The following is a 288358-nucleotide window of genomic DNA, read 5'->3' as shown; positions in this document are numbered from 1 at the left end:
GTGGGTTTTTAAACACAAAACAATGTTTATTCCATGAACTCAACTTAACCTTTTAAATAAACATTGGATCACTTAACACCCCTTACTTCAAAGATAACCCCGAAAATATTACAGCACCAAATAATCCTTCAGTTATTCCTTTCAACATCCAAGAGACTTAACACCTTTAAACAGAAACACATCAGGTTAAAGGCTTTACTATTATGAGTTTAAATCACCCAAATGATCCAGAGATGGAATTTCATGGCAGAGATCACAGCAAATCCAGCTCACTGCAAACACAGACACACACCCAAGCTCTTTTCCTCAAAACTGAAAACTAAACTGCAAAATGGCTGATCTAAAGCCCAGTTCCACCCACACTCTGACATCACTGCATTTCGTAAAGGTACATTGCATAAACATCCATTTCTTAAAGGCACTCTCACATGACACTTTAAATGAAGACTGATAGTTGCATTGAACTACAACTATCAGACCATTCTGGAAGTAAAGCAAAGAGTAATGATGTATTACGATCACGTAATATAACATGGCACCAGGCTTTGGCTTCAAACAAACTAGCTAGAGTGATTTAATTAGATCAGAAACAGAAGAAAACTGTACCCGCTATTCGACTGGTGAAGCATCGCAGCAAACAAATCCTTCGAAGACAAACACCTTGATGGACCACGCAGAAGCTCTACATCGCCATAAGATTACTGGTAATTTGAACACGAATTGGAAACTGTTTAAACAACAATTTCAAATATATTTGGAAGCTACAGATTTAACTACCGCAACTGATATTTGAAAAATTGCATTGCTTTTAACAATGGCAGGACAGCATGAATCAAAATATATAACTCCTTTCAGTATTCTGCTGGTCAGGACAAAGCTAAATTTGATGTAATTTTAAGTAAATTCGATGACCACTGCAAGATCCAAACAAATGAGACATTTGAACGTTTCATTTTCCACAAGAGATTGCAAACAGGGGAATTGTTTACTAGCTTTGTGACAGACTTAAAACTTCTAGCTCAATCCTGTAACTTTGCAGCACTGCATGATTCTTTAATTCATGACCAGATTGTATTTGGGATAAATGATGAGCACCTAAGAGAAAGGCTTTGAGACAACAAGATTTAACATTAGAAATAGCGAATTGAAAAATGCCTAGCACATCAGCAAAGTAAGAATCGGTACCAAGAGTATTACATCCATGAAAAAGGTGCGAAAATCCACCACAAGGTTGAATGTGTAAAAATGATGTCGCAATCGATGAAGGAGCATGTTTCGGACAGCAGCCAACTTGCTCGTGCGTACTCGAACCCTGCACATGTGCACTTCATCAAAAAATGCAAGACGGACAAAAACCAATCTGCGCATGCGCGAAGATGTGTCATGCGTCACGACATCAGCGTCATGACGTGTTACAGATGTGGAACCGCCCACTTAAAGAAGAAATGTCCAACACTTGGTAAACAATTCTCTAAATGTGGCAAACTTAATCATTTTGCTTCACTGTGCAGATCTTCACTTGCATTTAAACCAGCTAAACAAAACTACAGGCAGATTAATGTTAATAGTGTTGAATCACAAGAAAACACAGAAGAAGAGAAGTTTTCATCCAATACTGACAATTACTCACTGGAGAACACCTTTCTCGTTGGCATCATAGAAATGTGTGAGGAATCCAATGAAGCAATTAACAATCCTCAACACATTAATTCAATAAATTCCAATAATTAATGGAACACAGTAGTTCAAGTTAACAACTGCCCAATTTTGTTTAAACTTGACACTGGCGCTTCAGTTAACCTGCTTTCAAGACTGGATCTCAACAAGATTCAAGATGAACCTGAGATACTTCCTGCAGACTGAAGGACTATAACGGCAACTTGATTTCTTCAATAGGGTCATGCCATTTGAAAGTCTCCAATAAACAAATTGACAAAGTCTTAAGATTTGAGACTGTCAACAATGACAAATCTTCACTTCTCAGTGGACCAGCATGTAAAGAATTGCAGCTCGTGCAGCGTATTTATACAGTGACTACATCTACACCAATATTGGATGATGGTATCCAGGGCATTTTGAACAAGTATCCTGATGTTTTCAGAGGCATGGGTACACTACCATTCCAATACAAAATTCTACTAAGGAAGGATTCCAAGCCAGTGGTACATCCACCTAGGAGAATTCCTGCTCCTTTACGAGAAAGGTTGAAGCAAGAACTAGACCGACTTCAAAACCAAGGGATAATCCCACAAGTCACTAAACCGACTGACTTGGTCAGTTCATTGGTTTGCGTAAAAAAAAACGTCCGGTGATCTTTGCATCTGCATTGATCCCAAGAATCTCAATAAGAACAGAAGAAGGGAACACTACCCCATACCAAAACGCGAGGAGATCACCAGTGAGATGGCAAATGCACGCAACTTTACGAAGTTAGAAGCGTCACAGGGATATTGGTAAACGCAACTCGACGACTCAATCAGACAACTCTGCACATTTAACATGCCCTTTGGAAGATTTTGTTTCAATCGTATGCCTTTTGGTATCATATCTGCATCTGAGATATTGCACAGGATCATGGAACAAATGATGGAAGGAATAGAAGGTGTGAGGGTGTACGTTGATGGTATAATAATTTGGTCTACAATCAGAGAAGAGCATATTGCGCGATTAAAGTGTTTCAGCGCATCAACAAATATGGCCTCGAACTCAATCAATATAAATGTACTTTTGGACAGTCATCACTCAAATTTTTAGGAGATACCATTTCTCAGCATGGTGTAAAACCTGATGATGAAAAAATTGCAGCTATTCAGAACATGAAGATACCAGAAGACAAAAAGGCTGTACTCAGGTTTTTAGGCTTCGTCAACTTTCTAGGCAAGTTCATCTCCAACATGTCAGCAAAAACAACAGCTTTAAGAAACCTAATAAAGAAGTCTACACCTTTTGAATGGACAGAGGACCATCAGATGGACAGAGGACCATCAGAAAGAGTGGCAAGATTTGAAACTCCAACTCATGACTGCACCAATACTAGCTTTCTTTGATCCTAAAAGAGCTACCAAAATATCCACTGATGCAAGTCAGGATGGGATAGGCGTAGTTCTCTTACAAAGAGATGACAATTCATATTGGGTTCCTGCAGCATATGGTGCAAGAGTAATGACAGTGACGGAATGCAGATATGCCCAAATTGAGAAGGACTGTCTAGGTCTATTGACAGGAATACTCAAATTCCATGATTATGTCTATGGGCTTCCCACCTTCACAGTTGAGATGGATCACAGGCCGTTAGTTTATCGACAAGGATCTCAATGACATAACGCCAAGACTTCAAAGGATCATGATGAAATTATGACGGTATGATTTTAATCTAATCTACACGCCAGGGAAAGACTTAATTATTGCGGATACTCTATCATGCTCCATCACGTCTGTCAGTCAATCATTTTAATTCATACATGATGTCGAAGCTCAGGCGAAACTCTGTGCAGAAAACCTACCTACATCAGATCAGAAGTTAAATTTAATCAGAACTGAAACCAAGAAGGACGCTACACTACAAAGGGTCATTCACCATCTTCAACAGGGGGGCCGAAAGGGCGATGTCCTCAGTACAGAAACATTCAGTCAGATTTAACAATTGTCGATGGTCTACTCTTGAGACTCAACCGAATTGTAATTCCACAATGTCTTTGTTCTATGATACTTGATCAGATTCATGAGGGACACCACGGGAATCGAGAAGTGTAAACGACGAGCACGACAGGCAGTCTACTAGCCGGGAATAAACAGAGACAATACTGACATGGTTATCACCTGTGAAACTTGTCAAAAACACCAACCTGCGCAATGCAAGGAGACTCTGCAACAACACAAATTAGTTACTTCTCCTTGGACCAAAGTAGGAATTGACCTATTTCATTCGACTGGTCGTGACTATGTTTTAATTATTGATTACTACTCCAAATTCCCAGAAGTAATGAAACTTCCGGATTTGACCTCAAAATCAGTTATTAAAGCATGCAAGGAAATGTTTTCAAGGCATGGCATACCTGACACCGTCATGTCGGACAACGGTCCATGCTTTGACAGTTTTGAATGGACCGAGTTCTCAAAGAAGTACAACTTCACGCATGTGACATCCAGTCTTCACTACCCTCAGCCTGATGGCAAGGTAGAGAAGGGTGTTCACATAGTCAAGCAGTTAATCAGCAAAGCTATAGATTCAGCGTCGGATATTAATCTTGCGTTGTTATCTTATAGAGCTACACCACTATCTTCTGGACTCTCACCGGCTCAAATGTTGCTCACTCGGGATCACAGAACTGCTTTACCATCCATTCTACTGCAGAATCCAGATCACTTGCCAGTGTTAAAGAAGATAGAAAAGCAACATTCACGTCAACAGTCATATTACAACAGACATGCATCTCAACTAGAACCACTCAATCCGGATGACCTTGTAAGAGTAAAAATTCCAGATGGAGGTTGGTCTGCTCTGGCAACAATCATAAAGCAAGCAGCTCCACGCTCCTACATAGTGAAATCAGAGGAAGGCACAATCCTTCACAGAAATAGGCATGCATTACAAAATATTCGACTACAACACCAAATATTTCCTGTTTTAAATTTCACTGAATCCATTTTTCATTACACTTTGACGCATACCAGAAATACTGCTGACATGCACAAGCCCGTGAAAACATCATCATCACCACCTCGTCAGCTCAGAAGATCGACAAGACGACGAAAGAAACCAAACAGACTGAAGTTTTAATATATTAATTGTTGTGTATAGTCATTACTCGTTTTTGCTTTGTACAGATATACATCTCATAATTCATTGTTATATAGTTATTCATTTTTCTTTGATGCACAGAAAATATGTTTCAAAAAAGGGGGATGTAGTGATCTGTCTATTTGCTGGTATGTAAAGGGTTAACAATTGCATCATAGTGTTAGACAACCACTAGATGGCAGCACTAGATTCATGTATATAAACTGAACTCAGAGGCTCTTCCCTCCTCTTCGAACCAGGAGTAACTGGACAGCAGAGTGTTAGAGAGATATAGTTTAGTTGGCAAGGGTAGATAAACATAATTAATACTTTTTCTGATTTACTTTATCATCAGTTATAGTTGTGGAGAGTGAACAAACTCATTAGTATTTCCATTCATATTCATTAAATGTTATTTGCTTTAAATTGAAGACTGATAGTTTAATTGAACTGCAACCATCAGACCATTCTGGGTGTAAAGCAAAGAGTAACGACGTGTTACGATCATGTAATATAACACATGACCTCAGACCTGGCACCAACCTCATGCTCTACAGAGGAGTTGTGATACCCACCCTGCTATATGTCTCAGAGACATGGACTATGTACAGCAGGCACCTCAAAACCCTGGAGAGGTTTTGCACCAGCACTGCCTTCATAAGAAAAAGCTTCAAGGACACCCTCAAAACCTCTGAAAAAGTACCACATTCCCACCCAAACCTGGGAATCCCTGGCCTGAGTCTACCCAAAGTGGAAGAAAAGCATCTGGGAAGTTGTTGATCACCTTGAGTTTCATCACCGAGAGCAAGCTGAAGCCAGGCGTTGACAGTGAAAGGATCGCGTGGCAGCCCGGGCACCCCACCCATCAGCTCCTCTGACCACCATCTGCCCCACCTGTGAGAGAGACTGTACAAAGAACAAAGAAATGTCCAGCACAGGAACAGGCCCTTCGGCCCTCCAAGCCCGTGCCGACCATGCTGCCCGACTAAACTACAATCTTCTAGACTTCCTGGGTCCGTATCCCTCTATTCCCATCCTATTCATGTATTTGTCAAGATGCCCCTTAAATGTCACTATCGTCCCTGCTTCCACCACCTCCTCCGGTAGCGAGTTCCAGGCACCCACTACCCTCTGTGTAAAAAACTTGCCTCGTACATCTACTCTAAACCTTGCCCCTCGCACCTTAAACCTATGCCCTCTAGTAATTGACCCCTCTACCCTGGGGAAAAACCTCTGACTATCCACTCTGTCTATGCCCCTCATAATTTTGTAGACCTCTATCAGGTCGCCCCTCAACCTCCGTTGTTCCAGTGAGAACAAACCGAGTTTATTGAACCGCTCCTCATAGCTAATGCCCTCCATACCAGGCAACATTCTGTAGGTCATGCATTGGACCCCTCAGGCACCTGAGAACTCATTTTTAGTGTGGAAGCATGTCATCTTTAGCGCAGAAGGACTGGCTAAGTAGAAGATATAACATCGACTTGCAGGGGCTTTCTAAGATGATCTGAAAATATAGCAATTTCTCACAGTTTTTGTTTAATCCTTGGATACCAGCTATGACTCCACATGATTGGCCTCTGTGTTATCACATGAATGAGCTGTGATTGGTTGTGGCCCAATGATAGTATCAAGAAGTGTTTTGTACATGGGTGCAATTTCAACTTGCAATCCATTCCACCAGCACTGCATGCCTGGATAGAACATAGAACCACCATGTGCGATTTGCAATCCAGCCCCTAGTGCTTGTACTGAGTTTATTTACTTGCAGTCTATGTGCATTGGATATGTGTACTTGGATCACTGATTGCTTTTGCACCACTCAATGCACACAACCAGGGCCAGATTTTCATCTAGAAGATGAGTATCAGGGGTTGGAAATTTTCCCCACCCCGTCATCCTGTCTCCATCCTGGAGGAGCCTGCCAGCCCTACTTTCATGTCAGGGAGACCGGTATGGCTTGGAGACAGGCTCACCTCCTCCACAGGTAACTCTGAGTTGGCAACAGAAGTGGGTGAATAGCAAGGCTGGCAGGTTAGAAGGCCAACCTATGTTTACTGGGACACTGTCCAGTTCTATTCATATTGTTGGGTCTTCTATCCATCACCTCTCAAATCTCCATGCCCATCAATTTTCACTCATACCTGCCATGACTCAGAAACAGTCCAATCACCCACCATCATCCCTGCCCCCCACAGGGCTGAATACATGATAATCCTTGGAGCTCAGCCAAGCATTCATGATGAGGCCATGTGGCAAAATACATGCCTGCCCATCTGTTCAGCCTACTTCTGTTGACATATATCCCTGTGGGGGTCCCTTTAATTAAGGAGTCCCTGGGGGTCCCTCCCCAGTTCAGGGGTCTCTGTGGAGGGTTCCTTTAGCTAGGGACCCCCTACAGGGACCCCCTAACTAAAGGAACCCTCCACACAACCTCCCCAGAAAAGACCCCCGTCTGGAACTAGAGAGTAGTCCAGGCAGGGGCAGTGAAACAAATTATAGCTATAACACTCATCTGGAGTGCTGGAATGCTTGATGATTGATGCTGGAATGTATCATCAAGGAAGAAATAGTGAGGCATCTGGATGGAAATTGTCCCATTGGGCAGACGCAGCATGGGTTCATAAAGGGCTGGTCATGTCTAACTAATTAAGTGGAATTTTTTGAGGACATTACCAGTGCGGTAGATAGCAGGAAGCCAATGGATGTGGTATATCTGGATTTCCAGAAAGCCTTTGACAAGGTGCCACACAAAAGGTTGCTGCATAAGATAAAGATGCATGGCATTAAGGGGAAAGTAGTAGCATGGATAGAGGATTGGTTAATTAATAGAAAGCAAAGCGTGGGGATTAATGGGTGTTTCTCTGGTTGGCAATCAGTAGCCAGTGGTGTCCCTCAGGGATCAGTGTTGGGCCCACAATTGTTCACAATTTACATAGATGATTTGGAGTTGGAGACCAAGGGCAATGTGTCCAAGTTTGCAGACGACACAAAGTTGAGTGGTAAAGCAAAAAGTGCAGAGGATACTGGAAGTCTGCAGAGGGATTTGGATAGGCTAAGTGAATGGGCTAGGGTCTGGCAGGTGGAATACAATGTTGACAAATGTGAGGTTATCCATTTTGGTAGGAAAATCAGCAAAAGGGATTATTATTTAAATGATAAAATATTAAAACAGGCTGCTGTGCAGAGACCTGGGTGTGCTAGTGCATGAGTCGCAAAAAGTTGGTTTACAGGTGCAACAGGTTATTAAGAAGGTGAATGGAATTTTGTCCTTCATTGCGAGAGGGATGGAGTTTAAGACTAGGGAGGTTATGCTGCAATTGTATAAGGTGTTAGTGAGGCCACACCTGGAGTATTGTGTTCAGTTTTGGTCTCCTTACTTGAGAAAGGACGTACTGGCACTGGAGGGTGTGCAGAGGGGATTCACTAGGTTAATCCCAGAGCTGAAGGGGTTGGATTACGAGGAGAGGTTGAGTAGACTGGAACTGTACTCGTTGGAATTTAGAAGGATGAGGGGGGACCTTATAGAAACATATAAAATTATGAAGGGAATAGATAGGATAGATGCGGGCAGGTTGTTTCCACTGGCGGGTGAAAGCAGAACTAGGGGGCATAGCCTGAAAATAGGGGAAGTAGATTTAGGACTGAGTTTTGGAGGAACTTCTTCACCCAAAGCGTTGTGAATCTATGGAATTCCTTGCCCAGTGAAGCAGTCGAGGCTCCTTCATTAAGTGTTTTTAAGATAAAGATAGATAGTCTTTTGAAGAATAAAGGGAATAAGGGTTATGGTGTTCGGGCTGGAAAGTGGAGCTGAGTCCACAATAGATCAGCCATGATCTCATTGAATGGCGGAGCAGGCTCGAGGGGCCAGATGGCCTACTCCTGCTCCTAGTTCTTATGTTCTTATGGAAGCACCACGGGTCTATTCCCCGCAAGAGAACAGCTGTGACCTGTGTTTAAACTCCTCAGATTCATTAACTGTAAGCCATTTATTCATTTCTGGCAGTGGGCTGTGAATCCCGGTCCCACCGCCAGCGGGGGGCTGGAGCATAGCCGTCGGTTCGGCACCAACTTCGATTTCGACTGGAAGCCCGATTCTCCGCCCGTTCGTGATTGGCGATCCCAGAGCCGAGGGGTGGAGAATTTAGCCCACTAAAGGCAATTGGCTCAGTGCGTCGGCATTTGCTATCTGCATTTGCTATCTTTCCCACCCCTCAGGACCATGAGCTGTTTCCAAGCCCTGCCTGTCCACTGTGCCTCTGGTCCCATCCATCCTTCCCCCAGCCAGGGGCATAGCCTCAAAATAAGGGGAGGTAGATTTAGGACGGAGTGTAGGAGGAACTTCTTCACCCAAAGGGTTGTGAATCTCTGGAATTCCTTGCCCAGTGAAGCAGTTGAGGCTCCTTCTTTAAATGTTTTTAAGAAAAAGATAGATGCCTTTCTAAAGAATAAAGGGATTTGGGGATATGGTGTACGGGCCGGAGAGTGGAGCTGAGTCCACAAAGATCAGCCATGATCTCATTAAATGGCGGAGCAGGCTCGAGGGACCAGATGGCCTACTCCTGTTCCTAGTTCTTATGTTCTTATGAAACCTGACCAGCTCTCTGTCCCAACGCGTGTGCAAAACACAGGTTCCACATCACACTGCTGCTAAGGTCCAAGCAAATGCACACTTCCCTCACTCACCCCTATCTGTAGGACCTCCCTGCACACATTCCTCTCAGCATGGAGGCGATTGGTAGTACACGTTGACCTTTTTCACCGCACAACCAGTTGCCACCCTGCTGGCTGGATTACACATGGCCCACCCAGCAAGGAGACACACAGTTGACCCCACTGGAGGAAACAGGACAGGGATCACAGAGCCAATTGTTAACACGGGTAGCAGCAGCTCCACCAGTACCCCTATTGACAGGGACTGGTGGTGAGGATAGAGGATCCCATCATCACAGGCCAGGTGCCACTCACTGATGGGGACAGGGTTGCAGTGGGGACGACAGCATATAGAAGCGGCTGGGTAGTGGGGTGGAGGGAATTTGTGGAAGGTGGCACAGCAGTATGATTCAGGTTGACCATGTAACCTTTGGATGGTCAAGGGAAGACTTGTCTAACATTCTTTGTTGCCCTCAACCATGGAACACTGAGACTGTGCCATGTCGCTCAGTGAATGAGCCATGTCCTTCACTGCCTCTGTCAGTCCCTGACTGCTTGGTCATGTCCCTGTGGCATGTCCATCTGTGACTGCCCAAGGTCAATCAGCGCCCGGTCAATGCTCTCGATGCCCTCACCCATGACCCTTTGTGAATGGGCCATGTTCTGGAGAACCACAGTGATGTTTATGTGCACCAGGGCATGTCTGCCTGTGACTGGGCTCCCCTGTTCTTCACCTCAACCATTGACCACACAGTGTGCCCCAAACCTTGGGCGTCCTGACCCGGAGCTCTGACACCTTGTCCCATGCCTTCTATTGTGGACACCACCCTTCCAGTGTTAGCCTGGGAAACACGCATTGTCGGATAAAACTCTTGTGCCGAAAGGTGGTAGGACTCCTCCAGCTGTACCTGTTGTTGACACCCCTCCTGTAGATTCTGGCTCTATGTCTGCATCTGTACCAGTGATGGGATCATACTTCCCAGAAGCGCAACACCTGTCTGGGCTGCAGCTTTCCCCTGGGATAGGCAGCCCTCCGAATGTCTGCTCCGTCGGCAGTCCCTACCTCCACCTGATGTGCTGCATGTGTGTAGTCCTCGCCAAACGGTGACCCAGGAACCTCATCACTGAAATGTCCCACTGAGGTGATGGTCTTTGCGATGATGGAGGGTGTAGGTAACAGCAGTGATGTAAAGTCAGTACCTTCTCTGGACTGGTGCTCCTCGGGATGTGGCTGGGGAGCAGCGAGCCCGGACAGCCCAACTTCGCCTGACGGCGGTTCTGCAATGCAAAAGACTTGGTGAGATCTTGGGAAGAAGTTGTCTGTGGGAGAGGGGTGACTCACTTTTTATAGGGACATAAGTGTGGAATTGGCATCTCACTTATTTGGTGCATGCCCACCTCCTTGTCAGCCACTGCCCTTTCCTCAGCCTTGTCCGCAGCTTGCATGGCCCTCTCCTCTGCTGGGGTGTGGACCTGCAAGTCTGTCGCTCTCACCTGTTATGTGCGCCATATCCTAGGTGACACAGAAAGGACTAGTGAGACGCTGGGAAGCGAGTTTTATGGGGGGTCAGTAGCTGGTGGCATGTATGTGCAAGGCTCCTGGCCAAAGAGGACAATACATTTTGGAGTTTGGTGGAGGGTAGGCTGTGAGGGAGAGTGAGGCAGGTGGGGTGTGGTTGGGCTCTAGGGGATTAGGGGGGGGGCTGATGTGAGGAGTGAGGGTCAGGAGTGATGCCAGGGGGACAGAGGTGGCGACTCACCTGCGCTGCACGAAGGAGTTCATACATCCTTTTCCGGCATTGTGTTCTGGTCCTCTTTGTGAGGCTGCCAGCACTGACCGCCCTTGCTACATCCTCCCAGGTGCTGTTGAGAATGGTGGGCTTTAGTTTGCACCCCACCCTGAGGAAGAAGGTGTCCTTCCTCTCCTCGATTACTTCCAGCAGTCGGTCTACCTCGGATTCCCGGAATCGGGTGGGGGTGCAGGTCTTCTTGCAGCCTTCTTCTTGGTTGGAATGAGAGTGTGTTGGGAGCGGAGCGCTTATAAGCAGCTCCAGCTTGTCAGGCTCTTCAGCACAGATTCCGGCCCCAGTGACCCAGACACCAGCGGGGATGGGAGTTGCTTCTCTGATTTGTGGGATTCTCTGATGAGAGGGGTTCTCTGTAATTGCGGGGGAGGGGGGAAAGTTCTCTGATATGGGGGGTCTCTCTTATGGGCAGTTTCCTGTTATGGAAAGTTCTCTGAAATGCGGGGTGCTCTTATATGAGGGGTCTCTGCAATTGGGGTCTCTCTGATAAGAGGGGTCTTTGATATGGAGGTTCCCTGATATGAGGGGTCTCTGAAATGGAGGTTCCCTGATACGGGGGGTCTCTGATATGGGGATCTCGGATATGGGAGGTTCCCTGATATGGGAGGTTCACTGATATGGGAGGTTCTCTGATATGGGAGGTTCTCTGATATGGGGATCACTGATATGGGAGGTTCACTGATATGGGAGGTTCTCTGATATGGGGATCTCTGATATGGAAGGTTCTCTGACATGGGAGGTTCCCTGATATGGGAGGTTCTCTGATATGGGAGGTTCCCTGATATGGGATGTTCTCTGATATGGGACGTTCTCTGATATGGGCAGTTCCCTGATATGGGAGGTTCTCTGATATGGAAGGTTCCCTGATATGGGAGGTTCTCTGATATGGGGATCTCTGATATGGGAGGTTCTCTGATATGGGGATCTCTGATACGGGAATCTCTGATGTGGGGATCTCTGATATGGGAGGTTCTCTGATATGGGAGGTTCCCTGATATGGGAGGTTCCCTGATATGGGATGTTCTCTGATATAGGGATCACTGATATGGGGATCTCTGATATGGGAGGTTCTCTGATATGGGAGGTTCTCTGATATGGGAGGTTCCCTGATATGGGAGGTTCTCAGATATGGGGCTCCCTGATATGGGGATCTCTGATAGGGGAGGTTTTCTGATATGGGAGGTTCTCTGATATGGGAGGTTCTCTGATATGGGAGGTTCTCTGATATGGGGATCTCTGATATGGGGATCACTGATATGGGAGGTTCTCTAATATGGGAGGTTCTCTGATATGGGAGGTTCACTGATATGGGGATCTCTGATATGGGAGGTTCGCTGATATAGGAGGTTCTCTGATATGGGAGGTTCACTGATATGGAGATCGCTGATATGGGAGGTTCTTTGATATGGGAGGTTCTCTGATATGGGAGTTTCCCTGATATGGGAGAATCCCTGATATGGGAGGTTCACTGATATGGGGATCTCTGATATGGGAGGTTCGCTGATATAGGAGGTTCTCTGATATGGGAGGTTCACTGATATGGGGATCTCTGATATGGGAGGTTCGCTGATATGGGAGGTTCTCTGATATGGGAGGTTCACTGATATGGGGATCTCTGATATGGGAGGTTCGCTGATATTGGAGGTTCCCTGATATCATAGAATCATAGAATTTACAGTGCAGAAGGAGGCCATTCGGCCCATCGAGTCTGCACCGGCTCTTGGAAAGAGCACCCTACCGAGGCCCACACCACCCCATAACCCAGTAACCCCACTCAACCAACCCTAAGGCCAATTTTGGACACTAAGGGCAATTTAGCATGGCCAATCCACCTAACCTGCACGTCTTTGGACTGTGGGAGGAAACCGGAGCACCCGGAGGAAACCCACGCACACACGGGGAGAACGTGCAGACTCCGCACAGACAGTGACCCAAGCCGGGAATCGAACCTGGGACCCTGGAGCTGTGAAGCAATTATGCTAACCACTATGCTACCGTGCTGCCCTTGGGAGGTTCGCTGATATGGGCGGTTCCCTGATATGGGAGGTTCTCTGATATGGAAGGTTCCCTGATATGGGATGTTCTGTGATACGGGAGGTTCTCTAATATGGGAGGCTCACTGATATGGGGGATGTCTGATATGGGAGGTTCTCTGATATGGGAGGTTCGCTGATATAGGAGGTTCTCTGATATGGGGATCTCTGATATGGAAGGTTCTCTGATATGGGAGGTTCCCTGATATGGGAGGGTCTCTGATATGGGAGGTTCCCTGATATGGGATGTTCTCTGATATGGGAGGTTCTCTGATATGGGCAGTTCCCTGATATGGGAGGTTCTCTGATATGGAAGGTTCCCTGATATGGGAGGTTCTCTGATATGGGGATCTCTGATATGGGAGGTTCTCTGATATGGGGATCTCTGATACGGGAATCTCTGATGTGGGGATCTCTGATATGGGAGGTTCTCTGATATGGGAGGTTCCCTGATATGGGAGGTTCCCTGATATGGGATGTTCTCTGATATAGGGATCTCTGATATGGGGATCTCTGATATGGGAGGTTCTCTGATATGGGAGGTTCTCTGATATGGGAGGTTCCCTGATATGGGAGGTTCTCAGATATGGGGCTCCCTGATATGGCGATCTCTGATAGGGGAGGTTTTCTGATATGGGAGGTTCTCTGATATGGGAGGTTCTCTGATATGGGAGGTTCTCTGATATGGGGATCTCTGATATGGGGATCACTGATATGGGACGTTCTCTAATATGGGAGGTTCTCTGATATGGGAGGTTCACTGATATGGGGATCTCTGATATGGGAGGTTCGCTGATATAGGAGGTTCTCTGATATGGGAGGTTCACTGATATGGAGATCTCTGATATGGGAGGTTCTTTGATATGGGAGGTTCTCTGATATGGGAGTTTCCCTGATATGGGAGAATCCCTGATATGGGAGGTTCGCTGATATAGGAGGTTCTCTGATATGGGAGGTTCACTGATATGGGGATCTCTGATATGGGAGGTTCGCTGATATGGGAGGTTCTCTGATATGGGAGGTTCACTGATATGGGGATCTCTGATATGGGAGGTTCACTGATATGGGGATCTCTGATATGGGAGGTTCGCTGATATTGGAGGTTCCCTGATATGGGAGGTTCTCTGATATGGAAGGTTCCCTGATATGGGATGTTCTGTGATACGGGAGGTTCTCTAATATGGGAGGCTCATTGATATGGGGGATGTCTGATATGGGAGGTTCTCTGATATGGGAGGTTCTCTGATATGGGGATCTCTGATATGAGGGGTTCTCTGATATGGGAGGTTCTCTGATATGGGAGGTTCTCTGATATGGGATCTCTGATATGGGAGGTTCTCTGATATGGGATGCTCTCTGATATGGGAGGTTCCATGATATGGGAGGTTCTCTGATATGGGGATCTCTGATATGGGATCTCTGATATGGGAGGTTCTCTGATATGGGATGTTCTCAGATATGGGAATCTCTGATATGGGAGGTTCTCTGATATGGGGATCTCTGATACGAGAATCTCTGATGTGGGGATCTCTGTTATGGGAGGTTCTCTGATATGGGAGGTTCCCTGATATGGGAGGTTCCCTGATATGGGATGTTCTCTGATATGGGGATCTCTGATATGGGGATCTCTGATAGGGGAGGTTCTCTGATATGGGAGGTTCTCTGATATGGGAGGTTCCCTGATATGGGAGGTTCTCAGATATGGGGATCTCTGATGTGGGGATCTCTGATATGGGAGGTTTTCTGATATGGGAGGTTCTCTGATATGGGAGGTTCTCTGATATGGGAGGTTCTCTGATATGGGAGGTTCACTGATATGGAAGGTTCCCCGATATGGGACATTCTCTGATATGGGAGCTTCCCTGATTTGGGAGGTTCACTGATATGGGAGGTTCCCTGATATGGGAAGTTCCCTGATATGGGATGTTCTGTGATACGGGAGGTTCCGTGATACGGGAGGTTCACTGATATGGGGGATCTCTGATGTGTAGCCTCACTGTTATGGGGGGACTGATGGGGGGTTTCGGAATGATGGTCTGGTTAGGGTGGGACTGGTGGGATCTCTGATGGTAGGACTGGTGGGGGAGTGGTCTGATGGGGGGATTCTGATGTGGTTCTCTGATGGGGGTCTGGGGAGGGTCTGGTGGGGGGGATCTGATGGGGTCTCAGATGGGGAGTCTGGTGAGGAGGCTGGTGGGAGGGGGTCTGATGGGGGATCTCTGATGGGGGTTGCTGATGAGGGGTCTAGTGGGGGTCTCTGCTTGGGGGGTCAGGTGGGGGTCTATGCTGGGGAGTCTGATGCGGGGAGTCTGATGAGGTGTCTAGTGGGGTCTCTGCTAAAGGGTCTGATGGGGTGTTTGGTGGGGGTCTCTGCTGGGGGGTTGATGGAGCTCTCTGATAAGAGATCTTGTGGGGGGGGGGTTTGATGGGGGGTTTGATGGGGCTCTCTGCAAGGGACCCTGATGGGGGGGTCTGGTGGGGGACTCTGCTGGGGGTTTGATGGGGGTCTCTGATAAAAGGTCGAATGGGGGGGGGTTGATGGGCGTCTCTAATGGGGACACTGGTTGGTTATCTGATGGGGGGCTGGGTGGGAGATCTGATGCGGGTGATGGGATTGGGCAGGATTTGCATTATGTGGGTAGGGAGACCCTACGATGACTTTGGGGGCACCAACCTTAAATACTTACACCTTCGGCGCACCGAAAGGTCCACTGCGTCAGACCACACTGGCAAATACTTGCACCAATCTGCCTGAATCTCGGCCCAGAGGAATGGAGCATCATGGAGAATCTGGTGTCTAGCCCATTAATAGGATGCAAATGGGTCAAAATGATGACCCATTTGCATCCTCACTGGCACAGAGGCCGAACATCAATGCCGTCACCAGCGGGGGGCTAGAGCAATGCAAACTAACCTTTTTTTCCCCCAACATGGGACTATTCGCTACATCGGGATCACCGCTACCAACGGAGAATATATATATATTGCATTTCCTTGATCCCCTGGGCGGGATTCTCCGAAATGGAAGCAGAGTGTCCACGCCGTCGCAAGCGCCTTCGCATTTTACGACGGCGTGAACAGGCCGCTCCCGTGTTGGATTCTGGCTCCTACAGGAGTCCAGCACGGCGCTGGAGTGGTTTGCGACATTCCAGCCGCAGATCCCGGTGCGAACGGGGCGCCGCGGGTACCGTGCATGCACGGTTGCGCCAGCACCAACGATTACATGCGCAGTGGCGCCGGTGCCAACTGACGCATGCGCGGTAGCCTCGCGGAGCGCTCCAGCCCCTCACCAACATGGCGCCGGGGTCCTGGGGCCGGTCACGCAAGGAAGTAGGCCCGGGGGGGGGGGAGAGGCCGGCCCGCTGATCGGTGAGCCTCAGTCGCGGGCCAGACCCCATCGGAGGCACCCCCCGGGAATGGTGCCCCCCCCCACAGGCCGCCCACCAAGCCTTCGCAACGAGTAGCCGCCGGCAGCGACCACGTGTGGACGGCGCCGATGGGCCTAGGCCGTTTACGCGCGGCCGCTCGGCCCATTCGGGCCGGAGACTCGGCGGCCCGGCCGCGGATAGCGGCCAGCAACCGGCACCGCGCCGGCGTGAACGGTGCTGATTCTCCACACCTCGGAGAATCGCGTGCTGGCTTCGGACCGGCGTCGCACGAAAAAATGGCGCGACCGCCAATTTTCCCAGCCGACGCGGCTTCGGAGAATCCCGCCTGCTATATTTCCTTCTGAATCCCTATACAGTATGGGCCGGATTATTCGGTCCCCCAGCAACGAGTTCTTAGAATTATCGAATTTACAGTACAGAAGGAGGCCATTTGACCTATCCAGCCTCTGCCGGCCCTTGGAAAGAGCACTCCATTAGGCCCACACTTCCAACCTGTTTCTCGATGACACATCATTCACTGGCGGCATGATTCTCTCCTTCCGACACCTGTCAATGGGAATTTCCATTGGAGCCACCCCATGCTGCCGGGTAACCCGTGGGTGGGGGCGTGCACTACCAGTAGGAATCGTGAATCCCAACAACCGGAGAATTCCGGCCTATTTATACTGCATTCCCTCTAACTATGCAGTCAATCGCTTCGCAAAATCAATTCACACATGATTTTATTTTCACAGATATGTGCTGAAATTTTTTGACACATGCACTTCCAAATGTTTACTAATTGGGCCTTGAATTATAGAATTTGTATAACAATATGGATTTTATCTAATAATAATTTGACTCTTCCTGCCAGGTGAGACTTTAGTGGAAAGTCGGGAGGGTTGATCAACTTCTCCAATGGAAATGAACACAAATACACATAAAACTAACCTAATACAAAAATAATTTATAGAAGAATTCGGTGAAGATTGCAGGATGCAGTTATTTAAAAATTTTCTTAAGTTTAATATTTGTATTGAAATAATTTATACTGCAATAATAGTGTCCCAGTTAAAGTGGTGCGTTCCTTCTGGGAGTTGTGTCGAGATTATTTACTGATGTAATTGTGATATGTGAAGGAATTAAATTTGTATACTGATCTGTCTACAAAGAGTAAGAAAAATACATGCCCTTATTTTCCAGGAATTAGTCAAAAACCATTCACTTCACCACCTCTTACAGAACTTCTTTCCAAATGCTTTCAGTAAAATGTGCAACTCTACTTCACTCCCATACTTCAGCACTGATCTCCTCATACGTACCAGTGGATATCTTAAAAATGTAAGTAAAAAATACTTTCCTTCAGGGTGTGTACTGATATTTCAGGAACAACTCACTTCCAACCAACTGAGTAATTTCTGCAGCAGACAAAGACCACGGGCGGGATTCTCCGTTCCCCGACGCCGATTTCGTAATCGGCGATCGGACGGAGAATCCCTTTTTATGATGGAATCGGGGGCGGCGCCTGTTTTCACACGCTCCGCTCCCTCCAAAACGGCACAAGTCATTGGAACGGCCTCAGGACATCACCTGAGGCCCTCCCCCGATGGGCTGGGTTCCCGATCATGCGAGGGACATGTAGTCTCAGCAGTCGGGAACCCAGCGTGGCAGCTGTGGGCTATCTCCAGCGCAGCCACAGTCGGGCAGGGGCCGTGCTGCTGGATGGGGAGGCTTCGGCGAAGGCGGGGGGGGCGCTGGTGGGGGTGGTCCAAGACTGGCTAGGGGGTATCCAGGGGGGTACTATCTGGCAGGTCAGGTCCACACATGGCCGGCGCCATGCTGTACGGCACGACCGCTGCAGGTCGTTGCTGTGCGCATGCGCGGTCACGGACCCGGCAATCCTCCCGCCATTTTTATTGTGGAGGCCGGGTGTTTTACGTGGCGCGGCTGCTACCCTCTCACCAGTCGGAACATCGGTGCTGGGGTGCCACCGATTTGTTTGACGTAAAAATCCAGCGCCACTTCTGTTGTTTGTAATCAGGTAGTTAATAGTGGCTGTTGACAGAAAGGATGTTAAATCATCCTTTAAAAATAATAATGGGGGCGGTGGTGGCACAGTGGCACAGTAGTTAGCACTGCTGCCTCACGCGCCGAGAACCTGGGCTTGTTCCTGACCCCGAGTCACTGTCCGTGAGGAGGTTGCACATTCTCCCCGTGTCTGCATGGGTCTCATCCCCACAATCCAAATATGTAAAGGGTAGGTGGACTTGCCACGCTAAATTGATCCTTAATTTAAAAAAAGGGTGTATATTTTAAAATGATAGGCCCTCCCATGGATGCTGGGGGATCTGATGGCGCATGTACGAGATGGCGCATGTATTGTCATATGTGGAGAGACTAAGTCTGTTAGGATAATAGTCATTGGAGTTTAGAAGAGTGAGAGGGAATCTCATAGAAGCTAACAAAATTCCAACAGGATTAGGCAGGGTAGATTCAGAATGAATGTTCCCGATGGTGGGGGAGTCCAGAACTAGGAGTCATAGTTTGAGGATAAGGGGTAAACCTTTTCGGTCTGAGGTGAGGAGTAATTTCTTCGCCCAGAGAGTGGTGAATCTGTGGAATTTGCTACCACAGAAAGAGTTGAGGCCAAAACGGTGTGTAATTTCAAGAAGGAATTAGATATAACTCTTGGGGCTAAAGGGATATGGGGGGAAGGCGGGGTCAGGGTATTGAACTTGATGATCAGCCATTATCATAATGAATGGCGGAGCAGGCTCGAAGGGCCGAATGGCCTCCTCCTTCTTCTAATTTTTATGTTTATTTGTGCACTGCTACTCATCGGCAGCCTGGCATCGATGTTTTCTGTTTCATTTGTGCAAATATCTATGACAAACCGGCCATGTATATGACAAGATCTAATCCTCTCTTTCCTATTGGATAACTTACCTAACAAACTGACTAGATCTAATTACTTTTTATCACGCAATTATTCATTTTTAATATGTCAATTGTATTAAGCCACCTCTGAAGTTTCTGAACTATTGACTACAATAAGAATAAATAACAAGTGAATGCATTATTAGTAGCTTTTGTCCATTTAACTGCTTGCTGACAAATTTATACTGCCAATTGGAATATGGCCAGGTTGCTGTTCAGTTTACGAGGTGGGTTATCCAAAAAAACACAGCACCAACCTATTAATTGCCCCTGCCACCACTTTAATTTAGGGCCAAGCAATATTTACTGAATGAATAAATTATCGAAAATTACATAATAAAGGATAATTCATTCATTGCATTACATAATATGAAAAATCAAAAGAATAATTTCAATACCTGTGCTTCAGAAAATCTTCCACAAATTAATGGATATGTACTGGATGGCCTTTATTGAAAAAAAGGATTAATTCCCTAATTATATCCATTTTTGTCTGCTCTAACCAAGATCTAATCATTATGGTTGCCATGGAACACACTGCATGTAATTGTTCAGAACTATTCATTGATTTAATATGAAATGTATGACAATAAGTATCTTGGCCACTGAGAAATATTTGGTAACAGTCATCGTTTACGGGTGGTGATGAGTTTGTCTTCTGTTTAGATTCTCCATTGTGAAATCATTACAGAATTCTGTTTTTGAATTTTAAATATTTTTATCTGACACTACATTTAACAGGCTGAAGCATAGTGGTATTATTACAGGATGGGTAATCCAGAGACCAAGGGTAAGGTGCTGGGGACCTGGGTTTGAATCCCACCATAGCAGGTGGTGAAATTTGAATTCAATTAAAAAAATCTGGAATTAAAAGTCAAATGATGACCATAAAACCAGTGTCTATGGTCGTAAAAACCCATTTGGTTCACTAATGTCGTTTCGGGAAGGAAATCTGCTGCCCTTGCCTGGTCTGGCCTACATATGACTGCAGACCCACAGCAATGTGGTTGACTTTTAAATACCTCTGAAGTTGCTGAGCAAACAACTCAGTTCAAGGGTAATTAAGGATGGAAAGTACATGCTGGCCCAGCCAGCGATGCCCACATTCCCTGAACGAATAATTTTAAAATTATCTGCTGCCAAAAACCTCATTTATGCCTTTGTTACTCTTGAGTATTAGACTTGACCATTCCGAGACACTCCTGGCTGGCTTCCAATGTTCTATCCTCCATAAACTTGGGGTCATGCAAATCACTATTGCCTGTATCCTAACTTCCATCATGTTCCATTCACCCATCACCCCTCTGTTAACTGAACTTTATTGCCACCTGGTTAAGCTATGCATCAACTTCAAAATCCTCATCTTGCTTTCAAATCAGTTCATGTCCTCATCCATCCTGTGCTATTTCCTCTAACACCACAATCTGCTGAGAGATCTTCTCCAATGCTGGTCTTGTACCTTGTCACTGACTGGACCAGGCCAGATCTGGTGAGCTGTAACGCATCAGCAATTTAGGGTGCGCACGTTTCCAGTCCAATTTAAATGCAACCTTGAAATGGATGGAATATCTTCCCTGGTGGCTGGCGTGCTTTGAGGCTCATCCTCCTGAATGGTAAAATTTTACCACAGCATATTCAACAAATGCAAAGCAGCAATTGGCAAACTGAATGGAACGTTGAACCATAATGCCAAACTGTTGACTGGAAATCAAAGAAAACTTTTGAAAATTCTTCTCGTGTTCATTAAATTGAGTGACATCAGTACTGGGGAATGGAACACTTTTCTAACCATTCCCCTTTCAGTCAGAAGCTGTGTTTCTCTCATAGTTTTGCTTTGAGGACTGGACCTGAAGGCGGGGCTATTGCAGAATTGCTCGGCCCTAACTCCATCCTGCTTTCATTGGTGATAGGGACAGAGTGGGTGTATGATATGGTGTGTTACCATCCCAGACCAGACCCCAACAGTTATCATAGAATCATAGAATTTACAGTGCAGAAGGAGGCCATTCGGCCCATCGGGTCTCCGGCCCTTGGAAAGAGCACCCTACTTAAGCCCACATCTCCACCTGTAACCCCATCTGACCTTTTGGACACTAAAGGACAATTTATCATGGCCAATCCACCTAACCTGCACTTCTTTGAACTGTGGGAGGAAACCGGAGCACCCGGAGGAAACCCAGGCAGACACGGGGGAAGGTGCAAACTCCAGTCTGACAGTCACCCAGGGCCGGAATTGAACCTGGGTCCCTGGAGCTGTGAGGCAGCAGTTCTACCCACTGTGCCACCGTGTTGCCTCAACAGCTGCTAGGACATTGGATAGAAACCCCAATATTTTATTTTTGATTTTGTAAGACTGTGAGGAAAGGATACTTTATTCCAGGAACGATTCCATGCACAAATCGGGCGCTGGTATATTAAAACAAACTTCATTACTAACACAGGATTAAAATATCTTTAACATCGTACAAGAAAATAACTCACAATTATTCATTAAACAATGCTGAACAATAACATGAAACAATCCTAACTGCTAAATTTATCTCCCCTCAAACAACAGCCATCTCAGGAAAAATCCACTTTTAAATACAGTTAGCAGACTCAGGAATACGTCTTGTAAAGAAATGTCTTGGATAAACCACTTTGAGAAAGTGATATCCTTCAGGAACCAGCTGCAGATTATTGCCTGTCTCAATTACTGTTTAAACTGCCAGCCGAGAAAATTACTCCTTTCCTGTTCGCAGGCAAATCTTTAACTCACTGTCTTGAGATCTGCTGCTACTGGTTTGTCCCTGATCAAATCTTCAACTGAAATGCTTTAAAAGAAGCTGCTGGTCTGTCCACAGACAGATCTAACCTCACTGTATTGAGAGCAGCGGTTTGTCTGGACCCATCCCGAACTAATACTAAACTTTTTCAAACTGCGGAAACTGCTTCAGACCCTGGCTTCTCCCATTAACGACATCACCTTACTCAAACTAAACACAATGGGCTCGATTTAACGGAAACATTTTGAAGAGTTATTTTGGGCACGGTTGGCGGGGGTCTTCTTGACGGCTGCATTGGCGACATCGCTACCCGCATTTAGTGACACTTAGGGCGCGCTTCTCTGGAAGGATTTCTAAATGTGGTAGCGAGCGGGAACTGGAGCGAGCTTCCCGGCGCTCGGCCCGGCGGGGCCAGCAACACAATACAACATTAATTGGCCCACTTAATGAGGCCTCATAACAGCTCATTTCACAGGGTGTTTCTTGGTGACCGCAGCACCGTGAAACATCCCACTATCCAATGGCATTTTGCCATTTCTTTGGGACTTGGGAAGTTTCTCTCCGCCGAGGCCATGCAGTTTGCCAGCAGGAAAGGCTCCTCGCAGATCAGGGCGCCATTTTGTCCGGCAGCCCTGATCTTCCTTTTGCTCCCCCAACTCTTTTGACCCCCCCCCAAACTTGGGGAGGCCCCTGGGAAACCCTTCATACCCCTCTACCTGGCAACACTCCCCAAATCCCAACCTCTGGTAGCGCCAACCTGGCACCCAGCCACTCTGGCACTGCCAGCCTGGCAGAGTTCCAAATCGAGGTGGGAGGAGCGAGTCGGGTCACTCGGTTTCACGCCCAGCGTGGGACCCGATTTGGTGCTTGCGTGCGATTCACACGTTGCGTCCAGATTTGCGCTTGGTGCTACAGGGCGCTGAATCGCACCCAACATCTCCAAGTTATAGATGTCTGAAAAAGGAGTATCTTGAGACTTCATATTGAGACTGCCAACAGACCTCTTCATTCACCTGAGGAAGGAGCAGCGCTCCGAAAGCTAGTGACATCGAAACAAACCTGTTGGACTTTAACCTGGTGTTGTAAGACTTCGTACTGATCTTAATCAGTGTTATCTGACCCAGCCACGATATCGGTAAGGAGGACCAATGATGTAGGTCCCACTTTACAGATGCGAGTAAGGGAGGGAAATTTGCCTTATATAGATGCCAAAATGAAGGGGTAATAGAAATACCCAAATAAGTAAACCCTGAGGGGGACCATCTAAAGGGAAAGGGAGCAAAGTGAGGAGGTGTCCCTCTAGAACTTCCCAGAGGCATAGCCATGGATTTGGCAAAGATAATTTTATAGCCCCAAGAAGGCGAAAAATCTACCCACAACATCAATAATAGCAGGAGCAGAGACGTCTGGCTTAGACACAAGTAGCATCCACGTATAACATGATCTTATGTTGCTTCCCACAACTAGATAACCCAAACACTGAAGGATTCTGTCTAAAAGCCTCCAAAAGGAGTTCAACAGCTATTGAAAATAATAATAGGGATAACGGGAAACTTGTACTAGTCTCTCGCTAAAGATTAAAATGACAAGATCTATAACTGTTAGTAAGAACTGTTGCCGGAGGGTTTTTATAAAGCACCTGTATCCATTTAACAAACTCCCCTCCAAGAACAAAGTTCTGCAGTGTGAAGAATAAATAATTTCACACCACCCGGTCAAAAGCTGTCTCTTCATCGAATGAGATCACTAAGCTGTCCATCGCCTGCTTTTGGAAGATCTGAATAATATTTCATAATCTGCTAACATTGTTACATGAGTTTTGGCCTTTATGAACGGAGTCTGATCACCCCGGATAATCAGAGGGAGGACCTTTTCTCGATGCAACGCCAGTACTTTAGACAACAATTTCATGTTTACATTCAAGAGTGATATCGAGGGCAGCACAGCGATGCATTGGTTAGCACAGCTGCCTCACGGCGCCGAAGTCCCAGGTTCAATCCCGGCTCTAGGTCACTGTCCGTGTAGAGTTTGCACATTCTCCCCGTGTTTGTGTGGGTTTTGCCCCCACAACCCAAAGATGAGCAGGGTAGTTGATTGACCACACTAAATTGCCCCTTAATTGGAAAAAATGAATTGGGTACGCTAAATTTAAAGAAAAAGAGTGAATTTGGCCAATAGAATACACATTCCTCAGGGTTCCTGCCTGCCTTCAAAGTTAAAAAAATATATATTTTTATTAAGGTATTTGAAAGTTTTTACAATAATAACAATGACATAAACATGGTTTAATAAACATTTCCACCCCCATCCCAATCTTCACACACCCCACCCATAAAACAACAATCCGGCCCTCCTCCACCCCCCCTTTGGAATACTGCCCCCCCCCCCCCCACTTTGGAATACTGCTTTTGCTGACATTTTAATTTTCCCCGAGAAAGTCGACGAACGGCTGTCACCTCCGGGTGAACCCAACCCTTGACCCTCTTAAGGCAAACTATATCTTCTCGAGACTGAGAAACCCAGCCATGTCACTAACCCAGGTCTCTACACACGGGGGTTTCGAGTCCCTCACATTAACAAGATCTGTCTCCGGGCTACCATGGAGGCAAAGGCCAAGACGTCAGCCTCTTTTGCCCCCTGAACTCCCGGCTCTTCCGACACTCCAAAGATCGCTACCTCCGGACTTGGCACCACCCGTGTTTTTAGCACCATGGACATTACCTTAGAGAATCCCTGCCAAAATCCTCTAAGCTTCGGGCATGCCCAAAACATATGGACATGATTTGCTGGCTTCCCGCAAACCTCTCACACCTGTCCTCTACCCCGGAAAACTTGCTCATCCTAGCCACTGTCATGTGTGCCCGGTGGACTACCTTAAGTTGTATCAGGCTAAGCCTGGCACATGATGAGGAGATATTAACCCTGCTTAGGGCATCCGCCCATAGACCCGCCTCGATCTCTCCTCCTAGCTCATCCTCCCACTTGCCCTTAAGCTCCAACACCGGAGTTTCCTCCGCCTCCGAAAGTTCCTGGTAAATATCTGATTCCTTCCCCTCTCTCACCCAGGTAATGGAGACTAATCTATCCTGTAACTCCCTGGCGGCAGCAGCGGAAAGGCCGGCACCTGTTTTCTCAGGAAGTCTCGCACCTGCAAATACCTGAACCCATTCTCTGCTGGCAATTCAAATTTATCCTCCAAGGTTTTCAAGCTGGGGAAGCTCCCATCTATAAATAGATCCCCCATCCTTCTAATTTCTGCCCTTTGCCATCTCCGGAACCCACCATCCAGCCTACCCGGTACTAACCGATGATTATTATAAATCGGGGTCCAAACCGATGCTCCCTCCACTCTATGTATCTCCCCCATTGCCCCCAGATTCTCAGAGCCGCCACCACCACCGGACCTGTGGAGTATCGGGCCGGCGAGAACAGAGGAGGTGCCATTATCAGTGCTCCCAAACTTGTCTTTGCATGACGCCACCTCCATCCGCTCCCACACCGATCCCTCCCCCTCTGACCATATCTAGTCGGCCGTCACGGAATGCCACGTAGGCGTACTGGGGGTTGGCGTGCAGCAGATGGACCCTCTCAACCAACGGGTCCGACTTGTGCGCCCGCACGTGTTTTCGGAGCAGGATGGGTCCGGGTGTTGCTAGCCAAGTCGGGAGCGAGGTCCTGGAGGAGGACTTCCTGGGGAAGACAAGGAGATGTTCGTGAGGTGTCTGATTGGTGGTCGTACAGAGCAGTGACCGAATGGAGTGGAGGGCCTCCTGGAGGACTTCTTGCCAGCGGGAGACTGGGAGGTTCCTGGACCGTAGGGCCAGTAGAACGGTCTTCCAGACCATTCCGTTCTCCCTCTCTACCTGCCCGTTTCCCCGGGGGTTGTAACTGGTCATCCTGCTTGAGGTGATGCCCTTGCTGAGCAGGAATTTACGTAGTTCGTCGCTCATAAAGGAGGACCCCCCATCACTGTGTATGTAAGCGGGGAAACCGAACAGTGCAAAGATGCTATGGAGGGCCTTGATGACGGTGGATGCGCTCATGTCTGGGCAGGGGATGGCGAATGGGAACCGAGAGTACTTGTCAATCACGTTCAGGAAGTACGTGTTGCAGTCGGTGGAGGGGAAGGGGCCTTTGAAGTTCATGCTGAGGCGTTCAAAGAGACGGGAAGCCTTTATCAGGTACGTTTTTTCTGGCCGGTAGAAGTGCGGATTGCACTCCGCGCAGATTTGGCAGTCCCTGGTGGCTGTCCTGACCTCCTCGATGGAGTAGGGCAGGTTGCGGTCTTAACAAAGTGGAAGAAACGAGTGACCCCCGGGTGGCAGAGGTCCTCGTGGAGGGTTCGGAGGCGGTCCGCTTTTGCAGTGGCACATGTGCCGCGGGACAGGGCGTCAGGAGGCTCGTTTAGCTTCCCGGAACGATACAAGATCTCGTAGATGTAGGTGGAGAGTTCTATCCTCCACCGCAAGATCTTGTCATTTTTTATCTTGCCCCGCTGTGCATTATCGAACATGAACGCCACCGACCGTTGGTCAGTGAGGAGAGTGAATCTCCTGCTGGCCAGGTAATGCCTCCAGTGTCACACAGGTTCTACTGTGGCTTGGGCCTCCTTTTCGACTGAGGAGTGGCGGATTTCGGAAGCATGGAGGGTACGGGAGAAGAAGGCCACGGGACTGCCCGCTTGGTTGAGGGTGGCCGCCAGAGCTACGTCAGATGCATCGCTCTCGACCTGGAAGGGGAGGGACTCGTCGATGGCGTGCATCGTGGCCTTTGCAATGTCTGCTTTGATGCGGCTGAAGGCCCGGCGGGCCTCCATCGACAGGGGGAAGGTTGTGGACTGGATCAGGGGACGGGCTTTGGCTGCGTAGTTAGGGACCCACTGGGCGTAGTAGCTAAAAAACCCGAGGCAGCGCATCAGGGCCTTGGGGCAGTGAGGGAGGGGGAACTCCATGAGGGGGCGCATGCAATCAGGGTCGGGGCCTATAACTCCATTTCGCACTACGTAGCCGAGAATGGCTAGACGGTCGGTGCTAAATACGCATTTATCCTCATTGTACGTTAAGTGAAGGATTTTAGCGGTATGGAGAAATTTTCGGAGGTTGGTGTCGTTGTCCTGCTGGTCATGGCCGCAGATGGTGACGGTATCGAGATATGGAAATGTTGCGCGTAAGCCGTACCAGTCAACCATTCGGTCCGTCTCGCGTTGGAAGACCAAGACCCCGTTAGTGACACCGAAGGGAACCCTTAAAAAATTATACAGCCGCCCATCTGCTTCGAAGGCAGTGTACTTGCGGTCACTAGTGTGCAGGGGTAGCTGGTGGTAGGCGGACTTAAAATCCACCGTGGAGAAGACCTTATAATGCGCAATCCTGTTTACCAGGTCGGATATGCGGGGGAGAGGGTATGCGTCCAGCTGCGTAAACCTGTTGATGGTCTGACTGTAGTCAATGACCATCCTATGTTTCTCCCCGGTCTTTACCACCACTACTTGGGCTCTCCAGGGACTGTTGCTAGATTCAATGACCCCTTCCCTCAGTAGCCTTTGGACCTCCGACCTAATGAAGGTCCGGTCCTGGGCACTGTACCGTCTGCTCCTGGTGGCGACGGGTTTGCAATCCGGGGTGAGGTTCGCAAACAGGGAAGACGGGTTGAGCTTAAGGGTCGCAAGGCCGCAGACAGTAAGGGGGGCCGCCAAATTGGAAGGTCAGACTTTGCAGGTTACATTGGAAGTCCAACCCCAGGAGTGTAGCCGCGCAGAGGTGCGGAAGGACATAAAGGCGGAAATTGTTGAATTTTCTTCCTTGGACTGTGAGGTTTGCTAGACAGAATCCCTTTATCTCCACTGAGTGGGAACCGGAGGCCAGGGAGATTCTTTGATTTACAGGGTGGGTAAAAAGTGAACAGCGCCTTACCGTGTCGGGGCGTATAAAGCTCTCCATGCTTCCAGAGTCGATGAGGCAGGACGTCTCGTGGCCGTTGATGAAGACGGTCGTCGTTGCTGTTGAGAGTATCCGATGTCGAGTTTGGTCCAGAGTCACCGAGGCCAGACGCAGTCGTTGCGAATTTTGATCGGGCAGTGTGTAGTCGGCCGGGCTGGGGTCCTGGGTGTAGCCACCTAAATTGGCCAACACCCGATTTAAAATGGCGAACGGCAAAGGCTGATGGGAAAGTCAGCCAACACAGACAGAAACCAGCAGGTGCCGGTTTGCTGTGTATTTAACTCTGCAAAAGGCCAGACAACATTGATACCAGCGACCATCAGCATAACAATGTAGCAGCCATCTACATACTGATGAGCAATCCCCAGGAACAATAAGTAACATTTGGGACACACAAAACAAAGCCAGACTCCCCGGCGCCAGCAGGAGCCAACACAAAGGAGGTGAACGACCACCTCAAGACCGCCCATCGATCAGGGAACCGCTCCAGTATTGGAGAAATCAAACCAAGCGATTGGGACAAAGCCCAATCACTTGGGACCAGGTACAGGGTCCGCCCCGAAAGGCGGGAAGCCTCTGGGGACTATAAGAGTTAAGCCCCAAGTTCAAATCGCTCTCTTCATCTCTTCGTCCTGCCCGGGTCACCCAGCAACACGAACCAACATTGACCGTGACCGGTGCAGTGACCGCCGAAAGAAGTAAGTCTTAATTCAACGCTCGCTACGAGATAGGCGCTCCTAGCTACCAATCCGTACCAACTTCGAATCCCGCAGACTCAGAACCCGAACGAAAGGCCATTTGTTCCCCTGACCTGGTGGGCCAGTCCGATGTTAAGTATAGGCCTGTTAGTTGTAGAAGTAGCTTAGATGTAGAATTTGTGCATGAGTAGCGATTACTGTGTATAATAAATATGCTTTGATTTGAATCTTACTAATCGGTGTATTGAGTTATTGATCATTACTTGGACTTGAACTGCGTGGCGGTATCATAAAGATACCTGGCGACTCGAGAGCAAAGGTAATAAAACAGAGCAATTGAACCAACCGGAAATTTAGCAACATGGGGCCCCATCCAAGATGGCGTCTCCTATGGGTCGCACATGGTGGTCAGAGATGGACAAAATGGCGGCGCCCATCCGTCCAGCGCGGTGTCCGGGGAACAAGATGGCGGCGCCCGTGGGCCGCATGTGGCCCTAGGATACGGGGGTGGCGGTGACTGCTGGCCACCTGGGGCCCGAGGAGAAGTTCGCTGTGGCAGTCCGGAGTCGCCGCTGGAGACCTCGGCCACCGCTCGTGCCTGGCAGACCCCCACAAAATGGCCCTTCTTGCCACATCCTTTGCAGGTGGATGTGTGGGCCGGGCAGCACTGGCGGGGGTGCTTTTCCTGCCGGCAGAAGAAACAGCGGGGCCCTTCGGAGTTGACGGGCTGCCTTACAGCGCAGGTCTGCGGGGACACGGGGAAGGTCTGTGGGGCTGCCGCTGCGAGATTCCACGCTGCCCAGGCGGCCACCGCGCGGCCAGGCACGTAGGATTGTGCATTCCTGGAGGCAACGTCCATGGACCTTGCCGTGCCTCCCTAAGTCCCAGGGTGTCTTTCTCTAAAAGACGCTGGCGGATCTCTGAGGAGCTCATGCCTGCTACGAATGCATCCCGGATTAGGAGTTCCGTGTGGTCGCTCGCCGAAACTTGCGGGCAGCCACAGCTTCTGCCCAGCACCAGTAGCGCACGGTAGAACTCCTCCAATGATTCCCTGGGGCTTTGTCGTCTCGTTGCAAGCAGGTGACGTGCGTAGACCTGATTTACTGGGCGGATATAATGTCCTTTTAAAAGTTTGATTGCCGCATCAAAGTCTTCCGCCTCCTCGATGAGGGTGTAGATCGCAGGGCTTACCCTTGCGTGCAGGAGATGCAGTTTCTGCTCCCCCGAGGGTGTACCTGAGCTTCTGGGGAACAGTTCTAGTCTATTAAATTGATGCACGATCAATAACTACTAAAACGAGATTGTAGCGCAACTGAAGGCTTTAATAGACTAGAACTGTTCCCCAGCAGCTCAGGTACAGAATGAGGGCTGCTGGGATGGCACTGATTCTTATACCCGCCTATCAGGGCGGAGCTACATACTATACAGCCAATGGTAAACCCCCAGGTTTAACCAATGGAACTTCAGCCTCTCGGGTATTGCAATACCTGATAATACCACACAGGTAAAGGCATCAGACCAGATTGTAGAAGGGGTGAGTGAGCCAGGTATTTCATTCAGGCTCTGAAGGTAGGGCCCGGGGGGGGGACCGGTGATTTTTGGATTTTGTAAGGTGCGGGTTTATTTTTAACTTTTCATCCCCGAGACGGTGAGTAGTGTGTGGTGATATGCATCACTGTAAATACACAAGGGGTTAATGTAAATACACGTAGACTAGATAGACACTAGAGGGAGCACCAGAGACATGACACACAGACATTCAACCAATAGGCCAGTCAGATAGGACACGACCAATGGGCAGCCACCATACACACAGAGGTGACACCAACCCATATATAAGGACACAGCACACATGATCTTCCTCTTTCCAGTGGAGATACTCAGTATGTACACAGGGTTGATTTGAAACACATCACACCCACCACGTGGATTGTAGCAGACTGGTTCGCCAGTCTGAGTAGCTATAGCAGGATTAATAGGAGAGTCGAATCCAAGTAGGAGAATCGTTATAAATGTGTTAAAGTCTCCAAGTCTGAACCTTCCTTTGTAAGAGTGCACATCAAGGAAGCAGCTTATGCTACGTCAAGAGCATAACAAAACATGGTTCCCAGGAGTGACTGTTAAAACCATATAGTTGCAACTCAGCAAAGAGTGACAACCAGCAACAGCAGCCAGGCAGGATGATGATTGGGATTCCGGTTCCACAGCAACTAAGATACCAAGGCAATCTCAGTGAAAACTGGCATTGGTTCAGGCAGAGATTCGAGATCTACCTGGTAGCGTCCGACTTGGATGGCGTGGCGGATGCAGAGAAAATAAAGCTTCTACTTACCATCGCGGGTCCAGAATCAGCTGAAATCTTCCAGACCTTCAAATACTCAAAGGGGCAAAACCAGGGCGACTTCCAGGCAGTCCTGGACAAATTCCAAGAATTCTGCGAGGAACATACGAGAAGAGAAGGTAAATGAGGCGCCAAAACTCACCACGAGGTAGGCTTGCAGCAACGAACGGCAGTTTTGAATTGCAGCCATCTTGGAAAAGGTGCTGCACATGCGCAGTTGCACGAAGAGCGCACAGAACGGGAAGGTCCATTTGTGCATGCACGAGAAGCCGTGCATGCGCAATTGAGAACAAGGCCCCAAGTAAAGGAACAGCGATCCGCGCATTCTCAATCGCTTCCTACGCACTACGTCACACGCGTCGTGACGTCAGAGGCCCCAGACCATGCCCACTTAAAGGGAAAATGTCCCAAAACAAGAAAGACATTTTTTTAAACCTCAAAACCAGATTCTGTCACCTGGAGCGACAGCACAATGCCTGAAATTCGACCAGTAGCTGAAAGTAAGCTCCGCAGAACCCTGCAACAAGCAGTTAGCACCGCCCAGAAAGATGATACAGTCCTTGAAGACTATGACTCAGACCTTGAATTCTTCTTTGGACATCGCAAGCCCAATGCCAGCTCCGACACAAAACAGGATGATATGGTCTTGGAAGACAACGACTCAGATGAAGATTTCACCTTGGGAGGTGGCTACCCCAGTACCAAATCCGAACCGCAGCTAGACATGTTGTACATTGACGACCCCGACGACGAGTTCTTCGGATTGGGGAATCTTCAGTCCAGCATATATGAAATCCCGACTCGTGAGTGCAGGATTATGCTGCGGCCTGACACCAAGAGACAGAGAGCGGTACAAGCCCACAGAGAGCAGCCTGCTGCCACACAGAGAGTGGTCCACGCACCGCGAAGAGTCCCCAACCCCACACAGAGAGTGCTCCACGCACCACGAAGGGTCCCAGCCTCCACACAGAAAGCGATGAAAGACTCCACAGCGAGTCAACTGCACGTCTCCACACAGAAAGTGACTCCAGTGTCACAAGCCTCCACAGCGAGCTCGTGGACAGCCGCCACGATGGAAGGAACGCAAGACTCCAGAGTGCAGTCCTTGCACGAACAAGACCATGAGGGTCTAGCAACCTCCTCTGAGCAACCAGCAGCAGACGATGACAGTCTGTCACACTCAAGTGAACAGCAAGCAGATTATGACAGTCTGCCACGCTCAAGTGTACAGCAAGCACACTATGACAGTCTACCACACTCCAGTGAACAACAAAGTGACTATGACAGTCCACCCAGATTGTTTGAGCCACCAGAAGAAGACTCTGACAGTCTACCCAGCTCAAGTGAAAGACAAGAAGACACTGAGGCTCTACCCACTGTATGTACGACAAGTGACGACGGCATCCCACTTCCCATACAAGATATGCAACGTGACAGACCTCAGCTAGAATGTACAGAGCACTCGACAATCACAGTGAGGCTACAGGTGACTCCGGTGACACCACGTTACGTCAAACCTCATTCACTCCAGCCTCTCCACAAGCAAATGCATTCCTGAATGTTTTGAATCAGGACGGGGAGCATCACGAAACCTCAGAAGATGCAAGCGAACCTGCAATGTTTCCAGACGGGGAGCATCGCCAAGCCAAAACTGACTCAGGTGAAACAGACCAGACTCCAGACAGGGAGAATCGACAAGCCAAAGCTGATTCACGTAAGCCAGACGTGACTCCAGACAGGGAGCGCCGCAAACTCAGTGACGGCACGCTCAAGGAAACAGCAGATGCCACAAAGCACGCTGACACGAGTAACTGTGTGAAGGACTCGTATTATCCACAGAGTGTGGTCCTTGAGCGCAGCAAACACGACAACAAAACCAACCAACACAACAACAACATCAACGACGATAGCAAGAAGCGTACCAAAGGCAACAACGTCGACAACAAGCACGGCAAAAACAACACCAATGGAACTGCGACATGGTACGACATGGTACAACTCTGCAAATGAGGGACACTGTTACTGCTCAGCTCAGTACAATGACATACCATGGCAGGATGATGCATCTTACTAATTCACGTTTGCTGCACTACCAACAGGCAACCTGGCTTTCAGGACAGATGCTATCAAGAATTGCGACCATAAGCATTGAAAAAAAAAGAAACAGACTCTAAGTCAGTCAATGAAGTGATTTGAACACTTGAACACCTCCTGATGACCAAACACCAGGACACTGATGCCGTTCACAAGGGAATGACAATGTCACCATTGGCACTTCCATACCAGACCATATAAATTCATGAACTTTGGACTCATAACTTTTATTTTGTATTGTTTTATCCTCAAAGTCATCACAACCATTATTTGGTCTTGTATACTATTGTATAGTCATCACAGTCATCATAATTTGTACATAGCATCACTTATCTACCAATTTTGTTCACATTTCTTTAACACTGTACAGAAAATATGTAACACGAAAAAAAGGGGGGATGTGGTGATATGCATCACTGTAAATACACAAGGGGTTAATGTAAATACACGTAGACTAGATAGACACTAGAGGGAGCACCAGAGACATGACACACAGACATTCAACCAATAGGCCAGTCAGATAGGACACGACCAATGGTCAGTCACGATACACACAGAGGTGACACTATCACAGGAGGGCATTACACCAACCCATATGTAAGGACATAGCACACATGATCTTCCTCTTTCCAGTGGAGATACTCAGTATGTACACAGGGTTGATTTGAAACACATCACACCCACCACGTGGATTGTAGGGGACTGGTTCATCAGTCTGAGTAGCTATAGCAGGATTAACAGTAGAGTTGAATCCAAGTAGGAGAATCGTTAACCGTAATAAATGTGTTGAAGCTATCTCCAAGTCTGAACCTTCCTTTGTCAGAGTGCACAACAAGGAAGCAGCTTACGCTACATCAAGAGCATAACAAAACATAGTGTTTTCTATTTTCTTTACCCTGAATGGGGACTGCCCCGCTAGCAGAAAGGTTACCTAGCTAACGGGAATGTGGTGGGGTGAGGAGCTGCAGCGGTAGGGCCCGAGGGGGGGGGGGGTGGTCGATGATATTGATTAACAAACGGGGTATTTTTTCGGCTACCAAGACCTTGGCGGATTCCCACGGCAGTTACATGATGGTTAGTGGGACTTTAGCGGGCATGTTGGTCAATGTCTACGTGCCAAATTGGGACATTGCGGTTTTTGTTGGGAGGCTGTTGGCTTCCAGTCCTGATCTGAACACCGTAACTGGTTTTGAAGGGATTTAAATTGTGAACTTGATACTAAATTGGATCGATCTAGGCCTAAGTTGTTGGCTCCATCGGGGGTAGCAAAGGCGCTGTTAGCTTTTATGGAGCAGATGTTGGGGGTGGGAGGGGGAAGATCTGTGGAGATAAGAAATTGTAAGCGAGCCTCTACCGAGGAAGTTGCATTTTCGACAGTACTAATTCTCTCTTCTGCTCCGTCAAACCTTTTACACGTATTCTGCAACTCTATAGCACGAGCACTGAATTTGGTGCTAACAGACCGAGTTACTCGTCAATTACCTTGATAATATTAGCAGTCATCAGTTGAATCTGATCGAGAGCCTGTTCGGTCACTATTTCGCCATGTTGAGGAGCAGGCTCCACCCCAGTCACTTCTGACTGCTCTTTTTTGGTGCCGATTTCTGTCACCAACAGTTAGCCAGAGATCCTGCAGGGACATAATATAGAGTTCTCACTCCCGGATTAGTTAAGCACGAGCTGTGTGAGGGTGATAAATTAAAGGATTATAGGCTGAGTACTGGTGGAGCTCACAGAAAAACAGCTATTCCCACGCTCGCATCACGTCGTGGTAAATATTTAAATGGCAAAGTGGAAAATTCTGAGAAGTTGAACTTTTAAAGGGGTTGATCAAGGTTTTTCACCTGATCACTGAACTGAAACTAACAGCAAACTCCTCACGGTGGTGTACCATGAAATGTTAGGCCATGTGCATTGTACAGTACAACAGACAAGGGGCTTTACTTAATTTCCTCCCAGAATTTGAAAAGAAAATACTAGTTACGAATACAACAACTGTTGTTGGAAAGCAACACTAAGCTCAATAGTAGATTTACTATATGTGTCTTATTTACTTAGGGGCCGTGAACACTAGGATTACGCGTTGAATAAATTTTATCTGGTATCAATAATGCCAGTCGTACTGTCGAATCCTAGACACTGGCTGATTTCTGATTTTTTTTTTTGCATCTCCACTTCTCTGAGCTGAAGTTACTACAGTGTTTCATTTCATCCAATCTCTAATAGCTTTCACATTCCCTGATCTCTACTTAAGCTGTTGATGATAATGTAAAACCCCTGGATTGCAAGAAGAACACTGAATGAATGAAATGAGAAATGAAATTCAGCCATGTACAGTACATAATTATAAGTTGCGAAGACATTCTAATTAATGTCTATGTGCTGGCTAGTCTATAAACTGAGGAAGAGAGCAGTATTACAATGAGACTTGAAGATCCTGAAGACAAAATCAGAAGTACAAATTCCTAATCAAATACTCCAATCAAAAAAGGAACGATATCGGAGGTTATTAAATTTATCTTAATCCACTGATGAATTTAATAAAGAAGTAATCAAAGATCATTTGAAGACTTTTGTGCCTGGATGTAGGGATGACAAGCTTGAATAAAAGGCAAGTCTCGGAGGCTTCTGTATCATTTTATTACGTGACACATTCAGATTCATATTTAAAAAGGAATGCAAATGAGAGAAAAATGCTTCATGGAAAATAATCATTTGCTTCCTTTGTACGTATTCATAAATAAAATCACGCTGACAATAGCTTTTTTTAGGGTCATATAATTTCTGCTGTAGAAGCTGTATCTCATTACTGCTGTCAAAGTTTCTTGGAACTTGTTCACATATTTCACCATCTAATATTTGCAAGCTCTATCACAAATGGTGGATTCGGAAGGACGTAAGAAATAGGAGGAGGTTATTCGGCCCTTTGAGTCGACTCTGCCAACCAATAATATCATTGCACATCTTCTACCTAAATTCTATCTTCTTGCATGATCCCTATAATCCCTTAATTCCCTTGATACATAAAACTCTTCCAATCTCTATCTTGCACATACTTAACGACTGAGCATCCACAAATTCCACAGATTCACAAATCTTTGAGTGAAGACATTTCTCCTCAGCTCAGTGCTGAAGGATTCCTTATTCTGGAACTTTGACCCCTATTTTCAATCTTTCGTGTCAGGGAAACATCTCTCCTGCAGCTAGTCTGTTTCGATGAGATTGCCTCTTATTCTTTTAAACTCTAGGAATGTAGGCCCAATTTACTAAATCTCTCCCCATAGCACATCGCCTTCAAGAATTTGCCTTGTGCCACATTGAACTCTCTCTAAGGCAACTATATCTTCCTTAGATGAGGTGATCAACATTATACACAGCCAAGGTCATCAACTTTGCTTCCAATTTCCCCCTTCTCTCACCTTCGGATTGTCCATCTAAGACTCTTCCCTTCCTTTCCTCAACTTAGCTCCGTCCATTTCGGGAGATAGGCTATCAACTAATATTCACTCTAAACACACTGACACCCACAGAACCCAGCGCGGGATTCTCTGATCCTGAGGCTAGGTGTTGATGCCATCGCAAACGCCGTCGCATTTCCCGACGGCGTAAACATGGCCTCAGGATCAGCAATTCTGGCCGCTACAGGGGACCAGCATGGCACTGGGGCGATCCTCGCCGCTCCAGCTGCTGATCCCGGTGTCAACTGAGCATCGCAGGGTCCGCGCATGCGCAGTGGCTCCCTACTCCGCGCCGGCCCCGACGCAACATGGCGTAGGGCTAAAGGGGCCAGCATGGAAGAAAGGAGGCCCCCAGCCCGAGAGCCCGGCCCGCCAATCGGTGGGTCCCGATCGCGGACCAGGCCACAGCGGAGGCCCCCGGGGTCGGACCCACCCTCCCCCGCCCACAGGCCGCCCCCGGACCCTTCCACGCCGAGGTCCCGCCAGATAAGACCACACGTGGACGTCGCCGGCTGGACTCGGGTTTTTTGTTACAGCCGCTCGGCCCATCCCGGGCCAAGAATCGTCAGGAGGGCTACGTAGAGAGGCCCCCAACCGGTGCCGTGCCGACCACGCTGGCGCCAATGGTGCCGATTCTCCGCCGGCGTCGGGGCGGCCTGGCGCGATTCGTGCTGGTCGCGGCAATTCTCCGGCCCAGCCCTGGGCTGAGAGAATCCTACCCCCAATTCCTGTGAGGTCTCGATTCTATTTTCCCAGTTTCCTCAACTCTGTCATATCTGTTTCAATGATGCATCCTTCCATAACAACTCTTCCAATATTTCTTCATTTTTCTTCAACTGAGGATTCTGCCAACCTCAACTGTGCCTGTTCCATTTGACGCACTTCTGCTCTCACCTCTTCTCCTCCATTTCTGACCGGAATAGGGTTCCTCTTATCCTCATATTCCACCCCACCAATCCCCATATTCAATAAACCATCTTCCACTTTTTCCAACACCTCCAGAATATGCCACAATCAAAAACCTTCCAGTATTCTGAAGGGACCGTTCCCTTCCCCATTCTCTGATTTACCCCTCAGTCACTTTGAATTGCTTCAGGATTGCAATAAAAACACCAGGTCAGTACTCCACTTTATGATGCAGGAACTATCGCTGATGACATGGTATCAAGGCAGGAGGTTGATGAGACTTCAGCTTCTTGTGAAGGTAAGCTTTCAAATCTTATTTCAGCATTTGTTGGAACTTAATAATTGTGGCAGCTTAATTTAAAAGAAGAAAATAAAAGCGAAAAAATGGATTTGTTTGTCAAGGTTGTAAGAGAAAAGGTGCAGCAGCAAGGGATTGTCTCACCGGTCGCCAAGCCAACAAAGTAGTGTTCAGGTATGGTTATGGCCCCAAAGCCAAATGTTGTAAGAAGCTGCATGGATTTGATTCAGTTAAACAAATCAGTGGAACACGAGATCCTCCCAATGGCCTCAGTTGATGAGATCCTAGCAAATCTAGCCAAGATTACTTTATTTACAATACTAGATGCAAATGATAAATTTTGGCAGTTGCCTCTGGATAAAGAATCCAGATTGCTGACCAAATTTGTAATGCCCTTTGTTCATTATTAATTCAGTAATCCCTTTGGAATTGTGCCTGCTCCAGAAGTTTTCCAGAGAACACTTTAAAAGGCATGGAAGGAGTAATGAGAAAGACATACTCATATGTGGATCCATGAAAGAGGAGCATGATCACAGGATCAGTGCAGTCCTGAGAGCCTGACAGGATGCAGGCCTATCCCTGAATGAAAAATGTGGCTTTTCCAAACCAATGATCAATTTTCGAGGACACACAATACAAGCCACAGGAATCATAGTTGATTCACAAAAAAATGAAAGTTGTAAGAGAATTCCGCAACCAAGTAACATAACTAAGCTTCAAAGGTTCCTAGTGAGGGCGAACCTAATTTGCAAGTTCCTGTTGAATTTAGCAGAGGTCGACATACCTTTGAGACAGCTTTTGAGACAGGCTGCTGGAACGGGGATCAGCAAAATGCATTTTTTAAGGATTGACTTTTAACAACTTTTAATCTCCGCCAAAATCTTGCACATTATGACGCTGACTTACCAACCATGGTAGCAATGGATACATTGTCTCCAGGTCTGAGGGCAGTACTAGTTCAAGTGCAAAAAGATGGCAACCGTAGGCCAGTATACTATGCCTCTAGGTCACTGACAGAAATTGAATAATGATACACCGAGAGATAAAGAAACTTTGACAGTAATGTGACCATGCAGAACATTTTCAAATTATCTTATGAATTTACATTCCAAAATTGTATCAGACCACAAACCACTAGTCACTCTTCTGAACATGAAAGAATTTATGAAGATGCCGCCCAGAATCCAAAGTTTCAAATTAAGATTGACGAGATACAATTCTATCACAGAGTATGTGCAAGGATATTGTCAAATAACAGTGGACACAATGTCATGAATATCGTCAGAATGAACTAAACAAGATTATTTAGATTTCATCGAGAAGCTAGAAGCATATACATCCTTAATCATTCAATGTTTACTAGCTACTGCAAGGAAAAGTAAGCCCAGAATCGGAATGAAGAATGTCTTCAAGTCCAAGAATACTGCCTGGTTGGATGGCCAGACTATATCCCCAGTAATCTGATATTAAGCCAGTATTTTGAACAGTGGGAGCACCCCTCTGTCCCTGATGGCTGCAGACAGAATGGTCATGTGATAACGTGGCTACAAAAAGGGTCTCGTGACCGGAGCGCAGGAGTTTTCTCCAGAGCATGAAGTAGCTGCTCAGCTAGTGAATAAAGAATTGTTTGTTAAAAATCCTTGCTGTCAGTGTTTGGGAATCCAGCACTCCTACATGGTGTCTGAAGTTGTCAGTATTTCACAAAGACTTTGCTGCATTTGTTGATTCCCAAATTTCTTTCTCCGTCAGTCTGGCCTCAATAAAAGTCGAGATGGATTCGCACGTAAAAAGAAGTTATTTTATTTAGCTTGCAAGCTTAATTCATCTCACAGAAACATAAGAGACATCCAGTCTCCTACATCCCAGAAAGCGAATGAACAAAGAGACAAAGGGATCTCTGCAAATCAATTCAAATGGTATCAAGTTTCACATACTCGACGCCCATAGGTCAGCCTATATCCCTCCTGACCTGTTTGATCTATTCTGATTGGCTCACTTCCAATCCCTTTCTCTGGCCCCTATAAATGCAGCATCACTCTCATAGACACACCTCTTCCTACTTTTTCCATGCGGTCTCAAATCCCTTTGTCTCTAACTGCCAGAATCAAAGTGGCTTATTTCTTCATTACATTAACTAATATCTCTAAAGTAACTATTTTATATCACATTCGTCACATTGACCTGCTCGACTTCAACGAAAACAATGCAGACAGTTGGGAAAGCTTTGAGAAGGGGTAGCGTATTTCCTGCAGTGTTGCATTATCTGGAAAATCAAAAAAGGTACAAGCTTACACTTTATTAAACTGAGGCTATCAAGAAATTTGAGTCATTTGTTTTCCAAATGAAGGAGGAGAAAGAGGATCCTGAAAAGATGCTAATAAAGTTGGAGAACATTTGTCTTCCAGTAAAAAATATAATACTCGACAGGCAAGCGCTTAATTCAACAAACCAAAGAGCCGATGAATTTAAACAATCTTATATGGCAACTTTGAAAATCTTAACAAAGAAATGTGCATTTGGAACCCTTAGGTCCCAGGCTCGAGTCCCACTTGGATCACTATCTGTGCAGAGTCTGCATGTTCTCCCCGTGTCTGCGTGGGTTTCCTCCGGGTGCTCTGGTTTCCTCCCACAAGTCCTGAAAGACGTGCTTGTTACGTGAAGTGGACATTCTGAATTCTCCTTCAGTGTACCCGAACAGGCGCTGTACCTCGACAGAATCAGGACCATACAGCTGAAGCTTAACCCTGCGAAATTCAGGGTCAACCAGGTTCCCCATGTGGGTCATTTACTCACAGCCAATGGTGTAAAGGCCGATCCAGACACGACAATGGCTGCATGACAGATGGCCATTCCGTTGACAAGCCCGCTTTACAGCACTTCCTTGGTATGACAAATTATCTTTCTAAGTTCATTCCTTGTTACAGCGAGATCACTGAAACTCTTTGTCAGCTTCTCCATCAGAAAACGAATGGTGCTGGCAGGAGCACCACAGAACGGTCTTCATCAGACTCAGACAGGCACTCTCAGCCCCACCGATGCTACAAGACCTTTACGTTCGAGCACCCTGATGCACGATCAATGACCACTAATGCGAGGCTGTAGTCCAACTGAAGGCGTTAATAAGCTAGATGTTTCCCCCAGCAGCTCAGGTACAGAATGAAGGCTGCTGTGACAGCACGGGCTCCTATACCCCGCCTAGCAGGGCGGAGCTACCATACAGCTTGACCAATAGGAAGCATACAATATCTACCATCTACAATGGTGTTCCAGCAATACCAGGTACTGTAATACCTCTACACAGACTACCACATTCACCCCCCGTAAAAAAGAGTCCAGCAGGGGTGGTGTCCTGATACTACAAACGTGTCAACGTGGTAGAATTAGTTATGGAGGTACCGTAATACCTCCATACACCGTTTTGTAACTATTTACAATTCTATTAACTATTTACAATTTATGATTTAAATTTACAATTTAAAATGAAGCAATCAGTCGATCGGGGGCCCTGGTCACCCTCTGTGATCGTCGGAGCTTCGGTGGTGACTCCCGTGGAGGCTCGGGCGTCTGTGACTCCGGGGGCGTGGCCTCGATCTCTGTGGCAGCTTCGGCACCCCTAGACGGCGCTGGTGGGGAAAACGTTGACATGGGAAAGGAGCGCCTGCGAGGTGCGTCGGTGGGTGGCGGGGGCCTAGACGGGACTGGCGGAAGGATCGATCCTCCTGTAAGGTGCCCTGGTGGAGGGGAGGGTGAGACTGGTGGTTGGGGTGTGCGTGGGGCTCCGGCGGGCGCCAGGTCTCGTAGGGAGACCGTATCTTGTCGGCCGTCGGGGTACGCCCCGTAGGCGTACTGGGGATTAGCGTGGAGAAGATGGACCCTCTCGACCAACGGGTCCGACTTGTGCGCCCGCATGTGTTTTCGGAGCAGGATGGGTCTGCGAGCTGCCAGCCAGGTCGGGAGCGAGGTCCCAGAGGAGGACTTCCTTGGGAAGACAAATGAGGTGTCTAGTTGGTTGTGGTACAAAGCAGTGACCAGATGAAGTGGAGGGCATCCGGGAGGACTTCCTGCCAGCGGGAGACTGGGAGATTCCTGGACTGTAGGGCCAGTAGGACAGTCTTCCAGACCGTTCCGTTCTCCCTCTCTACCTGTCCGTTACTCCGGGGGTTGTAACTGGTCGTCCTGCTCGAGGCGATGCCCTTGCTGAGCAGGAATTGACGCAGGTCATCGCTCATAAAGGAGGGCCCCCTATCACTATGTATGTAAGCGTGGAACCCGAACAGTGCAAAGATGCTATGGAGGGCCTTGATGACGGTGGTTGCGGTCATGTCGGGGCAGGGGATGGCGAATGGGAACCGGGAGTACTCATCAATCACGTTCAGGAAGTACGTGTTGCGGTCGGTGGAGGGGAGGGGGCCTTTGAAATCCATGCTGACGGGTTCAAAGGGAAGGGAAGCCTTTATCAGGTGCGCTTTCTCTGGCTTGTAGAAATGCGGTTAGCACTCCGCACAGATTTGGCAGTCCCTGGTGGCTGTCCTGACCTCCTCGATGGAGTAGGGCAGGTTGTGGGTCTTGATAAAGTGGAAAAAGCGAGTGACCCCCGGGTGGCAGAGGTCCTCGTGGAGGGCTCGGAGGCGGTCCACTTGTGCGGTGGCACATGTGCCATGGGACAGGGCATCAGGAGGCTCGTTTAGCTTCCCGGGACGATACAAGATCTCGTAGTTGTAGGTGGAGAGTTTGATCCTCCACCGCAAGATCTTATCATTTTTTATCTTGCCCAGCTGTGCATTATCGAAAATGAAAGCAACCGACCATTGGTCAGTGAGGAGAGTGAATCTCCTGCCGGCCAGGTAATGCCTCCAATGTCGCACAGCTTCTACTATGGCCTGGGCCTCCTTTTCGACTGAGGAGTATCGGATTTCGGAGGCATGAAGGGTACCTGAGAAGTAGGCCACGGGCCTGCCCGCTTGGTTGAGGGAGGCCGCCAGAGCTACGTCAGATGCGTCGCTCTCGACCTGGAAGGGGAGGGACTCGTCGATGGCGTGCATCATGGCCTTTGCAATGTCCGTTTTGATGCGGCTGAAGGACTGGCGGGCCTCCATCGACAGGGGAAAAGCTGTGGATTGGATCAGGGGACGGGCCTTGTCCGCATAGTTAGGGACCCACTGGGCGTAGTAACTGAAAAACCCTAGGCAGCGCTTCAGGGCCTTGGAGCAGTGAGGGAGGGGGAACTCCTTAAGGGGACGCATGCGCTCAGGGTCGGGGCCTATAACTCCATTTCGCACCACGTAGCCGAGGATGGCTAGGGGGTCAGTGCTAAACACGCATTTATCCTTGTTGTATGTAAGGATAAGGATCTTTGCGGTCTGGAGGAATTTGCGGAGGTTGGTGTCGTGGTCCTGCTGGTCGTGGCCGCAGATGGTGACATTATCGAGATACGGGAATGTTGCCCGTAAACCGTACCGGTCAACCATTTGGTCCATCTTGCGCTGGAAGACCGAGACCCCGTTGGTGACACCGAAGGGAACCCTTAAGAAGTGATAGAGCCGCCCATCTGCCTCGAAAGCAGTGTATTTGCGGTCACTAGTGCGGATGGGGAGCTTGTGGTAGGCGGACTTAAGATCCACCGTGGAGAACAAAGAACAAAGAACAAAGAAATGTACAGCACAGGAACAGGCCCTTCGGCCCTCCAAGCCCGTGCCGACCATACTGCCCGACTAAACTACAATCTTCTACACTTCCTGGGTCCGTATCCTTCTATTCCCATCCTATTCATATATTTGTCAAGATGCCCCTTAAATGTCCCTATCGTCCCTGCCTCCACTACCTCCTCCGGTAGTGAGTTCCAGGCACCCACTACCCTCTGCGTAAAAAACTTGCCTCGTACATCTACTCTAAACTTTGCCCCTCTCACCTTAAACCTATGCCCCCTAGTAATTGACCCCTCTACCCTGGGGAAAAGCCTCTGACTATCCACTCTGTCTATGCCCCTCATAATTTTGTATACCTCTATCAGGTCGCCCCTCAACCTCCTTCGTTCCAGTGAGAACAAACCGAGTTTATTCAATCGCTCCTCATAGCTTATGCCCTCCATACCAGGCAACATTCTGGTAAATCTCTTCTGCACCCTCTCTAAAGCCTCCACATCCTTCTGGTAGTGTGGCGACCAGAATTGAACACTATACTCCAAGTGTGGCCTAACTAAGGTTCTATACAGCTGCAACATGACTTGCCAATTCTTATACTCAATGCCCCGGCCAATGAAGGCAAGCATGCCGTATGCCTTCTTGACTACCTTCTCCACCTGTGTAGCCCCTTTCAGTGATCTGTGGACCTGTACTCCTAGATCTCTTTGACTTTCAATACTCTTGAGGATTGTAATGAAGACCTTGTAATGCGCGATCCTGTTTATCAGGTGGGATATGCGGGGGAGAGGGTACGTGTCCAGCTGCGTAAACCTGTTTATAGTCTGACTGTAGTCGATGACAATCCTCTGCTTCTCCCTGGTCTTTACCACCACTACTTGAGCTCTCCAGGGACTGTTGCTAGCTTCAATGACTCCTTCCCTCAGTAGCCTTTGGACCTCTAACCTAATAAAGATCCGATCCTGGACACTGTAGCATCTGCTCCTGGTGGCGACGGGTTTGCAATCCGGGGTGAGGTTCGCAAACAGGGAAGGCGGATCGACCTTAAGGGTCGCGAGGCCGCAGACAGTATAGGGCTGCCGAATTTGAAAGTTAGACTTTGGAGATTACACTGGAAGTCTAAACCTAGGAGTGTTGCCGCGCAAAGGTGGGGAAGGACGTAGAGCCGGTAATTTTTAAACTCCCTTCCCTGGACTGTGAGATTTGCGACACAAAACCCTTTTATCTCTACTGAGTGGGAACCGGAGGCCAGGGAGATTTTTTGATTAACGGGGGGGACGAGGAGAGAACAGTGCCTTACTGTGTCAGGATGTATGAAGCTCTCCGTGCTCCCAGAGTCAATTAAGCAGGACGTCTTGTGCCTGTTGATAAGTACAGTTGTTGTAGCAGTTGAGAGTGTTTGAGGCCGGGACTGATCCAGAGTCACTGAGGCTAATCGCAGCAGTTGAGTGTTCTCTTCGGGCGGTGTGTGGTCAGCCGAGTTGGGGCCCTGAGAGTCCATCCAAGATGGCGGCTCCCATTGGTCGCACATGGCTGGGTGTGCACAAAATGGCGGCGCCCATCCATCTAACGTGGCGTCCGCAGGACAAGATGGCGGCACCCGGGGGCCGCACGTGGCCCTGGAGTAGGAAGATGGCGGCGCCCGCTGGCTGCACGGGGACCATGTAGAGGTTTGTGGTGGCGGTCCGCATTCGCCGCCGGAAACCGCGGCAACCGCAAGGGCCTGGCATACCACCACAAAATGGCCCTTTTTACCGCATCTCTTGCAGGTGGATGCGCGGGCCGGGCAGCGCTGGCGGGGGTGCTTGGCCTGCCCGCAAAAGTAGCAGCAGGGCCCCCCGAGGTTACCAGGCCTCCTTGCAACACAAGCTTGTGGGGGGATGGGGGCTGTCTCGGGTCGGCTGCGGAGGGGTTCCATGCTGCCCAGGGGGCTGCCGCGCGGTCAGGAACGTAAGCGCGGGTGTTTCTGGGGGCCACGTCCAGGGAGCCGGCAAAGGCCCATGCCTCCTTGAGGCCTAGGGTGTCTTTTTCCATCGATCACTGGCGGATCTGGGAGGACAGCATACCTGCCACGAAAGCGTCCCGGATCAAGTGTTCTGTGTGGTCGCTCGCCGAAACTTGCGGGCAGCTGCAGTTTCTCCCCAACACCAGGAGTGCACGGTAGAATTCTTCCAGCGATTCCCCAGGGGTTTGTCGCCTCGTTGCTAGCAGATGTCGGGCGTAGACCTGGTTTACTGGGTGGATATAATGTCCTTTTAGCAGCTCTATTGCCGCATCGAAGTCTTCCGCATCCTCGATGAGGGTGTAAATTTCCGGGCTCACCCTCAAGTGCAGGACTTGCATTTTCTGCTCTCCTGTGGGTGTGTTTTCGGCCGTTCCAAGATATCCTTTAAAACACGCCAACCAGTGCTTGAAGATTGCCGCTGAGTTTGCCGCGTGGGGGCTGAGTTGCAGACACTCCGGCTTGATTCGGAGCTCCATCCTTTTAAATCTAGCTTATTAAATTGATTCACGATCAATGACCACTAAAGCGAGGTTGTAGTCCAACTGAAGGCTTTAATAAGCTAGATGTTTCCCCCAGCAGCTCAGTTATAGAATGAAGGCTGCTGGGGCGGCACGGGCTCTTATACCCCGCCTAGCAGGGCGGAGCTACCATACAGCTTGACCAATAGGAAGCATACAATCTCTACCAATGGTGTTCCAGCATTACCAGGTACCGTAATACCTCTACACAGACTACCACATACCCGTACTCATATCAGCAGATGCCGCCCAGCAAGGACTTGGTACAGTCTGCATCCAGAATAACAGACCTTTGCACTAACATTGAGACTCATTATGCACAGATTGAAAAGGAACTCCTCACCCTTGTTTTCGCCTATTAGAAATTTCATGACTTCAAATATAGTCATCCTGCAACTGTTGAAACAGATAAACAGCCACTCATAACCACCTTAAAGAAGCCTCTCCGCACTGTGTCTGCACAGCTGCAATATATGATGCTAAATCTGCAATACTACAACACCAGTGTCTTCTACAAATGTGGTAAGGAGCTGTACTTGGTGATGCCCTTTCCAGAGCCTTCCTACAGACCAGGCAGGTAGTGAGGAAGACATAGACATCATGACAATAGAGGTTCTGACCTCTCATAGAATCCAGAACCTCAAAAATGCCCGACAGGTGACATGCGGACAACTTCACAACATCACCTTGAAAGGCTGGCCTGAGTCCTCAAGGGAGCTTCCCAACGAGCTCCGCACATTCTTCACCATCAGAGATGAACTGACTGGACAGGATGGACTGATACTGCATGGCCACCGATTCATCATTCCTAACTCTCTTCAGAAGTACTATACGCAAAACTTCACCAGGGGCACCCCAGGTTGGAAGCAACCAGATACAGGGCCAATAAATTACTATACTGGCCCTCCATGTGCTCCGACATGGAAATTTCTAGATGTGCACCGTGCAGTGCACTCAAACCACATCAAGCAAAAGAACCGTTGCATTTACACGAGGTCCCAGACCTCCTGTGGTCATTCACAGCAGTTGGCACTTTCGAATGAAATGGTAAATAACATTCAGTCTTAGTTGATTCTAATTCCAGGTGGTTTGAACTCAACTACCAACCAAACATAATGAGTAGCACATTCATCATCAAACTCAAGCGACACCTTGCCACGCACAGCGTCCCTCAGAGACTCATGACAGACAACGCTCGCCAATTCATCCCCACTGAATTGCAAAACCTTTCACACACACAGAACTTTGAGCATATCACGAGCCGCCCCCTGTATCCACAGTCAAATGGCCTGGTAGAATGGGCGGTATGCTCAGTTAAGCATCTTCTAGAGAAATGTGCCCAAGATCACACTCCTGGGCAAGATCATACTGCACTCCTCAGCCTGCGAACGTTTACATGACAGGGCCTGCCTTTGTCAGCACAAATACTTGTTTCCAGGAGCACCAGGACCACAATTTCTACAGCCAAGGTTCTGCTGCAGCCCAATATGAATGATACCTTCATACACCACCGATTGAGAAACAAAATTCACTATGATTGAAATGCCCACGGCACGGCCCTTTACCACCTGGTCAAACGGTCAGGATCAAGACCGCATGTGGACATGACAAGTTGGTGGCGGTACACAGCCATGCCCCACAACCAAAACGTTACGTAGTAGCCTCAGATAGTGTCTACTATGAACACCATCGCCGTCACCTCCTATAGGTATCGAAACCAGCAACAGCAGATGCCATAGCACTACAGACATCCGCCCTACACCAGTGGACATACAGACTCTTCCAGAGACCTACAGAGTGAGCTCTGCACCCACTGAGTACGCTGATGGAATGCCCACACTGAGGACACCAGCCTGAGAAAAACTACAGCAAAACCAATTGGCATAACCACATGCTCAGAGCGTCTGATCAAACTGAATAGAATGTTCCAGGACTACGCCACCACCTAGCCTGCAAGTGGCCTTCAAATCTCATCTTCGCACAACAAAAAATGGGGAGCGGGAAGGAGACGCAATGGGCTATACACCAGCTGCAAGAGCTTAATAATTGATGTCAATAGTTATGTATTGTTAACCTGTTCAATATGCATGTTATATAAGGGTTCCTGTGCAGTTACTGTTTGTGCATACTGTTACATCTTAATTCCACCAGTTGTCCCAACCTAGTGGTCACATGAAGAACTGGCTGCAAAAAGGGTCACATGATGGGAGCGTGGGACTTCTCCCCGGAGTGCTGGCAGAGCACGAGCATGGAACATCTGCTCAGCTAGTGAATAAAGTATTGTTTGGCACAAGTTCTTGTTGTCAGTGTTTGGGAAATCAGGACTTCTACAATGTTTTTAACGAGAGGTTGGTCATACTGAGAGCCCTTCGGCTTGACATTCCTCAAAGACTTTACCAAGGAATTTTAGGAATCACAAAGTGTCGTGCATGGGTGCCATACCTGGTGGCCAGGTATTTCTTGCTCTATAGAATCAATTATTTCTAACTATATTACTTGTGCTGTAAATAGCTAGGAACAAAAAGGGCCAGTGTTATCTTCTTCTTTCCATCAAAGTCAATGGAGCATCTGGGAATGAACTTATTTGGCTTTAAGGGGGAAACCTTCAGTAGCCTTATTGATTATTATTCTCGGAGATTGAAGTAAACTGATTGCACAGCAGAAGCAGTCATTCAAACCCTCAAGAGGGTCTATTCAGCACATGGCATTCCGGATGTTGTGATATTGGGCAATGGTCATAAATTGCAAGTCAGCAATGCCAAAATTTTGCAAACGAACATCGTTTTCATCATGTAACCAGTTCAGCTCATTATCCTCTGTAATTGAAAATATGGAAAGATGTGTCATTTGAAACATGGAAGTCTGGCAACATCTGGTCTGAGAGAAACATGAGAGGATACAGGAAAAGGTCCCACAAAGGGTTAACAGCAGCTGCCAGGGAAGGATTGTAAAATGCAGGCTGAGCAAACAAGACAAACAGGATTTTGAATGAAGCCAAAAACAATGGCTCACACCTTCATTGAAATTAACAATCTTAGTTAGCAGCTGGGAAAGAAAGGATGAGGTTCTCGGTGTGAAAATTTGCTAATACCAGGCAAATTAAAGAAAACTGGAGCCTATCAGTCTACGAGAAATATAATTCAATGCAAAATCAAAGTCAAAATTATGAGCTGAGGACACAATTGGAAAATAAAACTATAGAAATTACAGAAATTAAAAGTAACACCTCTTGAAACCAAAGCATTTTGAACATCACAAAGGAAACAATGTAATCAGATCTATGAGATGAAGTCATGTCAAAATGAATACTTAGTTAGATTAAAAGGTTTAGATCAAAGATACTTTTTACAATCAAAGAAAATAAGAGTTACTTTACAATAACGTCATAAAAACTTAACTGTTACAAAGAGAATATAAACCAAGAGACCAGGGCAGGAACTACCAGAACCAGAACCAGAAGCAGAACTCAGAGAGAGACAGAGAGAGAGGGGAGAAGCAGAGTCATATTACAGTCAGCTCGGCCATGGGAACGAGACAGGGAAAAGCAGCTGAGCTAAAATAGCTAATACATCTAAGGAAGACTAGAATTTAAAGAGTAGTCAGAGTCAGCTCAGAGACAGCCAGCAGAGTCAGCTCTCACAGCTCGGTACATGGGAAAGATAGGACACAGCAACTGAGCTCACCAGCGAATACATCTAAAGAAGACCAGACTTTAAAGAAGATTGATTGTCAAGTTGGGGCTGAAGGTCCCTTCAACCACCCAGAAGGATCCAGAAGCAAGATCTTTTTACCTTCCTGTAAAGACAGTAATTGCAGCTTTTAAAAGAAAAAATATAATAATAAAATAACTTAATTTAACCTGAAATAGTGGTTATTCCAAAGTCTACTTTACTTACTTAGCAATGCGGGACCCAGGATCGATGCTACTAAGTGGTAAGTAGATGAAATCTTTGGTGAAGGTATGGGTTATACCGGGGGATAACTTGAAATTATAGTTTGACCTGAATAGCACCCACTGAAGCCTGCATCGGAGTCGGGGAGTGAGAATCCCTGATCACCATTTAGAATGTTGGCCCTTTTTGGTATAGGGGGACTTCTAAGATTATTGTTGAGTTTTCAAAAACACCTCAAACAAAGGGAGAGGTGCAGAGAGGGATATGAACAACTAACGTGTTATTAAGAAAAAACAAAGACCTTAATCTAGTTCTTCTGAGTTATTGACCCTCACTACCGCAGAATGGTTTTAGAGTCACTACTAGGTAGGAGATTGAGAACACAACTTCCATATCTGACACAAAAATTGAAACCCAACTCCACCATAAACCATTATGACAGGTTAAAACAATGAGAGATAGAACAGAGAAATAGCCAGGCTCAGAACTTTAATCACAGGCACAGAACCCCCGAGCTACCAGTGCTGAAGCCTGAGACCAATGGGTCTGAGACCAATAGAAGGAAAGCACAATCATCAAAAAAACTTCACAACCAAGATTGTCCAGGGTTGAGACGGGCCGACATATCATAAGGAGAAACCGCAACACCTTAATATCCTTGGAGAGAAAGCCAATAGAAACTTGGGTTTACTGCCCAGCTCATGAAGAGCAGAGCAAATACTCACTACAAGCCCTGCAGTCACAGAGAAGTTCACTCGCACCAACAGAAGGGAGAGGACTGAATATCCTCGACCTCAAAAGGAGATCAGAACAAGATCAATGAAGGCACCTCAAAGACTGACCCTGTGAAGTCTGAGACTTTGGTGGGTGGTGTAGTAGGACAAAGGATGATAGTGATAAAGACTTGGTGGGGGAGATGTAGAGTAAAGGTTTACTGTCAGAAGGATAAATGACGTTGATGCAATAATTATGTCAGATCACATGCCTGAGAAGCAAAAGATATCTTGAAGTGAACAGAAGCTCTTCCCTCATGTGGAGGTCCAAATGCGTAAATACTTTCTGTAAATAAATTGTTCTGGTTGAAAAGACAGTGGACTCAAGTAGCATACCTTTGGGAGATAGACAATTCCCAAAACCTAGTCTAAACCCCTACCACACACCAAACAGTGGAAGCAGAGACATATGATGATTTCAAAAGGAGTTGGTTGGGTGCTTGAGAGAAATAACCTTGTAAAGTTATGGGTCGAGAGCAGGGGAATGGGACAGACTGGGTTTGTCCACAGGAGCTGGCTGGTATCGATGAATCAGATGGACTCGTTTTGCTCTGTAATGCCTCTGCAACTCTGAACAGTCTTGGGACATTTTTCTACATTAGAAAATTACAAAAAGAGCCATTGCTCTTCTTACGATAAAGCAACCTCATAGTGAAACTAACAAATCAAAAAGCAGAGGTAAATATCTGGGAAGCTTTTGCTGTAATTATTGAGTAATTATTTTCAGGAGAAATGAAATACTGGGACTGTTTCAACCAACCAACCCACCCTGCAGGAACAGGGTAGCAGCATAATTAAAATTATCCCAGAAAAATTATCATCTTCGAATCTTCGAATCATAGAATCCCTAAGGCACCGAAGGAGACCATTCAGCCCATTGAGTCTGCACCGATCCATTCCGCCCGATACCCGTAACCTCGTAATCTATCCTGGACACTGTAGGGCAATTTAGCATGGCCAATCCACCTAGCCTGCACATCGTTGGACTGTGGGAAGAAACCGGAGCACCCGGAGGAAACCCACGCAAACACGGGGAGAATGTGCAAACTCCACACAGACAGTCACCCAAGGCCCAAATTGAACCCGGGTCCCTGGTGCTGTGAGGCAGCAGTGCTAACCATTGTGCCACCATGTTGCCCCTGTTCCTGCTTGATTCCCATCCATCCACACATTTTGTTGAAGTGGCTGAGGTTCAGAACACCCAACTCCAAGAGCAATAATCAGGTAAATTCCACACCGTCTATTATTCATGATCAGACAATCTGCCAAGCTGTTTTCAAAATATTTTTAAAAAATAATTGATTCTTCGTAATGACTTGCTCAAACAGGTGCTGCCCTAGGGGCCATGGATGGGATGGTGATTGAGGAATGACCCTTCCCAAATCAGATTTCTGAAGTATATATGCAAAAATATAAATATTTCTCAGCCTACTTTACATATATGTTGATTAAATATTGAGTAAGAAGAAATAATTATTCCTGCTTGAAAAAAGCTGCCCGTGCAAGTGTGGGCTGCCAGCTATGTGGGTAGCCAACTTCTAAGTGTATCCTCAACTACCACTTCAATCTGGTTTGAAAAGCTGGTTGTCAGCCAACAAACTGTGTGCTGGGCTGTATGAACTACATTCGGTGCTGATCTGAGTAAATAAATAATCAGAATGAAAAAAGAGCTCATATATTCTCTGTTTCCGCCGGCAGAGCCCACCCCGCCCATGGGTTTCCCAGCGAAATGGGGTGGCTTCAATGGGAAATCTCATTGACAATCGGCGGGAGTAGAGAATCCCACTGCCAGCGAACGGTGCACTGCCGAGAACGAGGCGACTGGCAGAGCGGAGAATCCTGCCCTCTCTTTTTTGATGTCCCAATGATTTTTCTCAAGGGTTGCACACAGCAATGTCCTGGAGATCACTCTTCAATTCCTGGGGACTCCAGGCCAATCCTGCAGGGTTGTCGATACAATTGTTTGATTTCTGGGATTTTTTTGTTAAAATTTAGAGTATCCGATTCTTTTTTTCCAATTAAGGGGCAATTTAGCGTGGCCAATCCACCTAGCATGCACATCTTTTGGGTTGTGGGGGCGAAACCCACGCAAACGCGGGGAGAATGTGCAAACTCCACACGGACAGTGACCCAGAGCCGGGATCCAACCTGGGACTTAGGCACCATGAGGCAGCAGTGCTAACCCACTGCGCCACCGTGCTGCCCTTGTTTATACAATTGTGTCTGATGTTGACATTTGAAGAGATTGAGTGATGGATTTTCATCAGGGACAACGTAAAAGGTGATAAATCAACACGAATGGAAGATTGGCTAACTATCAGGAACCAGGGGCGAAATTCTCCTACCCGCCCCGCCACATTTCTGCCCCGACCGGCCGGCGGGAGTCTCCGTAACACCGGCCGGTCAATGGAGTTTCCCATTGTGGGGCAGCCCCACGCCGTCGGGAAACCCCCGGGCGCCGGCAAAACGGAGACTCCCGCCGGCGGAGAATGATGCCCAAAAGTTGGAATTAATGGATCATTTTCAGGTTGACAAACTGAGTCAGGTGGAGTTCCACAGTGATGAGTGCTTGGGCCTCATTTACTAACCATTCATTTTAATGACTTGGATGAAGGGACTGATTGCATTTTGACCAACTTTGCTGGCGATACCAGGAACGGTAAGAAAGCAGGTTTCGAGTTGGATATAAAGGATGGAATTTTATCAGTGGTGTACCGTTTCCAACAGTGAAACTAAAAGTGTGCACCATCTCTCCTCTCTCGCTTTCTCCCATTTCCCACGTGATTACAATTAAAGTTGAAAGTGCCGCACGTCCCTGGGAGATAAATGTGATTCCGCTATCAGCTGAAAATGCGGCAGGTATGGATGGGCTATAAGAGTGTGCCTGGTCAAACGGGAAGCCTCTGAATCACAGAATCAACTTTCCTGCCCAATCTCGCAAATAAGACTTGCTGAGATCAGGAAAGGTGGCATAGATGTTTTTCAAATTTAAATATCACTTGTAAATATTTCAAGTTACATTGATTTCAATTTATGTGTGCATCGTTGCTGAGTCAAGTTTAGTCAGAGAATTAAATGCACTTGCACCCCATCGTTGACTTGCATTGATGGTTACAGAGGAGTCAGGGAATTTTCTTTTCTTGTGGAAGGAGCAACGTCATGTTTTCTTGTTCACTCTTTATTGAATGTACATGCTGTCATGATATGCAGATAATGTACAGACAGGCACAGGCAGGCAGCTAATGGACACAGAGAACAGGACATGACCAATGAGCAGGCAGGACACTCAGGGGTGGATCTCACTATAAAAGGCACGAGGCATTCACACTCTGCCTCTTTCCACTGATAAACATCTACAGAGTGAGTCAGGGTGTATGTACAGAATCACACCTCCAGCATGTGGCTAAGAGCTAGTCTGGTTCAGTCAGACAGAGTAACCACACTTAGGTTAGCAGAGAGTCGAACTCATAGAAAACTGTGCTACTGGTTCAATAAATCAGATTGAACTAACTTCAAGGTCTGGAGTATCTTTTGGTTGCAGCCAGTTGCAGCCTATGTTAACCCAGAGTACATAACACAACACATGCTGGTGTCCTGTAGTACTTGTCACTCTGTGGCATGTAGCTGAACTAGCTGGATCTCCTTTCTATGCACTGTAAAAGTCTCAGTGGGGAAAAGTGGAACGCAGTAGGTGAACTCAAAATTGTGCAAGGACTCTGTCAGCTAACATCCTGAGATAGACCCACATTTTGAAAGCACTGGCCTTGTTCTTTAGTCCCCTCACTTTCTTACCATGGCAGTTGTCCCCACCGCCCCCACCACACCAAGGACACCAGACCTTCCCCACTTCACTCCTCCATGCCCCCGACCCCAGTTTTGGTACTCTTTTGGATCTGCTTCCAGATCTCCATGCACCCGATCTCCAACCTTTCAATCCCCACCCTCACCAAGCCTGACCCCTATCTCACCCCTTCCGATCCAGAGTATCCATCAAGCTGCCATTCTCCTGCTGCCCTCCCTTGTGCTGCAGAGCTCAGCAAGGAAAATCGCTGACTTCAGACACAATTACATAAAGCCGACTTGGTGCATGCCAATGAATTTGAACTGGGTGTCACAAGATCATTGTGCACTGCTGATTTTGTCTTTAAGGGGGAACATAATTTTTAAATCATTTTACGCTGTTGGCATGTAAATATATTCCAAGTACTACAGCGTGAGGTTCAATATGCTGCAAACACGCTGTGGACTTTATCTCTGCATCTCAACCCAACATTGGACAATTGAAATTTCACAACCTGCCTCATTAAATCACCCTGCATCCAAATGTCCCACATTGTGGGATCCACAGAATACTCTCCAATGTGTCTGCAAAGAGATTTGGACAAGTTACTTGAGTGGGCAAGAATGTGGCAGGTGGAGAAAAATGTGGGAAGACGTGATGTTATCCGTATCAGCAGGAAGACTAGAAAAGCAAAATATTATTTAAATGGAGAGTGATTGCAGGATGTTGCAGGACAGGGGGAACTGAGTGTCCTTGTAGACGAATCCCAAAATGTTAGCTTGCAGGCACAAGTAATTAGGATGAAAAGGGAATGCTGGCCTTTATTGCAAAGGAGGTGGAGCATAAATGTAGGGACGTCTGGTTACAATTGTGGACCTGTTTGGTATCCTTACTTAAGGAGGAATACACTTGCCTTGGAAGATGTTCCGTAAATGTTCACCTGGCTGATTCCTGGGACAAAGGGGTTGTGTTTTTAGGAAAGGTTTTGCAGGTGAGGCCTATACTCATTGGGATTTAGAAGAATGAGAGGTGATCTTATTGAAGCATATGCGGTTCGCAGAGGGCTTGATAGGGTGGATGATGAGAGGATATTTCCGCTCTTTGGGGAACCTAGAACTATGGGGCACAATTTTAAAATAAGCGATCTCCCATTGAAGGTGGAGATGAGGAGGATTTTTTTTTTCTCGGTGGTCATTATTCTTTGGAAATCTCTTCTACAAAGCGCAGTGGAGTCCAGCTCATTGTATATATTCAAGGTTGAGCAAGAAAGATTTTTGATCCACAAGGGAGTAAAGGATTATGGGGCAGCAGGCTGGAAACTGGAGGTTTGAATGGCAGAACAGGCTCCATGGTCCGAATGGCCACTGCAGCTCCCATTTGTCACGATCTTTTGAATGTGATCATAGGGCGACACGGTGGCACAGTGGTTAGCACTACTACCTCACGGGATTGTGGATCCGGGTTCCCCACGTGTCTGTGTGGGTCTCACCCCCACGCCCAAAGATGTACAGGGTAGGTGGATTAACCTCACTAAATTGCCCCTTAATTGGAAAAAAAAGAATTGGCGACTCTAAATGTAAAAAAAATTAATGAATGTGATCATGTGATCCAGGGAGTGACCTGTCCCATTTGGTTCTGACTGATTCAAACTGTTTATGTTGCTCAATTTTTCCATTTATTTTCTGCATTCTGGTTTCTTCAATCCATACACGACTTGCAAAAGCAGAATTCTCAAATTTCAGCTGTAGACGGGTCATCAGGAGATTTATGGCCATGGTCCAATCATGATTCTTCCTCCAATTGTTCCCTTCCACGGCATTCATCATAAGACTGGGAACAGTGGGGATTGGGGAACCATACCTGCATCCCAAAATTCCATTGTGCCCCAAGGACCGGTCTCGGTCAGTGTAGAAAAAAGTGTAGTGTAGAAAAAGTTTAGTGTAGAAAAGCAAAGAATCTTTATTGAACAAAACTGTTTTTTTTCGATGACCTGCATACTCTGGGAAAAAACTGGGAAATGTAACGCTGTGTTACGACTGTAGTTCAGTCGTGAAATACATTCAACCCTTCCGCGGTAATTCAATGGCAGTAATTTGCAATAAAGAAATAAATCAGCCAAAATTATGTGAAAATTGCAAAAAAAAAAGCTAAGTAACTACGATATAGTAACACACTAATACATCAAAATGTGACTGCATAAATCTAGATGTGAAGTAGATCTATTTAAAGGAACTTGCAAAGTACTACCTTATGTTCCTTGCTTTTAGATGTTATCATGTAGCAATTTCAACTGGAAGAGATGGAAAGGTTACAGAGTGTAAATGAGTCGGCTGCAAAATGTGTCTCTCACAATAGCTGTGCAAGTTGTCTGTTTTCAGCTTCTATTGCTCTTCCTGTGATTGCTGTTTTTGTGCGGTCATGAGCAATTACAGCTTTTCAACACATTCTTGTCTTAAACCAACTATGCTCTTATAAAGGCATCTCCTTTCTTCAGTTAATTTTTAATCAAAAAATGGGTAATTATTGCTAATTGCCTTTCAGAGGAAACAAGACCAATTTTACAAATACAATTCTGCAATGATATTAATTCCTGCACCTCCCCCCACCCCACCACACACACAAGTGTATTCTTTGTAGTCTGTACCCCTGATAAGATCAAATTCTGACCTAAGTAGTACTTGCCCTGATTAACATGCTGCACAAAATGCGATGATGATAAAGATGGTTCTTTAAAGTTTGTGATCCAAACTGATCTGGGTCATATAGATGCAAGTGACATTTTTGCAGCAAAATAAATAGCAATGTCATTCTTATTGACCAACCAATTTTTAGATCCCTTTCTCTCAGGAACCAATCAGTTTCCAAAGTTATAGTCAATTTTCCAGATGCAGAGAAAACGGGACAGAGTTTGGCTACACCATGTTAAGTGTGATGAGCTTGTGAGGCCTGAGGTAACACTCATCTCATGGAAGTAGCTTATCCCTTGCAATGGCGAGAATTGCTGGGCCTTGTTTGAAGATTTCTCCTGTTTAGGTTTGGAGGCAGCCTTAAGCCAGTCAACTAAATATCACTCTCCAGAAAGGCAAGGCACCTCGGCCCACGCTTAGCCCATTGGTGTGTGGGCACAAGGTAAGATTAGGTACTAACCAGTCCCAAACTAATTTTCAAAACACTATGAAAGTATTGACAGCATTGTTAACTGTCGTTCTTGAAGCCATCAGTGCCTTTAGAAGTATTTTAATTCCATAGAACTCTTCTGAGATATCAATGTCCTCATCCAGGGTGTCCTGAGGATTCTGTTTGTGCTGCTGCAGCTTTTTAAAGATTGCATCGTTTTATAAGACCATGAAGGAGTCCACACCGAGTAGTTCAAAGAAACTTGGTTTATTTACAATAACTATTATACACATCACATGATAGATCCCAACTGGGACCTTGCCTTGCAGGTCCTGAACTGGTCGGCTTTATATATCCTACATTGTTCAGAGATTCCCCATCACCTTAACGGGGGAACTCGTATTCTGCAAGGTTCATGGGGAAGTTAATTGTTCCCAAGCCGTAAGATACTTGAGGGTTATAACATCCCCCTTCCCCCCCAAAGTACGAAGAATCCTCCAACGTCTGCGATGAAGGAGGGCGCTGGACTCTCTTTATGACTTGTTGGACATTGCGCATCCAAGGTGTCGGATCGGGCGGCATGAACCTGGAAGACGAATGCCGCTTCTGAAAGGAACGCTGCGTGGATGCTGTACTATTGACTCCCATCGGCGATTTCCGAGGCTTGAGTTTCTATTTGCAAATCTGTGTCCACGACCTCAGTCTTCTGGGCGTCTTGATGCCCTTGGGGCCCCGCTATGGGCTGCTGCAGCATCAGAGTTGGCTGGATGAGAACTTTACGCTCACGGGAAAACATTCGAAGAATTGGTCGTCTGGACCAAATATGATCAAGGTGCTTTTGCATGATCCAACCTTGGACTTGTACTTGATAGCAAACCGGCCCTGTCTGGTGGACGATAGTCCCGGAGACCCACTGGACACCATCTGCCAAGTTTCAAAGATATACCGAATCACCTGGTACAAAGCACCTGGGTGGTCGACGCCGAACGGGTCAACACCTTTGCACCTCCTGGTTGTGGTACACTTTTCCACCAATGTCTGGGAAAATCACACTAAGATGGGTTTGAAGCCTACACCCCATCAGCATTTCAGCCACAGCCACATCGGTCACTGCGTGTGGGGTGGTCCTGTAGCAAAAGAAGAAATGAGCCAGCCTTGTGTCCATCAAACCTGAAGACTGCTTCTTCATCTGTACAGCCCGTTCCGTTAAACCATTAGAAGCCGGGTGGTACGAATGAGCCGTACCCCATTTGCCTTAACAGAGTACTTAGGGAAGTGACTCTAGAAATAATGGATGCATTGGTGGTCATCTTCCAGGATTCAATATTTTGGAACGGATCGTGCAGATTGGAGGGTAGCTAATGTAATTCCACTATTCAAAAAGGTGGGTAGAGAGAAAACAGAGAATTATAGACCAGCAAGTCTGGCATCAGTTATAGGGGAAACTCTAGAACCCATAATCAAAAATTCTATAGCATAGCACTTAGAAAACAGTGGCAGGATCGGACAAAGTCAGCATGGATTTATAAAGGGGAAATCGTGGGCAGCACGGTGGCCTAGTGGTTAGCACAGCTGCCTCACGGCGCTGAGGTCCCAGGTTTGATTCTCGGTCACTGTCCGTGTGGAGTTTGCACATTCTCCCCGTGTCTGTGTGGGTTTCGCCCCCACAACCCAAAAATGTGCAGAGTAGGTAGATTAGCCACGCTAAATTGCCCCTTAATTGGAAAAAGTAATTGGGTAATCTGAATTTATTTTAAAAATAAAGGGGAAATCATACTTGACAAATCTAATGGAATTCTTCAAGGCTGTAACTAGTAGAATTGATGAGGGGGAGCCATTGGATGTGGTTTATTTGGACTTTCAGAAAAAATTAGCATGTAAAATATAAGCGTATGGGATTAGGGGTGGTGTATTGAGATGGATAGAAAACTGGTTGGCAGACAGGAAATAAAGATTGGCGTTAATGGGTCTATTTCAAATTGTCCAGCAGTGACTGGTGGGGTATCGCAGAGATCGGTGCTGGGACCCCAGCTATTCACAATATATATTAGTGATTTAGATGAGGGAACAAAATGCAATATTTCCAAATTTTCATATGACACAAGCTTGTGGGATGGTGAGCTGTGAGGAGGATGCATAGATCCTTCAGTTGTGTGAGTGGGCAAATGAATGGGAGGTGCAGTATAATTTGGGTAAATGCGACATTGGTAGCAAAAACAAAAAGGCAGACTATTATCTGAATGGCCATAAATTAGGAGGGGAATGTGCAACAAGACCTGAGTATCCTCGCACACCAGTCACTGAAGGTAAGCATGCAGGTACAGCAGGCGGCAAAGAAGGCAAATGGTATGCTGGCCTTCTTTGCGAGAGGATTCGAGTACAGGAGCAGGGCTGTGTTGCTGCAATTATACAGGGTCTTGGTGAGGCCACACCTGGAATATTGTGCGCAGTTTTGGTCTCCTAATGTGAGGAGGGATGTTCTTGCTCTAGATGGAGTGCAGCGAAGGTTTACAAAATTGATTCCTGTGGTGGCGGGACTGACGTATGAGAAGGGATTGAGTCAGTTAGGATTGTTTTCACTGGAATTCAGAAGAATAAGGTGGGATCTCATAGAAACCTATAAAATTCTAACAGGACTGGACAAATGCAAGAAGGATGTTCCCAATGGTGGGGGTGTCCAAACCAGGGAGCATAGCGTGAGGATACAGGGTAGGCCATTTAGGACTGAGATGTGGAGGAACCCCTTCATCCAGAGAGTGGTGAGCCAGTGGAATTCATCACCACAGGAAGTAGTTGAGGTTAAAACATTGTGTGTTTTTAAGAAGCAGTTGGATATAGCACTTGGGGCAAAGGGAATCAATGGATATAGGGGAAAAGCGGTATTAGGCTATTGAGTTGGATGATCAGCCATGATAATGAATGGCAGGGCAGCATGTGGTGCAGTGGTTAGCACTGGGACTGTGGCGCTGAGGACCCGGGTTTGAATCCCGGCCCTGGACCACTGTCCGTGTGGAGTTTGCTCATTCTCCCCATGTCTGTGTGGGTTTCACCCCCACAACCCAAAGATGTGCAGGTTAGGCGGATTGGCCAATCTAAAGTGCCCCTTAATTGGAAAAAAATAATTGGGTACTTTAAATTTATAATAAAAAAATGATAATGAATGGTGGAGCGTGCATGGCGGGCCGAATAAACTCCTCCTGCTCCTATTTTCTATGTTTCTAAAAACCCCCGAGAACTTCTCACTTGTGAAAGGGGTCCCGTAGTCTGTAACGAGCCCTTCAGGGATGCCATGCGTGCAAAACGACAAGCGCAACGTCTCAATGGTTGCCCGGAGGCGGTCACCGCCATCCTGTGGATATTCAGCCATTTTGAATGGGCGTCAATTAATAGGAGGAACACTGAACCCGGGAATGGACTGGCAATGTTGGCATGCAATCGTGCCCACGGCCGTCCTGGCCATTCCAAAGGATAAAGTGACACCCCAGTGGGAGCTTCTGGTGCTCCTGACAGACTGAGCATTCTGGGACATGTTCTCAATGTCCGCATCCAAGCTGGGCCACCAGACGTAACAGCGCGCCAACATCTTAATTTTGGACACCACTGATGTCCATTGTAGAGGTCCTTCAATATTAACTCCTGGCCTTTTTCTGAAATGATGACGTGTGTACCCCTTAGCAGTATACCGCCCTGCACAAACAATTCTGACAGTTTTGCTGAAAACGCCCTTAACTCGCCTGCTAGCTGTCGATGCTGACCTCCGTTTATCACAACATGTCGAAACTTTGCGAGAATCGGGTCTGCCTGAGTCCATTCACGGATCCGAGATGCCCTGACAGGAAAAGTGTCCATGAAGTTTAGAGCGGTGACTACTTTGTCCGCTCGAGCGATGTGGGGCTAGTTGGTAAAGGCAAATGGCCTCAATGCGTCAGTCCCAAGCCAATGCTCAAAATATTAATAGTTTGCCAACAGCAAGGCCCAGCGCTGGATCGTCGCATTGGGCAGGATCGTCTTGTCCTCCTTAAAACGACCAAGTAAAGGCTTATGGTTTGTAATATTAGTGAAATGGCAGTCGTAAATATACTGGTGAAATTCATTCACTGCATAGACCCTCCTTTTTGGTTTGTGTTTCCATTCTGTTCCCTACCATTCTCCATCTGGAGTGACAGGATAGTTCCAATATTGTAAGGCGATTCGTCACACATGACGAATAAGGGTTTGGCAGCTTCGTAGTAGGTCAGTAACCCTGAAGACAATAATTGCCTCCTCACCTGCAGAACTGCTGTTTCCTGTGGATTCCTCCACGCCCACACTTGATTCTTCTTCAAAAGGAGATGTTTGGGGGCCAACAGAGTCGTAAGGTTCGGGATGAAGTTGCTGTAATAGTTAACAAGTCCTAAAAATGAACAAAGTTCTGAAGTGTCCGTCAGGGTGGGGGCCTGCTGAATGGAGTGCACCTTGTTCGCATCAGGATGTAAGCCTTTGCGGTCCACCCAGTAACCGAGGTCGACTACCTCCCTTGCATTGAAGACACCTTTCGCCTGCCACAAAAGGATGTCAGACTCAGAGAAACGCTTCAGTACTGCCTCAAGGTTCTCCAGATACTTTCATTCGATCACTCCCATGAACAGCACGCCATCTAAATAAACCAGCATGCGCGGCAACCCCCTCAGGATGTTCTCCATTACACATTGAAATATAGCACAGGCAGAGGACACCCCGAAAGACAACCAGGTGTACTTATACAGCCCTCTGTATCTATTGTAACTTATTTCCAGGAGGCCACATCCAACTTAAGCTGTAAATATGCATGGCTCATGTTGAGCTTAGTGAGTAAACGGCCACCCGCCACCTTCACTAAAGATCTTCAATATGGGGCATGGCGTAGCGATCCAACCATGAAGCTGTATTCACAGTGAGCTTATAGACCCCGCATGACTGGATTGTTTTGTCTGGTTTTAACACCAGCACCACTGGCGCTGCCCAATCCGCGAAATGAAGGGGCCTGATAATACCCAGATTCTCCAACTGACAGTTCACTTTCTACTTTTCCCAACAACACATAGGGTCCGGGCATGTCCAGAAATATCGATGTTGGGCTCTCAGGTTGACATGAATGTGAGCGGCAGTCTCTTTTATGTTCTCCAGTCTGGATTCAAACACTTTTGAATACTTTCCAATACTTCACTTCGGCCCCGGACCCCATCTAAGTAAACCATCTAAAGAAGAACAAGGTACCGTGCCTCAACGACTACCGACCGGTGGCCTTGATATCTGTTATCATGAAATGCTTTGAGTGGCTAGTCATGAGACGGATCAACGCCAGCCTCCCAGACGGTCTTGATCCACTGCAGTTTGCCTATCACCGCAACCGGTCCACAGCAGATGCTATCTCACTGGCTCTACAATCAACACTCGAACACCTCAACAACAAGGACACCTACGTAAGACTGCTGTTCATCGACTACAGCTCCGCCTTCAACACCATTATCCCGACAAGACTAATAACCAAACTCTGCAATCTTGGACTTGACCCCTCCCTGTGCAGCTGGATCCTTGACTTCCTCACCAACAGACCGCAATCTGTCAGGACAGGCAACAGCCCCTCTTCCACAATAGTCCTCAACACCGGATCCCCACAAGGATGTGTGCTCAGTCCTCTACTGTACTCCCTATATACACATGACTGTGTGGCAAGATTTAACTCCAACTCAATCTATAAGTTTGCAGATGATACGACTGTGGTGGGCCGTATCTCAAGCAATGACGAATCAGACTACAGGAAGGAGATAAATCACTTGGTTGCATGGTGTACCGAAAGCAACCTCTCTCTAAATGTTGGAAAGACCAAGGAACTGATCATCGACTTCAGGAAGCATTGCACGATACACACTCCCGTCTACATCAATGGCTCCGAAGTGGAGATGGTCGATAGCTTTAGGTTCCTGGGGGTATCCATCACCAACAGTCTGTCCTGGTCCACTCACGTAGATGCAACAGTCAAGAAAGCCCAACAACGTCTCTACTTCCTACAGAAGCTAAAGAAATTTGGCATGTCTGCATCAACTCTCACAAACTTCTACAGATGTGCGATAGAGAGCATCCTATCCGGTTGCATTTCAGCCTGGTATGGCAACTGTTCAGTCCAAGATCGCAAGAAACTGCAGAGTGTGGTGAACTCAGCCCAACGCATCACACAAGCTTGCCACACCCACATTGATTCTGTCTACACCTCCTGCTGCCTCAGGAAGGCAGGCAGCATTATCAGAGACCCCCTCCCACCCAGGCATTGCTTTCTTCCAGACCCTTCCACCAGGCAGAAGGTACAGAAGTCTAAAGACCATCACATCCAGACATAGGAATAGCTTCTTCCCCACAGCTACAAGACTCCTCAACGACTTCCCCTCGGACTGATCTGTTCCCTGTAAGAACACTATTCACGATGCTCTATGCTGCTCTTGCTCATGTATTTGCTTTGTTTGGCCCCTTGTTCTGCACTGTAACCAATCACTGTTTGTCGATGTACCATTTGTCAATGTTCTCTGTTGATTATTCTTTGTCTACTATGCACGTACTATGTACGTTCCTTCGGCCGCAGAAAAATACTTTTCACTGTACTTCGGTACATGTGACAATAAATCAAATCAAATCTGGAGGATGTGCTACCAATTTAGCTGTAAATGGCTCAACCAATCACGGCCCAACAAACTGGGGCCTTGTCCCCTGACCACAATAAATGGCAGGTGTGCCAAATGGTGACCATAGACCACCGGAGTCATGGTGATATCTGCAATGCCCAATTGCTCACCAGTGTAGGTGGACAACTTAGCCTTGGTATCAGTTAGGTCCAAAATTTGCATTCTTTGTCTAATGCGGTCAAATGTACTCTGCCCCACAATGGAAACAGGCACATCCGTATCCATTTTAACATCCAGCAAATGCCTGTTCACCTGCACCACAATCCTTATGGGGGCAACCCGAGGTGGCGTCACGCAATTTAATTGCATGCAGTCATCCTCTTCAGGCTCATCCAGGTGGAAGGTATGGGCTCTAGGCTTCCATCTACCTCTACTAGGGTGCCTGGATCTGGTTGGGCAGTGGTCAGCTCTCTCACCTGGGCCAGCGACCATACACCTCTCAACGACCCTCTCGCCCTCCCTGGATTCTGGGGAGGTTTCCCATCGGGATGACTCAACCGTTGGCCAATGGGTCAGATCTTTATGGTGCTCGGTCCCGGGCAGGGTAGCGGTCCGGAGAGGGATCACCCACCGGGAGGAGGAACACCCCATGGCGTTTACTTCTGTACCTCGTATTTCCTGCACCCCTCGCTCTGCGCTTTCCCGGGACAGCGACATTCGTATAGCTTGTCATAAATTCAGGGAAGGTTCGGCCAATAGCCTCTTTTGGGTGGCTGCTTTATCAATGCCGCACACTAGATGGTCTTGCAACCTTTCCTGCAGGCAGTGCTTGCCATATTCGCAAAACTTGGCAATCTTGCTCAACCTGGCCAAATACTCGGTGACAAACTCACCTGCAGTCCTATCTGTGGTATTAAAATGATACCGCTGTACAATAACTGATGGAGTTGGGTTGAAGTGCTTCCCCACTAGAATGACTGGTTGGGCGAAGCTTTGCATGTCGGGCGCCGCCGGGTAGGTAGGACTTTGTATCACTCTGAATGCATGTGCGCCACAGGCAGTCAGCAAGATGACTGTCTGACAATCATTCTCCATGATATTGTTTGGCCTGAAAAAGTAGCGCATTCGCTCCGTTTACTGATTTCAGTCTAACCATCCGAACAGAGGCATAATAAAGAGAAGATTCTAACCTTTATCCAACAGGGACTGGGAGGTAGCTTATTAGATGATGTACAAGTGTCATTAGCTATCCAGTTTGACCCTCATCGCCAAGTTTACAAGACAACAAAGGAGTCCATACCATGTAGTTCAAAGAAACTTAGTTTATTTACAATAACTATTATATACATCACACAGTAGATCCCAACTGGGTCTGCCTTGCCGGTTTCTAACTGGCTGTCTTCATATATCATACAACTATACATTGTTTAGGGATGCTCAGGGGAGCTCGTATTCTGCAAGATTCACGGGGAAGTTAATTGCTTTCAACCCGTAGGTTATAACACATCAGGACTGTGTTTCTCTTTTTTCCAGCAGGGATATATCTATCAGGATCTGGCATGAGCACTGAAAACCTATCCTGTATAGCAAATGAGTGGCCTGGGAGGCAATTGCAGTGCATTAGGAGCAGTTTCACATTAGTCGGTGTTTCTCCCACTCCTTTGCTAACCTGCAAAACCAGGCTTGAATGCCAAGTGGCCAAAACATTGGCAGGCAAAATTCAATAGAGTTGAGCGGAAAGTTCCATACATGCAATCGTTGAGATGAAGTTGTGAAAGATCAAGGAGTTCTATTAGACTGACACTCAACATGACTAATCAATACAGAAGATCAGATCGACAATTACCAATTAAACCTGGAACTATACAACCAAAACAACAGAATACAAGTCAAAGGAAGTTCCAATCAGTCTGTATAGTATTCTGGTCTGACCACATTTTGAATAGAATCATAGAATTTACCGTGCAGAAGGAGGCCATGGTCGAAGGTTGGCATTGATCTTTTTCACTATCATGTTTGTGAATATATTCTAATCATTGATTATTTCTCAAACTATCCCAAATTGTCTGACTCAACTTCAAAATCTGTAGATCAAGGCAACGAAACAGATTTTTGCTCGTCGTGGGATTCCTTGCAAATTCATGACAGACAATGGACCTTGTTTTGATAGCTATGAGTGGACAGAATTTCCTAATGCATACAATTTTACTCATATAACTTCCAGTCCTCTCTATCCGCAATCCAATGGCAAGGTTATAAAAGGCGTTCAAAAAAGCTCTTGACTCTGATTCAGACCAGGGGCGAAATTCTCCGGAAACAGCGCGATGTCCGCCGACTGGCGCCCAAAACGGCGCAAATCAGACGGGCATCTCGCCGCCCCAAAGGTGCGGAATGCTCCGCATCTTTGGGGGCCGAGCCCCAACCTGAAGGGGCTAGGTCGGCGCCGGACGAATTTCTGCCCCGCCAGTTGGCGGAAAAGGCATCTGGTGCCCCGCCAGCTGGCGCGGAAATGACATCTCGTGGAGGGAGCCTCTTCTGCCTCCGCCATGGTGGAGACCGTGGCGAAGGCGGAAGGGAAAGAGTGCCCCCACGGCACAGGCCCACCCGCGGATCGGTGGGCCCCGATCGCGGGCCAGGCCACCGTGGGGGCACCCCCTGGGGCCAGATCGCCCCGCGCCCCCCCCAGGACCCCGGAGCCCGCCCACGCCGCCTTGTCCCGCCGGTAAGGTAGGTGGTTTAATTTACGCCGGCGGGACAGGCATTTTAGCGGCGGGACTTCGGCCCATCCGGGCCGGAGAATCGCACGGGGGGGGGCCCGCCAACCGGCGCGGCGCGATTCCCGCCCCCGCCGAATCTCAGGTGCCGGAGACTTCGGCAACCGGCGAGGGCGGGATTCACGCCAGCCTCCGGCGATTTTCCGACCCGGCGGGGGTCGGATAATTTCGTCCATGTTCTGAGCTTTATTGAATTACAGAGCTACTCCTCTAGCAACTGGTTTATCTCCTGCTCAATTATTGATGAACAGAACATTACGCACAACTCTCCATGCATATGACTTCCTGATCCAGATCTTCAGCCAGTCATCAAGAAAATGCAATATCAACAGAATATTCAAGAGAAATACTACAATCAATATGCGACACCACTGGAACCACTGAATCCAGGTGATTAAGTGAGGATTCGTATTCCTACTGGAGGATGGTCTGATCTAGCTAAGGTCAAACATCAAGCAGCATCCTATTCATACATCATTCACACAAATGGCAATTCAATTTTTAGAAGAAATCGAAAGTTCAATCTTCCAGTACGTTATTTCCTAATCTTCAATTCAATGAGAGTTTATTTTGTACTACAACAACATCTTTCAAGATACCAGATGACTTCCAGAAGATGCTCAAGACATCTACCACTCCACTGACTGCATTGAGAAGATCATCCAGAATAAGAAAGAAACCAGACAGACTTAACATGTGAAGAAACACAAATGAACTGTTTGAATAATTTTTTCTTACTCACTTGTTAACTTAGCATACATATCAATGTATTCTGTACTAATGTTATTCATTTTTTTCTTTAGCCATGTAGAAAGAAATGTCTAAAAAAAAAGAGGATGTAATGATATGTATAGTACAAGTGTAGTAAAGGGTTAACAGGAGACACTACATGTAACTCAACACTAGATGGCGTTACTAAGTGATTGTATATAAGGCTGCATCTCTAGGGATTCTGGGAGAAGCCTATGAGAAAGAGAGAGAAAGCTGAGGGAGATTTAATTGTGGAAATATATCATGAGGTTGAGTTATAGTGTAGTTTAATAGTTAGAGAGAATATTGATTACAGAACTACAGATTCAGTATTATTATTTTATTATTTGTAACTTAGTAAAGTGTGCAAACGTAATCAAGTTTAGTAGTGTAAAATAAATTTGTTTTGATTTAAACTTCTTAGTTTTATATTCTTTGTCAACACTACATATCTGGCTATCTTGGAGAAGAGAACAAGACAAGGAATATAACATCAACTACTTCCTGTGGTAACGAATTCCACAGGCTCACCACTCTCTGGGTAAAGGAATTTCTCTGAATCTCTGTTCTAAATGGTCTACCCTGTATCCTCAGACTGTGACCCCTGGTTCTGGACACACCCACTATCGGGAACATCCTTCCTGCATCCACCCTGTCCAATCCTGTTAAAATTTTAGAGTGTTCTATGAGATCCCCCTTCAACCTTCTAAACTCCAGTGAATACAATCCTAACTGATTCAATCTCTCCTCATATGTCAGTCTTGCCATCCCCGGCATCAGTCTGGTAAACCTTCGCTGCACTCCCTCTAGAGCAAGAACATCCTTCCTCATATTAGGAGACCAAAACTGCACACAATACTCCAGGTGTGGCCTCATCAAGGCCCCGTATAATTGCAGCAACACATCCCTGCTTCTGTACTTGAATCCTCTCGCAATGAAGGCCAGCATACCATTAGCCTTCTTTACCGGCTGCTGCACCTGCAAATGAAAGAAAGCTTGCATGTTTCACTGGCCCCCCCACACCCCGTACATTCCGTGTCACCAATCGAATGAGGGGTTTCGCACCCCCCTCCGTTTCAAGTCAACCATTTCCACCTTGAGGGCTTATTCTCCTCCATCCACCATATCCCTGAAACCAAAGCCCACCCAAGATGGCCACCTGCCCCCTTCCAACAAATGGGACAAAGTCCTACCCCCAGTCATTGTCAGACTCTACTACTCCCTCCCCAACCCAGAAATACCTCTGCCACTTCCTCTCGAACTGCTACCTCTCGCCTCCATCCCCTTCCCCCCACCATTCACATCATCTAGGCTCAACGAAACCTACCTAAGTAGGTCCGGCAAGCCCCAGCCCCTCTCCCCCAACATTGCTCCCGTTCACTATCCAATCTCACTCAGTCTAGCAAGGAATCTACAGAACTGCTTGTGACTTGATATTAATCCACATGTGGTAAGGTAACGATCTGATACGGAGCAAGTTATCATGGAGTTTCTTTATACCCCCCCTGGAACTACCCCTATGCACAACTGTCCTCATGTATGTTTAACAACCTTCTGAGGATCCCTGGATCTGCCCTGTCTTATATCTGATGCCATCTGCTGCTGGGAGGTCACACTGCTGCATACATAGCCACCTGCTGGTGGGAGGTCACACTGCTGCATACATGGCCACCTGCTGGTGGGAGGTCACACTGCTGCATACATGGAATGTTATCTACAGGCATATCACCACATCCGCCAGAGCCCACAATACCCAAATAAACAACCAAAGACAAAAGCCAGGCCCAGAACCGAACGCAAAACTCTCCCACCCCTGCCTCCACCCTCCCTCCAACCAAACACTCCCTCCAAACCTCAAACGCCCCTTAATACGAAAAGAACAGAGAAAAAAGGCAACAATTTCAATTACATTCCAACTCTGTACAAACAAAATATAAAGAGGGAAAGGGAACAACGGAAACAAATATAAGTACGTACGCACTTGTTACAGCAAAGTCTCCATGTACATCCATCCCAACCACCACCAGGTCCCATGTAAGCTGCTTCAGGGCAGTCCAAGCCCTTCCGCTTTGATAAATGCCTCCACTTCCTCCGCCGTCTCGAAGAAATGATCTTTAGCCTTGTGCGTAACCCTCAGCCTTGCTGGGTACACCACGCCAAACCAAACACCACTCTTGTAGAGCACCACCTTCGCCCTGTTAATGGCTGCAAACTTTCTTGCCAATTCCGCCGCAATGTCCTGATTAATGCCGATACTGCGACCTTTCCACCTCACCTCCCGATTCTCCTGGGCTCACTTTAGGACCCGCTCCTTTGGCTGAAAGCTGTGAAAACGTGCTACCACCGCTTATGGTGGTTCATTCCCTCGTGGCTTCGCCCAAAGTGACTGCTGGCCTGATATAGATCGATGGAGGGACCCTTATCCTCCCCATCAACTTCCTAAACATCGATTCAAAGCATTCAGTCGGCCTCGGACCCTCCACCTCTCAGGCAGCCACATCGACCTATTCTTCGGACCATCGACCTTTGCTCTCAAGCCCTTATTTCTTTCCTCCATCCACTGCAGCTCAGCATCTAACGGGGCCAACTGATTGCTGTGTAGCGACAACCTCTCCTCCACCACCTTCAACACCCCGCCATGCTGCCGCACTGTCTCAGACCGCTTTTCCAACGTCTCCTTTATCAGCACCAGGGCATCACCACTGATTATCTGAAGGCCACCATCATTTCCCACCCATTTTTAGAAATACTTGCTGAGCTGTTTGTTGAATTTAACAGCCATTACCTCCACCAGCTTATCTACCGTGATAGCTGAGGCTCCACCCGATGAACTTGCCTCCGTCACCTTAGATTCCTCTGGGCTCCGCACCTTGCTCAGCTTCTCAAAAGGACTACCGCTCCCGTCTTTCTTAGTTATATTCTTTCTTCGGCCTTTTGACATCTTCTCACCAAAGACTCTCAAATGGGATGGATCGGTCCACCAATTACCCCCCAAAACTGGGTAAAAAGAACCAAAAGCCAAAGACCCTGGCGGGAGCTAGCTTACGTGCAACCTCCTTCTATATGTCACCACCAGACGTCCCGCTACCGGTATCTAAGTCCAATCAGGGCCTGTAATGATGCCCCACAAGCTTCACTTCGGAAATCACTGTCCCACCAGCTGATTCGCTGGGACCGCGCCCGACAGCTCCCTGGTAACGAGGGGGGGCAGCACTCAAACCGAGCCCACAGAGCAAACCCCAGACAGCACGCAGCCATGCCACCGTGCAGACCAGCTCAACGGTTCAGAGATGCCAACCTGGCCACACTGTTGGATGCGGTGGAGTCCCGTCAGGATTCTTTGTTTCCCCGAGGGGGTCGGAGGGTCAGCCACAGGGCATCCAGCGCCACCTGGGAGCCAGTGGTAACGACCGTCAGCTTGGGGAGCGTCACAGGGAGGACCGCCACCCAGTGCCACAAGAAGCTAAACAATCTTCATCAGGCCACATAGATGAGCTGGCTTCGGCACCCTGGCACCAGTTCCTTGTATGTTTGATTGTTGGCTGCTGCCTCGGTGGTGTTGATGCCTCCAGAGTTCAGGCAGAGTGTCCAGACCTCATTGTCTGGTTGGGGTGCCAGGCAGTAACATTTGCCTATGACACGGCACATCTACCCACAGGAATCCACTTGGGAGCTGTGAAGTGCCCGCATTACTAACATTGCCAATTGGCTACTCACCTCCTCTAGCAGCCATTGCACTAGCTTCACGCTTTTAAATAGGTGTGCTAAACGGCGCCCACGTGACCACTTGTTGGGGAGCCAGTTAGATCACAGGAGGCTGTTCGATAGGGGGTCCGTCCCAATAATGGGATGGAGATTGGCCTTAATTAGTGATTACTGGCTTCTCAACACGTCCCCCAGATCTCACCAATGGGAGCGGCTACCCGCATGGCCCCCGATTTCGGCCTCGCCCGCGATCCAACCAGCTCGCTTGGATTTGCGCCCGGCATAACACGGCCATTAGATCGTGCCCAAGGTCTCCTTTTTGATGGTTGAATATTTCTTTTGGTGAATGTTGAGTTTTCTAGAAAAATATCCGATTGGTCTTTCAATTCGATCGGCATCTTCCTGCAGCAGTCCAGCACCAACACCGACATCACTCACATCAATTGCCGCACAAATGGTTTGGCATAATTAGGTGTTATCAACACTTGTACGGTGGTTAACACCGTCTTCAGATTATCGAATGCATCCTGACATTCCAACGTCCATTGAAAAATGTTGTGTATTTTTCAGAAGTCCAGTCCATGGAGCAACACGCTGACAGTTTCTGACAGAAACCGCTCATGCCCAGAAATCTTAGAACTTCTCTCCTAGTTGATGATATTGGAAACTCTCCAATAGCTTTCATCTTCACATTCTGTGAGGCCATCTGACCATATCCAATGGTATGGCCTGAGGAGCTGACCTGAGTGTTTGTAAATTCACTCTCAGCCGAAGTTACCACAAATCCAGCTTCCTTTAATCCACCGCCCACCGACTACCCTGTTGCACCCTCCAAGGGTCTGTGTAACATTACCCCAGGGTGATGGGCCTCTGTCAGCACTGTCAGCAGGTCACTATACAAGACAGGAGAGTGATGATAACTCGCAGTGAGGTTAGCTCTGGTGCTCCTCAATTTATGCTAAAGTCTGACCCCTGTCTTTCTGCTGACAGTGCACTCAGTACTTTGAACACCTTGAACAGGGGCAGCATGGTAGCATTGTGGATAGCACAATTGCTTCACAGCTCCAGGGTCCCAGGTTCGATTCCGGCTTGGGTCACTGTCTGTGCGGAGTCTGCATGTTCTCCTCGTGTGTGCGTGGGTTTCCTCCGGGTGCTCCGGTTTCCTCCCACAGTCCAAAGATGTGCAGGTTAGGTGGATCGGCCGTGCTAAATTGCCCTTAGTGTCCAAAATTGCCCTTAGTGTTGGGTGGGGTTACTGGGTTATGGGGATAGGGTGGAAGCGTGGGCTTGGGTAGGGTGCTCTTTCCAAGAGCTGGTGCAGACTCGATGGGCCGAATGGCCTCCTTCTGCACTGTAAATTCTATGAAATTCTATGAAACATCGTGGACGTTTGATCTTGGACCACTGTGACTGGGGGCAGGGAACAGGGGGCAGGGGGAGCAGAGAGAAATAGGGGATAAGGGTGCAGGCAGGCCCGTTGTGAAGATTAACGTGACAGAAGTTTCACATGGATCAGGTGCAGCATGTTTTAATAGTGATCACTGGACATCTCCATTCGCACTAGCTACAGATTGTGACACGCCCTCTACACCCCCACTCCCGCACTCAGTGATCTTCAATCTTCTTGATCTTACGTGGTCTACTGCTACACCTACGTGTACCCCCAGGGTGCACATCCGAGGCAGCCTGCTGCTTTCCACACCCTGTGGCCTTTGATGCCCTTGATGGATGTCCTCTGGAGGACCTGCAGCTGGAGGGCCCCGGCCGACTTATTGGTGTCACTAGCATCACCGTGCCGCCTTGTTCTGCCGGCTAACCTTGAGATGCACCTGTATCAGGAGAGAGGGGATTTTAAGAACTGGAGACCACCGTTGTCTCCTTGGCGGCAGGCCACAGGGTAGTCTCCAGCACCTCCTCCTCCCTGACAGCGCTTGTAGGGCCCTAGGGGTCTCCATGGGAGAGAGGGTCATCTGCAGTGAGCTCCAGAGGTCTCTGAGTCATCTGGCTCTGCCAGTCCTGGAGACTCCCCATTGTCTGCATCATGGTTTTGATGCCTTCAGTGATTCTCCTCAGTGACTGGGCCATGCTCTGCAGTGGCTTTGCAATGTCCACCTGCGTAGCGGAAATGTCCCTCAGCGACTGGGCCATGATGTCGAGGCCCTCAGCCATGGATGTCAGGGACTGAGCCATGCCTTTGACACCACCACTCAATACCCTGACCTCTTGCTCCAGGTTTTCACTGCGGTCGCCACCCTAGCAGTGTTGGCCTCGGTGCCAGACAGTATTGGCATCATCTTTCGCGCCCAAAGACTTGGGACTCCTTCAATCAGCTGTGCATTTGCTGGGATATCACTGACATCGCCTCCTGAATCTCATGGCCGTGTCCTAGAAGCTGCATCAGCTCTGGGATGACCTTATCCAGAGGCTCGGCATCTGACTGGGACCCAGCTGAGTCCTGGGATCCAGCAGACCTCCGACTGCTGCCTCCCTTGGATGTTTCTGCCTCCACCTGATGTGCTTCAGCAACTTTGTCATGCTCACCAGATTGTGCCCCAGAACCTGTCCACTAATGTCGCCCACCGAGGTGCGAGTCTCTGCGCTGGTGGAAGGTGTGACACCTCGATGCTGGTCTCCTCAGAACTCTCCTCCCAGGTGATCACTTGGGTGGTGGGGGTGACTACGCCAGATGGCCTGGCCCCACCAGATGGAGATCCTGCGAGACAATGGACATGTGGTCAGTGAGAGGAAGGATCATTTTGTCTGACATGAACAACTCACTTGAGACAGTCATCTGGGTGAAGGGGCAGTGGATCCTCATCTCTGCGGCGCCAATCTCGCTGTTGGTGGCTCCTTGATCAACCCCGCGATCTCCAGGGCCCGTTCCTCATAGAGGACTCCGATATCTGGTACTCTGCCCCTCCCCTCATCCCGTCTTGGCCCTTTCCTGCCTATTATGGGCGATCTTTCCTGCGGCGACATTGAGAGGACATTGTGAGCCATTGAATTTCTACATTGCAAAAGGAGGCCATTCGACCCATCGAGTCCACACCCTTGGTCTATCCCATAACCCCATGGCCCCAGCCCCTAACCCACACATCTTTGGACACTAAGGGGTAATTTTTTAATATATTTTTTATTAATTTAGAGTACCCAATTTATTTTTTCCAATTAATGGACAATTTAACGTGGCCAATCCTCCTACCCTGCTCATCTTTGGGTTGTGGGGGCGAAACTCATGCAAACACGTGGAGAATGTGCAAACTCCACACGGACAGTGACCCAGAGCCGGGATCGAACCTGGGACCTCGGCGCCGTGAGGCTGCAGGGCTAACCCACTGCGCCACCGTGCTGCCCCACTAAGGGGTAATTTAGCATGGCCAATCCACCTAACCTGCACATCTTGGACTGTGGGGAAACCGCACACTTGATGGGTCAGGAAGTCTATGGCAGGTGGCATGCGTGGGCACCCCAACTGGACAGAAACAGGTTGTGCTGGTGGGTGCCAGGGTGTGTTGCAGAACAAGCACAATGTTCAGATGTGGGGAGAGTGTGAGATGTCAGCCAATGATTTGTGGAGGGGGGTTGGGCATTTGAGGGGTGGCAGGCAGACTGATGTTAGGAGAGAGGTGGTAACTTACCCTTGTAGCTCGTTGGAGATTGCTGGTCTTCTTCCTATTGTAGCGCACAAAGACTCACGAGAGACGAATAGAGATGAAGTCGATGAGGCTTTATTAAGCGTGACTTGTTCCCCGCAGTTCAGTAACAGACTGGCCTGCGGGGGAGAACTCCTGGTTCTTATACTCCGCCTTCAGGGCGGAGCTAGAGGTCAACAGCCAACCAGGACCCGGGATCTGTCAGCCAATGACATCACGGCTTCACAGTCCCACATGACCCCTAATGCATACTACCACACCTACATTGGACGGCAGTTCTCCTGGAAGCTGCCTGCACTGAGAGCCGCTGCCACTGCTGCCTGGCGGTATTGCGGACCTTGCTGCTGGTCCTCCGATCCCCTCGGGGGAACAGGATGTTCCGTCTCACCTCCACAGTGTCCAGAAGCCTGGTCAGGTCAGCATCGCCAAAGTGAGGAGCAGGTCTGCGCACTGCCGTGCTTGTGTTGACTGGGAGTGAGTGGTGGGGCAGCGTTTAAAAGCAGCTCCCCCTTGTTAGCAGCGAGACACTGAGGCGCGAGTCTGGTGAATCAAATGCAAGACAGACAGTAATGGAGGGAAGCTTGTGAGGGCTCATTTCCAGCACTAAGTGCCGATAAATACAGGCCCCGATCTCCACTTTAATACAAAATAATAGACTTGCAGAATATTATTTAAATAGGGAGAGACTACAGAATGCTGCAGTACAAAGGGATCTGAGTCTCCTTGTAGATGAATCACAAACTGTTAGTATGCAGGGACAACAAGTACTTAGGAAGACAAATAGAATGTTTTTTATTGCAAGGGGGTGGAATATAAAATTGGGGAAGTCTTGCTACAACTGTGCAGGGCACTGATGAGATCACACCGAGAGTGTCATGATATTCAGGTGAACATCATAGCACATGCATACATACATAATGATGGACAGATCAACGGACCAATCAACACACACAACACGACAGCCAATCACAGACAAGAGCATACACAGTACAAAACAGGGAACACAACACTTCCTGGGCACTCGAGCAGGAGACGGCTCACGGCACAGACCTCATTGCCAGCCACTCAGACATTCACCATGTGCTGAGTACCAGAGTTTACTATGTTAATAGTTGATTGAAATAAAACTGCGTTGTACCATTCGCAACCGTGTTGGTTCGTCTGTGTATCAGAGTACCCAACACTTCATGGTACCAGGAGTGATTTGATACCTACCCACAAATCTGCCATCCTGCGCCATGGACACCGTCAACACACCGCAGCCGTTGCAAGTCGCTGGGAACCTCAGCGTCAATTGGAAGCTGTTCAAACAGCGCTTCCAGCTCTTTCTGGAAGCCAACGAAAAAGAGAGCGCCTCGGACACCAGAAAGATCGCTACCCTCCTCACCACCGCAGGTCAGCACGCCATCCATGTCTACAACTCCCTGGTGTTCGCGGAAGGCGAGGACAAATCCAAATACAAGACGGTCCTTCTCAAGCTCGACCAGCACTTCAGCGTCGAGGTCAACGAGAGCTTCGCGAGGTATGTCTTCCAGCAGCACCTGCAAGGTAAGGATGAGCTCTTTCAGTCATTCCTTACGCATCTCCACATCCTCACGCAGTCCTGCGGTTATGACACCACCTCAGATTCCATGATTCGGGACCAGATCGTTTTTGGGATTGCCTCAGATACCCTACGCCAGCAGCTTTTAAAAATAAAAGGCCTCACCTTAGCCTCCGCAATCGAAGCCTGTGTCCTGCACGAAAACGCGACTAGCTGCTATGCCCAGTTTCAGGCGACCGAATCGGCGCGGCGGGGGTCCTACACGGCCGGATCGGCGAGCCAGGTGCCCCACGAGGCCGAACGGGTCCAGGCGACCAAGTTCCTCCCGGCCCGCGGCCCGGACGAGGGCGGCCATTTCGCGCGCTTTTCGAGTCCTCCCGCGCTTGTGCGCGCCAAAACCTACGGCAACACTGAGGGACGTGATGCGCAGGCGCACTCGACGCAAGACCGAACTGCACATGTGCAGTGGCGCAACGAACGCCATGACGTCACGACGTGCGGCAACTGTGGAGCTGCACATTTAAAGCGGCAATGTCCCGCAAGAACCCGACAATGCCTACGCTGTGGCAAGGTGGGCCACTCCGCTGCTTACTGTCGAGCAGCTCAACCTGTCAATCTTCCACAACTCCGACAACCTCGCAGGGACGTGCGGACCATTCAGCCTCCCCATTACAAATCGTGCCCAGACGACATCCAGACCGGTGACACAGATGACTGAGACGCCTTCCGGGTTGCGGTCATTGATGGTAACCGAGTTAACACGATCAATCCGGCCGATGAATGATGTGCCACCCTGACGGTCAACTGATCACCGATAACTTTCCGCCTGGACACTGGCACCTCCGCCAACCTCATAGCATGGTCAGCCTTCTACGCCATGAAGGTCAGACCACCAATTCGGCCGTCCCGGTGCAGGATGGTCGACTACAACGGGAACGTTATCCCGGCTATGGGATCCTGCCAGCTCCAGGTGACACACAACACACACATGGCCACACTCTCGTTCGAGATAGTCGGCTCATCGAAGGACTCCCTGCTAGGCGCACAGGCATGCAAGGCTCTCCACCTTGTGCAACAAATTCTCTCTCTCTCTCCAGACGGCACGTCTGACTTCCCAGATGCAGAGTTCAACGCACAGCTCCAATCGCTCCTTGCCCACAACCAGGAGGCATTCGAGGGCATGGGAACACTGCCATACACCTACCGAATTCAGCTCAAACCAGACGCCACCCCGGTCATTCACGCACCTCGCAGAGTCCCTGCGCCACTCAAAGACCGCCTCAAGCAGCAGCTGAAAGATCTCCAGGACCAAGGGGTCCTATCCAGGGTCACGGAGTCCACGCCGTGGGTCAGCTCCATGGTGTGTGTCAAGAAGCCCTCCGGTGAGCTCCGGATCTGTATTGACCCAAAAGACCTCAATAACAATATTATAAGGGAACATTACCCCATACCAAAACGGAAGAGATCACAAGCGAAATGGCCCAGGCGAAAATATTTACGAAACTGGATGCCTCTAAGGGTTTTTGGCAGATCCAACTCGATCCATCCAGCCGAAAGCTGTGCACCTTCAATAACCCTTTCGGCAGGTTCTGATTATCATAGAATTTACAGTGCAGAAGGAGGCCATTCGGCCCATCGAGTCTGCACCGGCTCTTGGAAAGAGCACCCTACCCAAAGTCAACACCCCCACCCTATCCCCATAACCCAGTAACCCCACCCAACACTAAGGGCAATTTTGGACACTAAGGGCAATTTATCATGGCCAATCCACCTAACCTGCACATCTTTGGACTGTGGGAGGAAACCGGAGCACCCGGAGGAAACCCACGCACACACGGGGAGGACGTGCAGACTCCGCACAGACAGTGACCCAAGCCGGAATCGAACCTGGGACCCTGGAGCTGTGAAGCAATTGTGCTATCCACAAGGCTACCGTGCTGCCCACAAGGCTACCGTGCTACAACCGAATGCCATTTGGCATTATCTCGGCATCCGAGGTCTTTCATAGGATCATGGAGCAGATGATGGAAGGCATCGAAGGGGTGTGCGTCTACGTGGACAACGTCATCATCTGGTCCACCACACCACAGGAGCACATCTATCGTCTCCAACGCGTCTTTGCCCGCATACGGGAAAACGGACTGCGCCTCAACCGAGCCAAGTATTCTTTCGGCCAAACCGAGCTGACGTTCCTGGGGGACCACATTTCCCGGTCAGGGGTCCGTCCGGATGCAGACAAGGTGAGCGCCATCACAGCCATGCCGCAGCCGGCCGACAAGAAAGCAGTGCTACGCTTCCTAGGCATGGTCAACTTCCTGAGGAAGTTAATTCCCAACCTTGCCTCCCACACGACAGCTCTGCGCCACCTCGTCAAAAAGTCCACGGCGTTCCAGTGGCAGCACACACACCAGCTGGAATGGGAGGAGCTCAAGCTCAAGCTCACCACTGCACCGGTATTGGCGTTTTCCGACACGTCTCGTGCTACCAAAATCTCGACTGATGCCAGCCAGTCCGGCATTGGGGCAGTGCTCCTGCAGCGGGATGACACTGCGTCATGGGCCCCGGTCGCCTATGCATCGCGGGCCATGACCCCCACAGAGCAGCGCTACGCGCAGATAGAAAAGGAGTGCCTGGGCTTGCTAACCGGTTTAGACAAGTTCCATGACTATGTGTATGGGCTTCCCCGATTCACTGTTGAAACTGACCACCGCCCCCTGGTCAGCATCATAAACAAGGACCTGAACGACATGACCCCTCGCCTCCAGCGCATCCTACTTAAACTTAGGAGGTACAACTTCCAACTGGTCTACACCCCAGGGAAGGACCTTTTCATTGCGGATGCCCTATCGAGAGCAGTGAGCACGCCGCCAGATGCGGAGGGGTTTGTATGTCAGTTCGAGGCACAGGTGGCCTTCACATCGGCAAATCTGCCAGCTGATGACTCCAGTCTGGCCCGCATTCGCCGAGAGACTGCGGCCGACCCCCTTCTACAACATGTGATGCGCCACATGACGGGAGGCTGGCTCAAAGGGCAGTGCCCACAGTTCTACAATGTCCGAGACGACCTGGCCGTCGTTGATGGTGTCCTTCTGAAGCTGGACCGGATTGTGATTCTGCACAGCATGCACAAGCTGGTTCTCGACCAACTACACGAAGGCCTCCTGGGGGTCGAGAAGTGCAGACGGAGGGTCCGAGAGGCGGTATACTGGCCGGGCATCAGTGATGATATTGCCAATATGGTGCTCAACTGCCCCACCTGCGAAAGGTTTCAGCCGGCGCAACCTCCTGAAACGCTTCTGCCCCATGAGCTGGTGACGTCCCCCTGGGCGAAGGTGGGTGTGGACCTCTTTCACGCACTCGGCAGGGACTATGTCATCGTCGTTGACTACTTTTCCAACTACCTAGAGTTCATACGCCTGCACGATTTGACATCATCTGCTGTCATAAGGGCCAGCAAAGACACCTTCGCTCGCCACGGCATTCCGATGACTGTCATGTCGGACAATGGGCCCTGTTTTGCCAGCCATGAATGGTCGTCCTTCGCTGCTTTCTATGGCTTCACACACGTGACGTCTCGCCCTCTGCACCCCTAATCCAATGGAAAGGCGGAGAAGGGCGTTCACATTGTCAAGTGGCTCCTCTGCTGCTGCCGGATCGGATTTCCACCTCGGCCTGCTGTCCTATCGCTCGGCCCCACTAGCCACTGGTCTCTCACCAGCCCAGCTGTTGATGGGTCGCGCCCTCAGGACCACTGTGCCTTCCATTCTGGCACCCACAATCGACCATGCTCCGGTACTGCACAGGATGCAACTGCAGCGCGGTCGCCAGAAGAGGTCATATGACATACGGGCAACTGATCTTCCCGCCCTGGCCCCTGGAGACGAAGTCCGCATCCACCTACCAGAAGGTGGCTGGTTCGCACCTGCCGAAGTTCTCCGACGCGTGGCTCCCCGCTCGTTCCTGGTTCGCTTGCCTGATGGATCCGTTCGTAGGCGCAATCGCCGGGCTCTTCGCCTGCTTCCATGCTCGCGACGAGACCTTACACTGACACCGTGCCCTCCTGTTGTTCCTGATATCGACTTTGTGGAGATGCCTGCTACCATGCCCCTTCCGTCGTCGCCCGTGGCCAGGCCCGTTCCTCAGCCGATGGTTCCAGACCTACCCTTGAGGCGGTCAACCCGAATTCGTCACCCACCTACTAGACTGGACTTATGGGACTGTTTATACATTGAACTCATGCAACCACTGTGTTAATATGTTTATGTTCTTATCATTACAGGAATTCGTTTTATCGTTCAACATTTCCCCGTTCTTTGTTATGGTACAACCTCGTTATTATGTCACACCCGACATCGCCCCTTGTATATAGTTAAGCCCCATGTACATGCTGTAAATATTATACACACACACATTTAGCTACACCCAGTACACATCTCTATTTATAACCACGGAGGCACATGATCTTGTAAAAAAAGGGGGGATGTCATGATATTCAGGTGAACATCATAGCACATACATACATACATAATGATAGACAGATCAACGGACCAATCAACACACACAACACGACAGCCAATCACAGACAAGAGCATACACAGTACAAAACAGGGAACACAACACTTCCTGGGCACTGGAACAGGAGACGGCTCAGGGCACAGACCTCATTGCCAGCCACTCAGACATTCACCATGTGCTGAGTACCAGAGTTTACTATGTTAATAGTTGATTGAAATAAAACCACGTTGTACCATTCGCAACCGTGTTGGTTCGTCTGTGTATCAGAGCACCCAACACTTCAGAGAGTACTGTGTGCAATTTTGGTTTCTTAATTAAGGAGGTATATACACTCACTGGAGGCAGTTCAGAGTTAATCAGTAGACTGATTCCTGGTTCTCTAAGTTTCCTTATGAGGAAAGATTGAGCAAGTTGGACCTATATTCATTGGAGTTTTAAAATATGAGAAGTTTATATATTGAAATATATAAACTTCTGAAAAGGCTTGACAGGGTAAATGGGAGGGAGAGAGGAGGAAGAAAGGAAAGGTGGGTGGATGATAACTTTTTAGGATTTAAGCACTGCTGTATATTGCATGGAAACTGGTACAAAGTCAAACTAGTTTAATTCGGTTTGATTTACATATATTCATACGCAAATGATCTCAAGAGGGCGCTATTACACTCCTCCCTCAATACCTGTTTCTTGTGGTCTTTTGACATTTAATGGCATTACCATCACTGAATCCCCTACTATCAACATCCTGGGGAAATCATTGACCAGAAACTGAACTGGACTAGCCATATAAATACTGTGGCTACAAGAGCAGTTCAGCGTCTGGGAATTCTGCAGCGATTAACTCACCTCCTGTCCCCCAAAGTCTGTTCAAGATCTACAAGGCACAAGTCAGGAGTGTGATGGAACACTCTCCACTTGCCTGGATGAGTAAGACTCCATCAACATTATAGAAGCTCGACACCATCCAGGACAAAACTGCCCACTTGATTGGCACACCACCCAACACCTTCAACATCAACTCCCTCCACCAATATGCACTGCAGGAACCATCGAAGGCTCCTTCGACAGCTCTTTCCAAAACCACAACCTCTACCACTTAGAAGGACAAGGGCAGCAGAAACATGGAATCACCACTGCCTGCAAGTTCCCTCCAAGTCACTCACCACCCTGACTTAGAACTACATCTCTTTTCCTTCACTGTCACTGGATCAAAATCTTGAACCACTCTCCCTAACAGCACTGTGGATGTACCTACATCACATGGACTGCAGAGGTTCAAGTAGGAAGCTAACCAACAGCTTCTCAAAGGCAGTGAAAGATGGGCAATATGAATGCTGGCCTAGCCAGCGACGCCCACATCCCATGAAATAATTAAGTTCTTCTCCTGGTTTGTAGGAAACTTCTCCAAACTACATTATTCAGCTTTTCAATCCTATCCTTGGCCACCAGACTGTGATATATTTGCAGAACAAAAGCACTGACATGTACAGCATGGAGCCTGAAGAGAAACCAGATGAATCCAATTTTGTTTAGGTACATACACAAATGACCACAAGAGGGTGCTATAACAGGGGGAGTCAGGAGGTTATTTATAACCCATCTTCTATGATCACCAGATGTCTCAAATCAGCCAATGGAGTACATATGAAGTGTAGTCATGTCGGACCAAACAGTAGCTGAACTGCACACAGCAAGATCTCACAGACAGCAATGTGATCTGTTCTTGTGATGTTGATTGAGGGATCAGTAGTGGCCAGGACACCACCTGCTCACCTTTGAAATGGTGCCAAGGGACCTTTTACACTTACCCGAAGAGACTGATAGGGCCTCGATTTAATGTTTCATTCAAAAGACAGCACCTTGGTAGTGCAGAACACCTTCACGACCACGCTGGAGTGTCACCGTGATTTTTGTGCTCAAGTCCCGGAGAAGGAGGGTTGCCATATTTCCTTGGGTGCAGGGCCTTCCTGACACACACTGCATAGGAAATGGTGCCACAGAGGTTAATTTTTGGAGCCTGACCCAAGAGCAGGCAGCAGTGCTGGAAGAAGTTTAATAACTCACAGCCCTGGCACAAAGCTTTGTGAGAAACTTGGAGCCTCTTTTTCTCAGTGGTCAACTCCATAAGAGCATGTACCGACCCACCTTTGATGTGAAAGACAAAATGCTGGAAAATCTCAGCAAGTCTGGCAGCATCTGTAGGGAGAGAAAAGAGCGAACGTTTCGGGTCCGATGACTCTTTGTCAAAGCTAACAGACAGAGAAAGTGGGAAATATTTTTCCGTGGAGTGAGAATGAAAGATGAGTCATAGCCACAGAAACCCAGGGAAACCGGATGCTAATAGCCACAGAAACCAAGGGGAAAGAGTGCTAATGGCAGTCCCCAGAGAGGACAAACGATGTGAAAGGTCAAACAGCAGGGAAACTAACATCAGAGGGTGATCTGTAGATGTGGGGGGAGAGGATGGGGGAAGCAAAGAGGAGAAAGGAGAAGGAAAGGTGGATAAGATTTGGGGGGGGTGGGGGGGGGAGGAATTAAATATATATTAAGAACAAAGAACAAACAAAGAACAAAGAAATGTACAGCACAGGAACAGGCCCTTCGGCCCTCCAAGCCCGTGCCGACCATACTGCCCGACTAAACTACAATCTTATACACTTCCTGGGTCCGTATCCTTCTATTCCCATCCTATTCATATATTTGTCAAGATGCCCCTTAAATGTCCCTATCGTCCCTGCTTCCACTACCTCCTCCGGTAGCGAGTTCCAGGTACCCACTACCCTCTGCGTAAAAAACTTGCCTCGTACATCTACTCTAAACCTTGCCCCTCTCACCTTAAACCTATGCCCCCTAGTAATTGACCCCTCTACCCTGGGAAAAGCCTCTGACTATCCACTCTGTCTATGCCCCTCATAATTTTGTATACCTCTATCAGGTCGCCCCTCAACCTCCTTCGTTCCAGTGAGAACAAACCGAGTTTATTCAACCGCTCCTCATAGCTTATGCCCTCCATACCAGGCAACATTCTGGTAAATCTCTTCTGCACCCTCTCTAAAGCCTCCACATCCTTCTGGTAGTGTGGCGACCAGAATTGAACACTATACTCCAAGTGTGGCCTAACTAAGGTTCTATACAGCTGCAACATGACTTGCCAATTCTTATACTCAATGCCCCGGCCAATGAAGGCAAGCATGCCGTATGCCTTCTTGACTACCTTCTCCACCTGTGTTGCCCCTTTCAATGACCTGTGGACCTGTACTCCTAGATCTCTTTGACTTTCAATACTCTTGAGGGTTCCACCATTCACTGTATATTCCCTACCTGCATTAGACCTTCCAAAATGCATTACCTCACATTTGTCCGGATTAAACTCCATCTGCCATCTCTCCGCCCAAGTCTCCAGACAATCTAAATCCTGCTGTATCCTCAGACAGTCCTCATCGCTATCCGCAATTCCACCAACCTTTGTGTCGTCTGCAAACTTACTAATCAGACCAGTTACATTTTCCTCCAAATCATTTATATATACTACAAAGAGCAAAGGTCCCAGCACTGATCCCTGTGGAACACCACTGGTCACAGCCCTCCAATTAGAAAAGCATCCCTCCATTGCTACCCTCTGCCTTCTATGGCCTAGCCAGTTCTGTATCCACCTTGCCAGTTCACCCCTGATCCCGTGTGACTTCACCTTTTGTACTAGTCTACCATGAGGGACCTTGTCAAAGGCCTTACTGAAGTCCATATAGACAACATCTACTGCCCTACCTGCATCAATCATCTTAGTGACCTCCTCGAAAAACTCTATCAAGTTAGTGAGACACGACCTCCCCTTCACAAAACCGTGCTGCCTCTCACTGATATGTCCATTTGCTTCCAAATGGGAGTAGATCCTGTCTCTAAGAATTCTCTCCAGTAATTTCCCTACCACTGACTTAAGGCTCACCGGCCTGTAGTTCCCGGGATTATCCTTGCTACCCTTCTTAAACAGAGGAACAACATTGGCTATTCTCCAGTCCTCCGGGACATCCCCTGAAGACAGCGAGGATCCAAAGATTTCTGTCAAGGCCTCAGCAATTTCCTCTCCAGCCTCCTTCAGTATTCTGGGGTAGATCCCATCAGGCCCTGGGGACCTATCTACCTTAATATTTTTTAAGACACCCAACACCTCGTCTTTTTGGATCACAATGTGACCCAGGCTATCTACACCCCCTTCTCCAGACTCAACATCTACCAATTCCTTCTCTTTGGTGAATACTGATGCAAAGTATTCATTTAGTACCTCGCCCATTTCCTCTGGCTCCACACATAGATTCCCTTGCCTATCTTTCAGTGGGCCAACCCTTTCCCTGGCTACCCTCTTGCTTTTTATGTACGTGTAAAAAGCCTTGGGATTTTCCTTAACCCTATTTGCCAATGACTTTTCGTGACCCCTTCTAGCCCTCCTGACTCCTTGCTTAAGTTCCTTCCTACTTTCCTTATATGCCACACAGGCTTCGTCTGTTCCCAGCCTTTTAGCCCTGACAAATGCCTCCTTTTTCTTTTTGACGAGGCCTACAATATCACTCGTCATCCAAGGTTCCCGAAAATTGGAGAAAGAAGGAAATGGTAAAAGACAGTTAAGATGAAATGAAAACAATGGGTCGCGGTGAGGTAGAGCTGATCATCTGAAGTTGTTGAATTCGATGTTCATGCCGGAAGGCTGTAGCGTGCCTAACCGGAAGATTAGATGTTGTTCCTCCAGTTTGCGTTGTGCTTCACTGGAACATTGCAGCAGGCCAAGGACAGACATGTGGGCATGGGAGCAGGGTCTTTTGTTAAAATGGCAAGCAACAGGAAAGTCAGGGTCCTGAATGCGCACAGACCGAAGGTACTCAGCAAAGCGATCACCCAGTCTGTGTTTGGTCTCTCCAATATAGAGGAGACCACATTGGAAGCAGCGAATGCAGTAGACCAAATTGGAAGAGAGGCAAGTGAAACGCTGCTTAACCTGGAATGAGTGTTTTGGGCCTGGGATGTTAAGCATGGAAGAGGTAAAGGGGCAGGTGTTACACCTTCTGCGATTGCATGGGAAGGTGCCATGCGTGATGGGAGAGGTACTGGGTATGGTGGAGGAGTGGACTAGATTGTCTCGGAGGGAACGGTCTCTGCGGAATGCTAACAGAGGGAGTGAAGGGAAGATGTGTTTGGTGGTGGCATCACGCTGGAGTTGGTGAAAATGGTGGAGGATTATGCTTTGCATACGCAGGCTGGTGGGACGAAATGTGAGAACGAGAGGGACTCTATCCTTGTTCTGGGAGGGAGGGGGCGAGGGTAGTGGCGCGGGAGATGGACCGCACACTGTTGAGGGCCCTGTCCACAACTGTAGGTTGGAAATCACGGTTGAGGAAGAAGGAACACATTTTCGAAGCACCATTTTGGAAAGTGGCATCATCGGAACAGATGCGACGGAGGCGAAGGAGTTGAGAGAAAGGGATGGAGTCCTTACAGGGTGTAGGGTGTGAAGAGCTGTAGTCCAGATAGCTGTGGGAGTCAGTGGGCTTGTAGTGGATATTAGTTGATAGCTTATTGCCGGAAATGGAGACAGAAAGATCAAGGAAGGGAAGGGAAGTGTCTGAGATGGACCAGGTGAAAGTGATGAAGGGGTGGAAACTGGAAGCGAAGTTGATGAATTTTTCGAGGTCCGGGCGAGAGCATGACGCAGCACCAAAATAGTCATCAATGTAACGGTAAAGGAATTGTGGGAGGGGGCCTAGATAGGCCTGGAACAAAGAATGTTCCACATACCCCATAAATACGCAAGCGTAGCTAAGACCCATGCAGGTACCCATTGCTACACCTTTAATTTGGAGAAAGTGAGATGAGCTAAAGGAGAAGTTGTTGAGAGATAGAACGAGTTCAGCCAGGCGGAGGAGAGTGGTGGTGGATGGGAATTGTCCGGGCCTCTTTTCGAGAAAGAAGCTCAGGCCATCCTGGTGTGGGATGGAGGGGTAGAGAGATTGTACATCCATGGTGAATAGAATGTGGTTAGGGCCCGCGGACTGGAAGCTGTCAATATGACGCAGGGCATCAGAGGAATCCCGGGTGTAGGTGGGGAGGGAATGGATCAGAGGAGTGAGGATGGAGTCAAGATAAGAGAAAATAAGGTCGGTGGGGCAGGAGCATGCAGACATAATAGGCCTGAGGGACAGTCCTTTTTGTGGATTTTAGGAAGTAGGTAAAAGCGGGCTGTCCGGGGTTGGGAGACGATGAGGTTGGAAGCCGTAGGGGGAAGGCATCCGGAGGAAATGAGGTCGCTAACGGTGTTGGAGATAATGTCTTGATGTTCAGTGGTCTGGTCATGGTCCAGGGGGAGGTAAGAGGAAGTATCTGAGAGTTGGCACTCAGCCTCTGCGAGGTAGAGGTCAGTGTGCCAGATGACAACAGCACCCACTTTGTCGACAGGTTTGATGACAAAGTCGGGGTTAGACCTGACGGAGTGAAGAGAAGAAAGTTTAGGAAGGAGAGCGGTTGGAATGGGTGAGGGGGGCAGAAAAATTAAGACGGGCAATGTCCCGTCGACAGTTCTCAATGAAAAGATCAAGGGCAGGTAATTGTGCCGGCAGGGGGGTCCACTTGGAGGCAGAATGTTGGAGGCACATGAAAGGATCAGTGGAACGGGGGGAGGACTCTTGCCCAAAGAAGTGGGCATGGAGACGAAGGCGGCGAAAGAAGAGTTCAACATCATGTCGAGCCCGGAATTCATTGAGGTGCGGACGTAAGGGTACAAAGCTGAGTCCTTTGCATCCTTACTCCTTACTGAGTCCTTACTCACTGCCACCTTTGATGTAGTGCCTAGCATCAGTTCCATTGCAGTTCAAACTGAAACCGCTCAATGGGTTGGATATAATGGAGGCAGTGGGGAGCTTGCCCTGGAGCCTCTTTTGGGGAAGGTCCAGTGAATTAAGTGTCACTCAGGCACATAGTTGAACGGTGGCAGGCCTGCCTTGAGATCAAGGACTCTGGGTGCAGAAGCCCTGCCTGCTGAGAGCTGTCAGCCAGTCAGTCAGCTCGATTGAACAACAGCAGCACTGGGAAGGCAGTGGCCGCCATCGGTACTACGCCCACCTAAGGCTTAGATTTGTCACTGGGATCCTTAATTCAAGGTGATTGATGGTGGGAGGGCGGTGGTGTTATTGGGTGGGGTTCATGGGGTAGGTATTCAGTAATAAGATCAAAAGTGTAGCTCTCAGCGGGCTCTCCCTTCCGGATATTGGATCCCTCAATCAGTCAAAGAGCGTATTTGAACGAAGAATCTCCCTCCAATGTGTCTGCATGGATTTGTTTGTCATCATGGCAACCCCACGCCTGCCGCTGGGTTAATACCAATGATGGTGGATGAGGTCCCATAAGTATACACCTAAGGGCCTCAATTGATGGTGGGGTTGGATGTCCATACACAGTCCTTCCCGCCACAAATTAAACAGGTTGGAGGCAGGAAGGCAACAGGGCCCCCACGATCACCCTCCCACCTGATTAAATGCTCCCCCCCCACCCCCCGCAAATAATATAATCTCCTGCCCAGTGTGTATTAGACAGTGCGTATTAGATAGTGCATATTAGACAGTGTGCATAAGATTGTGGCCAATTGTTGACGCCGGCGTAAACACCGGAGTGTTTCACTCCGGCGTCAATGGGCCTCTTGGCTCAGCGATTCTGTTGCCCACAGGGGGCCAGCACGGCGCCGGAGTGCTCCGTGCGGTTCCAGCTGCCGGATGCGGCCCTGCACTGCTCGCCGCGGGTCCACGCGCGGTGGCCGCTTGCATGCCGGTGCCGCGCAACATGGCAGAGCCACACAGCGGGTGGCGTGGAAGAAGGTAGGTCCCCCGTGAGATCGCGCGCGCCCGGCCGTCGTGGAGGCACCCCCGGGAGACTAAACCCCCCCACCAGGACAGCCACCGCAGCCGCGACACCAAGCTCCCGCTGGGTGGAACCATGCGTGAACCACGCCGGCGGGAACTCGGCCTATCAACCGTGGAGAATCGCCGCAGGGGCCTCTTTCGTTTTTGTTTTTTTAATACATTTAGAGTACCCAATTCATTTTTTCCAATTAAGGGGCAATTTAGCATGGCTACCCTGCACATCTTTTGGGTTGTGGGGGCGAAACCCACGCAAACACGGGGAGAATGTGCAAACTCCACAGACAGTGACCTAGAGCCGGGATCGAACCTGGGACCTTGGTGCCATGAGGCTGCAGGGTTAACCCACTGCACCACCGTGCTGCCCCGCAGGGGCTTCTTTCAATGGCCCCTGACCAGCGCCGCGTCAACCGTGCACGTGCGACTGGCGCCGATTGTCCAGTCGTCAGAAAATCGCGTCCCGGCGTCGTAGGACGTCTCGATGTCAACTCCGATTGTCAATCCCGGCCTGTGTGTATTGGATAGACAGTGTCTATTGGATAGTTTGCATTAGACAGTGTTTATTGGATAGTGTGTATTGGATAGTGTGAATTGGATAATGTGTAGTAGATAGCGTGTATTAGATATTGTCTGTTAGACAGTGTGTATAAGATTGTGTGTATTAGATAGATAGTGTGTATTGGATAGTGTGTAATAGATAGTGCATAATAGGTAGTGCATAGTCGGTGGTGTGTATTAGATAGTCTGTATTAGACAGTACATATTAGATAGTGAGTATCAGACAGTGTATATTTGATATTGTGTATTAGACGGTGTGTATTAAACAGTACATTTTAGACAGTACATATTAGACAGTGCGTATTAGACATTGTGTATTAGATAGTGATTATCAGACAGTGTGTATTACATAGTGTGTATTGGACAGTGTGCATTAGACACTGTGCATTAGACAGTGTATATTCGATATTGTGTGCTAGATAGTGCGTATTAGACACAGTGTGTATTAGATAGTGATTATCACACAATGTGTATTACATAGTGTGTATTACATAATGTATATTACATAGTGTGTATTAGACAGTGCATATTAGACAGTGTGTATTAGATAGTGATTATCAGACTGTATGTATTACACGGTGTGTATTACATAGTGTGTATTACATAGTATGTATTACATAGTGTGTATTGCATAGTGTGTATTACATAGTATGTATTACATAGTGTGTATTGCATAGTGTGTATTGGACAGTGCGTATTAGACAGTGTTATTAAGCAGTGCGTATTAGACAATGCATATTAGACAGTGCATATTAGATAGTGTGTAGTAGATAGTGTGTAGTAGATAGCACACTTTAGATAGCATGTATTAGACATTGCGTTTTAGACAGTGCATATTAGACAGTGTGTATTAAACATTGTGTATTAGTGCGCATTAGATAGCGTGTATTGGACAGTGCATATTAGAGTGGACGTTGAGATGTGGAGTCCACAGAGCCATGTGTGCAACATCAATTCTACCAATAGCATGGCAAATCCACTTGCTTCCTCCTGCCTCTAGTCAATCAGTAGATAGAGAAGCCCCTCTCCTTCTAAATAGGTCTTCTGTGACCTTCCAGATGCAGTGATGGATGGCGACTACTCCCACGTGGATGGATTACCTGACTTCGAAATTTAGAGAAGCGTTGATCTTGACTGCCAATGGCAGTGCTGTCCTCACCCTGCTCTGTGGTCGCAGGTCAGGTTGTAAGAGATTCAGTCCACATCTTACAATGGCCACCACCTCATTGAAATTCTTTTGGGTTCAATACCTCACAGGCATTTCAGACACTGCTCCTCGTTCAGCTGAAGGTAGTAGATGTGCTCCCTAAAGACCCTTGGTGCATCTGACCTTCTCTGAGAACCTTTGTCCTCTGCCTCCTCTGTGCACTGCTTCCCTCTCTCTGCTGCCTGTGCATAACTTCAAGTCATATTGCAACTGAATAATGTGTGAAATTATAGCCCCTCAGGTCAAACAACTCCTCTGACCGCCAACTCCCCCCCCCCCCCCACCCCGAGGGGGGGGGGGGGGGGGGGGGCAGGAGCCAAACTCCAGTGAAAATCCAGAAAGTTACCAAAACCACTCCAAACTTCAGTACATCCACTGACCATGCACCATCAAATGCAAATTAAAAACCTAGCACCTAAATGTTGTTTGGTTAGCCCTTTATATGATGCTAGTGGTGGTTCCCTCGGAGTTATTATGAGAAGGTACTGACTGCATCTGTGCAATCCAACATAATGTACCAAATCAGTGTTAGAGTCTGACGGCATAATCGTCCCACCCTCCACCCATCAGGTCTCACACGGAAGACCTGCACTCGTGCCCAGCCAGTCAGGGTGTGTCATGTGGTTGTGCCAGGCATGGCCAAAATGTTTTGAGTGGCACCTCGAAGCCAATTGTGTCACCTGAGTTTTAATTCATATTAGAAAATGCAAAGTTTAACATTCCCATGAAGTGCTGCACAATCTCGTCTCCAGTTTCAACGATGAGCTTCAGGTCCCCCAACCAATCTGCCTTTGGGAGTTACAATTCCCCCTTTAATTACTACAGTCTTCTTTTAAGGATATGTCTGTCTAGATTCCAAGCCTCCCTCTTCCAGAAGCTTAATGTTATTTCAATACTCGGTCAAGCAGAATATTTAGAGCTATACGAACCAATTGTAATGTGAGGGAACCCTTGTGAATTGTGAGCAGGGAATCCCCAAAGGCAATGGGGCTTTAAAATAAAGAGGTGGTTGCTCTGATGACAGTAAGCCACATTCCAGACATTATTGATCTGCTAACCCTTCGTTTGATGATGCTGTTCTGAAATAATGGCAATTATGTCATTTAATTCACTGGAAGAGTTACAGAAAGCAGTGCCAGGCGCTACTTCTTGGTGTTGTGATGTTATGGCACAAAAATAATTTTATTTCACAACTGATAAAACCCAGGTTTGTAACAAAACTGTTCAAATGTTATTAAAGCAGCAGAACAATACACTGATAAAAGGAAGGCAATCTCTGGAGCAATCATGTAATACTTGTATCTTTGTTTTTTGCTAATTCAAACATTACTTGAGAGCCCCAATACAGCATCAAGGGTTTATTTTGTTCCTGCAGCCGCAAACTTATACAATGTAATTGATATTTGAAATGGCTCATCCTGGCTTTGGCAAAGTTTACATCAGTCCAGAGTTCAAAGAAACACAACCCCAAAGTGCTTAGTGTTTGCTTTGTTCAGATTTTCATAGAGAATAAGAGCACTGACCTGTTGAGGCCAGCCTCAAGCATGGACAACCAATGGTTCGAAACATAAACTCGATGCACTAATTCTCATTGTGCTTTCCTGTTGAAAGCCAAGCAAGTCGTTTTGATCATTGCATATGTGACTGAATCATTTTGCAGGTTGTTTTCTTTGTGATATAGTGGGGCTTCCATTCAACTTTCCCTCAGGTAAACTGACGCTGAAGTCTCCATAACGGTGGCACAATGGTTAGCACTGCTGCCTCACAGCGGCTGGGACCCGGGTTCGATTCCGACCTCGGGTGACTGTCTGTGTGGAGTTTGCGTGTTCTCCCCAAGTCTGCGTGGGTTTCCTCCAGGTGCTCCGGTTTCCTCCCACAATCCTCTTTCAGAGGGCTGGTGCATGGGCCGAATGGTTTCCTTCTGCACTGTGGGGATTCTATGATGATGATTACAGCACATTGAATTTTTGAAATCATTGGAGTAAAGCAGGCTGGCATGAAGGTCCCCACTGTCCATTACAAACTCATACAGGACAGCTCCAGCAACCATTATGTATCACCCACATTAACCAAAAATCTACTTGCTGTTTAAACTTTGGTGAAAGTATCTAAAGACTTCTTTTTATGCTGCTATCAGTTGTTTAATGTGCATTTTTATGCAGAAATTACCTGGGCTCTCTCCCTTCAGGCTTTGATCTGCTGCACTATCAATTGTTGGCTGAGATTACACGAGACTGCAGAGTACACAAGGCTGCCTGCTGCTGACTGAAATGTAAAAGAGAGCTGTTTATACTCAGCAACTGATTAGCCAACTCAGTCAATATTTGCCTGATGGGAAGATAATCAGTTCTTTATGTGAAACTGGTTTTAATTTATCCAGGAAGAAAGTTCCTAATTTGATAAGCTGTCTTGTCACAAAGAGTCAATCTTACAACAGTATGGGGTGGAAATCCCTCCAGGCCTGTTTGGGGCCTTGAATTGGGCACCTCACATGGGACAGGATGGCGGCTCAAGGTAAGCACAGAATTAGTTTCATTAACATTATTTGAACATGCTACTGGCACTCTCGGCGGATCACCCATTTTCAGAAAAAGAATGCCTGGCCTCTTGCATCACCAGTAAATGAGGATAGAGCAGGAGTCGGAGGGTGGGGGCTATTACTTCACGTTCCACAGGATTGATTTTTAAAAGAGATTTTGTTGTTGGTGGCTGCGCAGGTTGCAATAGTTCGTGAAGAACCCTTGAGAAGTACAGAGCTGGCTCCTGCACCATATCTCACCCTGCATTTTCAGCAGGGGGGTGAAGAAAGGTCTCCCATTTACAAATTTAAGGGGCCAAATTACTTTGTGAGGTAAAGGAGCGCTGTCTTGAAGCTTGATAAATGCCTTCAGGACAAAATTGGCCCTCATTTCTCCCACTTAGACCAGTAACATGGATGCAACAAGTTTTGATTTTTTTTACCCTTATTATTTTGTTAAAAAAAACCTTCCCTCTCTTCCATTCGTGGGCAGTTACTATTTTTAAAAGCGTGTTTCTAGGAGCCTCTAAAATGCAGACTTTTTTTTCACTAAAACATATTTTCCAAACTACTGCAAAACTAACTTGCTCAAAAATAAAGCTATTTGTTTTTCCATAGAGGTGATCTTAGGGATAATGCACATCCAATTCTCAGCAACTGTTTATGGTATAATCCATTGACCACCAAAGGTAGACGTGGTTTAAACTTCTCCATGTAACTCAGATCAGAATGAATTCAGAATAACAAATTACAGGTCATTACACCTCATTTAGGTCAAACAAATGATTTTGACAATAATATTCACGCTGGGATTTCTGTGAAAAATTGTGGAGAAAATCCTGAACTAAAATAGGAGGAAGAGCCGCATTTCAGTTTCTTTCTGGAAAGAAATACGGTACAAACATAGTTTGGGCAGGACTTTCCCCATCAGCACGTTTACCACTAGAAGTGCACAAGGACTAGTCTTAACTTTGTTGGTGTCACACTGCTGAGAGCCAACCCAATTTGACTCAGTACGCTTTCTTTCTATATCCTAGGACTACAGATACTATTGTACCTTCAAAGGCTACCCCCTTACAGGGGAGGAAAATCTTCACCATTGTAGGACTGAAGGGTCTGGAAAAGCATAGCTTAATACACCACCAAAAGCAAAATATTGTGGATGCTGAAGATCTGAAATAACAAAGGAAAATAACAAGTTAAACAGCATCTGTGGACAGGAGGGAGACAAAAAAAGTTAATAGGGGACAATTAATTTTTAAAAAAATTAATAATCTTTATTGTCACAAGTAGGCTTACATTAACACTGCAATCGAGTTACGTGAAAAGCCCCTAGTTGCCACATTCCGCCGCCTGTTCGGGAACACAGAGGGAAAATTCAGAATGTCCAAATTACCTAACAGCACTTATTTTGGGACTTGTGGGAGGAAACCGGAGCACCCAGAGGAAGCCCACACAGACACGAGGAGAACGTGCAGACTCCGCACAAACAGTGACCCAAGCCGGGAATCGAACATGGGACCCTGGCACAGTGAAGCGACAATGCTAACCACTGTGCTATCGTGCCACCCTCTACCGCACTACTAATTTTCCATCACCCCACTCCTATTTTTACGGCGATTAACTTATCAATTAGGAAGCCGATGGAATCGGGTACAAATCAGACCCACTATTATTCTACATTAATGTCCATGGAGGGTCCAATTGGGTGTGGTGTCAAACCTTGTCATTACAACCAATCCTTTCAATTGTCTGACAGTGGGTCAGGTCAAAATTGCCTCTCTGTGTTTCAGGTCGATGACAGGACAAGGTTACATATGAATAGCTTTTAAGCAAGTACAAAGCCAGGCAAAAGAGTGGGGGCGGGAAACAGTGAAAGATCAAAAGGTTGTGATTGGGTGGAGGGCAGGGGTAATTAAATGACCACGGGGTTCACATTTAAGATTTAAGACATTATTTAAGAGTGATTCGTTAATGTCTAACATGCATGTGCTCCAGCTGCTTATCTAACCAAAATATGTAACGGGTCTGAAAATGAGGTCGCAACATTGTTGTACTGTCCCGTACCAGCCTCCCCGGACAGGCGCCGGAATGTGGCGACTAGGGGCTTTTCACAGTAACTTCATTGAAGCCTACTCGTGACAATAAGCGATTTTCATTTTCGTACTGACCTTATTGTAAACTGAACAGTCAGCAAATTTAAATATTGAGAGATCTGCAGTGTCTGTAAACCCAGCTTGCAATGCATCATAAAGGCAGGAGGGGGTGATGGAAAACTAGTAATGGGGTAGAGTTAGGTCTCAAGTCAGTCATTGTTGAAGTGGAAAGGAGGCATGTAGCTGAGTCAGGGCCAAGACGTGGTACAGCTGCAGCATACACAAAGTGGCATTGCGTAAAGGGACATAAGCAATGGAATAAGTAGGCAATCTAGGAGAAGGATGTGTCCTTATCGAGATATAAAGCAGAGGGTGATCTGTTCAGAATTTGATCTTGTAGCCCTTAAACGTAGGCTAGGTGGCGAGAGCAGTGACTGCCATCTATTTTGACCCTCTGGACTTCTTTGTGGGCAAGAATAAGTTTGATGGCCTTATTAGTTCAAACAAGATAACCTGCTGCCTTCAATCCTTCCCTGCACTTTCTTTGTATGTTTGGAAGACCTTAATTCAATACTCTTGCAGTATTCTAAGGCTGTACACTGAACCTTTGACCCCTTCTCCCACCCCATGTCACCTGCTACAAAAAAATGGACACTCACTCGCTGTTTGCCATGTGTGAGAAAACATCCCTTACATATTACACTTCTTTTTTGCTTTTTACCCTTTGCATAACCTGATGTTTCAAACTCCTGCAACAAAGGAATCTTTCTCAGCCCCTCACTGTGAACATACAGACATACAAATTATGAGCAGGAGTAGGCCATTCAACCCCTTAAACCTGCTCCACGCTTCAATAAAATCATGGCTGATCTGACTGTGGCCTCAACACCACTATCCTGCCTGCCTCCCGATACTCTTTGATTTTATTGTTCATCGAGAATGGGGATAGTGCAGGGCAAGAGCGCTGAGTTAGAATATCAACAATGATGTAATGGAATAGAGGATCAGGGTCGAGGTGCAAAATAGCCTACCCCTGCTCGTATTTCCCATATTCCTATGTTCTTGAGAATCTATCTGCCACTGCCTTAAAAATATTCAATAACCCTACCTCTACCACTCTTCGGGGAAGGGAGCTCCACAGATTCACAACCCTATGAAAGAAATAGTTCTCCTCATCACCATCTTAAAATATCTATCTTTCAGTATCCAGTCTGTAAAACTCCCTCAAGATCTTTTATGTTTCAATAAGACCATCATTCTTCTAAACTCCAATTGCTACAACATTTCCTCATAAGATAGCACCCTCATCCCAGGATTAATTGAGTGAGCATTCTCTGAACTGCTTCTAATGAAATAATGTCATTTGTTACAGACAGGAGGGGGGTTAATTTAAGCAGTGCTGCTCTTTCTCTTACCACCATAAAAAGAAAGATGATTTGCTTCTCTCTTTATAAGTAGTGGTGTATTTCCCAATCCTTCGTCTTTTGTGTGATCCAATCTTCTAGTAATAAGTCCATGGCAAACGTGAGATAGGATAAGCTCAAAGGGTTAATTTATTTGTATAATGCTCAAAACGCAGAGGTGGCCTCCACACTCAGACAGTAAAGAAAGGGATAGAGAAAACAAGGATTTACAGTAAAGAGACAGCAGAAAAAATAAATATGTGTTCACATGGGTTCTAGAATGAAAGTCCGTAATGGTATTCCTTCATGAGGTCAGTGGGTTGAAAACCAATGCTGGATAATTTACTTTGTCGATGGTGTTGACGTCACATGGTGAGATTCAGCATGTATAAATTCAGTCTTGTAGGTGATAGGACAGAATTTCCAGCAGAAGCAGTGTAGCTGGGGCCAGGGGTTCGACCTGGGCCAGAGTTCCTACTCTAGGACGCTGCTAGCCATGATAAAAAAGCAGACTGAGATTTTGCAGTACAGCAAGGCAATCTTACTGGTTCCACAAGCCAGAGGCCCAAGTCGTATGACTCCCACTTTGCAATATGCCTGTGACAAAGGATGCGTATGCCTAGTCTGAGTCCCTGAGATTGTTAAATATCTCAATCATTAAGAATTGAAGGGAAGGTTTCTGGGCCCTTTGTCGTAGGAGACGAGCAGACCCCTGTTGGCCAGCTTGGGTTATAAACTGCAGATGGCCTTTGTATAGCTCCCTTTGAATTCAGACTGTGCAGCTCTCAAGGGATCATTAATGGCTCTTGAGGGATAACGTGAGTTTTTGTGGTATCAGCAGCTGGATATTTTTGCAGTCATATACAGACATGGATTCAGCCATTTTAGGTACAGTATGACATTTTTAGAGATAGCAATGAACATACACTATATATTTTAGAATAGTCCCTCACACCATTCTTAAATAAGGAAACTAAAACTGTGCACAATACTCCAGATGTGTTTTCATCAATATCCTGTAGAATAATGTCCCTACCTTTATATTGCATTCCACTTATAATTAAACAACATCATTTGCTGTACCTGCATACTAATGTTTTGTGATTTGTATACTAAGACACCAGATTCTCTCTGTATGTCCGAGTTCTGCAATCTCCCTTCATTTAGATATTATGCTGCTTTCTATTCTTCCTGCCAAATAAGTTCACATTTTCCCACATTATAAGTGGCCTCCTCCAATCCACCCACACTGACCTCTCCTCCGCAACCCACTCATATAAAAACTATTTAACCAGATGAGAAACATGCAACAGTTGTTTATTCCTGTCTGGTGCAAAAGTAAAACAGGAAAGGTGGCCAAACCATGGCTAATGGGAAAATTAGAGATAGCGGGCGTGATTCAGCAGGCTTGAGTTAAAGTCCATTGAACAGCACATTTAGCAGGATGTTTCTTGCTCCCTGCAACGCCAAGAAAGACCCCGCTCTTCAACAGTACTTTGTGTTTTTTTGGCCTCGGCATGGAGCTCCCTAACCTGACGAGGCCATTCTTTAAGTCATTTCCTGCACTGGCGCGTTTAGCTTGTCCAAAGACTACTAGGGGATTGGTGCACCAGTCACTATCACAGAAAGAGGTTGAGGTCAAAACATTGTATGTTTTCAAGAAGGAGTTAGATATAGCTCTTGGGGCTAAACGGGTGAAAGGATATGGGGGGAAAGGGGGAATAGGTTACTGAGTTGGATGATCAGCCATGATCATAATGAATGGTGGGGCAGGTTCGAAAGGCCGAATGGCCTCCTCCTGCTCCTATTTTCTATGTTTTGATGCAAACATGTAACAACCATGCAGCAATCATAGTAGACAAACAAATTCAGTGGGATATTAAAAGAAGGGTAATGTTCAATTCAAGTTATATTAGAATTACAAACCAATACACCATTCCTATATTACAGGCATAGAGATACACATAAATGTCATTATTAAAGGATTTCACTGAGGACTGTAACCATGTAAGGAATAGGGCTACATTAAAATTTTCCACCCTGTGTCATACAGGGTTTAATTTACTCAAATCTCTGAGTTGTCTTGATTGCTCTGTGCACAGTGGAGGTAACCAATCCTGAAACTGGATAAAATGCATTCGGATTTTCTGAACTTAGTAAAAATATTAACTCGCCTCATGGGAATGATTTCCATGATAAAACAGGCAGTCCCAGATTGCATGTGATGGCTGAGCAGAAATATCAACGTGGGACCCTATTGATTTATGAGCACAGCAACTTCAATAAATGGAAATTCATGCATTATGCACACTTTCTTTTAATTATCATTAATTAGGAAATAACAAGAAAAAATACATTTACCATCAGATTGATGCATCAAGTTAAGCAACAATTATTAAAATTGCAACTTGTTAATGGTATGTTAATTATACTATCAAGATACACGATGAAGGGCATTGTTTAATTAAGTACCTAGAGCTTTTATAAATAGGGACTGCTGAAGCACTGGGGGAGTGGATAGGAGGCAGACATAAGTAATGTTATATTCTGTAAATAAGTCTATTACCAAAAAAATGATGGGTTTAATTTTTCACCATCTGGCTTGGGATCAAATTTAGATTTAGATTTAGATTTATTGTCACGTGTACCGAGGTACAGTGAACAGTATTGTTCTGCGTACAGTCCAGGCAGATCGCTCCATACATGAAAAACATAGGGCATACGATTGATACACGATGTAATACATAGACATGGACAGCTGGTGAAGCATACCGAGTATAGTGCTACAACCGTAGCGAAGATGTGTAGAAAGATCAGTTTAGTCCACAAGAGGGATATTCAGGAGTCTGGTAACAGCAGGGAAGAAGCTTTTTTTGAATCTGTTAGTGCGTGTTCTCAGACTTTTGTATCTCCTCCCTGATGGAAGAGGTTGGAAGAGAGAATAACCATGGTGGGAGGGGTCTTTGATTATGTTGCTCACTTTCCTAAGGCAGCGGGAGGTGCAGATGGAGTCAGTGGATGGGAGGTGAGTTTGCGTGATAGACTGGGCTCTCTGCAGTTTCTTACAGTCTTGGACCGAGCAGTTGCCATACTAGGCTGTGATGCAGCCAGATAGCATGCTTTTTATGGTGTCTATAAAAATTAGTAAGAGTCATTGCGGATATGCCGAATTTCCTTAATTTCCTGAGGAAGTATAGGCGCTGTTGTGCTTTCTTGGTGGTAGCGTCGATGTGGGTGGACCAGGGCAGATTTTTGGTGATGCTTACACCTAGGAATTTGAAGCTGTCAACCATCTTCACCTCGGCATCATTGATGCAGACATGGGTGTGTACGACACTTCGCTTCCTGAAGCTCCTTAGTTTTGCTGACATTGAGGGAGAGATTGTTGTTGTTACACCACTCCGCAAGGTTCTCTATCTCCCTCCTGTATTCTGACTCATCGTTATTTGAGATCTGACTCACTACGGTCGTGTCATCAGCAAACGTGTAGATGGAGTTGGAGCCAAATTTTCTCACACAGTCATGTGTGTATAGGGTGTATAGTAGGGAGCTAAGTATGCAGCCTTGCGGAACCCCGGTATTGAGGATTATCGTGGAGGAGGTGTTGTTGTTTATTCTTATTGATTGTGGTCTATGGTTCAGGAAGTCGAGGATCCAGTTGCAGAGGGAGGAGCCGAATCCTAGGTTTGGAGTTTGGACATGGGCTTGGCTGCGATTATGGTGTTGAAGGCGGAGCTGTAGCCAATGATTAGGAGTCTGATCTAGGAGTCCTTGTTGTCGAGATGCCCCAAGGATGAGTGTAGGGCCAGGGAGATAGTGTCGGCTGTGGACTGGTTGTGGCGGTAGGCGAATTGCAGTGGATCAAGGAAATCTGGAAGGATAGAGTTGATGTGTCTTATGACTAACCTCGCGAAGCACTTCATAATGATAGATGTCAGGACTACTTGTCATTGGTCGTTGAGGCACATTACCTGGTTCTTCTTTGGCAACTGTATGATAGTGATCTTATTGAAGCAACTGGGAACCTCGGAACGGAATAGGGAGAGGTTGAAGATGGCTGCAAACACACCCGCCAGTTGGTCCACGTAGGATCCGAGTGCATGACCAGAGACTCCGCCAGGAACCATTGATTTCCATGGGTTCACTTTCAAGAAGGCCGATCTAACTTCTGAGTATCTGTCCAAGGCTGTTGGGGAAGTTGACAACAGTTCATTGTCTTCCTGCTTGAAACAAGCATAGAATGCATTGAGTTCATCAAGGGGGGATGCTCTGTTGTCAGAGATTCTCCTCGGCTTTGCTTTCTAGCCGGTCATATTGTTTAAGCCTTGCCACAACCGACAAGAGTTTGTGTCATTAGTCTGGGACTCTAGCTTAGTCTGGTATTGTCTCTTGGTGTCCCTGATGGCTTTGTGGAGGTTGTACCTGGATTTCTTGTATACGTCATGGTCGCCTGTCTTGAACGCCTCTGACCTGGACTTAAATAGGAAGTGGATCTCCCACTTAAACCATGGTTATCAGCTGGAGAACGTACATACTACCTTCTTTGGCACGCAATCTTTGGTACACATACTGTTGAAGTCTGTGACGGTAGTTGCATACTCATCCAGGTTGGCCGCTGAGTTCTTGACTATGGACCAGTCCACTGACTCCAAGCAGTCACATAGGATCTCTTCCGTTGCCTCAGACCAGCATTGCACAATCTTCTTAATGGGATCCTCCGGCTTAAGTTTCTGCTTATATGAAGGGACAAGGAGTGGCTGATTTTCAAAAATGTGGTCGGGGGATGCAGCGGTAGGCGCCTTTGATGTTTGTGCAGCAGTGGTCAAGGATGCTACGGTACCTGGTGGGACAGGTGATGTGTTGTTGGAATTTTACCAGTACACCCTTGAGGTGCATGGTTGAAGTCCTCGGCCATGATGAACAAGGCCTCCGGGTATTCTGTTTCACTGTTGTTTATAGCGGTGTACAATTCATAAACACCTTTCATAGAATTTCATAGAATTTACAGTGCAGAAGGAGGCCATTCGGCCCATCGAGTCTGCACCAGTTCTTGGAAAGAGCACCCTACCCAAGGTCAACACCTCCACCCTATCCCCATAACCCAGTAACCCCACCCAACAGTAAGTTTTACTAAGTGCGACAAAATATGGAGAGAAAAGTTGGGGGCAGTATTTCAAGCACTTAGAAAGAAAAGTGGAAGGTTTTGCCTAGTGGTTCTTGCTTTCAATCCTTAATGATCTAGCTCTATTGGGGGCCCTTTAATTGTGGATTTCCCCATCAGAGCAAATAGTTCCTCGATACCTTTTCAATCTCACACGTTTATCGTATTAAATACCTTGATTTGATTACCTTCCAACCACATATATCCATATAAATACAAGCAAGTTTATGCAATTTGTACACATGATGCAGGAATTCCCTGCACTGAAATAAAAATTTCAAGTGAAATTTTTAAGACTGAAGCTGACAGATGTTTATTATGTTGAGACGGCAAGTTAAATGGGATAAAAGTGGATAAATGAAGCTGATGTACAAATCGACCATGTGTAATTGAATGGCAGAACAATTCCGAGGGGTTGAATGATCCATTTCTGTTCCAATATTCCACAGCAAGGTACAACATAGAGGAATTTGGCTAAACTGATCTATTTTAGTGATGTTGGATGGGAGGTCTGGTGGTGCAATGGGTATGCATTCCTCCCTGTCAGCCAGAAGCTCTGGGATCAAGTACCATTCCAGGACTTAATGATCACGGAAGTTTTTTTTCCCAGAATATTTAAAGTACCCAATTCTTTTCTTTGCCAATTAAGAGGAAATTTAGAGTGGCCAATTCGCCTATCTGGCACATCTTTGGGTTGTGGGGGTGAGACGCACGCAAACATAGGTGAATGTGCAAACTCCACATGGACAGTGACCCAGGGCCGGGATCGGACCCGGGTCCTCAGTGCTGTGAGGCAGCAGTGCTAACCATTGTGCCACCATGCCACCCTAAGTGTGTTCATAATGCAGCAAAATAGAGTCTCAACTTGTAAATTCGTCCAAAACATTCCAGTAAGAGTGGAAGAGATTCCAGTTCAATAAATTTGAACCTCTACCATCACTGTGCATAGCTCCAGGCTACAACCTGTATGTATAAGTGTATGTTGCCAAAGTAACTTAGACTTCTTGGGCCGGTGTGGATCAGATTGGTGGCAACAGCATGGGGTTTAATCCCTGTTCTGACAGCATTGGGAGGATTTGGCACCTGCCTCCTTTCCCTGCTTGTTGTGGAGGTCAGGGGGCTGGTGACCAGACCTATATTTAGGCAGCGGACTGAAGAAGAAGTGGGGTTGGTTGAGGAATGAATCTTGACCAGGAAACAAGGAAATTTCATAGAATTTACAGTGCAGAAGGAGGTCATTCGGCCCATCGAGTCTGCACCGGCTCTTGGAAAGAGCACCCTACCCAAGGTCAACACCTCCACCATATCCCCATAACCCAGAAACCCCGCCCAACACTAAGGGCAATTTTGGACACTAAGTGCAATTTATCACGGCCAATCCACCTAACCTGCACATCTTTGGACTGTGGGAGGAAACCGAAGCACCTGGAGGAAACCCACGCAGATACGGGGAGGACGTGCAGACTCCGCACAGACAGTGACCCAAGCCGGAATCGAACCTGGGACCCTGGAGCTGTGAAGCAATTGTGCTATCCACAATGCAACCGTGCTGCCCCAAGAGATTTGCTTTGAATGGTGTGCCCATCTAGACGGCAAATGAGTCCTCAAAAGATAACCAATACGGTCATTACAATTGCAATTTATACTGGGAAAATCAGTTAAGGATTTTTAAGGGGACTACAATAGTAGCATGGAACAACAATAGCAATATTAAAGTTAAGTTATACAGAAATATTAAACCGTTATTAAACTTGAACAGCGATTTTATCCTTCAGAAAAAAAATAGCTTAGCAATGCTAATAAAATTATAGAAAATGTGAAAAATTGATTCCTTTAACTGTTTTCTCTGGTGTGGCTATTTGAGTTCACTTTGTTGCTGGAACCCCAGGACTAATATTTAATCCTGGAATCCTGATGCAATCTCTTTATCATTGACTGGTTAATGCACTGCAGAGCACAGTCTCCCCGAGCCTCATAAATAAAGGAACAATGAGGTTATCTTATCTCGAGTCTTTTCTTAATGTTATTCCCAGCAATAATTTAGTTTCTTTCTTCCCTGCTTGTAACTCCATGCAGTGGATTTAAAAGGAATGACCTTAAATATAGTTCTGTTTGCACTCTACCTCCTAAGCAGCTGCAATGGAGAACAAGGCAAATAGTGGATTAACATTGGTACCTTTTGTAAGACTGACTAGTCTGTAAAATATGCTCATGGGAGACAAAACAAAGCCTGTAATTAGTACAGAAATATAGGCTTTCAGCATACTGTTGTGGCTAATATATATTTCCTCAGCAAACCAAAGATAATGAGATATTATTCCATTAATTGAAAGTTTTGCAAATACAGTGCTGTGGAATTGATCGGATGGTGGATACAAATTTCCTCAGTCAACAGAAGCTCAGTTCCTGAAAAAGAGGTTAATAATGGGGTGATTTAGATAGCACTGATTAAACTGAGCAATAGTTTTTTTGTAAATCATTCGAAATACGGATGAAGTAATGTATTTAAAGTGCAATTCAACTTATTTTTGCTGCTGCACTAGAACGAATTAGTGTCACAATGTAAGTTAACAAAGATCTTTTTGTGGGAAGGTTTAGTCTGCATCAAATAATTAATCAGAGGATCAGTAAATGTCATGAAGAAATGGGTCTCTGTCTGCTTGGCAGGATGTGATGAGTGGTGTGCCACACGGATCAGTGCCGGGGCCTCAACATTTTACAATTTATATAGATGACTTGGGTGAAAAGGCCGGAGGTATGGTGGCAGAATTTGCTGTCACACAAAGAGAGAGAGGGCAATAAATGGTGAAGAGGACATCAGGAGGCCACAAAGGGACATGGATGGGCTAAGTGAGTGGGCACAGATCTGTTAAATGGAGTATAATGTGGGCAAATGTAAAATGGTTCATTTTGGCAGCAAGAACAAAAGAAAGAAACTTATTGGGCCCGACTCAACAGGACAGAAACAGAGTCCCGTTTCAGGCGGGTTGAGTGAGGTGTTTCTCGGCATTGCAATCCACCTTGCAACGGCACCTTGCCGGGGCTTTTTTTGGGCTCGCCGAGAAATGCCCCGCCGAGGCTGCATTTACATAATTTCCTGCACTGACAAGCTCAACTCGCCAGTGCAAGATGCACTGTAAATTCTATGATCTATGATGTAAGAGCACTCGCAGATCGGGTTTTTATAGGACGCCCCAATCTGTCGACACCTCTCAGTGACCCCACCGTGGCCTCCAGATCCCCCACCCTACTGTGCCCAACCTATCTCTTAGGGAGTCTGATTTGTTATGTTGTAGGTGTAACATAAGCGGCTTCCTTGTGGTGCACTTGACAAAGGAAGGTTCAGACGTGGAGATAACTTCAACACGTTTATTAAACTATTTACACTTCTATTACTCAGGTTCGACACTACTGCTAATCCTACTATAGCTACCCAGACTGACTAACCAGTTGCTGCAATCCACGTGGTGGGTGTAATATTGAATCAACCCTGTGTCTCTACTCACAGACTGTCTCCACTGGAAAGAGGCAGATCATGTGTGTGGTGTCTTTTATATATGGGTTGGTGTAATGCCCCCCTGTGGTGTTGCTAACATTCTGGTTGGTTCAATTGCTCTGTTTTATAACCTTTGCTCTCGAGTCGCCAGGTATCTTAATGATACAGCCACGAGGTTCAAGTCCAAGTAATGATCAATAACTCAATACACTGATTAGTAATATGCAAATCAAAGCACATTTATTATACACAGTAATCGCTACTCATGCACAAATTCTACGTCTAAGCTACTTCTACAACTAACAGGCCTATACTTAACTTCGGACTGGACCACCAGGTCAGGGGAACAAATGGCCTTTCATTTGGGTTCTGAGTCTGCGGGATTCGAAGTTGGTACGGATTGGTAGCTAGGAGCGCCTATCTCGTAGCAAGTGTTGAATTAAGACTTACTTCTTTTGGTGGTCACTGCACCGGTCACGGTCAAGGTTGGTTCCCGTTGCTGGGTGACCTGGGCAGGACGAAGAGAGCGAGTTGAATTTGGGGCTTAACTCTTATAGTCCCCAGGGGCTACCCGCCTTTTGGGGCAGACCCTGTACCTGGTTCTAGGTGATTGGACTTTGTTCCAATCGCTTGGTTCGACTTTTCCAATACTGCAGTGGTTCCCTGATCGATGGGCGGTCTTGAGGTGTTCGTTCACCTCCTTTGTGTTGGCTCCTGCTGGCACCGGGGGGTCTGGCTTTGCTTTGTGTGTCCCAAATGTTACTTATTGTTCCCGGGGATTGCTCATCAGTATGTAGATTGCTGCTACATTGGTATGCTGATGGTCGCTGGTATCGATGCTGTCTGGGCTTTTGCAGAGTTAAATACACAGCAAACCTGCACCTGCTGGTTTCTGCCTGTGTTGGCTGACTTTCCCATCAGCCTTTGCCGTTCGCCATTTTAAATCGGGAGTTGGCCAATTTAGGTGGCTACACTCCCCCCTTGTGATCCTAACGCGAAGCGTGAAGGATCACATAACTGCGTTGTTTTCATTCCCTGACCTGGTGAGCACTTCTTTCATGGCCTCTGCACTGACCATAACTATGCAAAAAAATTTTAACTGACAATTCTATGGGCCGCTATGTCAAACAGGGACATGCATTACAAAACAAAACAAATGGGAACCTCTAACTATCCTTAATAGACTACACTCACTCAAATATTTCATCACACTAACTTCCTAAGCCATACAAACAAAATCATAGCAGTTTATACACATTTTTCTGGCTTGGCAGTCAAGCTCAGGATTGTAAAATTGCTCATGAACATTTCTTTATTTACAACAAAAACGCAAATGAATGCTCTTTATTATAGATCGCGGGGGTCGGGGGTCTGGTCGTATCCGAAAATAGGGGGCCTGATCCTATATACCGGGGTGCGAGCGCGGTAGGCTCTCCTTCTCCATTTTCTCATATGCATAGTCTGCACGATGCAGCAGAGTATCGCCAATACCAGTAGGGATTCTATCAAGTAGGACAGGGAGTACCAGGTTATGAACCTGGCACACCAAGATGGTGTGGTGTCGCTGGTGACTGGGCTCTGGGTACTGTGGGGAAGTGAATCATTAACGGCTGGGGGGGCTTGAGGTCATGGGGTTCATGTTCGCGCGCAAGCAAATGTCCAGTATAATGATGAACCACGCAGAGGATGTCCTCATGGTTCTTCTTCTTTCACTTCTCTTCTCTTCTCTTCTCTTCTCCGGTCCTGGAGCTTCTGGAGTTCTGTGTGATCAAGCATAGTGTCTGTTATTATCTTGGTTTAACATCTCGTATGATAGCCTGGCTGTCCTTTAGTGCCAATTACTCCCTTTATAATTGGTCACAAAATGTGTGACTCCCTCATTTTTTTTCAAAAACCGAATTTTAGGACAAGACACACTTTCAAATAATGAACCAGTGCGAGCCGTCTCGCAGACTGTGCGATTTACCATCCAAATGTTTGAGGGTGTAAATAGCATATGGTTGGCAACCTACGGGTTACCTGAAACAAAACAAAATTTTTTGAACTAAAAGTTTCCAAAATGAGGTGCGTATGGGCCGCGACGGGTAAGAGTTGGATGGAGTGCGCCGTGTCTCCCCTATCCGAGCATAGCTGACCAGAGAGGGGTTCCCAGGCAGGGCGGGTCCCAAGCCGTTTCTCCACTGCCTGAGCAACCGACAAGAACGGGCAAGAAATAGAGTCATCGTGGGGGGCTGCCGTATTGGTTCCATCCTCGAACCAGAAGGGCAGCTATGAACGGGGGTCTGGGTTTCCGTCGACAGACGAGTTCCGCTGAACTGGCATCTGGGACCTTAACAAGTCTCTGCAGACAAACTAGATCCTCTGAACTAGCGTCTGGCCAATAGCAAGTCTCTGTGGGCAAGTCCTCAGAGGTTTCGGCCGAAAAGGCGTGGAGCCGTGGAAATGTTTTTCCCGGTCTAACATACAACATTAACAAAACACTACAAACAACATAAAACATGCTGCAGGTTCCATCAGAAAGGACACCATTTCTCCCAAGCGGTTCCTTTTAAAACATCATCTGGACACCTCAGTTATCGGTTGCGAACAGGGTCACAAAGGGGTTCTCGTTTTGGGAGTCAGACTCAAGGTCGTCACCTTCTCCTGGATGCCAAACTCTTGAGTGTACCAGGGCTCATAGGGCTGCTTGGTGTGATTTCGGATCACTCTCATCATTCCGGACGAGTCTGAATGAATTGTCTCTGTGCCAATAGGTGGTGTCTAGTTGTGTGGGGACGGAATCGGGGTCGTCATGGTGGGTCGGTGGTCGGTGGTGTGGTTAGTTCAGGAAAGTGAACATGAAGGGATCACTCGAATCGTGGTCAGATTCGCTGGGTGTGGGTCCGGTTGCATGGTGATAGTAGGGAGGTGTGCTGTGGCTATTGTCTGAGTCACAGTCGCTGTCGCTGTTGCTGCAGTCTGTAGGCGTCCTGGGGCGGAGTGTATAGTTCGGGGGTGGAGTCGGGGTTGAGTCCGTGGCTGGGCTGGATGTGTTGGGGGATGGTAGGGTTACGTTGGCTGTGGGTGGGGTCTGGTGTGCTGCGTCGAGCATGACGTGGTGTGCGTGGTTCGACTGTGTTCCATATGCCTTCAGCTGGTTGATATGGAACCACGCAGTCTTTCCATTGGGGTACTTTATCTTGTAGACGGAAGGGCTTACTTTGTCCGCAATGGAGTACGGACCCGAGTACTTTGGTGACAGGAATGTGCTGGGGTTATATACAGAGAGCATCACTTGCTGTCCTATACTGTACTCAGTCGCATGCACTGTCTTGTTGAAACAAGCCTTGCTCTGTTTCTTTCTTGTGCCCAATTTCACTGCGGCTGCTAGCTGAGCCGGTTTAACATTATCTACTAATTGTTTTACTGTGTTCTCGTGTGTGAGGGCCGTCACTTCGGGGCTGGTCAAGTCTAAACCTAATAAAAATTCTGTGCCTTTCATGGGGCGTCTGGTCATGAGAGTGTGTGGGGTGTAACCTGTGGATGTGGAAACTGTATTACGCAAAAACATCAGCACAAAAGGGAGGACTGAGTCCCAAGTGGTGTTGTTCTGCTGGTCCATTTTTCTGAGGGTGGATTTTCGGGTCTGATTAATGCGCTCCACGATTCCACTCGACTGTGGGTGGTATGCTATGTGGAATTTTTGGGTGATGCCAAATATCGTGAGGACGTTCTGGATGACACGTCCCGTAAAATGGGAGCCTTGGTCGGATTCAATGCTGCGGGGGAGCCCCCTTCTTGCAAAGATGTGGTGGGTCAAAATCTTGGCTGTTGTCTTTGCCGTGTTTGTCCTGGATGGGAATGCTTCCACCCATTTTGTAAACGTGTCTATCACCACGAGTGCATATTTGTAACCATTCCTGCAAGGGGGCAATGGTCCTATAAAATCAATCTGGAGGTTAGTCCAGGGGCCATTAACGGGTCAGGTGTGACTAAGCTCAGAGTTTTTGGCATATCTGTCCGGATTATTCTGGGCACAGATAAGACAATTCTCGATGTAATGATTTACATCGTCCTTTAAATTCTGCCACCAAAAAAGCTGTCTGAGGTGGGCTGTAGTGGGATCGATTCCCTGATGGCCATGACCGTCATGGAACAAACAAATCAGTTGATTCCTGTCCTGTTCAGGAACCACATAAAGGGTGTCTTTTAACATCACACCGTCATGTGTGGTCAGAGCATTTTTAAACCTCTCGTAGGGTGCTGGATAGTTTCCTTTTAAAATCGCCTTGGGATTGCTGTCCTGCTTCTGGGCCTGCACTAGATCCTCAATCTTAGTCTGTGAGACCTGAACTGCATTCACTGGTGCGCTTTTGGGGGGTGTCCAAAAGTATCCGTGTCTGGAGCCTGCTTTAGCCAGTGCGTCGGCTTTTACATTTCCAGGGGGGGAGGAACGATGGTGACTTCGAACTTTGACTATCCCAAAAGTTCTGTTCTGTGCTCTCTCTAAAATGTGACGGAGCAATGGGGCTAAGGGGAGGGGTTTTCCGTCTGAGGAAACAAATCCTCTTGCTTTCCACAGGGGCAGGAATTCCGTAAGGCTGTTGCAGACATAGAGGCTGTCCGAGTATATGTCTGCTGGGCTGGGGAAGGAATCTGGGTGTTCCACTATATACGCGATGGCCGCAAGTTTCGCTGCCTGCGCGCCTAAGTGTGCTGGAGGTTTTATTGCTATTTCCTCTAGGGCACGTCCCTGCGCGTCCTCGACATAAATACCGCAACCTGTTATGCGCTTCCCATCCGATACTGTGGAAGATCCATCCACATATATCTTTATGGGCTTGCACGTGTCTGTGTGCTGGGGGCTCTGGGTTGAACTACCTATCTTTCTGGGGGGTGTTTTCGCAATAAAGGGGCTTGTGTTGTGGTGTGGAGAGATAATTTCACATTCATGGGGGGTTCCGGGGTACTGTAGGTTGTCGGCTAAAAAAGTGTGGGTCTTTGTCCGTTTCACAGTGATGTCCCGTCCCTGCAAGAGAAGGGTCCACCTGGCTGCTCTTATTTGACTGATTGTACCGTCCTTGAGTCGTTTGTCCAGTAAAAGTTGGGTGGGGGTGTGTTCTGTGAGGATTGTGATGGGGTTCAGTCCGGTAATGTACGAAAAATACTGAACTGCCCAAAATACTGCGAGCAGGTGCCTCTCACAGGCTGAAAATCCCTGCTCCACAGCATCTAAAATTCTGGAGGCGTAAGCTATGGCCTTAACTGTTCGTCCCATTCCTGGAGGAGCACGGCCGAAAGGGTGCGGTCTGTGGTTGCTACCTCTATAGCGTAGGGGGAAAATGGGTCTGGAACTTGTAGTGCGGGGGCTGCTATGAGTGCCTGTTTTCAAGAGTCCACAGCATCCGTATGCTGCGGAAGCCATTCCCAGGGGGCTCCTTTCTTTAGGAGGTCTGAGAGGGGTGCTGCCTTGCTGGCGAAACCGTCAATGTGGTTTCGGCAGTAGCCAACCAGTCCTAAAAACGACCAGAGGGCTGAAACATTCTGGGGAAGGGGCAATTTGGCAATCGAGTCAATTCTTTTGTGCTCGATCTCGCGTTCACCATGTGTGATAATTGTTCCCAAATATATCACCTTATCTTCCAAAATCTGGGCCTTTTTGGGGTTAACTTTACAACCAATTGAGTGTAAGAGTTCCAGGAGTTCGGACAGAAGCTTGATGTGCTCTTCCTTGGTGTCCGTCTGCAGTAGTAGGTCATCTACGTACTGGACCAGACATTCGGGGCGAGAGAATTTGGCTAAACCATTTGCCAGCTGTCGGTGGAAAATGGAGGGGGAGTTGTGGAATCCTTGTGGCAGGCATGTCCACGTGTACTGCTGATTTTTAAAAGTGAAGGCAAATTTGTATTGGCACGCCTTTGCCAATGGAATGGACCAGAATCCATTACTGACATCCAAAACCGTAATGAATCGGGAATTGAGTCCCTGCTTGAGCATGGTCTCGGGACCTGTTGCTACTGTGGGGGCTGCTGCGGGGGTGATTTTGTTGAGTTCCCGGTAATCGATGGTCAGTCGCCATGATCCATCGGGCTTTCTTACTGGCCAAATCGGGGCAATATTAGTGGAGGCTACTGATCTAAGTACGCCCTGCTCTAATAAGCTGTCTATTACCTTTGCGATTTCTCCCTCTGCCTCTTGGGGAAATCCATACTATTTTGGGGGTCGAGGGTCAGGTCCTGTGATCTGTACGGAACCAGTCATCCGTCCACAGTCGTGTTTGTGGGTCGCGAATGCTGTCCTGTTTTTCTGTAAAACTGCCCTAACCTGCTTGTCCGTGCTAAGCGTGGTCGGGTTGAACCAAAATTCGCCTACAGTGCTAATTTTGTTCGCGTATTCACCTATGTTGAGCGTTGCGGGGACTCTTGCGGATTTTGCCATTTTCCAGACACACTGGTTGACTGGATCGAATGAAAGGTGGTGGGAATTCATTAAATCGATTCCCAAAATGTGTTCTGCTGTGTGGGGCAGATCAACTAAAACTACGGGGTGCTTGGTGGCGATGTTGCCGATTTGAATGGGTACAGGGGCTGTGATGTGTCCCTGCTGTGAGTGGCCTGTAAAGCAGCTGAGGGTGATAGTGGCTGTAGTGGGCCACGTGGCCTTTTGGAACATGGTGGAGGAATTTATTGTGGTGCGGGACCCTCCTGTGTCCCTTAGAAATTCGATGGGCTGTCCCTGAATTCTTGCTGCAACTACCGGTCGTCCGGACCTATCCCAAAGGGTGTCGCAGACCCAACTGGGGGAGCCCAAACACCGTCAGTCCGTTCCGGTCAGGTCCGTCTGATCTGAACGGGCGCTAACACTATTAATCGGCTCTGTCTTCTTACTCAGATTGCCCGTCTGCTGGGCTCTCTGTGGCTTTCTAGGGGCATTGCAATCTCTTGCAAAGTGTCCTAAATGACCACAGTTGTAACACTCCTGTGACTTGGGTGGGGGGCTGTTCTTTCCTTCATTCACCCATGCGGGGTTCTGGTGTGTTGTAACTGCCTGTATATCTGCGTCGGCCTGCTTTTCTTCGGGATTTTTAACTGCGGGTTTGTTTTGTACAGATTGCTCCCAGGCGCGGGACAATCTTTTTAGTACCCACTTCTCGTTATGAGCCTCCTCTGAGGGATCATAACTCGTGCAAGCTTTTTGTCATGTTTCTGTGGCATGGGAGATAAGGGTGCGGGTCCATTTGGTCTAAGTCTCCAAAGACTGCTGCAAAGTGGATCCACAGGCGTCCAGCGAACGCTGTGGGGTGCTCGGTTTTCTTTTGCCTGCATTTGTCGAGGCCATCTCTGCGCTGTTTCATTTAATTCTTCCCAATGAGGGCCGTCTTCCTTATCTAATTTTGCTCCAAAGTTTTCCTGGAATCCTTTCTGAACTAAAACCAGCGATTGCAGCTTTGCCATCTGCTTCCGGCACTTTGCGTGGTCTAGTGAGCTTTGTCTTTGCTCTGTGGTGGCAGCAGGGAGTGCTCTTAACGCTGCCTTTAGGCCGCTACACTGCCTCTGCAATGCTTCTACCTGCTTCTCGGTTTCTTCATGTACCAGGACTGCACGTTGCGTGTCCTGATAGGCCTTTTCATATTGGGACTGGACGCTGCTTAAGTGCGCCAGACAAGACTGGTGTGCCCTTTTGGCATCCTCCACCTCTCCGTGTTTTGCTGCCAACTTCTCCTTAACTCTAAGTTCTCTTTTTCTACCTTGCTAACATCAACCTTACTCATTCGACGTATGCCTTCTACGTCCTTCCGGAGCGTCCTAACGACCTCCTCTGTGCCTCGCAACTGTGCCAAGCAGGACACGATTGCCATCGGCTTGCAAGCTTTCCCTAAGCTCTTCTTGTGGATCTCGCTCAGGGTCTCCCACCAAGTATGTCCTATACTCCCGGGGCCTGATTCCTCGTTGTTACAGAATTCGCTCCAAAGGGGCCATCCTTTCCCTTTGAGGTACTTCCTGATTTCTTCCTCCCAAATGGGACATTGTCCCACTCTACTGCTGCTGGTCGCTGCGACCACAAATTCCTCTGGGTTCATGAGGCATTGCATTGCCATCTTTCCTATCTGAATGCTGCTCTTCAAATTTGGGACAGAGATATTAAGGCGGTGCTGTAAATACGGGTATGACTTTCGCTATTTTCCAAAGTACAAACTCCGTTTTACCTTATCGCCCTGTTAGTTATGCATGCATACACACACTTCCGAATTATGAGTATTGATCTGAACTGCTTGAACGCTTATGGTTTTCTGTTCCCAATTGAATCTCTAATTCAAATTCTTGGGTTCTCCCGGAGCGGTTATGCCACTTCTAGATCGGGACCCGTCAGATGTCGCCAAATAATGTTGCTAACTTTCCGGTTGGTTCGATTGCTCTGTTTTATTATCTTTGCTCTTGAGTCGCCAGGTATCTTTATGATACCGCCACGAGGTTCAAGTCCAAGTAATGATCAATAACTCAATACACCGATTAGTAAGATTCAAATCAAAGCACATTTATTATACACAGTAATCGCTACTCATGCACAAATTCTACGTCTAAGCTACTTCTATAACTAACAGGCCTATACTTAACTTTGGACTGGCCCACCAGGTCAGGGGAACAAATGGCCTTTCGTTCGGGTTCTGAGTCTGCGGGATTCGAAGTTGGTACGGATTGGTAGTTAGGAGCGCCCATCTCGTAGCGAGCGTTGACTTAAGACTTACTTCTTTCGGTGGTCACTGCACCAGTCACGGTCAAGGTGGTTCGCGTTGCTGGGTGACCCGGGCAGGACGAAGAGAGCGAGTTGAACTTGGGGCTTAATGCTTATAGTCCCCAGGGGCTTCCCGCCTTTCGGGGCGGACCCTGTACCTGGTTCGAGGTGATTGGACTTTGTTTCAATCACTTGGTTTGATTTTTCCAATACTGGAGCGGTTCCCTGATCGATGGGGGGTCTTGAGGTGTTCGTTAACCTCTTTTGTGTTGGCTCCTGCTGGCACCGGGGAGTCGGGCTTAGTTTTGAGTGTTCCAAATGTTGCCATTGTTCGCAGGGATTGCTCATCAGTATGCAGATGGCTGCTACATTGTTATGCTGATGGTCGCTGGTATCGATGTTGTCTGGGCTTTTGCAGAGTTAAATACACAGCAAACCTGCACCTGCTGGTTTCTGTCTGTGTTGGCTGACTTTCCCATCAGCCTTTGCCGTTCGCCATTTTAAATCGGGAGTTGGTTAATTTAGGTGGCTACAGTGTGTATCGTGAATGTCCATTGGTCGTGTCCTATCTAACTGATCTATTGGTTGAGTGTGTGTGTGATGTTTCGGGTGCTCCCTCTAGTTTCTAGCTAGCCTACATACATTTATATTGATGCACATCACCACATCCCCCCTTTTCTATATGTTACATATTTTCTGTACACGTTGAGAAAATTGAACAAAGAACAGGTAATTAAGGTAAAGACAAGTCATGGGAACAGTGATTAAACAAAAAGTCCAGATGATTTGTGTGAGTCCAAAAACCATCAATCATCATGGTGAAATGTCTCTCTTGGTTATGAACGCCATCAACGTCCCTGTGCCACAGGAACCAAGAAGTGGTTAAATCACTTCGCTGTCTGATTTGGAGTCCCTTTCTTTTTTCGATGTTTGTGATGATGCTGTCGGATGGCATCTTGTAGCTAATAAGGTGTTGATGTTGAAGAGGTACCATCAACAGTATCATTCGAGGTCATGGATGTGCCATATGTTGAAGTTGGATAAGACTGGACATACTGGTTCTGGCCACATGCTGTGCTGGAAGGGTGATCCTGCTGAGAACCGTTGAAGCTTGTCGAATTGGAAACAGAATTGCTGCTCGCATAAATACCTGGTGATGGTGTGAAACTAGAACCTTGCATCTGATAGGAATATGCCGTTTGGCCAGGCTGGGGTGCAGCAAATCCTGGGCTGTAACTAAGGCATTCAGTCTGTAGTGCAGATTGTGCTTGCAGTAGTCCTCCTTCGGTCTTGATTCCATTAGTGGGCAATCCGTAGTGCTGGCCTGTTTGAGAATATGCTGCATAGACTGCTGGCTGCTGCATGCCTGAATACTGGGTTTGTCCAGCATGAGCTGTCATTGGCTGCACTGCTGGTGTGGAAATAATATGTGGATATAGCTGTGGTGAATATTGGTGTATTCCTCTTGGACTGTAGCCACTGCTTGTTATTACTGACCCAGTGTAATTGTTAAGTGATCCATCTCCTGTCGTTGTGGCATCTGCTGTCACCCTGAGCGTGCCATCACTGAGGTTGCGGCACTCCCTATCTGGAGTAAAGTCCGGCTTACGTGAATCAGAATCGGCGTTTGGTTGCTCCCCATCTGGAGTCTGGTCTGTTTTAACTGAGTCAGTGTTGGGTTGTTGATGCTCCCCGATCGGAGTCTTAGCAGGTTCACTGGAGTCAGCTGAGATTTCTTGAAGCTGCACGCCTGGAGTCGGAACATGCAGGAATGCATTGACTTGTGGAGAGGTTCGAGCGAATGAGGGTGGAAGTATCGTGGTGTCACCGGAGTCACCAGTGGTCTTACAGTGATCGTCGAGTGCCTCTGTACACACTAGCTGAGCTCTGTGACTTTGCACATCTTGCATGGGAAGTGGGATGCTGTCGTCACTCGCCTCACATACCATGGGTAGATCCTCAGTAGATGCTTGTTGTTCACTTGGGTTGGGTAAATTGTCAGAGTCTTCATCTGGTGGCGCAAACAATGTGGGTGGACTGTCATTGTCTTGCTGTTGTCCTTCATTTGGGCTTGGTCTGTCATCGTCGCTTTGTTCTTCACTGTAGCATGATAGACCGCCATGGTCATCCTGCCGTGCACTGGAGCATGGTAGACTGTCATAGTCTTCTTGCTGTTTACTTGAGCATGGCAGACTTGCATCGTCTGCTGCTAGTTGGTCAGAGGAGGTTGCTAGACCCTCATGGTCTTGTTCCTGCAAGGACTGCGCGTCAGAGTATTGCATTGCTTCTGTCATGGAGGCTGTCCACGAGCTCGCTGCGGAGGCTTGTGACACTGGAATCACGTCTTGCGTGTGCAAGGACTGCGCTCTGGAGTCTTGCGTTTCTTCTATCGTGGAGTCTGTCCACGAGCTCACTGTGGAGGCTTGTGACACTGGAGTCACTTCTTGTTCATGCAAGGACTGCGGTGTGGAGTCTTGCGTGTCTGTTTTCGTAGAGTCAGGAACACTGAGCGGTGCGTGGACCACGCTCTGTGTGGCAGCAGGCCGCTCTCTGTGGGCTTGTACCGCTCTCTGTCTCTTGGTTTCATGCCGCAGCATAATCCTGCACTCACGAGTCAGGATGTCATATCTGCTGGGCTGAAGATTCTCAAATCCGAAGAACTCGTCGTCGGGGTTGTCAATGTGCAACACGTCCAGTTGCGGTTCAGATTTGGTACTGGGGTAGCCTCCTAAGGTGAAAGGTTCGTCTGAGTCGTTGTCTTCTCGGACCATATCATTACTGTTTGCGTTGGAGCTGGCATTGGGCTTGCGAGGTCCAGAGAAAATGTAAAGGTCGGTTTCAAAGTATTCAAGGTCGGAATCATCAGTTTGGGCATAGGTAACTGCTTGTTGCAGGGCTTTTCGGAGGTTAGTTTCATTTCCTGGTGCAATTTGAGGCATTGTGCTGTCATTCCACGTGAAAGAAGGTTGTTTTACGGCTTTAAAAGATTTTCTCTTTGATTTGGGACGTTCCCCCTTTAAATGGGCGTGGTCCAGGGCCTCTGACGTCATGATGCATGTGACATCATACGTAGGAAGCGTTTGCGCATGCGCAAATCGCTGTTACTGTACCGAGGGCCGTTTTTGTGATTGCGCATGCACGGCGTCTCGCAACTGCACAAGTGCAGTCCCTTTAGAAAGATGGCCGCCGGTCAAAATTGTTCTCTGCTCCGGGATCTCGGCCTCGTGGTGAGTACTGGCGCTTCTCTTACCTTTTCTTGCTGGTTGGAGTGTGTTTTACTCACAGTATTTGCCGAATTTGTCCAGGACTGCCTGGAAATCGCTCCTGTTTTGCCCTTTGGAGAACTTGAATTTTTAAAAGATTTCTTCTGCTCTGGCACCAGCGATGGTGAGCAGAAGCTCTGTTTTTTCAGCATTGGCCACGTCTTGTAGGTCGGCTGCTACCAGGAAGATTTCAAACCTTTGCCGGAATACCCGCCAGTTTTCGCGGAGATCGCCGTGGCACTGGAGCTCCTGCTGAACCTGGATCTCGAACATCTTTGCCTGGGTATCGTTGCTGGTTGTCACTGTACGCTGAGGTATGGCTATATGGATTGAAACAGTTCACTGCTGGTACCATGATTTGTTATGTTGTAGGTGTAACATAAGCGGCTTCCTTGTGGTGCACTTGACAAAGGAAGGTTCAGACGTGGAGATAACTTCAACACGTTTATTGAACTATTTACACTTCTATTACTCGGGTTCGACACTACTGCTATTCCTACTATAGCTACCCAGACTGACTAACCAGTTGCTGCAATCCACGTGGTGGGTGTAATATTGAATCAACCCCGTGTCTCTACTCACTGACTGTCTCCACTGGAAAGAGGCAGATCATGTGTGTGGTGTCCTTTATATATGGGTTGGTGTAATGCCCTCCTGTGGTGGTGACACCTCTGTGTGTATCGTGAATGCCCATTGGTCGTGTCCTATCTAACTGATCTATTGGGTGAGTGTGTGTGTGTGTGTGATGTTTCTGGTGCTCACTCCAGTGTCTAGCTAGCCTACATGCATTTACATTGATGCACATTGCCACAGAGTCCTCAAGCTTCTCTCACCCTCCCTCTGAAAGGCAAGGCACCCTGGGCCCAAATCCTGGCATTGACAACCTAGCACCTGGGCATCTTGACACTGCCAGAACGGCACCCTGGCAATGCCCCTGCCAGCCTGACAGTGCCATCCTGGCACCCTGGCAGTGCCAGGGTGGCATTGCCAGGACGCCCACATGGTAGTGCCAGGCTAGCAGTGCCAAGGTGCCTGGGTTCCGGCAGGAGTGCCAGGGTACCACCCTGCCCAGAGCCCACCACCCAGGGTCTCTAAAGACCTGGGAGACCCCCCCAGGTACTGTTATGCCTGGTCCATATTTACAAAGAACAGTGCAGCACAGAAACAGGCCCTTCAGCCCTGCAAGCCTGCGGCGATCATGATGCCTGTCCATTGTTTGCACTTCCGTACCGTCTTTTCCCATCATATTCAAAGTGTAATGTGTGTGGACCAGTTCAAAATGACGTCCTGGCGAGGTCTCCCAGGTGCAGCCATTAGGTCCCGGGCATTGGAAGAATCTAGCACAGGCATATTTAAATGAGCCTAATGGCTGATTTAAATATGCTAATCTGGATCTTGCCCTGTGAGGGCGAAATCCAGATCACGATGTCTCGTGAGATTCCATTGAATCTATGAGATGTTTCGAACGTCACAAATCTTGTGAGGTGCTTCTTGCGAGATTCAACGGCCTCGTTGCATCACCAAGTCGTGCATGACGAGGCCAGTAAATTGAGTCCATTATATAAATGATGAGAGATTGCAGACAACTGAGATTTAGAGGGACCTCGGTGCCTGGTGCATGAATCACAAAAGCCTAGTATGTAGATACAGCAGGTAATTTGGAAAGTTAATAGTGGCCCGATTTAACCGGAAAAAAATCTATGTCTGGTTTGGGTGCATTTAGCGGTCTGTTCCTTTGCAGCCAGAGAACCGAGAGATTCGATGGCACTTTGCCATTTGTTTTGGCCATGGGGAGTTTCTAACAATAATAATCTTTATTATTGTCACAAGGGAATAGTGTAGATGGGCTTTAGAGTGGTTTCACAGGTCGGCGCAACATCGAGGGCAGAAGGGCCTGTACTGCGCTGTAATGTTCTATGTTCTATGTTCTAAGTAGTCTTATATGAACACTGCAATGAAGTCACGGTGAAAATCCCCACATTCGCACTGGTGAGATCGCATCTGGAGTACTGTGAGCAGTCTTGGCCTCCTTATTTAAGGAAAGGTGGAAATGGATTAGAAGCAGTTCAGAGAAGATTTACTGAGGGCAGCATGGTAGCACAGTGGATAGCACTGTTGCTGCACAGCGTCAGGGCCCCAGGTTCAATTCTGGCTTGGGTCGCAGTCTGTGCAGAGCCTGCACGTTCTCTTCACGCCTGTGTGGGTTTCCTCCGGGTGCTCCGGTTCCTCCCACAAGTCCCGAAAGACGTGCGTGTAATGTCAATTGGACATTCTGAATTCTCCCTCAGTATACCTTAACAGGTGCCGGAGTGTGACGACTAGGAGATTTTCATTGAGATATTGATGTAAGCCTACTTGTGACAATAATAAAGATTATTATTATTAGGTTACAATCAGATCAGCCATAACCTTATTGAATGGCAGAGCAGGCTCGAGGGGCCGAGTGCTCTACTCCTGCTCCTAATTCGCAAATTCGTAGGTAATGCCATCCTGATGTAGATTGATATCCATTGTACTGATATTAGCGAGATACAGTTGATTAGTGCTTACACAGGGCCGTGAACCATCAGGATGTTGTATTGTGCTTCCTAATTAACATTAGAGGCGCGACTTAGCGGCTGCGCATGCCAGGCACGAATCTAAGCAAGCCAATTAGATTGCGGGGTAGTCTGAGCTGGATTCTCCAATCCTGAGGCTATGTCTGGAGGATTCGTCTGATCTTCTGACCAAAACGATGGCGCTGCCCCCGCACCGATGCTCCGCCTGGTGGGGGGCTAGCAGCCACGCCATGTCCTGCCGATACGGATGCCAAATGGCCGGGTCCGTGCATGCGCACGGCGGCTGCCTGTGGCGGCAGCGCTGTACAACATGGCACCGGTCGCGTGCGGGCCTGGCCTGCCAAAAACTGCCTCCATGAAACCCCCCTCGTCACCCCCGGACCACCTCCCACCAGTCCCCCCACCCCCTGCCAGTCCAACGGCTCCCGCTCCCCCCCCCCCGCCCCCCCGCAACTGTGGTGCCGCTGGACACAGTCCGTAGCCGTCACGCCAGGTTTACGAAGGTTGAGAGGACACGCGATCGACGCCGTCGGAAAGTCGGCCCATTGGGGGGGGAGCATCGGGGGGGGGGGCCTCAGGTGATGTCCTGAGGCCGTCCCAACGGGGTGCGGCGGAAAAGAGGCGGCGCCCCTGAATTTGGCGTAAAACGGGATTCTCCGGCCGATCGTCGAACACGATTTCGGCGTCGGCAATCGGAGAATCCCACCCTCTGAATTTAGGAACCGCGGTAGACTCCGATCAGTTTCCGAGCGAACAGGCCCACTCTTATTGCCGAGATCCGGATCTGCCGCGGTGTGGTGAGAAACCAATAATCACTAATTAAGTCCAATCTCCATCCATTTAATGGGAAGGACTCCCTATCGAACGGCCTCCCATGATCTAACAGGCTCTCCAGCAAGCAGTCACATGGGGGCCCTTTAACACATCTATGTAAAAACCAGAAGCTAGTGAAATGGCTGCTGCGGGGATTGGAGGAGGTGAGTAGCAATCTTGGAAAATGGGCAGTCAGTCCGGAGGGTCTGGTGTTGCTGCCCCAGTGCTCGGAGGAGAACGGTCTTGTCGGGGAGGGGGGAGCCATCGGTTGGGGGTCGTCCCTGGCCTGGAGAGGCGAGGGACCCATCCTCCCCAGGTCCAACATGCCACCCCCGGATCGTGTATACCCATACCAGGGGCAACTTCCGCTTCTGCCTGTCCACCCTACCAAACACCCCCAGGACAGAGAACCTCTCCATGGTAATATGGTGAAGGCCATTTTAACCCCCCGCTGACTGTGGCAGCCTCTGGCCGCACAGCTGAAGGCTATCGCTAATAGGGCATTGGCAATGTTAGAATTATGAGAACTTCACAGCACACAAGTGGATTCCCCTGGGTAGACATGCCATGTTGCAGGCGGGTGTTACTGACTAGCATCCCAATCAGACTGTGAGGCCTGGACACTGGAGGCTTCAAAACCGCAGGGGCAGCAACCAACATTGGAACACCAAAGAGCTGGGCAGTCCCGAAACCGCGCTACAAGGTATCGACAGTTGTCACCAGCACTCCCGAGTCGTTCCCCCCCCCCCGCCCCCCCGCGCCATCTCAGTGATCCTCAGTCGTCTTAGCCCTCCGTGCTCTGCCACTATGTCTAGGGGTATCCAGGATGCAGATCAGAGTTGGAGGCAAATTGCTTCATACTGTGTCTTGTGGCTTTTGATGCCCCTGGCGGGTGTCCTCGGGAGGGCCTAGAACTGGTGTGCCCCGGCCCACTTGCTGCTGGCACATGCCTCACCAGGCCACCCTGTTCTACCCACTAATCCTAAGATAGCCATTGGCGGGGGATGGGGGGGGGGGGCTACTTGGGAGTGCTGGTGACAACCGTCGATACCATGTAGGGAGGTTTTGGGCCGGCCTCCAGTGCTCACTATTCCCGGTCGGTGCCCTAGGGCCCTGGGGGGACATGTTGGGGTGAAGGGGCAGCTGTATTGAGTTCCAGGTGCCCTTGCATCATGTGACTCTGCCAGCCCTGGCGGCTCTCCATTGCCTGCACCATGGTGTCGATGTCCTCAGCGATGCCCCTCTGTGACTGGCCGATGCTCTGCAATGCATCGCCAATGTACGCAGCATCTCGGCAAGCTCCACTCATGACTGGGACACAGCTTCCAGTGACTGGGAAATGCTCTGAAGTGCCTTGGCAAGGTCCACCTGAGACTGGGGCATGCTCCGCAGTGCCTCAGCAAGGTCCACCTACGTAAGGGCCATGCAGTCGAGGCCTCAGCAATGGCTGTCACTGACTGAGCAATTCCTTGGACACCACCACTCACGCTGCTGACATCATGCTCCAGACTCTCCACTGCAGTCACCACTCTCGCAGTGTTGGCCTTGGTGCCACGTACTGCCAGCGTCATCTCCTGTATCCATAACCTTTGGGAGTCCTCTAATTGACTATGGACCCTCTGGAGTGTCGCTGTCATCCCCCTTTGAATCTCATGGCCGTGTCCTAGCAGCTGCATCAGTTCCGGGATAACCTGCCCCAGAGGCTCAACATCTGACTGGGACATAGCTGGGTCCTGGTATCCAGCAGACTTCTAACTGCTGTCTCCCCTGGATATTCCTACCTCCACCTGATGTGTATCAGCAACTGTGTGGTGCTCACCAGATTGTGCTCCAGAGGCCTGTCCACTACGTTCGCACACCGAGGTGTGTCTTTCTGCGCTGGTGGAAGTTGGTGATGACAGCTGTAACTCCTCGACATTGGCATGCTTGGATATCTCCTCTGAGATGTTCTTTTGGAATGTTGGGGGGGGGGTGGAATGGGGAGGAGTGGGGGGACGGATGGACCAGCACCTTTGGATGGTGATCCTACGAGAGAATGGACATGTGGTCAGTGAGAGGAGAGGATCATTATTCAGGCATAAACAACTCACATGTGACAGGTCATCTGGATGGGGGATCCTCACCTCTGCGGCGCAGGCCAATTTCCATGTCGGTGTCCGATCCGCCCTCGGCCACTCTCGCAACCTCCAGGACCCGTTCCTCATAGGAGGTGAGGACTCTGATGTCTGGCACCCCTCTGCCCATCTGAGCCCTTCCCCATCTGTTGTGGGACAACTTCTCCTGCGGGAACAGAGCGAGGGCCGCATGCTTCATGCATTGTGGGGGGGAGGGGGGGGCGCATGGCAGGGGACAAATGTGGGCACCGCCGCCAGGCATAGGTGGAGTGTGCACGTGGGTGCCAGGGTGCGCTGAGGCACAGGCGTGGGGGTGGTGGTGCAGTGGCAACTTCAAGGCCTTGGGGGGGGGGTGGGGGGGGGGTTGTGGAAGGCGGAACCGGTGCCAGGAAACCAAAGCCAACTCACCCGTGTGGCCCGTGCTGACAATCACACCACTGCCTCCCAGGAGGCACTGGCTGTCCTGCTGCTGACCCTCCAATGCCCTTGGGGGAACTGGGTATCCCATCTGGACTCCACTGTGTCCAACAGTCTGGCCAGGTCAGCATCCATGAATGGTGTGGCTGGTCTCCTTGGTAGCATGGCTGCATGCTGTCTGGGGTTTGCTCTGCGGGATCGGTTTATGAGCTGCTCCCCCTCGATACCAGGAGCTGCTGAGCACGTATCAGGCAAATTAGCTGGCAGGACAGTCTTTACTGCCGTGAAGCCCGTGAGGCATCGTTAAATGCCCCAATTAACGTTGGATACTGATGTCCGCCTTGCTGGATCGGCCGTCAGGAAAGATCCGGCTGTTCTCGCTCGCTAACGCACTTAGAAACCTTTCCATTAGATTGCGCCCTCGATAAATGTTAACAATATAGTCCTAAGTCCTATATGTGTTCTTAATCACGAGCAATAGCATATACCTACAATATCAATAATCTCCGGTGAAATAAGCTAGAAGGTCTTTCAAAATTAATCAGGCAAAGGAACAAATCTTTGCCAGTGCACCAGTAATAATTTTAGCAGTTGCTTTACTTTGAAAACCTCTCTAACTGTGACTTAAAAACAATCCCATTTTGATGGTTAATGACATTGTTTTGTTATGCTCTTGTCGTAGCATAAGCTGCTTCCTTGATGTGCACTCTGACAAAGGAAGGTTCAGACTTGGAGATAGCTTTAACACGTTTATTAAACTATTAACAATTCTCCTACTTGGATTCGACGCGACTGGTAATCCTGCTATAGCCATTCACACTGGCGAACCAGTCTGCTACAATCCAGGTGGTGGGTATGATGTGTTTCAAATCAACCCTGTGTACACACTGAGAGTCTGCACTGGAAAGAGCAAGGTCATGTGTGCAGTGTCCTTGTATATGGGTTGGTGTAATGCCCCCCTGGAGTAGTGTCACCTCTGTGTGTATCGTGAATGCCCATTGGTCGTGTCCTATCTTACTGACCTATTGGTTGACTGTCTGTGTGTCATGTCTCTGGTGTTCCCTCAAGTGTCTAGCTAGGTGTCGTGTATGTACATGAACACTTTGTGTACTTACAGTGATGTATATCACCACAACCATATGGTGGATTTTAACTGGCAGCATGGTTGGAGCAGGTGGGAGTGTGGCACAGTGGTTAGCACTATTGCTTCACAGCGCCAAGGACCTTGGTTCAATTCCGGCCTTGGGTGATTTCTGCTTTGAGTTTGCATGTTCTCCCCATGTCTGCGTGGGTTTCCTCCGGGTGCTCCGGTTTCCTCCCACAGTCCAAAGATGTGAAGCTTTGGTGGATTGGCCATGATAAATTGCCCTTAGAGTCCAAAGATATGCAGGTTATGGAGATAGGGTGGGGGGAATGAGCCTAGGTAGTGTGCTCTTTCAGAGGGTCGGTGCAGACTTGAGTCAAATGTCCTCCTTCTGCATTGCAGCAATTCTATTACCTCCTGACCGCCTCATTTGAATAAGCATCCAACGAAAACCATCAAGAGTGAAGTCGGTGCTGCAGGAGGAGTCAGTGTGTTTTTAAAGTCTTTTCCTCTTTACTGCTCAGTTCAACAACATGAAGTATGCGAGCTGAACACATTGTCCGGTTGTCCTTTGAAATTACACCCCAGTAAATATGGCGGCAGAGCAGTCGTGTGGTGTTAAGTGATGCACAACGATTTTAACTCCCTAATGTCTTGTGCTTTTGAGCTCATGGCGACATAAAAAAAATAAAATCTCAATATCATCACATCAAAAAGAAAGAGCAGCGCACAATTTATTTGTCAATGTGACATTAATAAACCAGTTGTTTGTTCGGCAAGCAAAATCATTCCTGAAATGGGTCCTTATCTGAAATCGCTCTTAAGTTTTTATCAGAACTTTGTCTTTCGGCTACAAACATGAGCTGAAAACTGATAGATAGGGAAACAATATAATTTACAAACAAATGATGACCAGTTAGACATCTCAATTAAACATAGGTTAGAAAACTTGAACAAATTTAACATATGCTTAGCAGGAAGTTTATTGTTGTGTGACTATTAACACAGCTGTAATGAGAATAGTCTATAACTTATTCAAAACAAGTTCATGCTCCCATTTATGCTTTATGAATGTGCTGAGGCTATCACCATTAATAGCTTCTAGGCTCATATATAATAAGTTCTGTCACAATGTGGAACAGAGTTCACTGCTACAAAGTTTACAAACTAATTCTTAAAATGTAACTGTGTGCACATTGGTTAAGGATTCTGCACAGTGCTGCTTTTGATCTCTGTGCTCTTTTAGGAATGCAGGCTTCTACCATGCATTAGTGCTACCTATCCAACTGTATGATTTAATTCCATTAGCCACTTTACTAATGGATGACTAATGGGCTGCAGGGTGCAAGAGTGAAAGGTCACGTTAGATTTTTTGAGCATATTACAACTCAAAATATACTTCCCACTCATAAACCTGTTTGTGGATGACTCAAGTCGAGTGCCATAGGTAAAAGACAAAACATTCCTGAAGCAAACAAATCCTTCGGCAGAACGTACTCTTTTCTTACTGTTTCATAGACTGGTAAATTTTACCGTGCATCAAGTCATAACGCACTTTGATGAACTAACTAAATGTTAATCGGTTTTAATCATCATCTCCTGCTCAATATTGAGGTGAAAACCTGTAGAATATCTCCTTCAGCATCAAGGGTTCTTCTGGTCATATTATTTATATAATAATTGGTGTTCACTGAAGTATTGTAGTTTTCATATTTATCATACACTTAAAAGTATTTATGAACATTTCTATAGTATTAACAATTTCTAAAAATTGTTTTAGTAAACATGTCCTTTTAAACAGGTCACTATTTAATTTAGAACAACAAATGGCATATTTTGAGCCTTTGATGCTGTGGTACAAAGAACACGATAAAAAAATCATCAGCTGTTCCCATGTAGTGCCATATTTCACCATTTTATTGAAGGGACGAACATTTATTGCTTAGATATTGATGACTGGCAGTTAGAATATTAGCCTTTCTTCAAGGGGATTGGAGTACAAGAATAAAAAAGTCTTGCTACAACTTTACAGGATTTTGGTGAGACCACGGGCGGGATTCTCCATTGGCTGACAAAGTCACAAAGTGCGATTGGCGGAGAATAGGTTCCGACGGTAAAATTGCGGCGGGCGCCGATTTGACGCCAAATCACTATTGTCCGTCACCTCGACAGCGGCGTCAATGGGGTCCGAAATGCACGTACAGTAGGCGCCGTTTGCATATCAGTAGCGGGCCTTAACCGGTATTCTCTGGGACCTCGCGATGCTCCGCCTCCGAAGGGCCAAGTTCCCGATGGCGAGGTTCACTTCTCCTTTCAAAAATCATGAAACCGGCGTCGTGGCTGCTGAGGGAGGGAGAGGGCATACAGAAAATATCCAACATCGCCATAGTGTGCTGACAGTTGTGCCGCTGGCGGGGGGGCTTCTGCCAGGGCCGGGGGGTATAGCGGGGGGTGGCCAGGAGGTGGGCTGGGGGGGCGGGTGGGCAGACACGGAACACCATTGCTGCAGCTTGAAAGGCAGCCATGCAGCTGTGCATGCCACTGACTGCCCACCGTGAACATCGTGCCACGGTTGTATAGAGATCTTCCCAGGCCAGTCACCTTGGTGCCCTCTGGCCCCAGTCGACCCATCAGTTGTACGGTCACACTCCAGCACAACCAGTGCCAGCTTGTTGGCTGGGGCGAGTGTGTGTGGGGATTGTAATGTCCATATGCGGCTGCAGCTTGTCAGCCTCCCGAGTGTCAATCGTAGACCCGGCAAATCCCGTACTGTTTTTCATTGGAATCGATTGTGCTCCACGTGGCGCCGGTGCTAGCCCCTCCACAGTTGCTGAATTGGTCCAGGTCCCTGCAGGAGAAGTTGGCCCACAACAGACAGGAGAGGGCTCAGACGGGCAGAGGGGTGCCCTGGAGGTCACGGGGGTGGCCGAGGACAGATCTATCACCGATGTAGAGGTTTTCATATGGCGTAGAGGTAAGGTTCCACCGGCCCGCATCAAGATGACCTGGCACACTTGAGTTGTTAATGCCATGCAGAAAGACCCATCCCTCCCACTGACCACATGTCCATTGTCCCGCAGGACCCTTCGCCTTCATTGCCGGCCCATCTGGGCTAATGGTAAGATTCTTGGCAGTGTGGATGAGCAGAGAGGTCTCGGTGTCCATTGTTGCTAACTTTCCGTTGGTTCAATTGCTCTGTTTTATTACCTTTGCTCTCGAGTCGCCAGGTATCTTTATGATACCGCCATGAGGTTCAAGTCCGAGTAATGATCAATAACCCAATACACCGATTAGTAAGATTCAAATCAAAGCACATTTATTATATACAGTAATCGCTACTCATGCACAAATTCTACGTCTAAGATATTTCTACAACTAACAGGCTTATACTTAACTTCGGACTGGCCCACCAGGTCAGGGGAACAAATGGCCTTTCATTCGGGTTCTGAGTCTGCGGGATTCGAAGTTGGTACGGATTGGTAGCTAGGAGCGCCTATCTCGTAGCGAGCGTTGAATTAAGACTTACTTCTGTCGGCGGTCATTGCACCGGTCACGGTCAATGTTGGTTCGTGTTGCTGGGTGACCCGGGCAGGACGACGAGAGAGCTGAAGACAGCTGAAGAGAGACCGATTTGAACTTGGGGCTTAACTGTTATAATCCCCAGGGGCTTCCCGCCTTTTGGGGCGGACCCTGTACCTGGTCCCAAGTGATTGGGCTTTGTCCCAATCGCTTGGTTCGATTTCTCCAATACTGGAGCGGTTCCCTGATCGATGGGCGGTCTTGAGTTGTTCGTTCACCTCCTTTGTGTTGGCGCCGGGGAGTCTGGCTTTGCTTTGTGTGTCCCAAATGTTACTTATTGTTCCCGGGGATTGCTCATCAGTATGTAGATGGCTGCTACATTGTTATACTGATGGTCACTGGTATCGATGTTGTCTGGCCTTTTGCGGAGTTAAATACACAGCAAACCTGCACCTGCTGGTTTCAGTCTGTGTTGACTGACTTTCCCATCAGCCTTTGCCGTTCGCCATTTTAAATCGGGAGTTGGCCAACTTAGGTGGCTACACCATGTACATAGATCCCTGAAAGTTGCCACCGAGGTTGAGAGGGTTGTTAAGAAGGCGTACGGTGTGTTAGCTTTTATTGATAGAGGGATTGAGTTTCGGAGCCATGAGGTCATGTTGCAGCTGTACAAAACTCTGGTGCGGCCGGATTTGGAGTATTGCGTGCAATTCTGGTCGCCGCATTATAGGAAGGATGTGGAAGCATTGGAAAGGGTGCAGAAGAGATTTACCAGAATGTTGCCTGGTATGGAGGGAAGATCTTATGAGGAAAGGCTGAGGGACTTGAGGCTGTTTTTGTTAGAGAGAAGAAGGTTAAGAGGTGACTTAATTGAGGCATACAAGATGATCAGAGGACTAGATAGGGTGGACAGTGAGAGCCTTCTTCCTCGGATGGTGCTGTCTAGCACGAGGGGACATAGATTTAAATTGAGGGGAGATAGATATAAGACAGAGGTCAGAGGTAGGTTCTTTACTCAGAGAGTAGTAAGGGCGTTGAATGCCCTGCCTGCAACAGTAGTGAACTCGCCAACACTAAGGGCATTCAAATGGTCATTGGATGGACATATGGACGATAAGGGAATAGTGTAGATGGGCTTCAGAGTGGTTTCACAGGTCGGCGCAACATCGAGGGCCGAAGGGCCTGTACTGCGCTGTAATGTTCTATGTTTTATGAGGCAGGAAGGCCCAGGCAAGACAGCAGTCCGAGGTCTGCTGGATCCCAGGACCAGGTTTTCCCGCAGCTGATGCAGACACTAGGGTGCAGCCGTGAGATTCAGTGGGGGATGTCGGCGACACCCCAGCACGTCCCTAGCCGATTGAAGGAGTCCCAGAGGCTACGGGCACAGGAGGTGGTGCCGGCAATGCGTGGCACCGAGGCCAACACTGCTCGGGTGACGGTCGCAGTGGAGAGCCTGGTGCACGACGTCGGCAGCATGAGTGGAGGTGTCCAAGGCATGGCTCAGTTGGTGACGGCCATGGCTGAGGGACTCACTAGCATGTCCCAGTCACTGGGGGACATGACCCAGTAACAGGTGAACCTTGATGAGGTGCTGCGGAGCATGTTCCAGGTTCAAGTGGGCATTGCTGAGGCCCTCCAGAGCACATTCTGGTCGCTAGGGGAGGTCTCCCTCTCCCTAGGCTTAGTTGAGGTGCTGCAGGCCATGACCCAGTCACAGATGGGCATTGACGGGGCACCAAAGAGCACGTCCCAGTCACTGAGGAGCATTGCCGAGGGGGTATACAGGAGACATTGGGGAGCTGCCAAGGCTGGCAGAGCCAGAAACGCAGGGGCAGCTCAATCCAACTGCCCCTCCATCCTGAGGTGAACCCCAGGGGCCTATGGGCACCGACCGCGAGGAGGGAGCACTGGGTGCCAACCCAGAGCCACCCCATGGAATGGCGACCACCCGCCTGCCCGTGACCCACCCCACTGACAACAATGCGTCTCGGAGTCAGCTTCCGGAACAGGGTGGCATGGTGGGGCATGTGCCGCTGGCAAGTGCGCCGGGAACATCTGGCCCCAGAGCCCCGAGAGAACACCTGCCAGACGCATCGACGGCCTCGAGACGCGGTAGGCAGCAAGCTGCCTCCATCTCTGATGTGCATCCTGGGGAAACACTTAGGCACAGCGGTAGAGCACGGAAGGCTAAGCAGGTTGAGGATCCCAGTGTGTCAAGAACATAAGAACATAATAACTAGGAGCAGGAGTAGGCCACCTGGCCCTTTGAGCCTGCTCAGCCATTCAATGAGATCTGGCTTATCTTTTGTGGACTCAGCTCCACTTTCCCGCCCGAACACCATAAGCCTTTCTTCCCCGTAAGGGGGGTTAGATGTGTTGTGGAGGGATGGGGAAGGGTTGGGGGAGTGTCTGGGAGAGGTGGGGAGATGTGTAAATTATTAAAAACCGTTGACCTCGACCAATATGACGCCTCTGTCACTTTATTCCACAATGCAGGCCGAGCACCAATCCCATGCCAATCTCCCTGGACATGGGGGTCCTGGATCCCTCCAGCATCCCCCCACCATTCTGCCATTGCTTCTCCCTCCCCCCATTCCCCATGCTACATGGCACGACTATCCACGGGAATCCACTTGGGATGTGTGCATTGCTCACGTAACTCCGATTGCCAATTCCGTATTAGCAATAGCCTTCAGTGGGAGTTATGGATGGTTGTGGTGCTGGCGGGCTAGGGCTGCCCCAGGAATAGGAAGACACGATCCAGTGGGTGGCATGCTGGGCCCGCAGGCACTGAGATACCCATCTGCACCCTCCCCCGTCCCAACCCGTAGTTTTATGGAGATTGGGCTTAAATTGTGATTAGCGGTTTCTCGCCATGCTAAGGCGGGATTCTGATTTCGCCAACGGGGCGGGGCGGTTGGATCACAAACAGACCGACACCCGGCGCAGCTCTAGATTCTGGCCTCTCCCATGATCTAACGGCCTTGTTGCACTCTCAGTTAAGCGCAATGCGGCCATTAAATCGCGTCCAGTGTGAAGTTTTGATCTGTACATTTACAGAAGGATATACTTGCATTTGAGGGGGTGTAGCGAAGAGTCACTAAATTGGTCCCTGGAATGAAAGAATTGCCCTCTGATGAGAGGCTGAGCAAATTTGCCTGGGGCGAAATTCTCCGGAAACGGCGCGATGTCCGCTGACTGGCGCCCAAAACGGCGTAAATCAGACGGGCATCATGACGCCCCAAAGGTGCGGAATGCTCCACATCTTTGGGGACCGAGCCCCAACCTTAAGGGGCTAGGTCGGCGCCGGATGAATTTCCGCCCCGCCAGCTGGGATTCAGCCCCCGGCGATTCTCCGACCCGGCGGGGGTTCGGAGAATTTCGCCCCTTATGTTCTGTGGAGTTTAGAAGAATGAGAGGTGATCTCATTGAAACATACAAGATTCTGAAGGTGCTTAATCGGGTAGATGCTGAGGTTTTCTGTGGGTCGGGGAATCTAAAACATGAAATACGGTCTCAGGATAGGGGGCTGATCATTTAGGACGGAGATGAGGAAAAATTACTTCACTCAAAGGGTTGTGAATCTTTGGAATTCTCCACCCTTAGGAAAATTGAATACTTTTAAGGCTGGGATAGACAGAGGGCGGGATTCTCCGTCCCGCCGCACCCGTTTTCTGGTGTGACGCGCACCTGCTGGAAACGGAATCCTCCATCCCGGTGGCCGGCCAATGGGGTTTCCCATTGTGGGCACCCCCACGCGGTCGGGTGATCTGCGGGTGTGAGTGCGCTGTCAGCGAAGCGGAGAATCCTGCCGATGGAGAATCCAGCCCAGATTCTTTGGTCTCTCAGGGAATCAAGAGAAGAAACAGAAAGTGGAGTTGAAACCCAAGATTAATCATGATTGTATTGAATGACGGAGCAGGCTCGACGGGCTATGTGGTGTACTCCTGCTCCTAGTTTGTGTGTCCTTGTGTCTGGACCCTGACCCTCTTTCTACCCCCTTATCTGGTATTTGCCCCCTGTTCTCCAAATGGGAAACCACTCATATTCCCATTGTCAGGGCACCCGATCTAATACTGATACCGAGACCCTTTTATTGCTGTGCCTTCTGTAGTTAGACATTTGGTTGTGAGTTGCAGGGTCAGAGTTTCCCAGTTTGTGAGATGACCTAATATCCTGTAATAAGAAAATCTTGCCCCCACAGTGTCAGCCATGGCTCAGTTTATAGAAGTCAAATCTTTTGGGGTCATTTTGTGCCCACTGTCAGTGAGAAAGCCTACAAGGGTGCAAAGTCTTGCGAGAAACGGGAAACGAGATTCTCGCCGGCGAGATCTCATTTCCTGATTTTCCACACCCCTCGCTGGCGACGTGACAAGGTTCACACCCACAAAGGACGAGAAACTCATTTCAATAGATTTGCAAACATTTTAATGTGATTACTGAGCCCCCCACCCTCGGCCATATGATTCCCCCTCACTGAATATTCAAACTTCGCTGACGTTTTTACAACAGGTTTGGACAAATGGGAATCAGTTCAGGGGGTTCCCCACTTACGGAGCGCAAAGGTAAGTATAACCTCTGGGGGGATAGGAACATGCGTGGGCAGTGCCACGTGTAAACATGACAGTGCCAACATATGCCAGGAGGCAGCACAGGGGCAGACCATCCGGGGACCTCCATTGGGGGAGGGATTTGCGTTAAGTTTGTTGGGGGTGTAGCCATCTGGGATGGCCACTTCCCGATTACAAAATGGACACTTTGATTGCAGGGAAAATGGACAATACTGAGAAAGCAAGCAGGTGCAGGGTTTGTCTGTTGATTGGAGCCGTAGCTCCCAGACAAGACCGATACTGCAAAACCATTACCATACTAATGAGCCATCCCCGGGGACAAAAGAGTAATATTTAAGTAAACGATACCAAGGCGCGAGAGGAGACCAGAACAAAGCAGGCCATCGGCCACCTGGGACACGCCCAGCCATCAGGGCACCCACCCCTCTATTGGAGGAAATCGATAGGAAAGATTGGGAAACGGCCCAATTAATTGGGGCCAAGTTCACGGCCCGCCCAAAAGCGCGCAAAGCCCCTTTTGGGTATAAGAAGGATCGCCCAAGAGAGAATCGCTCTCTTGGCTCCGGCTCTCACCAAGGAGAGACCTGCCCAACAGCAACATCAGGACAAGTAAGTCCAAGGTCAACGCACGCTACGAGACAGACGCTCCTAGCTGTTATTCCATACCAATTCGACCCCAGCAGCCTCAGAACCGAACAACGGCCATTGTTCCTCTGACTGAGTGGCCGCCCGAAGCTAAGTATAGGCTTTAGCAGTAGTGATAGTTTAGTTTGTAGAGTTTTATGCATGAGTATATTTGACTATGTGTGTAAATAAATGAGCATTGAGTTTGAACTTACTAACTGGTGTATCGAGTCTTTGATCAGTATTCGGTTTTGAAATTTGTGGCGGTATCAAAAGATACCTGGCGACTCTAGAGCAAAACGTAATTAGAATTAAGGAAGGCGACCATATTGACCGCCATCTTCAGAGCCAAATTAAGAGAAACACAATTAGCATCAGGGGGAGGAGCCCCTGATGCTGATGATGGTGGAGGGGAGAGTGGGGGGGAGGGGGGGGAGGGTCAGGTCCCCCATGTCCACGGGTGTGGGGGTGAGCTGGGGAGGGTTCATCATCTGTGCAGATCAGGGCACCCTTCTCAGTGGAGCTGGCCTTGGCAGTTGTCTCAGGCCCCGCCCCACCCCAGCATAAACTTCGTCCCTGAATTATATTTTCAGAGTGACCCAAAACCTGGACTATTGATTCAGCTGTGCAGCTGGAGAGCTACACCCCGGATTTCAGTCAGTCTTGACACTCTGAAAAATAATGGAAAATTCCACCCCTTGAGCTAGAGGACACAAGTCCCAATCCAGAGACTTACACACATCTGGGGTGACACTCCAGTGGAGTGCTGAGGGGATGCTCAACTGTCAGAGGTGTCTTCTTTCGTGTGAAACATTAAACCCTTTCAGGTTGATGTAAGAGGTTCCATGGCACCGTTTGAAAAGAACAGCAGGGGAGTTCTCCGTCTGGCCTGGCCAATATTTAATGCCTCAACCAACATCACTAAAATAAATAATCTAGTCAGTATCACATCGTTATTTGTAGGTCATTGCTATGAAAAGTTTCACTGCCATATTTCCTACATTGTAACAGTGACTTCACCTCAAATGTACCTCATTGGCTGTAAAGGTCTTGGGAAGTCCCACGGTTGTGACAGGCGCCTGAGGGTTTCCCGACGGCGTGGGGCTGCCCCACACCGGATGACATAACGGAGAATCCCGCCGGCGGGTCGGGGGAGAAATGTGGCACGGCGGGGCGGAGAATCCAGCCCACCATATAAATGCAAGTCTTTATTTCTATCCTTTTTCTTGCTTGGTGATGTTGTGGCACATGTTCTATTGCCCTTTATTCTATCCACTTCCATCTGGCCTTGCCTATGTAGCTATTTGTCTAGTCTCCTGACTCTAATGTTGCCAGTGTTCAGAGCCTTTTTCCTGTCTTACGCTGTCACTCTCAAGAACAAAAAATGGAACGGTGTGGCACTTCTGTGCTGTGCACACAACTTACAAGAGACTGCTTTGAAATTTAAACATTATAAATAGACAATCATTTTTAAAAGAAGGAAAATTGGCCGCCGTGAATCCTGCCCCCGCCCCCGCCGAAGTCTCCGGTACCGGAGATTGGGCGGGGGCGGGAATCGGGCCGCGCCGGTTGGCGGGACCCCCCGCTCAATTCTCCGGCCCGGATGGGCCGAGGTCCCGCCCAGAAATTGCCTGTCCCGCCGGTGTAAATCAAAGCTGGTATTTACCGGCGGGACCAGGCGGCGTGGGCGGGCTCCGGGGTCCTGGGGGGGGCGCGCGGTGATCTGACCCCGGGGGGTGGCTTGGCCCGCGATCGGGGGCCACTGATCCGCGGGCGGGCCTGTGCCGTGGGGGCACTCTTTCACTTCCGCCTCCGCCACGGCCGCCACCATGCCGGAGGCGGAAGAGACTCTCCCCACTGCGCATGCGCGGGAAACTGTCGGCGGCCGCTGACGCTCCCGCGCATGCGCCACATTTCCACGTCAGCTGGCGGGGCAACAAACGCCATTTCCGCCAGCTGGCGGGGCAACAAACGCCATTTCCGCCAGCTGGCGGGGCGGAAATCCCTCTGGCGCCGGCCTAGCCCCTCAATGTTGGGGCTCGGCCCCCAAAGTTGTGGAGCATTCCGCACCTTTGGGCTGGCGCGATGCCCGTCTGATTGGCGCCGTTTTTGGCGCCAGTCGGCGGACATCGCGCCGTTGGGGGAGAATTTCGCCCATTGAGTCTGAAGCAATGCTATAATAAATTAATACTTCAACATACTGGGCGCGATTTAATCACCACGCTGCACCCAAAAAGCAGCTCATGGCGCACAGTGTGGCCGATAGAAGCCATGAGACCCCGCTCCCAGGATCTACCCGGCTCGCAACGCCTCGCGAGGTCTAAGGCAATCTCGCAAGACATTGCAATGTAAATCCCACCAATGGGATCACTTTTTAGCAAATCTATAAATTAGAGTGAGGTGAGTTGGTCTCACTTTAATGTACAAATTCCCAAGTTACCTGAGGAGCGGGATCAATCTCCCTTCGCCTCGGAGACCTCGGGTGAACGCCGTTCAGTACTGGTCTCCGCAAACGGGGACCAGATGGAATAACACTCATGGGGGTCTCCCACGGAATCGAAGGCCCCAAGATGCATGCCCTTTGGGCAGGGTGACACCCTGGCCTTGCTGGTACCACCAAGGCACCCTAGTACTGCCATCCCAGGTGGCACTACCAGCTGGCAGGGGCACAGCCAGATGTTAAATTGACACTGCCAAGGTGCCACGCTGGCATTTTTGTGCGGGCGCGATTGGGCCGAAGGTGCCCTGCGTGGATGTTGGTAGAGGTGCAAGGGGGGCTGGGGACCTTCCGATAGTGCGTTGGGGCTTGAGGGGTGTCAGGAGTTAGTTTGGAGGCCTCAGAGATCAGGGTGGCGATCTCTCGTTACACTGAGGAGTTCCTGCGAGCGGAGCTCCTCAGCACACAGTATTGGCAAAGAACCAGGGGCGTCATTCTCCGACCCCCGCCGGGTCGGAGAATGGCCGTTGGCCGCCGTGAATCCCGCCCCCACCCCCGCCGAAGTCTCCGGTACCGGAGATTGAGCGGGGGCAGGAATCGGGCCGCGCCGGTTGGCGGGACCCCCCGCTCAATTCTCCGGCCCAGATGGGCCGAAGTCCCGCCCAGAAATTGCCTGTCCCGGCGGCGTAAATTAAACCTGGTATTTACCGGTGGTACCAGGCGGCGTTGGCGGGCTCCGGGGTCCTGGGGGGGGTCCTCAATGTTGGGGCTCGGCCCCCAAAGATGCGGAGTATTCTGCACCTTTGGGGCGGTGCGATGCCCGTCTGATTGGCGCCGATTTGGGCGCCAGTCGGCGGACATCGCGCCGTTGGGGGAGAATTTCGCCCCAGATCCCCCACCTCACTCGTTAATGGATGGTTATTGCATATGAGGAAATGAAAGAATTGTAACATATTCATGCTTTGAGGAAGAGAGCCAACTTTGCACGCCATATATTGATTTCCCTACTGTGATTTCGTAAATGGTAACACAGTATTTCCTCTCATAATAGAAACCTGTCATGACTATCTGTTCCATAATTCTCTGCTGCCAATCTGCCGCGCAATTCTATTACCATCTTACTAAATATCGTTTGCTATCTTTTTTTGACACCCTCAGTTTAAGACGCGCCCTTAGTCCTCGAAGCTCTGCCTGACAGTGAGACCTTCCTGGATCCAAATGCTTGATAATCCTAAATATAGCTATTAATTCTTCTGGCATCCTCTGCCAATAAAACAATAGTAAAATTGAGCCAATATAAATAAATAGTGGAAACAACTATTCCAGTTCTCACGAATGAACTATAATAAACCTTCACCATATATTTTCAAAGTAAAATCAAAATAATTTGCCATGAAGTTAATTTAATTGATTTATACACTGTTATACTACATAGTTCAAAGAGCCGCCTATTTTGGGCGTACCAGCGATTTGTTTGCACTAACAGATTAATATTTGAATATTGTAAAAAATTTTAGTTTGTAACATAAAGTAAATACATTCTAAATGGTAAGCCAGTCCTAGCGAGCTCATTTAAAAGTAATACGGCGATATTTTAATTATACGTTACTGAAATTGCAAAATTAGCACAATATTTTGATGGGAAAGCATTGTCCTTGATGAATGGCGCTTGTGGCAGTCCAAGTAATTCACTAAAAATGTATGCTCCATAAGCAAAGAAGTTTTTTAATAATGGTTGCATACTTCACCATTAGCGCTATTTTCTGCATATATAATATTGTCACTTTCTTTTGAGAACATTTTAACCCCAGGGTTACTTCTCTGGCTGCAGCCTAGTGATTCCTTTTGTGCTAGATTGTCAATACTATGAAATGATTTTGAGGGGAAAAAGCCCATCCACTTCAAATGTGATGCCTCCTGCATTACCTAAACCACAGCCGAACAATGATGGACAACAGAGCTTTTCTCCTCTCTGCCAATTCATTCCCCATAGCAACAAGGATAAGAACGCTTGTCTGGAAGAGCTTCAAGCTGAGGCCTGGGATAATAAAAAATGGAATAGCATCACAACAATTACACTGATGAGTGAGAGAGGCCACAGATGCACACAGCACTGTAGGTTTGATGCATTTAGTGTTTTGCTCAGTGTCTCTTGTATGTTGAGAGCAGGTAAATAGAAATTTTCAAGTGAAATGTGTAAGAGATATAATGTGAGTGGCAGCATGCAACCTTGGTTGGTTGATAAGTATACAAGCAGTTTTCAAATATATTGTCATCCACTTCTCCTAATTTAAGACAACCTTTGGCTTTGCACTTCATCATCACCTGAGCCTGACTGTGATTACTAATACAGATAAGAATATGTCTGATGCAACTTGTCAATCTAAGCGCATCAATCTCCATAAACGGGAAAAATACCCCCTTTTTATGTTTAAGTTTGCGAAAACTTTGTCATGTGGAGTTGACATTTATGAAGAAGTCATTTGATATGTATAATGGTAATTTTAAATGCTGAATTTCATTTTAATGGGCTTGAAAGCTAACTTATTTCACAGCATTAGAGTTCCTAACAGGAAGCTTCATGAGTTAAAAATCATATCACAAAAGACTATTCACTGTTGTACGTGCTCAAAAAATCAGGCCTGATCACTTTGTATTGTTTCACAATATTGTTATCACCCATAGATAGCAGTGGTGGATTTATTTGTCATCTGGACATACATTATATGTTCTACGATAATCTGGGGTGGGATTCTCTGACCCCCCCGCCAGGTTGGAAAATCGGCGGGGGCTGGCGTGAATCCCGCCCCCGCCGGTTGCTGAATTCTCCGGCACCGGATATTCGGCGGGGGCGGGAATCGCGCTGCGCCGGTCGGCGGGCCCCCCTCCACCCCCCCGACGATTCTCCAGCCCGCGATGGGCCGAAGTCCCGCTGCTGGAATGCCTGTCCTGCCGGCGAGAATCAAACCACCTCTCTTACCGGCGGGACTAGACGGCGCGGGCGGGCTCCGGGGTCCTGGGGGGGCACGGGGCGATCTGGCCCCGTGGGGTGCCCCCACAGTGGCCTGGCCCGTGATCGGGGCCCACCGATCCTCGGGCGGGCCTGTGCCGTGGGGGCACTCTTTTCCCTCCGCCTCAGCCACAGCATTCACCATGGCCGACGCGTAAGAGACACCCTCCCTGCGTATGCGCGGGAATGACATCAGCAGCCGCCGGCCGGCGAAGTCTTTTCGGCCCTGGCTGGCGTGGCGCCAAAGGCCTTCCACGCCAGCCGGTGGAGCGGAAACCACTCTGCCGTGCACCTAGCCCCTCACGGTGAGGACTTGGCCCCTAAAGGTGCAGAGAAATCCTCACCTTTGGGGCGGCCCAACGCCAGAGTGGTTCCCGCCACTCCATCCTGCCAGGACCACCCGCCCAGCCGGGTAGGGGTGAATCCCGACCCTGATCTGTAAGCACATTTCATTTCATGCCTGTTGCATTTATTCTGCCTCTGGTTCTCCCTTAAAGTACATACATCACGCATCCACTAAATGGTTCTATGAATTCAGCCCAATACACAGCTTATGCTGTGAGTGCAGACTCCCAACACACTTTCAAAGTGTGAGATAATTGTTTGTGGCAGAGATTGGCTCTATAAGGATGTTTTTCTCTTCTTCACATATAACCATGAGGGGGTTGTGGTATAGTGGCCTTGGGAAACGTTCATAAGAAAACTACAAGAAACTTCCTAGCTTAAAGAAACCTAGTTACTCAGGTTGGCTTTATGTTAGAGCATTGTAAATCACAGAATCATAGAATCCCTACAGTGCAGAAAGAGACCATTTGGCACATCAACCCTGCACCGACCCTTGGAAAGTGCACCCTACTTAAGCCCACACCTCTACCCCACCTAATCTTTTGGACACTAAGGGGCAATTTAGCATGGGCAATCCACCTAACCTGCACATCTTTGGACTGTGGGAGGAAACTGGAGCACCCGGAGGAAACCCACGCAGACACAGGGAGAAAGTGCAAACGCCACACAGTCACCCAAGGCCGGAACTGAACCCGGGTGTCTGGAACTGTAAGGCACCAGTGCTAACCATTGTGCCACTGTGCCACCCAACTTTGAACAAACTGACAAACGTTATATTCAATAGGGGAGAAAGCAGGATTAGGCTATTGAGCTGGATGATCAGCCATGAACGTGATGAATGGCGGAGCAGGCTCGAAGGGCCAAAAGGCCTCCTCCTGCTCCTATCTTCTATGTCTCTATGTATAACGAAGTAACTGGATTGGGTGCCTATCGCTGGATTATTACTATTTGACAGTTTTGGGAATAATCAAGGGACATGCATTTAAACTGTCCAAAGGTTTTCCCAGAGAATAGTGAGCCTCTGGTGACACTTCAGTTTATGCAGTGAGTGCAGACTCCCAACACACCTTCAAAGTGTGAGATAATTGTTTGTGGCAGAAATCGCATCATATGAAAGGTAAGTGGATTAACAGTTAATTTCTGCATGATCGCTGTGATCTTCTGCTCTAGGTTCAATCACCTGACAGGTTTGGAAGGGAATTTTCCAGACATTTACCTGCTAATAGATGCTGTTTTAAAAAAAACCTGGTTTGTTGCCTCTCTGAGGAGATTATATAGCTGCTGGGCGTTGGAAATGTCTGGTCATGAGGCTCCAGGCACCTATAGCATCGCCTGCCTTTGAAAAGCACCAAAGTTAAGCAAGTTGCTAGATGAGGCTGACTAATCTAACAGAGGAAGAGGCCAACATCATCACATCTGCTCCTTCAGCTCTGTCTTTGACTTTTTTTCATTTTTATTTTTCCAATTAACGGGCAATTTAATGTGGCCAATTCACCTACCCTGCACATCCTTCTGGATTGTAGGGGTGAGACCCCCGCAGACACTGGGAGAATGTTGAAACTCCACACAGCCAGTGACCCGGGGCCAGAATCGAACGCGGGTCCTCGGTGCCGTGAGGCAGCAGTGCTAACCACTGCTCCACTGTGCTGCCCTATGTGTTTGACTTTCATACAGTGTACATACAGTGTACATACATAGTGCTAACCGCTGGTGCAGAGAAAGTGATTACAATGACAAGTGAGCTTTTCAGCTCAGCCGCAATGTTAAGTAGAAATAAGTTCCCTTTATTCCAGAATCAACATGATCTAGTTGAGAGCAGTGTTCTCGGTCACATTAAATAATGTTGCAAAATATAGGGCGTGATTCTCCGAAATGGAGACTAAGAGCACGATTCTCCCATGCCGCGCCATATGAGAGAATCGGCGTTCGCACCATTTTTTCCCGCGGCGCCAGTCCGAAGCCGGCAGGCGATTCTCCGAGGTGCTGAGAATCGGCGCCATTTGCGCTGGCGCATTCGGCGCGGCGCCGGTCGTGGGCCGCTGTCCGGGGCCGGGCCGCTCATTCTCCGGCCTTGATGGGCCTTGCGGCCGCGTGGAGATGGTCGAGTCCCACCGGCGCCGTTCACCCCTGCTCGCAGCCTGGTGGGGCAGGGAAAAGGGCTCCTTCACCGGGGGGGGGCCTGCGATGGGGTCTGGCCCGCGATCGGGGCCCACCGATTGACGGGCCAGCCTCCCAAGCCCCGGTCCTATTTATTACGCGGCCGGCCCCTGAACCCCCACGCCATATTGCGTCGGGGCCGGCACGCTGAGGAAGTCCCCCGCGCATTCGCGGGTTGGCACGGTGCCCATTTGGCGCCGGGAAGGGAGGTTGGAGCGGCGTGAACCGCTCCAGCGCCATGCTGGCCCCCTGCGGTGGGCCAGTGTAAGTCGGGGCTGCAGCTGGGAAGGAAATCGGGTTCAGATATATCAGGACAGTGGTGCTGACTTGGCAGTGCTGTGTTGGCGCACGGTTCGGTTTGGAGTGGTGTACCAGGACAAGCTTTGGGTAACTTTTGAGGGCCGGAAATATTATATCTTGACGCCGGAGGAGGCGAATGACTTCATCAAGAAACATGGGTTGGGGAGGGTTGAATGTGGAGTGTTTGTACCATTTGTATTTCTATTTTTTGAGAAATTGGTATTTCCGTGCGTTTGCTGTACCCTTTTGCATTTTGTGTACCTCATTGTGCCTTCTGTACCTTTTGGACATGGCTCTACCTTTGTACCTTCTGTACGCCCTGTACAGGTTATGAGCGGTTATGGTTGCGTTTACATAGGTCCTTGAGTTCAATTGATAATTTACTTGGGGGTGGGGGGGGTTTGGATGTGTGTTGTTTCTTTCTTTGTTGTGGGTACGGGGCATGGGGGAGAGGTCGGGGGGTGGGTTGAGGAGGGGAAGCGGCGGTGCAAGTGGGAAAGGTGGGTGTAGACTTGAAGGTGTAGGTGGGGCCCTTTGTTGAGGCCTTCAGGTGGGTGTCGCCATGCTAACAGGGATGCTAGTGAACAGAAGCAGAGTGAGGGCGGGGGCTGCGGTGGTTAGTCAAAAGGAGGGGAGAAGGGGTTGGGAAGGGCAATTGGGGAGGGGCGCTTGGTGGATAGGGGGTGTTAGCGACACAGTTGGTATGGTGGATGAGTTTGGGTGAGGACGGAGGGTGTGCCCATTTTGGGCATCCGAGCTAGGTGATGATGATTGGTCTCAGTAGAGAGGGGAGGTAGAAACCCCTGGTGAGGATTGTAACATGGAATGTGTATGGGTTAAATAAGCCAGTCAAATGGTCCCGGGTGTTTGCACACCCAAAGAGTTTGAAGTCGGAGGTGATTTTCCTGCAAGAGACATACTCCCGGGTGAAAGGTCAGGGGCTGGATTCTCCACACACCGATGCCGAAATCACGGATGGCGCCGGGGCAGGGAATCCATTTCCACGCATGGAATCGGGACCGCCGCCGGTTCCCAATTCTCCGGGCCCCAAAAAGCCATTTCTGGAGGCCCGCCCCGCCATCCTCCGCTCCCGACAGGCCGAATTCCCGACAGCGTAGATCTAACATGGTCCTGCCGGTCAGAATACTAGCGTGGAGGCTGCGTACTCATGGTCGGGGGCGGGCCGATCGGAGGGCAGGGTGGGCCTTATACAGCACCGGGCTAATTTTGGGCGGTTGGTCCGGGTCGGGCGGGCGGCCGATCGGGGTTACTGTTTGGGGGGTCGCTGGAGGCCACCGCCGTGCGCATGCGCGGCCTCTGACTCGGAAGTGCGGGGACCCGTATCTGCAGCAAAAGCTCGGAGCTTCCCGAAGGTTTACTGCTAGCCCCCTGGAGGGCTATGAATATGTGGCCCTTTCACGCAGTTTTTCTGTTGTGAAAGGCCACAGATTTTATGACGGCGTGGGTCATAGTCCCGAAAATGGAGACTCCAGCCCCAGATGGGGTTAAGCAAGGGCTGGGTGGGGCAAACATTCCACTCGGGGTTTGGTTCAAAATCGCAATTGTGTTCCGCAAGAAGATGGGGTTAGCAGGGGCCAGGGAGGTGCAGGACCCAGTTGGCGGGGGGGCAGGTTTGCGATAGTGAGTGGGGTATTAACCCGGTCACCAGTGGTGTTGGTGAATGTGTACGCGCCCAAATGGAATGACGTGGGCTTCATAAAGAAGCTGTTAGGGTCGATTCTGGATTAGATTCTCATCAATTAATCATGGGTGGGGACTTTAAGTGTGCACTGGAGCCCAGGGTGGACAGATTGAGTCCTAAATCCATGGTACAGCTGGGGAAGGAGAGAGAGTTTGGAGTGTATATTGGTCAGATTGGGGTGGTGGACCCATGGATATTAAGATACCCGGGGAAGAGAGAATACTCCTTCTCACGTGTCCATAAGACCATAAGACCTAGGAGCAGAATTAGGCCACTCGGCCCATCGAGTCTACTCCGCCATTCAATCATGGCTGATATTTTCTCATCCCCATTCTCCTGCCTTCTCCCCATAACCCCTGACCCCCTTATTAGTCAAGAACCTATCTATCTCTGTCTTAAAGACACTCCATGATTTGGCCTCCACAATCTTCTGCGGCAAAGAGTTCCACAGATTCACCACCCTCTGGCTGAAGAAATTCCTCCTCATCTCTGTTTTAAACGATCGCCCCGTTAGTCCTCTGGTTCTAGTTTTTCCTACAAGTGGAAACATCCTCTCCACGTCCACTCTATCCAGGCCTCGCAGTATCCTGTAAGTTTCAATAAGGTCCCCCATCATCTTTTTAAACTCCAATGAGTACAGACCCAGAGTCCTCAACCGTTCCTCATTCGACAAGTTCTTAATTCCAGGTATCATTCTTGTGAACCTCCTCTGGACCCTTTCCAAGGCTAGCATATCCTTCCTTAAAGGACCCAAAACTGCTCACAATACTCCAAATTGGGTCTGACCAGAACCTTATACAGCCCCAGAAGTACATCCCTCATCTTGTGTTCTAGCTCTCTTGACATGAATGCTAACATTGCATTTGCCTTCTTAACTGCCGACTGAACCTGCACGTTAACCTTAAGAGAATTGTGAACAAGGACTCCCAAGTCCCTTTGTGCTTCTGATTTCCTAAGCATTTACCCATTTAGAAAATAGTCTATGCCTAAATTCCTCCTTCCAAAGTGCATAACCTCACACTTTTCCCCATTGCATTCCATCTGCCACTTCATTGCCCACTCTCCTAGCTTGTCCAAATCCTTCTGCAGCCCCTTGCTTCCTCAACACTACCTGTCCCTCTACAGATCTTTGTATCATCTGCAAACTTAGCAACAGTGCCTTCAGTTCCTTCTTCCAGATCATTAATGTATATTGTGAAAAGTTGTGGTCCCAGCACAGACCCCTGAGGCACACCACTAATCACCGGCTGCCATCCTGAAAAAGACCCCTTTATCCCCACTCTGCCGGACTGATTCGCGCCGTTTTTGGCGCCGGTCGGCGGACAAGCGCCGATTTCGGAGAATCCCGCCCCACGTGCATATTGAAATCGCCCATGATTATTGTGATATTGCCTTTTTTACATGCTTTCTCAATCTCCTGATTTATTTTCTGCCCCACATCCTGACTACAGGATAAGTCTTATGAGGAAAGGTTGAGGGAGCTAGGGCTTTTCACTTTGAAGCGGAGGAGGATGAGAGGCGACTTAATAGAAGTTCATCAGATGATGAGGGGGATAGATAGAGTGGATGTTCAGAGACTATTTCTTCAGGTGGATGTAGCTGTTACAGGGGGCATAACTATAAGATTCAGGGTGGGAGATATAGAAGGGATGTCTGAGGTAGGTTCTTTACTCAGAGAATGGTTAGGGTGTGGAATGGACTGCCTGCTGTGATAGTGGAGTCGGACACTTTAGGAACTTTCAAGCGGTTATTGGATAGGCAAATGGAGCACATCAGAATGACAGGGAGTGGGATAGCTTGATATTGGTTTCGGACAATGCTCGGCACAACATCGAGGGCCGAAGGGCCTGTTCTGTGCTGTACTGTTCTATGTACTGCTAAGGTGCCGGTACATAACTCCCATCAGTGTCTTTTTACCTTTGCGATTCCTCAACTCTACCCACAGAGATTCTATGCCTTCTGATCCTATATCGCTCCTTGCTATCGATTTAACTTCATTCCTTACTAACAATGCAACCCCGCCCCCTTTGCCCATCTGCCTGTCCTTTCGATAGGACATATATCCTTGGATATTTAGATCGCAGCCCTGATCCTCTTGCAGCCATGTCTCTGTGATGCCCACAACATCGGACCGGCCAATTTCAACGTGCACAACAAGCTCATTTACCTTGTTCCGTATACTGCGCGCACTTAGGTACAACACCCTCAATCCTGCATTGACCACCTCCCTTCTCACACTTGTCACCTTTTTTGCTCTGCCTGAGGATGATGTTCTATTATTTTTGTTCTCTTTTTCCCCTTCAGTTATGCCACCTTCTAAGCTAACGCGCTGGTTCCCACCCCCCTGCCATATTAGTTTAAATACTCCCGAGTGACACTAGCAAACCTCCCAGCCAGGATATTGGTGCCCCTCGAGTTTAGATGCAACCCGTCCTTCTTGTACAGGTGGCACCTGTCCCGGACGAGATCCCAATGGTCCAGAAATCTGAAACCCTCCCTCCTACACCACTGGTTTAGCCACGTGTTTAGCTGCACAATCCTCCTATTTCTAGCCTCACTGGCACGTGGCACAGGGAGTAAGCCTGAGATTACAACCCTAGAGGTCCTGCTTCTTAGCTTACTGTCCACCGGGTGTACTCAGGTACTGATTTTTTTGTTGTGGGAAAGGCGGTATTGATAAGGATGGTGGGAGCGAATTGTTGAGGGAAAAGTTGTATAGATATTTGACTGTAGTGTACTTCACCCTCACTCTCATGAGAGACCAGACAAAGGCTCTAAAAACTAGTCATTATTTATAGGCTATCGCGAGGGCTATCGGCATTCTAATTAGGACACCAAAAAGCCCAGATTCAAGAAAGGTACAGGCAGTTATACTTTGAGATTCGATTACAAGAAATTAACATATACCAATCATTTGTTACTAGTTATCTATATCCAATCATGATTATCCGTTAAAGTTACAGCATGCAAAGTATATTAGAATACTTCACCAATCACATTATAGGCCCGCATGCTTAATTAAACTATCCAATCATTGCAAAGGCACGTATGTTGTCCTGCCATTAGTGATATTGGTGGTCCGATATCTGGGTGCAGTTATGAAATCATGTCCCTTTTGCTATACTCCGACTTACTGGGTCCATTACAATGGTACCTTGTTACACATTGTAGCATAGACCTTGAATTGTAACATATGCAGTTTGTCTGCCTGAAACTGGCTTGGTCAGAGACACACTGGGTGGAATTCTCCGGTATCCACTCCGACGTCGGGCCGCCCGGAAGGTGCGGAATCCTCCGCGCCTTCGGGGGCTAGGCCGGCACTGAAGTGATTGGTGCCACGCCAACCGGCGCTAAAGGACTTCCGCCAGCGGCACGAGTTGGCGCATGCGCAGGAGCGCCAGCGAGTTCCCAGAACTGCTGCCGTGATAGTTGCGCATGCGCAGGGGGTTTCGTCTCCACGCCGGCCATGGCGGAGCTTTTCACAGGCCTGCGCGGAGGGAAAGAGTGCACCCACAGCACAGGCCCACCCGCAGATCGGTGGGCCCCGATTGCGGGCCAGCCCACTGTGGGACCCCCCCACCCTCCCCCACACCCGCACGAGGATTCTGCAGGCCGCCCTCAGAGCCAGGTCCCGCCGGTACAGACCTTGTGTAATCCACGCCGGCGGGACTGGCCGGAAACGGGCGGCCGCTCGGCCCATCGGGGACCGGAGAATTGCCGGGGAGGCCACTGCCAACGGCTCCGACCGGAGCCGCGCGATCCCCGCGCCCGCCCAAAAAAACGGCGCTGGAGAAGTCAGCAGCCGGCGTCGGAGCGGGATTCACGCCCCCCCCCCCCCCGACAATTCTCCAACCCGCCCGGGTCGGAGAATCCCGCCCACTGTGCCCTTGGAATATCTGTTACAGATGGCAATTCCATAGTCTGAAATTGAAGAATTCAACTTCTCCAGTGAAATGGTGGAACTGTAAGGTGTTTATATGGTTGCAGTATACTCTCTCCTATCTAAGGATGCCCATATTGTCCTCTTCATGATTATACGGGAATAATGAACTCGGACCACACGCCACACTACTTGGATGTTAGGCTTAGACTCGGTGGAGGGGGGGTGCAGGGGCAGAGATTGGGGTGGAGGCTAGATTCGGTGCAATTGCCGGACAAGGAGTTCTGTGGTAGGGTGGCACTAGCAATTAGGAAAAACATTGATCTAAATCAAAATGGGAAGGTGCCTGCATCACTTTCGGGGAGGCATTGAAATGATCTCATTTGAGGCTCACAGAGACAGGGTTGAGAGGGTGGAGCGGCAGAGGCTGATGGCGGGCATCGTGGAGGTAGATCGGAGTTACTCGGTGATCCCGACTAGGGAGTTGCTGGTGGAGAGGATTAGGGTTGGGGGTTGGGGGGGGTGGGGTAGCACTCCCAAATCTGCTACATAATTATTTATTGGGCAGTGACACTGAGAAGATGAGGTGATGGGGAGGGAGTGGGGGAGGTGGGGGGAATTTCCCTGATGGGGGAATCAGTTGAGGACTGGGTCGGGTTGGAGGAGGACTTATACAAGGGGACAAGCTTGAGGGCCCTGGTAACAGCCTTTTTGCCGTTTTCCCGGGGAATTAAAGCAGTAGCCCAGTGGTGGAATCTTCAATTAAGATTTGGAATCAGTTGAGGGGGCACTTTAAATTGGGGCATATGTCAGTATTGACCCCACTATGTGGGAACCACAGGTTCCCTCTCTGATTGCCTGGTGACGGATACTTTTGCCCTGGAGGTCAGCAGTGCCGCTGGGGGTCGCGACGTGGTTGGTGGATTTGTATGAGTTCCTCAGGTTGGAGAAGATAAAGTTTGCCGTTAGGGAGTCAGAGGAGGGCTTTTACGTGTGGTGCGAGGCAGTTTCTATCCATGTTTGAGGAATTGTTTGTCACGGGGGGAGGGGGAGGGTAAATAAGGGGGAAAATTGAATAAATTGTATTTACCATGTTTATTTTTGTACCATGCCGCTGTGCTGGAATGTGTTTGGATATGATATATTTTAAGAAGGTGACATAGTCTGATACCCAAGAATACAGAGGATCCGTCACCTTCCGGATGCACCTGTCGGCTGGCAACTGGGAAATGCCACACAGATCCCTGCTCAATAACCTGGTGACATAGTAGTTTAGGGCTGCAGTGACCATCATGGCCACTGGGAATGCATGTCCTCCTCCACAGGGTTCCATGTCGCCCTGTTGAGACGGAGTCTTCTGCGACACATGCTGTCTGTCAGCTCATTGAAGGACCAATGATGCCTGTACACATCAGACTGTCGCTGGCCTCCCCTATTGGCTCCCTCCTCAGCTTGATGGGTGGCCGGGTCTTCAGAATGTGCGGTGGCCCACTGTACATGTGATGTTGCCTTCAGCCTGTGTTGGCATTGCTGCCATCGTCACCATTTGCCCCCCCTCGGCTTCCACAAGGACAACAAGAGCAGCCTTCGCAGGATGTACACCAGTAAACATATTTGTTCCTGAAAGGAATTGGAGAAGGAGATAGGAGAAGTTAGGGCTCCCATTCTGAGGTCCTCAAATTCCCCAAGCCTTCCCCACCCTTACCATGCCTGTCCCAACTTCACTCAGAGTGCCATCCAGGAGCCCCTAGATCCCAGACCTCTGCAGGGAACGTTAGGCAGTTCATGCTCAGCTGCCCTCCGCTCATCCACGCAGTTACCCGTGGGCCACGAGAGGATCCACAGTGCCGAATCCCTGCTCTATACAGTTTGATTGTTGGCAGGTGCCTCTTTGGTGCTGACGCTCCTAGAGATCAGGCACACTGTTCAGGCTTCAAAGTTTGCTGGACATGCAGTGCACTAATCATCCTCTCAGAAATGCACCTGTACCTTCAAGGAGGTACTTGAGGGTTGAGGAGCATGAAGTGCTCTCACAACTAACAAGGCTAATTCTTCATTTGAAATAACCTTCAACCTTCAGCTGGTCACAATCAAAAGAGATAAAACTGATTTTCATGAGAGAAGCTGCATGCAGCAGAGCTCTGTCCTGGAAGAGTTCGGTAGGAGAGACAGGCGGTAGCTGTGTTTTCCCCTGTTATGGATCACCACAATGTTTAAAGATGGCTTGAAGGCCTCACAGATGCAAATCCCGCCCCCCTCCCCTCCCCCGGTCAGGGGCAACCCCCAACAGGAACGCTTCAGCCCCCGACTAAGCCCAGCTCCCCTTAAGGCCTCTGTTCCTTCGGGTTGATCATCAGGCCTTCATGTTTCAAATGACATTCTTCCTATTTTACTTTACACTGACCAGTTGACCATGAAGAACTCATCCAAGCATGATACCGATAACCGCAACCCCAATTCACCAACACTCCTGCACTTTAATATGTTCACTCAGATACTGACGATCATGACAGCCACTTGGTCTCAATACAAAAGTAAAAGCCACCACAAAATTAACAAACCAAACAAAATTTATTAATGAAATCATTCTATATTGCATTCAAAAAATCAATGAATCAGTCTTGTGCGCATACCAGCCTCCCCGAACAGGCGCCGGAATATGGCGACTAGGGGCTTTTCACAGTAACTTCATTTGAAGCCTACTTGTGACAAGCGATTTTCATTTCATTTCATTGTGCATTCCCTTACTGCTTGTCTTGCTCTAATATACAGATCTGTCAGAAAGTGACTAGTGAGTCTTTTCCCAAGGAGAACGTTTTTGATCTGTATCTACCTCATTTCTTTTAATTTCCTTTAGGTAGTTGGGATCTCTCTGTGAGTTCCTCCAGAGTCGCTAGTCTGTCAACCGTGTACACATCACTAATTATCAGTGTCCCTTTGTCCTGTCTCCACCTTTTGAAGATGGCGTCCATTGTTGCTGTCGTGAACCTGTGGTTGTTACAGATAGAACAGAACATCGAACATACAGTGCAGAAGGAGGCAATTCGGCCCATCGAGTCTGCACCGACCCACTTAAGCCCTCACTTCCACCCTATCCCCGTAACCCAATAACCCTTCCTAAACTTTTTGATCACTAAGGGCAATTGATCATGGCCAATCTACCTAACCTACACATCTTTGGACTGTGGGAGGAAACCGGAGCACCCGGAGGAAACCCACGCAGACACGGGGAGGACGTGCAGACTCCGCACAGACAGTGACCCAGCAGGGAATTGCACCTGGGACCCTGGCGCTGTGAAGCCACAGTGCTATCCACTTGTGCTACTGTGCTGCTATGCCACTATGGAGGTCATAGTGGACATTTCGATTAGGCCGAAGTGTTGTCTCACTTGATACCACGTTTGGAGCGTGGCTACCACCAGTGAGCTTCTTGAGTGTTTGGTTGGAGAGGATGGTGGTGCGGTCGTGCCTAGGGCTCGGAGGGATGTCCCTATGCAGGAACTCTCCTCGGTCTTCACATATTCCGCTCCCGGTTCCTTCACCATCCTCTCACCCTTTCTGCTGTGACTGCCAAGTGGTTGAACTGTAGGTTTGGGAGGTCCAGGCATCCCATACTTCTTTTCCTTTGTAGGACCCTTTTTTGGTTCTTTCCACCCCCCCCCCCCCCCCCCCACACACACACACACAGACACAAATGTCATCATTACTTTGTCTACCATGTTAAAGAAGGCCTTAGGGATATAGATCCGTAGGGATCTGAACAGGAAGAGGAACTTGGGCAATATGTTCATTTTGATCGTCTGCACCCTCATGGCCAGCATCGTGGGAGTGTGCCCCACTCTGCAGGTCCTTTTTTACTTCCTCCAGCAGACTCGACAGGTTCCATTTGTGGATCTCTGTGCAGTCATGGGCTATTTGGATCCCCAGATAATGGAATTTGTTTTGGGCTTGTTTGAGCAGTAATCCCTCCAGCTCTGTCCCTCTCCCTTGCGGGTTCATCGGGAAGATTTTGCTTTTGCTCAGGTTGAGTTTGTAGCCCGGGAAGGCTCCAAATTTCTTTAAAGAGCAAAGAACAAAGAACAAAAAAGTACAGGAACAGGCCCTTCGGCCCTCCAAGCCTGTACCGGTCATGATACCAATATTTGCCAAAACCCTCAGCACTTCCTTGTGCCGTATCTCTCTATACTCATCGGTTCCATGTGTTTGTCAAGATGCCTTTTGAACGCTGTTAATGTATCTGCTTCACAACCTCCCCTGGCAACGCGTTCCAGGCACTCACCACCCTCTGCGTAAAACATCTATCTTGCACATCTTCTCTAAACTTTGCCACATGGTACTTAAACATGTGCCCCCTGGTGATTGACCCCTCCACCCTGGGAAATAGTGCTTGCCCATCCACTCTATCCACGCCCCTCATAATCTTGTAGACCTCTATCAGGTCACTCCTCAACCGCCGTCATTCAAATAAAAAGAGTCCGAGTCTATTAAGCCTCTCCACAAAGCTAACACCCTCCAGACCAGGCAACATACTGGTAAACCTCCTCTGCACCTCTGTAAAGCTTCCACATTCTTCTGGTAGTGTGGCGACCAGAATTGTGCACAATATTCCAAGTGCGGCCTTACTAAGGTTCTATACAACTGTAGCATGACTTGCCAGTTTTTATATTCGATGCCCCGTCCAATGAAGACAAGCATTCCGTATGCTTTTTTGACTACCATGTCCACTTGTGTTGCCACTTTTAAAGATCTGTGGACCTGCACATCCAGATCTCTCTGAATACCTATATTCCTAAGAGTTTTGCTGTTGCCTTTTTTACCTGCTATAAATATGGCAATCAATAAGGTTGCCCTTCTTTTTTTATGATATGGAGATGCCGGCGTTGGACTGAGGTGGGCACAGTAAGAAGTCTTACAACACCAGGTTAAAGTCCAACAGGTTTGTTTCGATGTCACTAGCTTTTGGAGCGCTGCTCCTTCCTCAGGTGAAGGAGCGCTGCTCCTTCCTTCACCTGAGGAAGGAGCAGCGCTCCGAAAGCTAGTGACATCGAAACAAACCTGTTTGACTTTAACCTGTTGTTGTAAGACTACTTACTTCTTTCTTTAGATCTCGATATTATATTGCTCAGAGTCGCCAGGTATCAAATGATACCACCACAAGGTTCAACCGGATACCGATCAAAGAGCAAAACACCAGTTAGTTCGTTCAAGATCAACGGTATTTTATTTACACACACAATTAATCATGCAACATAAACATTACTTGTTAAACTACACCTATCAACTATGACAACCTGTACTTAACTTCAGGCACCCGGCTTAGGTCAGCGAAACAGTGGCCTTTATTCAAATCTGGATCTACTGGGTCTGGAGAAGTAACTGCTGCTCAGCTGGGCTCATCCGTCTGGTAGCGGGCGATGAACTTGAACTTGCTTCTGGTGGTGCTGCACTTGGAGATGGACGTTGCCGGAGCACCAGGTCCAAGAGAGATCAAACACATGGTGGTCTCTCTCTTTATCCTTGGGGAGTTTTGTGCTCTTTTGGGCGGTCCTTCGGTTTGGACCCCATTAATTGTGTAGTTCTTGATCGCTGTATTCGATTTGAGTCAAAAAAGGGGCGGGTGCCTTGATGGCTGGGCGTGTCCTAAGCGGTCATTGACCCTGTTGTTGATGCTGCCTGAGTAAAGGGAGTGGCGCCGAAATGTCTGGGATTGTATCGGTTACTCAAGTATCAGTCTTTTGTCTTACGGAGATGGGCCATTAAAATGCTAATCGGTTGGGGTTTCGATACTGTCTGGATTCTTCGCTCACAAATATACATTCAGGCTCTGAGCCTGCCTGAACCTGACATTGTCCATTTTTCCCGTTATGCTTTGCGACCGTCCATGTTTCTTATTGTAAGTGGCCATCTCAGATGGCTACAGTCCGTCCTCGTTTTCCTCAACGCGAAGTGTGAAGGATCACACTACTGAATCTTCTCCCGCTCTCTGATATGCCGGGTACCCTCAATCAAGGACAGATTCTATCCTACTCTGTCCTATGGGTCAAAATATTTACCTAAGTTTTCCCTAATACAACACGTGTCTCTAAAACTTCTAAGGGGGCCCTATAACATTCAATCATACATTTCAATTTCTTCACACAAAAAGGGGAACCGCTAACTATCCTTAACTAAACTACACTCATGCAGCTATCTAATAACCAAAGAACTTATATTACAGTACAAAATAAACAATAGCAGCATCACATTCCTACTTAACACTAATGTCAATTTACAGAGAAAGTAATTTTATTAAAAAAACAACCGCGGAATTTATTGGGGAGAAAAAGGTTCCAAAAGGAGTGCGGGGTCCGCTGAAATCTGAGAAAGGGAGCTCTGAGTGTGTATACTGGAGGGCGGGAGGCTCTCCTTAGCCATTTCCGAAGTCTGAGTGTCTGGATGACACTGCTAAGTATTGCTATAATCAATAGGACTTCTACCGTGTACGAAAGGGAATACCACTTTATGATATTATCGCACCACGTTGAGGTATCAGTGGCTGTGTCTATGTGTGGTGTCGTGTCCGGGCTAGGGGTATCATGTTGGGTGGTCAGGTTTAGGGCCTGTGTTGTGGAGGATATAGGGGTAGATGACGTGTGCAACTGTAGTGGTCCAACGACGATCATGATGCAGGTCATCAGGTCCGTCTACATTTTGTCTTTGTCTTCCTCTGTCTCCTGGTATATTCGTATCTTCCTGGGGGTACAAGCATAATATCTGTTATTATCTTGTTGTTTAACATCTCATTTGTCCATCTGTTTCTCCTTAACATCAATTTCCCATTTAGAATCGTCACCATATGTGACTCACTCATTTTTTTTTAAACCAACCATTTGGGAGACAAGGGGCGGGATTCTCCTGTACCCGGCGGGGCGGGGGTCCCGGTGGGACGGAGTGGCGTGAACCACTCCGGCGTTGGGCTGCCTCAAAGGAGCGGAATCCTCCGCACCTTCAGGGGCTAGGACCGCCCCGGAGTGGTTGGCGCCCCGCCGGCCGGCGTGGAAGGCCTTTGGCGCCGCGCCAGCCGGGACCGAACAGACTCAGCCGGCCGGCGCGGGTCTGCGCATGCGCGGGAGCGTCAGCGAGTGCTGACGTCGCTCCCATGCATGCGCAGGGGGGGTACACGTCAGCCATCGCGGAGGCTTACACGGCCGGTGCGTAGGAATAGCGTGCCCCACGGCACAGGCCCGCTCGCGGATCGTGGGCCCCCGTGGGTGCACCCCCTGGGGCCAGATCGCCCCGCACCCCCCCCGAGGACCCCAGAGCCTGCCCGCGCCGCCAGGTCCCGCTGGTAAGGGACCAACTCCAATATACGCCGGCGGGACCTGCATAGAATGGGTGGGATTTTGGCCCATTGCGGGCCAGAGAATCGTCGGGGGGAGCCCGCCGACTGGCGCGGTACGATTCCCGCCCCCGCCAAATCTCCGGCACCGGAGAATTCGGCAGCAGGCGGGGGCGGGATTCACGCCGCCCCCCGCTGATTCTCCGACCCGGTGGGGGGTCGGAGAATCCCGCCCAAGACATCCGAAAAAAAGTTCTGTCACAGTGCGAGCACTCTCACAGCCTGCGTTTGATGGGATGAGTGGGGGGAAAATTTCTCCGTCCAGTGCAAATCGTTTCAACCAAGTGTTTTAACAGATAAATAGCAGGCGGGTGTTAGCAACCGAAGGGTCGCCGGAAAGGAAACAAAGGTTGTGGCAAAGTGCATTCTTTAAACCACATTTTGAAAAGAAGAGCAAGAGTTTCGAAAAAAAATTCTGAATGGGGTGCGTATGAGCTGCAGCAGGGCAAGAATGGGTGGAATCCCCGGGTAGGGCAGTGATCAGTGCCGTTGCTCCACTACCTGAGCTTGGCTGACCAAATACATAGGGCGTCCTCAGGGGATCAGTGCTGTTACTCCACTGCCTGGGTGACCTTACAGGAACGGAAATAATTTAAATATCTATGGACTTCCAACAAATTTGTTCCTTTAACTACCATGTGGCGTCAAAAGAGTATTTTATGACTGCATCAAGAAATTTGCCATGAGATCGACACACAAAGCCGTACAAGAGACAAACATTCAACATAAAAGAAAACTAAAGCGGGCAGGCTCCATCAGGGAATAGGACACCGTAAATCACATTTGGCCTGGGGTGTAACTAGCATATGGAGTCAGTGCAGTGTGACCGAAGAAGAGAGGAAGGAGGAGAGAAACAAAAATGAAGTGGCATTGCTGAGGTGTCCCTGCCATGAGAAGTGGTGGGTAAGCGCTCACAGTTTGCATAGGGCAGCTGGGACCTTGTAGCTGCTGTGGGTGGTGTTCTCTTTCATATCTAGGGGCTAGTCTAGCAGGTGGTGGGGGTCTCCTGCAATCTCGGGCGAAGTGTCCTGACTGTCCACAGTTGTAACATGACCGCTGGGGCACGTAAGGTGGAGCAGGCTCTCTGGTGCATTGCTCCCTTGGGTGTGGTTCCCTGGGTGGGGGGTTGGGCTGTTGGTGTCATTGCTGGTTCATGGGGGCATTGCATTCTTGGGCGTAATATTCCTCGTGTCCACAATTGTGTCATCCCTGCATTTCAGGGTGCTGCGTGTTATTTCTACCTTCATTTACCCATGCGGGGTCTTGGTGTGCCCTTGCTGGATTCATGCTGGCGTCTACTCTCTCCTTGTGGAAGTCACCACTGTTGTATTATATTGTATATACTGCACTGCATACGAGGGTATTACAGTAAGGCCCCTGTACTACAGATTTTTGCCTGCTGGCTCCACCCAGTAGGCGGAGTATAAACGTGTGGGCTCTCCGAGCTGCAGCCATTTCGGCAGCTGCTGCAGGAGGCCACACATCTCTGTGTAATAAAGCCTCGATTACTCTCTACTCTCGTCTCGTCGTAATTGATAGTGCATCAATTTATTGCACAGAGCTTTCTCAGAGATGGACCCCCGCATCAAGCTGAATCGCCTGCAGCTGCATCCTCAAGCAGACAACGCCAAAAAGGACTTTGCACATTGGCCAGCTTGCTTTGAAGCATACATCGGATCTGCGACAGACCCAATCCCAGAAGCACAGAAGTTCCAGATTCTGTACATGCGGCTGAGCTCCGATGTCTTTCCCCTCATCCAGGACGCTCCTACCTATGCAGACGCCATGGCGCCACTGAAGGAGAACTACGCTCAGCAGACCAACAAGATCTATGCCAGGCACCTCCTGTCCATGAGGCACCAACTTCCCGGTGAGTCTGTGGAAGATTTTTGGCGTGCTCTGCTCGCCCTGGTGAGAGACTGTGACTGCCAGGCCATTTTGACCGCTGAACATTCTAACCTGCTAATGAGAGACGCGTTCATTACGGGCATAGTATCGGCCTACATCCGCCAGCGCCTCTTAGAAGGGGCTACGCTTGACCTCGCGGCGACCAAGAAACTAGCGCTCTCGCTCACAATCGCCTCACGCAACGTACAGGCGTATGCCCCCGACCGCATGGCCCACCCCTCCTGGCCATCGTGGACCCCGCCAGCGGCCACCCCATCGTGGACCCCATCAGCGGCCACCCCCAGCCAACCCCACACCTGCGCCGCGCAGTAGCCAACGAACCGTGGGGGACCCAAGTGCTACTTCTGCGGACAGACAAAACACCGCCAGCAGTGCTGCCCGGCGCGGAGCGCGCTCGGCAAGGCCGGCGGCAAGAAAGGACATTTCGCTGCAGTGTGCCAGGCCCTCTCAATCGCCGTTGTTGTCCCTGCATCCCCTGCGTGCAGCCAGTGGGCGCCGCCATCTTCCTCGCCTCAGACCACGTGCGGCCCGTGGGCGCCGCCATATTGTTCCCCTCACAACACGTGCGGCCCATGGGTGCCGCCATCTTGCTTGCCTCACAACCAATGTGCGGAGCCATCTTGCCTGCCCCAGGGCACGTGCGGCCCGAGGGCGCCGCCATCTTGCCTGCCTCAGGACACGTGCGGCCCGTGGGCGCCGCCATCTTCCCCGCCTCAGGACCTCATCGGGCCACTCATTGCCTGCAACGGCCGACGACCAGCCGCGTCTCGCTTCCGTCACGGTTGACCAGTCCCAACCGCACAACCTCGCGACCGCGTCGACAAAGGTGAAGGTCAACGGGCATGAGATATCCTGCCCTCTGGACACCGGGAGCACTGAGAGCTTCATCCACCCCAATCCGGTAAGATGCTGCTCCCTCGCAGTACAGCCCAATAACCAAAGAATCTCCCTGGCCTCTGGATCCCACTCCGTGGCGATCGAGGGGTACTGCATCACCACCCTCACCATCCAGGGCGTAGAGTTCAGTGGCTTCTAGCTCTACATCCTCCCCAACCTCTGCGCTGCCTTGCTACTTGGCCTGGACTTCCAGTGCAACCTCCAGAGCCTAACCCTAAAATTTGGCAGGCCCCTACCACCCCTTACTGTATGCAGCCTCACGACCCTTAAGGTCGACCCGCCTTCTCTGCAAACCTCACTCCGGATTGCAAACCCGTCGCCACCAGGAGCAGACGGTACAGCGCCCAGGACAGGACCTTCATCACATCTGAGATCCAGCGGCTGCTGCAGGAAGGTATTATCGAGGCCAGCAACAGCCCCTGGAGAACCCAAGTGGCAGTGGTGAAAACGGGGGAGAAAAACTGGATGGTCGTTGACTACAGTCGGACCATCAATCGGTACACGCAGCTCGATGCGTACCCCCTCCCACGCATATCTGATATGGTCAATCAGATTGCACAGTACCGGGTCGTCTCAACAGTGGACCTGAAATCAGCCTACCACCAGCTCCCCATTCGCAAGGCGGACCGCCCGTACACCGCGTTTGAAGCGGACGGCTGCCTTTACCATTTCCTTAGGTTTCCCTTCGGCGTCACTAACGGGGTCTCGGTCTTCCAACGGGAGATGGATCGAATGGTTGACTGGTACGGACTGCAGGCCACTTTCCCGTACCTGGATAACGTCACCATCTGCGGCCGCGACCAGCAGGACCACGACGCTAACCTTTCCAAATTTCTCCACACCACCAAACTCCTCAGCCTAACCTACAACAAGGAAAAGTGTGTGTTCAGCTGAACTGATTAGCCATCCTTGGCTATGTGGTTCAGAACGGAGTTCTAGGGCCCGACCCCGATCGCATGCGCCCCCTTATGGATCTCCCCCTTCCCCACTGCCCCAAGGCCCTCAAACGATGCCTGCGGTTCTTTTCGTAGTACGCCCAGTGGGTCCCTAACTATGCGGACAAGGCCCGCCCACTCATCCACTCCACCGGTTTCCCACTGACGGCCGAGGCTCACCAGGCCTTCAACCATATCAAGGCCAACATCGCCAAGGCCGCGATGCACGCGGTCGACGAGACACTCCCCTTCCAAGTCGAGAGCGATGCTTCAGACATCACTCTGGCCGCCACCCTCAACCAGGCCCGTGGCATTCTTTTCCTGCACCCTCCATGTCTCCGGAATTCGGCACTCCTCCGTTGAAGCTGTGCGGCACTGGAGGCATTACCTGGCCGGCAGGAGATTCACTCTCCTCACAGACCAACGGTCGGTTGCCTTCATGTTCAATAACACACAGCGGGGTAAGATCAACAATGATAAGATCTTGTGGTGGAGGATCGAGCTCTCCACCTTTAATTACGAGATTTTGTATCGCCCCGGTAAGCTCAACGAGCCCACCCGGGGATGAAGAGGATGTTGACACGCACCCGGAGTCCCCGACGACCGAGCCGACGCCTGACTCACCACCAGCACTGCGGCGCTCTCAACGACTAATCATGGCGCACGACCGTCTAAATTTGTAACCTTCTCTGAAATTTTAATGACAACCTGTATGTAAATAGTTTTCCACCACCCCCGCTGGACTCTTTTTTAACAGGGGGTGAATGTGGGCATGCCCTGTTCTGAGGTACATATGCCAGCGCACAAGTGGACCGACTCCGGACCCTGCACGACGATCACTGTCACCCAGGGGTCACCCACTTTTATCACTTCATTAAGGCCCGTAATCTGCCCTACTCCATCGAAGAAGTCAGGGCTATCACCAGAGACTGCCAGGTCTGTGCGGAGTGTAAACCGCACTTCTACCGGCCAGACCGTGCACGCCTGGTGAAGGCTTCCCGCCCCTTTGAACGCCTCAGCGTGGATATGACGTTTGCCACCGTCATCAAAGCCCTCAACACCATCTTCGCTCTGTTCGGTTTCCCCGCCTACGTCTACAGAGAGCAGGGATCCTCATTTATGAGCGATGAGCTGTGCCAGTATCTGCTCAACAGGGGCATTGCCTCGAGCAGGACGAGCAGTTACAACCCCCGGGGAAACGGGCAGATGGAGCGGGAGAATGGGACGATCTGGAAGGCCGTCCAGCTGGCCCTATGGTCCAGAAATCTCCCGGCCTCCCGCTGGCAGGAGGTCCTCCCCAATGCACTTCAATCCATTCGGTCGCTCCTATGCACCGCGACCAAAGAAACCCCCCATGAACGTCTCTTTGCCTTCCCCAGGAAGTTCACCTCCGGGGTTTCGCTCCCAACGTGGCTGGCAGCTCCAGGACCCATTCTCATCCGCAAGCACGTGTGGCTCCACGAGGCCGGCCCGTTGGTTGAGAGAGTACAGCTACTCCACACAAACCCGCAGTATGACTACGTAGCGCACCCCGACGGCCACCAAGACACAGTCTCCCTCAGGGATCTGACACCAGCTGGGTTCCCACACACCCCTTCCCCCTGCCCAAGCGCCACCCTCCCCTCCCCCAGCGCACCCCACCACAACTACCGCTCCAGGACAATCCGACCTCCCATTGGTCCCACCCGGGGATGAAGAGGATGTCGACACGGAGTCACCGACGACCGAGCCGACGCCTGACTCGCCACCAGCACTGCGGCGCTCTCAACGACGGATCAAGGCGCCCGGCCGTCTAAATTTGTAACCTTCTCTGAAATTTTAATGACAACCTGTATGTAAATAGTTTTCCACCACCCCCGCTGGACTCTTTTTTAACAGGGGGTGAATGTGGTCGTCACCACTGTTGCATTATATTGTATATACTGCACTGCATACAAGGGTATTGCGGTAAGGCCCCTGTACTACAGGTACAGGGGTAGATCCCTGCCTGCTGGCTCCACCCAGTAGTTGGAGTATAAATGTGTGTGCTCTCCGAACTGCACTCATTTTGGCAGCAGCTGTAGGAGGCCACACATCTCTGTGTAATAAAGCCTCGATTACTCTCTACTCTCGTCTCGTCGTAATTGATAGTGCATCACACCTGCTCTGTCTTTTTCTGTAGGGATTGTTCCCACGCTCTAGATAGTCGCTTCAGCACCCACATTTCATTGTGTGCCAGGTCTGAGGGGTTGTAATTCGCACATACCTTTTGTCCTGCCTCCGTGCCGTGGGAGACTACAATACGTGTCCATTTGGCCGTATTGTCTGCAGATAAATGGACGCGTGTCAAATCACCGAATACTGCTGTGAAGTGGATCCAGAGGCATCCAGCAAATAATTTTGGATGCTCTCCCTTTTTCTGTCTACACCGGTTGAGTCCTTCTGATGGATCTCCTCTATTGTAGCCAATGGCATCTAAGATGGCTGTTTTCATATCTTGGAGGCTACCTCCTCCTACATTTTGTGGGTAGGGGAGGCTGAACTAACAGATGGGTCAAGGTTCATTACAATGAGTTTTACTTCTTCCTGCTCGTCCAGACCGTACATGACGGTCTGTTGCCTAACTCGTTCAAAAAAGTGGTGTGGGTCTGACGTAGGGTGAAAAGTTTCTATTTTGTCGCGGGCATCTCTTAATTGGGTGATGGTTAATGGGGTGGTGTACACAAAACCGGGTTGGTCTTCTGTTGTTACTCTACGCTGCGTGGTGATGGGATTCATGGGGTTGGGTGCTGCCTGTGCAGTCGGTGGTGCGGGTGCTTTCCTTTTCAGGGCCTGGGGGGCTCTATTCTGACTTTCTGTCTCGTTCACATATCGATGGGCCATTTAATTAATTTCCTGCCAATCGGGGCCATCTTCCTGATCTAACTGTGGGCCAAAGGTATCTCTGAACCCATTTTGAACTGAGAGCAGTGATTGCAATCTAGCAATTTGCTGCCTGAACTTGGCATGGTCCACAGAACTCTGCCTCTGTTCCGTGGTGGAACTGTGGAGTGCTCGTAGGGCTGCCTTTAAGTCCTCATATTGTTTTCTCAACTGTTCCACTTGGTTTTCTGCTTCCACTGTGACCAAAACCGCACGTTGCGTGTCCTGGTAGGCCTTATCGTATTGAATCTGAAAGCTACTTAGGTGAGCGAGACAAGATTGGTGTGCCCGTTTGACATCAGCCATCTCCTTGTCCTTCGCCGCTAGCTGCTCTCGGAGTTGCTCATTTACTCTCTCACACTCGCTAACATTTCCCTCTCTACTCCTCTCCTTGTCCTCAAGCTGTCTACGGAGCGTCCTCACAAACTCCTCTGTGCCTCGCAATTGTGTCAAGCAGGACACGATTGCCATCGGCTTACGAACTCTACTCAAATTCTTCTTGTGGATCTCGGTCAGGTTATCCCACCAAGTTTGTCCTATACTACCAGGACCTGTTTCCTCATTCGCACAAAACTCAGACCATAGGGGCCATCTTTTCCCCTTTAGGTACTTTCTAATCTCCTCTTCCCATATGGGACACTGTTCTGCTCTGTTGGTCGCTGAGACCTCGGGTTCTTGTGGGTACATAAGGCGTTCCTTTGCCTTCATTGCCATCTCTATGATTATCTCTGTTTCTTTTCTGGGAATTTGGGACAAGGGGGAATAAGGCGGTGGGGCAAACACCGGGTACGGCTCAAGCTATTTTCCGGTTTACGCAACTCCTGAAAGTTTCACGCAACAAAATCTATCGAGGTTACCTTATATCCCTTGTTAGTACGCATGCAAATGACACACTTCCGAATCTGGAGGTTTGATCGATACTTGTCTTAAGCTTGTGGCTTCTTTTTACTTTTCCAATTTGGATTTCTAATTCAACCGTTTTGTGGGTTCTCTCGGAGTGACACGGTCACTTCTGGGTCGAGTCCCGTCAGAGTCGCCAATAACTGTTGCATTTTTTACCTGCTATAAATATGGCAATCAATAAGCCCTTCTTTCTTTAGATATCGATATTATATTGCTCAGAGTCACCAGGTATCAAATGATACCACCACAAGGTTCAACCGGATATCGATCAAAGAGCCAAACACCAGTTACTAGTTACACTACACCTATCAACTATGACAACCTGTACTTAACTCCAGGCACCCAGCTTAGGTCAGAGGAACAGTAGCCTTTGTTCAAATCTGGATCTACTGGATCTGGAGAAATAACTGCTGCTCAGCTGGGCTCATCCATCTGGTAGCGGGCGTTGAACTTGAACTTGCTTCTGGTGGTGCTGCACTTGGAGGTGGATGTTGCCGGAGCGCCAGGTCCAAGAGAGATCGAACACATGGCGGTCTCTCTCGTTATCCTTGGGGAGTTTCGCGCTCTTTTGGGCGGTCCTTCGGTTTGGACCCCATTAATTGGGTAGTTCTTGATCACTGTGTTCGATTTGAGCCAATAAAGGGGCGGGTGCCTTGATGGCTGGGCGTGTCCTAAGCGGTCATTGACCCTGTTGTTGATGCTTCCTGGGTACAGGGTGTGGTGCCGAAATGTCTGGGATTGTATCGGTTGCTCAAGTATCAGTCTTTTGTCTTACGGAGATGGGCCATCAAATGCTAATCGGTTGGGGGTTTCGATGCTGTCTGGATTCTTCGCTCACAAATATACATTCAGGCTCTGAGCCTGCCTGAACATTACATTGTCCATTTTTCCGGTTATGCTTCGCGACCGTCCATGTTTCTTATTGTAAGTGGCCATCCCAGGTGGCTACATTGCCATTTACGATATATTTTCGCTCTATGTTAGACCTACCAAAATGCATTACCTCACATTTGTCTGGATTAAACTCCATTTGCCATTTCTCTGCCCAAGTCTCCAATCTATCTATTTTCTGCTGTATCCTCTGCCAATCCTCAACACTATCTGCCACTCCACCAACCTTGGTGTCATCCGCGAACTTACTAATCAGACTGGCTACATTTTTCTCCAAATCGTTTATGTATCCTACAAACAACAGAACTCCATGATCCCTTCCATACTGGTTTGGGAGTCCGAGATGTAAAGGAGCAGGTCATCTGCATAGAGTCTCACTCTATGCTCTCTGTCCCCCCTCTGGATACCTCTTCAGCCTTTCGCCATCCTGAGAGCGATCACCAGTGGCTCGATTGCCATGCCGAACAGCAGCGGGGACAGCGGGCATCCCTGGCTCGAGCCTCTGTGCACCTGGAAGTATTTAGAACTGGTGGTGTTAGTCCATACGCTCGCCATGGGGGCGCTGTACAACAGTTCCACCCAAGCGGTGAACTCTGGTCCAAGCCCAAACCACTCCAGAACCTCTTTGAGGTACTTTCACTCGACTCTGTCGAAGGCCTTTTCTGTATTCAGGGAGATGATCACTTCTGGGTTCATTATTACGTTCAGCAGGCGCTTGACGTTGGATGTTAGCTGCCTGCCCTTTACAAAGCCTGTCTGGTCCTCTGCGACCACCTCCGGTACATAGCTCTTCAGCCGCTTAGCCAGGGTGTTTGGCAGGATTTTCACATCCACATTGAGCAACGAGATGGGCCTGTAGGACCTGCACTCTTTGTCTATTTTGAGTATCAGCGATATCGAGGTTTGTGCTAGTGTTGGTGGCAGGGCGCCCCTTACCAGCGGGTCTGCAAACAGTTCCCCCAAGTGCAGGGTCAATGCTGGAGCGAATCTTTTGTAGAAATCTGCTGGGAATCCACCTGGCCCCTGGAGCCTTCCCTGTCTGCATGGAGTTGATGCTCTCCATAACTTCCCCAGTTCTAATGGTGCTTCCAGATCCCATCTTCTATCTGCAACAACTGGCATGTCTAGTCCGTCGAGGAATTGCTTCAGCCCCGAGTTTCCCTCAGGGGGCTCGGAGGTGTACAGCTCCCGGTAGAAGGCCTCTAAACAGCTGGCTTGTAATGCAGAACAATGCCAGCAGCGCGGGTTCAATTCCCGTACCGGCCTCCCCGAACAGGCGCCGGAATGTGGCGACTAGGGGCTTTCACAGTAACTTCACTACTGTGACAATACGCGATTATTATTATTATGATCATTGACCTTTTCCAGCTTGGCTACCAGCCTGCCGTTGTTGTCTCTAACCTACACTATTTCTCTAGTGGCTGCCTGCTTTCTCAGCTGGTGAGCCAGCAGGCGGCTGGCTTTGTCTCCGTGCTCGTACGGGGTCCCCCGTGAAGGCAAAGTTGGTGTACTGCTTTCTTCGTGGAGAGCAGGTCAAAGTCCATTTGTAGCTTTTTCCTCTCTGCCAGAAGTTCGACTGTCGGGGCCCCGGAGTATCGCCGGTCTACTTCCAGTATGGAATCGATTAGCTGTTGCCTAGCCACCCTCTTCTTCCCCTAATCATGGCCTTCAGCACCTCCCAGAATGTGGATGGTGGGACCTTCCCATTCTGGTTGTTGCTACGTACCCATCTATGGCCCCTGATATTGTTTCGCAAAATGCCTTATTGACAAGGAGGACTGTGTCCAACCTCCATGGGGGGCGTTGGGCCCGGCCCATCTCCAACCTCACATCCATGTAGTGTGGAGCATTGTCAGAGATTACGATTGCAGAGTATTCCATTCCTACCATCCCTGGAAACACTGATTTCCCCACTACAAGGAAGTCAATCCTGGTGTAGACACTGTGTACCTGGGAGAAGAAGCAGAACTCCTTCTCCCCTAGGTGTGTGAACCTCCATGTGTCCACTGGCCCACCTGTTCCATAAACACGCCCAGTACCTTCGCCATGCTTGATTTTTTTTCCCGCTTTGGGGTTTGATCTGTCTGTCCGTGGGTCCTATGCACAGTTAAAGTCCCCTCCACCCCCAGGATGAGCCGGCCTATGTTGGGGATTTCTGCCAAGGTCTTTTTCACAAATTCTGCGTTGTCCCAAGTGGAAGCATACACATTAACAAGGACCACTGGTGCTCCTTCCAGGATCCCGCTGACCATGATGTTTACCGGGCTGGTTTAGCACAGGGCATAATCGCTGGCTTTGAAAGCAGTCGAAGGCAGGACAGCAGCATGGTTCAATTCCCGTACCAGCCTCCCCGAACAGGCGGCGGAATGTGGCGACTAGGGGCTTTTCAAAGTAACTTAATTTGAAGCCTACTTGTGACAATAAGCGATTTTCATTTAATTTCATTTCATGTACCACCCCCTTGGTCCATAAGCGTCATTGTCGCTGTAAATGCTGTCCTATTATTGAGCAGTATGGCCATGCCCTAGCTCTCGGCCCATAGCACGAATGGAATGTTTGTCCCACCCACCACTTTCTTACCCGCAGTCACTCCTTCTCCAACCGGTGTGTCTCTTAGAGGAAGGCTATGTCGGCTTTCATACTTTTCAGGTGAGCAAAGACTCTGGACCTTTTCACTAGGCCGTTAAGTCCCCTGATATTCCAGGTGACTATTCTAATGGGGGTCATCTGTCTCCCTCCTCCAGCGGGATTAACCATATTTACTTTGTGAATGCGCCCCTACACCCCAGGTTTCCCTTTGCTAGGGGGCCATCCAGAATGGCCACGGTCACCTTACTCACCGTGAGGCTAGTCCCCTGCACTTCGGGGTTTCCCTTTGTTAGGGGGCCACCCAACATGGCCGCCAACTATGTGTACGCCATGTGGATGAGCATCTGCACTCCAGGGTTTCCCTTCTTTCAGGGACCTTCCAAAGTGACTGCTTGTGGTGCATTTCTGTTCCTTGCTGCCATGTGCGATCTGTCGGAGCCAGCCTAGAGTTCTTACCCCCTTGTCCCTCTGCTATCCCCCAGAGTCTGTCTCCATCCCCCTTCTCCTCCTTGCCCCTGCGAGTGTCTCTCCTCCCAGCCTTTCCCCCCCGTTTACCCCACATTACCCCCAGTTTGTTTCCCCCACCCCCCGCCCCGTCACCAGGCTCCCTCCCCCCAATCCCCCCCCCCCCCCACTCGTACTTCCTGGTGCTTGCTTACCCGTTAGTGTGATGGTCCCCCTCCTGGGGTCAGTCTATACACCCCCCCCCCCGACCGCTGCGCTTAAGTTCCCCCTTCCTCTTCCTCACCCCCTCCTGCAACCTGCTGCTCTCGCCGCCCTCCTTTCTGAAACTTGGCTCCTGCATTCAAAATAAGGTGGTACAGTCCTGCGCCAATAGGCCAGGATTCTCCCCCAACCGACGGGGCGGGCCATACTGGCGCCAGAGAATGGCGTGAACCACTCCGGCGTCCGGCTGCCCAGAAGGTGCGGAATACTCTGCACTTCCGCGGACTAGGCCGACGCTGGAGTGGTTGGCGCCACGCCAACCGGCGGCGAAGGGCCTCCGCCGGCCGGCGCGAGTTGGCGCATGCGCAGGAGCACCAGCGTGTTCTGGTGCATGCGCAGAACCATTGGCGTGATCCCTGCGCATGCGCGAGGGGTTTCTTCTCCGCACTGACCATCGCAGAGCTTTACACAGGCCGGCGCGGAGGGAAAGAGTGCCCCCATGGCAAAGGCCCTCCCGCAGATCGGTGGGCCTCAATCGTGGGCCAGACCACCGTGGGGGCCCCTTCCCGGGGCCAGATTCCCGCGCACCCCCCCGAAGACTCTGCAGGCTGCCCTCAGAGCCAGGTCCTGCCGGTATGGACCTTGTCTAATCCACGCCGGTGGGACAGGCCGAAAATGGGTGGATGCTCGGCCCATTGGGGCCCGGAGAATCGCCGGGGGGCCGCTACCAACGGCCCCCTACCGCGCGGCGCGATTCCCGCCCCCGCCAAAAAACCGGTGCCGGAGAATTCGGCAGCCGGCTTTGGAGCGGCAGAGTGGGATTCATGCCGCCCCCTGCCGATTCTTCGACCCGGCGGGGGGTCGGAGAATCCCGCCCACAGTGTCTCAATGTCCCAATATGTTGGGGTATCTGGTTCAGTGTTGGTTCAGTTGTTGTGTTCTCCGTCCCTGTTTGTGGAAGAACTCATCCGCGTCTGCCAGTGCGGTCGGTAAAGTAATATTCCCTGCATTCGAAAGTCCCCCAGAGCTTGGCTGGGTACAGTATTCCAAACTGGACATTGTTCTTGTAAAGGTCTGCCTTGGCTTTGTTGACTTCTTACCAGCGCTTGGCCAGGTCTGCCCCAATGTCCTGATACGCCTGGATCGAGTGGCCCTCCCAGTTGCAGGACCTTGTCTGTCTCGCCCAATTCAAGATCCTTTCCCAGTCTTGGTATCAGTGCAGCTTCTCAATGATGGCCCTCGGCTATTCCCCGGCCTTGGGCTTTGGCTGGAGTAACCTGTGGGCCCTGTCTACTTCTGGCGGCTTGGGAAAGCTTTCCCTTCTGACCAGGTTACCCAACATCTGGGCCACATACTCAGTGGGTTCCTGCCCTCAGTTCCCTCCAGTAGGGCCACAATACGGAGGTTCTGGCATCGCGACCGATTTTCCTCATCCTCGACTTTCCCACTTAGTGTCTCTTGCGTCGCCACCAACCTTGCCATTTCCACCTCAAATGTGGCAATCCAGTCGCTCTGGTCTGTCAAGGCCTTCTCTAGCTCCCTGATCGTTGCGTCCTGAGTCTCCAGCTGTCTTTTTGCCTTTTCTAATGCCGCCTGCAGGGTAATCAGCGCCTCTGCCACCGGCACTTTGACCGTTGCCCTCATCTCCGCCTTTAATGGTCTCCTTGAGCTCCTGGAGTTCCTGTGTAAGGAACTCCCTCCATTCGTTCATCGGAGTGGTGCCCTGCGTCTGGTCTAGCGGTCCTTCTCGTTCAGGTGTGGTCGGGACCTCACCGCTCCTCGTGCTTGCCATCTCCTCGTTTCTTCTCTCTTTTGCTGCCTTTTCCGTCTTTCCGGCCCTTGGAGCTGCTGCCGCTTGGCATGTCTTGTCCTGATGGTGTTGGAGGAGGGCGAGGGTTTTTTCCTCCCGGTTCTAGCTGGCTATTTTTGGTTTAAAGCGCCTAATTTCAAGTTTTCAGGAGGAGAGCCCCGTTTTGTGCGCCTGCTCAGCACACCTCCGTCACCGGAAGTCACCATACTTACTTTAAAGAAGGCCCTAGAAATTTCTCAAGGCATGGAAATGGCTGCCAATAATGTAAAAGATATTCAGAAGGCCAATGGCGGCACGCATGCAGGTAGGAAGTAGGAAAAGAAGCTGCAAATAAACAGGTGAAGACAGATGAGTGTTTTAGGTGCGGAGCATCACACTGCAAATCATTGTAAGTTTATGGATGCTGTTTGTCATCAGTGCAACATGAATGGGCATTTAATGTAGAAGTGCCAGGATGCTAAGAGAAAGTCGAAGGCTGAACAGGAAATTTCAGATGCAAGGAAGCATCAGTCAACGGTGCGTCGCTCGGAAAGCTCAGACCAGGCACTATTACACCATGTTTAATTTGAGTGAGGGGTGTGCTACAGTGCTACAGTAACCTGTGGGCCCTGTCTACTTCTGGTGGCTTAGGAAAGATTTCCCTTCCCACCAGGTTACCCAACTTCTGAGCCACACACTCCGTGGGGTTCCTGCCCTCAGTTCCCTCCAGTAGGCCCACAATTCGGAAGTTCTGGCATCATGTCCGATTTTTGCTACAGTGGAGGTTGATGGACAGAAAATCAAGATGGAGGTAGATACAGGACCCTCTGCAGTGGTAATCAGTGAGGAGACCTTCAGGAAGATTTGGGGCTCAAACAGGTACCAACCCTTACGCGGGCAGAAATCAACCTTCGGACATACACCGGTGAGACTATACAATTGCTTGGAGCATTGGAGGTAGACATTGCGTATAACAGCCAAGAAACAGGAACATAGCTCCTGGTCGTAAAGGGGTATGGGTCTCGTCTACTAGGGCATGACTGGCTCAGGAAACTTTAGTTGAACTGGATAGCGATAAAGCACTCAAAAGTGACAGAGGACGTCATTCAGAAATATCCTGAGATTTTCAAAGACGAACTGGGTACATTGTGGTGCACTACAGTTAAATTGTTTGTAAATCCTCAAGCTGCTCCTCGCCTTTTCAAACCAAGGACAGTGCCTTATGCCAGGGCAAAGTGGCGGAGGAGGTGGAGTGGCTGCAAAGGCTAGGAATCATTGAGCCCATTCCATTTTCACGTTGGGCAGCTCCAATTGTTCCTGTTGATGGAACTGTGCGCATATGTGGGCATTACAAACTTAGCATTAATCAGGTTTCCTGTTGCCGAGGGTAGAAGATATGTTTTCACCCCCTGCAGAAAGGAAGACTTTTTCAAAACAACCTGAGGCTTTCTCATCAACAATTCTTGCTCGAGGTAGATTCAAAACAGTATGTGACCATCAACACGCATAAAGGTTTGTTCAAGTACAATTGTTTAGGTTTGGCATATCCTCTAGTCCGCTGATCTTCCAAAGGTGGACAACCTGTTACAAGGCATTCCTCAGGTTGCGATCTACACAATTGACATTTTAATTTGGGGTAAGACTGAGGAGGAGCATCTCAGCAACCTTGAACAAGTTTTAAAAAGGTTTTCAGGGGTGGGACTGCATCTGGAGCAGAGCATGTGCACTTTTCAGGCACCAAGCATGGAGTATCTAGGCCACAGAATCACTGCGCAAGGCTTATCTCCTGTGGAAGGGAAAGTTTAAATGATTGAGGAAGCTCTGGAGTCCAGGAATGTGGCCGAGCTAAGTTCATTTGTAGGTTTGATAAACTATTTTGGAAAGGTTTTGCCTATCTACAGTGTTGGTTCCACTGTACCTACTTCTGCACAAAGAAATAAAATGGAAATGGGAGTCTCGGCAGAAGAAGGCTTTCAAAGATGTGGAAGCGCTGCTGCAATCGGAATATCCGCTCGTCCAGTTTGATCCAGACAGAGAACGTATTCTGTTGTGCGCTGCCTTGCCTCACGGTGTGGGGGGTGGTACTTTCACATGTAATGGAGGATGGGTCCTAAAACCCATTGGTTTTGCATCTAAAATGTTTACAAAGGTTGAAAAGGGATATTTACAGCTGGACAAAAAAGGTCCAGCTATCGTTTTTGCATTAAAAAGTTTCCATCAGTACCTCTATGGCTGTTCTTTCATCATATGTGTACATCATGAGCAACATTGCAGCTCCCAGGGCCACAAAGAAGATATGCCAAGTCTTTGCACCTCATAGGTTACCGGATTCTCTCATTTCCAGTAATGCTGCAACATTTATGAGCGAGTTATTCCAAGAGTTTGTGCAAAGCAATGGAACACTCCATGTGCGTACCACACCTTTTCATCCAGCTTTAAATCATTTGACAGAGGCGAGCTGTTCAGATATTGAGGAAAAGATTGAAAAGATGGCAGGTGATACTTTCGGGACCAAGATCTCGAGGTTCCATTTCAATATCGTAGGGAGGTCTCCAGTTGTCGAGGTCCCCTTACCACTGGGTCTCTCAAGAACCCTGTGCCTGCTGATGTGCAATGGCATACCCATGTTAAAAGCTGTCCCACACCAGGCGTCTACCTTGAGGAAACTAGCACATACACAACGGAGTTTCTTAGGTGGACAATCATACTCGTTAGTGAGAGATCGCTGAAGAATAAGAAGACACCACAAACAACTACAGGACTCCCACCAGCTGAATTATTGATGGGCAGAAGACCACAGTCTCACCTGGATCTGCTGCATCCAGATGTCAAAGCAAAAGTGGGAATGAGACAAGAAAAGCAGGAGAGACATGATTATCATGCTAAGGAGAGACGTTTTAACCCAAATGATTGTGTTTATATCAGGTATTTTGGCAGTAACCAGCGTTGGCTAATTGCCATTATTATTAAACAAAGTGGTCCACTATCTTTGGTAGTGAAATTGAACAATGGAAGAGTTCAATGGAAGCAGGCACAAGATCATATTTGTCTCTGCTGTGATTGAGAAAGCAAAAGTTCCAGATAACAGAATAGAAGGAAATGCAGCTGTGAAAATTCAAAAAGAAGTGATTCCTCTTGTACCAGGACTTCCAGTGGACTTTACTTCAGGAGAGGGACACTCATGCACAGATACTCAACCTAGTCCTGCACCCACAAGTTCAGGTGAACTAGGTGAAACATCACCAGAGTTCATGGAGTCACCAGTGGCACTGCGAAGATCACAATGTAGTTGCAAAGCTCCTTAAAGACTGATGTATAATTAAGGCATTAGTTTCATTGTGTTTCTGTCTTTAATGGGGTTTAAAATTTAAGAGGAGAGAAGTGTTGTAGCGTTATTATTATGCATCTTCTTATGTAAATGCATTACTGATGTAATGAGGAAAGGCTGTGACATCATTCGTTGTTGTTGTTACCTGTGTATGTTCATATTTAACTGTTTAACTGTTCATTCTAATTCTAGTCTGTTATTGTTATTTCGATGTTCAGCTAGTTGCAACCGTTTTTGAGTCCATACTGTGTTTTAAACTTTGTTATTTTTATATATTAAAGAAGATTAACTTCAACTTCAGATTAATGTGTTTAGACAAACTTTTTGTGGTCAAGTTCCAACAGTACCCTAGTTCTGAAACAAGTGTTTTAAAACTATTTCCAATCCGAATTTGCTTGGTGAATCTCCCTCTCTGTGTTTTGAACAATGACATGACCAGATGGTGGAGCAGTTAGATATAACATAGAGAAATGTCTGAAATTTATACTGTGTTCAGTGCTTCTTGATTAGATTTGACACTGCAGTCTGGACAGCAATCAATACCAATATTAAACTTTATTCAAAATATACACTTTTTGTAGAAGCACAATGCTGACAGTATACTGTCCTACAGGTAACAATTACTAATTGTTATTCGTAAAGTTAGAGCTAAGCTGATTTGTGGCTCATGCCCACCAAATACAGCTCCAGTCTGAAACATAGCTACACAACAATCCTCAATGGTGTTTATTTAACTAGTGTGAATATCTGCAGTAATATAAATTCTCATCGAATCAGAGCAGAAAAAGGCCATTCGGCCCATCGAGCCTCCTCCAGCCCTCCGAAAGACCACCCTACTGAGGCCCAATCCCCCATCCTTTCCCAAAAACCCACTATGGCAATTTAGCACAGTCAATCCACCTAAGTTGCAGATCTTCGGACTGTGGGAGGAAACTGGAGCACCGGAAGACACCCGCCCGGACGCAGAGAGAATGCACAAACTCCACATGGACAGTGACCCAAGTCCAGAATTAAACCTGGGCCTCTGGCGTTGTGAGGAAGCAGTGGTAACCACTGTGGGCACCATGTCACCCGTTCTGTACATATATCTTCCACAATTCTATCTTCAATGTTTGACAAATACAAATTTTCCGATCTGACTAAAATTCTAAGGAAAATATCCCAGACTTGGTTATTTTTAATTTCCATCTAATTTAGAGTGCAAAGATCTGTTCATTTTTTAAATATTTAATTACTTAAAGGTAGATAGGTGAAATGATTTTGCAGTAGAAAACAGGCTCGACTATTGGCAATGCAGAGTGAATCCCTTTTCTGCAGGTCTCTTTCACAATAGTCCCCTCATTCTTTGTCTTTAATTCAATGCAAGTACAGACCTCTATTCACAGTTCCTGGCACAAGGACTTCAATTGTATCTCTTGATCATTGTCTTGCTGTATACCAAATGCAAATGCCTCGTGTTGTACATAAATCAGATCACCAACACAGACACGTGCAGTTTAGCTCAATCACTGTCAAGCCGGCATCATCACATCTGTCGCTTACATGACAGTAATGAACTAGATACATTTTCTATTTATGAAGGCTAAAATAAGTGCAGAAGCTAATGAGACACTGGAGACTGCATCATCTGGTCCAGATCCATATAGTGTTCTTGCTGAAAAGGAGTCATTTAAATATCGAGGTATATTTTATGCTTTCATTCTTCTAAAGCTGACATTGCAGTACAACATTGAGGGAGGGCATCACAAAAAAAAACACATTGTCTGGTCATTATCACATTGCTGTTTGTGTGAGTTTACTGTGTGCAAATTGGCTACAGCATTTCCTTCAGGCTGCATTTATTTGTGCTGCAACAGTAGGGGGAGCACTTTCTGCACATTTGCAGATGCAGCATCAGTGTCAAAGCGACAAGAGGGGCTGGATTCTCTGTCCCGCCCCGCCAGATTTCTGGTTCAGCACGCCAGCGGGGTGCTTCGTTTCTCAGGCTGGCCAATGGGGTTTTCCATTGTGGGGCAGCTCCATGCCGTCGGGAAACTCCCGGGCTGCCGGCAAAGCGCCGGTGGAGAATCTAGCACAAGATGTCTGGGAGTGACAAGTATGAATTTTATTCACTATTTGGGAAGATCAATTAAAAAAATGCAATCTGAATAAAATATTTAAGAAAAATTAGTCATCCGCCCAATGTAGGTTCAAAACCAAGACCCTGGGATCGAGCAATAATAATAATCTTTATTAGTGTCACACGTAGGCTTACATTAACACAGTAGTCACCACTGTTTGTATATAGTACACATATGAGATGTAACACGGTAAGGCTCCTGTACTACAGGTACGGGGGTAGCTCCCTGCCTGCTGGCTCCACCCAGTAGGCGGAGTATAAATGTGTGTGCTCACCGAGCTGCAGCCATTTCGGCAGCAGCTGTACGAGGCAACACATCTTTGCGTAAGAAAGCCTCGATTACTCTCTACTCTCGTCTCGTCGGAATTGATAGTGCATCAATTTATTACGCAGAGATTTTACAGCGATGGACCTTCGCATCAAGCCAGATCTCCTGCAGCTGCACCCTCAAGCAGACACCGCTACGTCGGCCTTCGACTACTGGCTACCTTGCTTTGAAGCCTACAGCAGATCAGCGACAGAACCACCCTCAGAGGCACAGAAACTACAGATCCTGTATACACAGTTGAGCTCCGATATTTTTCCTCTTATCCAGGACGCGCCCAACTACACTGAGGCCATGGCGCTTCTGAAAGAGAACTACACACGGCTGATCAACAAACTCTACGCCAGGTACCTCCTGTCCACGCGGCAACAACTGCCCTGGCGAGGAACTGCGATTGCCAGGCAGTTTCGGCCGTTGAACATTCCGAACTCCCAATCAGGGACGCATTTGTTACGAAAATAGGGTCGGCGAACATCCGCCAGCACCTCTGAGAAGGGGGTACGCGAGACCTCGCGGCGGTCAAGAAACTCGCGACCTCACTAACGGTAGCCTCCCGTAATGTACAAGCGTACGCCCCTGACCGCATGGCGACCCCATCCTGGACATCATGGACCCCACCAGCGACGCCCCCAGCAAACCCCAAGCCTGAGCCGCGGGGCAGCCAGCCAACCCCGGGGGGCCCAAGTGCTATTTCTGGGGGCAGACAAAGCACCCCGCCAGCGCTGCCCGGCGTGGAGCGCACTCTGCAAGGCCTGCGGGAAGAAAGGACATTTCGCTGCGGTGTGCCAGGCCCGGTCGATCACCACTGTAACCAGCCCCATTGTTCCTGCACGCCCCATGTGCGACCCGTGGGCGCCACCATTTTCGCCCACGCAACCCACGTGCGGCCTGTGGGTGCCGCCATCTTCCCCTCATCAGACCACGTGCGGCCCGTGGGTGCCACCATCTTCCTCTTGCGGCCTGTGGGTGCTGCCATCTTTAACGCCGCCTGCCATGTGCGCCCCGTGGGCGCCGCCATCTTCGCTGCCATTTTGGACGGCGCCTCAGGACCCCTGCTCGTTGGGCACCTCATCGGGCCACTCATCGCCCGCAACCGCCGCCGACCAGCCCGGGGCCCACCAACACCAGCCGCAGCACGCCTCCATCACGCTCGACCAGTCCCGGCCACACAACCTCGCAACCGCGACAACGACGGTGAAAGTCGATGGCCACAAGACAACTTGCCTTCTCGACTCTGGGAGCATGGAGAGCTTCATTCACTCCGATACGGTAAGGTGCTGTTCCCTCGTGGTACACCCCATTACCCAACAAATCTCCCTGGCCTCCAGATCCCACTCCGTGGAGATCTGGGGTTACTGCATCGCCACCCTCACCGTCCAGGGTGTAGAGTTCAGCAACTTCTCCTCCCCAACCTCTGCGCATCCTTGCTACTTGGCCTGGACTTCCAGTGCAACCTCCAAAGTCTAATTCTGAAATTCATCGGACCCCTACCACCCCTCACTGTATGCGGTCTCACGACCCTTAAGGTTGACCCACCTTTCCTGTTTGCAAACCTCACCCCGGATTGCAAATCCGTCGTCACCAGGAGCAGACGGTACAGCGCCCAGGACAGGACCTTCATCAGGTCGGAGGTCCAGCGGCTACTGCGGGAAGGCATCATCGAGGCCAGCAACAGCCCCTGGAGAGCCCAAGTGGTAGTGTAAAGACTCGGGAGAAACACAGGTCATTGACTACAGTCAGACCATCAATCGGTACACGCAGCTCGACGCGTACCCCCTCCCACGCACATCTGATATGGTCAATCAGATTGCACAGTACCGGGTCTTCTCTACAGTGGACCTGAAATCTGCCTACCACCAGCTCCCCATCCGCAAGGCGGACCGCCAATATACGGCGTTCGAAGCAGACGGCTGCCTTTACCACTTCCTTAGGGTTCCCTTCGGCGTCACTAATGGGGTCTCGGTCTTCCAACGGGAGATGGACCAAATGGTTGACCGGTCCGGATTGCGGGCCACCTTCCCGTACCTGGATAACATCACCATCTGCGGCCACGACCAGCAGGACCACGACGCTAAACTTTCCAAATTTCTCCACACCGCCAAACTCCTGAACCTAACGTATAACAAGAAGTGCGTGTACAGCACCAACCGCTTAGCCATCCTTGGCTATGTGGTGCAAAATGGAGTTCTAGGGCCCTCCACCGATCGCATGCGCCCCCTCATGGAACTCCCCTTCCCCCACTGCCCCAAGGCCCTCAAACAATGCCTGGGGTTCTTCTGATACTATGCCCAGTGGGTGCCTAACTATGCGGACAAGGCCCGCCCACTCATTCACTCCAGTTTTCCCCCTGACGGCCGAGGCTCACCAGGCCTTCAACCGTATCAAGGCCGACATCGCCAAGGCCGCGATGCACGCGGTCCACGAGACCCTCCCCTTTCAAGTTGAGAGCGATGCATCGAACGTCGCTCTAGCCGCCACCCTCAACCAGGCCGGCTGACCCGTGGCATTCTTTTCCTGCTCCCTACACGCCTCTGAAATTCGGTACTCCTCTGTCAAAAAGGAGGCCGAAGCCATCGTTGAAGCAGTGCGGCATTGGAGGCATTACCTGGCCAGCAGTAGATTCACTCTCCTCACTGACCAACGGTCGGTTGCCTTCATGTTTAACAACACACAGAGGGGTAAGATCAAAAACGATAAAATCTTGAGGTGGAGTATCGAGCTCTCCACCTACAATTACGAGATTTTGTATCGCCCCGGTAAGCTCAACGAGCCCCCCGATGCCCTATCCCGAGGTACATGTGCCAGCGCACAAGTGGACCGACTCCGGGCCCTACATGATGGTCTCTGTCACCCAGGGGTGACCCGGTTCTTTCACTTCATTAAGGCCCGCAACCTGCCCTACTCCATTGCGGATGTCAGGGCGGTCACCAAAGACTGTCAGGTCTGCGCGGAGTGCAAACTGCACTTCTACCGGCCAGACCGGGCGCACCTGGTGAAGGCCTCCCATCCCTTTGAACGCCTCAGCATGGACTTCAAAGGGCCCCTCCCCTCCTCCGACCGAAACACGAACTTCCTTAACATGGTCGACGAATACTCCAGATTCCCCTTCGCCATTCCATGTCCCGATATGACGTCTGCCCAATCATCAAGGCCCTCAATAGCATCTTCACTCTATTTGGCTTCCCCGCTTACGTCCACAGCGACTGGGGATCTTCCTTTATGAGTGATGAGCTGCGTCAGTTCCTGCTAAGCAAGGGCATTGCTTCGAGCAGGGCTACACCCCCGGGGAAACGGACAGGTGGAGAGGGAGAATGGGACGGTCTGGAAGGCCATCCTGCTGGCCCTGCGGTCTAAAATTCTCCCGGTCTCCCGCTGGCAGGAGGTCCTCCCCGACGCGCTCCACTCCATTCGATCGCTACTCTGCACTGCAACTAATGAAACCCCCCATGAACGTCTCCTTGCCTTCCTAGGAAGTCCACCTCCAGGATTTCGCACCCAACGTGGGTGGCAGCTCCAGGACCTGTCCTCCTCCGCAACCACGTGCGGCTCCACAAGGCGGACCCGTTGGTCGAAAGGGTACAACCGCTGCATGCGAACCCGCAGTATGCCTACATGGTGTACCCCGACAGCCGCCAGGATACAGTCTCCCTCAGGGACCTGGCACCAGCTGGATCCCCACCCATGGCCCACCACCACCCGACACCCCCCCCCCGATGAGTGAATTTATTGATGAATATATTATGCATAATAATAATGGGGAGGTCTCTCCTTCAATGGTTTGGGAAGCTCTAAAGACAGTAGTGCGGGGGGGCGGGGTGGGGGGATTATCTCATTCAAGGCACAGATGGATAGGGAAGTGAAGGAGGAACACCAATGGCTAGTGGATGAAATTGTGGAGGTGGATGGGAAGTATGTGATCAGCAGGAAGGAGCTTGAAATGAAAGGAGCTTTTCTATCGACTAGGAAAGCGATACGCCAGTTAAGACAGGCTAGAGAGGTGGTGTATGATTAATGGGGTTGTGGTAGTATGCATTAGGGGTCATGTGGGACTGTGAAGCCGTGATGTCATTGGCTGACAGATCCCGGGTCCTGGTTGGCTGTTGATCTCTAGCTCCGCCCTGAAGGTGGAGTATAAGAACCAGGAGTTCTCCCCCGCAGGCCAGTCTGTTGCTGAACTGCGGGGAACAAGTCACGCTTAATAAAGCCTCATCGACTTCATCTCTATTCGTCTCTCGTGAGTCTTTGTGCGCTACAGGGGTCAAGGCTAGTCGGATGTTGACAGGCCAACTTAGGCATCAGGCGGCCTCGAGAGAGATTATACAGTTCCAGGCTGATACGGGGAGGTTGGTATCAGCACCGGAAAAGGCGAATGTTAGTGGGAAAGAATCTCGAAGAAATCCCTCATTGCTCAGGGCTGCTCCTCGCATCAAACAATTTATTTCGCCGGCGGGGACATGGCGCCTGTTAAAGCCCCAGGCCGTCTCTCCACCGAACAAAGGATAAACATCCATTCTGATACATTTTTCTAAACAGCTACACAGCCCATTTTGACTGGACGTTGTCCAATAGTATCAATTATAGATTACATAAATTAGTTATGTATCCAATTAAATTTGACATTACGCAAAGTGGGTTGGTATCTTACCAGCCCCTAACTTCATGAAGAAATCACTCATTGTGGTAGTATGTATTGGGGGTCATGTGGGACTGGAAGCCCTAATGTCATTGGCTGACAGATCCCGGGTCCTGGTTGGCCATTGACCTCTAGCTCCGCCCTGAAGGCGGAGTATAAGAAGCCGGAGTCCTCCCCCGCAGGCCATTCTACTATCGAGCTGCGGGGGAACAGACACGCTTAATAAAGCCTCATCAACTTCACTCTATTCGTCTCACGGAGTCTTTGTGCGCTACAATTTATTAAGCGTGCCTAAAAAGGACTATGGAGCTCAGGATCATTCCGGAATGCCTGAGGATCAGCCCCCACGCAGTGAACGCGGCAGCAGCCTTCAAGCACTGGCAGACTTGCTTCGAGGCCTACCTCAGAACGGCCCCCGGCCGGGTCACAGAAGACCAAAAACTACAGGTCCTGCACTCGAGGGTGAGCACGGAGATCTTCTCCCTCATCGAAGACTCGGAGGATTTCCAGACGGCGTTCGCAGCACTGAAAAGTCTCTATGTCCGCCCAGTTAACCAAATCTACGCTCGCTACCAGCTCGCGACGAGACGGCAAGGTCCCGGAGAATCGATGGACGAATTCTACGCCGCGCTGCTGATTTTGGGACGAGCCTGCAGCTGCCCTTCGGTGAACGCAAATGAACACACGGACATGTTAACGCGCGATGCTTTTGTGGCAGGTATGAATTCCTCCCAAATCCGCCAAAGACTTCTAGAAAGAGAGTCGCTAGGACTCTCAGAGGCCCGGGCCCTAGCAGCCTCCCTAGACGTGGCCGCGCGTAATACCCGCGCCTACGGCCCCGACCGCGCGGCAGCCCATTGGGCTCCGTACGTACCCGTCGCGAAAAACCCACCACCCCCCCCTGGACACCCCACAGGCTTGCGCGGTCCAAACGCCAAGTCGCACCGGGGGCGCCCGCTGTTATTTCTGCGGCCAGGCGAAACACCCCCGACAGCGCTGCCCGGCCCGCGCAGCTATCTGCAAGAGCTGCGGGAAAAAGGGCCATTACGCGGTTGTGTGCCGGTCCCGCGAGGTCGCCGCTGTCCCGGGAGAACAGGGAGCCCTGCAAGCCGTTTACGCGCCCCAACCCCCCCAGCACGCCATGTACGACCCGCAGGCGCAGCCGCTCTGGGTCCCGACCACCGCGGTCCCGGGAGAACAGGGAGCCCTGCACGCCGCTTACGCTCCCCAACCCCCCCGCACCCCATGTATGACCCGCCGGCGCTACCGCTTTGGGTCCCGACCACCACTCTCCACGGAGCAGAGGGAGTTTTGCGCGACCCTAACGCCCCCCCCTAACCCCCCCCCCGCGCCCCACGTCTGACCTGCCGGCGCTACCAACTTGGATCCCGACCACCGCTGTCCCCGGTGAGGGAGCTCCGCGCGGTCCTAGCGCTCCCCAGCCCCCCCAGCGCCCCATGTGCGACCCGCAGACGCCGCCATTTTGGGCCCCGGCCACCACGAGGGGAGGAAGGGCGCCGCCATCTTGGACCACCCCAGACCTGTACGACGCGTGGGGGCGGCCATTTTGTCCACCCCCGCCGCCATCTTGTGACCCCCCAGCCACGTGCGATGTATGGGGCGGCCATTTTGTTCATCCCCGACGCCATCTTGGACGGCAACAACGGACCCCACTCCACTACTACAACCACGTCTCGCTTCAATTACGCTCGATCAAGCTCGGCCCCGGACACTCCAGACGACGACGACAACGGTGCTAATAAACGGCCACGAGACACCATGCCTAGTCGACTCCGGGAGCACGGAGAGCTTTATCCACCCCGACATGGTAAGACGCTGTTCATTGACCACCTATCCCAGCGCACAAAAGATTTCCCTAGCTGCAGGATCCCACTCCGTACAGATCCAAGGATTCTGCATAGTTACCCTAACGGTGCAGGGGAGGGAGTTCAAAAACTACAAACTAAACGTCCTTCCCCAACTCTGCGCCCCCACCTTACTGGGACTAGATTTCCAATGCAATCTACAGAGCCTTACGTTCAAATTCGGCGGCCCAATACCCCCACTCACTATCTGCGGCCTCGCAACCCTCAAGGTGCAACCCCCGTCCTTGTTTGCGAACCTCACCCCGGATTGCAAACCCGTCGCCACTAGGAGCAGACGGTACAGCGCCCAGGACCGGACCTTCATTCGGTCCGAAGTCCAGCGGCTACTAAAGGAGGGCATAATCCAGGCCAGCAATAGTCGCTGGAGAGCGCAGGTGGTAGTAGTGAAGACAGGGGAGAAACAAAGGATGGTCATAGACTATAGCCAGACCATCAACAGGTACACACAACTAGACGCGTACCCTCTCCCCCGCATATCCGACATGGTCAACCGGATTGCCCAATATAAAGTCTTCTCCACCGTGGACCTCAAGTCCGCCTACCATCAGCTCCCCATCCGCCCAAGTGACCGCAAGTACACAGCCTTCGAGGCAGACGGGCGATTATACCATTTCCTAAGGGTCCCTTTTGGCGTCACAAACGGGGTCTCGGTCTTCCAATGGGAGATGGACCGAATGGTTGATCAACATGGGTTGCAGGCCACGTTCCCGTATCTCGACAATGTAACCATCTGCGGCCACGACCAGCAGGACCACGACGCCAACCTCCAAAAATTCCTCCAGACCGCCAAAGCCTTGAACCTCACGTACAACGAGGACAAGTGCGTTTTTAGCACCAATCGGCTAGCCATTCTGGGCTACGTAGTGCGCAATGGGATAATAGGCCCCGACCCCGAACGTATGCGCGCCCTCATGGAATTCCCCCTCCCGCACTGCCCAAAAGCCCTGAAACGCTGCCTGGGGTTCTTTTCATACTACGCCCAGTGGGTCCCCCAGTACGCAGACAAGGCCCGCCCCCTAATACAGACCACGACCTTCCCTCTGTCGACAGAGGCTTGCCAGGCCTTCAGCCGCATCAAAGCGGATATCGCAAAGGCCACGATGCGCGCCATCGATGAGTCCCTCCCCTTCCAGGTCGAGAGCGACGTCTCCGACGTAGCTCTAGCGGCCACCCTTAACCAAGCGGGCAGACCCGTGGCCTTTTTCTCCCGAACACTCCACGCCTCAGAAATCCGCCACTCCTCAGTGGAAAAGGAAGCCCAAGCCATAGTGGAAGCTGTGCGACATTGGAGGCATTACCTGGCCGGCAGGAGATTCACTCTCCTCACTGACCAACGGTCGGTAGCCTTCATGTTCGATAATGCACCGCGGGGCAAAATCAAAAACGACAAGATCTTAAGGTGGAGGATCGAGCTCTCCACCTTCAACTACGAGATTTTGTATCGTCCCGGAAAGCTGAACGAGCCGTCCGATGCCCTATCCCGCGGCACATGTGCCAACACACAAATTAACCACCTCCAAACCCTCCACGAGGACCTCTGCCACCCGGGGGTCACTCGATTTTTCCACTTCATCAAGTCCCGCAATCTCCCATACTCTTTAGAGGAGGTCCGTACAGTCACAAGGGACTGCCACATCTGCGCGGAATGCAAACCGCATTTTTTCAGGCCGGATGGTGCGCACCTGATTAAGGCTTCCCGCCCCTTTGAACGCCTTAGTCTCGATTTCAAAGGGCCCCTCCTCTCCACCGACCGCAACGCATATTTTCTTAATGTGGTGGACGAATACTCCCGCTTCCCATTTGCCATTCCCTGCTCTGACATGACAGCGGCCACAGTCATTAAAGCCCTGAACACCATCTTCACACTGTTCGGTTGCCCCGCATACGTCCACAGCGACAGGGGGTCCTCTTTCATGAGTGACGAGCTGCGCCAGTTCCTGCTCAGTAAGGGCATAGCCTCAAGCAGGACGACCAGCTACAACCCCCGGGGGAACGGGCAAGTAGAGAGGGAGAACGGCACGGTCTGGAAGGCCATCCTACTGGCCCTACAGTCCAGGGACCTCCCAGTTTCACGGTGGCAGGAGGTCCTCCCGGACGCTCTCCACTCCATCCGGTCGTTATTATGTACGAGCACTAATCAAACGCCTCATGAGCGTCTCCTTGTCTTCCCTAGGAGGTCCTCCTCTGGAACGTCGCTGCCGACCTGGCTGGCGGCCCCAGGACCCATCTTGCTCCGAAAGCATGTGCGGGCACATAAGGCGGACCCGTTGGTCGAAAGGGTTCACCTCCTCCACGCGAACACGCAGTACGCTTACGTGGAGTACCCCGACGGCCGACAGGACACGGTCTCCCTGCGGGATCTGGCGCCCGCCGGCAATACACACACCCCCCCGACACCATTCACCCAACCCCCCCTTCCTGCCACCGCCGCACCCTGCGACCGCCCCCTTCCCAGGAGGATCGGTTCCCCTCCCCTCAGGCCCGACCAAAAATAAAGCCCAAGCTGAAACCGTAAGGCTCCCAGAGACGACAACACCGGTACAAGCACCACCACCACCACCGGGGCCGAGGCGATCGACACGGACGACCAGACCGCCCGACCGACTCGTGGCGTCGATCTAAATCCAAATATGGACTTTTCACAAGAACATTTTGCTTTTCTCCCTATACCCTCTGTAAATAGTCGAAACAGGACAAAATTGTACAATACTGTATTGCCATGTGAATGTTTTTTTTTCCTCCCAGGACCAGCCCTGTAAACCCTTAGCACCATACGAAGCATCACCCCGCCGGGTTCATTTTTGACAAGGGGTGAATGTGGTAGTATGTATTGGGGGTCATGTGGGACTGGAAGCCCTAATGTCATTGGCTGACAGATCCCGGGTCCTGGTTGGCCGTTGACCTCTAGCTCCGCCCTGAAGGCGGAGTATAAGAAGCCGGAGTCCTCCCCCGCAGGCCATTCTACTATCGAGCTGCGGGGGAACAGACACGCTTAATAAAGCCTCATCGACTTCACTCTATTCGTCTCATGGAGTCTTTGTGCGCTACATTCATAGTAACTGCTAAAGTTATCTTCTTTGTCTCCATCTGGAGACCTTGGGCTGGCGAGGATTCATAATGCTCACTTGTTTGTGAGTTCCTCCCTAAGTCCCACATGTCTGTTTTCCATTCAATGGCTTAATATCAGTCATCATTATCTCCCTGACTATCTCTGCTGTCTGTAATTATTATTTTTTAAAAATAAATTTAGAGTACCCAATTATTTATTTTTTCCAATTAAGGGGCAATTTAGCATGGCCAATCCACTTAACCTGCGCATCTTTGAGTTGTGGGGGTGAAACCCACGCAGACACGGGGAGAATGTGCAAACCCCACACGGACAGTGACCCTAGGCCGGGATTTGAACCCGGGTCCTCAGCGCCGTAGGCCACATGCCACCCTGCTGTCTATAATTATTAATGTTGCTTATACCAGTTTGCAACTTACCCAGCTAATGGTTGTTCAGGAATGTGGCTAGTTCAGCTAAAAGCCATTTTGTGTCTTTCGTATTGCTAACTCTACTAACAGCCATTTTGTGTAACATCTTTTTAATTGTATGTCTGTCCTGGTAATTGTGGTTGAAGAGGCAGTGAAGAGCAAGCTTCAATTTCATTATTGTTGAAGAAAGATAAAGATGCGATGGAGTGTGAGTCATATCGACCAATATCCTTATTAAAAAAATAAGTTAAGATATTGGCAAAGGTGTTGGCTCTTAGATTAGTGAAGTGTCTGCCGTGGATAGTGGGGGAAGACTAGATGGCATTTTTTAAAGGGGAGACGGTTAGGTTCAAATGTACAACCCTGTTAAATGTGGTTTTAATTCCGGCAGAGAGGATGAAGTAGTAGGTGATCGTGGCATCACATGCAGAGAAGGCGTTTGATAGAGTTGAATGGAAATATTTGATTTTGATGTTGGAACAGTTTGTAATTGGATCTAAATTCGCAGCATGGGTCAAATTATTGTTCACAGTTCTGAGGGCGAGTGTACGGATGAATGAAATGAGCTCAAAGTACTTTCGGCTCAGAGGGGAACGAGATAAGGGTGCCCCATGTCCCCTCTACTATATACCTTAGCCATGATGTAGAGATGCCGGCGTTGGACTGGGGTGAGCACAGTACGAAGTCTTACAACACCAGGTTAAAGTCCAACAGGTTTGTTTCGATATCACTAGCTTTCGGAGCGCTGCTCCTTCCTCAGGTGAATAAGCAATTTACCTTAGCAATAGAGCCCTTGGCCATTGCACTGAGGAGCTCAAATAAATGGAGGGGGGGGGGGGGGGGTGGCGGGTGGAACACACGGTATAATCATATGCTGACAATTTGCTTTTATATATATCTGACCCGATACCCAAGGTTGGAGACATTACTGGACTACTAAAAAGGTTCAGAGATTTCTCAGGCGATAAGTTACATTTTGGAAAAAGTGTGTGCATTTCAATATCAACACCAAGGTAAGGACAGAACATGGGAGAGATGCCGTTTCGGGCTGCAACCAACCACTTTAGGTAATTAAGGGTATAAGTGGCTCAGATCCGTAAATTAAATTTTACAAGCCTGACAGCAAGGGTTAAGGAAGACTTACAAAGATGGGATAGTCTGCCCCTATCGCGTGCAGGCCGAGTGCAAGTGGTAGAAATGAACGTTCTACCATGGTTTTTGTTTTTACTTCAGTGTCTCCTGGCCTTTATATCTAAAGCATTTTTTGTGAGGGTGGACGATTGATCTCTTCATTTATATGGGTTGGGAACGTTCCCAGGATTTGTAAATTGTTGCTTCAGACAGGGCGACAATTGGGCAGCCTAGCCCTGCCGAGATTTTGTGCACTCTTATTGGGCGGTGAATGTTGAGAATGTTCGGTGCTGGGGTAGGGAACCGGATACAGTGTGGGTATGTATGAAGGAAGGGACAAGTAAGGGGTCGGGGCTCTGGGCTCTGGCTATGTCGCCACTCCCGTTGGTGCTGTGGAAATACTCGAAGAGCCCATTTGTGGTTTCAACACTGAAGATATGAAAGAGGTGTCGCAAACATTTTAATTTAGGGACAGGGTCGAAACTGATGCCAGTCAGAGAAAACCATCTGTTTGAACTGACAAACATAGACGCTGGATTCCAAGAATGGGAGGAAAAAGGTGTGATCACGTTGAAAGACTTGTTTTTGGAAGGTCTTTTTGCAACATTTCAGGAATTGAGGGAGAATGATCTCCCAAGGAGGTTGGGATTTAGATATACACAGATACAGGCTTTTGGAAAGAAGACCTTACCGACATTCCCAGTGTTACCCCCTTCTTCTTTGCTGGAAGAGGTGTTGATGCTGTTGGAGATAGAAGGGGGAGCTACCTTGGCTATTTAAGGGAAAATTATGGAAGCAGGATCAGAATTTCTGGATAGGGTGAAGGCCAAATGTGAGGAGGAATTGGGGTAGATGTGGTGCGAAATTTTACGGAGGGTAAATGCAGTGACCTCGTGCGTGAGGTTGACACTAATACAATTGAAGTTGGTTCACAAAACACCTTTGATGAGGTCGAGAATGAGTTGCATGTTGGAAGAGGTTGAGGACTTTGTGAAAGATGCAGGAGGGGGCCGGTTAATCATGTGCATGCTTTAGTAGTGCCTAAAACTGGGGAAGTTCTGGGATGCCTTCTTTAGCACCATGTCGGCAGTGTTACAGTTGGACCTAGAACCCAAACCTCTAGGGGCCACATTCGGGGTCTCGGACTTGCCGGAGCTCCAGACAGGGGCACGGGCAGATGGCTTAGCTTTTGCCTCACTGGTGGTGAGGAGGCTGATCCTATTGGCTTGGAGGTCAGTTACTCCACTCTGTGCATCAGTATGGCTGGGAGACTTAATGGAGTTTCCAAGACTAGAGATAGTTAAATTTAGCTTAAGAGGGAATGAGGAAGAGTTTCACAAGAGATGGCATCTATTCAGTCCAAAGATGTGCAGGGTGGGTGGATTGGCTATACTAAATTGCCCCTAGTGTCCAAAAAAGGTAAGGTAAGACAGGGTTACGGGGATAGGGTGGCAGTGTGGAGATAGGGTGGAGGTGCGGGCTTGGGTAGTGTCGTGTTAGGTACACTGGTATAACACTGGCTGCAATTGGATGCAGCATAGATCAAAAAGATACTCCAGACATTGAAGTTAGTTCAATCAGGTTTATTGAACTAATAGCACAGTTAGCACAGTTCTCTGTGAGTTCGACTCTCTGCTAACTTAAGTGTGGTTACTCTGTCTGACTGAACCAGACTAGCTCTTAGCCACGTGGTGGAGGTGTGAGAGTATAACAACACCCTTGACTGACTCTCTAGATGTTCATCAGTGGAAAGAGGCGGAGTGTGAGTGCCTCGTGTCTTTTATAGTCAGATCCCATCCCTGAGTGTCCTGCCTGCTTATTGGCCATGTCCTGTTCTCTGTGTCCATTAGCTGCTTGTCAGTATATCATTATGTGTGTGTCCACATATCATGACAGGTAGGGCGCTCGTTCCAAGGGCCGATGCAGACTCGATGAGACGAATGGCCTCCTTCTGCACTGTAAATTCTGTGATTCAGTGATTTATATCTCACTTTAAGGAATTAGCCTCAGTAAGCAGTTAGTTAGTTCATGAATTGTTTTTGGGTTGAGGGAGGGATTGTTAAATGTTAATTAAATATGTGTAATGTGACTTCCGGTTGCGGCTATGACCAGCTAAGCCACACGTTTCGGCGGCTCCAGCTCAAACGGACCTTTGGGCTCTTTTGAGAGCCCCAACGGGAAATCTTTTCGGGACGAAACCAGTAGTTGGGGTGAGGCAACAGGGAGTCCCCCCCAGCGGAAAAGAAAAATATCGGCAGCGGCGGCCAGATCTCGGAGAATCCTCGAGGGCAGTGGCAGAAGGAAGAAAGGAGCAAGATGGCGGCAGAGGGAGCCCAGGCGACATGGGGACCGGACCAGGATGAGTTTCTAAGACGGTGTGTGGAGCTGTGAAAAGAGGAGGTGCTGGCCCTGATGCTACAGGCAATCAAAGGGCTTAAAGAGACACAAAAGGCCCAGGAGATAGAGCTCCGTGTGGTGGAGCAGAAAGTAACGGACAACGAGGACGAGATCCTGGGCCTAGCGGTCAAAATGCAGACGCACGAGGCGCTCCATAAGAAGTGCATCGAAAGGATTGAAGTCCTGGAAAACAGATCACGGAGAAAGAACCTCCGGATCCTGGGTCTCCCCGAGGGAGTGGAAGGAGCTGACGGTGGGGCTTACGCGAGCACGATGCTACGCTCGCTAATGGGGGCTGAGGCCCCCCCGGGCCCCTTGGAAGTGGAAGGGGCCCACCGGGTCCCTGCGAGGAGACCAAAGGCTGGAGAACCACCTAGGGCGATGATCGTGCGATTTCACCGCTTCAATGACAGAGGTGGTTCTGAGATGGGCCAAGAAGGTACGAAGTAGTAGATGAGAGAATGCGGTGATGCGAGTGTATCAGGATTGGAGTGCGGAGGTGGCGAGAAGGAGGGCGAGTTTCAATCGAGCCAAGGAGGTGCTGCACAAGAAGAAAGTGAAGTTCGGGATGTTGCAGCCGGCGCGATTGTGGGTCACGCACCAGGATAGACATTATTATTTCGAAACGGCGGAAGAAGCATGGACCTTCATTCAAAACGAGAAACTGGATCAGAACTGAGGGACTGATGTTGGAGGGGAAACGACAATGCTGATGTATATAGAGATATAAATTGGGGAGGGGGGGGACACTGAGGAATGTGGGCGCTGGTGGGGGGGAGGAAGAGACACAGGCGGGGGATAGGGAATGGGGCGGTAGGGGGAGCTGCGCCATGAGGGGCGGGATGGTTCTAGAGAGCGCGGGGTTTCTTTTTCTTTTTCCCGCGTCAGAAAGCTGATGGCGGGAAGATAGGTGCAAGGAGGATGGGAGTTCCTCACACGGGGGGGGGGGGGGGGGGGGGGTCAAGGAGAGAGCAGGAGAAGCCGGGGTCAGTTGAAGTCAGCTGACTTTCAGAAGCAATATGGGGGGAGTAACCATGCTAGAGGGGGATCTAGCGGGGGGGGGGGGGGGGGGGGGGACAACTGGGTTGATGCTGCAGAGATCGAAAGGGAGCTGGTAAGAGAAAAGGTGGTCGGGGTGGGACTGCGCCGTCTGGGGGACGAGTGGGTGTGCGGTACCGGGACGTGGGACTGGCCCAGAGAGGGTGATGGCTAGTCGACAGGGGAGGGGAGAGGGCAGCCCCCCAGTCCGGCTGATCACATGGAACGTGAGAGGCCTAAATGGGCCGATTAAGAGGGCCCGAGTGTTCGCGCACTTAAAAGGACTGAAAGCAGACGTGGCCATGCTTCAAGAGACGCACCTGAAGGTGGCGGACCAGGTTAGGTTAAGGAAAGGATGGGTGGGACAGGTGTTCCACTCAGGGCTGGACGCAAAGAATAGAGGGGTGGCCATATTGGTGGGGAAACGGGTGTTGTTCAAGGCTAGGAACATTGCAGCGGACAGCGGGGGCAGATATGTGATGGTGAGTGGCAGACTGCAGGGAATGGAGGTCGTGCTGGTCAACGTATATGCCCCGAACTGGGATGATGCGGGATTTATGAAGCGGATGCTGGGACGTATCCCGGACCTGGAGGTAGGAAACCTGGTAATGGGGGGGGACTTCAACACCGTGCTGGACCCAGGGTTAGATAGATCTAGATCTAGGACCGGAAGAAGGCCGGCAGCGGCCAAGGTGCTTAGGGGGTTTATGGACCAAATGGGGGGAGTGGATCCGTCGAGATTTGCTAGGCCGCTGGCCAAAGAGTTCTCCTTTTTCTCCCATGTCCATAAGGCATACTCCCGGATAGATTTCTTTGTTTTGGGAAGGAAAAACAAGGGTGATTTCAAGGGTGGAAGGAACTGAGTACTCGGCCATCGCTGTTTCAGACCATGCCCCACACTGGGTGGATCTGGAACTAGAAGAGGGAGCAGCGTCCACTCTGGCGACTGGATGTAGGATTATTGGCTGATGAGGGAGTCTGCAGAAGAGTGCGGGGATGTATCGAAAGGTACCTGGAGGCCAACGATGATGGGGAGGTCCGAGTGGGGGTAGTATGGGAAGCGCTGAAGGTGGTGGTCAGGGGAGAGTTGTTCTCCATCAGGGCTCACAAGGGGGAAACAGAGGCCAAAGAAAGGGAAAGATTGCTGGGGGAGATTCTGAGGGTGGATAAAAAATATGCGGAGGCCCCGGATGAAGGACTGTACAGGGAGAGGCGACGACTCCAGACGGAGTTCGACCTGCTGACCACAGGGAGGGCAGAGGCACAGTGGAGGAAGGCACAGGGGATGAGATATGAATATGGGGAAAAGGCGAGTCGCCTGTTGGCCCACCAGCTTCGAAAGAGGACAGCGGCGAGGGAAACAGGGGGAGTTAGGGATGAAACGGGAGCCACGGTGCGGAGAGCAGGGAAGATAAATGAGGTGTTTAAGACCTTTTATGAGAGGTTATATAGGTCCCAACCCCCGGAGGGAAAAGAGGGGATGCAGCAGTTTCTGGACCAACTAAGGTTCCTGAAGGTGGAGGAGCAGGAGGTGGAAGGCCTGGGGGCGCCAATTGGGGTGGACGAGGTGACCAAAGGGCTGGGGAACATGCAGGCAGGGAAGGCCCCGGGACCTGACGGGTTCCCGGTGGAATTTTATAGGAAATATGTGGACTTGTTGGCCCCGCTGCTGGTAAGAACCTTTAACAAGGCCAGAGAAGGGGGGACCCTACCCCCGGCAATGTCGGAGGCGACGATATCACTAATCTTGAAGCGAGATAAAGACCCGCTGCAATGCGGGACTTATAGGCCTATCTTGCTCCTAAATGTGGACGCCAAGTTGCTGGCAAAGGTGCTGGCAACGAGGATAGAGGATTGTGTCCCGGGGGTGGTGCACGAAGATCAGACAGGGTTCGTAAAGGGGAGACAATTGAATGTCAACGTGCGACGGCTATTGAGGGTGATAATGATGCCCCCAGCAGAGGGGGAGGCAGAGATAGTGGTGGCAATGGATGCAGAGAAGGCATTTGATAGGGTAGAGTGGGAGTATCTATGGGAGGTGCTGAGGAGGTTCGGGTTCGGGGAGGGGTTTGTCATCTGGGTTAAACTCCTCTATGGGGCCCCAATGGCAAGTGTAGTCACAAATCGGCAAAGGTCGGAGTATTTTCGACTACATAGGGGAACAAGACAGGGATGCCCGCTGTCCCCATTACTGTTCGCGTTGGCAATTGAACCACTGGCCATAGCGCTGAGAGACTCCAGGAAATGGAGAGGGGTGGTTAGAGGGGGAGAGGAACACCGAGTGTCACTCTACGTGGATGACCTACTGCTGTATGTGGCGACCCAGTGGGGGGGATGACAGAGGTCATGCAGATATTGAGGGAGTTTGGAGATTTCTCGGGAAAAGGCTTAACATGGGAAAGAGTGAGCTTTTCGTGATACACCCTGGGGATCAGAGTAGAGGGATAGATGGCCTACCGCTAAGGAGAGTGGAAAGAAACTTCCGATACCTGGGGATTCAGATAGCCAGGAGCTGGGGAACCTTACACAGACTCAATCTGACTCGGCTGGTGGAACAAATGGAAGAGGATTTCAAAAGGTGGGATATGCAGCCGCTGTCACTGGCGGGCAGAGTGCAGGCGATTAAGATGATGGTCCTCCCGAGGTTCCTATTTATGTTCCAATGTCTCCCTATATTGATCACTAAGGCCTTTTTCAAAAAAATAGATAGGAGCATCATGAGCTTCGTGTGGGCAGGGAAGGCCCCGAGGGTAAGGAGGGGGTTCCTGCAATGTAGCAGAGACAGAGGGGGACTGGCGTTGCCGAATTTTGGCGACTACTACAGGGCCGCCACCATGGCGATGATCCGTAAGTGGATGATAGAGGGAGAGGGGGCGGCGTGGAAAAGGCTGGAGATGGCGTCCTGCAAAGGAACGAGCTTAAAAGCGCTGGTGATGGCGCCACTGCCGCTCTCCCCGAAAAAGTTTACCATGAACCCAGTGGTGGCGGCAACATTAAGTATCTGGGGGCAATGGAGGCGACAGAGGGGTGTGCTGAGAGCCTCGGTGTGGTCCCCGATCAGGAACAACCATAGGTTTGCCTCAGGGAGGTTGGACGGAGGGTTCCAGAGCTGGCACCGGGCAGGAATTAGGAGAGTGGGAGACTTATTTATAGATGGGACGTTTGCGAGCTTGGGAGCGCTAGAGGAAAAGTATGAGCTGCCTCTGGGGAATATCTTTAGGTATATGCAGGTGAGGGCGTTCACGAGACAACAGGTGAGGGAATTTCCGCTGCTCCCGACACAGGGGATCCAGGATAGAGTGCTTTCGGGGGGGTGGGTCGGGGAGGGCAAAGTGTCCGAAATATACTGGGAGATGAGAGAAGAGGGGGAGGAGCAGGTAGAAGAACTGAAAGGAAAATGGGAAGAAGCTCGGGGAGGAGATTGAGGAGGGTTTGTGGGCTGATGCCCTAAGTAGGGTAAATTCCTCTTCCTCGTGTGCCAGGCTTAGCCTGGTCCAATTTAAGGTGCTACATAGAGCACACATAATGGGAGCAAGGTTGAGCAGGTTCTTCGGAGTGGAGGACAAGTGTAGGAGGTGCGGGGGAAGCCCGGCGAACCACACACATATGCTTTGGTCGTGTCCGGCACTGGAGGGGTATTGGAACATAGAACATAGAAAATACAGCACAGAACAGGCCCTTCGGCCCACGATGTTGTGCCGAACCTTTGTCCTAGATTAATCATAGATTATCATTGAATTTACAGTGCAGAAGGAGGCCATTCGGCCCTTTGAGTCTGCACCGGCTCTTGGAAAGAGCACCATACCCAAACTCAACACCTCCACCCAACACCAAGGGCAATTTGGACATTAAGGGCAATTTATCATTGGCCAATTCACCTAACCCGCACATCTTTGGACTGTGGGAGGAAACCGGAGCACCCGGAGGAAACCCACGCAGACACTGGGAGGACGTGCAGACTCCGCACAGACAATGACCCAAGCCGGAATCGAACCTGGGACCATGGAGCTGTGAAGCAATTGTGCTATCCACAATGCTACCGTGCTGCCCTTAAGAACAAATAAATCTACACTATATCATTTTACCGTCATCCATGTACCTATCCAATAGCTGCTTGAAGGTCCCTAATGTTTCCGACTCAACTACTTCCACAGGCAGTGCATTCCATGCCCCCACTACTCTCTGGGTAAAGAACCTACCTCTGATATCCCTCCTATATCTTCCACCTTTCACCTTAAATTTATGTCCCCTTGTAATGGTGTGTTCCACCCGGGGAAAAAGTCTCTGACTGTCTACTCTATCTATTCCCCTGATCATCTTATAAACCTCTATCAAGTCGCCCCTCATCCTTCTCCGCTCTAATGAGAAAAGGCCTAGCACCCTCAACCTTTCCTCGTAAGACCTACTCTCCATTCCAGGCAACATCCTGGTAAATCTTCTTTGCACCTTTTCCAGAGCTTCCACATCCTTCCTAAAATGAGGCGACCAGAACTGTACACAGTACTCCAAATGTGGCCTTACCAAAGTTTTGTACTGCTGCATCATCACCTCACGGCTCTTAAATTCAATCCCTCTGTTAATGAACGCGAGCACACCATAGGCCTTCTTCACAGCTCTATCCACTTGAGTGGCAACTTTCAAAGATGTATGAACATAGACCCCAAGATCTCTCTGCTCCTCCACATTGCCAAGAACTCTACCGTTAACCCTATATTCCGCATTCATATTTGTCCTTCCAAAATGGACAACCTCACACTTTTCAGGGTTAAACTCCATCTGCCACTTCTCAGCCCAGCTCTGCATCCTATCTATGTCTCTTTGCAGCCGACAACAGCCCTCCTTACTATCCACAACTCCACCAATCTTCGTATCATCTGCAAATTTACTGACCCACCCTTCAACTCCCTCATCCAAGTCATTAATGAAAATCACAAACAGCAGAGGACCCAGAACTGATCCCTGCGGTACGCCACTGGTAACTGGGATCCAGGCTGAATATTTGCCATCCACCACCACTCTCTGACTTCTATCGGTTAGCCAGTTCGTTATCCAACTGGCCAAATTTCCCACTATCCCATGCCTCCTTACTTTCTGCATAAGCCTACCATGGGGAACTTTATCAAATGCCTTACTAAAATCCATGTACACTACATCCACTGCTTTACCTTCATCCACATGCTTGGTCACCTCCTCAAAGAATTCAATAAGATTTGTAAGGCAAGACCTACCCCTCACAAATCCCTGCTGACTATCCCTAATCAAGCAGTGTCTTTCCAGATGCTCAGAAATCCTATCCTTCAGTACCCTTTCCATTACTTTGCCTACCACCGAAGTAAGACTAACTGGCCTGTAATTCCCAGGGTTATCCCTAGTTCCTTTTTTGAACAGGGGCACGACATTCGCCACTCTCCAATCCCCTGGTACCACCCCTGTTGACAGTGAGGACGAAAAGATCATTGCCAACGGCTCTGCAATTTCATCTCTTGCTTCCCATAGAATCCTTGGATATATCCCGTCAGGCCCGGGGGACTTGTCTATCCTCAAGTTTTTCAAAATGCCCAACACATCTTCCTTCCTGACAAGTATTTCCTCGAGCTTACCAATCTGTTTCACACTGTCCTCTCCAACAATATCGCCCCTCTCATTTGTAAATACAGAAGAAAAATACTCATTCAAGACCTCTCCTATCTCTTCAGACTCAATACACAATCTCCCGCTACTGTCCTTGATCGGACCTACCCTCGCTCTAGTCATTCTCATATTTCTCACATATGTGTAAAAGGCCTTGGGGTTTTCCTTGATCCTACCCGCCAAAGATTGTTCATGCCCTCTCTTAGCTCTCCTAATCCCTTTCTTCAGTTCCCTCCTGGCTATCTTGTGTCCCTCCAATGCCCTGTCTGAACCTTGTTTCCTCAGCCTTACATAAGTCACCTTTTTCCTCTTAACAAGACATTCAACCTCTCTTGTCAACCATGGTTCCCTCACTCGACCATCTCTTCCCTGCCTGACAGGGACATACATATCAAGGACACGTAGCACCTGTTCCTTGAACAAGTTCCACATTTCACTTGTGTCCTTCCCTGCCAGCCTATGTTCCCAACTTATGCACTTCAATTCTTGTCTGACAACATCGTATTTACCCTTCCCCCAATTGTAAACCTTGCCCTGTTGCACGTACCTATCCCTCTCCATTACTAAAGTGAAAGTCACAGAATTGTGGTCACTATCTCCAAAATGCTCCCCCACTAACAAATCTATCACTTGCCCTGGTTCATTACCCAGTACTAAATCCAATATTGCCCCTCCTCAGGTCGGACAATCTACATACTGTGTTAGAAAAGCTTCCTGGACACACTGCACAAACACCACCCCATCCAAACTATTTGATCTAAAGAGTTTCCACTCAATATTTGGGAAGTTAAAGTCGCCCATGACTACTACCCTATGACTTCTGCACCTTTCCAAAATCTGTTTCCCAATCTGTTCCTCCACATCTGTTACTATTGGGGGGCCTATAGAAAACTCCTAACAAGGTGACTGCTCCTTTCCTATTTCTGACTTCAACCCATACTACCTCAATAGGGTGATACTCCTCGAACTGCTTTTCTGCAGCTGTTATACTATCTCTAATTAATAATGCCACCCCCCACCTCTTTTACCACCCTCCCTAATCTTATTGAAACATCTATAACCAGGGACCTCCAACAACCATTTCTGCCCCTCTTCTATCCAAGTTTCCGTGATGGCCACCACATCGTAGTCCCAAGTACCGATCCATGCCTTAAGTTCACCCACCTTATTCCTGATGCTTCTTGCGTTGAAGTATACACACTTCAACCCATCTCCGTGCCTGCAAATACTCTCCTTTGTCAGTGTTCCCTTCCCCAATGCCTCATTACATGCTTTGGCGTCCTGAATATCGGCTACCTTAGTTGCTGGACTACAAATCCGGTTCCCATTCCCCTGCCAAATTAGTTTAAACCCTCCCGAAGAGTACTAGCAAACCTCCCTCCCAGGATATTGGTGCCCCTCTGGTTCAGATGCAACCCGTCCTGCTTGTACAGGTCCCACCTTCCCCAGAATGCGCTCCAATTATCCAAATACCTGAAGCCCTCCCTCCTACACCATTCCTGCAGCCACGTGTTCAATTGCACTCTCTCCCTATTCCTAGCCTCGCTATCACGTGGCACCGGCAACAAACCAGAGATGACAACTCTGTCTGTCCTGGCTTTCAACTTCCAGCCTAACTCCCTAAACTTGTTTATTACCTCCACACCCCTTTTCCTACCTATGTCGTTGGTACCAATGTGCACCACGACTTCTGGCTGCTCCCCCTCCCCCTTAAGGATCCTGAAGACACGATCCGAGACATCCCTGGCCCTGGCACCCGGGAGGCAACATACCTTCCGGGAGTCTCGCTCGCGACCACAGAATCTCCTATCTATTCCCCTAACCATTGAATCTCCTACAACTATTGCTTTTCTATTCTCCCCCCTTCCCTTCTGAGCCCCAAAGCCAGACTCCGTGCCAGAGACCTGACCGCTAGGGCCTTCCCCCGGTAGGTCATCCCCCCCAACAGCATCCAAAACGGTATACTTGTTTTGAAGGGGAACGGCCACGAGGGATCCCTGCACTGTCTGCCTGTTTGTTTTTTTCCCCCTGACTGTAACCCAGCTATTCTTGTCCTGTACCTTGGGTGTGGTTACCTCCCTGTAACTCGTCTCAATCACCCCCTCTGCCTCCCGGATGATCCGAAGTTCATCCAGCTTCAGCTCCAGTTCCCTAACACCGTCTTTGAGGAGCTGAAGTTGGGTGCACTTCCCGCAGGTATAGTCAGCGGGGACACCGGTGGTATCCCTCACCACCCACATCCTACAGGAGGAGCATGCAACTGGCCTAGCCTCCATCCCCTCTTACCTGACAGAATATAGCTGCTGTGTGGACTAACTAGATCTCCGCCCTCCGACTCTGCTCCCAGTCAGCTACACTTCCTGTGAACTCCTGGCTCTCTTCGCACTCTTTGCGGAAATGTCGGAAACAAAATGAAAGGAGCACCTTACTCCCTCCTCACCTAACTCCCTCGGTCACCAAACTCTCACTATCGCACTCAAAAAGCACCAAATTCAGCACTCCCTCGGTCACCAAACTCTCACTATCGCACTCAAAAAGCACCAAATTCAGCACTCCCTCGGTCACCAAACTCTCACTATCGCACTCAAAAAGCACCAAATTCAGCACTCAGTGCAAACAAAGTCTGCACTGTAGGGGATCACTTTTATACTGTGAATCTAGCCTCTGAAAAACTGGCCTAATCCAATTAACTAATTAACAAGCTCCAGCTGCAAGTGCCTAGAAGTAGAAGCCTGTTTAAAGCTGATTGAAAATTCACCTTCTTCTAAACCAAACAGCAACTTTTAAGTTAATTAACTAAATAAAAGAAAGACTAAACTTTAGATAAAAATGAAGCCTTATACTCCCTCGGTCACCAAACTCTCACTATCGCACTCAAAAAGCACCAAATTCAGCACTCAGTGCAAACTGAGGGGAGTGGCGGGAGTGATCTCGAAGGTGGTGAAGGTCCGGGTCAAGCCAAGCTGGGGGTTGGCTATATTTGGGGTAGCGGACGAGCCGGGAGAGCAGGAGGCGAAAGAGGCCGATATTGTGGCCTTTGCGTCCCTCGTAGCCCGGCGTAGGATTTTACTCATGTGGAAGGAAGCAAAACCCCCCGGCGTGGAGGCCTGGATAAACGATATGGCGGGGTTCATGAAACTGGAGCGGATGAAGTTTGCGCGAAGAGGATCGGCTCAAGGGTTCACCAGGCGGTGGCAACCGTTCCTCGACTATCTAGCGGAACGTTAGGGGGAAAATAGATAGCCAGCAGCAGCAGCCTGGGGCGGGGGGGGGGGGGGGGGTAAATTGTTTGTGTTCTAGATGGGGTGAGGGGGCGGGGGGATCATTATTTTGTGTTATTTGGTTAGTTTACTATATTATTTAAACAATGTTATATATCAGTTATCATGTTACCGTTTTTGTTGATTTGGAAGGGGGAAAAATTGTGTTTGAAAACTTTAATAAAATATTTTTTTAAAAAAAAATATGTGTAATGTAAATTACGTCAACAAATTTGAAAAAGGTAATAAAAATATTTATTAAAAAAGAGTTCAGCCCCAGGACATTGCTCGGATCCCTCAGAGTAGTATCCCAATCCCTACCATTCAGTCTATTTAAAAACGTTTATGAGATCTTTGGCTTTAAATACACAGAGCTGCCGAGTAAATAAGCAAGGAGGTTATGCTGAGCTTTCATAAGTCACTGATTAGGCTCCAACTGGAATGTTGTGCCCAATTCTGGGCACCACATTTAAAAGGATGTTAAAGTATTGGAGTGAGAGTACAGGGATTTACCATAATGGTACCAAGAATGTGGGACTTCAGTTATGTGGAGGGATTTGGGAAGCTGGGGTTGTTCTCTGTAGAGCAGAGCAGGTTAAAGGGAGATTTAATGGAGATGTTCAAAATGATTAAATGTTTTGATACAGTAAATAAACAGAAATTGTCTCCATTGGCAGAAGGATCAGTAACCAGGGAATACAAATTTAAAATAATTGTGCAAAAGAACCTAGATGAGACTAGGGAGAATATTCTATATGCAGAGAGATTTTATGATCTTGAATGCACTGCCTAAAAGAATAGTCATGATGTGGAGATGCCGGCGTTGGACTGGGGTGAGCATAGTAAGAAGTCTTACAACACCAGGTTAAAGTCCAACAGGTTTGTTTTGATGTCACTAGCTTTCGGTGCGCTGCTCCTTCACCTGAGGAAGGAGCAGTGCTCCGAAAGTTAGTGACATAGAAACAAACCTGTTGGACTTTAAACTGGTGTTGTAAGACTTCTTACTGTAAAAGAATAGTGGAAGTAGATATGACAATAATTTTACACAGCATGGTGGTGGGTGGGGGTGGGGGTGGGGGCAGGGGAATGGGACTAATTGAATATCTCTTTGAGCCAACATATGCACAATGGGTAATGTCCGCCTGATGTGGCTGTCTCATTGCATGATCATTTGCTTTGGAAGCTCCTTGTCAAGCAGTCCAATACCTTCAGCCATAGTTGGTACACAGAAGTCACCCTTTTTTTAAAAATGTGGATGAGAGAGGTTTGCATCTCTGCTCTTTTCAGCATGAATCAGCTCTCTGGTCATATCTTCATGACATGTCCAACTATTCTTGTTCATTAGTGCTTGTTGGATTCCTAGCATAGTTTTGTTCAATTAATTGCAGAAGTCACACAAGACACTGATTTCTATATTTGTGGGCAGCACGGTTGCATTGTGGATAGTGTGGTGTTGGGTGCTCTGATGCACAGATGAACCAACACCGTTGTATTTGGTACAACTCTATTTTATTTCAACTTCTATATACAATTCGGTCTGGATACTCTGCACGTTGTATCTCCCTGAGTGTGTAGTGTAACAGGTCTGTCCTTGTCCTGGTCTCCAGCTAATACTGGCCACCAGGTGTCGTGTTTGTCCTTTTATACTGTCCCTGTCCTTGTCTGTGATTGGTTGTGGTGTCATGTGTTCTGATTTGTCTGTTGGTGTGTCTATCATGATGTGTGTGTTTGAATATCATGACATCCCCCCTTTTTACAAAGATATGTGCCTACTTGGTTATAAATATAATCGTGTCGTGCGTGCATCTAAGAGTGTGTGTGTGTCTTATTTACAGCATGTACATACAACGTAACTATATACATGGGGCGATGTCGGGTGCGTCATGCGAATGAGGTTGTACCGTAACAAAACACGAATGCAAAAAAACTTTGACTAGTGGTCCGGTCAAACAATATTTGGAACGATAAAACAACAACAGTTTATAATACAGCAATGTTTAACGTTTAAACGTATGAACAGTGTTATAAGTCCAGTCTAATGGGTGTGCGACGAACTCGGGTTGACCGCCTCAAGGGTGGGTCAAGAACCACCGGCTGATGTGCAAGCCTGGCCACGGGTAGCGATGGAAGGGGCATGATCCGTGGCAGCTCCACAAAGTCATCCTTGGGAACCAGTGGAGGATCCGGCGTGTGTGCACGGTTCAGTTGCGAGCGTGGAAGGCGGCGCAAGGCTCGCCGATTGCGCCTACGCACCAATCCATCCACCATGCATACCAGGAACGAGGTGGAGTCTTTTTTCTTTTTATGTTTGTGGTGGTGCCGCTGGACGGCATCTTGTAGCCGATGGGTCGTTGCCATTGAAGAGGCACCATCACTAATATCATGCAAGGCGATGACTGTGCCAGATGTGGAAGTTGGCCGAGACCGTGCACGCTGGTTCCAGCCACATGCTGTGCTGGAAGGGCGACTCCGCAGAGAAACGTCGAAGCATGTCGCCTTGGAGAGAGAATTGCTGCTCGCATCAACGTCTGGCAATGGCGCGAATTGGTGTATCCGTCTTGGACCGCCGGTGCTGGTCGCCACTGCCGACTCAGTGTGACTGCCACACGATCCATTCCCTGTCGCCGTGGCATCCGCCGTCACCCTGAGCGTGCCATCACCGAGGCCGCGACAAAGTCTGGTGTACGCGAATCAGAGTTGGCGCTTGGCTGCTCCCCATCTGGAGTCCCAACAGGTTCACCGGAGGCAGCCGAGATTCCCTGAAGCTGCACTTCTGGAGTCGGAACATGCAGGAATGCACCGACCAGTGGAGAGGCTTGAGCTATCGAGGGTGGAAGCGGTGCGGCGCCACCGCAGTCGTCAGTGGTCCCACCGTGATCGTCGAGTGCCTCTGTACTCACTGAGGTATGCCGGCAGGTATCAATCCACTCCTGTACCATGTGGTGTTGGGTGCTCTGATGCACAGATGAACCAACACAGTTGTATTTGGTACAACTCTATTTTATTTCAACTTCTATATACAATTCGGTCTGGATACTCTGCACGTGGTGTCTCCCTGAGTGTGTAGTGTAACAGGTATGTCCTTGTCCTGGTCTCCAGCTAATACTGGCCACCAGGTGTCGTGTTTGTCCTTTTATACTGTCCCTGTCCTTGTCTGTGATTGGTTGTGGTGTTGTGTGTTCTGATTTGGCTGTTGGTGTGTCTATCATGATGTGTGTGTTTGAATATCATGACAGATAGCACAATTGCTTTACAGCTCCAGGGTCCCAGGTTCGATTCCTGACTTGGGTCACTGTCTGTGCGGAGTCTGCACATCCTCCCAGTGTGTGCGTGGGTTTCCTCCGGGTGCTCCGGTTTCCTCCCACAGTCCAAAGATGTGAGGGTTATGTGGATTGGCCATACTAAATTGGCCATAGTGTCCAAAATTGCCCTTAGTGTTGGGTGGGGTTACTGGGTTATGGGGATATGGTGGAGCTGTGGACCTTGGGTAGGGTGCTCTTTCCAAAAGCCGGTGCAGACTCGATGGGCCGAATGGCCTCCTTCTGCACTGTAAATTCTATGATCTATGATTATATTGGTGTCTTGTATGGTATGTATTTTCATCATCACGGTCGGGACAGAACCTTGTGTTAATTAAGTGCAGCATTTACCGACTATATAACACTGACTACATTTCAAAAGTAAATGACTGATTAATTAATTCATCAAGTAAATTAATTTGAGACATCCTAAAGGTGTAATAGGATGTTATATAAATGGAAGTTCCTTCCTAGAGTCAAGAATACCATGGATCATTAAGTGCAATTAATTGCATTACTAAATACATTTAACCTTCAATTGTATTAAATCATAATTTCAAGATTGATATATTTCATTTTCTTGATAAATCAGGCGGTTCCTCACTACATTTAGCTATGAGTAAACAAGTTTGTTTATTAACACTCATAATCTACACATTTCAACTGTGATCAAATTGAACAACATTTTTTTAATTAATAGTAATCTTTATTGTCACAAGTAGGCTTACATTAACACTGCAATGTAGTTACTGTGAAAATCCCCTAGTCACCACACTCCGGCGCCTGTTTGGGTACAGAGAGGGAGAATTCAGAATGTCCAATTCACCTAATAGCACATCTTTTGGGACTTGTGGGAGGAAACCCATGCAGACACAGGGAGAATGTGCAGACTCCGCACAGACGGAAATCGAACCTGTGACCCTGGCGCTGTGAAGCAACAGTGCTACCCACTGTGCTACCGTGCAATGCCAGCCCTGGGAATTCTGCCATCAACGAGAGTACAATCTCCAGGAGTCAATTCATGCCCCAGCCTCCACCACATAACATGTGCAGGCCTCCGGGAGAACATGTGCTTGGGTCACCTGTGTACAAGGTAATGATGATCCACCTTCAATTAAAACAGCAATGATTTCACACTTTGTGATAATCATACCAGCAAAATTAGTCTACGAACCACTCATCACACACACAGCAACTTGTTTTTTTATGACTGAACTCAGACAAATTTAACTATAGAGCGCTCTTATTTCCTGTTGTGCATGCTTCAGCTTTTGGCTCCTCTGTCTCATTCCAAAAAAAAAACCGTTCATGCTCTGTCGCTTGTTTCCAGTCTATCTGTCTTTGTAATCAGACTTCAGCTGCCTATATTTGTGGCTCAGCCTCAAGCTGAAGAGCTTCTTTAATTAACCATTATGCCACAGATGTTATTGATTTTTTTTTCAAATGTAGTTGAAACATCGTTCTGTTGGATAATAGCCAATATCAAGGCATGACTGCTTTGTGCTCAGCTTTTCTCCTGAGTACTAACAGAAAAATGCAGTATTGAACTGGAAAGTGTCACTGTTACAGAATCTATGACATTGATTTTTGAAGCCGTCAACAAGATGGGTCTCTTAATTTGGAATTTCAAAATCATTTGCTCGAGCACGTTTCTCTGGAGTGAGCTTTTTAAATACAGGATTTTAAAAAACGTGCAGTAGTTTAATCAGGGCCAGAAACCTTACTTGAGCACACTGTCATGACTCACAAACAAAATTCATGAGCGTGGACCACAGTTAGTCTGAAAGAAACTACTTTTTTAAAGTAAATGTTTCTACAACCCTTTTTCTGACTCTATATTTTCTAATATCTTGATTCCTACCCCTCTAAAATATATTATTGCACAGTTCAATTTTTCTATTTTTCTAATATGCTTCCAAATCGAAGAACTGGAAAGTGCTGGATAAAATTATAAATTTTAAGATAAATCAACATCAACATTTTTTTAGTTTTGACTTGATTGCAATCGGTGGAGGCAATACCTGAAGAAGTGCTGAATATGTTGCTTTGCTCTGCATTAATAAAGTATACATATCTGCTCGTAGAGTCCTGCTTGGCTAAACAAGAGTGCTTTCAGAGTTGAGTAAAAAGGGAGTTAGGTGACACCGGGAGAAGGTGAAGCTTAAAAGACTGAGTGCAGAGCTCAGTCTCAGTCCGGGCAGGAGCGGAGCTCCGCTGAGTTTCATAAAGACTAATGTGGGATTCTGATGTCATTGCCTTCGCAGTCAGTGTCACAGTGAAACAGTCATGAGTTTAAAAAGTGTTTTTTGTTTGGAGGAAGAGATTAACTGACAAACACCACAAATTAGTGAAAGTCAGGGTAATTATAACAAATTAACATAAGTAAATAAAGTAGGGTAAGGGAAATAAAGTTAGTGCAAGGAAGTTAAGTAAATAGTATTCTTATTTACCATAATTTTTTGTTCAAAAGGAAGTAAATAAGAGGCTTAAGGGTAGTCAAGGCAGGAGGGCCTGAACTGTGATAAGCTCCTCCTGCACTATGTGGCAAATCATGGAAGCTTCAGTTGTCTCTGGTGACCACGTGTGCAGGAAGTATGCCCAACTGCAGTTACTGGCTAACCGCATTTCGGAGCTGGAGCTGAGGGTGGATTTGCTGCGGAGCATCCGCGATGCTGGGCAAGTCGTGGGCAGCGCATTCAGTGAGGTGGTCACACTGCAGGTGAGGAATGAACAGGCAGTAGAGGACGGGTGACAGCCAGGCAGAGTAGAGGAAGGCAGGTAGTGCAGGAGTCCCCTATGGCCATCCTCTTTTCTAACAGATATACCATTTTGGATACTGCTAGGGGAGATGACTGTGTAGGGGAAAGCAGTGGCAGCCAACTTCACAGCACCATGGGTGGGTCTGTTGCACAAGACGGGAGGAGGAAGAATGTCAGGACTATAGTGGTAGGGGATTCAATTGTAAGGGGAACAGACAGGTGTTTCTACGGCAGCAAAAGAAATTCCAGGATGGTATATTGCCTCTCTGGTGCCAGGGTCAGGGATGTCACTGATGGCTGCAGGGCATACTGAAAGGAGAGGGCAAACAGACAGATATTATGGTCCATATTGGTACAAAAGAAGTAGACAGAAAAAAGGATGAGGTCCTGCAAGCAGAATTTAGGGAGCTAAGAAGTAGGTTAAAATACAGGACAGAGAAGGTAGTAATCTCCAGATTATGTCTGGTGCCACGTGCTAGTGAGTACAGGAGGTTAGTCCAGATGAATGTGTGGCTGGAAAAATGGTGCAGGAGGGAGGGCTTTAGATTTTTGGTACATTGGGGCTGTTTTGGGGGATGGTGGAAGCTGTACTGGGCTGAGGGCTTGCATCTGAACTGAAGAGGGACAAGTGTCCTTGTGGGGAGGTTTGCTAGTGCTGTTGGGGAGAGTTTCAACTAACATCTGGGATCCTGAGAGAAGGTTCAGCATGGATAGATGCACAGCCAAAATTAGAAGAGACACCAAGTGAGTCAGGAAGGCATAGAATCTCCAGGCCAGTTAAGTCACAAGGGAGTTGGGCAAGATTGGATGGCAATTATTTTAATGCAAGAAGACTGAAGAACAAGGCAGATGAGTTGAGGGCACACATCAAAACATGGGGTATGATGTCATTGCTGTCACTGAGACATGTTTGGAAGAGAGACAGGATTGGCAGCTCAATATTCCCGGATACAGGATCTTCAGGCGAGATAGGGAAGGAAGTAAAAAGGAGGTGGTTTGCAATTGTAATCAGGGAATCAATTACAGCAGTAAGGATGAATGACATCTTAGAAGGCTCTTCAATTGAAGCCATAGGTAGAACTTAAAAATAAAAAAGGAACAATCACATTGCTGGGAATGTTCTATAGGTCACCTAACAAGCTGAGAGAAATCAAAGAGCAGGTATGTCGGCAAATTTCAGAGAAGTGTAAAAGTAATAGGATAGTGATAGTGGGGGATTTCAACTTCCCCAACATTAACTGGGGCTGCCATAGTGTTTAGTTGGAGAGGAATTCTTAAAATGCGCCCAGGGGAGCTTTTTAAGCCAGTATGTAGAAGGTCCTACAAGAGAGGGGGTAATACTGGATTTAATTTTAGGTAACAAAGCCGGACAAGTGGTTGAATTATCAGTGGGAGAGCATTTTGCAGACAGTGATCATTACTCTGTTAGATTCAAGATTGTTATGTAAAAGGACAAGGACGGACCTGAGATCAAAGTTCTAAACTGGGGGAAGGCTGATTTTAATAATATCAGATATAATTTGGCCAGGGTATACTGGGAACCAACACTTTTAGGTAAATCTGTGACAGACAGTGGGACGCATCCAAGAAGAAATAGGGAGAGTGCAGTGCCAACATGCTCCAATCAAGAAAAAGGGCCAACAAATCCAGTGAACGCTGGATATCAAGGGATATACAGCATTAGACAAGGAAAGAAATGGAAGCTTCTTGCATATATTGAAGGCTCAAAACAGCAGAAGCCCTAGCGGCGTATAGAATGAGCAAGAGGGGACTTAAAAAGGAAATTAGGAGAGCAAAAAGGAGACATGAAAGGATACGGGCAGGTAAAATCAAGGAAAATTCTAAGTTGATTTACAAGTACATTAAGGGTAAAAGGATAACTAGGGAAAGAGTAGGGCTCATTAAGGACCACAGTGGAAATTTGTGTTTGGAGCCGGAGGACGTAGGTAGGGTTCTAAATGAATACTTTGTCAGTAGTCGCTCGTGAGAGGGAGTGTGGGTATAGAAATCAGGGAGAAGGAGTGTTCTAATATTAAAGAGAATAAAATCGACAGAGGGAAGGTGCTGGATGGTCTGGCATGCTTAAAAGTAGACAAATCTCCAAGGCCAGATGAAATGTATCCCCCCTGCTGATGAGTGAGGCAAACAAGGAAATATTAGGGCGCTGGCAATAATTTTCAATTCCTCTCTGGCCACAGGGGAGATGTCGGAGGACTGGAGGATAATCAATGTGGTACCATTATTCAAGAAGGGAGGAAGGGATAAACCAGGAAACACCAGGCCAGCCAGTCTAACCTCAGTGGTGGGGGAACTATTGGAAGCAATTCTGAGAGACAGAATTAATCTGCATTTGGAGAGGAAGGGATTTACCGAGAACAGTCAGCATGGTTTTGTTATGGGGAGGTCATGTCAGACCAACCTGATTAAATTTTCCGAAGAGGTGACCAGGTGTGTAGATGAGGGCAATACATTTGATGTAGTCTACTTGGACTTCAACGAGGCTTTTGATAAGATTCCAAGGAAAGTGACTTGGACTTTTCCAAATTCACTTTTAGCTAGGTTTATCACCAAACCTGCCTCCTGAAGTCGATCAAATAACTCCATCAGATGTTTTAAATGTTCTTTCCATGTCTGGCTGAAAATTACCAGATCGGCGATGTATACCGCACGATTGAGTAATCTTCAAACAACGTTGTTAGTTAACTGTTGAAATGTGGCTGGGGCGCTTTTCATGCCAAATGGCATAACTTTGAATTGGTATATACCATCTGGAGTCACAAAAGCTGAAATCCCCTTTGCCCTTTCGGATAAAGGTACCTGCCAGTAACCTTTAAGTAAATCCAGTTTGGAAATAAAAGCGGATTGTCCCACTTTCTCAATGCAATCCTCTAAACATGGGATAGAATAAGAGTCCATTCTTGTAACAGCGTTAACCTTTCTATAGTCCACACACAACTGTTGGGTACCGTCTGGTTTTGGTACCATCACTATGGGTGAGCTCCATTGGCTGCAACCCACTTCAATTATGCCATTTTTCAGCATACTCTCAATCTCTTTGTTAACCTTTTTTTAAAAAATATATTTTATTGAAATTTTTTTTCCCTGAGCAACATTTTTCCAGCTTACAAAACAAGCGAAACAGTAACAATAACAAAACAGACATTTTTTAACTTTTTAACAATAATAATAATAATATACAAGTAACAAAACCTCGCACTATATTGACCTATACTCAACCAAGTCTCCTCCCCCCCTCCCCCCCCCCCCTCCCCCCTGGGTTGCTGCTGCTGGTCATCTGTCTTCCCTCGAACGTTCCCCTAGGTAGTCGAGAAATGGCTGCCACCGCCTGGTGAACCCTTGAGCCGATCCTCTCAGGGCAAACTTTATCTGCTCCAGTTTAATAAACCCCGCCATATCGTTTACCCAGGCCTCCAGTCCGGGGGGTTTCGCCTCCTTCCACATGAGTAGGATCCTGCGCTGGGCTACGAGGGACGCAAAGGCCACGACATCGGCCTCTTTCGCCTCCTGCACTCCCGGCTCTTCCGCAACTCCAAATAGAGCTAACCCCCAGCCTGGTTTGACCCGGGCCTTCACCACCTGCGAAATCACTCCCGTCACTCCCTTCCAATACCCTTCCAGTGCCGGGCACGCCCAAAACATATGTGCGTGGTTTGCCGGGCTCCCGCCACACCTCCCACATTTGTCCTCCACTCCAAAGAACCTGCTCAATCTTGCCCCCGTTATGTGTGCTCTATGTAGCACCTTAAATTGAATCAGGCTAAGCCTGGCGCATGAGGAAGAGGAATTTACCCTGCTTAGAGCATCAGCCCACATACCCTCCTCTATCTCCTCCCCTAATTCTTCTTCCCACTTTCTTTTTAGTTCGCCCACCGACTCCTCCCCCTCTTCCCTCATCTCTCTATAAATCTCTGACACCTTGCCCTCTCCGACCCACACCCCTGAAAGCACCCTGTCCTGTATCCCCTGTGTCGGGAGCAACGGAAATTCCCTCACCTGTTGTCTAGTAAACGCCCTCACCTGCATATATCGCAAGAAATTTCCCCGGGGCAACTTATACTTTCCCTCCAGTGCTCCCAAGCTCGCAAAAGTTCCATCTATGAATAAATCTCCCACCTTCCTAATTCCCAACTGGCACCAGCTCTGAAATCCTCCATCCATTCTTCCTGGGGCGAACCTAAGGTTGTTCCTGATAGGGGACCCCACCAGGGCTCCCCGCACCCCTCTCTGTCGCCTCCACTGTCCCCATATGTTCAGTGTTGCCGCCACCACCGGGTTCGTGGTGCACTTTTTCGGTGAGAACGGTAGCGGCGCCGTCACCAGCGCCTCTAGACTCGTCCCTTTGCAGGACCTTCTCTCCAGCCTTTTCCACGCCGCTCCCTCACCCTCCATCATCCATCTACGTATCATTGCCACATTGGCGGCCCAATAATAATCTCCCAAGTTCGGTAGTGCCAGTCCTCCTCTGTCCCTACTGCGCTGAAGGAACCCCCTCCTTACTCTCGGAACTTTCCCTGCCCACACAAAGCTCGTAATGCTCCTATCTATTTTATTAAAAAAGGTCCTGGTGATTAAAATAGGGAGACATTGAAATACAAATAAGAACCTCGGGAGGACCATCATCTTAATTGCTTGCACCCTGCCCGCCAGCGATAAAGGCTGCATGTCTCACCTCTTAAAGTCCTCCTCCATTTGTTCTACCAGCCGTGTCAGATGAAGTCTGTGCAAGGTTCCCCAGCTCCTAGCGATCTGAATCCCCAAGTATCGGAAGTTTCTTTCCACTTTCTTTAGCGGTAAGCCTTCTATCTCTCTACTCTGGTCCCCTGGATGTATCACATATAATTCACTCTTCCCCATGTTTAACCTATACCCCGAAAATTCCCCGAACCTCCTCAAGATTCGCATAACCTCTATCATCCCCCCCACTGGGTCCGACACGTCTCGCAATAGGTCATCCGCGTATAACGAGGCTCGGTGTTCTTCTCCCCCTCTAGTCACCCCTCTCCATTTCCTGGAGTCTCTCAGCGCCATGGCCAGAGGTTCAATTGCCAGCGCAAACAACAATGGACACAGCGGGCATCCCTGTCTTGTTCCCCTATATAATCGGAAATACTCCGATCTATGTCGACCTGTAACTACGCTTGCCGTTGGTGCCCCATAAAGTAGTCTAACCCAGCGAATAAATCCGTTCCCAAACCCAAACCTCCTTAACACTTCCCATAACTACTCCCACTCCACCCGATCAAATGCCTTCTCTGCGTCCATTGCCGCCACTATCTCTGCCTCCCCCTCCACTGAGGGCATCATTATCACCCCTAATAGCCGTCGCACGTTAACATTCAATTGTCTCCCTTTTACGAACCCTGCCTGGTCTTCGTGCACCACCCCTGGGACACAGTCCTCTATCCTCAATGCCAGCACCTTTGCTAGCAGTTTGGCGTCCACGTTCAATAGTGAAATAGGTTTATAGGACCCACACTGCATCGGATCTTTGTCCCTCTTCAAAATTAGCGATATCGTCGCCTCCGACATTGTCGGGGGTAGTGTCCCCCCTTCCCTGGCCTCATTGAACGTCCTCGCCAACAACGGGGCCAACAAGTCCACATATTTTCTGTAGAATTCCACCGGGAACCCATCCGGCCCCGGGGCCTTCCCTGCTTGCATGCTTCCCAGTCCCTTAATAACCTCGTCCACCTCAATCGGCGCCCCCAGGCCTGCCACCGCCTGCTCCTCCACTTTCGGGAACCTCAACTGGTCCAGGAACTGCCGCATCCCCTCCTCTCCCTCTGGGGGCTGAGACCTCTACAGTTCTTCATAAAAGGTCTTAAACACCTAATTTATCTTTCCTGCCCTTCGCACAGTGTCTCCCCTTTCATCCCTAATTCCTCCTATCTCCCTCGCTGCTGCCCTCTTTCGCAGTTGGTGCGCCAACAGGCGACTAGCCTTTTCCCCATATTCATACCTCCTCCCCTGTGCCTTCCTCCACAGTACCTCCGCCTTTCTGGTGGTCAGAAGGTCAAACTCGGTCTGGAGTCGTCTCCTCTCCCTGTACAGCTCCTCCTCCGGGGTCTCTGCAAATTCCCTGTCCACCCTTAAAATCTCCCCCAGTAATCTATCCCTTTCCTTGGCCTCTGTTTTCCTTTTGTGGGCCCCAATAGAAATCAGCTCTCCTCTGACCACCGCTTTTAGTGCTTCTCAGACCACTCCCACAGGGACCTCGCCGTCATCATTGACCTACAGGTATCTCTCGATACACCCCCTCACTCTTGCACACACTCCCTCATCCGCCATCAGTCCCACATCTAATCGCCAGAGTGTTCTCTGCTCCCTGTCCTCTCCTACTTCCAGGTCCACCCAATGTAGGGCATTGGCTATGGCTGAGTATTCAGCTTCTTCCACCCTAGAGATCAACGACCTTCCTAAAACAAAAAAATCTATCCGGGAGTACACTTTATGGACGTGGGAGAAGAAGGAATACTCCCTAGCCCTGGGTCTAAGAAATCTCCATGGATCCACTCCCCCCATTTGGTCCATAAACCCCTTAAGTACCTTGGCCGCTGCCGGCCTTCTTCCAGTCCTTGAGCTGGATCTATCTAGCCCCGGGTCCAGCACCGTATTGAAGTCCCCTCCTAAAATCAAATTTCCTGCCTCCAGGTCCGGAATACGCCCCAGCATCCGTCTCATGAACCCCACATCGTCCCAATTTGGGGCATACACATTAACCAACATGACCTCCATTCCCTCCAGCCTACCACTCACCATTACATATCTACCTCCACTATCTGCTACGACGTTCTTTGCTTCAAATGCTACCCGTTTCCCCACCAAAATGGCCACCCCTCTGTTCTTTGCGTCCAGTCCTGAGTGGAACACCTGTCCCACCCATCCTTTCCTTCGCCTAACTTGGTCCGCCACCTTTAGGTGCGTCTCTTGGAGCATAACCACGTCTGCCCTTAGTCCTTTCAAATGCGCGAGCGCTCGGGCCCTTTTTATCGGTCCATTCAGGCCTCTCACGTTCCACGTGATCAGCCTCTCTTTGTTAACCTGTGTCAATTTTAAAGGGTTAAGTCTATATGGATGTTGTTTGATTGGAACAGCATTTCCCACATCCACATCATGTATAGCCATTTTAGTACTTCCCAATTTATCTCTACAAACTTGCCCACGTGATATCAATAACTCTTTCAGGTCAGTTTGTTTTTCCTCTGGAAGATAACTCAACAATATATCCCAATTTTTAAGAACATCCTCATTTTCCAATTTAATTTGAGGTATGTCAAATTCACAGTCATCTGGATTTGGTTCGTCACTTTGAGTTAGAATCATTAAAACCTCCTCCAATTTCTCTCCTTCCCTTTCAAAGTACCTTTTAAGCATATTCACATGACACACTCGGTGAGTCTTCCTTCTATCTGGTGTTTTTACCACATAATTCACCTCACTTAATTTCCTTTCAATCTGATAAGGTCCACAAAACCTAGCTTTTAAAGGTTCACCTACCACTGGTAACAATACTAAAACTTTATCTCCACTGGCAAAACTACGAACTTTGGATTTCTTGTCCGCTACCCGTTTCATTACATTTTGTGCAACTTTCAAATGTTGTCTAGCCAATTCACTTGCTCTATTTAATCGTTCCCTAAAATCTGACACATAATCCAATAATGTAATTTCCGATTTCTCACCCACCAAATTTTCCTTAATCAATTTAAGTGGTCCTCTTACCTCATGACCAAAAATTAGTTCAAAAGGACTAAATTTGGTTGACTCATTCAGTGCATCCTTAATTGCAAACAGTACGAATGGAATTCCTTTATCCCAATCCTCTGGATAATCTTGACAATAAGCCCTCAACATTGTCTTTAATTTCTGATGCCACCTTTCTAACGCTCCCTGCGATTCTGGATGGTACGCAGTTGATTTAAATTGTTTTATTCCTAAGCTATCCATAACTTCTTTGGCTAACTTTGAGGTAAAATTTGATCCTTGATCCGATTGTATTTCTGTGGGTAGTCCATATTTAGTGCAGAATTTAAGTAACTCCTCCACAATCTTTTTAGCTGTAATATTACATACTGGAATGGCCTCTGGAAACCTAGTAGACACATCCATTATAGTCAAAAGATATTGATTCCCACTTTTTGTTTTCGGAAGCTGTCCTACGCAATCAATTAGGACCCTTGTAAACGGTTCCTCAAATGCTGGAATGGGTATTAAGGGCACTGGTTTTATCACTGCTTGAGGTTTCCCTATCACTTGACATGTGTGACATGATTGACAAAATTTAATTACATCTTTATGTAGTCCAGGCCAATAAAAATGTTTCTGGACTTTAGCTTGAGTTTTTCTTATTCCCAAATGACCTCCCACTGGTACCTCATGTGCAACTCGCAACACCTCTGTTCTATACTCTACCGGCAATACTACTTGATGAACTTCTGGCCACTTTTCATCTGCCTGCATATGTAAAGGTCTCCATTTTCTCATCAAGACATTACGTTTATGGTAATAACACTCTGGTATACACTCAGATTCCTCTTCTGTGCATGGTTTCTGATACACCCGTTTTATTTCTCCATCTTCTGTTGTAACTCTGCCAATTTTCCTGAACTAAAAATATCCGCCTCATCCTCCACCTGTTCTTGTTCTGTTTCAGCCATCTGATCAAAAACCGTTTCTGATAATTGCACTTAAACTTCATCTTCACTCTTTGCTTTCTCCTCTTGTCTTAACCTGTGACTTTGCGACCTTGTTACTACACAATCCAGAAAAATCCCAGGATATTCGTCCTTCAACACTTCAGTTGTCTGATTTTCCATTGGCTTACCAACCACAGTAGGCATGACTCCCACCTGAGATCCAGCTATATCATTATCCAAGATAAACTGTATTCCTGGACAAGATAGTTTCTCTATTACTCCTACTACCACTTCACCACTCTTCACTGGACTTTCCAACCTAACCTTATATAATGGAACGCTACTCCTCTCACCCTGAATTCCACATATTACCCCTGGCAACATTCTTCCCAAACTACATAACTCCTCATGTCTTACCATTAAAGGTTGACTAGCTCCCGTATCTCTTAAAATTGTGACTTATTTACCTGCTCCTCCTGATACACATGAGTAAACTTTACCCACACAAGTAAATTCTTTAAAGAGATCTGACACCTTCTTATCAATCACCTCTTGATCAGGCTGTACAATCTTTTGCACCTCCTTCGCTTCACTTGGGCTTTCCTTTACCACTTTAACAAACCCCACTGTCTTATCCTGTTTTGCCACATCAGCCTTCCCAGTGCTTTTCTTCAACCACCAATACTGTGACTTTACATGGCCTAGTTTATTTCAGTGAAAACATTTGAAACTTTTCATGTCACTTCCACCCTCCTGAATATCTTTTTAAATCTGAGGTACACTCTCCTTATTATCTCCCATCAGATCACCTTTACCTCTACCACTTGAGTATTCTCATATCCCCAGTTTCTATCCCTCACAGGCTGAAACTGATGTCGGAAACCAAGCTTTGATTTATAAACTAATTCATAATCATCTGCCATTTCTGCTGCTAATCTCGCAGTTTTAACCCTCTGCTCTTCCACATGAGTTCTCACTATATCAGGAATTGAATTTTTAAACTCCCCCAAAAGTATAATTTCTCTGAGAGCTTCATATGTTTAATTACTCTGTTTGAGCCTTTCAAACTCCATGTATGTTTGACCAAATTATTTCCTTAAATTTCTAAACCTTTGTCTGTAGGCTTCAGGCACTAGTTCATGTGCACCTAAGATGGGTTTTTTCACCTCCTCATACGTCCCAGATACCTCCTCCGGTAGTGATGCAAACACTTCACTAGCCCTACCTATCAGTTTTGTTTGAATCAAAGTAATACTCACATGTCCTGTGGCCATTTCATTTATTTAACCACCTTCTCAAATGAAATGAAAAAGGCTTCTACCTCCTCGTCAAACCTTGGCAATGCTTGGACATATTTAAATAGATCCCAACCACTCCTTCGACTTAGACGCACTTTCTCACTATCCTCATCACTATCATCCAACTGTACGTTTCCCTTTACGCCTGCCAATTTTAACTAACTGTAATTTTTCATGACCATTTTCTGAAGTTCAAACTCTCTCTCTTTATCTTTTTCCCTGATCTGTATCTCCCTTTCTCTTTCTCTCTCCTCTCTATCTCTTTTGTATTCAAGCTGTTTTAATTCTTTCTCATGTTCCATTAGTTTAAGTTGTAACTGAATTTGTGCCATTTCCAATGAGTCAGAATGTATCTCAGGCAACTTTAAATGCTTAGCCATCGCCATAATTACCTCATCTTTTCGCATATTGTCAGGTAATGTTAACTGCAATGTTTTTGCCAAATCGAACAGTCTGCTTTTAGTCTCTGTCCGTAAGGTGCTGCGTGTGACCGTCTCCACCCCCAAAAACTTCAGAGCCTCTGAAAGAGCCATTGTCCACAACACACACCCTACCTAAACTAGAATACCACACCTGAAAACACACTGTCTTTAAGTTCACTAAGCCAATCCATTAGATAGACTTTTATCCCCCTTGAGCCCCCAATTGTTATGGGTCAGGGTTTAGAGAATCCCAAAGTGTATCATGGAGTTCACCTGACCCACAACTTTTAATAGATTGTGGTATGGGAAGCACACGGCTCACTCTACAGGAATGGTACAGCAGAAATGGACCAGTATTTTTTAAAACAGCACAATGTTTATTCTATGAACTCAAGTTAACCTTTTTAAAACAAACAGTGAATATGTTAGCAACCATTAATTCAAAGATAACCCTCAAAGAATACAACACGAAGTAACCTGTATGCTGTCCTTTTACACCTAAAAGATTTAACAAACCTTTAAACAGAAGCACATCAGAGTTTACATTCAATACTGAAAACATTTATAATTCTGAAGTCACCAAATGATTAAGAGATAGTCCTTCATGGCAGAGAGCTCAACAATACAGCTGCTTTGTCCGACTTCAGCTGCAACACACTGAAAAACGAAACCAAAAAGACAGACACACGCAAGCTTTTCTCAAAGTAAAACTAAAAAGAAGAACCAGAGCTCAGCTCCACCCACACTCTGACATCACTGCAGTAACATGAGCAACTAACCATTTCTTAAAGCGACATTCTCATGTCATTGGGCTGGAGAATTTTAGCTATGAAGAGAGATTGGATAGACTGGAGCTGTTTCCCATGAGCAGAGGAACCTGAGGGGGAACGTTATTGAGATGTATAAAATGATGAGGGGCATAGATAGAGTAGACAGGAATAAACCTTTCCCCTTGGTGGAGGGATCAATGACCAGGGGCATAGGTTTAAGGGAAGGGGCAGAAGCGTCAGAGGGGATGTGAGGAAAAACCTTTTCACCCAGAGGGTGATGGGAGTTTGTAACTCACTGACTGCAAGTGTGATGAAGGCAGAGACCGTCATAACATTTAAGAAGTATTTAGATGTGCACTTGCGATCCCAGGGCATACAAGGTTCTGGGCCAAGTGCTGAAAAATAGCACCTTTCTGCTGTGGGCCGTGGCCGGGTGCCATTAGCGTGGGCACTGGGAACCTATCCCAAAAACATGCAGAGTAAGCAGATTCTGACACCAGTTAGCTTATATTGTTGATTTGACTTGAGCAGTGCCTCTTGGCGGCACAGTAGCACAGTGGTTAGCACTGTTGCTTCACAGCGCCATGATCCCAGGTTCGATTCCTGGCTTGGGTCACTGACTGTGTGGAGTCCGCATGTTCTCCCCGTGTCTGCTTGGGTTTACTCCGGCTGCTCCGGTTTCCACCCACAAGTCCCAAAAGATGTGCTGTGGGGCGATTTGGACGTTCTGAATTCTTCCTCTGTGTACCCGAACAGGCGCCGGAATGTGGCAACTAGGGGCTTTTCACAGTATCTTCATTGCAGTATTGATGTAAGTCTACTTGTGACAATAAAGATTATTATTATTTTAATCTCAAGCTCAAGCCTCGCTCAGCTGAATATGTGTTCAACACCAGGGCTATTTAAAGGAATTATCAACTACTTCCAGGTTAGTTGCTTATTGATTTCTGCAGGCTGTTACTCAGTTAGTAGAAGTTTGTGCTGCCAATTGAAGTTGATGTCTACAGGGAAGCACTGGTGTGCAGCATTGGTTCTCACTATGAACATTCTGCTTGCCCCAGTTCATGGGTACTGTAATTTCTATCTCCTCTGTGCCTGTGGCATATCAGTGGGAAACAACACAGAGGAGGTTAAGCTGCTCAAAGAGGCAGCACGGTGGCACAGTGGGTTAACCCTGTTGCCTCACGCCGAGGTCCCAGGTTTGATCCCAGCCCTGGGTCACTGTCCGTGTGGAGTTTGCACAATCTCCCCGTGTTTGTGTGGGTTTTGCCCCCACAACCCAAAGATGCGCAGGTTAGGTGGATTGGCCACGCTAAATTGCCCCTTAATTGGAAAAATTAATTGGGTACTCTAAACCTATATTTTAAAAAAGCTGCGCAAAGAGGGAGGAGAAGGGCTCCCAGTAGAAGGCCATCTGCACCCAGGGTCTTCAGGAAACAATTCTACAATGTCAACCTCGGCGGGGAACATTTGCTCGATGCCCTGCTTCACAAAGGAGTTGCTCACTGAAATTCTGCCACCTGTTGCAGGCCAAAGTGCAGCCTCAGCCCAAGGCAAGAGCAGCATTGCTAGTGCCTGTAAATGTGATCATGATCTTGAACTTCTTCACATCAGGCTTTTTCCAACTAGACCCTGCAACTTCCCCAACATCTCTCAGTTAATCTTCCACATTTTTACACCAAGAAAGGGGAAATTGTTAAATTCTTTGTTTCTCGTGCAGGCTGAGTGATTACATGGCGTGCCGAGGTAGCAGGGGGCCATTGACTACAACCATGTTACTTTACAGGTGTTGTGTGTAAATTTAGAGAAACACCGCAACCAGAAGGGGTTCTGCTCCCTTAATGTCTGTGTGACCTTATTCAGAGCGTCATGTAGGTCAATGTGTGATATCCTGACTTTGTTCTGCACTAGTCCACTGTATCTTGGTTGAGTCACCATGAAAAACCAGAGGGTAGTTACCAGTAACAAGAGCAGTTACTGACCACCTGGTTCATGATTCCAGTGCACAATCCACAGCAGCATGCAAATATCGAGAGCCATTCTATCACATGAAATGAGTAAACCAACGCTTCCGCTGCCTGTCGCACTCTGGAAGAGCCCAGCAGTACTCATGAGTGTGTATTCCTGTAGTTTATTGCAGTCCGAACAAACTTGACAACATAAGAGAGCAGCCCCTGCCATCAGGTAGGTATACGACAAACATTTGAAGAGGAGGCAATCAAGACATCCCCTTTCTGGCTGAGCTGCCCCCGATTGGCTCATCTGATTGCGGTACCAAGTAAATCCAACCACAATCTTCCACTCATCAGCTGCTCCCCATCTTACCATTTCTTTATTACTGACCTTTGCAACACCTCTTGATTATACATGCTGAAATGTCGGTCACCACAGAATAAACATTCCAAACCAACCTTAACAATCAATATTCAATACAAAGGTCAACTAATCAACCTTGTGTATGCCTTTAGTTTCTGTATTCCTTGTGCCCTTGTCTGTCCCAGTGCTCCTACATTGAGCTTCCCCAGTGACTAGAGCAGGGTTGTTGGAAGGTTGTTGATTTTTAGGGGGGGAGGTGCAAAATGCAGGTTGTGAGGCAATCGTGCATAGCGCTGGCCCTACCAGGTGCAGCTTTGAACTGTACCACTTGGTCATGAGTGGCAGCGGTCTGGACTTTGGTTGACAGACAATAGTCGGGGCATTGGCAGAGTGGTGGGAGGTTGACTGTTGTCATCGTGAGGGAGGACAGCAGACCTTTCTGTTCAGAGTCACTGCCACACCTCTGTTTGCTGCTCCTATCCCTTCTACTTCTTTGATCTGGAGTGAGGCAAGAGGAGGATTTGTCTGGCCTACTATCAGAATAAAGAAGGGGGAGGGGTGCTTTCCTCCCCCTCTGCTGTGCTCTGTGTTGGTGTGGCTTCAGGAATGATTGTTCCTGCCTTGAGAGTCTGCTGCTGGAGCTGCCAGAGGGGGAGAGGCGGAGTGGCCCAAATGTCGTTGATGCTTTTTGGAAGCTTGTGTCTTCTTGCTGCCACTTCTTTAGCTTCTGTAGCCTGGAGGGAGAGAATGAGATGCAACTACTGCCAGGAGTGATGAAAGGGATGGGCGCTGATTCTACTGAGTGACTATGCAGTCTGTTTTGCAGCTTGCTGGTGCATTTATTGTACCGCTGACTGTTCAATGTTTCATGTCTGGAAGCCGTGGGTATGCTTGCTGCTGCCTCTTTTGATTCTCTGGCCTGGGGAAAGAAGAGAGAGGAAGTCATGTACCCTGCTGCCAGTGCTTAGGAAGGAAGGGAGGCGGCATGATTCAACTGAGCCACTTGTTGGAGGTATGAAGAACTGTTTTGCAGCTTGTTGATGTTTCTATTGTACTGCTGACTATTCAGTGTTTCGTGTCTGGAAGCCATGTGTTTGCTGGCTACTGCCTTTTTTCTACTTCTGTGGCCTGGACCAAGGTCAGGGTAGAGCAGGTGACCGGATGCCAGTATTACAGGGGGAGAAGAGTGGTGGGTCGCTTCAACTGGACAACTTGAACACCGTAAAAAAATGTCTTTGAAGGTTGTTGGTGGCTTTCTTGGGCTAGTGACTGATAACTTTTTCAGGTTTGGAGGCTATGCAAATTGCTGGTGCCTTTTCATAGTGTTGCATGTTTATGTTTCCTGTTTGGGAGCCATGTCCTTGCTATTGTACTGTTGATATTTATTGTATGATAGCCTGGAGGCTATGACTTGTTCGCCATGATATGACGGAGCAGACTCATTGGGCTGAGTGGCCTAATTCTGCTCCTATGTATTATGGTCTTCTGTGTGTCTACTGCTGGAGCTGGGAGTGGGGGAAAGAGTTATTGTACTGTTTGATGTCTGGAGGCCGTGTCTTTATCTGCTGCATCCCCTTTTGTCTGAGCTCTAGACTCCGGGGCGCAATCTTCCCAAATTAGAACAAAATCCCCAGTAAGCGCGTTCAGCCACGTGTTTCCTGGCACTGCGAGTGCCAAGAAACACATAGCTATTCAATGCGACTTGCGTTGAATAAGGGCCTGAATGGGTAATGCGCAGCCAAGACCGCACATAGCCCGTTTTGTACAAAGGGGAGCTCTGCTCGGCGGAACTCCCCATTGTAGCGAGAAATTGGAACGCCAGCCCCAATGCAATATGGGAGGGTCCCCGGCCCGCTCAACACATGCTGTGGGAGGGGCAGGAGCAGGGGTTTATTTGGATGTTGGTCACTCTATTGTATTGTTGCCTGTTTGTTATTTACTGTCTTGAGGCATTCATCTGCTGTAGCTCCTTTTTGTCTGAGCTCTAGCCTCCAGAAAGGGGTGCTCTCTTGCTCTTCCACCGTGCTCTACACCAGTGTGACTCTCCGGTATATTGTTGCGCTATCCCCAGGTGACTTTCCACTGATGCGAGTCTGCTGCTGGGAGCTGCAGGAGGAGAAGATAGCGACGGGTTGATTCGGATGCTGGTAACGTCTGTTTCTTGTTAAGTGTGTTTTAGGTTTTCTTTGCATAGATCCACTATTGCAGCTTTGTGTACTGATATCCTGTAGCAAAATGATACATGTGTGTATGGCACAGTGCCTTTTCCTTGTTGGTCACTGGTTACTGAGATCTGTGGACTGTTAAGTTGTTTGTTTGTATCTTTTTTGTGTAAAGGTATTGTTGACTGTTTAACAAACAAAATATTCCCAAGTGGCTGCAGGCGGTGTTTCCTGTGTGCTCCTGCTTCTGGCTGCAGAACTGCCTGAAGGCCTATTTTCTATTTGCTGCTGCTGCCCCTTTTGCTCCTTTGACTTGGAGTGAGGCAAGGGGAGGATTTGGCTGGCATACTACAGGATTGAAGATGGGGATGGGGTGCTTTCCCACCCACTCTGCTATGCTCTGTCTTCAGGTAATGATTGTTCCTGTCCTGAGAGTCTGCTGTTGGGGGCTGCCAGGGGGACAGTAAGAGAGGAGGAATGACTTGAGTGCTACTGCAACTACCCGGGACTGTGTGCCTGCTTACTGCTGCCCCTTCTGCTTCTTTGACAAGGAATGAGGCAAGAGGAGGATTTGGCTGACCTGCTAGCGGACTGAAGGGAGAGGGGTGCTTTACTCATCCCCTCTGCTATGCTCTGTGTTTCAGAGAATTTACAGTGCAGAAAGAGACCATTCAGCCCATCAAGTCTGCACCGACCCTTGGAAAGAGCACCCTACCCACGCCCACACCTCCAGCCTATCCCGGTAACCCCATCCAACCTTTTCTTTGGACAATAAGGGCAATTTAGCATAGCCAATCCATCTAACCTGCACATCCTTGGACTGTGGGAGGAAACCGGAGCACTCGGAGGAAATCCACGCAGACACGGGGAGAAAGTGCAGACTCCGCACAGACAGTGATCCAAGCTGGGAATTGAACCTGGGTCCCTGGAGCTGTGAAGCAACTGCTAACCACTGTGCTACCATGCTGCCACACGGTGTTGGTGCGGTTTCAGGTAATGATTGTCCCTGCCTTAAGAGTCTGCACCTGTAGCTGCCAGAGGGGGAGTGAGAGGCGGAGTTGTCTGAATGCTGTTGCTGCTACTTGGAAGCTGTATGTCTGCTTGCTGCCACCTCTTTAGCTTCTGTCACCCGGAGCGAGGGAAGGGAGAGAGTGAGATGCAACTATTGACAGTGCTGACAAAAGAAGCAGGGTAGCGGCCTGATTCAACTGAGCAACTTGATGCAGGTATGCAGAACTGTTCTTACAACTTGCTGGTGCTTCTCTTCTGTTGTTTCATGTCTGGAAGCTGTCTGGTTGCTTGCTACTGTCTCTTTTTCTTTTGTGCCCTGGCCAAGGACTGGGTGGAGTTGGTGACCAGATGCCAGTGACTACAGGAGGGGAAGGGTGGTGGCCCGCTTCAACTTAGCAACTTGAAGGTTGTGAAGAAATGCTTTTGAAGATAGTTGTTTGCTTTATTGTGCTGGTGATTGTTTACTGTTTTAAGACCATAGACCGTAAGACATAGGAGCGGAAGTAAGGCCATTCGGCCCATCGAGTCCACTCCACCATTCAATCATGGCTGATTTCAACTCCATTTACCCGCTCTCTCTCCATAGCCCTTAATTCCTCGAGAAATCAAGAATTTATCAACTTCTGTCTTAAAGACACTCAACGTCCCGGCCTCCACCGCCCTCTGTGGCAATGAATTCCACAGACCCACCACTCTCTGGCTGAAGTAATTTCTCCTCATCTCTGTTCTAAAGTGACTCCCTTTTATTCTAAGGCTGTGCCCCCGGGTCCTAGTCTCCCCTGCTAATGGAAACAACTTCCCTACGTCCACCCTATCTAAGCCATTCATTATCTTGTAAGTTTCTATTAGATCTCCCCTCAACCTCCTAAACTCCAATGAATATAATCCCAGGATCTTCAGACGTTCATCGTATGTTAGGCCTACCATTCCTGGGATCATCCATGTGAATCTCCGCTGGACCCGCTCCAGTGCCAGTATGTCCTTCCTGAGGTGTGGGGCCCAAAATTGCTCACAGTATTCTAAATGGGGCCTAACTAATGCTTTATAAAGCTTCAGAAGTACATCCGTGCTTTTATATTCCAAGCCTCTTGAGATAAATGACAACATTGCATTTGCTTTCTTAATTACGGACTCAACCTGCAAGTTTACCTTTAGAGAATCCTGGACTAGGACTCCCAAGTCCCTTTGCACTTCAGCATTATGAATTTTATCACCGTTTAGAAAATAGTCCATGCCTCTATTCTTTTTTCCAAAGTGCAAGATCTCGCACTTGCCCACGTTGAATTTGATCAGCCATTTCTTGGACCACTCTCCTCAACTGTCTAAATCTTTCTGCAGCCTCCCCACCTCCTCCATACTACCTGCCCCTCCACCTATCTTTGTACCCCTGGAGGGGTCACTGGGAGCTGGAGGGGTCACCGGGTGCTGGAGGGGGTCACCGGGTGCTGGAGGGGGTCACCGGGTGCTGGAGGGGGTCACCGGGTGCTGGAGGGGGTCACCGGGAGCTGGATGGGGTCACCGGGAGCTGGAGGGGGTCACCGGGAGCTGGAGGGGGTCACCGGGAGCTGGAGGGGGTCACCGGGAGCTGGAGGGGGTCACCGGGAGCTGGAGGGGGTCACCGGGAGCTGGAGGGGTCACCGGGAGCTGGGAGCTGGAGGTGTCACTGGGAGCGGGAGGTGTCCCTGGGAGCGGGATGCTGGAGGGGTTACTGGGAGCTGGAGGGGTCACTGGGAGCGGGATGCTGCAGGGGTCACTGGGAGCTGGAGGGGTCACTGGGGGATGGAATGTTGTAGATCTGAGTCTTCACAAGTTGCTGGGATGTGTGCTGCAGCAAAGCACTTTTATGTTTGGGCTTGGATGCTGGTGGCCCTTTAAACATGGCACCAACACGTTCTTCTTCATCAGGTGACAATGTGGTCATTAACTTAATCACTACCTCCAGCCATTGAGTGGTTGGCCATCCCACTTGTTGGCTGTTCATAGCCTGGCCAACATCAGCTTTCTTTGGGAACGGGAGTTGTAACAGGAGGGGCTTCACCACCTGCTTCCAGTCTACATTTTCACATCCACCGAAAACCTCAGCCAGTGACTTTGTTTTTTTAAATTCTTTCTCTCTGGAAGTGCATTGTTTGCTTCTCTGTGGCCTCAAAAACGTGTGTTCCTGCTTTTGCAAATGTATTTACCAGTACTTGTCCTTGTTCTTCTATTCTTTTTGAATGCAATTTCCTTTCTATCACCATGTACCACCTCACATTAATCTAGATTGAAATTAATTTGCCAATAGCATGTCTATTTTGCAATTTCTTAGAACCTTCTTGTATTTCTTTACTTTCTTCCTCAGGACTAACTATAGTCTCCAATGCAAAGTTTGAAATCGTACTTTTAATTCCTGAGGCCAAATGATTTATATAGGTCAGCCATTCGGGGGTCGCGACCCGTCCGTCGCGGCGCTCCCGATTGCGCAAATTTGCATCCACCTGCCGCAGCAGCCGGCTGTGAGCAACCTTCAAAATGACGGCCGCGACCTTAAAAAAAATGCGGGCGCACTGCGCATGCGTGCCTGCTCATCGGTGCGCATGTGCAGAACCACGTTCCTAACATGTATTCTAATAACGAAACACTTTGATATGCATTGTGGGTGTTTATGCCTTGTAACTGCTCGTTGGGTAGGTTTTTCCTGTGAGCTTATTGAACTGACGACAAGAAATTTTAATTGATTGCGGGATGCATACTCATGACGCTGGATTTTATCAGGCAGCTGGAGATGGGCTGGGAGTCAAGGTGGCCCATATGGTGATATAGGGAGGCAGGAAGGGTGCACATTTGTGGGGGCGGGGTGGTGGAGGCATACCAGAAATTTTCCCGCCACCAACCTACCTTGCAAGAGCTCAATTGAGCTGCTTGAGTGGACAATGAAGGATCTCTTCCTGCCACTGTCGTTGATGAGGTGCAGACCCCGCTGACTGCAAAGTGGGGTCACGCCAACTCCCCCCCGCCACCACCCCCCGATGTCTTCCTGCACTGAGGAGTTCCGGCGAGTGGAGCCCCTCACTGCAGGAAACGGGATTAAGTGCGGCCTCGGCAGGACGTCCCCCGCTGAGGCCTCGAATTTAAACAGAGTCCTAACAGAATGGTCATTCCCGGCACGGTGAGCTCATCCTGGGGACTGTTTCAATTTGCATTTATGTAGCACCTTGCATTTATGTAGCACCTTTCATGACCTCAGGATGTTCCCAAAGTGCTTTACAACTGAGAGTACTTTTGAAGTGTAGTCACTGATGTAAGGTATGAAATGCAGCATTCAATATGTGCACACAGGCCCCCACAAACATTGGCCAAATCATCTCTTTCAGTCATAGTGGATGGGGATTAATGTTGGGTCGTGAAGGTCGGCCGGCGTGAGTCGCGAAGGTTGGCAAAAATGGGTCCCTGGAAAAAAAAGTTTGAAAAGCACTGATGTAGATTGTGGGCAGCAGTGTTTTTAACACTGATTCCTCCCACTTGAGCTGTCTCGTGCAGCTTACGATCTACATTTGGACCACACCATCCTCCGACTAACTGCAATTTTGATTTGCAGCGCTGGTAGGGTGGCAGCCATCAAATCCTGCAAGGTATCAGTAAGGGACTACGGACATGATTCATTGCATCTTCAGCCCGTCGGCTAAAGTCTCAAGACTGAGCTTCATTCAAAATGGAAGCCCCAACTGCATCCTCACTGTCCCTTGCCATGGAGGATTAGACAGCAGGGCTTTCGAGCCACCACCACCACCGTTGTCCTCTCCTAGATGTTGTTTGCCATCTCCCCACATTAAGACAAAAAGGGAGAAAAATGAGTTTGCAGTCAGTTGAGTGCATGAAACGACTGAAGGAGAATACTGGTCTGCATCCTTCCAGCGTCACAGAAGTCAAAGACAAGTGTGATGGCCACAGTGGGCAGGAAAGAAAAGTATAGTGAGTGCCTTACCTTCCTTGTGCTGGTCATGTCTTTGAATTTTTTGTGGCACCGCTGCACGAGGATATGGCATTCAGCACTTCTACCTCCTGACTGCACGGGAGCGTGAGATGTGGAGAAGCTGTGGTGATCCTGACTTCCCTATTTTTCAGGGGTTCTCAAATCCTTTGCTTTCAAGGTTCACCTCACATGTTGTAACAATTCCATGTACTCCTAATCAACAAGAACTTGGTCTGTATAAATGTTAGTTATACAGTTAAACATATTAATTGTTATTTTTGTTTCATTCCCTTAATGTGAAACTTGCAGGTGCTGAGTAACAATTCTGTCAAGACACAGAGGTATCTTTGACAGGGACACAGGTCAGAACATGGTCAATATTTGTCCTGGCTTGGTACTTTGCTGAAAATCCACTTTATAGAGTACGAAAAGGAACAAACACTTGCAGTGTTACAGAAGAAGCTCATTGGAGTTTGTGAAGGGGAGACAGCTGAACACGAATATACGGAGGCTGTTAGGGCTAATGATGATGCCCCCACCAGAGGGGGAAACGGAGATAGTAGTGGCGATGGATGCCGAGAAAGCATTTGATAGAGTGGAGTGGGATTATTTGTGGGAGGTGTTGAGGAGATTTGGTTTTGGAGAGGGGTATGTTAGATGGGTGCAGCTGTTGTATAGGGCCCCGATGGCGAGCGTGGTCACGAATGGACGGGGATCTGCATATTTTCGGCTCCATAGAGGGACAAGGCAGGGATACCCTCTGTCCCCATTATTGTTTGCACTGGCGATTGAGCCCCTGGCGATAGCGTTGAGGGGTTCCAAGAAGTGGAGGGGAGTACTTAGAGGAGGAGAAGAACACCGGGTATCTTTGTATGCGGACGATTTGTTACTATATGTGGCAGACCCGGCGGAGGGGATGCCAGAAATAATGCGGATACTTGGGGAGTTTGGGGATTTTTCAGGGTATAAATTGAACATGGGGAAAAGTGAGTTGTTTGTGGTGCATCCAGGGGAGCAGAGTAGAGAAATAGAGGACCTACCGTTGAGGAAGGTAACAAGGGACTTTCGTTACCTGGGGATCCAGATAGCCAAGAATTGGGGCACATTGCATAGGTTAAATTTAACGCGGTTGGTGGAACAAATGGAGGAGGATTTCAAGAGATGGGATATGGTATCCCTGTCACTGGCAGGGAGGGTGCAGGCGGTTAAGATGGTGGTCTTCCCGAGATTCCTCTTTGTGTTTCAGTGCCTCCCGGTGGTGATCACGAAGGCTTTTTTTAAAAGGATCGAAAAGAGCATCATGGGTTTTGTGTGGGCCGGGAAGACCCCGAGAGTGAGGAAGGGATTCTTACAGCGTAGCAGGGATAGGGGGGGCTGGCACTACCGAGCCTAAGTGAGTATTATTGGGCCGCTAATATTTCAATGGTGAGTAAGTGGATGGGAGAGGAGGAGGGAGTGGCGTGGAAGAGATTAGAGAGGGCGTCCTGTAGGGGGACTAGCCTACAGGCTATGGTGACAGCCCCATTGCCGTTCTCACCGAGGAACTACACCACAAGCCCGGTGGTGGTGGCTACACTGAAGATTTGGGGACAGTGGAGACGGCATAGGGGAAAGACTGGAGCCTTGGGGGGGGGGGGGTCCCCGATAAGAAACAACCATAGGTTTGCCCCGGGGGGAATGGATGGGGGATATGGAATGTGGCAAAGAGCAGGAATAACGCAACTGAAAGATCTGTTTGTGGATGGGAAGTTCGCGAGTCTGGGAGCACTGACCGAGAAATATGGGTTGCCCCAAGGGAATGCATTCAGGTATATGCAACTGAGGGCTTTTGCGAGGCAACAGGTGAGGGAATTCCCGCAGCTCCCGACACAAGAGGTGCAGGACAGAGTGATCTCAAAGACATGGGTGGGGGATGGTAAGGTGTCAGATATATATAGGGAAATGAGGGACGAAGGGGAGACTATGGTAGATGAACCAAAAGGGAAATGGGAAGAGGAGCTGGGGGAGGAGATCGAGGAGGGGCTGTGGGCAGATGCCCTAAGCAGGGTAAACTCGTCGTCCTCGTGTGCCAGGCTAAGCCTGATTCAGTTTAAGGTATTACACAGGGCGCATATGACTGGAGCGCGGCTCAGTAAATTTTTTGGGGTGGAGGATAGGTGTGCGAGGTGCTCGAGAAGCCCAGCGAATCATACCCATATGTTTTGGTCATGCCCGGCACTACAGGGGTTTTGGATGGGGGTGACAAAGGTGCTTTCAAAAGTAGTAGGGGTCCGGGTCGAACCAAGCTGGGGGTTGGCTATATTTGGGGTTGCACAAGAGCCGGGAGTGCAGGAGGCGAGAGAGGCCGATGTTTTGGCCTTTGCGTCCCTAGTAGCCCGCCGTAGGATATTGCTAATGTGGAAAGAAGCCAAGCCCCCGGGGGTGGAGACCTGGATAAATGACATGGCAGGGTTTATAAAGCTAGAGCGGATTAAGTTCGTCCTAAGGGGGTCGGCTCAAGGGTTCACCAGGCGGTGGCAACCGTTCGTCGAATACCTCGCAGAAAGATAGATGGAATGGAAAAAAGAAGGCAGCAGCAGCAGCCCAGGATCGGGGGTGGGGGGGGGGGGGGGGGTGGGGGGTGAACCAGAAGGACTCTCAGGGTTGTTAATATATACTGTATAATATGTATAGGTCGTTGCTACAGATAATTATATATTGGACTGTTAAATTATATTTTTGGAGATTGTTACTTGTGATAAGGCAGTTGCCAATTAGGGTTAGTTTTCATTTTTGTTATTTATTATTTATTCATTTTCTGTTTATAAAATAGGTCATTGTTATTTGTGTTGTTATAATATTGTGTAAAGGATGCACAATGTACTGTGTTGGTTGACCAAAAATTTTCAATAAAATATTTTTTTTTAACAAAAAAGCTCATTGGAGCATTCACACCAAAATGTTTCCAGTGCTGTTTTCCTGAGCTTACTTGAGAGATCTGCCTGATGAAATGCCAATGAGCCTTTCTAAAAGCTTTGATGGGACACAGGATGGCAGTTTTAACATCAATGTAATCACTATAGAGGTTTGTAGGCAACAAGTACTTAGCAGATTGCTCCGTTGCCAGGCCTAAATCATTAAGTTTTATTGAGCAGGGTCTTTCCTGAGTTTGAGGAATACAAGGTGGCTTATTGGTATATCATGTCTAACTAAGAAGTATTCAATAGTTCATTTCTCTAACTCCCTTAAAATTTGTATTATTATATCTAAAAATTAAATGTAGTCAAAATGTAGATTCTCCATGGGCATAAATTACTCAGAAGACTGGCTCCATTCATTTGTATTCACACCCATCAAGTCTGGGCATGGTTAATACCCAGAATGAAGTGAATTCCCAGGGTTTGGACTGAATTGGAACCCCTGCCTGAGAGAAGCAGGGGAGGCAAATTAGGACCTTTACCACCATCCAGTCCCAAAGTAGCAAAATAGATTAACTGCCAATAGGTGTGACATTCCAGTTAACATTCCAGTTTATTTTGTTCATTTATGCTGCAATTTCACTGAAAACATTGTTACAAAAATAAAATTGATAAAAAATAAACAACGCAAAATAAAAACACAAACACATGGAAGTCAGAAAAATAAAAAGATTTACCATCGTCATGGCTAGATTTCCTAATAGGCAGGCAACCAATTAGCTCAAATTTGAAGCGAGTTCTCCACCGCCCAAACACATTCATTCATTATTAATGTACGTGCAGACACTAATTAATACCACATGCATAAATCTGGCTTCTATTGCAATAGCATTGGATGCTATGTATAGATCTCTCATTAGTGAGATCTGAGCTCTTGTCATTGCTACGTGTTTGTAAATTTATCTTTTTTGTAAAGTCAGTTCCAGTTCCTGAGATATTGAAGCAATCCATGTCCACATGCAACAAAAACAGAAAATACTGGACCATCTCAGCTGGTCTGACAGCATCTGTGGAGAGAAAAGGGAGCTAATGTTTCGCATCTGGATGACTCTGTCAAAGCTAGAGAGAACTGGAAATAGGGTCAGATTTATACTGTTGGGGGGGGGGGCGGGGGGGGCGCGTAGAGCGGTGGGCTGGATACGGGGTCAGCGATAGGTAGAGATTCACGAAGATGTCAAGGGCAGAAGACAAAAGGAATGTAAATGGGTGTGATTAAGGCTAAGAAGGGTGCTGATAGTGGCACATAAAAAGATTAGAATGTGTGAATGGCACAACAAAGTGTGTCAAAGTGCAACTAGGAACAGTTGGCCTGTGAGGAGTGGGGAAAGGGGGAACAATGATGAGGGAAAAACAGACCAATGGAAGAAATGAAAATAAATGGATAGAAATAAAAATGGGGTGAAGGTGGAGGAGAGAGTTCACAGTCTGTTCACACTTTAGTGATTACCATTGACCGATCATATTGTTATGGGCCAGGGTTTAGAGTTCCCCAAAGTGTATCATGGAGTTCCCCTGACCCACAACTTTTAATAGATTGTGGTATGGAGAGCGCATGGCCCACTCTACAGGTGTGGTACAGCAGAAATGGAAAAGTATTTTTTAAAAGCAAAACAATGTTTATTCTATGAACTCAAGTTAACCTTTTTAAAACATACAATAAACATCTTAGCAACCATCAATTCAAATACAACCCCCAAAGACTACAATACTAAGTAATCCTTAAAGCTTTCCTTTTCACATCCATAAGACTTAAAACACCTTTCAACAGAAGCACATTAGGTTTACAATCACTACTGAGAACATTTATAATTCTGAATTCACCAAATGATCAAGAGATAGTCTTTTGATGGCAGAGAGAACAGCAGTACACTTGCTTGGTCTGGCTTCAGCTCCAACACTCTCTGACATCACTGCAGTAGTAAACACCCATTTCTTAAAGGTACTCTCACTACAGATATTTATATACACACCCATTTCTTAAAGGTACTCTCACATGACAATATACATACTTTATTGTCACAAGTAGTCTTACATTAACACTGCAATGAAGTTACTGTGAAAATCTCCGAGTCGTCACACTCCGGCGCCTGTTCGGGTACACTGAGGGAGAATTCAGAATGTCCAATTCAACTAACAAGCACGTCTTGCGGGACTTGTGGGAGGAAACTGGAGCACCCAGAGGAAACCCACACAGACACGGGAAGAACGTGCAGACGGTGACACAAGCAGGAATCGAATCCGGGACCGTGGCGCTGTGAAGCAACACTGCTAGCTACTGTGCTTCCCCTCCAAGCAACAAACCATCCTGCCTTGGATCTATATTGCTGTTCCTCCGCTGGTGGGTAGGAAAGTGGAGTTAAGGCCACAATCAAATCAGCCATGAACTTATTGAATGGCAGAGCATGTTCAAGGGGCGAAATAGTGTACTTCTGCTCCTATTTCTTGTGTTTTAAGATCTGTCACTGGATTAAAAACCAAAAGTTCCCTTGTAGCAAGCACTGTATGCATGCCTAAAATGCATGGGCTGCAGTAGTTCAAGAAAATGGCTCACCGTTAACTTCTCAATGGCAATTAGACATGGGCAAGAAATTCTGGCCTTGCCAGAGATGCCACATCCCATGAACAAATTTTTAAAAAGATGGTAATTTTAATATAATATTGTGGCATTGTCTTTGCGTTGTATGGAAAGAACACTTTAATAAACTACCGGCGCGATTTAACGGCCGATTTAACGGCCTCATCGTGCCCTGCTTGGTGTTGATGAATCTTGCGAGAGCCCTCTGGCGAGATTCAAGATGCTCAAAAAGTCTTGCCAGATTTAATGGAACCCCGCAAGACTGGGTGTGATTCAGATCAGCATATTTAAATGACCTAATATGCGTATGCGGGATTCCCCCAGCGCCTAGGACCTAATGGCCATGCCTCGAGGACCTCGGCAGGGCACCGTTTAGTACTGGTTTCCACAAATATAGACCAGTCATAATGGCACCTGGGGGGAGGGGGGGGTCTCTCAGTCCATTAGAGACACCCCCGATGGCCGGGGACAGGGCAGGGTGGCACTCTGACTCCCCCCCCCCCCCTGACACCTGAGCACCTTGGCATTGCCAGTCTGGCACCCTAGCAATGCCACCAGAGCACTCTGGAAATGCCAGGATGCTGAGCAGCACTGCCTGTCTCACAGGGCCACTGCCAGGGTGGCATTTCCAGGTGCCAGGTCGGCACTGCCAGGATCGGGCCAGGTTGGGGGGGGGGGTGGATGGGTGAGGGCCAGGGTTTCTTTCCAGTAGCCTCCCTGAGGTTTATGGGGGGTGGTTAGGAGCTTGGGGCAGCCAGCCAAAATGGCACCCCGATCTGCAAGGTGCCTTTCCTGCTGGCAAGCTTCCACCTGGAGAGAAACTTCCCCAAAGACAAAATAAACAGTAAAGTGTCATTAAATAGCTAAATGCCTAAAACTAGACATTGATTTTTTTTCCAGTTAGATCGAGCCCATCAGTGCAATGCTTTGACATGTAAAACAACATTATGGGCCCGATCCAACGGCCACACTGTGCAGGAAAAGGAGCACGCCGTTGCACAGCGTGACCACTGAAAGCTGGGATACCCTGCTCCCGGAATCTACCTCCGGCGACCCCGCTCCCGGGATCTACCTCCGTGATCTCGGGCGAGCGCCTTTCAGCACAGGTCCCCACAAATGGGGACCAGATGGAATGGCACTCAAGCGAGTCTCCCAGGGGATTGGACGCCCCCAGCTGCATGACCTTTGGGCAGGGTGGTGCCCTGGCACTGCTGGTGCCACCGGGGTACTGTAGCAGTGCCAACATGGCACCCTGGCAGTGCCACCTTTGTGCCAGCCTGACACTGCCAAGGTGCCCAGGTGGCACTGTTCGTTGGCATAGCCACTGCCAGGTTGCCCGGCATGGGTGTTGGGGTGGTTGCACGGGGGGGGGGGGGAGGGGTAGGGACCCTCCCATATTGCATTTGGTCTGGGGGGAGGTCGGGAATTGTTTCGGGGACCTCGGAGATCGGGATCCCATTTAAAAATGGCGTCCCGATCTCTCGCTACACTGGGGAGTTCCGGCGAGCTGAGGTCCTCAATGTACAAAATGGGGCAATATGCGGCATTCGCCGCGTGCTCCCCATTTAGGTCCTTCATTCAACATGAGTCGCGTTGAATAGCCATCCGTTTTTCGGCACTGCAAGTGCCGGTAAGCACGTGCCTAAACGCACTTTGTAGGGCAACTTTGTTCCCTTTGGGAGAATCACTCTGTATAATTCAAAAGCCTCACATTTAAAGCAATAGTAACTGATAAAAAAATTCAACTATTTGTTTAGAGTTATATCTTAAAATTGCTAATATCCTGGTCATATTTTGATTCATATGCCCAATGTTCATGATGAAAATAATACCTTAGAAAGCTGTTACCTGACTAGTATAACATTTTCCCTCCTGTTTGGGTTCAAGGAAGATCCAGACCATGCACAATATGGGTTATAAAATGCACTCATTACCAGTTTTTGCTGAAACATTCTGTGCTCCCAAGTCACTTCCCAAGCACACTGCCATCGTACTGCAGCTGTATAGAACCTTAGTTAGGCCACACTTGGAGTATAGTGTTCAATTCTGGTTGCCACACTACCAGAAGGATGTGGAGGCTTTAGAGAGGGTGCAGAAGAGATTTACCAGAATGTTGCCTGGTATGGAGGGCATAAGCTATGAGGAGCGATTGAATAAACTCGGTTTGTTCTCACTGGAACGAAGGAGGTTGAGGGGCGACCTGATAGAGGTATACAAAATTATGAGGGGCATAGACAGAGTGGATAGTCAGAGGCTTTTCCCCAGGGTAGAGGGGTCAATTACTAGGGGGCATAGGTTTAAGGTGAGAGGGGCAAAGTTTAGAGTAGATGTACGAGGCAAGTTTTTTACGCAGAGGGTAGTGGGTGCCTGGAACTCACTACCGGAGGAGGTAGTGGAAGCAGGGACGATTGGGACATTTAAGGGGTATCTTGACAAATATATGAATAGGATGGGAATAGAAGGATACGGACCCAGGAAGTGTAGAAGATTGTAGTTTAGTCGGGCAGTATGGTCGGCACGGGCTTGGAGGGCCGAAGGGCCTGTTCCTGTGCTGTACATTTCTTTGTTCTTTGTTCTTTGTTCTTTGTACTCTGACACTTAATCTGACCCCCACCACCCGAATATAGTTTTCCAGATTCTGATCCTTCCACACATTGTGGTTTTAAAACTCTAGGTTCCTCCTCCCCACAATGATGTAACACCCTCCACTGACCTATACAGTTCATAACCCACCACTAGCTGGAATGTTTTCCCTCCCCTGCTGTCCATTCTCTCACTTGCTTCGGCATCTCTCTTCATTCCCCTTTCCTCAGTCTTTGTTACCCCTTCACTTTCCTTCTTCATTCCCTGCTTCTTCCTTCCCCCTCCCATTTTTGTTTCAATTCACCTCTCGTCAGCCTCCTACCCCTTGTTCCTTCTCCACCTTCATCTAATTATGCCCCACTCTCTAATTCTCCTTGACCTGAAGACTGTACTTGGTCTATATCTCCCCCTGACCGCAGGAGATTGAATATTATTTCTTTAAATACTGCACTGTTTCCTTGCTCGGAGAACTATTAATATGATTAAATTGAGGTATAGGCAGTTCCAGACGGACCCAGTCAGAATGTGATGCTTTCCAATCTTCCTGACCACAAATCAAGAATTATGAAACTAATTCTCATCTTGGCACAGAACAGATTACAAGTAGGAGGCCTGTAGAGTTTCAAAGTTTCACTGAAGCCAGAAAGCAAACCTCATCCATCCCCCAAAAATATAACCCTTGGGGTTTAGCATGCTGTCTGTAAAGCAGCGATTGTACAGCAGCTGTCAATCTCAGACCAGTGTCTGTGAAACACAATGCACATTTGGCAGAGGCATGGGACGGGAATCTCTGTCCAGTGACACCGGAATCGCGAAACGCGACCAGCCGGAGAATCGTGCATTGGACGAAAATTGAGGACGGCGCACGCGCCCAATGGAATGCCATGCCCTGGTGCCTCGACAGTGGCGTGAATGCGTTCCACACCGTACGCCAGTGTGGGCATGCAAACTGTATGGTAAAGACCGTCGGCATATCGTTAGCGGGCCCAGCCTAGCATTCTCCAGGCCTCCTGCAATGCTCCGCCTCCGCCAGGCAGAATTACTGACGGTGAGGTTCACTTGTGGTATTGAAAATCTGAAACCGGGCAGCGTGGTTGCTGAGGGAGAGAGAGGGGGTACAAACAGTGTCCAACATCGCTTTCATGTGCTGACAGTTCTGCTGCTGGGTGGGGGGAGGGCGGGGGGGGGGTCTGCCAGGGCTGTAGGGAGCAGCGTGTCATGATATTCTAACACACACATCATGATGGACACACTAACAGGCAAATCAGAGTACACAACACCACAACCAATCACAGACAAGAACACCAACCACATAAAAAGCACGAGCACGACACCTGGAGGTCAGTAGGTCTGGGGAGAAGTAAACAAGAAAGAGCTGTTGAAACACCACAAGCAGGGAGCCCCCCACGTGCAGAGTGCAAAGACCAAGTTGTAAATAGTGAGTTTAAATAAAGAAGCGTTGTACCATATGCAACTGTGTTGGCTCTTCTGTGTGTCAGAACACCCAACACCACATGGTACAGGAGTGGATCGATACCTGCCTACCAACCTGCCATTCTGGACATGGACCACACCGGCAAACCGCAGCCGATGCAAGTCACGGGGAACCTAGGCACCAACTGGAAGCTCTACAGGCAGCGATTTGACCTGTACATCCGTGCCACCGAAAAACAGAATGTCTCGGATGATTCGAAGATTGCAATGCTCCTCTTCTACGCAGGCCCCCACCCAAACGATGTCTTTAATTCACTGGTGTTCGAGGAAGGCGAAAACCAGGCCAAATATGACACGGTCATCCTCAAAATGGACCAGCACTTTCAAACTGAAGTAAACGAAACTTTCGAAAGATACATCTTTCAGCAACGCCTGCAAGGTAAGGAGGAGCTTTTTCAACCCTTTTTGACGCACCTCCGGATTCTAGCGCAGTCCTGCGGTTACGGCACCACCACAGAGTCCATGATCAGGGACCAGATTGTTTTTGGCGTTGCCTCTAGTGGCCTACGCCAGCAGCTTCTTAAAATAAAGAGCCTCACCTTAGCGTCTGCTGTGGAAGCCTGTGTCCTCCATGAAAATGCTGCCTGCCGTTTTGCCCGATTTCAGGCGTCCGAGTTGGCACGGAGGGGGTCCCCAGCCGTCGAATCGGCAAGCCAGGCCGCCCACGACGTTGAACGCATCCAGGCCGTCGATTTCTTCCCGCCCCACGGCCCGGACGACAGCGGCCGCTTCCCGCGCTTTTCGCGGTCTCCCGCGCAGGTGCGCGCCAAGAATAACTGCCACAACGAGGGACGCACTGCGCAGGCGCGCCCACCGCAAGATCGCACTGCGCATGCGCAGTGGCGCAACGAACGTCGTGACGTCATGACGTGCAGCAAGTGTGGAGGTCTACACTTAAAAGGGCAATGTCCTGCAAAATACCGACAGTGCAACAGATGTGCCATGATAGGCCACTACGCAGCCCGCTGTCGTGCGGCTCAACCCATGGATCCGGCGCATCCTCGACAACCTCGCACACGAGTCAGGACCGTCCAGCCCACGCATCACGACTTCCAGTTAAGTGATGCAGATGACCAGGATGACTTCCGAGTTGCCGTCATTGATGTCAACAAGGTCAATGCCATCAATCCAGACGATGAGTGGTGTGCCACCCTGACGGTCAACCGATCGCGCGTCGCCTTCCGTCTGGACACCGGCGCATCCGCCAACCTGATTGCTTACTCTGCAGTCCAGGCCATGAAGGTCAAACCACCCATCACACCATCCCGGCTTAAGATGGTTGACTATAACGGGAACGTTATCCCGTCCGTAGGATCTTGCCAGCTACAGGTGACTCACAAGAGGTACACGGCCACACTCCCCTTCGAAGTTGTGGGCTCATCAAAGGACTCGTTACTGGGCGCACAAGCGTGCAAGGTCCTTCACCTGGTACAGCGCATCATGTCTCTCTCTCCAGATGAGATATCCGACTTCCCGGATGCTGAGTTCCACGCGAATCTCCATTCCCTCCTTGCTCACAACCAGGAGGTTTTTGAAGGCATGGGGACATTGCCACACACGTACAAGATTCGACTCAGACCGGACGCCATCCCTGTCGTTCACGCACCTCGCAGGGTTCCTGCGCCTCTCAAAGACCGCCTCAAGGCACAACTGCAGATTCTTCAGGACCAAGGGGTCCTATCCAAGGTCACGGAGCCCACGCCATGGGTCAGCTCCATGGTCTGTGTAAAGAAGCCCTCTGGCGAGCTCCGTATATGTATAGATCCAAAAGATCTGAACAACAACATCATGCGGGAACACTATCCCATCCCGAAACGAGAAGACCTCACCAGCGAGATGGCGCGAGCCAACATATTCACTAAATTGGATGCGTCCAAAGGATTCTGGCAGATCAAACTGGACCCGGCCAGCCGAAGACTATGCACATTCAACACCCCTTTTGGCAGATTCTGCTACAACCGGATGCCATTCGGCATCATTTCGGCATCTGAAGTATTCCACCGCATTATGGAGCAGATGATGGAAGGCATCGAAGGGGTACGTGTATATGTGGACGATATCATCATTTGGTCCACCACTCCGCAGGAACACATGCATCGTCTTCGACGTGTCTTCACCCGCATACGGCAAAATGGCCTGCGTCTCAACCGTGCGAAGTGCGCTTTCGGCCAGACGGAGCTGAAATTCCTCGGGGACCACATCTCAAGGTCCGGGGTCCGTCCCGATGCAGACAAGGTTAGCGCCATCACAGCCATGCCACGACCGGCTGACAAGAAGGCTGTCTTAAGATTCCTGGGCATGGTCAACTTCCTTGGGAAGTTCATTCCCAACCTGGCTTCTCATACAACAAACATGCGCCATCTCGTAAAAAAATCGACGGAATTCAACTGGCACCAGTCGCATCAGCGGGAATGGGAGGAGCTCAAGCACAAACTGGTCACGGCACCAGTGCTGGCCTTCTTTGACACGACTCGCCCTACAAAGATCTCAACAGACGCCAGCCAATCTGGTATTGGAGCGGTACTCCTGCAAAAAAACAGCACGTCATCATGGGCCCCGGTTGCGTATGCCTCACGAGCCATGACCCCTACCGAACAGCGCTACGCGCAAATCGAAAAAGAATGCCTGGGCTTGTTAACTGGACTGGACAAGTTCCACGACTATGTGTATGGCCTGCCACGATTCACGGTCGAAACTGACCACCGCCCCCTGGTCAACATCATTAACAAAGACCTGAACGACATGACTCCTCGCCTCCAGCGCATCTTACTTAAACTCAGGAGGTACGATTTTGAACTGATCTACACTCCGGGGAAGGAACTCATAGTGGCGGACACTCTTTCCCGAGCAGTGAGCACACCACCAGATGCGGAGGGGTTCGTGCGTCAAATTGAGGCACACGTGACTCTGACAGCAGCAAATATGCCAGCTGATGATCCTTGTCTGGCCCACATACGCGCAGAGACGGCGACTGACCCTCTGCTGCAGCGAGTGATGCGCCACATGACGGAAGGGTGGCTAAAAGGGCAGTGCCCCCAGTTTTATAATGTGCGAGATGATCTCACCAATATAGACGGGGTCCTTATGAAATCGCATAGGATCGTCATTCCACACAGTGTGCGCCAGATGATTCTTCGTCAACTACACGAAGGCCACTTGGGCGTCGAAAAATGCAGACGAAGGGCCCGGGAGGCGGTATATTGGCCGGGTATTAATGAAGACATAGCCAACATGGTGCTCAACTGCACAACCTGTCAGAGGTTTCAGCCAGCGCAACCTCCGGAAACACTTCTACCACACGAGATGGTGACGTCCCCCTGGGCGAAGGTGGGTGTTGACCTATTTCACGCGCTCGGCAGAGATTACATTGTTATTATAGACTACTTCTCAAACTACCCGGAAGTCATGCCTCTCCATGATCTGACGTCGTCCGCAGTCATTGGGGCCTGCAAGGAAACGTTTGCTCGCCACGGCATTCCAAGGACTGTCATGTCAGACAATGGACCTTGTTTTGCCAGCCGTGAATGGTCGTCCTTTGCCGCAGCATATGGTTTCACTCATGTGACATCCAGCCCTCTGCATCCACAATCGAACGGGAAGGCTGAAAAGGGTGTCCACATCGCAAAGCGGCTCCTGTGCAAGGCGGCTGATGACGGATCGGACTTTAACCTTGCCTTGCTGGCCTATCGATCGGCCTCGTTATCCACGGGCCTCTCGCCAGCGCAGCTACTAATGGGTCGCTCCCTCAGGACGACGGTACCTTCCGTCCTGGCACCGACAACAGACCATGAGGCGGTTCTTCGGAACATGCAACTGCAGCGTGATCGCCAGAAAGGTCGGTACGACACACGAGCGACGGACCTGCCCCCCCTGTCCTCCGGAGACAAAGTACGCGTCCATCAACCGTATGGTGGCTGGTCAGCACCGGCCGAAGTCCTCCGACAAGTGGCTCCCCGCTCGTTCCTGGTTCGCATGCCGGATGGTTCCGTGCGTCGCCGCAATCGGCGCGCCCTTCGCCGACTTCCACGCTCACAGCCACACAACACGCCAGATCCTCAACAGGCTTCCGAGGATGACTTTGTGGAGCTGCCGCACATCACGCCCTTTCCATCGCCACCCATGGCCATGCCTGCACAGCAGCCGGTGGTTCTTGATCCACCCTTAAGGCGGTCAACCCGAATTCGTCGCAAACCCATTAGAATGGACTTATAATACAGTTCATATGTTTAATAAGTTGGACAATTTTACATGATAACCTGTTGTTGTTTATCGTTCCAGATGTCGTCTGACTGGACAACTGTTCAAATTTTTTTTCTTCTTCTCTCGTTCGCATTTCTGTTATGTTATGGTACAACTGGATTCATGTGACGCACTCGACATCGCCCCATGTACATAGTTCCGTCATAGACACATGCTGCACACGACACACACACACTCTTAGATGCACTCACGTCACGATCATATTTATTACCACGTAGGCACATATCTTTGTAAAAAGGGGGGATGTCATGATATTCTAACACACACATCATGATGGACACACTAACAGGCAAATCAGAGTACACAACACCACAACCAATCACAGACAAGAACACCAACCACATAAAAAGCACGAGCACGACACCTGGAGGTCAGTAGGTCTGGGGAGAAGTAAACAAGAAAGAGCTGTTGAAACACCACAAGCAGGGAGCCCCCCACGTGCAGAGTGCAAAGACCAAGTTGTAAATAGTGAGTTTAAATAAAGAAGCGTTGTACCATATGCAACTGTGTTGGCTCTTCTGTGTGTCAGAACACCCAACACCACACAGCGGGGCGTGACCAGGAGGTGGGTTGGGGTGGTCAGGTACGGACCACCATTGCCGCAGCCAGAAAGGCATCCTTGTGGCTGTACACACCGCTGACTGCCCACTATGAACTTCGTGTCACGCGTCATATAGGTGCCTCCCTAGGTACCCTGTGGCCCTAGCTGCCCCATCGACGGGATGGGCATGCTCCAGTGCAACCAGTGCCATCTTCTCGGCTGGAATGAGGATCTGTGGGGAGTAGAGTGCTTATATGCTGCTCCTGCTTGTCCGGCTCTCCAGTAGAATAAGTGATTGATGTAACAGAAGTGATAATGATCAGTCATTCTCACAAGCATGAAATTCCACATCTTACTTCTACCCCTTCAGCCTAACCCTTACAGACTCCCTTACAAAGTTGTTGGAAGAAGTATATTATGGCCTGATCCTGTATTATATGGCGGCATGCATTGGAATTGCACTAGATCCCCATGACGCTGGTGCTATGCCAGTAACGTGTCCTGAGTTACTCCGACCAGTGCTGCTTTCGGGAACACTCACGATTCAGTCCTGAGGCATCAGCACTTAGTCACTCAAACAGAGAATTCTGCTCAAGGTATTTTGATGAGTACAGCGTGCACTGAGAAATGAAAAAAAATGAAATGAAAATCGCTTATTGTCACAAGTAGGCTTCAGATGAAGTTACTGTGAAAAGCCCCTAGTCGCCACATTCCGGCGCCTGTTCGGGGAGGCCGGTACGGGAATTGAACCGTGCTGCTGGCCTGCCTTGATCTGCTTTAAAAGCCAGCTATTTAACCCTGAGCTAAACAAGATGAGCAACAAAGAGAAATTGTGCTTCTGCACTTGGGTGCATGTTAAAAGAGAACTCGGGTAGTAGAGTCTGCTACTTACACACATTGAGTACCTTATAAACTTAGTATTTAATGAGGCAGTTTTACAGCACAGTTTTTCACCAGGTATCATACTGTACCCAGTGAGCACTCCAACTATTGTGAGCCCTTTTTGTGCGAGAGCTCTCATGCCACTTAGCTTTAATGTGCTCAGGTGCAGAAGTTGACTCCAAAGTTATGCTGCCACTGTCAATGTGTGCATGAAACCACTTTACAGTGATGTGCACTTTAAACATATTAGCTACATCATGCTATTTTACTCAAAACATAATTAAATTTAAGATTGTTTGTAGTGGTTCATGCTGTAGGGTGTAGGATACGGTTCAGTAGATCTTATTGAAGTCTTTGTAGTCTCGAGTAGATTAACTGTATGTATTTATTAACTACAGGAACCATGTACATACATACAATAAAGGGTTCACGTTGGGAGTTGTCTCCATGCTTGCTTGCCATCCAGGATTCTGCCTGAAACGGACCTAGTGATGAGATCTACTATGCGGAATTAGTGAGGTCTTGCGACACTAAAACTCAGTAGAAATTTGAGTTAAACTTCTCGGATGTAAACAAGAATCTTTATTGTCTCTATTTGATTGCAATTAGGAGAAACTTAAATCTATTCTCAATAAACTCCGGCTAGCAAAAGGACTTAAAGAGAAGTAACTTATAAACAATTTAACTTTCAAAATAATACAGAAATGGTTTCTTGCTTACGGCAAACCAGCTTGCATTTACTTCAAGAGTTAGAGTGAAAAAGTGAAAATATGAAAATAAGGACAGCGAATAGTTAGATCAAAGTATAGAATGATCCTGGATAAAGATGGCCGTACGGACCATCCCGTTTATAGGGAATCTTATCTGTCTTGAGCCATCTATCTACACCTCTACGTCATCCTAATTGGTTTGGGCTAGAATCAAAGGTATTTGATTCGACGGTTAGCTGTCAATCCTTAATGTGCAACATAAGTTCTGAATGTTTCATGTTTGAATATTTGTGTATGTTATGGAATGCGATTCTGTGCTATTATCAAGACTAGTTTCTACTGGTTTTATGCTGACTTCGCTTTATCCACATTATGAACAATAGTGCCTTCATGTTGCTATGGTGCCTGCTTTGTCCTTGATCAGATTACTGGTACAGCTCATGTCTTAATGTCAAACTGTCTTTGAAAATATGTGTGTTAGAACAATAGCTTTTTCATCTTTGCTTAGTAAAAATGTTGTTTTAATTTCCAATGAGTTTATGCTGTCATGTGAGAGTGTGTTTAAGAAATGTACCTTTAAGAAATGGGTGTTTATCAGTGATGTCAGAATGTGGGTGGAGCTGGGCTGTCTGTCAGCTTTTTACTTTCGTTTTAGGCTGTTTGCTGCAGGGTGTGTTTTAGTTTCGTTTTCAGTGTTGGAGCTGAAGCCAGGCAGAGCAGGTGCACTGTTGATCTCTCTGCCATGAAATGACTATCTCTTGATCATTTGGTGAATTCAGAATTATAAATGTTCTCAGTAGTGAATGTAAACCTAATGTGCTTCTGTTAAAAGGTGTTTCTTTTGTCTTCTGGATGTTGTTTGGGAAGTTATTAAGCATTACTTAGTGTTGTATTCTTTAGGGGTTGTATTTGAATTAATGGTTGCTAAGATGTTCACTATATTTTAAAAAGGTTAACTTGAGTTCATAGAATAAACATTGTTCTGCTTTAAAAAATACTTTTCCATGTCTGCTGTACCACACCTGTAGAGTGGGCCGTGTGCTCCCCATACCACAATCCATTAAAAGTTGTGGGTCAGGTGAACTCCATGATACACTTTGGGGTTCTCTAAACCCTGGCCCATAACAAATTGGGGGCTTGAGGGGGATAAAGGTCTATCTATTGGATTGGCTTAGTGAACTTAAAGACAGTGAGGGGTGAGCATATTGTGGGTGCTTTTCAGGTGTGGTATATTATTTTAAGTAGGGAGTCTGTTGTGGACAATGGCCCTTTCAGAGGCTCTGAACTTTTTGGGGGTGGAGACGGTCACACGCAGTACCTTATGGACAGAGACTAAAAGCATACTGTTAGATTTGGCAAAAACATTGCAGTTAACATTACCTGCAAAATGCGAAAAGATGACGTAATTATGGCGGTGGCTAAGCATTTAAACTTGCCTGAGATACAGTTTGACTCATTGGAAATGGCAAAAATTCAGTTACAAATTAAACAAATGGAACATGAGAAAGAATTAAAGCAGCTTGAATACGAGAAAGGAAAAAGAAAGAGAGAGAGAGGTAAAAGAAAGAGAGAGAGGGGAAAAAGAAAGAGAGAGAGAGGAAAAAGAAAGAGCGAGAGAGGAAAAAGAAAGAGCGAGAGAGGAAAAAGAAAGAGCGAGAGAGGAAAAAGAAAGAGCGAGAGGAAAAAGAAAGAGAGAGAGAGAGGGAAAAGAAAGAGAGAGAGAGAGGGAAAAGAAAGAGAGAGAGAGAGGGAAAAGAAAGAGAGAGAGAGGAAAAAGGAAAGGAGAAAAAGAATAGCTCTAGCAGAACAAAAAGAAAGAGAAATGGAGATACAGATCAGGGAAAAAGATAAAGAGAGAGTTTGAACTTCAGAAAATGGCATGAAACATGACAGTTAGTTAAAATTGGCAGACGTAAAGGGAAACGTACAGTTGGATGATATTGATGAGGATAGTGAGAAAGAGCATCAAAGTCAAAAGCTTCATGGGGGATCTATTTAAATATGTTCAAGCATTACCACGGTTTGACGAGAAGGAGGTAGAAGCCTTTTTCATTTCATTTGAGAAGGTAGCTAAACAAATGAAATGGCCATAGGACATGTGGGTATTACTGATTCAACAAAGCTGATAGGTAGGGCTAGTGAAGTGTTTGCATCACGACCGGAGGAAGCATCTGGGACGTATGAGGAGGTGAAAAAATCCATCTTAAGTGCAGATGAACTAGTGCCTGAAGCCGACAGACAAAGATTTAGGAAGTTAAGGAAAGAACCTGGTCAAACATACATGGCGTTTGAAAGGATCAAACAGAGTAATTTTGATAGGTGGATAAGGGCTTTGAAAATAGATCAAACGTATGAAGCTCTCAGAGGAATTATACTTTATGAGGAGTTTAAAAGTTCAATTCCTGATGTAGTGAGAACTCATGTGGAAGAACAGAGGGTTAAAACTGTGAGATTAGCAGCAGAAATGGCAGATGATTATGAATTAGTTCATAAATCAAAGCTTGATTTCCGACATCAGTTTCAGCCTGTGAGGGATAGAAACTGGGGACATGAGAAATACACAAGTGGTAAAGGTGATCTGATGGGAGAAAATAAGGAGAGTATACCTCAGATTAAAAAAGAAATCCGGACTTCCGGTTGCAGCGATGCGGAGCTAAGCCGCACATTTCAGCAGCTCCCGCTATAACGGACTTTTGGGCTCTCCGGAGGAGCCCCTACGGAAATGTTTTGACTAAATCCCATGTGGGAAGGTGAAGTAAGGTCTCTCTTCCGTCGTATGGAGGGGATTAGCAGTGGAGTGGCGGAAAAAGAGGCTCTGGAGCAGCGGCAGAAACGAGGGGGAAAAATCAAGATGGCGGAGGTCGGAGATCGAGCAGCATGGGGGCCGGACCAGCAGGAGTTTCTCAGGCGCTGCGTGGAGGAGCTTAAAAAGGAGGTGCTGGCGCCAATGCTGTTGGCGATCGAGGGGCTGAAGGAGACCCAGAAGGCCCAGGCGGTAGAGCTCCGAGAGGTGAAGGACAAAACTAACGAGAATGAGGACGAGATCTTGGGCCTGGCGGTGAAGATGGAGGCGCACGAGGCGCTGTACAAGGGGTGGGCCGAGAGACTCGAGGTCCTGGAGAATAGGTAGAGGAGGAAGAATCTCCGGATTCTGGGCCTCTCCGAAGGAGCGGAGGGGGCTGATGCTGGGGCGTATGTGAGCACGATGCTCCATTCGCTGATGGGTGCGGAGGCCTCTCCGAGCCCCCTGGAGCTAGAAGGGGCTCACCGGGTCCTGGCGAGGAGACCCAAGGCTGGCGAGCCGCTAAGGGCGATAGTGGCGAGGTTCCATCGCTTCGCGGACAGAGAGAGTGTCCTGAGATGGGCCAAGAAGGAGCGGAGCAGCAGATGGGAGAATGCGGTGATCCGAGTCTACCAGGACTGGAGCGCGGAGGTGGCAAAGAGGAGAGCTGGCTTCAATCGGGCCAAGGCGGGGCTGCATTAAAAAAAAGGGTGAGATTCGGAATGCTGCAGCCAGCGCGATTGTGAGTCACTTATCAGGACCAACACCACGATTTCGAAACGCCAGAAGAGGCTTGGACCTTTATCCAAACCGAAAAATTGGACTCGAACTGAGGGACTGGGGATGTGGGGGAGAAGTTGACTGTATACTGGGTTGTAAATATGGGGAAAGAATGTTTCACGGGTGGGACGAAGGATGGGGATGGGGGAAGAGTTCTTGATGGGGGGATAGTGGGCGTCGGTGCTGGAGGGAGGTGAGACTCTGGGATGGGGGAATTGGGATAAGGCCGCAACAGGAGCTGCGCCACGGGGCGGAGCTGGCTCAGGAAAGGGCAGGCTTTTTCCCGCGTTAGGGGGGGTGGGGGGGGGGGGGGGGGATGGAGGAGTGCGAGGAGGAGGGATTTCCACACTGGGTGGGGGGGTCAATGGGAAGGCGGGGAAACCGGGGTCAGCAGGAGTCAGTTGACTTACGGAAGTATTATGGGGGGAGCAAAAGAGCTAGATTCGGCTCTAGCGGGGAGGGTGGGAGAGGGGGGGACAATAGGGTTGTCAGGTTAAGGATGCGATGGGTAGGACAGGTGTTCCATTCGGTGCTGGATGCGAAGAATAGAGGGGTGGCAATACTGGTGGGGACGTAGGTGTCGTTTGAGGCTAAGAACATAGTAGCGGACAATGGAGGCCGATACGTGATGGTGAGCGGTAGGTTCCAGGGGATGGGAGTGGTATTGGTAAATGTATACGCCCCAAATTGTTACGATGCTGGATTCATGAAATGGATGTTGAGGTGTATTCCGGACTTGGAGGTAGGAAGCTTGATAATGGGTGGGGATTTCAACACGCTGTTGGACCCAGCACTGGATCGCTCCAGATCTAGGACCGGAAAGAGGCTGGCTGCGGCCAAGGTGCTCAGGGGGTTTATGGATCAGATGGGGGGAGTAGATCCATGGAGATTTGCCAGGCCTTTGGCCAGAGAATTTTCTTTTTTCTCCCATGTACACAAGGCCTACTCCCAGATAGATTTTTTTGTTTTGGGCAGGGCATTGATCCCGAAAGTGGAGGGAACGGAGTTATCGGCCATAGCCATTTCAGACCATGCCCTGCACTGGGTGGAACTAGAGCTGGGGGAGGAGAGGGACCAACGCACGCTGTGGCGGTTGGATGTGGGACTGCTGGCAGACGAGGAAGTGTGCGGGAGGGTGCGGGGGTGCATCGAAAGGTATCTGGAGGCCAACGACAATGGGGAGGTGCAGGTGGGAGTAGTATGGGAGGCGTTGAAGGCGGTGGTCAGGGGAGAGTTAATCTCCATCAGGGCTCATAGGGAGAAGAGAGAGGGCAGGGAAAGGGAGAGGTTAGTGGGGGAGATCTAAGAGTGGACAGGAGATATGCAGAGGCTCCTGATGAGGGACTACTCCGGGAGAGACGAAGTCTCCAGACGGAGTTCGACCTGTTGACCACAGGGAAGGCAGACGCACAGTGGAGGAAGGCACAGGGGGCGATGTATGAGTATGGGGAGAAGGCGAGCCGGATGCTGGCACATCAGCTCCGTAAGAGGATGGCAGCGAGGGAAATAGGTGGAGTTAAGGATGGAAAGGGAACTACGGTGCGGAGTGCGGTGAAAGTGAATGAGGCATTCAAGGCCTTCTACGAGGAGCTGTATAGGTCCCAGCCCCTAGGGGGAAAAGAGGGGATGCGACGATTCTTGGACCAACTGAGGTTCCTGAAGGTGGAGGAGCAGGAGGTGGCTGGTTTGGGGGCGCCAATTGGGGTGGAGGAGCTGGTTAAAGGACTGTGGAGCATGCAGGCAGGGAAGGCCCCGGGGCCGGATGGGTTCCCGGTGGAGTTCTACAGGTAGTATGTAGACCTGTTAGCCCCGATGCTGGTAAGGACCTTCAATGAGGCAAGGGAGGGGGGGACCCTGCCCCCGACAATGTCGGAGGCGACGATCTCTTTGATCCTGAAGCGGGATAAGGACCCACTGCAATGCGGGTCGTATAGGCCGATCTCGCTCCTCAACGTAGATGCTAAGTTGCTGGCGAAAATGTTGGCTACGAGGATTGAGGACTGTGTCCAGGGGCTGATTCACGAGGACCAGACGGGATTTGTAAAGGGTAGGCAGCTAAATACCAATGTGCGGAGGCCCCTAAACGTGATAATGATGCCATCGGTGGAGGGAGAGGCGGGGATAGTGGCAGCTATGGACGCGGAGAAGGCCTTTGACCGCGTAGAGTGGGAGTATCTCTGGGAAGTGTTGCGGAGGTTTGGGTTTGGGGAGGGGTTTATCGGTTGGGTTAAGCTCCTATATAGAGCCCCAGTGGCGAGTGTAGTTACGAATCGGCGGAGGTCGCAGTATTTTCGGCTGTATCGAGGGACGAGGCAGGGGCGCCCCATGTCCCCCCTGCTGTTTGCATTAGCAATTGAACCTTTGGTGATGGCATTAAGGGAGTCCAGGAAATGGAGGGGGGCGGTTCAAGGGGGGGGAGGAGCATCGTGTGTCGCTGTACGCAGCCGACCTGTTGCTGTATGTGGCGGACCCAGTGGAGGGGATGGTGGAGGTCTTGCAGATCCTAAGGGAGTTTGGGGACTTCTCGGGCTACAAGCTCAATGTAGGGAAGAGTGAGCTCTTTGTGGTGCATCCGGGGGATCAGGGAAGAGGGATAGACGACCTACCGTTGAGGAGGGCGGAAAGGAGCTTTCGATACTTGGGGATCCAGGTAGCTAGGAGCTGGGGGACCCTGCACAAACGTAATTTGACATGGCTGGTGGAGCAGATGGAGGAGGACTTTAAACGGTGGGACATGTTGCCACTCTCGCTAGCGGGCAGGGTACAGTCGATTAAAATGGTGGTCCTCCCGAGGTTTCTTTTTGTATTCCAATGCCTTCCAATTGTAATCACCAAGGCCTTTTTTAAGAGGGTAGGCAGGAGCATTATGGGTTTTGTGTGGGCGAGTAAGACCCCGAGGGTAAGGAGGGCGTTCCTGGTGCGTAGAAGAGACAGAGGAGGGCTGGCGTTGCCGAATCTGGGTGGCTACTACTGGGCAGCTAACGTGGCGATGATCCGTAAGTGGGTGATGGAGGGAGAGGGGGCGGCATGGAAGAGGTTGGAGATGGCGTCCTGCAAAGGAACGAGCCTGGGGGCGCTGGTGACGGCACCGCTGCCGCTCTCGCCGACAAGGTACACCACGAGCCCGGTGGTGGCGGCAAAGCTAAAGATCTGGGGGCAGTGGAGATGGCACAGGGGTGCGATGGGAGCCTCAGTGTGGTCCCCTATCAGAGACAACCATCGGTTTGTCCTGGGAAGGATGGACGGGGGGTTTCAGAGCTGGCATCGGGCAGGGATTAGAAGAATGGGGGACCTGTTCATCGATGGGACGTTTGCGAGCTTAGGGGCGCTGGAGGAGAAGTTTGGACTACCCCCGGGAAATGCTTTCAGGTACATGCAAGTGAGGGCGTTTGTGAGGCGGCAGGTGAGGGAATTCCCGCTGCTCCCGGCACAGGGGATTCAAGACGGGGTGATTTTGGGCGTATGGGTCGGAGAGGGCAAGGTGTCGGCGATATACCAGGAGCTGAAAGAAGAGGGGGAGGCTTTGGTAGAGGAGCTGAAGGGTAAATGGGAAGAGGAGCTGGGGGAGGAGATTGAGGAGGGGCTATGGACTGATGCCCTAAGTAGGGTTAATTCCTCTTCCTCGTGTGCCTGGCTTAACCTGATACAATTTAAGGTTGTTCACAGAGCGCATATGACAGGGGCGAGGCTGAGCAGGTTCTTTGGGGTGGAGGACAGATGTGGGAGGTGCTCAGGAAGCCCGGCGAACCATGCCCATATGTTCTGGTCGTGCCCGGCACTGGATGGGTTCTGGAGGGGAGTTGCGAGAACTATATCTAAGGTGGTGACAGTCCAGGTCAAGCCAAGTTGGGGGCTAGCATTATTTGGAGTAGCAGACGAGCCGGGAGTGCAGGAGGCGAAAGAGGCCGGCATTCTGGCCTTTGCGTCTCTGGTAGCCTGGCGGAGGATCTTGTTAGTGTGGAAAGATGTGAAGCTCCCCCAGTGTGGAGGCCTGGATAAATGATATGGCAGGGTTTATCAAGTTGGAGAGGATAAAGTTTGCCTTGAGAGGGACTGCGCAGGGGTTCTACAGGTGGTGGCAACCGTTCCTATACTATCTCGCGGAGCGTTAGATGAAGTTCGGTCAGCAGCAGCAACCCAGGGGTGGAAGGGGGGGAGGGGGGGGGGGAGAGGGAGGGGGGGGGGGGGAGAGGGAGGGGGGGGGAAGGGGGGGTTTTCTGGGGGGCATCTGAGCAAGAAAATACATAAAGGATCCGGAAAACTGATATGTACGGGAGGAATCCAATGTACAAAGTTCTGTATCATATTGACTTGCCATGTTTATGTCTTGCTCTGCGAGCTTTCTTTTCTTTTTGTTACGGGGGGGGGGGGGGGGGGGTTTGTTCGTATGGTTGATAATTTTGTTAAAAAATTCTTAATAAACATATTTTTTAAAAAAAAGAAATCCAGGAGGGTGGAAAATAAATGAAAAATGTCAAATGTTTTCACTGTAATAAACTAGGCCATGAAAAATCACAGTGTTGGTGGTTGAAGAAAAGCACTGGGAAGACTGATGTGGTAAAACAGGATAAGACAGTGGGGTTTGTTAAAGTGGTAAAGGAAAGCCCAAATGAAGCGAAGGAGGTGCAAAAGATTGTACAGCCTGATCAAAAGGTGATTGATAAGAAGGTGTCAGATGTCTTTAAAGAATTTACTTGTCTCCCCGTGTCTGCGTGGGTTTCACCCCCACAACCCAAAGATGTGCTGGGTAGGTGGATTGGCCACACTAAATTGCCCCTTAATTGGAAAAAATAATTGGGTACTCTAAATTTAAAAAAAAAAAAAAGAATTTACTTGTGTGGGTAAAGTTTACTCGTGTATCAGGAGGAGCAGGTAAAGAAGTCACAATTTTAAGAGATACGGGAGCTAGTCAATCTTTAATGGTAAGAGATGAGGAGTTGTGCAGTTTGGAAGAACGTTGCCAGAAAAGGTGGTAATACGTGGAATTCAGGGTGAGAGGAGTAGTGCTCCATTATATAAGGTAAGGTTGGAAAGTCCAGTGAAGAGTGGTGAAGTGGTTTTAGGAGTAATAGTGAAACTATCTTGGCCAGGAATAAAGTTTATCTTGGGTAATGATATACCTGGATCGCAGGTGGGAATATGCCTACTGTGGTTGATAAGCCAGTGGAAAACCAGCCAACTGAATTGTTGAAGGACGAATATCCTGGGATTTTTCCGGATTGTGTAGTAACAAGGTCGCAAAGTCACAGGTTAAGACGAGGAGAAAGCAAAGAGTGAAGATGAAGTTGAAGTGCAATTATCAGAAACTATTTTTGATCAGATGGTTGGAAAAAAATAAGAACAGGTGGAGGATGAGGCGGATATTTTTAATTCAGGAAAATTGGCGGAGTTACAACAGAAAGATGTAGAAATAAACCGGATGTATCAGAAAGCATATACGGAAGAGGAATCGGAGTGTATACCAGTGTTATTCCCGTAAAAGTGATGTCTTGATGAGAAAATGGAGACGTTTATATCTGCAGGTGGATGAAAAGTGGGCAGAAGTTCATCAAGTAGTATTGCCAGTAGGGTATAGAAAGGAGGTGTTGCGAGTTGCACATGAGGTACCAGTGGGAGGTCATTTGGGAATAAGGAAAACTCAAGCTAAAATCCAGAAACATTTTTATTGGTCTGGCCTACATAAAAATGCAGTTAAATTTTGTCGATCATGTCACACATCTCAAGCAGTGATAAAACCAGCGTCCTTAATACCCATTCCAGCATTTGAGGAACCTTTCACAAGTGTCCTAATTGATTGCGTAGGACCGCTTCCTAAAACAAAAAGTGGGAATCAATATCTTTTGACGATAATGGATGTGTCTACTAGGTTTGAAGAGGCCATTCCAGTATGTAATAATACAGCTAAAAAGATTGTGGAGGAGTTACTTAAATTCTTTACTAGATATGAACTACCCACACAAATACAATCGGGTCAAGGATCGAATTTTACCTCAAGGTTATTCAAAGAAGTTATGGATAGCTTAGGAATAAAACAATTTAAATCAACTGCGTACCATCCAGAATCGGAGGGAGCGTTAGAAAAGTGGCATCAGACATTAAAGACAATGTTGAGGGCTTATTGCCACTATTATCCAGAGGATTGGGATAAAGGAATTCCATTTGTACTGGTTACAATTAGGGTTGCACCTAATGAATCAACCAAATTCAGTTCTTTTGAACTAAATTTTGGTCATGCGGTAAGAGGTCCACTTAAATTGATTAAGGAAAAATTGGTGAGTGAGAAATCAGAAATTACATTATTGTCCCAAATTACGTGTCAAATTTTAGGGAACGATTAAATAGAGCAGGTGAATTGGCTAGACAACATTTAAAAGTTGCACAAAATGTGATGAAACGGGTTGCGGACAAAAAATCCAAAGTTCGTAGTATTGACAGTGGAGATAAAGTTTTAGTATTGTTACCAGTGGTAGGTGAACCTTTAAAAGCAAGGTTTTGTGGACTTTAACAGATTGAAAGGAAATTAAGTGAGGTGAATTATGTTGTAAAAACGCTGGATAGAAGGAAAACTCACCGAGTGTGTCATGTGAAGATGCTTAAAAGGTACTTTGAAAGGGAAGGAAAGAAAAAGGAGGCTTTAATGATTCTAACTCAAAGTGACAAACCAAATCCAGATGACTTGGAATTTGACACACCTCAAATTAAATTGGAAAACGAGGATGTTCTTAAAAATTAGGATAAATTGTTGAGTTACCTTCCAGAGGAAAAACTTACTGACCTGAAAGAGTTATTGATATCACATGGGCAGGTTTGTAGAGATAAATTGGGAAGTACTAAAATAGCTATACATTATGTAGATGTGGGAAATTCTGTTCCAATCAAACAACATCCATATAGACTTAACCTGTGCCAATTTTAAAGGGTTAACAAAGAGATTGAGAGTATGCTTAAAACTGGCATAATTGAAGTGGGTTGCAGCCAATGGAGCTCGCCCATTGGTACTAAAACCAGACGGTACCCAACGGTTGTGTGTGGACTATAGAAAGGTTAATGCAGTTGCAAGAAAGGAATCTTATCCTATCCCACGTTTGGAGGATTGCATTGAGAAAGTGGGACAATCGGCTTTTATTTCCAAACTGGATTTACTTAAAGGTTACTGGCAGGTACCTTTATCCGAAAGGGAGAAGGAGATTTCAGCTTTTCTGACTCCAGATGGTATTTACTAATTCAAAGTTATGCCATTTGGCATGAAAAACGCCCCAGCCACATTTCAACGGTTAACTAACAGTCGTTTCAGGTTTACCCAATTGTGCGGTATACATCGACGATCTGGTAATTTTCAGCCAGACATGGAAAGAACATTTAAAACATCTGATGGAGTTATTCGATCAACTTCAGGGGGCGGGTTTGGTGATAAACCTAGCCAAAAGTGAATTTGGAAAAGCCCAAGTCACTTTCCTTGGCCATACAATCGGACAGGGTTGAATGGTCACACGGGATGTGAAACCAACAGTTATTGAGGAGTTTTCAATACCCTCAAGACAAAGGGAAATAATGTGATTTCTTGGCATGAGTGGATTTGATCGAACATTTGTGCAAAAGTTCTGTAGTGTGGTTGCTCCACTGATGGACTTGCTGAAGAAACGTCAAAAATTTCAATGGACAGCGGAGTTTCAACAGGCATCTGACTGCCTGAAAGCTGTGATAACCAATGCTCATGTGTTGGAAAATTACAAGGGACTCTGTGATCAGATTGAACTAAAGTGTCTGACTTTAAAGAGAAATGCCGAGGCATAGCGAAATGGACAGATCGTGCAATGACCTTCTTGTTCAAAGAGACTGTCAATCGATAAGAATTTCAGTTGGAGGAAGAACAACAAAAATGGACTACATTATTATATCTGTTTGCGTGTGTTGTTTTTTAAAACTAAAAAGTATATTTACTGTGTGCATTTCTTAAAGGATAGTGAAAAGGTGAAAAATGAAACCATCTTGAAGTTGATGGTTTATTTTTTTGGGGGGGGAGGTGTCATGTGAGAGTACCTTTAAGAAATGGGTGTTTAAGAAATGTACCTTTAAGAAATGGGTGTTTATCAGTGATGTCAGAGTGTGGATGGAGCTGGGCTGTCTGTCAGCTTTTTACTTTTGTTTTAGGCTGTTTGTTGTAGGGTGTGTTTTAGTTTCATTTTCAGTGTTGGAGCTGAAGCCAGACAGAGCAGATGTATTGTTGATCTCTCTGCCATGAAAAGACTATCTCCTGATCATTTGGTGAATTCAGAATTATAAATGTTCTTAGTAGTGAATATAAACCTAATGTGCTTCTGTCAAAGGTGTTTCTTTTGTCTTCTGGATGTTGTTTGGGAAGTTATTAGCATTAATTAGTGTTGTATTCTTTGGGGGTTGTATTTGAATTAATGGTTGCTAAGATGTTCACTGTATGTTTTAAAAAGGTTAACTTGAGTTCATAGAATAAACATTGTTTTGCTTTAAAAATACTTTTCCATGTCTGCTGTGCCACACCTGTAGAGTGGGCCGTGTGCTCCCCATACCACAAGCTATTAAACGTTGTGGGTCATGTGAACTCCATGATACACTTTGGGGTTTTTTAAACCCTGGCCCAAAACCATGCATGTATCAGGCTTTTTGTGTCTCTGTTGAAGCTATGTGTTTTATCATGACCTGAGGTTATGAGTTCTGAAGTCCTCAATTTAAAATGGGTATTAAAACTGGGGCTTAATATTTACACTAAATAGCCTTCTTTTACCTATCAGATCTATCAGGAAATAGTCGATTCCTATCACATGTTGCAAGTCGTGTGTTCTTTTACGTCACTGTGTGGACGGTACTGTACTCAGTCCCATATTAACCTTATACGTGCCAGATCCTTAAACCACACCTCCCTTTTTCAAGAGTTCCGTAGATAACTCAAACAAAAAACAACTTAACTTGCCAGAGTTGTTACTGACCTGAATGAATGAATTAGTCTTTAGCTAATGGATTTCAAGTTATTCTAGATTACTCCATGTATTTACATCATAATTATTCGCCCATCTCCCCCTTCAAGTCTCCGGAGTTCATGGGTTCAGGTGATCTAGAGGCCTCATATTCCTTCCAGATCTTCACACTACTGTCAGAGGATTATCATAGATTATCATAGAATTTACAGTGCAGAAGGAGGCCATTCGGCCTATCGAGTCTGCACCGGCTCTTGGAAAGAGCGCCCTACCCAAGGTCAACACCTCCACCCTATCCCCATAACCCAGTAACCCCACCCAACACTAAGGACAATTTATCATGGCCAATCCACCTAACCTGCACATCTTTGGACTGTGGGAGGAAACCGGAGCACCCGGAGGAAACCCACGCACACACGGGGAGGATGTGCAGACTCCGCACAGACAGTGACCCAAGCCGGAATCGAACCTGGGACCCTGGAGCTGTGAAGCAATTGTGCTATCCACAATGCTACTGTGCTGCCCTTTGTCGTTACAAATAAACTCTGTTGATTTGGAGGTTGATCAAGCATCTGAATAGATTTTCATCTTCTTTTTCAATTCTTTGATATTGAATCACTCTTTGTCGATTTGACAAAGCGGTGCTAATGGGTAGTTGATTTATCCCCTTTTTTCCCAAGGTGTTCAAACACTGTGCTCATACCACTGGTGTTTGTTCCCCTTCTTTCATCTTGTGACTCTCCCCTTGCATATCGAAGCTCACATTTCAACAATGGAATGTCACTGCCACTTATTTCACAATTTTAGCCAAATGTTGGATTACTGTTTTCTTCTCCAGTTGTTTTTTGAGCTGACGAACCTTTTCATTCAGGTCAGTAACAACTCTGGCAAGTTAAGTTGTTTTTTGTTTCAGAGTTATCTACGGAACTCTTGAATAAGTTTAACATCTTCGCCTGGGCATTCAGTACTTTTGGAATGTTTGTTCCATCTCACTGACCGCTCCATAAACTCTATTCCAATTAATACATTATATCTTCAATCTGTTCCATAGAATTCACCTTTCCTGCTTGAAAAGTCTGGATTTGCTCTTCCATACTGAGCATCTCATCCTTCATGTTGTTCAGATTGGACCAAAGTTCAAGGCGTTCATCAGCTTTGGCTTTTAATTCTGCTTTCAAGCAACTGTTTCGATTCAATTGGCAATTTTTTTCCTGGGTCCCTGTATTTTGCACAATGCTTATTAGTGAGTTCTGAGGCATGACGTTCATCAAGTTTTAACTGAAAATACATTTTTTGTTTCCTTATCAAATGCACCATTCATACATTAAATTTGATTCTCGACACTGATCAGTGTTTACTCTGCAGAGCAGAACTACTCTGTGTTATCATTCAAGCTCACATTCAGTAATTTTGCTTCTGCTAATTGCTTTTAAGACTCCTCACACTACTTTGTGAAAACTTCTACTTTCTTTTGTCATTCAAGATACAGTGGGCAGGATTCTCCCAGCCCCTCGCCGGGCCGGAGAATCCCTGCGATTGGGCCACGCCCCCCCGACGCCGGCATGCGATTCATCGCAGTGCGGAGAATTGGCGCCGGCGTCGGGGCGGCGCCGGTTGCGGGACGTTCTACACGGCCGGCCCGCCGCTTTTCCGTCCCGAATGGGCCGAACGGCCGTAGGAAAAGAGCAGAGTCCCGCCAGCACCGTTGTAACCTGCTCTGGGCCGGCAGGACCTTGGCATATAAGGGTCATGTGGTGGCCTGTGGGGGGGGAGGGGGGGTCCAACCCAGGGGGGGGTCCAACCCGGGGGGGGTCCAACTCGGGGGGGGGGCCTCCGATGTGGCCTGGCCCGCGATCGGGACCCACCGATCGGCAGGCCGACCTCTGTGGCTGGGGGCCTCCTTTTCTACGTGCCGGCCCCTGTAGTCCTGCGCCATGTTGCGTCGGGGTTGGCGCGTTGAAGGAGGCCACTGTGCATGCGCGTGTTGGTGCCGGCGCCATTGCGCATGGCCTCATTGGCTCCGGCGCAACTGCGCATGCATGGATACCGCGGCGCCCAGTTCGCGCCGGGATCTGCAGCTGGAGCGGCACAACCGCTCCAGCACCGTGCTGGCCCCCTGTAGGGGCCAGAATTAGACGTGGGAGCGGCCCGTTCGCGCCATCATAAAACACGACGCCGTGGACACTTTGCCGTGGGATTGGAGAATCCTCCCCTTGATGTTCATCTCTTCATGTATTTCCTTGGAAATGTAATGTTGGTTGTTTAGCTCAGTTGTCTGGACGGCTGGTGCGTGATGTGGAGCGATGGCAACAGCCCGGGTTCAATTTCCGTTATGGCTGAGGTTATTCATGAGGTTATCCACCTTTTCAACCTTGCTCCTTGCCTGAATTTGGTGACCCTCAGGTTAAATCACCACCAGTCAGCTCTCAAAGGGGAGAGCAGCCTATGGACCTCTGGGACTGTGGCAACTTTTGTGTTTAATCCATTCGGCTACTATTGTTTGATTAGTAGGATTTGTTCACTTTGAACAATTTAAAAACAGTTATTTTTGGCAAAGACCATTTTTAACAATACAACTGAGGCCAACTATGAAAAATAACAGGGAATTAGTTCTGGAAAATATTCCTCTCAGAACCAAAGAGTAGTGCAGAATTAATTGGATTGAAGTTCATGCAATATCTTAAACTGATAAAACTTTGTAAAGTAGCAAGAATAAATTTGGCATTTATTTAGATATTGAATTTGATTCTCAAATTGGAGCCAAATCTCCAAAGGGCAAATATCTCAGAAATGTACTCATTAAAGCAACAGTACGATTGTGTCCTTGTATCTTTTCCCTTTCTCATTCATCCCACAAATGTATTGTGCAATGGCCAAGAAGTTCAACTGTACCAGAAAGTGGGCTCCAGGCACGGGGTTCTCACTGCTCACATTTGTTCACGTGGGAACAGGCAGGCCAATAAATTCATGCTGGGACCTCCTTAAAATGATTCAGGGGTGCAGCTTGCTCCATTCATTGACTTCATTCCTGTTGCAAGGAAGTCAGGGGGGGGGGGGGGGGGGTGGCGGGGGCAGGGGGGAAATCAAGTGTCTCTGAAATTACTTCAAGGCAGCCTGCACCTCTTCAATGAAACAGAAAGCAGGGCAACATTTATTAACAGAGAAATAGCTGTGAACGTTTCCACTCAGCCTCTCAAATTCTCTGATGCTACTTTGGAGACCTAATGGAAGGAGGTCCTGAACTTTTATGGGGACAGAATAATCCCTAGGCAAAATCTCAGCTACCAGCTCAAAGAGATCACAGAGGATGTCAATGTCAAGAGCTTACCTCTCAGGACATGGCTGCAATGCTACAAAATGCTCACTGACTTCACCTGAGTGCGCTGATAATCTGCTCACATTTCTAGTACCTTCAGGCTCACTAACCTCAGAATAATCTCCTTCCCTTCACCCTCCGACAATTGTTACATTACACTTCATTCTACCTGAAATGAAATGAAAATCGCTTTTTGTCACAAATAGGCTTCAAATGAAGTTACTGTGAAAAGCCCCTAGTCGCCACATTCCGGCGCCTGTTCGGGGAGGTTGTTACGGGAATTGAACCGTGCTGCTGGCCTGTCTTGGTCTGCTTTCAAAACCAGCAATTTAGCCCTGTGCTAAACAGCCCCTATTCTCCTCCTCCTTCTTCTAACACTTTGTGTTCTAATCTCATCATTATTCCAATCCTCACTTTCCCAAACTCGACATCTGACACACCATTTAAGCTTGACTAGCACATTCTCTAAATATTTCCCCAAAATATTATAGTATAACAGTGATCGGCAGAGCAAGGGGCTATCTTGGGATTAGAGAACAATACTGGCCACAATATAGTTTAGTTGTATGATAGTAGACTTTGTGTGTAGAGTCCAGAAGGAGCCAGCATGATTGCAGCACCCATGCCATGCTGTACCTAGGAGATGTATATAGTTATGGGTTACTAATAAATGGTTTATGTTCAGCCGTAGAATCCCCCAGGCCTTTAGTGTAACACCAAACAACCTGAGCACAAATAATACTAACAAATACCCTTCTTTCTTAAAGGAAAACGTTATGTACAACCCCAGACAAGGTTGCCGAGTTTATATGCACACTGTCGAATCCCTCAAAGAATATGGACTGGATTCTCCAATTTTGAGGCTGTGTGTCCACCCCGGTGTGGGAACGGTGGCTTTTTACAATAGATAAAATGGTGTAAAACGGCCACCGATCTCCGTTTGGCTGGGGGTTAGCAACAAGGCAGCGTAGAGCACCCGACTCTAGCTGCCGATACGGCCCGGAGAATTGCTGGGTCCGTGGCCGTGCATTGGCATGGTGGTGGCCTGCAGCGGCCGTGCCGTGCAACATGGTGCCGGCCCCTCGCGGACCCGGCCTGCGAAATAGTGCCCCCGTTTGGCTGGCTTGCGTGCCCCAGACCACCCCCTAACTGTGCCCCCAGCCCCTGTCAAAGTCCCCCCTGCCCACAGATCAGCCCTCTCCTGACTCTTGCGGCGCTGGACTGAGTCTGCTGCCGCCACACTTAGTTCCCGATGAATGAGGCCACATGCGACCGTCACCGTTGGGAATTCGGCCGGTTGGGGGCCGAACATTGGGGGGTGCGCCTCAGGCATTGTCCTGAGGCCGTCGGTACGGCACGCGACGTACGCGGAGTACGTCACTTAATGGAGGGAGGAGCATCGCGAAAGCGGTGCCACCCCTGATTCGCCTATGAACGGCGATTCTCCGGCCGATCGCTGTACGTGATTTTGGCGTCAGCGACCGGAGAAACCCGCCCTATATGTTTGCCATCAGAGGCTGGGGGAGAATCATAACTATGATAGAGATGTTGTGCAGGATTTCTTACTCTTTAAACTTTTTTGGGGGTTTTTAATAATAATCTTTATTGTCACAAGTAGGCATACCTTAACACTGCAATGTAGTTACTGTGAAAAGCCCCTAGTCGCCACATTCCTGCGCCTGTTCGGGTACACAGAGGGAGAATTCAGAATGTCCAAATTACCTAACAGCACATCTTTTGGGACTCGTGGGAGGAAACTGCAGCACCTGGAGGAAACCCATGAAGACACGGGGAGAGCGTGCAGACTCCGCACAGACAGTGACCCAAGCCGGGAATCAAACCTGGGACCCTGGCGCTGTGAAGCAATAGTGCTCCCCACTGTGCTACCGTGCTGCCCTTTTTCACTTCTATCTTACTATTTATGTACTGTATGCCTGCAGATGCTTCCACTAGCCACTTATTTTTCTGTTCTCCATTCACACCATGAGCTAAATCTGGCCCCTTTCTTGCATTTCAGCTGCTGAAGGCATGGAGATAGCTCTGCCACTTCACAAAGAGGAGGCCAGCTTTCTTGAAGATGCAGCAACACTGGATTTCAAATTTGCAAGCAACTCTGAGGTTAGCAAGCCATGTACTTTAAGACTATGTCAGAAGACAGGCCCAGTTTAGATTTAGAAGCCAGGAAAACATTCTAAATAAGAAGGTAACACCTTTAATGAATAAGATGGTGACTTATTTAATAGGAGTTGTCAAGAAGGTAGTTGAAGAATTGGTTTTAGGAGATTGGGCAAATGTTATGATTTTAGCTCGATAATGCTAATCTTCATAAGATTACAAAATAGTGTAACTATAGACAAGAAAGGCCATATGGCCCTTGTTCACTTATCCAATGAAATGAAATGTTGAGTTCTCCTCATGAACAAGCAAACAGGAAATAAAAAGCTTTGTTGGAATTGGCTAAATGGAGGAGTACTGGTCCAAGGGCACCGAATCCTTGTCAGCAGGAAATTTGAGGCAACCCTTGTGGCCCACCTGACAAACAAAACTGCTTTAAAATCTTTTTAAATCTGTGCCCTGTATCCCAGCACAAATACAGTTTTTAGAACTTGGATTCCAATGTGGCCCCCACAATTTTGGGTTGACTGACCATAAGCATGTCCCAGTGAAGGAGCAAGGTGCAACAATTCCGATATTTAGGGCCCTCGGGTGGTATTTAATGTAGGCCATGTGCCTCACCGAGAGACGGGTGTTGACTCTTTTCAGGAAGGCCTTTCAAGTTCAGTGCCAGCCAGGGCAGTGGTAGGACTTTCCCAGGCTGAGGTCGGTCGGCAGGCCTTCATTGTTCGACAGCGCCACTGGGAGAATGGTGGCTGCTGCTGATAATGCACCCTACTGAAGTCCAGGATTGCTGAAGGATCCAGGCCACAGATGAGTTACGACAGGAGGGGGAATTGCTGGATGGTCTGAGGGCAGGGTCACGGAGAAGGGGCATTGGTAGCAGGGCATGGGGGTAACACTAAGCTGGACCTGCTCCATTCCAATACAAGGCCCTTCAATCAGGCAGTGGGGTTTTTTTTGACCCCAAAATTAGATTTCTCAAATTTTAAGGGCCTTAATTGGCAGCAGGACAGTCAGGCTGTCCACAAGTTCTCCCTCCCAGCCTTAATCAGGGCAAAAGTGGGAATGTGGCGAGGTCCCCATCCACCACTCTCTTGTCTGATTAAATGCCCCCCCCCCCAAGTTAAATCCGCTAAATTCCATCTCTTTTATCCCCTTTTATCAATGACAATGTTTGAGATTTGCAGAGGTCTTGGCTCCTATCATATGAAACATTGTGAAAACACTAGGCTGAGATTTGAGTGTATCCATGCCCTGGCCTAGTTTCTTTTCATCTGTTGCTAACTTTTGGTTGGCTCTTAATTTGGCTCTGTTTAATCACGTTTGCTCAAGAGTCGCCACAAGGTTCAGAAACGAATACTGATCAATGACTCAATACACCAGTTAGTAAGTTCAATGCTCAATTATTTACACACAGTCAAATCTACTCATGCATAAACTCTACAAACTAAACTACCACTATTACTAAAGCCTATACTTAGCTTCGGGTGCCCCACTCAGTCAGAGGAACAATGGCCGTTGCTCGTTTCTGAGGCTGCTGGGTTGAGCCGTTTACAGGGTAGCAACTAGGAGTGTCTATCTCGTAGAGTGCGTTGACTTGGGACTTACTTGGTCTGGTGCAGCTGCTAGGCAGGTCTCCCTCTTCGATGAGAGCCAAAGCCAAAGGAGGGCGTTCTCCCTTAGGGGATACCTTTTATACTAAAAAGGGCTTCACGTGCTTTTGGGCGGGCCTTGAACTTGGCCTCAACTAATTGGGTCTTTCCCAATCATCTGTATCGATTTTCCTCCAATAGAGGGGTGGTTCCCTGATCGCTGGGCGTGACCTGGTGACTGTCAGTCTGCTTTGTCTTAGCTTCTTCTGGTGCCGGGGAGTCTGCCTTAACATTGTGTATCTAAATGTTTCCCTTTTGTCCCCGGAGATGGCTCACTAGGATGTAGATTGTTTGGTGGTTTCTGTCTTATCTGAGAGTTTAAGGTTCTAATCAACAGACGGAGCTTGCACCTGCCTGTTTCTTAGCATTGTCCAATTTTCCCTGCATTATTTGCAAGTGTCCATTTTGTAATCGGGACGTGACCATCCCAGATGGCTACACACCCTCCTTGTGATCCTCAACGCGAAGCGTGAAGGATCACACTACTATGTCGTCTTCATCCTCTGATCACCAGGGCACCCATACTTAGGCTCTACACTGTCCTATCCTATGCAACACAATTTTACCTAAACCATTTTAAATACATTCATTATCATAAAACTCTGTGGGGCGCTATGACATTAATACATGCATTACAGAAAAATAAAAAAACTGGAATCTCTAACTATTCTCAATAAACTATCCTCATTCAAACAATCCAAAAATACAAACAATCCAAAAATAATCTATACATCGTAAGCTGTACAAAATAGCAGCACACACATTTCTCTGGCCTGGCAGTCAGACGCAGAGGTTTACATCTCTTTATTCCATAGAATACATAAAGGAAATGGATGCTCTTTAATCCGTCCCAATGAGTTCGGGGGTCTGGTGAAATCCAAAAATGGGGGACCTAAATCTGTAAACCGGGGTGCGAGAGCGGTATGATCTCCTTTGCCATTTCCTGACTCTTATCGTTTGCACGACACTGCAAAGTATCGCCAGCACTAAGAGTGCTTCGACTACATATGACAGTGAGTACCAGGTGATAAACTTATCACACCAGGTCGGGGTATTGCTAGCTGTCGCTGGGCTAGTTATCTCGGGGTTCCGTGTATTACAGGGGTGAGAGTATTTACGGTTTGTGTGGTAGGGGTCAGGGGGGGAGCGTCCGCGCGCAACTGAAGGGATCCTGCTAAGATCCATGTGAACACGAAGGCTGTCTTCATCTTTGTCAGACTTCTTCTTTGTCTTCCTCTGGGGTTCCTGGGTTTCTGGAGTTCTGTGAACACAAGCATAATTTCTGTTCTTATCTTGCTTAAGATCTTGTATGTCTGTCTGTCTGCCCTTTATTGCCAATTTCCCTTTATAATTGGTCACCATCCGTGACTCCCTCATTTTAAAAAAAACGAATATTTGGACTAGACATCTAAGAAAAATACTGCCGTACTGCGAGCCGTCTCGCAGCCTGTGTGATTTACCATCCCAGTGTTTGAGGATGTAAATAGCATAGGGAAGCAACCTAAGGATTGCCAAAACCAAACAAAAGAATTTCGAACATAACGAGCCAAAATGGGGTGCATATGGGCCGCGGGTGGGTAAGAAATGGGTGGAATCCCCGGGTAGGACGGTGATCAATGCCGTATGCCGAGCATAGCTGACCAGAGGGGGGTCCCTCAGGCAGGGCGGGGACCAATGCCGTTTCTCCACTGCCTGAGCAACCGGCAAGAACGGGTAAGAATGTGGTCATTGTGGGGGCTGCCTCTCGAATTAGGAGAGCAATTATGAGTCGTGTTCTGTCGACAAACTGGTTCCTCTGAACTATTGTCTGGGACAAATTTGTTCTATTAACAGCCGAGGGGGCGTTAAAGGAGTGGTGACGTGGGGCCGTGAAAAACTTACTGAGTTTACACACAACACTTAACGATAACACTAACGAACAAACATTTAACAAACATGGTGCAGGTTCCATCAGAAAGGACACCGTATCTCTCCAGCGGTTCCTTTTACTGCATCATCTGGACACCTCACAGCTCAATAGCGAACAGTGTCGCAAAGGGATTCGTTTGGTGGGAGTCAGACTCTAAGTCATCATCTTCTCCCGGCTGCCAAACTCGTGTCTGTAGTAACCGTGTTAAAGCTGCTTGGGGCGAATTGGAGTCCATCTCATCATTCCGGATGAGCCTGAACGAATTGTCTCGGTGCCAGAATCGAGTGTCGAGGTTGGAGCTACTGTGCTTCAATCCGTAATCGTCGGGCGGTGGGTCTGGGGTTTTGATATAATTGATCTCAAATGGGTCAGTAAAATCATGCTCAGATTCTCTGGGAGTGGGGCATGGTGCATGGGTGTAGTCGTAATGTGGTGTGCTGTGGCTGTCGTCATTGCGATCGCTATCACTGTCGCTGCTGGTTGAGGGAAGGGAGAGGTGGAGTCGTGCCTCTGGGGGCGGAGTTAAAGTCGTGTCTGAGGACGGGCTGGAGTGGTTGGGGGAGGGTAGGAATACGTCATCTGTGGGCGGGGCGTGATCGTCTGCTGCTACGAGCAGCATGTGGTGTGTGTTGTTATTCTGTGAGCCGTAAGCCTCGAGCTGGTTTATATGAAACCAGGCAGACTTACCATTGGGATAGGTTATTTTGTATATTGAGGGTCTGACTTTGTCCAAAATGGAGTATGGTCCGGAAAATCTTGGGGAAAGGAGTGAACTGGGGTTGTAAAGGGAAAGCATAACTTATTGCCCTACTGTAAACTCAGTGGCGTGTACTGCTTTGTCGAAACAATCCTTGCTTTGTTTCTTCCTGGTTCCAAGTCTCACTGCTGCTGCGAGTTGGGCTGCCTTTATGTTCTGTGACAGTTGTGTAACCGCGTTTACATGTGTGAGGGCTGTAACTGCGGGGCTGGCCAAATCCAGTCCTAGTAAATACTCAGTGCCTTTCATAGGGCATCCGGTCATGAGGATGTGGGGGTGTATCCTGTGGATGTAGATACCGTGTTTCTTAAAAACATCAGAGCAAATAGGAGAACTGAATCCCAGGTGCTATTATTTTGCTGTCCCATTTTCCTGAGGGTGGCTTTCAATGTCCTATTCATTTGTTCTACAATACCACTTGACTGGGGGTGGTTTGCGATATGGAACTTTTGTCTAATGCCGAAAATCGTGAGGAAGCGTTTCATTACACGTCCAGTGAAATGGGAGCCTTGGTCGCACTCTATACTGCGTGGGAGGCCCCATCTTGTAAAGATGTGGTGTGTTAATATTTTAGCCGTTGTCTTGGCCGTATTAGTTCGTGATGGAAATGCTTCCACCCATTTTGTGAAGGTGTCTATGACCACCAACACATACTTGTAACCATTTCTGCACGGGGGTAGGGGTCCTATATAATCTGTCTGGAGATTTGTCCAGGGTCCATTAACGTGGCGGGTATGACAAAGTTGAGCCTTTTTAGCATATCATAGAATTTACAGTGCAGAAGGAGGCCATTCGGCCCATCGAGTCTGCACCGGCTCTTGAAAAGAGCACCCTACCCAAGATCAACACCTCCACCCTATCCCCACAACCCAGTAACCCCACCCAACACTAAGGGCAATTTTGGACACTAAGAGCAATTTATCATGGCCAATCCACCTAACCTGCACATCTTTGGACTGTGGGAGGAAACTGGAGCACCCGGAGGAAACCCACGCACACACGGGCAGGATGTGCAGACTCCGCACAGACAGTGACCCAAGTCGAAATCGAACCTGGGACCCTGGAACTGTGAAGCAATTGTGCTATCCACAATGCTACCGTGCTGCCCCTGCCCATATCTATCCGGATTGTTATGGGCACAGATTAAGCAATTCTCTACGTAGTTTTTGACGTCGATTTTTAAATCAGGCCACCAGCAAAGTGGTCTGAGGTGGGCTAGGGTGGGTTCAATTCCTTGGTCTCCATGATTGTCATGGAACTGACAAATGATCTGGTTCTTGTCCTGGCTGGGAACTATATAAATGCCATCCTTTAAAATCACACCGTCGTGTGTGGTGATTGCGTTTCTAAACTTGTCGTACGGGCCTGGGAAGGTTCCGTTTAAAACTTCCCCGAGTTTCTCATCCTCTTTCTGGGCCTTCGCTAAATCCTGAATGTTGGTTTGTGAGACCTGAACTGCGTGTACTGGGGTGCTTTCGGGGGGGGGGGGGGGGGTTCCAAAAATAACCATGCCTAGAGCCCGCCTTCGCTAGGGCGTCTGTTTTAACGTTACCAGGGGGGGAAGAATGGTGATGACTGAACCTTAATTATTCCGTATTTCCTATCCTTCGCTGTCGCTAAGATATGGCGGAGTAATGGGGCTGAGGGTAGGGGTTTACCGTCCGCGGAAATAAATCCTCTTGTTTCCCAGAGTGGTAGGAACTCTGTCAAACTATTGCAGACATACGGGCTGTCTGAGTAGATGTCTGCTGGGGTCGGGAACGAGTCTGGGTGGGTCTACAATATATGCAATCGCTGCCAGCTCTGCTGCCTGCGAGCCTAAGTGTCCTGGCAACTTTAAGGAAATTTCATCTAGGGCACATCCCTGCGCGTCCTCTACATATATACCGCAACCAGTAATTTTCCCTCCGTTTAACACTGTGGAGGAGCCATCCACGTAAATCTTCAGGGGTGCGCACATGTCTGTGGGCTGGGGTCTCTGGGGTGTACTACCTGTTTTCCTGGGGGGTGTTTTGGGAATAAATGGGCCTGTGTTCTGTTTTGTGGTGATGATCTCACATTCATGAGGGGTGCCTGCATATTGCAAATTATCGGCAAGGAATGTGTGAGTTTTGGTTCTCTTTACCGTGATGTCCCGTCCCTGTAAAAGAAGGTCCAACGGGCTGCGTGGATTTGGCTGACTGTGCCATCTTTAAGTCGGCCGTCTAACAATAGCTGTGTTGGTGTGTGTTCTGTGAGGATGGTGATGGGGTTGAGTCCTGTAATGTGAAGTGTTGGGTACTCTGAGACACAGACGAACCAACAAGGTTGCGATTGGTACAACGCAGTTTTATTTCATTTAACTATTGACATAGCAAACTCTGGTACTCAGCACATGGTGACTGTCTGAGTCTCTGGTATGGAGGTCCTTGCCCTGAGCCGTCTCCTGCTGGACTGACTAGGAAGTGTCATGTTCCTTGTTTTGTACTGTGTATGCTCTTGTCTGTGATTGGCTGTCGTGTTGTGTGTGCTAATTGGTCCGTTGATCTGTCCATCATTATGTATGTGTGTATGTGCTGTGATGTCCACTTGAATATCATGACATCCCCCCTTTTTTTACAGGATTATGTGCCTACGTGGTTATAAATAGAAATGTGTACTGAGTGCAGCTAAATGTGTGCGTGTAATATTTACAGCATGTACATGGGGCTTAACTATATACAAGGGGCGATGTCGGGTGTGACATAATAACGAGGTTGTACCATAACAAAGAACGGGGAAATATGGAATGATAAAACGAATTCCTGTAACGATAAGAACATAAACATGTTAAAACAGTGGTTGCATGAGTTCAACGTGGAAACAGTCTCATAAGTCCAGTCTAGTAGGTGGGCGACGAATTCGGGTTGACCGCCTCAAAGGTAGGTCTGGAACCACCGACTGAGGTGCGGGCCCGGCCACGGGTGGCGACGGAAGGGGCATGGTAGCAGGCAGCTCCACAAAGTCGCTATCAGGAACCACAGGAGGACACGGTGTCAGTGTAAGGTCTCATTGCGAGGGTGGAAGTAAGCGAAGGGCTCGGCGATTGCGCCTACGCACGGATCCATCAGGCATGCGAACCAGGAACGAGCGGAGAGCCACGCGTCGGAGACCTTCGGCAGGTGCTGACCAGCCACCTTCTGGTAGGTGGATGCGGACTTTGTTTCCAGGGGCCAGGGCAGGAAGATCAGTTGCCCGTGTGTCATATTCCCGTACCAGCCTCCCCGAACAGGTGCCGGAATGTGGCGACTAGGGGCTTTTCACAGTAACTTCATTGAAGCTTACTCGTGACAATAAGCGATTTTCATTTTTTTCATGGCCTCTTCTGGCGACCGCGCTGCAATTGCATCCTGTGCAGTACCGAAGCATGGTCTATTGTGGGTGCCAAGATGGAAGGCACAGTGGTCCTGAGGGCGCGACCCATCAGCAGCTGGGCTGGTGAGAGACCAGTGGCTAGTGGGGCCGAGCGATAGGCCAGCAGGGCGAGGTGAAAGTCTGATCCGGCAGCAGCAGCCTTGCAGAGGAGCAGCTTGACAATGTGAACGCCCTTCTCCACCTTTCCATTTGATTGGGGGTGCAGAGGGCGAGACGTCACGTGTGTGAAGCCATACGAGGCAGCCAACGATGACCATTCCTGGCTGGCGAAACAGGGCCCATTGTCCGACATGACAGTCATCGGAATGCTGTGGCGAGCGAAGGTGTCTTTGCAGGCCCTGATGGCAGCAGACGATGTCAAATCGTGCAGGCGTATAACTTCTGGGTAGTTCGAGAAGAGGTCAACGATGATGACATAGTCCCTGCCGAGCGCGTGAAATAGGTCCACACCCACCTTCACCCATGGGGACGTCACCAGCTCATGGGGCAGAAGCGTTTCAGGAGGTTGTGCCGGCTGAAACCTTTGGCAGGTGGGACAGTTGAGCACCATATTGGCAATATCATCACTGATGCCCGGCCAGTATACCGCCTCTCAGGCCCTCCGTCTGCACTTCTCGACCCCCAGGTGGCCTTCGTGTAGTTGGTCGAGGACCAGCTTGTTCATGCTGTGCGGAATCACAATCCGGTCCAGCTTCAGAAGGACACCATCAATGACGGCCAGGTCATCTCGGACATTGTAGAACTGCGGGCACTGCCTTTTCAGCCACCCTCCCGTCATGTGGCGCATTACACGTTGTAGAAGGGGGTCGGCCGCAGTCTCCCGGCGAATACGGGCCAGACTGGAGTCGTCAGCTGGCAGATTTGCCGATGTGAAGGCCACCTGCGCCTCAACCTGACATACGAACCCCTCCGAATCTGGCAGCGTGCTCACTGCTCTAGATAGGGCATCCGCAACGATGAGTTCCTTCCCTGGGGTGTAGACCAGTTGGAAGTCGTACCTCCTGAGTTTCAGGAGGATGCGCTGGAGGCGAGGGGTCATCTCGTTCAGGTCCTTATTTATGATGCTGACCAGGGGGCGGTTGTCAGTTTCGACAGTGAACCGGGGAAGACCATACACATAGTCATAGAACTTGTCTAAACCGGTTAGCAAGCCCAGGCACTCCTTTTCGATCTGCGCGTAGCGCTGCTCTGTGGGGGTCATGGCTCGCGATGCCTAGGCAACTGGGGCCCATGACGCCGTGTCATCCCGCTGCAGGAGCACTGCCCCAATGCCGGATTGGCTGGCATCAGTCGAGATTTTGGTGGCACGAGACGTATCAAAGAATGCCAATCCCAGTGCAGTGGTGAGTTTGAGTTTGAGCTCCTCCCATTCCAGCTGGTGTGTGTGTTGCCACTGGAACTCTGTGGCCTTTTTGACGAGGTGGCGCAGAGCTGTCGTGTGGGAGGCAAGGTTGGGAATGAACTTCCCCAGGAAGTTGACCATGCCAAGGAAGCATAGCACTACTTTCTTGTCTGCCGGCTGCGGCATGGCTGTGATGGCGCACACCTTTTCTGCATCCGGACGGACCCCTGACCGGGAAATATGGTCCCCCAGGAACGTCAGCTCGGTTTGGCCAAAGGAACACTTGGCGCGGTTGAGGCGCAGGCCGTTTTCCCGTATGCGGGCAAAAACGCGTTGGAGTCTATATATGTGCTCCTGTGGTGTGGTTGACCAGATGATGACGTTGTCCACGTATACGCGCACCCCTTCGATGCCTTCCATCATCTGCTCCATGATCCTATGAAAGACCTCGGATGCCGAGATGATGCCAAATGGCATCCGGTTGGGTCAATGCATATCCCGAGCTCGCCAGAGGGCTTCTTGACACACACCATGGAGCTGACCCACGGCGTGGGCTCCGTGACCCTGGATAGGACCCCTTGGTCCTGGAGATCCTGCAGCTGCTGCTTGAGGCGGTCTTTGAGTGGCGCAGGGACTCTGCGAGGTGCGTGAATGACCGGGATGGCGTCTGGTTTGAGGCGAATTTGGTAGGTGTATGGCAGTGTTCCCATGCCCTCGAATGCCTCCTGGTTGTGGGCGAGGAGCGATTGGAGCTGTGCGTTGAACTCTGCATCCGGCAAATCAGATGTGCCGCCTGGAGAGTGTGGACTCGTTGCACGAGGTGGAGAGCCTTGCATGCCTGTGCGCCTAGCAGGGAGTCCTTCGATGAGCCGACTATCTCGAACGAGAGTGTGGCCGTGTGTGTGTTGTGTGTCACCTGGAGCTGGCAGGATCCCATAGCCGGGATAACGTTCCCGTTGCAGTCGACCATCCTGCACCGGGACGGCCGGATTGGTGGTCTGACCTTCATGGCGTAGAAGGCTGACCATGCTATGAGGTTGGCGGAGGTGCCAGTGTCCAGGCGGAAAGTGATCGGCGATCGGTTTACCATCAGGGTGGCACACCATTCATCACCCGGATTGATTGTGTTGACTCGGTTCCCGTCAATGACCGCAACCCGGAAGGCGTCTCGGTCATCTGTGTCATCGGTCTGGATGTCGTAATGTGGAGGCTGAATGGTCCGTACGTTCCTGCGAGGTTGTCGGAGATGTGGAAGATCGACAGGTTGAGCTGCACGTCAGTAAGCAGCGTAGTGGCCCATCTTGCCACAGCGTAGGCATTGTCGGGTTTTTGCGGGACATTGCCCTTTTAAATGTGCAGCTCCACAGTTGCCGCATGTCGTGACGTCATGGCGTTCGTTGCGCCACTGCGCGTGCGCAGTTCGGTCTTGCGTCGAACGCGCCTGCGTATCACGTCCCTCAGTGTTGCCGTAGGTTTTGGCGCGCACAAGCGCGGGAGGCCTCCAAAAGCACGCGAAACGGCCACCCTCGTCCGGGCCGCGGGCCGGGAGAAACTCGATCGCCTGGACCCGTTCAGCCTCGTGGGGCACCTGGCTCGCCGATCCGGTCGCGTAGGACCCCCTCCACGCCGATTCGGTCGCCTGAAATTGGGCATAGCGGCTAGTCGCGTTCTCGTGCAGGACACAGGCCTTGATTGCAGATGCTAAGGTTAGGCCTTTTATTTTTAAAAGCTGCTGGCATAGGGTGCCCGAGGCAACCCCAAAAATGATCAGGTCCCGGATCATGGACTCTGAGGTGGTGTCGTAACCGCAGGACTGCGCGAGTATGCGGAGATGCGTCAGGAATGACTGAAAGAGCTCATCCATACCTTGCAGGCGCTGCTGGAAGACATACCTCTCAAAGCTCTCATTGACCTCAACGTTGAAGTGTTGGTCGAGCTCGAGGAGGACGTATTTAGATTTGTCCTCGCCTTCCGTGAACACCAGGGAGTTGTAGACATGGATGGCGTGCTGACCTGCGGTGGTGAGGAGGATGGCGATCTTTCTTTTGTCCGAGGCGCTCTGTTTTTCGTTGGCTTCCAAAAAGAGTTCGAAACGCTGTTTGAGCAACGTCCAATTTACGCCGAGGTTCCCAGCGACTTGCAACGGCTGCGGTGTGTTGACGGTGTCCATGGTGCAAGATGGCAGATTTGTGGGTAGGTATTAATTCACTTCTGGTACCATGAAGTGTTGGGTACTCAGAGACACAGACGAACCAATACGGTTGCGATTGGTACAACGCAGTTTTATTTCATTTAACTATTGACGTAGTAAACTCTGGTACTCAGCACGTGGTGACTGTCTGAGTCTCTGGTATGGAGGTCCTTGCCCTGAGCCGTCTCCTGCTGGACTGACCAGGAAGTGTCGTGTTCCTTGTTTCGTACTGTGTATGCTCTTGTCTGTGATTGGCTGTCGTGTTGTGTGTGCTAATTGGTCCGTTGATCTGTCCATCATTATGTATTTGTGTATGTGCTGTGATGTTCACTTGAATATCATGACATAATGTAGGCAAAGTATTGTACTGCCCAAAAAACTGCGGGCAGGCGGGCAGAAAATCCTTGCTCTACGGGGTCTAACATGTGTGAGGCGTATGCTATGGGGCGTAACTGGCCATGGCGTTCCTGGAGGAGCACGGCCGAAAGGGTTCGGTCGGTGCTTGCAACCTCGATTGCGTATGGGGAAAGGGGATCTGGGACCTGTAGTGCAGAGGCTGTACTGAGTGCTCTTTTTAAAGCATCCACGGCATCTGTATGCTATGGAAGTCATTCCCAAGGTGCCTGCTTCTTGAGACGTTCGGAAAGGGGCGCTGCTTTAGTGGCAAAACTGTCAATATGGTTTTGGCAGTAGCCAACCAGTCCTAAAAATGACCGGAGGGCTGAGACATTGTGGGGAAGGGGCAATTTGACGATCAAGTCAATTCTCTTGTGCTCGATCTCGCGTTTACCATGAGTGATCACTGTTCACAAGTAAATCACTTTTTCTTTCAGAATCTGGGCCTTCTTGGGGTTGACTTTACAACCAATTTCTTTTAGGAGTGCTAGGAGCTCGGCGAGAAGCAAAATGTGCTCTCCCTTTGTGTCTGTCTGTAGTAATAAGTCGTCTACATACTGGACTAGACAATCGGGGCGGGAAAACTTTGCTAAACCATTTGCCAGCTGTCGGTGGAAAATGGAGGGGGAGTTGTGGAAGCCTTGTGGAAGGCACGTCCACGCGTATTGTTGCCCTTGGAATGTAAAGGCAAATTTGTACTGGCACGCTTTAGCCAATGGAATGGACCAGAAGCCATTACTAATGTCCAAAACCAAAAAAATTTTGACTGGAGTCCCTGTTTGAGCATGGTCTCGGGACTCGTGGCTACGGTGGGGGCTGCTGCTGGGGTTACTTTGTTCAGTTCCCGGTAATCAGTGGTCAGTCGCCATGATCCATCCGGTTTCCTGATGGGCCAAATCGGTGCGTTGTTTATCGAGGCTACTGATCTGAGTACGCCTTGATCCAACAAACTCTCTATTACTTTGGAGATTTCTCCCTCTGCTTCCTGGGGAAATCCGTACTGCTTCTGGGGTTTAGGGTCGGGACCTGTAATGTTCACAAAGCCAGTCAGACTGCCACAGTCGAGCTTGTGCTGTGCAAATGCTGCTTTATGTTCCTGCAGGACTGCCCTAACGTGTTTGCCTGCACTAATGGCTCGAGGGTCGAACCAGAGGCCTCCTACTGAGCTAATCATATTTACGTATTCTCCTACTGTGAGCGTGGCGGGGGCTCGTGCTGTCTTTGCCATTTTCCATACACACTTGTTCACTGGATCAAAAGAAAGGTTATGGGAGCTCATGAAATTGATCCCAAGGATATGTTCTGCTGTCTGGGGAAGATCAACTAAAACTACGGGGTGCTTGATTGCGATGTTCCCTATTTATATTGCTACAGGGGCTGTGATGTGTCCCTGTTGTAAATGGCCTGTAAAACCGCTGAGTGTGATGGTGTCTGTTGTGGGCCATGTGTCTCGCTGAAACATCGTGGAGGAATTGAGTGTGGTGCGGGACCCTCCTGTGTCCCAAAGAAATTCTACGGGTTGTCCCCGGACTTTGCCTGCTACTACCGTTCTGCCGGACTTGTCCCAAAGGGTGTCGCGAACCCAAGTTGGGGAGCCCGAACACCATCAGTCGGTGCCGTTCATGTCTGTATTCTCTGAACGGGCGCTAACGCTATGGATCGGCTTTGCCCTATTCCTGTTTAGGGTGCCTGTCTGTTGGTTTCTCTGCTGCTTCTGGGGAGCGTTGCACTCTCGTGCAAAGTGTCCTAGCTTTCCACATTTATAACATTGTCGAGGTTTTGGCTGGGGTTGACTGTTCCTGCCCTCATTTACCCATGCGGGATCCTGGTGTGCTATAACTGGGTTCATTTCTACCTGCTCTTCATCGGGTGTTATAAATGCAGTTTTGCCTGCAATTGATTGCTCCCAAGCGCGGGACAATCTCTTCAAAACCCATTTTTCATTGTGGGCCTCATCTGAGGGGTCATAATTTGCGCAAGCTTTCCGTCCTGCTTCTGTGGCGTAGGAGACGAGAATTCGCGTCCATTTAGCCATATTATCTGGGGATAAATGGGCGCGGGCTAACTCTCCAAAAACTGCGGTAAAGTGAATCCACAAACGTCCAGCAAACGCTGTGGGGTGCTCTGTCTTTTGCCTACACTTATTCAGGCCTTCTACGGGGTTTCCTCTGTTAAAGCCAATCGCATCAAGGATCGCTGTGTGCATCTCTTGGAGTGTGCCTCCTACTACATTCTGTGGGCCGGGAAGGGCTGCTTCGACTGAAGGGTCGAGGCTTAAAACTGTGAGATTCACTTGCTCCTTTTCGTCCAGGCCGTACATGGTAGCCTATTGTTTGACTTTTGCGAAAAATTAGTGGGGGTCGGAGGTGGGAAGGAATGGTGTAATTTTTCCACACTCATCCCGTAATTGAGTCACGGTTAACAGGGTTGTGTAAAGGAAGTCTGCTTCTCCTTCTCCTGCGGCCCTGCGGTGTGTGGTTACAGGATTCATGGGGGGGGTGTTCTGCCTGTTCGGTTGGGGGTTGGGGCGCTTTCCTTTTCTGGGGTTTTCCCTGCCGACAAAACTCCCGACAGCTTTATGCAACAAAATCTCTCAGGTTTACTTTATATCCCTGTTAGTACGCATGCATTAACACACTTCCGAATCTCAGAGGCTTGATCAGTACTGTTTTGACGCTTGTGGTTTTTCTGTTCCCAATTGGATTCTCAATTCAAATTTTGGGTTCTCTCGGAGTGGTTCGGCCACTGTGAGAAACACCGCTCACTTGATAATAATTTACACTTAGTCAAATTCTGAAGAAGTATTTTATTCAATCGATCTTGCAAGAGCGGGTGCAGCCCATCAACATTGGCAGACACAAAGAATTCATACAGCATCACTTTGTTATATACAATCTGTGAGAAACACATCCCACAAACTGCTGAAAGGGCAGTTTCCTTATCAGTGATTCCTTATTTAGATTTGTTATGTTCAATTTGTCTTCCCCCTTGCTTAGTGGTTTCTGTTAGCTCCTGGTATATCCTTGGACCGTCAATTAAAAGATAAGAATGAGGCCCCCTGCTTGCACCTGCGTCCTGTTATTGTACATCCCGTTCCTCCCCGAAGGTCAGTCCTGTACATAGTTACAACAACTTGCTCACTGTAGCTAACACAGAACTCCACTTGACATCTTATTTTCCCATCAAGCCTTATTGTTGACATCTTAATTGTGAACCAGAGTTATACATGTAAAAACAACATAAAATGCACATTTCTCATAATTCCCCCTTTTTATTCTTGTTGCTTTTTACACTATGTAGCTCCTTCTAGCCTACCCCAAAATTGTCCAACTTCCTCTCAACCTCTCTTTCTATGGGGTCGTCCTCTCCTTCAGTCTTCCCTCTTTCTAGTCGGCAAATTGTTTCCTGGCCTCCCTTACCCAGGGGTAATGGCATAAACTCTACAAACTAAACTACCACTATTACTAAAGCTTCGGGTGCCCACTCAGTCAGAGGAACAATGGCCGTTGCTCGGTTCTAAGGCTGCTGGGTTGAGCTGTTTACAGGGTAGCAACTAGGAGCGTCTATCTCGTAGCGTGCGTTGACTTGGGACTTACTTGGTCTGGTGCAGCTGCGAGGCAGGTCTCTCTCTTCGATGAGAGCCAAAGCCAAAGGAGGGAGATTCTCCCTTGGGGGTTACCTTTTATCCTAAAAAGCGCTTTGTGCGCTTTTGGGCGGGCCTTGAACTTGGCCTCAACTAATTGGGTCTTTCCCAATCATCTGTATCGATTTTCCTCTAATAGAGGGATAGTTCCCTGATCGCTGGGCGTGTCCTGGTGACTGTCAGTCTGCTTTGTCTTAGCTTCTTCTGGTGCCAGGGAGTCTGTCCTAACATTGTGTATCTAAATGTTTCCCTTTTGTCCCCGGAGATGGCTCATTAGAATGTAGATTGTTTGGTGGTTTCTGTCCTGTCTGAGAGTTTAAGGTTCTAATCAACAGACAGAGCTTGCACCTGCTTGTTTCTTAGCATTGTCCAATTTTCCCTGCATTCTTTGCAAGTGTCCATTTTGTAATCGGGACGTGGCCATCCCAGATGGCTACACATCCTGCCCTAGTCTTGCTGAAGTTGCAGCAAAACGATTCAAAAGCAACTGTGAATTTTGAAGGTTGAGCCTTTCAGCCCTTTTTAGTGTGAAAAAAACTTAAATTACTCTACTCACAGTGATAAATTAGTAAATACATCATGTTACACGTGTGACAAATCAACTGCTTCATGTTGAAATGCTGCCCTTTTTAGATCTATTTTGCAATGCATTCTAAATGGCAGCTGTATTTTTTTATTAATGCTTTGAGAGAGAACTGGTGGCAACCGGGAAATCAAACAATTAAAATAGGTAGCAAATGCTGAAATGGCTGTACCAATAATGTGCGTGAGTACTGAATAAAAATCCTGAGTTTAATCAGTTTATTTAAACAGAAATATTTATTAGCTATTTGTTTAATTGTGGTATGATTGGCGGAGGCAAACTTGGTTATCTATCGTCAATGAGTAAGGAAAGCACTATTTATGTTTCATGACTCAAATCAATAGGCTTCACAACCTCTGGAAAAAATTGCTTCAAAACTCATACCCAAATCTTTGCAAGTAACTGCGAGCAGTACAAAGGGATGGTTCCTAATCTGTAATCTGCCCTTTGAAATATGTCATACATTTCCCACTTCTACCCTTTTAAAACTGAGATGAGGAGGAATTTCTTCAGCCAGAGGATGGTGAATCTGTGGAACTCTTTGCCGCATAGTGGTACTGTCACTGAACTAGTAATCCAGAGACCCAGGATAAGGATCTGGTGACCTGAGTTTGAATCCCACCACCGCAGGTGATGGAATTTAAACTCAATAAAATATCTGGAATTAAAAGTCTAACGATGACCATGAAACCATTATCGATTGTTGTAAAAACCCATCTGGTTCACTCCTGTCCTTTAGGAAAGGAAATCTGCCATCCTTACCTGGTCTGGCCTACAAGTGACTCCAGACCCACAGCAATGTGGTTGACTCTTGAATGCCCTCTGAAATGGCCTAGCAAGCCGCTACAAAAGCACAAAAAATAAATGAAACCGGACGGAGCACCCAACATCGACCAGGCACCGGAAACAACGGCAAACCCAGTTCTGTCGACACTGCGAAGTCCTCCTTACTAACATTGAGGGACTAGTGCCAAAGTTGGGAGAGCTGTCTCACAGACTTGTCAGGTGGATGTACCTTTAAGAAATGTGTGTTTATCAAATAGCTGCAGGGATGTCAGTGTGTGGGTGGAGCTGGCTGTCTGTCTGGCTTTTATTTTTGTTTTGAGCTGGCAGCTGCAGTGTGTTTAGTTTCGTTTTCAGAGTTGGAGAGCTGCATTCACAGCAAGAAGATGTTATGATCTCTCTCTGCAATCTAAAGCATGTCTCCAAATCACTTGATGATTTCAAAGTAATACCTGTTTCTGTAGAGAATTTAAACCTGCTGTCTTTATTTAAAAAGGGTTTAACTTATGGATGTTGTTTGGGAGGTTATTACGGGTTATCTATAGAGTACTGTATCTTTTTGGGGATGGTCAGGGTTGGTGGTAGTTAAACTGTTTACTGTGTGTTTATAAAATGTTAACTGGATTTAAAGAATAAACATTGTTTTTGTTTAAAAATACTTTTAGTCCTCTGTTGCATCACACCTGTAAAGTGGACCCTTGTACTGCACATAACCAAAATCTATTTAAAGTTGTGGGTCAGGTGAACTCCATGATATACTTTGGTGTTCTCTAAACCCTGGCTCATTTAGACTAATTAAGCAACAGCCTGACATCGTCATACTCAGAGAATCATACCTTACAATGTCCCAGATACCACTATCATCATTCCTGGGTATGTTGTGTGTCACCGTCAGGACCGACCCAGCAGAGGTGGTGGCACAGTAGTGTACAGTCGGGAGGGAGTTGCCCTGGGAGTCCTCAACATCGACTCTGGACCTCATGGTCTCATGGCTTCAGGTTAAACATGGGCAAGGAAACCTCCTGCTGATTACCACGTACTGGCCACCATCAGCTGATGAATCAGTGCTCCTCCATGTTGAACACCACTTGGAGGAAGCACTGAGGGTGGCAAGGGCGCAGAATATGCTCTGGGTGGGGGACTTCAATGTCTGTCATCAAGGCTTGGTAGTACCACCACGGACCAATCTGGTCGGGTCCTAAAGGACATAGCTGTTAGACTGGGGTTGCAGCAGGTGGTGAGGGAACCAACAAGAGGGAAAAACATACTTGACCTCATCCTCACCAACCTGCCTGTTGCAGATGCATCTGTCTTGACAGTATCAGTAGAAGGGACCAACCCACAGTCCTTGTGGAGACAAAGTCCTGTTTTCACACTGAGGATACCCTCCATCATGTTGTATGGTACTATCACCGTGCTAAATGGAATAGGCTTCGAACAGATCAAGTAGCTCAAGACTGGGCATCCATGAGACACTGTGGGCCATTAGCAACGCAAAACTGTATTCAACACAACCTGCAACCTCATGGCCCGGCATATCCCCCGCTCTACCATTACCACCAAGCCAAGGGATCAATTCTGGTCCAATGAAGAGTGCAGGAGAGCATGCCAGGAGCACCATCAGACATACCGAAAAATGAGGCGTCGACCTGGTGAAGCTACAACTATTTGTGTGCCAAACAGAATAAGCAGCAAGTAATAGACAGAGCTAAGCGATTCCACAATGAACGCATCAGATCTAAGCTCTGTAGTCCTGCCACATCCAGCCGTGAATGGTGGTGGACAATTAAACTCACTGGAGGAGGAGGCTCCACAAATATCCCCATCCTCAATGATGGAGGAGCCCAGCACATATGTGCAAAAGACCAGGCTGAGGCATTCGCAACAAGCTACAGCCAGAAGTGCCGAGTGGATGATCCATCTCGGTCTCCTCCGGATGTCCCCAGCATCACGGATGTCAGCCTTCAGACAATACGATTCAATCCACGTGATATCAAGAAATGGCTGAAGGCACTGGACACTGTAAAGGCTATGGCAATATCCCAGTAATAGTACTGAAGACTTGTGCTCCAGAACTTGCTGCACCCCTAGCCAAGCTGTTCAAGTACAGGTACAACACTGGTATCTACCCAGCAGTGTGGAAAATTGCCCAGGTGTGTCCTGTACACAAGAAACAGGACAAATCCAACCCAGCCTATTACTGCCTATCCGTCTACTCTTCATCATCAACAAAGTGATGAAAGGAGTCATCAACAGTGCCATCAAAAGGCACTTACTCAGCAATAACCTGCTCACGGACACTCAGTTTGGGTTCCGCCAGGGTCACTCAACTCCTGACCTCATTGTAGCCTTGGTTCAAACATGGACAAAAGAGCTGAATGTCAGAGGTGAGGTGAGAATGATTGCCCTTGATATCAAAGCATTTGACCGAGTATGGAATCAAGGACCCTAGCTAATCTGGAGTCAATGGGAATCAGGGGGAAACCACTGGTTGGGGTAATACCTGGCACAATGGAAGGTGGTTGGAGGTCAATCATCTCAACTCCAGGACATTGCTGAAGGAGATCCTCAGGGTAGTGTCCGAGGCCCAACCATCTTCAACTGCTTCACCAATGACCTCCCTTCCATCATAAGGTCAGAGTGGGGATGCTTGCAGATCACTGCACAATGTTCAGCACTATTCGAGACTCCTCAGATAATGAAGCAGTCCATGTCCAAATACAGCAAGACCTGGACAATATCCAGGCTTGGGCTGAAAAGTGGCAAGTTACATTCGCGCCACACAAGTGCCATGCAATGACCATCTCCTACAAGAGAGGATCTAACCACTGCCCCTTGGCATTCAATGGCATTACCATCACTGAATCCCCCACAATTAACATCCTGGGGGGGGTTACCATTGATTATAAATTGAACTCTACTTTCATATTAATACTGTGGCTACCAGGGCAGGTCAAAGGCTAGGAATCCTATGGCAAGTAACTCGCCTCCTGACTCCACTTGCGTGGATGAGTGCAGCTCCAACAACACTCAAGAAGCTTGACACCATCCAGGACAAAGCAGCCCCTTGACTGCTACCCCTTCCACAAATATGCAAACCTTTCACCATGAAGAACAGTGGCCATATGTACCATCTACAAGATGCACTGCAGGAACTCACCAAGGTTCCTTAGGCAGGACTTTCCAAACCCACGACCACCATCATATAGAGGGACAAGAGCAGCAGATCCTGGGAACCCCACCACTTGGAGGTTCCCCTCCAAGTCACTCATCACCCTGACGTGGAAATATATCTGGGGCAACATCCTGCAACTCCATTCCTAACAGCATAGTGGGTGTAACTACATCTCAAGGACTGCAGTGGTTCAAGAAGGCAACTCACCACCACCTTCTGAAGGGCAACTAGGGATGGGCAATAAATGCTGGCCTAATCAGAGATGCCCACATCCCGTAAATGAATTTAAAAAAAGGCTGTGGAGGCCAAATCACTGAATGTCTTTAAGACAGGGATAGATCAGTTCTTGATTAAGAAGGAGATCAGAGGTTATGGGGAGAAGGCAGGAGAATAAGGATGAGATACAAATCAGCCATGATTGAATGGCGGAGCAGACTCGATGGGCCGAATGGTTTAATTCTGCTCCCATGTCTTATGTGAATTGCCCTTCATGCTGAAATCTTAACTATTTACAGGGACATTACAGCCAGTCAAAAGACATTTCTATAACTATCTTGCTTACCTTCCCCACACATCATGTCCTTTCAGTCACCTTGTTGCTTCTTTCTTCTGCTTGCGCTGTTTCTTTTTATCTTTCTTCATTCTTGCCATCTCTGACCACTCCTCCTCGTTTTTTCCCACTTGTGCTGTTATTTGTTTCAGCCAGCCAATTATCATTGTTTCATTTACTTACTTATTTCCAGCTCAACCGAACTATTAAGTCCTCCTTACTTAGTCCATTTAAAAAACGTCTTGTCCAGATATTCCACATTGCGTTATTTATTTCCAAAATCCACCAGGGTACGAAAGGCAAAAGTCCCAATCCACGCAGCTTTATGGTCCACAGTCATAAACACTTCCTCCATATCACTCCTTTCATTGTAAAACTGCATATCCCCCAAAGTACTATGCGTAGAGGACAATGTCAATTATATACAAATTTTCACTTGAATAGTCCCTCTTTCGTTCCCCACACAAGGCGACAAGGTCGGATGTCTTCAATAGAAAATATTGAAATACCTTGCCATCTATTATCTCTAACACGAGGATAGGCTATCACTTTTGTCCATAATTTGCCAGAATCCACTTACTCGGTGGATTTGTATCCAGTGTTTATTTACATTGTGCAAGGGAGAGTCCCTACTATTTAGGGGATGATACTCTTTTATATAATTGGGGAATGATGCATGTTCTCTCAATTCTTTCTATAAGAGCATCTTAAACAAGTTTCACAATGACCTACAGCCCATCATATGAATGAGCGATAAACAACAATGAAGGTTCTTGACAACTCAGACATCAAGTGTGAATTTCAGCAATTCAGCACACTTGGAAAAGAAGTCATTCAGTAAGCAATTAATTAATGCTCGTTAGCAGTTATCATTTTCGCTCTTTCGGAAGAGGTTTAGCAGGAAATAAATAAGCCATTTGCAGGTGGTGCTTTCAGCCTTGGTGCAATCAAATAGCTGAAAGAAGCTTCAGAACCCTTAGTTGTACTTCAAATCTCTTAGGGCAAATACTGATGGGAATAGAAGCACAGAAGGGGTCTAAAAGCTTCAGGTGTTAAACGCAGTGTTTGAGATCAGCAAGGGGTAAAATTTTATGGATTCCTCCAAACAGCTTCCCACTTACAACAGTCACTTCTTGTGCTTTATTGCTGTGACAGTGACAAGTATTCTCTAAACTGGACACTCGAGTGCAAACATGATCTGCAACTTAAACCTGACAGAGCTATTCAGAGCTGGCTGCTGTTTGAACTGAGCCACGACTGCAAATCAAAATGCGCCTTGTGAAGGTGGTAAACACAGAGGAATGAACATTCTAGATGGCTAATGCATCATTTTTGTGACACGTTGTGACTGATGAGTGTGGCTGATGTGGGTTTTTGATAAGTGCCTCATCAGTATCCTCATCATGATCACACTACTGTGCCATGGTATGTGCCCTGACTTGATTGTAATTGCCTGAATCTGCTCCTGCTGCTCAAAAGCACAGACCAATATGCAATAAAACAGCAAGAGTTCAAGGTTAACTCTCTGAGCACTGAGGCATCATACATCACCAAAAAAAAAAGGTCTTGATGATGTCTCACTTCAATGCCAAAACAACTTGACCAAAAGCAAAGTATATGTTGGATATGTATTTTGCTACTTATTATTGTAATGCTGATTGCATTTGAAAATAAATGCGTTAATTCAACATTTATTGACACCGTGACATTGGCTCTGAGACCTTGCACTTAAAAAACTCAAAATCCATTGCTAAGCAATCCAAACTTCAAGCACTAAATAAATATACAAAAATGCAGCAATTGAAATAACACCATGGATTCCACCTGAACCGGAATTCTCATGAATGCTTTTTCTTGAAAAACAAATTCAAAGTAATCTAACAGTTGTAGCTCTCCCAATAAAATCCCATACCCCACAATTTCAAATCTCAGACCTGCAAGGCGTTAGACTGAAGGGCATCCAATGAGACTTTTCATGCTCGTTATCTGCTCGCCATAATGTTTGAGGAGTGGATGCTATGCTGCAAGCTGAAAAAGGCATTAAAAACTCAGCAAGTTAAATAAAGAGAGAGAAAAAAAATCAAATTTTATGCTGTATAGGGTTTCTTTTCATGCAAGAAAAGCAGTTTTAAAAAGAAAAAGTTTTGCTCAATAGGTGGTCTTGTTATGTTCTTGAGCTCTAACTATCCGAAAGAGCAGGCCACCGTGAATGTGTCAGAATCTAATGTTCTAAAGCAGGCAAAGGCCATTCACTTTCTTTTGTTAATTGTTAGTTTCTGTAATGTCAGGTATTGTTCAAATTACAAATGTGGGAACATTCTTATTTGACATTTTTCCATAAATAGATGCTGACTGAGAATGACCAGTCAGTGAGGCATCTTGTCAAAAGCAGGGAGGAACTTACTGGTGAAAAACGAGGCCATGAACCCAGGCTGAATGAATGACAGTTAGTAGCCAGAAAACCCCAAAGAAATTGTGAATGTTTAAATGCCATATAATTTAATATGGATTGCTATTGTCAGATTAATAAAAGCCTCAAGTCCATTTGAAGGTAAAGTTCAAGCATCCATTCCTTGTCCTATTAATAAACTTTCTAACAGAATACATATACTCATTTAATTTTCTGACCACTTTTCATATTTGAGAATATCCACTGCTAAGTGACTCCTGTAATTCTGTATGAGCATCAGTGTCTCTAAACATGTTAGCCAATTTATCTTTAGTTGTGAGAATTTAACTTTGTATAATAATAAAAACATAGGCTTATATTTCGATTATCACTTTAAAAAAAGAGTAAAGCTTTAATTATTTACAGGTTAATAATGGTAGGAGCAAGAACAGTAGTAATGTTATGACAATGATTGAATTAATATGCATTCACCCATTTTGGAAGGCTTGGGCCTGAACTTTTGGCTCATTGGGCAGGGTCTCTCTATGGGACCAGAAGCAGGCGCAAAACGCGCTTCCAGCCATGAGCAGCTCCGCAGAGCGATTTCACACTGACTGGTCAGTTAAGAGGCAACCAGCATCAGATTTGTGCTGTGAAAGGCTCTGTGCATTGGGGAGGGCAGGACAGAGGGAAGGTATAGGCTGGAGCTTCCCATATGCTCCCTGAGGGGGACAGCAGCTGCAGAGCTGTCTCAGAAAGCTGCAGACCTGTGAAAAATAAATAGCGATGGAAAACCTATGCAAAAGTGTATCGAGGCAGCACAATCAAACACAAAACTCAGTCACACATTTGTTCATTTTATTTCAGCAGTGATGTTCCATCCCACCCTGGACACGGTTGCAGCTTAAGTGTAAAGGCTGCCTTGCCAATCATCCTGCCCACCAACCGTAAATGCAGACGGGCTAAATTGTCTATTTGATTGTCAGCGGGCGTGCTTCTGACTTTCACATGCATTCTCCGACCAAAATATTGCGTGGCTGCGCGATGTCGGGATGTGCACCCAACGTCTTGTGTGATTTAATGCACTTTCAGGTTGGCGCACGCCTGCAATTTGCATGCTAAATTCTGGTCTTGATTGTTTGTGTTCATTTTAAAGATGGAGTAGGGATATGATAAAAGAAATTGACCAAAATTGAGTATAAATGGAACTCTGAATATGAAGCTGTCGTAAGGTTGTATGTGTCTCATGGAGAGGTCTAAATGTGTGTATGGTTGAACAATTGCTGTTTATTAATATAAAACATAGGAGACAATTCTGACTAGGTGCTATCTTCATGCTGACTCCTGCCAGACTCTCAAATACGCTCCACTATTCCCTATTCCCATGTGACTCTTTGTATTATAATATGGGCAGTGCTGTTACCCCAGTCCAACATCAAACCTTACAGTCCGGAAAACACCAATACTACATTTTCCTCCAAATCTTTACCCAACCTGATTACAGTAATAGTTACATGCTATCCCTCCACTCTCCAAGTCTCAGATTGTACAAATTCAGACAGTTTGGAGGCTTTATGGCTCTCCCAGCTCTCATTCTTTTCAGGTTCAGAGGAGTGATGGTCTCAACTGCTTTGGGCTGACTTTCTTGATCTGCAGTTGAAGCTGTGTTACTTGCTGTGGCATCCAGGTGTCAACATCTGGTTTGATTCTCATGCTCCTTTGCGTTATATTTTTACTTGTTGACAATATGTCTTCCTTGGTCAGATACCATGGACTTATACTTCTCCTTCCAGACGGAATGTTTGCTCTGTTCATTCATAGAGTGGACTTGGGTTTTCTTTTTCGCTGGGGTCCACCATGCTCTTTCTGAAAGTTGGAGGTTTATGTCCCTTATGTTTGTATGTTCCACCTTCCTGAGCTCAGCCTGCAGTTTGGCTTCTAAAGCTGTGCTCTGTTTCTTCATATGCACTGTTCCTCCCTGAGTTTTGTCTTGGTGAGTTGGTGGTTGCTTCACTTCTGCTCAAGGAATGTCTTTATGTTGTGCGTGTGAGCTTGAAGTTCTAGCTTTGTTGCAGTTTTCTTGATTGTGACAGCAACTGTTTGACTACCTGAAGTTCAGGCTCAACCTTCTGATGCTGCTCCGTCTTCCCTGTAGAGAACCCAAGGGCACAGCCTCCGACTGAAGGGATGATCCTTTAAAACAGAGATGAGGAGGAATTTCTTCAGCCAGAGGGCGAAGAATCTGTGGAACTCATCGCCGCAGAAGGCTGTGAAGACCAGTCACTGAGTGTATTTAAGACTGAGATAGATAGGTTCTTAATTAATAAGGGGACTAGGAGATATGGGAAGAAGGCAGGTGAATGGGGATGAGCAACATATCAGCCATGATTGAATGGCATAGCAGACCCGATGAGCCAAATGGCCTCATTCTGTTCCTATCACTTATGGTCTTATTTTTTAAACATAAATTTAGAATGCCCAATTAATTTTTTCCAAATAAGGGGCAATTTAGCATGGCCAAGCCACCTAACCTGCACATCTTTGGGTTGAGGGGGCAAAATCCACGCAGACACGGGGAGAATGTGCAAACTCCACACGGACAGTGACCCGGGACCGGGGTCAAACCGGGAACCTCGGCGCCATGAGACAGCAGTGCTAACCACTGCATCACCGTGTTGCTCATCTCTTATGGTCCATATGATAGCTTCTGTTTTAAGTATGTTGGTGCTCATCTGGAGGTTTGACCGAAGAACAGTATTTTCAGCTCTCTGCAAAGAGCGAGGTCAATTCTGAACTGAAGTCCTGGTTGAGATCATTGGCAATGGTGGATCTCTCGGGAGTCTCCAGGTTGAGGGAAACACAGGCATCTCTGCTCAGGAGAGAAAAAGGATGATGGTGGATGGCATACAGCATTTCGAATATTTGCTCATTTCCATACCAGAGTTTGGATCACTACTATGACCTGTAGTTGGATTCTTTGGGAATCAAACGGTGGTGTGTCTGTAATCCGTAGCCAGCGGTCTTTTCATCACAGTTCCTGATCTGACCGACTCATGTGTCTAATTTGAAGTTTGTGAGGTGACCATTTACACATATGTCAGCATTCCAAAATGTGAATCCGGGATCATTCATTTCTCGAAAGATAGACTCACCTATCTCATGGACTTGTTTGGGATCCTCCACATGTCTCGAAGTTTTGGACTTGCACATCTTTCCAAATTGTCCTCGGTGGTTGTAGTGAAAAGGGCTTCACGGTAATTGCTGGACATTGCTTGTGTCTGTGAGGTTATTTGGTGACAGAGCACTAACGTGGTCTGTCATCATCTTTCTATTGCTTGACTATTGCTTTCATTGCCTGGAGTCTCTTAGTCCTTTCATTGCTTTAGAAGCAGGACTTTTGGGGTTGCTCTGTACCTTGGATTAACTTCACCATACAAATTGAATTGGTTTTGCTGGGGATTTTAATTGTTTCACAATTTGGATAACTTTTTCAAAAGTCAGATCTTCTTTAGATTGGAGCGCATCCATATAATCGGCCATACTCACTACCGTTTGGTGTCATATGAGCTCTATGACTTAAGATCACCATTGTCACTGTCTTCAGCCAATCTATAAAACCCATTTTGGGAAGAATTTATGGGTTCCCCTTTGGACTCTCTAAAAATTTGCTCGCTCCAACATCTTTTTGTTTCTTAGGTTAAAGTAAGTTAAGTTACCATAGTCCCAGATGACCACAGGCTGCTTTCCCCTTTGAGGGGGAGGGCTGACTGGTGGTGATTTAACCTGAGGATCACCACACCTCGGGCGAGGGGCAAGGTTGAAAAGGCAGGGCCTTCATGAATGACCTCAGCCGGTACGGAATTGAGCCCACTCTGCAACACGAACCAGCTGTCCAGCCAACCGAGCTAAACCAGCCTCTGGTTAAGTCAGGTGTCAAAGGACTTCATGACTTCTTCAAAGTTATTGGAAGATTCATTTATTCCTTGTCTGGCAATTATGTCATCGGCTATTGGACCTACTGAACATAAAAGTGCATTCCCTTGTTCAGCCTCTGTTTTCTTATTCAAACCTGATGCGATCATATATCGTAAAAGTCTTCTTCTCTATAACGCCCAACTATGTGCTTGGACTGGCAGCATTGATTTCCCATCCAAGGCTGTTTTCAGAAAAGGGAATACAGCTTTATGTAACTGGCACTGCAGTCATTTTCTTTCCCTTCCCATGCTTGTCGGGATTTGGATGGCTCCCATCAGGATTACAGAGCCATTTTAAACTTCAGTGATACGACGGAAAATCTTTTGAACAAATCATTTTGGCCAGCCAGTTGGTTTCCTCAGCGTTGAGTATCAAATTGAAGCCCATTTTTTCCTTTGATTTCTCTTGAATTTTTTTCTTTCCTTTATACGTTGTTGCTATGTGCTAAGGCACCTTCTCTGGATCTGGGCTGTAGGGTTCTTCAAGCTGTGTTCGTCAACACAAATGGTCTGCCAGTGCTGTCTGATTACTGTGCTGAATTGAAAAGCTTATTTTGACCTTCGAGTTTCCTCACCCTTTTGTGATCTGGCTGGGTCCTTTAACTTTGCTTTTGATCCAGTCTCATAACGGACCTTTATGTGTTCTGGCGGAGTCCTCTTACGTTGCACAGTGGGTTTTTCGTCTACTCTTTAGCCTCCAAGCCTATAATTCAATTTCTTATGTTATCTCCAGCTGTGTATTAGAGGTTGTCAACTTAGGTGCACTTCTCCCAGTTTAGCTTTTACTTCTTCATCCTCAGGGATATTAGGGTTCCTTCACCTGCTGTCACCATGTTGGAAGGTTGAATGTTGTCTCGAGAAGAGGTCTAGATGTTTTTATGGTTGAACAATAACTATTTATTAATAACACATTATTATATATAGTAAATTGTCATGACCAGCTGCTATCTTCATACCATCTCCTACCAGACTCACTCCTCCACTCTAATAATCTCATATGATGCTCTATATCATAACGTGGGCAGAACTATTTCCCTAGTCCCACATTAACCCTTACAGTCCAAACGCCACAATACTGCAGAAGTTACATGCATGGAATTGCAGTTGGAGAAACCGAGAAAGAGGTATAAACAGATTAACAGTAATAAAAGAAGAAATGACTTCATTGTGTCTCGTGCTCGTTATTTGTACGTGACCGTCTACTAGTGGTTTCCTCTTGAACCTCCGGAACACACAAAAAAAAATGACTGGTTAGGTTGATTCCCTATTTGTGAAATGAGCATGAAATCTGAACAACTCTATGTCAAATGGAAATACTAAACTGTTAAGGTAGCAACATCAGCTGAAGTACTTGTAAACAAAGATAATTGCTGAGCATGCCCTTTATTTATAGGTTTTTCTGGCACTAAGCATTGCACTTCGAAATTAGTATTGCTTTAGTAACACAAATTATAAAACATTTCTATTGAGTTAAATTCTCACAACAAAATAAAAGTTGGTTAACACCTTTAGAGACAATGATGCACCTACAAGATGTAATTTATTGTGGCCCTTGGGAACAAGTTGGGAGGCGGGGCACTGGTGAATTGGGAGGGAAGGTGGGGGTGGAGTGCCCATTGCATTCCTGATGCCGTGCAACTTTATCAGCAGTGGGGAAAATGGCGGACCGTCTTTCCACCCAGAGAAGTACTCAAGTAGCCGATTAAAGGCCACTTAAAGACCTCGGTATTAGGTAAATTATTGGAGAGAATTCTCAGGGACAAGATTTATACCCATTTGGAAACAAATAGACTCATAAGCGATAGACAGCATGGTTTTGTGAAGGGGAGGTCATGCCTCACTAACTTGATCGAGTTTTTTGAGGAGATGACCAAGATGATTGATGAGGGGAGGGCGGTGGATGGTGTTTACATGGACTTTAGTAAAGCCTTTGACAAGATGCCTCATGGCAGACTGGTACAAAACGTGAAGTCGCACCGGATCAGAGGTGAGGTGGTAAGATGGATGCAGAACTGGCTCGGTCACAGAAGGCAAAGAGTAGCAGTAGAATGGTGTTTTTCTGAATGGAAGGTTGTGACTAGTGGTGTTCCACAGGGATCTGTGCTGGTGCCTCTGTTGTTTGTAGTGTTCATAAACGATTTGGAGGAAAATTTATCCGGTCTGATTAGTAAGTTCGCGGATGACACCAAGGTTGGTGGTGTGGCAGATAGTGTGGAGGATTGTCAGAAAATCGAGCACGACATAGATAGATTGGAGACTTGGGCGGAGAAATGGCAAATGGAGTCCAATCTGGACAAACGTGAGGTACTACATTTTGGTAGGTCTAACATAGAGGGGAAATATATCGTAAATGGCAAAACCCTTAGTAATATAGGCAGTCAGAGAGATCTGGGCGTGCAGGTCCACAGATCTTTGAAGGTGGCAACACAAGTGGACAAGGTAGTCAAAAAAGCATATGGAATGCTTGCCTTCATTGGCCGGGGCATCGAGTATAAAAACTGGTAAGTCATGCTACAGTTGTATAGGACCTTGGTAAGGTCGCACTTGGAATATTGCGCACAATTCTGGTCGTCACACTACCAGGAGTTTGTGAAGGCTTTGGAGAGGGTGCCGAGGAGGTTTACCAGGATGTTGCCTGGCCTGGGGAGTGTTAACTATGTGCAGAGGCTGGATAGACTCGGACTGTTTTCATTAGAAAGATGGAGGTTGAGGGGTGACCTGATCGAGGTCTACTAGATTATGAGGGGCATGGATAGAGTGGATGGGTAGGCACACTTTCCCAGGATGGAGGGTCAGTCACCAGGGGGCATAGGTTTAGGGTCCTTGGGACAAAGTTTAGAGGAGATGTACGAGGCAAGTTTTTTACGCAGAGGGTGGTGAGTGCCTGGAACGCATTGCCAAGGGAGGTTGTGGAAGCAGATACATTTAACGGCGTTCAAAAGGCATCTTGACAAGCATATGGACAGGATGGGTATAGCGGGTTACGGTACAAGGAAGTGCTGAGGGTTTTTGGCAAATGTTGGTATCATGACCGGTACAGGCTTGGAGGGCCGAAGGGCCTGTTCCTGAGCTGTATTGTAGGGCATAAGTTAAAGTTATTCCTTTTATCTTAATAACTGTTTAACTTAATTGTAGAGCTATTCCTGTGATAGCAATGTGGTTAATACTATGTTAAAATAAAGTTTGTTTTAACCTAAAAGATTCCCTCTTTGTCAGTGGAATCACTCATAGAATCATCGAATCCCTACAGTGCAGGAGGCCACTCGGCCCATCGAGTTTGCACTGACCCTCTGAATGAGCACCCTACCAAGGTCCAGTATACTGACAGAAGGTTGCCTTAAATACCTTGCCTGATCTCTCTTGCTGACTGAACTGTCCTCTGAGTAGGGAGGACTTGTGCCTCATGATTGGACTTGCCTTCTTCTTGTTCCTTCTTCCCTCCTTCCTCTGCTTACTTCATATCTGCACTCCTTGGGAAGGTTATGTTGTGTAGGACACAGCAGGCTGTAATAACCTTGGAGACACTTAGCAAGTTTTACCATCGTACTCATCATTGTTGCAAATTATCACGTTGTGTGGATAGTCAGCAATTACTCCCTTTCTACGTGATCACGTTTAACCTCAAACACTCACTCATTTTGTCACTGCCACCATACATTGCTCACTATTTCTTTTGCTTAGCCATGATGTGCAACGCATTGTGAAGAAAGTTGATCAGTTCATTGAGTTCC

At 48.5% G+C, this 288358-nt stretch overlaps 1 long non-coding RNA gene across 1 annotated transcript; it reads left to right on the top strand.

Annotated features, from left to right (window-relative positions):
• The first annotated feature begins 93346 nt into the window (after window positions 1–93346).
• On the top strand, window positions 93347–275156 carry LOC140407886 (uncharacterized). Its single transcript, XR_011939859.1, has 3 exons — window positions 93347–93547; window positions 257790–257890; window positions 274496–275156. It is a non-coding gene; the product is annotated as an uncharacterized lncRNA (long non-coding RNA).
• Window positions 275157–288358: the final 13202 nt, after the last annotated feature.

Source organism: Scyliorhinus torazame, chromosome 2, assembly GCF_047496885.1.
Source record: "Scyliorhinus torazame isolate Kashiwa2021f chromosome 2, sScyTor2.1, whole genome shotgun sequence".
In the NCBI taxonomy this organism is placed as follows: domain Eukaryota; kingdom Metazoa; phylum Chordata; class Chondrichthyes; order Carcharhiniformes; family Scyliorhinidae; genus Scyliorhinus; species Scyliorhinus torazame.
Note: the sequence above shows the minus strand (reverse complement) of the source record. Positions and strands in the feature narration are given on the sequence as shown.